Genomic DNA, 252,228 nt, shown 5'->3' with positions numbered 1-252,228 from the left:
ATCACTATACGGGGCGCCGAATGGGACTCTTGTGGTTTTGTACAAAATTCAATTCTGTCATAACAAAATCATTTTTGTCTTACAAAACTATGTGCTACAGACTTGTTTTGTGAGAACTTCAATTTTGTGATGACAAAATTCATTTGTGTAGACAAAATTCATTTTTGTAGACAAAATTCATATTTGTCATGACAAAAGTCAATTTTGTCTTAAAGGTAAGCAAATATAAACATATTTGCATACAAAATTGACTTTTGTTACCTGATATGGAAATTAAATCACAAAAGTCAATTGTGTACGGTAAGATTCAATTTTGTGAGACAAAATTGACTTTTGTGAAACAAAATTAACTTTTGTGAGACAAAATTGACTTCTGTGAGACAAAATTGACTTTTGTGAGACAAAATTGACTTTTGTGAGACAAAATTGACTTTTGTGATACAAAATTCAATTTTGTCATTTTTGTTGAGACAAAATTCAATTTTGTCATTTTTGTTGAGACAAAATTCAATTTTGTCATTTTTGTTGAGACAAAAGTCAATTTTGTTAATTTTGTTGAGACAAAAGTCAATTTTGTAAATTTTGTTGAGACAAAAGTCAATTTTGTCAATTTTGTTGAGACAAAAGTCAATTTTGTGACGACAAAATTCATTTTTGTGATGACAAAATTCAATTTTGTAACAACAAAATTGACTTTTATGAGACAAAATTGACTTTCGTGAGACAAAATTGACTTTCGTGAGACAAATATCAATTTTGTGATGACAAAATTCAATTTTGTTAATTTTGTTGAGACAAAATTCAATTTTGTTAATTTTGTTGAGACAAAATTCAATTTTGTCAATTTTGTTGAGACAAAATTCAATTTTGTTAATTTTGTTGAGACAAAATTCAATTTTGTCAATTTTGTTGAGACAAAAGTCAATTTTGTCAATTTTGTCTCACAAAAGTCAATTTTGTGTAACAAAAGTCAATTTTGTGTAACAAAAGTCAATTTTGTGTAACAAAAGTCAATTTTGTGTAACAAAAGTCAATTTTGTGTAACAAAAGTCAATTTTGTGTAACAAAAGTCAATTTTGTGTAACAAAAGTCAATTTTGTGTAACAAAAGTCGATTTTGTATGCAAATTAGTTCACAGAAACCAAACTTAACTAATTTAAATACAAAATTGACTTTTGTCGCTCAATTTTCAAATTAGGTAACAAAAGTCAAGTCTGTGTAACAAAAATGAATTTTGTCATGACAAAAGTGACTTTTGTCCGTTGATAGATAATTTTGTATGACAAAATTTCAAATTTGTAGTATGATACAAATTTTGTTAAACTGAACTCATTTTTGTTGAACAAAAGTCACTTTTGTCCGTACAAAATTGAATTTTGAGTACAAAAACACAAGAGTCCCATTCGGCGCCCCGTACACTAAGGGTTTATCTTTGGTGCACCTGAGGTAAGCAGCCACTGTTTCACAAGTAGCACCGGTCATGTTACTCGTGATACGTACCCAATTCGATGAGTAGTTTCATCGGATAATGCTACAATTAAGAGGATGACATTTTAAATGTTAAAACATTGCTAGAGACAACAAAAAACAGTCCATTTATATCCAGAGTAAAACATTATCTTTTTCGTTGCTTGCTATATGTACCTCTATTGCCAGGTATTAATGTAATCATTACCTGATCGATATAGCTTCTTTTTGTATCTCTATTTCCACGAGTTTATTAATTCATTTACTGTTTTGTTAAGTTTCTTGTCGTATCACTTTTGCCAGATGTAAATGGAGTTTTGTTTGTTCAGATAAAAACCCAGCTGTTAACCTCTATATCAATTCCACAATGCTCCTATCATAACTTCATTCTAATTCATAAAATCTCCAGTCATACCTCTATTTGTCTTTTATACCCTTTATTATTATTCAACAAAGGCTCCTGTAATACCTCTATTTCTATTTCACAAAGGCTTCTGTCTCACATTTATTGCTATTCCACAATAGCTCCGGTCATACCTCTTTTCATGTTCAACAAAAATAATCCAGTCATACCTCTAAACCTATACCACTAAAGCTCCTGTCTTATCTCAATACATATTCCACAATTATAGCTGTGTCATACTTATATTTTCTTTTTATAAAGGCTCGTGCCATACCTTTATTGTTAGGTGTTAAATGAAGCGATTGTAATGCTTATGCTCTTTTAATACCTCTATTGCCAGATATTAATTGGTGCAGTAACCATGCCTCTATATATGTGCCACAAAAGGGTCAAGCTATTTCTGTACTATTTCACAAAAGCTTATGTCATACATCTCCCCATATAGAGGCTCTTCGGATACCTTTTTTCCTATTCTTTAACGGCTCTTTCTAAACCTCATATTCTATTCCTCAACCCCACCATGTTTATGTTAGAATATATTAAGTAAAGAGTCCCGCCGTTAATCCCTTAATTTTTGAGATTCCGATTACATTTTCGATATACTTCGGTTCTATTTGAAAACAAAAAGTTAAATAACAAAAATACCGAACTACGATGAACATTAAAAAATGAAACTTTGTAATCAACTGGTAAAATCAAAAGCTCAAGCACATCAAACGAATGGATAACAACTGTCATATTCTTGACTTGGTACATGCATTTTCATTTGTAGAAAATGGTGTATTTAACATGGTTTTATAGCTAGCTTAACCTCTCACTTGTATGACAGTCGCATAAAATTCCCGGATTATTTTGACAATAACAAAACAAACAGAAATAAAAGATAAAAATTCAAAATTGAGGTACATCAGTCAACATTGTGTTATAATCTTAATCCCCATAAAAAACACATCTAACAGGGATTTTAACGTATTTTAAATTCGAGGTACATGTATAAAAAGTGAGGCGGAGAAAGCCGTGTCTGTTGTTTCTTTAACCTCTATTTCGCTAATGGAATCCAATCAGAAAAGTTTGAATTGTTAATGGAAAGAAGGATCTTATTTTTGACAAGTGTCTGAAGGAACTCCGATCATATGAAAATAATAAGAGGTCGATAAGGAGAGGCAGTTTCCTTAATCTTATAAGACTGTCAAATATAACGGAACAGCTCAAGGAGGGGTCGTATATTTTCGTTATTTACACTGCGAAAGTAAGTCAAAAGGATTATTTAACATTTACTCCCAAAATGAGAACTTACCATGAATATCGTACGATGGGTTTTCTCAGTGATTGGTGAGTCTATTACTGAATAATTTATGATCCCATCTATCATCAAAGTACTTTGGTTGAATTTTATGGACTTGTTAAATTGTTATATAAGCTGTTCCGATGGCTTTGTTTTTTCCAATAAATGTGAAATTATGTTAGTTATTTTATCATTTATTATGCTTAAGTAGAAAACTTTTCAAATTAAATCAGATTTATAGCGACAACGAAGGTGTATGATCTTTTGTTGTTAAACTTTATCTTCTCACTTAATTGTGAGAAAACTGAACCGTTATTAACAATTACCTGCATTCTACAAGGACTTTATTTATTTGGGACGGATACTGACTGTAATTTTCGCGTTAAAGTACAAGAAACAGGATTTTGTTGGACAGAATACATTAATATTGATTGGTAAACAAGGCAAAGACTTAAGTTAACAACATCCTTCTGTCAAGGTAAAATGATACAAACGAATAGAATAAAGAAAGAAAAAAAATAGTAAAGAAAACCAACAACATAATTATATTGGAGTACAGTCCAGTAAGATCACTACATCGCCAGTCATTTGATTTAAAACAAATCATCGATTTTTTTTCCATTTCGTGCAATGGTACGAACTATGTCTTAAAATATACACACCAAAATAATGACAAAGCGGTACGACCTTCTCTTTCCCATTGGCATTGTTCCTTACTTGAAAAGGCTCCCATGGAATAGGCATTTATTTGTTGACTCCTTAGTTAAGAGCATATTTACAGTGTCATCCAAGAATCATAAAAATAAGGCGATGTGGTATTATTGTCATTGAGATAACTATTCATGATCAAATGAATGTAACTTACATATCACAAACGACCTTCATCCATACCCTACAGTTAGACATAACTGGCCCCGAAATGACAAAATGTGAAACAATTTAAAAATACTTAAATAGTGATCGAAAATAAAAGTACAACAGACAACGACCAACACAATGTACAGCCATTGGAATTAATTTTCCTGGCCTGGGACATGCACCTTAAAATTGTAGCAATGTTCAGCATGCTTTTGAGAGATCATACCTACTTTATATATTAACGAGACAGTGGTGTAACAACACACTCTGAGCAACACAACATAGTTTGTCCATTATCTTTATTTGAACTTCTCTTTCGAAATATATTATTAACAGGAGTATGATTTTGAATCCAGTGCGCGTCTCCACTATAAGTTATATGGTTCGCTACTGACCCCATACGGATCCATAGAGGGTTAGTAAAATCCATAGGGGGTGAGGCCGGAGGCCGAGTCCCCTATGAATTTTATTCACCCTCTATGGATCCGTAGGGGGTCAGTAGTTAACCGTATAACGAATTTATCGGACGCTGTACTTTTTCTGCGGCGTTTTGTTGAAAAATAAACAATGAAACACAACAACATTAATAGATGACGTCGCCATTAACGCGTCATGAACCCCATATGAAACTTACTAACCCCATACGGTCTCATAGGGGGTCACCACGTGACGGCGTTTAACAAATCACAACGTGATAATTCATCAGTGGTCCGATAAAATCAATTATCAGAAAGACTCCGCGTCGTTTGTCAGTGTTATATATAAATATTTAACAGCATCAAAAACTATACGGATCAGAACAATCTAAATAGTATCAAGTCACAATCTAAATAGTATCAAGTCACAATCTAAATAGTATCAAGTCACAATCTAAATAGTATCAAGTCACAATCTAAATAGTATCAAGTCAGCTGTATGAAGATGTGGTATGATTGATTGACAATGAAACAACCAGAGACCAAACGAATTAGAAGTCATCAACTATTGGTCTTTCACAATGACCAAAACCCATACCACATAGCTGTCTACAAAAGACCTGAATATAACGTGTGTTTGGCATGTCTGTCTGTCAATCAATAGGCCAGGTTCAATATTTCTTCTGTAAACAGTTCACTTCATGTAAATCAACTAAGTTCATTTGAAATTTCAACTTGATAGGCATGGTTTTACATCCGATGTTTAGATTAAGGTCAGTCGTGAGAGAAATGTCAGTACGAAAGCTTTATTTTTTTCCAATTGTTTTGCTAGTTTTGGGCTGATGATAGTGTATTAATGATACAGACACTTCTCAAGTTTATACATTGATATTGTTCGAAACAATCGAGATGCTTTGGGTCCAAATGAAAAGAATATCCGACATTTATCTTATTGAATGGACATTTTATTCGTTTCTTTTCTAGATTTGAGATGACTTAGACCTCCATATTTTGAAGGGGAAAAAAGACCGCTCTATTGTTAAAGACCATATGTTAGGCTTCTAGATAACGTTTTTTGCTGTCTGGTTGCCGTCTCTTTGACATCTATCTCCCTTTTATTTAAATGCAATTTATAAGGAAGAGAAAAGTATAAGAACTTTTATTACGAATTCTTTTTTTCTGTCTACCTCATTGTTTTTTTATTTACATCTGTAATTAATGACAAATTGTTAATAGCATCATACATGTCTCTGATAGCTTAAACAGGCTGTAATTGTAACCTTAGTTACAAAAAATATTATATTTTCCATACTTTAAGTAAACACTTAAGCAATTTATCAATGAACACTCACCATTTCTGTTAGTGTGTCCATTATCAAACCTTTACATTAATGTCGATATAATTCCATGTTTTTCAATAAAATAAACAGGTAAATTTTATGGATCATGGAAAACAGATCTATACTTTGACTGTAATATTGAGATGACATTCAATATTGCTCAATACCGTGAATTTTAATAGCATCGATTATATTAAAAATTCAGGAAATCCATTCAAACTTGTTCTTTTGTGAATGTATATTTTAATGGTAGACTTTGTTTGTGCAGTTACAGTTACACAGTTTGTCCTAGTTGTAGCCATTGTCCCGTCCCCTAGATTATTATGCCATTGAATGTGACTTGTCAGGAAATTTGTACTTTCCAGGAGCAACACATGTGGAGAAAGATTTGCTCACTCTATCGAACACCTAAATCACTCAAGGTTTTTGATTACAGTTCTTGATGCTCACTCAGAAGTTTTCAATTATCTCTGTTGGTGGACTTATGTTTACTTTTGATATCTTCTGTTCCTAAATGTGTGTTCGTAATTCTGTCCATCAATGCATTGCAGAGTCAAATCCAGTGCCATCTTGACCCGCCTTCAACGAAAGTCGCAGTATGTGAGATGTATTACTTTCCGGCGGCGGCGGGGGCGTAAACTATTTCGGCACGGGACGTTTGTGTATGCGAGATGTATTACTTTCCGGCGACGGCGAGGGCGTAAACTATTTCGGCACGGGACGTTAACATTTTTTCATAGGACATTTGTGCTTTTTTATTTGGACACTTGCGCTTCAAAACATAGGACATTTGCGCTTTTGGAATATTTGGTTGTGATGATTTCCTATGGCACGCCGTTATTATATTTATTCGATTTCGAGATATCTTATTTAGTTAAATAAGATATCTTAAAAACTAATTGAGATATCTTAATACAAAATGAGATATCTTATTAACAAAATGAGATATCTTATATATTAATTGAGATATCTGATTTATTAAATAAGATATCTACGGAAGCCTGGAGCTGCCTTGTATTATTGTTTATAACTAAACCATTATATGATAATCATCGCGATAATGTTTTGAATATTGCAATACGACGCCTTATTTATCGCAATATTTCGCTATATTAAACAACAAGGCACTTTATTTAGCGCAATGATTTTTTATATTTAACAGTAAGAAGACTTAATTATCGCAAGAATTTGCTTTATGTAATAAGACGACTTATTTATCGCAATAGTTTCGCTATATCTAACAACAAGGCACCATATTTAGAGCAATGCATTGCTATATTTGAAAAGAAGAAGCCTTACTTCTCGTGATTATTTGCTATAAATAACAAGACGCCTTATTTATCGCAATATTTCGCTATATCTAACAACAAGACAACTTAGATATCGCAATGATTTGATCTAGACACCTTATATATCGCCATACTAACAAGACGACTTAGTTATCGGAAGATTTTGATTTTAATATATATTCCCACACTTCAGACTGTCTATCAACTCCTGTGTACATTAACCTCAATTTCAAATATAGAGATATAATCTTCTATGACATGCTATGTTCAGTACTTCAATACTTTGAATAAAATCTTTCATTGTATATCATGGATCTATATGCAAGTATACAACGTATACCAGACATTTCTTAGATTGATTTTTTTTCTCCCTCTCTCTCTCTTTTTTTTTTTTATAAATCCCTTGTATCATGTATCTGTATGTATTGGCACAAGCCAGGAACCTGTAGTTTAGTGGTTGTCGGTGGTTCAGGTCTCGACCCACAGTAAATATTTTGTAAATGTTTTTTTATGTTTAATTTGGCCAGTTGTTTGTGTGTAAATTGTTTCCCACTTTTCATGTCAAGCCTTTTATAGACGACTAGTCACTTTACTGTATCGTGTTTTGCCATTGTGAAAGTTTCCTTTTATTGTTTGAATCCACTCCATATTTAAATTAACATATATCACATCTCTTTGTTTTTAAATTATAAATCTGACTTTTAAAATCTTGTTTTCCTGAACAAGCATGACATATTTTTGACTGGGGATTAAATTTTGAAACAAACAGTCAATCAAATTACACTTTTGTTAATAAAGAGGAAAACCATTTTAAATTTATTCATTTGTTAGGTTGGAAGATAGGAGATTTCATATATGGTTGACTTGTAAGAGCTGAAAAGTAGACATAATAAACTAGAGGCTCTCAAGAGCCTGTGTCGCTCACCTTGGTCTATGTGCATATTAAACAATGGACACAGATAAATGCATGACAAAATTGTTGGTTTGGTGATGGTGATGTGTTTGTAGATCTTACTTTACTGAACATTTGTGTGCTACAATTATCTCTATCTATAATGAACTTGGCCCAGTAATAACATTGGAAGATATTTTGTAAAAATTTTCAAAAAAATATGAAAATTGATAAAAATTTACTATAAAGAGCAGAAAGATCTTCACCCGATGAACAATTTAACTCTCTGGTTTCAGAGATATAAGCCAAAATATACATTTTACCCCTATGTTCTATTTTTATCCATGGCGGCCATCTTGGCTGTTTGGCTGGGTCATTGGACACATTTTTTTAAACAAGATACCCTTATGATGATTGTGACCTAGTTTGGTTAAATTTGGCCTAGTAGTTTCTGAGGAGAAGATTTTTGTAAAAGTTTTCGGACGACGGACGACGTCAAGTGATAAAAAAAGCTCACTTGGCCCTGTGGGCCAGGTGAGCTAAAAAGGAAGAGGCGGAAGACATTTGTCTCCCAAGAACTGCTTGCAGCGAAAAGAAATAAAGAACGAAAAAATATCAAGAATTCAAGAATTAAATTATAGGTTCCGCATGAATGCACACGGGTTTTAAGGGGATTATGAGAGGTGACCTTAGGTGACACCCTTCGCTCAAAAACAAGATAAAAGTCTATGGGGGCGCTAGAAGTACATGTTTGCCTAAACCACCAGGCTATTCAACTAACACATTTATGCAGTCTGTATATATGGTGTCTGTGGTTATAAGATGTTGTCTGTGGTTGTTAGATGTAGTCTATATATGCATGTTGTCTGTGGTTGTAATATGTAGTCTTCATATATATATATATAATGATGTCTGTGACAGTTAGTTAAAGTCTGTATATATATATGACGTCTGCGGTTGTTAGATTTAGTCTTTACATGGTATCTGTTGTTGTTAGATGTATTTTTTACATCTGTGTATGGTGCCTGTGATTGTTAGATTTAGTTTTTATATGGTGTCTGTGGTTGTTAGATGTAGTTTTTACATGGTATACATCTATTGTTGTTAGATGTAGCCTATAAATAGTGTCTGTGGTAGTAAGATACAGTCTGTACTGATATGGTGTCTGTGGTATGTAGATAAAGTCTATATATATATATTGTGTATGTAGATATAGGAAGATTTGGTGTGAGTGCCAATGAGACAACTCTCCATCCAACTGTGGTTGTTAAATGTAGTCTAATTATGGTATCTGTTGTTGTTAGATGTGGTCTATATATGGTGTCTTTGGTAGTTGGATACAGTTTTTATATGGTGTCTGTGGTAGTTAGAAGTCTGTGTATATATGGTGTCTGTGGTTGTTAAATGTAGTCTTTATATGGTATCTGAGGTAGGTAGATGTAGTCTTTATATGGTATCTGTGGTAGATAAATGTAGTCTTTATATGGTGTCTGTGGTTGTTAAATGTAGTCTTTATATGGTATCCGTGGTAGTTAGATGTAGTCATTATAAGGTGTCTGTGGTAGTTAAATGTAGTATTTATATATGGTGTCTGTGGTTGTTTAATGTAGTCTTTATATGGTGTCTGTGGTAGGTAGATGTAGTATTTATATGGTGTCTGTGGTAGTAAGATAAAGTCTGTATATATAAGGTGTCTCTGTTTGTTAGTTACAGTCTGTATATGGTGTTTTTGATTATTAGATGAAGTCTGTATATGGTGTCTGTGGTAGTAAGATAAAGTCTGTATATATAAGGTGTCTCTGTTTGTTAGTTACAGTCTGCATATGGTGTTTTTGAGGCGGAAGACATTTGTCTCCCAAGAACTGCTTGCAGCGAAAAGAACTAAAGAACGAAAAAATATCAAGAATTCAAGAATTAAATTATAGGTTCCGCATGAATGCACACGGGTTTTAAGGGGATTATGAGAGGTGACCTTAGTTGACACCCTTCGCTCAAAAACAAGATAAAAGTCTATGGGGGCGCTAGAAGTACATGTTTGCCTAAACCACCAGGCTATTCAACTAACACATTTATGCAGTCTGTATATATGGTGTCTGTGGTTATAAGATGTTGTCTGTGGTTGTTAGATGTAGTCTATATATGCATGTTGTCTGTGGTTGTAATATGTAGTCTTCATATATATATATATAATGATGTCTGTGACAGTTAGTTAAAGTCTGTATATATATATGACGTCTGCGGTTGTTAGATTTAGTCTTTACATGGTATCTGTTGTTGTTAGATGTATTTCTTACATCTGTGTATGGTGTCTGTGATTGTTAGATTTAGTTTTTATATGGTGTCTGTGGTTGTTAGATGTAGTTTTTACATGGTATACATCTATTGTTGTTAGATGTAGCCTATAAATAGTGTCTGTGGTAGTAAGATACAGTCTGTACTGATATGGTGTCTGTGGTATGTAGATAAAGTCTATATATATATATTGTGTATGTAGATATAGGAAGATTTGGTGTGAGTGCCAATGAGACAACTCTCCATCCAACTGTGGTTGTTAAATGTAGTCTAATTATGGTATCTGTTGTTGTTAGATGTGGTCTATATATGGTGTCTTTGGTAGTTGGATACAGTTTTTATATGGTGTCTGTGGTAGTTAGAAGTCTGTGTATATATGGTGTCTGTGGTTGTTAAATGTAGTCTTTATATGGTATCTGAGGTAGGTAGATGTAGTCTTTATATGGTATCTGTGGTAGATAAATGTAGTCTTTATATGGTGTCTGTGGTTGTTAAATGTAGTCTTTATATGGTATCCGTGGTAGTTAGATGTAGTCATTATAAGGTGTCTGTGGTAGTTAAATGTAGTATTTATATATGGTGTCTGTGGTTGTTTAATGTAGTCTTTAAATGGTGTCTGTGGTAGGTAGATGTAGTATTTATATGGTGTCTGTGGTAGTAAGATAAAGTCTGTATATATAAGGTGTCTCTGTTTGTTAGTTACAGTCTGTATATGGTGTTTTTGATTATTAGATGAAGTCTGTATATGGTGTCTGTGGTAGTAAGATAAAGTCTGTATATATAAGGTGTCTCTGTTTGTTAGTTACAGTCTGTATATGGTGTTTTTGATTATTAGATGAAGTCTGTATATGGTGTCTGTGGTAGTAAGATAAAGTCTGTATATATAAGGTGTCTCTGTTTGTTAATTACAGTCTGTATATGGTGTTTTTGATTATTAGATGAAGTCTGTATATGGTGTCTGTGGTAGTAAGATAAAGTCTGTATATATAAGGTGTCTCTGTTTGTTAGTTACAGTCTGTATATGGTGTTTTTGATTATTAGATGAAGTCTGTATATGGTGTCTTTGGTAGTAAGATAAAGTCTGTATATATAAGGTGTCTCTGTTTGTTAGTAACAGTCTGTATATGGTGTTTTTGATTATTAGATGAATTCTGTATATGGTGTCTGTGGTAGTAAGATAAAGTCTGTATATATATAAGGTGTCTCTGTTTGTTAGTTACAGTCTGTATATGGTGTTTTTGATTATTAGATGAAGTCTGTATATGGTGTCTTTGGTAGTAAGATAAAGTCTGTATATATAAGGTGTCTCTGTTTGTTAGTTACAGTCTGTATATGGTGTTTTTGATTATTAGATGAAGTCTGTATATGGTGTCTGTGGTAGTAAGATAAAGTCTGTATATATAAGGTGTCTCTGTTTGTTAGTTACAGTCTGTATACGGTGTTTTTGATTATTAGATGAAGTCTGTATATGGTGTCTGTGGTAGTAAGATAAAGTCTGTATATATAAGGTGTCTCTGTTTGTTAGTTACAGTCTGTATATGGTGTTTTTGATTATTAGATGAAGTCTGTATATGGTGTCTGTGGTAGTAAGATAAAGTCTGTATATATAAGGTGTCTCTGTTTGTTAGTTACAGTCTGTATATGGTGTTTTTGATTATTAGATGAAGTCTGTATATGGTGTCTTTGGTAGTAAGATAAAGTCTGTATATATAAGGTGTCTCTGTTTGTTAGTTACAGTCTGTATATGGTGTTTTTGATTATTAGATGAAGTCTGTATATGGTGTCTATGGTAGTAAGATAAAGTCTGTATATATAAGGTGTCTCTGTTTGTTAGTTACAGTCTGTATATGGTGTTTTTGATTATTAGATGAAGTCTGTATATGGTGTTTGTGGTAGTAAGATAAAGTCTGTATATATAAGGTGTCTCTGTTTGTTAGTAACAGTCTGTATATGGTGTTTTTGATTATTAGATGAAGTCTGTATATGGTGTCTGTGGTAGTAAGATAAAGTCTGTATATATAAGGTGTCTCTGTTTGTTAGTTACAGTCTGTATATGGTGTTTTTGATTATTAGATGAAGTCTGTATATGGTGTCTGTGGTAGTAAGATAAAGTCTGTATATATAAGGTGTCTCTGTTTGTTAGTTACAGTCTGTATATGGTGATTTTGATTATTAGATGAAGTCTGTATATGGTGTCTGTGGTAGTAAGATAAAGTCTGTATATATAAGGTGTCTCTGTTTGCTAGTTACAGTCTGTATATGGTGTTTTTGATTATTAGATGAAGTCTGTATATGGTGTCTTTGGTAGTAAGATAAAGTCTGTATATATAAGGTGTCTCTGTTTGTTAGTTACAGTCTGTATATGGTGTTTTTGATTATTAGATGAAGTCTGTATATGGTGTCTGTGGTAGTAAGATAAAGTCTGTATATATAAGGTGTCTCTGTTTGTTAGTTACAGTCTGTATATGGTGATTTTGATTATTAGATGAAGTCTGTATATGGTGTCTGTGGTAGTAAGATAAAGTCTGTATATATAAGGTGTCTCTGTTTGTTAGTTACAGTCTGTATATGGTGTTTTTGATCATTAGATGAAGTCTGTATATGGTGTCTGTGGTAGTAAGATGAAGTCTGTATATGGTGTCTGTGGGGTTAGATACGGTCTGTATAGGATGTATGTGGTTATTAGGCACAGTCTCACTCTGTATTTGGTTTCTTGGGTTGCAAGATGCATTCCGTAAATGATGTATGTGGTTGTTAAATAATGTCTACGTATAACAAAAACAAGTAGAACATGTGGTATGATTGCCAATGAAACAGTCAAACTTTCAAGGGGGACCAAAACAATGAAGTGTTACAACTTTGAAATCGTATAAGGGGAAAAGAGGAGGGTAAACGTAATAGTAAATTTTTGTTTTCAATCATTTAGTGACAATGATTGAGTTTTAAAGGTATGCAAAGGAAAGTTATTGCTTTTCATATGTTTATTATTTACAATCAAGTCTATACGATATGGCAGCGAACACAATCATGATCATGATGTGATGTGATTTAAACCCGCTTTGAAACTAAGCAACACTGATCTTTATTGTAGTTTGATACTCCGAAAGGTTTTCGTGCAGAAGGACACAGGTCACTATACCAAGTCCCATTAACTAGTACGATTGGGCTGACCAGTATTTTTCCTATTGAACAATTACTTGCTGTGAATCGAATGTTTATCCATAGTACGAACATATATGACAATTGCATGTCTTTTGCTGGACTTCTGATGCACGTAGTTTTACATTTATGTCAAGGTAGCACTGTACAGTTAAAAAAAACATTAATTAAAATTGAACCACAAAATGTTTCATCATCCTCTATTCCTATTTTTCAAATACATCAACCTAACTGTTTGTGTTATACGCGTTCAAATGTATCTTTCATAGATTTTATTTTCAAAAGTTAAAAGAGTGAAATATAATTCCTGTTTTGTGTATCCATGGGAACATTTTGCATTAATTTACGTATTAAATTGCAAAAAGAAGGGTGAAAATGTCACACATTCCCCCAAAATTTGAATCAAACTAGAAGTTTAATGCCTTTGAGTGATACCTTTTCAGAAACTATTGACAATAATCTACCCAATGATCAAAAAAAAAATGAGTGTCTCTCGCCCCAATTTTGTCGCAAAATTAATCACAAAGTTCGTGCAACAAAAAGTTGTAAAAAATATTACAATAACTGACAAACCATTGCCTGGTTTGGATATGCAAAGACAGACTTTCATACAGAAAAAAAGCCATATTTCATACATTAAATACTCTTGATGCTCACTATGAAGGCCTTTTAAATCATCTTAATCATCAGCTATCCAAAAAAGATTTTTATTGAACACTACCTCTTATTGAAAAGTGACCAAAATGCGAATCTACACACCGAACTGTGGAGTGCTACCTAAATCATAGTTGTGGTTTAAATAGGAAGAACAAATGTACATGAATGTCGTGTATTTTCAGTACTTAGTATATCACTGTATTGATCATGAGTTCTTTCTGTAAATGTATTAGTAAAGTGCGTTGCTTTAAGCTTATAATTAGTCCATTATTATGCAAATGTATTATTTTTAAACAAAATTTGACAAACTCAGTGGCAGATCCAGAAATTTTCATGAATGGGGGCCAATTGAATGCCTAAGTGGGGGGCCCGCTCCGGTCATAATTCATTCATTTCCTGTATAAGCAAATAAAATTTCTCCCAAAAATTGTTCATGCATGTAGGTTCTCAGATACTATCAGATACCATCTCGTAAATTTAAACCATATCATTCTGAAAAGCACCTAATGTGTTACTCTCCTCCTTTTTTTTGTTTTAACTGACATTTAATTTCAGGTATTTTATAACGGAATCATTTGGTAATGCAAGCCATTAGCGTCTCCTACGTGACAGTCTTTAACAGTATAACTTACTATTAGAAACAAAAACACACTAATACATTTTAGGGTTTGGTACAGGTAAAATTGAGAAAGGAATGGGGAATGTGTCAAAGCGTTAACAACCCGACCATAGAGCATACACCAGCCGAAGGCCATCAATTGGTCTTCAATGTAGCGAGAAACTCCCACACCTGTAGGCGTCCTTCAGCTGGCCCCTTAAAAAATATGTATACTAGTATAGTGATAATGGACGTCATACTAAACTCCAAATTATACACAAGAAACTAAAATTTAAATCATACAAGACTAACAAAGGCCAAAGGTAGAGTGTCGCTTTGCTACAGTTGGACATAGAACAGTTTAATGCTGAATAAAGGAGAGAACTCTTTTTCTCAGAAAACATAGGTAAACATTCAAACAATCTATCCACTCTGAACTGTGTCCACACTAGTTTCCCTAGTAAAACTTGACATGTTTTCTTTAATAAGTCTATAGACGGCTGCTTGAAGGCGTAATATGCAGGTTGAAAAAAACATAAATAGTTAAAACGGCTAAAACAGACAAATCTATGTAACATTAAAGCAACATTAGGTAATATGACTCTAGGCATTTCATTTGCATGCCAGGTTATTTCTATACCAACTTTTATATACTGTGTATTAAACTACAATAACAGGCCCTAGATACCTTGGAATCGAAAGTGGATAATGACAAAATCTAAAGATTTGTTTGACTACATACAGCCGAAGTATGTTTTATTGTGCAGTAGCATAAAAGAATTGACACGAATATTCACCATTCCAATGTTAATGAAACATTTCAATAATTGGTCTTGCACTGATCTACCAACAGACATAAAACAACATAGATTCAAAGACGTTGAATTAACGAGGGATAAATCGTACTTAAGAAAAATGAAAACCCACTCAAATCACAAATGAACATTGTATATCTTAAATTGATGCTATAAAGGTTTCTTAATTTTTGTTACGTTCGAAAGATGTGTTTTTCAATACTGCAGTAACCAATCGGCATTGTAATGAGAAGCAAACGTGTTTCTCTTCTTCTCGACTTGTTCATGTATTTACCTGTTTACAATAGCTTCTAAAGACAAATGAAAAGCAGCTATACAGATATTTGTATCTCACTTAATAAGTCAAAGTTTGGTGACTGTTACGTTGAACGCATTGATCTCATCGATCATGAAATAAATGGATAAAACATATGTACAATTAAGTCTGTCTTATATCATAACTTACATCTTTAATTGACAATGAGGGTCGGTTAAAAACAAATCTGTTGATTTTTACTGGTTTTTATATGTTCAGCAATGTTAAATGACGTGTATTGTATCAGATCATATAAATACCCCGAAAAATACCAAGGGTTTAGACTCAAAGAAAACAAGTAAGATTTCCCCAGTATTTTTGTTGAATACTAGTAGGTGCAATTTTGGTACTCGGTGCAATTTGGGTACTGTGACGTTATATACCTTCCAAATATCGTGGTTTATGTGAAACCATGCCCCCTTTTATACTCAGTGACGTGAGCGACAGACATACTATATCATACATTGTGTTTCTCTTTAATTTAGCTACACTCTGTCCAGTTCATTACGAATGAAACGGATTGGTTGAGTTGACAGCAAATAAGATTTGATTGTACTTTATATTTTGTTAATGTATGACACGTTGAACTCGATGGTCATTTTTATGGAAAAGTGTTTGGTTTTTGTAACAGATATGAAAAATGACTGAATGAAACTCAGCTACATCATGAAGGAATAGACCAATATGGCATATTTAAATGTGTCGAACTGTTATCAATTTAATGATGACTCGGGCATAGGAAAGACTTGTTAAAAGAAACAGTCTAGGCATTTATTCTTTACTATTTATATAATACTAAATACAACAGAACATTTTCTTTCAATATTTACATCGATTCTGACATAAAAGAAGCATAATCAACGAAAAACAAGAAAATTAGTATGTACACATTATATGCACTCTAACGATGTTCTTTGCATCAACAGATGAAACACCTATGCGCGTATATATTCGGGTCCATATATTCGACAATATGGTGACATAACAGATAATTATCATGAATAATAAATGTTAAATCTTTAAATGTCTATCGATTTAACAAATGTTGTGATATTACGCCTGATAATAAGTTGAACAATTCTTTGGCCTGTGTTGGAGTTTCAATGACATCGAATTCTCTGATATCTAAAAACGTGAGAGTATTTATTAATTGTCTAAATTCTTCTTTAGTGCCTCTAGGTAGAACAGCATCCGTGTATATATCAGTTAAGTAATCCAATACAACTATGTCGCACGGCAGTTCATAAGAGCAGTCATATTTATCGTAATTAAAAGGTTGGTAGAACATAACGTCAGGTATACCATGTGGACATTCAACATTTCTTTGAGATCTTATTCTGTGTGAATTCCATGATTGTAGAAACGTGTCTAAATGTCTCTGAATAAATGGTAGGAAACAAAACCGTATGCATTCAAGATGCACAGGGTCGGCATTGTTAAGTATACCTTCATCTACCATATCTTTAAACAAATTCCTCCAAAATGTTGTGAAATTTCGCATCAGAAAACTCCATAGCATTTCGATCTTTTTGTTGGCCGTTGATCTTCCTATTGAAATACTTCTATGTCCTGCCATGCTATCAGTATGAAATGATCTCAAAGCTATTTGAATACGTTCAACTATAACATTTTCAGTTCCTGCATCCATGCGTGCTACCCTTGGAAACCTCTTGCTTGTCTTCAAATACTCAAGAAAATGTCCTGCAACTATACGGGGATTTTTATTTGAACTTGTAGCTTTCAGCCAAAGTATCTTTCTTGAAAAACCGTCGATTCCACCATGGACAGATATTCCAAACGGCTTTAACTTATCATATCCATCGACGTGGATGCAAAAGCTCGGTCCGTTACTTGTGTATCGTCTTCATGTAAGCCTATGTCTTTGTCTCATTAAAACGCCGTCTCCGGCAATAGCTTTCAAAACTAGTCTAACCGTGAGTTGTGACGCTCTTACGCATAGGCAGCAAAGTACATTCCATAAAGATCGATAACCTATATTGGTATATCCTGCATTTCTTAACTGTAGAAGATTTGTAACAATATCAGCAATAGCACTTTCAACTCCTCTTTTTTGCAATCTCAAACGTTTTTAAATTCTATAAAATGATCTTTCGCTCAGCATTATATGATGTATGTTAAGTAAAAACCCGAGTACTTCTTTTGTTGTAAATGAAAAACTTGTATAGTATACAACTAGTTCGTCTAATGATGCATCTATGTCTGGATATGGAATAGCACTGGCCTTGCAGACCAGGAGAAGAGCAAGTACCATCTGAAACATAAAAGTGTACAACTTAGAACATTAGACTTTTATTTTATTGCATTTGTTCCACTGAAATGGTCTTTTCCCATGTATGATAAACTTGGGGAAGATGTTCAGATAGCTTTAAAGATTGGATCAAAATGAATGTATGCAAAGATATTTATCAGTAGATAACTGTATTATATTTTAAGCTGCGACGGCATCAATTCGCGATTGGATGATCGCAAATTATCTTTACTGGCAACGCGTTGGCAGAGCCAGTAAACGGGTATTTGCGATCTTCAAATCACCAATTGATGCCGTGGAGCGTAAAATAAATATTGTTATCTTCATTCTTATGAAACTGAGAGACAACTCAAATCATCAATTTAAAATCTGCCATGCATCGTATGCACTTGTGTGTACATTATCATAACATCAATTGTCAATTGATGCCATGAAAATTAATGACGTTATCCTATCAAATGGAACTAAAATACTGAACTCCGATGAAAATTCAAGAAGTAAAGTCCCTTATCAAATGGCAAAGTCAAATGACAAAACACATCAAACGGATGGACAACGACTGCCATATTCCGGACTTAGTACAGGCATTTTCAAATGAAGAAAATGTAGGATTGAACCTGGTTTTATAGCGCTAAACCTCTCACTTGTATGACAGTCGTATCAAATTCCATTATATATAAAACGATGTACATGTATGAACAAAGCAGACATAATAGGTCAAATAGTCACAATATTGGTAAAGCAGTCATACTTGTGTCACAATCTCAAAACAAACAAATATTTAACAAACAGTCACCTATCAAATTAAAAACCCGCAAAGGGTTGCTAGCGAACTCGTACGAGCTTTCTAAAAACTTTTTTTTCTTCAATGCCAATTTTTTAGGTCTTATTTTGAGGTTAATGTTGGATTATGTGTATGAATGTTGAAATATTCAAATGACTTAAGGGTAATTTTGTTCTACCAAACAGATCATATTGAAATTCTATCACGATAATGTTGATTAAAGAAAGGTATGTGTGAAAAATTTGGATTGTACTTTCAACCGTTTCTTAATCACAGTTAACTGTTGACCAGACTAACATCCGCCCCTTATTATTTTTGCTTATTTCTAACTCCCTCTGTGGTAGGTTTTTTGACATAAAAGTAATAATTTAAAACATTTTAAATTAAACCACGGAAAGTCATGAGCAATACAAATCTATATCAAATAATTCATGCTCTTAGTAGTTCAAATGTAAAGAAACTGTATTTTTGTTCATTTTGATATGCATGCAAAGTGTAAAAATTAAAGTTGATTATTTTCCTTTCTTCCTTTCAGGCTGAATCGGAACCAAACAATTTATTTAATCTATTTCCCTGTGGATCAGAAAGCATGCACTACTCAAAATTATTTTTTGATGACACATGTAAAATTGTATATGATTTGATATGGTTAACCATATATGCCTGTTATAAACAGGTCGGGAACTCTAGATTTTCTGACGTGAAAATATTTTGCATAGTAAAATGTAGTAACTTCCAAAAACAGAAGGCTGATATGGCCTTAAAATACTGACCAATCGACTCAATGAACTACAATGCATTGTAGGCTACTTCGAGTTTACTATGACTCGGAAACACGTGGAATTAGTAGGAAAACTGTCCACTATTATAGTTTCTCGGACTCTCATAATAGATGGTGTTGTTCTGTGAATATGTCTAATGTAAAATACATAACATAATATTCAATTTGCATGTTCAGATTAAAATAAAAATTGTTTACTGGCTTCACGATTCTATTTTCCTTTTCGCCTTGTAAAAGTAGTTGAACTGTTTTTTATACGCCTGTCAAAATTTTGACGGACCTATTATGGTATATAATTGTCGTCTGTCCGTCCGTTTTGTTCAGTGGTTTAGGTTGATCTTGCAGTTGCGAATAAGAAATGAATACCCGTTGATAAGAGATGGCAAAGTCCATGTTTTGCTATGGCAAACCCCAAAAAATATAAATTTCAATCAATATATGAAATAAAAGGAACACAGAGGCATTATATTATAAAGAATTTGTGAAAGTTTTATTAAGTTTTGTTCAATGGACAAGGATGATCTCGGAGTTGCAGATAAAAGATTGGTACCTCCTGCATGACTTCCATAACGGACGGAAAGACGGACGGGGTAACGATTACTATATCATGACCCCCACGTTTCAAGTGGGTGGTATAAAAAGAACAAACAGTAGCTATTATGTTGATACAATGAAATATTTACTTACCAAAAGCATTGTTCAGAATGAGGGGTAGCTTCCTTTGAATGTAGGTCCACTTAGTCTTCTCTAGTCAAATGAAGAAATTATTAAACAAATGATTCATACGGGAGAAAATGGTCTGGTTGATCGGGTGTTGATCATAACGAAAATGGCCGTTGAATGGCTGCTCACGCCACATATGTAAATTGAAATGTGCTATCGCAATAATTATGATGACTTAGCTTTAACTTCCGAAATTTAAAGCGAAAAAATTGTAAATCGCGATAAATAAGTGGTACTGTTTTTACACAATAAAATCATCGCAATTACAAAGACGTCTTGTTGTTAGATATAACGAAATATTGCAATAAATAAGGCGACTTGTGGTATATATATAGCAAATATTGCGATAATTAAGTCTTCTTAGTGTTAAATTTAACAAATCATTGCGCTAAATTAAGTGCCTTGTTGTTAGATACAGCGAATTATTGCGATAAATAAGGCGTCATTTTGCAATTTACAAAACATTATCGCAATAATTATCAAATATGGTTTAGTTATAAACAATTACACAAGGCAGCTCCAGGCTTCCGTAGATATCTTATAAACTTATAGAGATATCTTATAAACTAAAAGAGATATCTTATTTACTTTCAAATTAAATAAGATATCTTATAAAAATTAAAGATATCTTAATACTTAATAAGATTTCTTGTTAAAGAAATAAGATATCTTCAAATTTGAATAAATATAAAAACGGCGTGCCATAATTTCTCTCCTCTTTTCCGGGGTTAGGTCAGGGAGGATTGTAATTTCCTCAGACTTCCCAGTCAACACAATAAATACAAGGGGAATATAGGTCCATGACTCGGTCTGGTATAAAGCTGGTAAAAAAAATTTGGGCAACAATTAAGTGTTCTGTCCGTTTGTGAGTGAATATGTACATTTTTCTGACTTAAAATATTAGTATTCCCATTGTCGTTTTAATTTTAGCATTACACTTTTTCACGGTACAATTCCATGAAAGGTCTTTACTTTTGAGAGTTTGATCAAAACGATATGAAATATAAAAAAGAAGATGTAGTATGATTGCCAATGAGACAACTATTCACAAAAGACCAAAATGACACAAAAATTAACAACTATAGGTCACCGCACGGGCTTCAACAATGAGCAAAGCCCATACCGCATAGTCAGCTATAAAAGGCCCTGTTAAGACAATGTAAAACAATTCAAACGAGAAAACCATGACAATCCATCATGACATATACATTTTTTTACCTTTAAATAAATAAAAAGTCTCTATATCTCTAAACTCTATGTCTAAGACTTTGTTAATGTGAACTAACTAATGCCAAATATAAGTTGATTTTATTTACGTAGTGCTTACCTCTCACTAAAATTACAGGTATACGACTAAAGGTAAAAAGCGCAAACATCCAGTCAATTTAATACAGGTGAATCAAAATTTAAAGCGCAAATGTCCATAGTGTTTGAAGTGCAAATGTCCTATTGATTTACAGGTAAAAAAGCGCAAACGTCCTGTGCCCAACTATTTGTAATAAGCTAAAATATATTTCAGAAGGTAGAAGACTTGTATGGTTCATATAGTGTATGCATATACCTTATGTTACGAAGTTACTGTTGTCATATGTCATATGTCCAATGTCCTTGACCTCATTTTCATGGGTCAGTGATTGCTTACAAAAATTCAGTTTTTATCTCACTAGTATAAGTTATAGGGTACCCAAATTGTGTGTATGGGTTCTCATGCATGACCTTGACCTTATTTCATGGATCAGGGATCAAGGTTAAAGTACGTAATAAGGTTTGTTTCTCAAATACAATAAGCAGTAGGTCAACTATATGTGGAACATTGAATAACTAAAATGGGTACATGTCAGTCTGGAAGGTTTCATCTGACCTTGATCCTAATTCAATGGTCATTGGTCAATCAAGCTTTTGTGGTTTGGTCTGTTTTCAAGTACTACAGGCAGTTGTAGGTCAACTATATTTGGTGTATTGAATGATTGCAAGGTGTTCATGTCGGTCTTGCAAGTATCATCTGATATTGACCTAATCTTCATAGTTCGTTGGTCAATGTTAAGATTTTGTGTTTTGGTCTGTTTTTCTGGACTGTAAGTAATAGGTAAATTATATCTTAGTATACCTGTTTGGTAGATATCATCTGAATATTATAAAAATTTTCTTGTCTTTGCCTGTTTATCAAATTTTTGGCTGGTTTTTTTTTCAATTATAATAAGCATGAGGTCTATTGTCTTTTTTAGTCTGCCTGACCTGGGTTTCTGTAATGCTTTTATTCCAACCTTAATCCTAAAGACTTTCAACATCAATGGTCAATAAAGCAGACAAGACATTTCAGCATGTTGCAATGTTGTCTTTGTTCTGTATACATATATATATGGTATTATCTTCAGCTTCTACAGTAATATTATTCTATCACTCATGGTGAAACAAATAGGGGAAAAAATGTCTTTCCAGGACAATCATTTATTAAAGGAAGACTTATAATTTCAGCCTTGTTTACCTTTATGAAGATCTTGTCTTGCTGATATTTTTTCATGATTAATTTCTTTCATCTTGTATAGTTTTTGCCCAACACAAAATATATCATTCAAGGGTAAAAGCATTATTTAAAGGCAATAACTCCTATAAAGAAGTCCATGGACATTTTAGCCGTATTGTATATATTTGCACATCTTAAGACTAAGTCTTCCTAATCATTTTCTGTAATAAGATGTTGGATCTAAAAGCCAAAGATTGCTTTCTACACTTATATTTTGATGGTGGTTCATCCATAATGTTATAGATTGATTGTAAGCTGTATTTATTTAATCATAATTAGATTTTAGTGCAACAAATGTCAACTTTAAAATTCAGTTATCTAGTTTAACCAAAAAATTCAACCAAAAATACTTCAATTGTCCCAAAGCTCACATGCATTATCAGTAAGTGTACCTAAATAATGTATGATTAATGTTGTAAGTTCTGGAAGTCACTAATAGGAGTTGATTGATAGTTGGGATTAGAAGAATGATAGATCAAGATGTTAATTTTTTTGAGGTGACTATATTTTATATTTATCAAATTTTGTAGGACACAAGCCAAAAACATGACTTGCCCCCTGTTATAAGTTTAGTCCAATGAATGTGTTTTTGATTGGTTGTCAATATTAGCTCACTTATTTTGGAGTAGATTTATTTTTTAATGATTTTTTTTTTTTTAAAAGGAGATATGATTTTTGTTTGGTCAATCAAATAATAAGAAAACAATTATAACAAAAAAATGATGTATTGATGATGACATGATAACAAGAAAACAATGTAGAACAAATTAACATAAACAATAAACATTGTTGGTATCTCTGTCATCTGAGCTGGGCTAATAGGTCCTGAAGTCTTTGATACACAATCACAATTAAAGCCTATAGAGTAAAGAGAATTCAAGCTGGTCTCACTGACCATTAAAGCCTATAGAGTAAAGAGAATTCAAGCTGGTCTCACTAACCTTTAAATATAAATCAGAATTACAGTAAACAAAATCAGTCGCCTAGTTTCTGATCAAAACTTTCTTTAACAGGAATTATTGATGTATACTGATTAGAATAAAACATAAAACCTACTGGTGAAGTAATGTATTCATCAGAATAAAAGATAATCTTCGTTTTGTTTCTGATCCAAACTTCTTGTCAATATCTTTTAAACATGATTTTTTTTTGCTCTAAAACTTCTATTATACATACACTGAATTCTACCCGTGATATTATGTCAATAAGTACATTAGTTCAACATATACAAATATATTTTATGATTTTAAAAAACACATTATAAATAATTCAACCCATAAATATGTCAAAAAAACTAATTAAAAATCCTGTACATATCATAGTACAAATGTGATCTAAAATAGGATAAAAATTGTATGTTACAATGAAAATATATACCATCAAACTTAAACAATAATAGTACAAGTGTAGAAAAAGTTATATCACTATAACTTTCTATATTTACAAATATGTTGCCCAAACTGCTTTTGAAACTTATGTGGCCATTATCTTAATTTCATTGTGAAATATTCATGTGCAATACACATGCAGGGAATCCTGTAATTCCAAAAAATGAAAAAAAGAATTATCAGGGTAAAGTTCTTTTTTTACACTTTTTTCTGAACAGGAACAGCAAATACACAGCTTAATGTTTTAACAACAGATCACACATTTCATTACTGGCTTATAGATAATTGTTATTTTTGTAAAAAAAATTCTAAATTTGAAAAAGTAATATTTTTCATAAATAAAAATAAGGCAAAACATAAAATATCCCAATACAAAACACGGTAAATATGAAATAAACAGCTGATATGGTAGTACATAAATTTCACGAATACTTAATGCTAGAAAATATTGATCATATTTTTTTCCTTTGCAAACTTGCCAAAATATAGATTAAAAGTTTGACTGAATTATCAAGAGATTCAGTTGATGTTGAATTGGTGGAGTAACATTTTGATTGATAAAGAGAGTTGTTAATACATATCTCCCAGCAATAAGTATCCTATCACAGAGGCAGCAGCACTTCAAAAGAGATTCATATAAATTGTCATCGTCTGAATTCAGATCTATTAAGGTCAGTATCGTAGATAAATATAATGACAAAGTCAAGGTCATGTACAAATGACCTCCATTTTATTGTGAAGATAAATCAATTTGCCATATTTCATTTTCATACATACAAATACATTAAAAGTACAAAACAAAATAAAAAAATTGAAAATTCCATGAAAAATGAAATTCTTTTATAAGTTACTGAAAATTACCCTAGCTCAGCCATATTCTCTGTAAATTTGACCTTCAATCATTATAAAAATATGATCATCTAGTAAAAGTTTAATTCCCTCAAAGGAACCGAGGTAATATATGTAATGATCATGGAATGTTAAATACACGCTTCAGACATTCTACAAAAAAACTTTGGTGTCATACAAAGATCAGATATGAATTAAAGATGTGTGGCATATAAGTGAATGATAGAAAAATGTTTGTAAGAATTGAGGGAGAAAAATTGCTTTCATTAGGCATCGTGAACTTAATAAAAAAAAATTGCAGTGTTCAAATTTAGGCAAAAGTTTTAATTGAATTATCTCCCTCTGTAAATAATTATAGGTAGGAAAGATATGAACTACTTTAAACAACCACTTTTAACAACTTTAAAATATTGCAATACACATATGTATTATTTTGTTAATTCAATATCTGATTATATATATTTTTAATAAATGATTTTATAATAGTAATTAAACCATTTTTGATGGCTCAACACAAGTCAGTGACTAGATAATTAAATTGCATGGTCTCCACTTTTTATCATCAAAACCAAAACAAAGGGAGATTTTACTATTCTAATTAAAATAAAAGGTTTAAGGGAGTTCTTTCTAAGATTTGCCATCCCATCTTTTCATGCAATTTTTTTCGTTTTTTAATCTTAAATAGTGCAAAATAGTTTTTATTAAAAGAATTGATTTATTAATGAATTTCAGAATTATATGTTTGGAAGTAGGATTTAGAACAACACAATTAACATTGTGTTCATCACATAAATATAATCTCTTGTGTTGTTCATCACGTAAAAATAATTTCTTGTGTTGTTCATCACATAAAAATAATCTCTTGTGTTGTTCATCACATAAAAATAATCTCTTGTGTTGTTCTCATGTAGAAATAATCTCTTGTGTTAATCAATTAAAAATAATCTCTTGTGTTGTTCATCACGTAATAATAATCTCTTGCTTACTAAGTATTGCAATAAAGAGTAACACAGATGAGTATTTTCATTTTAAAAAAGACTACAAGAAAAAACAAATATGATGAGTAAATAAAGCTCTTTAAATGAATTTTTCTTCCATTAACTAAAGTGACAAAATGAATAGTTTGTGATTTTGATATGTTCTCATTATTTATTTGTTTGTTTAGGAAACTTTTAATCATTAATTTGAATTTTATGATGTCAGTTGTATTGGTCACGGTAACTTGAGTTCTAAAGACCATGCATCTAACTTCTCAAGTCTGGTCATTTACTAAATTATAAACATAGTTTATAGAATGATATTATTTGGCAAATGACCAGTTGATCTAGTGGCAGTTTTCTACACAAAGATCAAACTTTTTAAGGAAGGACCAGTACTGTTAACTAAACGTTGAGGCTTTCGTTAATTTGAAAGTAGGGTACACTGCACATATCATCTAAATAAAACCTAATATAAAATGTAAAGTAAGTATTATGATATATGTATTGCTATTGAAACACCATCCATTTTGTGAAATATGTAAACAAATATTAATAGTATATGACCTACACAAGGTCGTCATACCGTCAGGAATCATTTGTATAATATCAATGAATGATCATGAAAAAATATGATTAAAAAAATGAAATCACATTCATCTGAAGGCAAAGTTTACATGTAAAGATGACTTATAAATTACAATAAATTCCAGTCAAACCCCCCCCCCCCCCCCCCCACCTTCAGAAAAATGTCAACACAGTTAAATCAAAACTGTTCATTGTATATTAAATCCCTGTTGATCATAGGGTACAAAAAATGTCATTAGAAATGTCTCTGGGATCAGGCATAATCTGACAAAAAATTTGACCAACTATGATTGCAATTATTCAAGTGTTCGCTTGTTTCAAATTATCATTAGTTTAATGGTAATTGGGGCTGTGCATATATCTTTGAGAATTCATAAAAACTGTGGGGAAAAAATGTGAATATAAATATGATGCATTGGGCCTTTTTATTGCTGTCAGAATTAAAGATTTTAAGACAGAGTTGTATCCCATTTTCTGTAAAAATTGGTAGGAAAAATTCCTGACAACATTTTCTTGGAATAAGATTATTTATTTTACATTACTAATTGAACATTCTTATTTTTGGTTAAATTTAAAGCTGCAGAAAAATGGGTAATATAAAATGAGAGGAAAGGGTTTGTTATATATAATGAAACCTTCAAAAAACTTAGATATTCCTATTCTTTAAATGAATACTAGAAACAAGAATATGCACCCATACTACAAAATGACCTTTGATTAAGCTTAAAATCTTTTGTATACACTTCATCTAGTAGAGTAACTTAACTTTGAGACAAAATAGTTTTCAGTTTTACATCTATTGCATTCAGTAACTTTAACCTTCAGACAAGTTTACAATGATTGCAGTGCAGTCGGTGGTTCATAAGGCATTCTACATGTTCTATGGATTTAGTTAGGCTTCGGATGCTGATGATTCTATTTTATATTTATCTCCCGTCTCTGTTGTTCTTTTCCAGAATTTCATGTTGGCTATTTTCTGTTTCATCACACTTGGTCGATGCTACAAAAGAAAATCACAATAAAATGTTAAAATAGGTTCTACTCTGATAGTTATAGAATGAATATACATTGTATATGTTGTTTTTTCATCCATAATCTTATGTTGAGCTAAGATTCACTAAAATATCAAACAAGTCAAAATTATGTTGCACCAGAAATGGCCACCATTTATAAACTGGTCAAAAGTTGCAATTTCTTAATAATATTATGCTTTGGAAAATTGATAAGGGACTTCCCCTTTTGAATTTTCCTTGGAGTTCAGTATTTTTGTGATTTTACTAGTTGATTGGTATATGTACTCCTCTTGGCATTCAACAAAAGTTCTTTCAAAATATAAATATGAAGGATTTACAGATTTTTTTAATATAGCACAATGGTTTAGCTTATTGAGAAATAGATTCCACCACTGCAACAAGTGTGTATATTTCTCCAATTGAGACATTTAAATTTTAATAAATGAAGCGTGAGGCAGAGGTTTTTTTTTTAAATAATTAGAATTCAACTGTTGAGAGTGAACAAATATGGTTTTAACTTTAGTGGTGGAATCTGTTTCTCTAATGATTTTTATTCTTTCTATTCAAAGATTTGCATAAAGTTGTGTTCTTTATATGTGACTTCATCAGGCATGGTTGCCTTTTTTTCATGACATCACAATAGAAAATTCCAAAGACATCTAAATAATTTGCCAGTACATACCTCCATTAGCCACATTCCTGAAGCAGATGTCGGATTTCTATAGGCATAAACAAACCAACCAACAATAGCTACTATTAATATCAGTAATACTAAAACTATTCCTATAATCCCGCCAACTGCTTGTTGTGTATCTACAATATATAACAAATAAATCAGTTATAAATGTCTTACCAATAAAACCAAGGTATTACAACAGGTATCATTTAAACTTTACTTTATCAATAATTCATGAAAATAAGGTCAAGGTCAGATGACCCTTTTGAGAAGGAACATATTACAATCATGTTATACACTGAATACAGTTCACCTCATGCTTATATAGGGAAACACATACAAGTCTATAGAAATGGTTAAATTTTAATAATAAGGTCTGGCAACAAAGCTATTAAACCAAGTTGTGAACTAGAATTCATCCTTTCAATAATTTTCTGGAAGCAATTAGGAATGGGATAGCCATTATGAAATATCTGTTTCACAGACAACGATTGATATGTAGTAGTTACCATGATGCTGTCCTTTTGTCCTTGAATGTAACCACTGAATTAAATTTGATTACTAGGTTTGTACCTACTAAAGCAACAAGACCAGTGCCACATGTGAAGCAGCAACTGTTATACCAGAGATTACCCCTAGTTTTAGGTGGGGTACCTCTTTTTCAGTTTTCTATGTTGTCATTAGAATACTGTTTGTTTTTTTATTGTTTTTAGTCATGGCATTGTCAGTTTGTTTTTTGACCTAAAAGTTTGATTTTTACTTTAGAACAGAAACAATATTATATATTACAATGTCATGAATGATGCATCAACTATTCACTGTAAGCTATTGCCCTGTAAGACCCCATTTACGCTGACAAAAAAGATCGATCCTTTTAAGATCGATCTTTGGTCCAGTGTAAACGGGTAAGATTGTTCTTCAATCGGACGGAAAATGAAGGTCAGACCGGTTCTTTTTATGTTGTAGTGTAAATGCACTGGATTAAAGAAGATCGCTTGTGCAATGTAAACACCAACTGGTCTTTTTAAGATTGGTCCAATTTCATTGCCAGTGTAAACGGGGTCTTTTTATACCCTCTTACTTTGTTAGCAAAGTACTTCGACACATCAGATCAATTAACTCACTTTTTTGTCTCTGCATTTCACTACAACTTCCTTTTCCACTGCTGATCTGAAAACAAAAGTTTGTAGACATTGAAGTTTGTGTACCAAAGTATTATATTAGTGTGGATCCTTCTTTTATAGCTTATATTGTACAAAAAAAACAACCTTATTCACTGAAATAAAATAAGGGTAAAAAATGATTTGACATACATTATATTTTACTGTTTTACTATCTGTTTTTCTTGCTAATTTTATTACTAGTTATAGTAAAAAGTTATAAATTACTGAATGAATGACAACAATCTAAATAAAAAATATAAATTTAATTAATTATGATTAAACAACATCCAATCCCATAAGGAAACACTATTAAGTAATATATATTATTGTTTAATATGTGCTGGTTTAAAATCAAACTCCAACTATACTGCATTTAAGGATCACATACTATTGACTTTGCTTCAAGGAGACAGCAACCCAACAACTGGTATCTACATAGTGACAGTTATGACATAATTTCAAAACATGAGTGCTACAAACATAATGTCTTTGGAGGTAATTATATTAATTGATTCAAACAGATTTTAGATATTTGTTAACCTCTTTTTAAATATGAAACAAGATGTGTGGTTCTGACACAAGCGCCCAACCTGGAGCCTTTTATTTTTCTAAAGACCCCATAGATAAAATGTACATTTTTAGGTACATTGTATACTTTATGGAAAGGAAATTTGACAAAAGGTTACATTTTTTTGTCAAATGGAATATTTCTAAATAAAATATTTTCAATGCTTTATTATGGATAATAAAAAGATGGTTGTCCATTTTCAGTTGATCAGAATTACTGTAATAGTAAACATTGGAGCCTGATATTCAGTCATTGTTGTTTATTGGTGGGGTTCATAGGTGGTTCTTGCCTTTTTTATGTAGATTAGATTTTCCTGTTTGAATTGTTAGACACTAGTCATTTTAGGGTCCTTAATAGCTTTTTGTTTGGGGTGAGCCAAGTCTAAATATTGAAGGCTCTACTTTGTGACCTACAATTGTTTACTTTTATAGATACTGACTTGTATTGAGAGTTGTCTCATTGTCACTGGTACCACATCTTTATATTGGTATATTTTATAATATTTTCCCTCATTGGCACTGGTACCACATCTTTATATTGGTATATTTTATAATATTTTCCCTCATTGGCACTGGTACCACATCTTTATATTGGTATATTTTATAATATTTTCCCTCATTGGCACTGGTACCACATCTTTATATTGGTATATTTTATAATATCTTCCCTCATTAGCACTGGTACCACATCTTTATATTGGTATATTTTATAATATTTTCCCTCATTGGCACTGGTACCACATCTTTATATTGGTATATTTTATAATATTTTCCCTCATTGGCACTGGTACCACATCTTTATATTGGTATATTTTATAATATTTTCCCTCATTGGCACTGGTACCACATCTTTATATTGGTATATTTTATAATATTTTCCATCAGTTTCTGTTGAGATATGAAACTAATCTCCTACTTGGGACTATATTAATCTGACCTAATTGATCATGTTGATAGCTGATTATAAACAAAATGTAGTGACATTTTATATGTTATAAGCATCTAGCATGCACTTAATACCCATATAGAATATCCATACTTGTACAAAGTAAACTATTTAGGAAAAATGCTTCACATTCATTACACTCCTTTGTGCGTAAAACCTATACTTCTAATACTTTGAAGCTCTCCATTGGTTGCTATTTGTGAGTAAATACTGAGTATACGTGTGGAATACTTTCATCTTTTCTTGTATATTGTCAGGGCATATAACACAGTCAGATAATAGATTAAATTTCCACTCCCACAAATAATACCAGTTTCATTTTTATCATAGACCTTTTAAAGATTCCAGAATTTGTGGCTTGCATTCTAGATATGTGCACCCAATTAAACAAAATATATAATATAAATACTAAATTAAAAAAAAAGTTCCATTTCCCGCTAAATTTAACTGAATCCAACGGGTTGCCATTGATTTACCATATTGGCTTCAAAGCTTTTGTAAATTGAATATATACGAAGAGGCAAAACTGCCTTTATATTATTTTTCAAAATAAAGATATTAAAGCTTAAAACAAAATGAGATGCAAAATTTTAGAAGGAAACATCTGATTAAAAACAAGAAAATATTTCAATTTATCCAAATCCTATATCCTATTTCCATGTTCAGTGAGTTATAAATCTTTGTCAAAAATGTTATTTTTGATACAAACTCAAATGTTCCCCCTTACAACATTCCTATGTACTACGTAAGTTTCGAGTTGATGTGACCAAAATATCATGGTAAAACTACCATCACAAATGTCTAACCTCATAATTTAATTTTTTACCATCAGATTTCTGTGTTCATTAAGAGATAATATGAGGATAAAATTTTAATTTGGTATATACATGTAGTATAAAATATACAGCATATAATGACCATGTTTGTTGAGTTTGCCCGCTTGAGGTGACCACAACTTCATGGTAATCTACTTCTAGACCAAAAATGTTAACCTGGTATTGGACAGATCAACGTAGCAACAGATGAGCTAATAGATGGAAGGGATGGACACACAAACCCTTAGACCAGATTTTTTTTTTTACCCAATACCTTAATGGGCAGAGCATTATAATTCCATTTCTTTTCAAATATGTGTAATGTATGCAAAAAGAGGAATGGAATCTTAGCTGAAAACTGGTGCCTAAATGGGGCCTCAATGACATCCCTTTTGCAATCATAATACCGATGAACTGTCACAAATTGTAGAAACTTTCTCAGAAGGTTTAACCGAGCTGGAAGTTCTTGTTAATGATGAATGGTTCAACATGGGAGAAGTTGGTTTGGTTGTAACAGTACTTGGTTTTGTTGTAACCCTTGTTGGTTTTGTTTTAACCTTTGTTGGTTTTGTTGTAACAATAGTTGGTTTTGTTGAAGTTTTTGTAATAGTTGTCGTCCTTGTAGATAGTGTTGAAGGAGACTTGGCACATTTTTCACTAACCTAAATAACATGCAGTAAAGATACTAAACTAAATTCATGCATTTACACATACCAAAATCTGAGAAGATCCAACATGGTCCATTTTTATGGTAGTTTGATATTTTAATATAATATCAAACTTCCAACTATATCAAAAACATTGTTTAAAGAAAAACAATAAATATTTAATTATATATAAGACAGAAACATTTTCTCAGATTTTGCTAGATTAAAAGGTACCATGCAAAAAAAAAATTAAAAGAAAATGTATATATGCACTTTCTAGCATTGAAATCTGATTGAAATATAGATTGTGTGTGTTCATGCTTACAATGATCTGACAAAGCTTGTTTCTACTTTCTGTTTTGAAGACTTTTCAGGATTAAATTAAAAATTAAGGCAAACAATTTGTTGGCTGATGTTATTTTAACCAGAACAGAAAATAGAACCAAGTGTTGTCAGATCCTTGTAAGCAAAATGTGGACACAGATCAGTATTTTATATATGTATATCAATGGTATGTGAGGTATAGTAAGGCTGCTAGCTTCTGTTAGGATGTTTGGATTAATTAATAAGTTTTCAGTCAGAGGAGGGGTATTTGATCAAAGGTTGATGTCAAGTAATGCCATTGTCAATAAATCTTCGAATATTAACTACTCCTTAACATAAAAATTAACCATATGTTAAAACAACATACTAATATACAAAATAGGCAGAAGAGCTGACTTCGACCATATTTGACAAGGATTGTCAGCTTCCGTTCCGAAGGTCTTGGGTTCCCTCCAGGCAATCCAGCTTCCTCAACAAATAAAAACTGACCGACAAGAAATAGCACAATTAAGTGCTGAATGTGGAGTTAAACTATCAATCAATCAAAATAAGTGTGTCTTTACTTTAGATGATATATGCAGAGAAGCATGACAAAAGAGAGAGAACAAATATACTGGTCATCTAAGCAGGGAAAAAAAATAAGGACAAGCACCTGCTACTACCTGAAAGATATTGGGACTCTTGAGTCAGATAGAGATATCAAGTGGTGCATATAAGCAGGGGAACCAAAAAAAATAAGGGCAAGCACCTGCTACTACCAGAATAAAATTGGGACTCTCTAGTCAGATAGAGATATCAAGTGGTGCGTACAATTAACTTAAGATTAGCTACTCCAATACAATAGGGGTCAATAGTGAGAGAGAGTTATACACACAGCTAGGAGAAAGTGCCTAGCTTGCTACTATTTTACCATTGGGTCACAGGTTGTATCAGTAGGTTTCTTGGTGGTAGTATAAGTTTCATTACAGCGACTAACAGTGTCATGTGCCTAAAGAAAATCAACTTTGTCACAACATATATAAAGAACATCAAATATGTAATAAAGGATGTTAATCAACTACCACACATAATAATGGAGTAGGTTTCCAAGAACTGTCAATTACTAATTAGCATTAAAAACCGTCTCAGAAAAATTATCCCCATTTAAAACAGACAAAGTTATAAACAGTTGCCACATTTCAATTTCCATGGAAGACAATCATCAATAAACTTAAGTGAGATGATGTCTAAGACTGAACAAATTTGATGTTATTGTAAAATTTGTAAAGCTTATACAAACTAAAGAAGATAACATATTTCAGCTGTAACAAAATCATTATTTGAAATCAAGTTAAAGGACAGTTTCTATCTGAATTTAATTACTTGTGCAGGGTTTCTCAGAATATTAAATCTAGTAGTGATTCAGTTCTTGAAAACAAACTTCACTGTATCAACAAAGCTTTAAACATTTTTAATGCAGCTAAATTGAAAACATGACTGTTAGTGAAGACAGCAATTTATTGCAGAAAAAAAGTCATCCAATTACAAAAACAAAACCCAGTTAAATTTTTCAATAAATTTAGCATTTTTTTTTCTTAACCATTTGTGTTTCGTGAATATTTTTGTTAAATATTCCAATAATCCAAGATGTTTAAAATAAATGAGCAAGACTTTTCAACAACTTGTTTCTGACATGTTGAGATTTTTTTCTGATCATAGTGGCTATAGTTTCTAAACCATATGAAACCAACATTGTTTATTCTTAACATATATATCACTGTAAGATCACAGCTTTATTAAAATTTCTAACTATAAAATGTGAGATTCTGCCTTCACTAACAATACTGTCACTTTCAAAAGAGGATGAATTCCCTAGCCACATGCTCCTTATTCATCACATGCTCTTCACTTATCACATGCATTATCATCAAAAATATGACCTGGAAATTAAACTTTAAATCAGCTGATTGAATTGCCTCTTTAGGCTGTACATAGGATTCTAATCTTCTGTTAGAATGGTCATAGTTAAGCTTTATAAGGTTAATAAGTAGTCATTTATATTCTTTAAAAATATACAACTTGCAGTAATGGTCATGAGTGTGAATATTTGATACTTACTAAAGATGTGCAGCCAGCTTTCAACCATTCTTGTCTGTGCCAATCTATACCATCAGAACATCGACTAATGGCAGAGCACCATTTACATTCAAAGTTAGCATTCTGTTGTATACACGTCTCACAATTACTCGCTACGTTACAGGCTTAAAGTAGAAATAAAAGAGAGTAACATTACTACATACAAGGCTGTTTTTATATTCTCAGACGCAATATATTTTGATGATATGATCTGAATTGAATTATTTTTTTTAAAATTACTAGAAGATGCCAGTGAAACCCCAGTACAATTGGGCAAGTGTTGACAGAGTTTTTAATTTATGCAAGCAGTAATTTGACTGAGCATGCAAGAAAGTGTATAAGACACAGAATGATTACACTCTCTGAAATAAGGATATTTTGTGTGGGAAAAAGATTGTTTCAAACACAAATTTAGGAAGTACAAAACACAACATTTATATCATATCACAAAAATTTCTGACTGTGTATAGTTTCAGAGGTTGTTGCTCAGTGAAATGGGTCTCTTCCTTTAGTAGCATAGAAGACACAAGAATGGATATTTTTTCAACTTTTCAACACTTTATTTAGATTATACCACAATAACTTCTTTAACACTTACTTAATAATGGTTCCAGTAGAACAACTGTATTTTCCTCAATTAACGTCAAGTTCACTTCTACTCTGTGGTATTCATAAATAGTTCTCCGTGTTATACCTGGGAAATATCTTACAAAATTACACGGAGTTATTATACTAAAATTTAATGTCAGCACCATGATGAATATCATAAGTGATGACACTGCAGTTGGGAAGACATAAAATTATCAACAGACACCATAATATATTCGTATTTATCGTCTGTTTATGTAGTTCATACGCGTTTCTCTTTTCACTTTTTATATAGATTAGAAGGTTGTTTTTCCTGTTTGAATGGTTTTACACTAGTAAATTTTGGAGCCCTTTATAGCTTGCTGTTCAGTGTGAGCCAATGGTCTGTGTTAAAGGCCATTCTTTGACCTTTAATGGTTTACTTTTATAAATTGTTACTTGAATGAAGAGTTGTCTCATTGGCACCTATACCACATTTTCCTATATCTATATATAGAGTGATAAATTAATCCTTTCCTATATCTATATATAGAGTGATAAATTAATCCAATTTATCAGAAATGAACCAAAGTTAAAGTCTTCACAAGTAACCCAAGCATTAAATGTAATTAAGAAATGAGAAAAGTTTTGCTGAAAAGCTGTAACTTAACAAGAACACCTTGGTGTTGAAAAATCGGCTATAAACATCGCACTTAACAGAAGTCACAAAAGCATGAAATATAGGTGTACAAAACATTGTGAAGGAAAAAATATCATTCAAAAGTAAATAAAAATAGACTTATTTGCTATAATAATATAATAATGTACCAAATCTAGATATTCAAAATATTGGTATTCACAGTATTGCCAAACAGAAACTAGATGTCTAACAGATTCACAAGTTCTCACACTTTAAAACTCATCACTCAAGGGAGGTGACAAAATAATATTTAATTCTTTTCAATAATACAAATGAAAAGTGTGACAGAAATTTTAATTGTATTCAACATGTTGAAATTCAATATTCGCAAACAAGAAGAGGTCTCTGATAGAATCAAAAAGTGCCCACACATTAAAACTGCTTATCTGCTAACAAAACATGAAGACATTATTAGAATGGTGTATTTTAAAATACATTATTAGCTTCATACATCTTCCAATCAGAATTCTGCACAATCTTAAAACCAAGAAGTGACCCTATAGATCCAGTATGGCTGTATCCAAAATTCTAAGTATAGGCTGACAGGATGTAGGTACTAAAAGATTTGAAAAGTGGTCACAACTGTCAAGCAGGCTGTGCCAAGTTTCTTATAAAGTCATTATGTTACTTAGTCACTCAGAAGATTGTTTTTTTAACTGTTGAACACACAGACAAATGAATAGATGTTAGGGAAGACAAGGTGAATACAGTATAGACTAAACTTGTAGAGTTAGAACATTTACATGTATGAAGAAGAAGAAATACTACTAAAACAAATTGTCTCCCTTTGTCAAAGGACAGACAAACAAATGAAACTTTATAAATGAAGCATAACTTCATACATTTGTACAATTGTGTATGGAATTTATTAGAATAAAAAATATACAATCGAAGAAGACACTAAATAATCCAGCTTCTATAATATTTGTCAGTAAAAATCATGCAAACAGTTCAATAACCATCTTTCCATTCTTTGTTCATGCTAACTACTAAGCCATCACAAATTCATGCACAGAACCAGCCAAGTATTCACAAAATAAAAGAAAGATCACTTGGTTTTAGGAGCATAATTTTCTTTTTTATTTGAATCATATAAAATTAGATGTAAACTAAAAAAAATAGTTCTATTCCCATATATTAGACTACATTTTATGTTTGTCTTTAAAGAAATATTGAAAAGCACACTTTTATGGAGTTTAAATATGGTACAATATGCACACGGTCTTTAGAAAATTTTAAATCATTGGTAGACAGATTCTCATGTTTTTCAGTGGGGGATCCAGAACTTTTCATAAGGGGGAGGGGCAATGACTGACCTAAACAGTCATGCTTCAGTGATTCCCTATATAATCAACCAAATTTTTCCAATGAAAGGAGGATCTGCCTATGTTTATGCAGATAAACAACCAGAACGCCCTAATTGTCCCCCTTCTTCAAGGACATATATATTGGGGTTTTCCTTGGAACAGTATTTTATAAGTATTTTAATCAATTTTACAGAGACGACAAGCTATTACAAATAACAAAGTTTTTACCCATTTACAGTACAAATTTCTTTACATGTGAAGGATTATTTTTCATGCAATTAAAACATAATATAGGACATGATGCACGAAAAATGGTGCAAAATTTTGTCTTTGTATCAAGATAACAAGCTTATTTAATTAACATTCTGTAGAATTGTCATGATGCTGGACATGATGCTGGACATGATGCTCTGTTATTTACCTTCTAACTCAGAATATTTATATTCAGTTTCATTCTTTTCAACTGTTGATTATACAGAAAAATACTATTGATTCAATTATCTATTCAAATTAATGGAAAATGAGAACAAAACTCGAACATAATTATAGCAAAGCTGTTTTTATGACATTTCACATTTGCATAAACATACACCCTTCCATAAACCACAACCTCCTAACATATGTTTATATAACAGCAGTAGATATATATTTCTCATGTGACTGCTAATGTATAAAGTTTTATTGTTGTTTTTTTTGGAAAACAAACCTTTTCTAGATCTTTGGCCTAAAACAAATCGTCACAAAAATTAAACACGACACCAATCTAAACTGAACCACTGTAATGTTGTGAATGCCTAAGAGTATTTATATAAAAGTAAATAGTAACCTGATTCATAATTAAATCAAATGAAACAGAAAAGAAAATAGTTAAACAGAAATATCATAAAAAGGATAGAAAATAGTTCAAACAGAAATATCATAAAAAGAAAAGAAAAAGAGGAGTGAAGAACATGAGAGAGAGAATAGAGAAGTTTGACTACTAACCATTAACTGTAGCATCCACATAGAATGCATCAGAAACACCTATCTTTACTGGGTGATTGGCGGTTATTATTTCTGTTACATCTAGTGGTACCTGCAATGAAAAATGTTGAATATAGTTACAAATACTGCCAGAATTTAAAAGATATATTTTGTTTGTAAATAACCATGTTGTTACAATATTTTTAAGCTCTGTATATGGCTCAGATTTAAGTCTGCTGTATCTTTATCTTCATAAGTCGAATCCTATATTTATTAAATCATTTATCACATTTATCTAGGTCATGATTTTGCAGCTATCCAAATAATGATATTCATCCCCTTTGCTGAAGATACTAAGGACTAAGATTTTATGTTCAACTAACACACACTGGATGTAATATCATGTTGCTTAAGGTGGTACCTAACACCTGAACTAAAATTAATTTGGCTCGTTTAATTTTCTTAAAATTTTGACAAAGTATTTACTTTGACCCTTTGGCAAAAATATAAAAATATCAAAAAAATTGAACCAACCGTTTAATCAGAAAAATTACACTGGTTATATAGCAGTTTGACAAACACTTATTTTGATCATTGAGAAGCTTTATATTCCCTAAAGAACACAGCGTCATTCAAACGTTCTACTGATTTTACAGAGTTATCTCCCTGTAGTGTTAGGTACCACCTTAACTTAACACTTTGACAGAACGATAAAACAAATTGCAATCATGTATATCATACTAAAACTAAGATTACAACACCCTAATTTGAAGGTTGAAGTACAATATATGAATTAAGTAGTTCTTTAAAAGAACTCTTGGGATATAAATAATTGTAATTTTCATATTTTTTTCATTTTCCAAACTATGCAGACAACAATCAATACCAAACACTTTGTTGCTATTCTGTTGAGTAATTAACAATTAATACAACATAGTTACTGTTTTTGATAAGATGTCTCAACAACTTAATTAAGTAACAAACATTTATGGTGTGTAAATGCGTTGTCTTAACTACAAAGTAAAAAAAATAATTTTGTACATTAATTAGGCTGTTATTTTTCTCCTTTGAATTGTTTACATTTGTGATTTCTGGGCCTTTCAAGGATTACCATGTGCTATGGGCTTTGCTCATTGTTGACGGTGGTCTATAACTGTTAATTTCTGTGTCATTTGATCTCTCATAGAAAGTTGTCTTATCGGCAATAATGCCATATCATCTTTTTTTTATATTTTGTATCGGAGATCCATTTTCAGAAAGTTCTGACATTCTGACATACATGGTTTTATTCATTACAAGTAAAGCAATAGAAACTTGATAATATTAATGCATCCTTTGATATATTTTTTCCTGCATCTGACATATTATATTATATCAATTCATATTTTATGAGTATGTTCGGATTAATTGTATGACAATACATATTAGTGTGATCAGGAATGTTACTAAATGGACCAATAGAATAGTAATGGCTATGTATAACACACAAGAGAATGACATTTTTCATTCAGAATGCATTACGATTGTAAATTTTGATTCTTAATAAAGAGCTGGTTAAAGTATATGAATATTTGAACAGCAGACTTTTAACTTAATGAAATATTTTATAAAATATTCACGAAAAGATGCTTTATTCCTGCTTATGCATAAAGTCATTATGTCTGATATGTCAATTTTCAGGTCTAAATAATTCTTTATACTTAGAATCAGAAAAAATAAAAACACATTGGTAACAATGCTTCCTATGATTTCAACTGTATGTACTTCATGATGTAAAATAAATTACAATCATTTAAAAAAGTAATATGCAAAAAATGTATAAGTAATTTAGCTTTTATTTATGACCATTGTGGTATACAATTAATTTATACCATTTTGTACTTTTGAACTCAAATTTTTCTGAGTAAGCATCTTATAATTCAAATAACCCAAGTGTATATTTAGTACAAACATTTTTTAATTGATGAAAGTACACACTGCTTCAAGCTTCATGTAGATCGATGATAGCTATGCCTTGATGAAAAAGCTTTTGAATAGTTAAACTGTAATTATAATATTGATTTTCAATAAATGACCTGTTATGTCCATTTTATGTTATTGCAAATGACATTTTACAATTACAACTATCTTGAACTTTAAGTTAAAGATTAAATACTGACCATTTAGTTAGTTCTATGCAATTTAAACCTGCAGTTTCTTATGATTTTATGAAATTTTTGTTGTTGTTAAATTTAAAAAAATTAAGAAAAAAATATTCTGATGTACATTTGACCATTTCATTATAAACATTATTGTATCAGTTAAGGAAAGCAGCATTTTTTTTAGAAGGACAATATCTATAAGTTTTGTTCTGGATCCTCTTTGAATCAGCTGTCTAAGTGGTGTTTTTTTTAGCAATTTTGAATGGTCAATAATATTGTAACAATGGTAATTTACTTATCAAATAAAAACATGAATACATTTCCCTTTTTGCCTCTATTCTCACTACATGTTATATAAAAGTTATAATGTCAAGCAACAAAAGACCTAGTGATTGTTGTACATCTAAAAGCCACTATTTTATATACCACAGATTCCCAATGGTTAGTTAATATGATGTCGTTGCTATGAATTGTTTTATTGCAGTGACAGAACTTACTTGTCTATAACCAAAAACTATACTGCCATTTTTATGTAATGTGGTCTGGAAACTGAATGGGTTTGCTGAAAGAAGAAAAAAAATAATTGAAATGACTGAAGTTACACATTGAAACTATGGTAATCTTATTCTCATTAAAATCTCTATCCCCCACATGCTCTCACTTAAGACAGGAAATTGTATTTGTTTGTATTAACATGCAATGAGTTTCCTATAACAGGTCCTTTGTACAGTAAATAGTGCTATACTCCAGCATTGATCTTCATACAGTTCATTGGTTCCATTTTGATTTTGCTCCTAAAGTGATTTTATTCTTGGTTGCATTCATATTTTCTCAGGATTTCAAAGTCAAATATTGTGAGCTGCTTTAAAGCATTAATAAGACAGCAACACAAAGCAATAAAACCAAATGAAATACCATGCAAGAGGTCGTCCACATACAGTTTGAGACAACAAAATTATCATGTTTCATTCAACACAAAATAAACAGATTTCAATGCTGCACAAAAATCTTAAATTATACAAAAAGAATCCAAGATTATCAGTTAACCACATAAACTGACATGTTGTTATTTTCCAAAGGTATAGGTATGTACTAGCCATGGGTCTTATTCAGATATTTTTCATTATTTCAACTGTACAAAAAAAACATGTGTTCATGTGTTGATTTTGAAGCATATAACGTAATCTGGACAAACTTAATGTACTTTGAAATAGAGAATGTAAAATTTGGTAGTAGAATAGTAAGACGTTAATAACATATAGGAACAACATCAGTGTTAGGAAAGTAAGACAAACATTATGTCTTGTCAGCATATCCTACAAGTGGCAGATCTACCAATAACAAAACACACTGTAGATACTGAGCTGTTAATTCTATTTACATTCAGGAGGATGAAATCATTCTCTAAGGGGACGACCATTTGATATTCTGGGGGGGGCCAGGAGGATTTGTTTTTGATCGGTTATTTATTTTTGTAAACTGAGAGGACAGATTATTCATTTTCTGCACTATTGAAGCAAGATTTTTCATTTTCATTAAAGCAAAGGACTGATTTTTCATTTTTTACCACTATATTTATGATATTCGAAAACATACAATTCTTTAAATATTTGTTAATTATGAATAATTAGATATAGGAAGATGTGGCGTGAGTGCCAATGAGCGACTCTCCATCCAAATAACCATTTTAAAAAGGTAAACCATTCATTAATACATGTACAGTCAAGTCATTGTGTACCATTTAATCAGAATACTAGTAGATCATTATCCCCTTCAGAAATTTTAAGATTCAAGATTTCATTCATAACCTCTGAGACACATACTTGTGTACAAGAGGACAATATATACAGGCATTTTAAGATAATACATAGCGAGAGACAAATGAAACACAAATACATAGTAAAAAGTATATTATAAAAATACAATTGGTATAATTAGAGTAAGTATTTTATAATTTTCTTAACGAACTGAATCATTTTTATTACCAAGCAATATACACATATTGCATGCATGCATAGTATGAAAGCTAATTTAGTTTGGTTTTACCTAGCCTCTTTCAAAAGTATTGTCCTGGATATTTTGCCGAGCGGAGCGAGGCAAATTTTTTTTTGAAGAGTTTTGGAACCGCTGAAGGCCCAATAAGCTATAGACCTGCTGAGTTATTTATTTTCAATCCACTGCAAGTCAGGTAATTTATTTTCAAACTACCACAGAACAAACCATTTATTTTTGTGATTATCAAGGCTGAGTTATTTATTTTCAAAATCCTCCTGGCCCCCCCCCCCAGAATATCAAATGGTTGTCCCCTAAAGATGCCCAACAGATTTTCCTGACTAATACAATTTTAGAGGAAAAGATGTAAAAGTACTTTTGCACTAAAATGTCAACAATGAATTGTCTCTGATATTTCCTTCATTACTGCTCATTTAGAATTCATTGCACTTCTAAGAATTATTTGTGCACATTAATTGCATGGTATCATGAACTCAATTACAGGGTACGTCAATATTGGCGATAGAATTTGAAACAGACCAAGATTGCTGTCAAATGTCAAACCCACTGTCAATAGATTTATTTACACTATCTTAACCCAAGAATACAAATATCACCAAATAACTTTAACTATCACAAATCAATAAATGCTCTTAGAATTCTTAAAAGTGTTTAAATAATAGAACAAATTAGATTTCCCTTCACAAAGTGCTACATAACTTGTAACTTTTCTATTCTAATCACCTTTTCAAATATACAACTGCCAATTCTAAGAAAAATTCTAAGAAAAAAAAAAAGAAAGAAAAAAAAACTAACATAAAAACAATTGAGAGAAAGCTCTGTAATAAGTTCTCATAGTTATTGAAAGCTAGGTCAAGGCCAATTACAACTAATTAATAAATCTTATTTATCCTGACCAAAAGTATCAAACACACATCCAAAAATTGGGGTAAGATGTCATAATCCTCTGTTAAGGTCAAAATTTATCTTCAGGGTATGCAACACAAAGTCTTGAGTTATTGCATCCATGTGAAAAAAAGCAAAAGCCTATATCAAAGTATAAATAAAGTGATACACTGGAGACAGAAAAAATGTAAAAAAAAATATTATTTCCACCTTGAGGTCAAAAGATCAAGGTGAAATGAAGATCATGTGACACATAGTCTTAAGTATATACACCTTCGTGCCAAATATTGTATCCCCTTTCCACCCTCACAGTTTATTTCATGATAAAGTGGTATCTGTTATATAAAGGATATAAAATGTCATTGACAGATGAATGAAAATATTTATATACACTGTATTTTATAAATGTCTACAGATATTTGTACATTTGATATTCCCTTATCAACACTGTGATCTTCAGAGGAATCTAAGTACATACAAAATCAATACATTTTAACCAATATTATTAATTATTTATTAATAAAACATTAATATTAGGTTTTGACATAAACTATGTTTGACTTATGATATATGTGTATAAGTTGCATTAACAAACATTGACCTCATCCAAGCAGTTCAACCTCATATTTAGCAATTATAATTTGACTCAAACTTCAGTCGTCTTTAATCAAATGTGGTAAACAGTAACTGGGGCTTTTAAAATTAAATCACTTTTCATTGTAAACAGAATCCCAATTCTATTAATGAATTGTTTATATAGGCTTTGGATTCTTATTATTAAATTAAGACAAATAACTTGCTATACATGGTATAATATAGGTGTATTCTGTGTATGATTTCACCATTGTCATCAGGATGACAAAAGTTTGGTTCAAGCTATAGAGAGAATTAATTTGAACTTAAATTTGAAAGTAAACCTGAAAATGGATGTTTATAGAAAAGTTTCCTTCTGTCAAGGTCAAGGTCATTAGACTGACATTAATCAATAGGTCTATTGGTGTTTTTTCAATTGAATCAAGATTAATAAATGTACACAAAATTTCTGTTTTCATACAGATGACAGAGGCAGAATAGCCAAGGATTCATCCGATTCCCAAGATAATTATTTTCCTGTTACAATCACCAGGAAAGGAATATTTAGTTAAACAAGAAGACCCCTAAAAATCAGGGTCAGTAAGGGTCAGCTAACCTCTATAGAATGATTTTCCATATAAATTAATAACTGATAACAAAATTCTCTTTGATAATTACTGATCGTAGCAAGACTGGCCGAAACATAGTAATGTTGAATATAATACTTTATTCCGAAAGCAATACAGCTTATAGGATACATATACACAATTTTACACCAATATAAGAATTTCACAAGGGATATATAGTAAATATAAATATAAGGTGTGCATGAAAGAACATATAATACATAATACATAATACAAAATACAAAATACGAGCGGAGAATGATATGATACTTAAATAAAGTGAGAACAAAAATATTATTTACTGCAATTAAATTCTAAGTTTTTCAGCAGATTTTAGAAATATACCTAAGTTATTCAATTCTTGAAAGAAATATGACAAATCAGGATATTGTATAGTTATTTATAATTGCAAGCATTTGTTATGGAACAATGTAGGAAAATTAAATATAAAATATTGTCATTTTAGGAACTGCTGCAAATAAATACTGCTATCAAAATTTATACTGTCACCATTTTTGATAAATTTTAATATAGAAAATAACTATTCCCTATAGCGCTTCTCAAATATTGTATACAAGTCAGAGAGTATATATATACATTAAAATCATTCATTATTCTTTTCAATACAATTTAGTCTTCACTGATTAGTTATTATTATGAGATTAAAACTGTTTTGGACCTGTTTATCTTTTCTGTTTTCCTGTCATTACAAATATAATAAGATGACTTAGACAATCTCCCTGAAACAGTAATTCAGAGCAAGTGTAGCAGAAAACTACCAAATGAAGTTAGAGTTTGTTGTGAATGGTTTCCACTGCTTGGATAATTTGACATCAAGAGGAATAAAGCTGATGACAAAACACGTTATTCAGACTCAGGGAATAGTTTATTGAATTATTCTCTATTAACAACATTTCCACATTTATGTAGATATCTACTCATTAAATGTCAAACCCATCTAAAGATAGTACCCATCAATATATACCAGGCTATTTCAATTTATAACAAAATGGAATATTTATTGTTACTTTGGCTAAAATGTACTTTTTCTTACAGCTTTATGTCCTTGAGAATCTGCACCAGTTAAATGGAATTTTGTCATGCTATTTTAAAGGAGTTGCAGACTAATACCTGATACAAACAGATATTGCTGAAAGCAAAATAGAAGGTTCTATAGAAGAATATGTGCAACTTCTGAAACTAGTCTTTGACCTTGACCTTTGACATATGAAGTTGTACATACATTATGACACACCACCTTTTATATACATGTCAAGTATAAGATAATGAAATCATAACTGTTTTCAAGATATAGAGTGAACATGATCTTTACCATATAGGCTGTCAACCGAAACCAAAATTTTTGGCCTTCAACTTTGACCTAGGACAACATAGTGACATACAAACATTATGACATGGTCAGTTTATTTTTGTTTTATGAATTTGAATATCCCTCAAGTATCTCTTGCCTCTCCTTCTGCTTGAACAAATTCTATCTAAACCTAGTTGACTGATCACTGTATCAACCATGTATATTACAAATCTGGTTTTAGAGACTGCTTCTCCTCCTTGAATAAATTCTATCTACAAGGATATATTCAAACATTCAATTTACTTGACATATCTAATGGATGATTTCCATTACTCTAAAAGCATATTGAAGGCCCCTCAGATTTCTATTTCATTTACTACATAAACCAAAACTTAAACCTATCACACAAGCAATGTTTCTAATCAAAGACATAAGGTATTCACTGCATAACAAAACTGTCAGCTCTACAATACAAATGTGTGTAGCAAATCAAGTTGTCAAGACCACAACAATACAAATATAAATAAAACGTGGATATTTCCCTTATTAGTGAGATGATGGGAACGTGAACTGAAACTTGAACCAGTATATGAACAGCCTTGGTAATGAGCAATGTGATTAATAGGAACAAATTTACCACTTTAAATCTAATTGTCAGTGGCTGAATAATCAATGTTTTGGCATAGATGTCACAATAAATAACTCATGGCTATATAAACCAGTCCATTTTTTTTGATACAATAACAATGTCTACAGAAAATTTACATTTCATAAAAGCTTTTAAGGATGAACTTTAACTCAATATTTGTTACAGAACCAGCTACATGTGATTAATCCATATTTATTGTTGGTTTCTTTCTCTTGTGTTTGTTAATTGTGACTATTTGATTAGTTATAATGTTTTAGACCAAAGAAATTGCCTTTTCTAAAAGTAAACATTTATTAGGACTGTCTATAAAAGAATTTTTTTTGCGGGAATTTGCCCCAAAGAGGGTCATTAGATGCAAAAAGCGTCAATTTTGCCGATTTTTCACCCCTTCTCTTAACCCAGAAGGCCCAGGGTTGCTGGTTAAGGTATCCAGCTGTAGCCTACGTGTGGAGTGGACCCTTGTGAACAAATTGACCCCAACAGTTGTTAGATCGGAGTGAATCTGATCTTGATTCATCAGTCTACAGAAGGTCATTTGGACCCAAAATACCGAATTTCACGATTTTTGCCGATTTTGGACTTCGAATGGACCCAAAACCGGAAGTAGTTGTTTCCTATGCGTATTTCAATAATAATAATGATCAGTAGTTATATGGCCGTGAGTTTGCACTATCTTTGCCAGTTTTATGCCTCTGAACTCCTTGTGTAAGATACAGATGTGAAGCCTACCCCTCCAGAAAACCGAGTTTTAGCCAATTTCAATTTTCCAAGTCCGTATTTGTGCTCAAAATGCTACTTATACATGAGAAACGTGAATATGGATAGCCTCAGGTTGACGGGACATACATAACTTTCAAAATATCATAAAGTGGACTTCTAAAAGTATGGAACGCCATTGGAGCCAAATAACGGTTATTAGGGTCCACCCGTCAAAAGACGGGCACCGCATGGTAAGGGTTAACAGAAGAAAAGACAGCAAAAGCACGAGATGTTAAAAACTGGTTCCAAACCATTAACAGCAGAAAATCTGAAAGAACAGCTTAAGAGCCTGTGTTTGTTAGAGTTCATTCCCAACCATTAACAGCAGAAAGTCTGAAAGAACAGCTTAAGAGCCTGTGTTTGTTAGAGTTCAATCCCAACCATTAACAGCAGAAAATCTGAAAGAACAGCTTAAGAGCCTGTGATTATTAGAGTTCAATCCCTACCATTAACAGCAGAAAGTCTGAAAGAACAGCTTAAGAGCCTGTGTTTGTTAGAGTTCAGTCCCAACCATTAACAGCAGAAAGTCTGAAAGAACAGCTTAAGAGCCTGTGTTTGTTAGAGTTCATTCCCAACCATTAAGAGCCTGTGTTTGTTAGAGTTCATTCCAAACCATTAACAGCAGAAAATCTGAAAAAACAGCTTAAGAGCCTGTGTTTGTTAGAGTTCATTCCCAACCATTAACAGCAGAAAATCGGAAAGAACAGCTTAAGAGCCTGTGTTTGTTAGAGTTCATTCCCAACCATTACCAGCAGAAAGTCTGAAAGAGAAGCTTAAGAGCCTGTGTTTGTTAGAGTTCATTCCAAACCATTAACAGCAGAAAGTCTGAAAGAACAGCTTAAGAGCCTGTGTTTGTTAGAGTTCATTCCCAACCATAAACAGCAGAAAATCTGAAAGAACAGCTCAAGAGACTATGTTTGTTAGAGTTCATTCCAAACCATTAACAGCAGAAAGTCTGAAAGAACAGCTTAAGAGCCTGTGTTTGTTAGAGTTCATTCCCAACCATTAACAGCAGAAAATCTGAAAGACTGAGCTCAAGAGACTATGTTTTTTAGAGTTCATTCCAAACCATTAACAGCAGAAAGTCTGAAAGAACAGCTTAAGAGCCTGTGTTTGTTAGAGTTCATTCCAAACCATTAACAGCAGAAAATCTGAAAGAATAGCTCAAGAGACTATGTTTGTTAGAGTTCATTCCAAACCATTAACAGCAGAAAGTCTGAAAAAACAGCTTAAGAGCCTGTGTTTGTTAGAGTTCATTCCCAACCATTAACAGCAGAAAATCTGAAAAAACCAGCTCAAGAGCCTGTGTTTGTTAGAGTTCATTCCAAACCATTACCAGCAGAAAGTCTGAAAGAACAGCTTAAGAGCCTGTGTTTGTTAGAGTTCATTCCAAACCATTAACAGCAGAAAGTCTGAACGAACAGCTTAAGAGCCTGTGTTTGTTAGAGTTCATTCCAAACCATTAACAGCAGAGAGTCTGAAAGAACAGCTTTAGAGCCTGTGTTTCTTTTACTTCATTCCCAACCATTAACAGCAGAAAATCTGAAAGAACAGCTTAAGAGCCTGTGTTTGTTAGAGTTCATTCCAAACCATTAACAGCAGAAAAGAGTAGCTCAGCTTGATATTCACAATTCTGAATGTCTTCTGTACAATTGAAGAAATAATAAATTGCACTTTCACAATATTTCATTTCCTTCAATATTAATTTGATGTGGAAAAGAGCTGAGGCAAATATCCCACAGCTTGATTTCCCAGTTCACATTCTTGACAGAAGTAATTTATTTCCCCTTGAAAATCGTGATTAATCTATTTCTTAATTTCAGTTGAATCGAAAAATTGCTGAAAGCATCATTATTGAGTCCAAATATTACTCAAAATTTTACCTTTTTTGCTTCTTTAATTCAGTCAACAATAAGAAAGTAGTTGACATGGGTATGGCATTTATAAAGTCAGAATAATCACTAGTACAAGTTAATAATTGTAAGTTAAGGATCTATTTTCCCACAATACTAAATAATTAAAAGGACCTTATCTAGAAAAAAAACTTTAGTTCAAATTGTTCAGTTACTATTTCTCATGCTTTTTCATATGTTAAGTAAAAGAAATCTGAGTTTTGAACACTAACTGACAAATCTTGTTACTTGAAAATTGAGAAGTATTTTGACATTGACCAGACAGTTCTGATTACACTACAGTAAATTCATTATTTGCCCTTATAAGTTGATTCCAAGGAAATATCATGCTTCATTCTTATTCTTTATCAACGATAACTTACTTTTGTAAAGAATGGTGTAGAAATGTTTCTCACTTTAATTTAAATTAAACAAATGGTATTTTGTTTTGTTCTATAATTTTATTGATTGGATCTGTTTGGGAATCAGATCAAATAAAGTCTGGCTGTGAATAACAGATTGATTAGGTAGTGACGATTTTAATCAAACCTGAGAAAATCAAATCGGCCATAAAATTAAATGACAATATTTGTACAAATGGCTTTTATACATGTCACCATTATTTCATACTGTGATTAATTTTCAAAAATATCTATTAACTTAAACAGATGGTTTTCTTGCTTTTATCAAAACACATTTCATTTTATTTCACAGATTCATTTTCAGAAATAAAGTTAAAAACAAGAATGTGTCCACATTACACAGATGCCCCATCAACACTATCATTGGACAGTGAAAATGGGGTGAAATCTCTAATTTTGCATTAAAATAAGAAAGATCATATCATAAAGAACATGTGTACTAAGTTTCAAGTGTTGATTGGACTTCAACTTCATCAAAAACTACCATGACCAAAAACTTTAACCTGAAGTGGGAAATACGGATGAACAGTACAACAGACGAACGAATGGACAAACAAAGGAACAAACAGACGCACAGACCAGAAAACATAATGCCCATAAATTGGGCATAATAAAAGGAGCATAAATGGGGCATAAAAAGTGAAGAAAAAACAATTAGGAGATATACAAAGAGATGAGTAACTAGAGATGGTCAAGGTGTAAACACAATACAAATATTCAAAAATGAGGAAGAGAAGTCAGGACACAATCAAATCTCTGCTCTTAATCAGTTTTCTATTTTTGAGTGCTGCATACAAAATTTTATTTCTATTAGCTTGGGTAAGGTTCTACATACAAATAAAAATGGATATGAAGTATACATAGGTACATCTATAAGACAGTAGCCTATAACTGTGGAGAAACCATAAGGAATATTTAAAACAAGATATTTCATCAATTTTCTATTCCTAATAAAGTAAAAGCCTCATATTCAGTCATTTCTTAGTGACAGGTTTTCATATTTTTGGAACATGTGGATACATCTTATTAGATCTTATGAATCCACATGCCAAAAAAAATAATTCTGAAGAGATTTGTCTTTTTTATTGACCACTGCATAAAGACTAAAAAATAAGTGTCATGAGCTCAACATTAGGTCATGAGCTCAAAAAATGTAGTCAATTCTACCAAACCATATCTTAACCATGTAACATAGAAAATATATTCCTCATTCTACAGCACATGGTTTAAATCTCTCCAAGATGGGCATCATCTATCAGTTTCTGAGAATTGGCTGCCAGATTCGACATGAAAGCCTGTCATACTCCACTAGCCCCCTTAACTCAATCGAGAAAACTTACAATGTTATATAGCTATTAAAATGCTAATTACAAGGAAATTGATAGCATGTATTATTTGTTTAGTATTTACATTAATCCTTGTTCTGATTTTTATAAGGCCTGGTTGTCTTTAATCATCCTAGTTTTATGAGATTATGCTATTTTAGAACTCCTAATTAATAGGACAACCTCCAGTGACATACTATTAAGTAATAATTAGTATCTGACCAGAACTTTTATTGAAACATTTTCTAATGACTATCTGATAGATTATGCCAATCATTCCGTAACAACTCTATGATCAATACTATATAGAGTGAGAAATGTGTCAATCATTTGATTTAAGATTTGACTCCTATAGAGAGCTATGAGGTAATCACATTATAGAACCCAATAAACAGACAATAAAGACAATTACTAGCCTTAAATCAGCTTTCCTCAAATGGCCGTCTAAATCTTTACTTCTTAATGAAGATCTGTTTCCTTCTCCTATCACTATATATATATATATAATGTTCTCCAATCATGTTATAGCTATGACAGATAAAAGCTTTTGTATTAAGGACTTTGTTCTTTGATTAAGATTCAATAATTCTTTATATGATCAAAGAAAATAAAGTACCATTGATTAATGTACAACTAAACAAAGTGGTTTTACTGGAGAATGTGGTCAAACAGTCAGTTGGAGGCGAAAATAATTCTAGCTATTATTTAATGACAATTATTTCCCCATTACTTCCACCAACGACAACCAGTGCACATGGGTCAAAGGCAAGCAAGTTTTTATTTAATGTGTGACGTAGGGAACTGCATCACCAACAATAGTAATCACCTTGGAAGTTAAATTTGTCATAAAAACCATATTAAGTCCTGCAGAGTTCGTTTGGTTCTAAATATTGATTGGTTGACTTGAAAGTGTTTCTTAAAAAAGTTATCCTTATGGTGGGAGGCTTCCAGACTGGTAATAGTTTTGGAACATATTTCCACTGATCCTGTTTATTTCAAGGTGCAGCACAATAAAATAGAAAAGAGTGACGATAATATGTGTTAAAACATGAAAACAAAGTTATATCATTATGATGGTCCATTTGCTAACTTCCCAGACTAACAAAGCTGAAGAATAGATTAAATTTCAACATTATCACACTATGTTTGTATTTACAATTGAAAGCTGATAACTTCAAGAGTTCATATGACATTTCTTATTTACAACCAATACATAGCTGACCAATCAATGACCATCTTATAACAACTTTACAACAAGAAAAGGTGCAATTACCAGGATTAACTGTGGCGGAAATAAAACGAACAGACATTTCATTTGTCAAATATTCAAACCTAATTTACAATGAATGATCAAATTTACGACAAGGTTGCAAGCATTTGTTTTGTTAACAAGAGCATTGATATACTTCAATAAATATCTTCCTGTCTAAAATTTTGTCTGAAAGGAAAATAAATTGGTTCCAGTATTGCATAGGATATTTACAATATGTAGACATAAGTTATTCTTTCTTATATTTCTTAAGCTCCTTTAATAAATCAACAAAATTTCAGAAAGTTTTTCTATCTAAATTCATGGGGTCACCCCTATTTAACAAGTTTCTTTTAATTATAATGTTTAGCAAATTATGAACCAATGCATACATATACACTGTTCACTGAACCTTTTCCTCTATGCACATTTGTTTTACATTATTATGAATCAAAATAATATACTGCTGAAAATTACTGATCAAGATTTAGAATATACAAAGAACAAAGAATTATGAAGCACATGAAACGAAGGGAGATGACAGAACAATGTTTCTTTCCCATTTGTTTATTCAACTTTGTCATAGCAATTGTTATTTTTTTCTTTCAGAATAAATCACCACTATCTATCAACTTTTGTTCTTCAGTGTTTTCCGCTTGCACTTGCCCTGTGTTGTTGTCAAAGTTGAAATGAGAGGTCATGTTGTTACCATAATGCTATCGGCACATTAGAATACTGGAAGACATTAATAATAGCAGTACTTTTTTTTTCTACCACAACTTTGATAAAATAAAAAGAAAGTCAATGTTCATGTGTTTTATAGTAAAACTTGGCAATTCAAATACAAAGTCTATAAATATAAACTGGAGGCTATAAAGTGTTTGTATTGATCCCACAAGCCCATGCCGAATATTTATATTTACCACTCCCAAAAACTTAAAACAATTTCCTTAGTTTGACAGCCTGACTTTGTATACGATTTTGTCTAACATCCTGGCATTTAAAGTTGATCACAGTATGTATTTACAACCATCTCAGGTGGGAGTACCTTTATCAGCTGATTGGAATGAAAGACAAATGTCATAAAGGACTCCTAAGTAAAGTTTACTGTTTCTATGTTAAGCTTCTGGGATTGATAGTAAGGCTCAATAAGAACCTAGTAAATAGCATGTACAAATGTAGTTATGTCTTTTGACACAATCAATCATGATCCAAAATAAGAATCTCTGTTTACTATGGTAAAGTTTAACATGGTTTGGACTTTTTTTTAAATCGTAGAAGGAGAAACTTTTAAGTTTAGCAATAAGAATTAATAATTGCAAGTTCAAGACTAACCATGCAAATTTGTAGTTTCAGAGAAAAATATGTAAATGATTTCCTAATATGTTGAATGAAGCATAGTCACCATGCATACAATCAGTTAAGAATGTAACTCATATCTATAATACAGCTTCTACTGATCATTATTTAAATGAAGTCTGAGAAGAAATTTGAAAAGTTACCTCTAAGGTCATGTTTTTCACTTAATCAGAACAATCTGAATTTATTTTGTTCAAAAGTCAACAATTTTAAGGGCAATTTTGATTCTAATCATTTTCAGGCTTTTAAAGAAAATATTTGAATATAATTTTTTAGAAGATTTAGTGGAAACCTGTGTGACATCAATGAGGTCACTTATGCCATCCAATTAGAAAAACAGACTTTATAAAAGAGCCATAAAATTTCCATTCTTTTGACCATCTGACAAGATACTAGTTGAAACATCCACAATTTGAAAAATAAATTAATATCAAAATATACTTGTTACTGTCAAAGCAATTGTGTAAAAATTTTGTTATGATCAGTGTCTTTTAACGGTTGTGGAGTAAACATGACAGCAATAATGCCAATACCCTTCAGAATATCACATTTTTATAGTTTTTTTCCTTAAATCTAACTGAAAAATTACTTATCACCAATAACTAGTTAATCATTTAAACATTGTCCAATTTAATGCTATTATAAAGATAATTTTCCAATTTACTTTGATACCATTCCTGTCTATGAATATCAATAAGTCACTAATAAGACAATGTAAATCATTAGGACAATGTCAATAGTATTCTAGGTAATCTAGAAGCTGCCTAAGTATTCTCTGATGATTATTCCCTTCTTATGAATGATAAATATGGCTGCAGTAATGACACTTAAACTGGTGAAGTATATCACGCTAAAAACCTTTTGATTACAAGTCCAGCGTAAGTCTGATCATGTTAAGTCAATCAATTATCTTTACTTTATAGACATTTAAGATCGTGATCATTTAAGGGTTTGCATGACAGCAGTTCTTATGTACTAGCCACAAACTTACTGTGATTCTGATCTTGAAGGTAAACATCTCGCCATTCCACAACAAAACGATCAGCTGAAGAAAAACAAAACTATTTGATTAAATAATAAACTACGCTTTAGTTTCTTAATATTGAGTGAAAAGCTAGACTGTAGCCTGACAAATTTTGTTATTTGATTAAGTTGATGTCTTATATCTGTTTGTCATACTGATTGTAAAGCCTTCATATCACATGACAAATACTGGTTGCTTAAAATTTGACCATATGCCTTTTAAAGTATTGAGGGCACACAATACAGAACCTGATTTTTCAAGTGTAACATCAGGTCTTCAGATATTGTTGGCATCACATACTGTATTGCTATTCTGAACTTTCTCAATTAGGATGAAAATGCACAAATGACATTCAATTCATTTAATGAATTCAAAAGGAATAGACCACTTTCGAGTTCATCCGTCACCGGAAAAACTCGTCAATTATACGCGCCTTTATCATCGTCATTTGTGCGTTTAGGGGCGTCGTCACTTCCTTCCAATGTTGAGCGAGTGGTTGGAAAACTATAATTCTATATTGTACGAATTATTCGGCAAATTGAATTCTCAAAATTGACAATCAACACTGCTGTCATTAGGGAAATGTCAGTAAGTACCTACAGAGCAACCATTATTTCTAGTTTATCCTACACAAAGACGTTCACTAAGACGCTTGATGAACGTAAATAGTGCAGGGATACAGGCGAGCCCCTCTATCTGGTAAATGACGTCATAAAGGCGTGTATAATTGACGAGTTTTTGCCGGTGACAGATGAACTCGAAAGTGGTCTATTAAATGTAGCCTCCTCTCTGCATAAAAACAAACATGTCACTGACATTGACTAGAATGAGCAAAATCAGAATGAAATATCTTGTACAGTAAGGGATAAAGGTATATCTGTTTTTGGCAAATTTTGAGAGTACATTCAAAGATTGACTGTGTGTCAAAGCTGCAGTAAAATTACTGGAGTGTATGACTTTAAATAAGCAAAGTTATTCAAATTTACTGAACTGAAACAGAAAGACAACACAAATATTAGATACAACATGTTTCAACTACTTTTGATATAAAATATTAGATTTGATTTGATTTTTTTATGATCTGGGAAACACTTAACAATTTAACTAGATATAATCATTGTATTTGGTGTTGTTAATGGCATGTTTAACATGTTTAAGGAAATTGAACAATATTCTGCATTTGACAACTATTTCAAACTTAACAATAGCACCAGCATAGAATATAAAATAGGAATTGATTCTCTGTAATTACACATACCAATTTTTGTGTTTTTCCTTTACAGAATGATAATGCCTACTTTCTGTCATTTTCTAATAATCTCCCACATATCAAGTCTAATAACTGTTTAAGGTTTCGATCACGTCTTAATTGAGTTAAAAACTGTTTTCCTGTATGCCTATTAATCAATACAACATTGCTTTTCTGTGTTACAGTCTTGTCTGTACGGAGATAATGTCTAATCTACTGTCAAATTTCTGATTAAGTTTGACAAAAGTCACATCTAATGACCGATTAAACCCATAAACACAACTTACGAAGCTTCTATTATTTGATAATCATATTATAATTTCCTGTCTGTTCCAAGGATTAGCATTCAAGAAATTTGTAGTTCAACAAAAATAAATATTTTATTAATTTAAAACACATCTTTGGAAAAATCTTCAAAATCTATTAATGCCTTAATTAAGGAAAAGATAAACTTTCAATACTATTGAACTTACTCCAATAATCTGTAATTTTAAACTTTCTTTATACATGTACAATGTTGCATAAGAGTGTGAGCATATTAAAATGTTGTTCCATTTATGTAAATTCATCATTTTTGATGTAGAGTAAAAGAATACAAGGAGAAATTTCCTCATTTAATAAACTCTTGTTGTCAAATTTTGTCATGTCATGGTCATATAAAGTACCAGTAACGTTGCCAACATCCTGTCATCTGGACTTTACGATGAAAATAGAAATCAAAGTACATGGTGTTCCTTTAATTTTGGTTTGCCAAGCATGTATAGGTACACAAAATCCTCGTTCCTTTATCTGCATTGCAATTGTACAATGTTCAGTTTAAAGTATACACTTACTGTAATCTTTATATAAAATGTCTGAACCATTTCCAATTGTTGTATCAAAATTAGCCATCAGTGGAGCTATATACTGTGTTGCTGTTAACCAGGAGTGTAAAAATGGACTCATATACAGAAAACCTGAAAGTAACAAGAGTAAACACATTGATATGTTTAGTCTGCTTTATTAGTCATGATTAAATTTATATTGAAAGTCCTTAAGATAAATATAAATTTAATGTGCATGTTTTTGAATACTGTTTTTATTGGTATAAATATTGATTCTGTTTTCAGTAACTTAAAAAATCAAAATAAATATTTTTTTATATATAAATATGCACATTCATGGCTCTACAATCTGTTGATACCTAAATTTTGGCGTCGCACACGGTCATAGTTTTTCTGACTGATAATTACATCTTTACACTAAATCCATTGACTGTTGGATGTGTACTGATTGATATTTTAGAAACATGATTTTTTAATGGGTTGTTATCAGTTTTGAATTAGCTGTCAGTAAATAAGAGTACTCTTATATCTGTGCTTTGTGTCTTTTCTGTTTTGAGAGCTGTATAAATACCCAGCCATGCTTGGTTTTTATATGTTGACAAATATAATAAAATTGAGAATGGAAATGGGGAATGTGTCAAAGAGACAACAACGTGACCATATAAAAAAAACCAATAATAACAGCAGAAGGTCACCAACAGGTCTTCAATGTAGCGAGAAATTCCCACACCCGGAGGCGTCCTTCAGCTGGCCCCTAAACAAATGTATACTAGTTAATGCATTTACCCATGTTAAAAAAGAGCATAGGGTGTAATGAGAGAATTATTTCTTAATTCTGTCAATTTTTGGACTTTCCCTTTTTTCATTTGTTCATGAACACAATTTCTTGTTTGAAAGATTTGTTTTTTTATCAAAACATCAAATTCATCCACTTTAAAAGTGCATATAAATATAAATATGATGAACAATTCTTGAGCTTCATAATTTTGTAAAAATTTATGTACATATCTTCTTAATTCTAAATATTAAAATTAATAGATTTAAAATTCACTATCCATTTACCTACATTGTATTATGTGAATGTTTACATTGCAAGGTTGAACGAATTTCAAAATCAATACTAAAGTATATTCAAATAAATTGATGGTACCTGCCAAAAACTAAAGCTTTAAATCATTATTTCAGTTTATTATACTTAAACATTAGTACTTGAGTGAATATCAATAGGACAAATCAGTACTTCTGCACTGAAAGCAAGTTTTTCACTTTACTTGCCTATGAAATTTGAAATATTTTGAATAGTCCCTCTTTTTTCCCCTGTATAAAAGACTATTATGGTTTAAAATGAATAAGGGCTAGTTTTTGTGAAACTCCTTTACATTGATATGATATTCTGATTTAACTTTACATAACATACATAATAAATAATGCAGTGTCAGTATTTTACCTTTTTATAAAATATCAAATTTAATTCCTATTTACTGTTTGTATTAAAGATGACATAATGTAAAACACAGCATGTACTTTGAGTGTTGATGACACAAACATTTTAAACTGGCATGGGTTTTATAGATTTGGGTTGATATTTGTCCATTTATTATTGCAACTAAATTACCAGTTAAACTTTAGAATACTATATCTCTTTCGGGAACAAAATTTATATTTTAATATTATTTTGAACATATATTCTTAGTTAAATTTCGGAAGATCTGAAAGAATACCAGTAAAGGTTATTAAACCTTACAAAACCCTAGAAAACATTTTGATGCAAAGTTATAATGAATTTAATGTTTTGTAATAAATAGGATGTTCAGTTTTCTCAATTAAATTATTTTATATATTTGGTGTTGTGGCCTTTATTTGTGGACTATACAGTATGAGTTTTTATTATTGCAGTAGGGTTGACTACAATTGCTTACATCTACTTTATTAGAACTTTGTTGGTTTGTTGTCTTAATGGCAATCATACCACATCTTCTTATTTCTATATTGTAGGTTTGTTGTCTTAATGGCAATCATACCACATCTTCTTATTTCTATATTGTAGGTTTGTGCAAATACCTATGTGGTAAAATATTATCATAGGATAAACAGGTTACCTATCTTCCTATTAAAATACATAGTACATTTTGTAAAAGGACATGTGAGGTTATAAAATAAAACCATGTAAATAATTTGTATAACAAAACTTTAAATGTCCTCAATGTAGGCCATGCATGAAAGTACAGGGTATTGTTAATGGTATCACGATCTTTACTATTTAATCCTGTATTACTCAGAGCCTTGTGATGATGATATAGGGGTATTTCAACATGATCGTCCTATCTTATAAATAGGATCATTATATAAGAAAAAGATAAACTGTGTGCAAACATAAAAAAATTAATTCAGCATTAAGTTTTGCTTTGACATGCAAGTCATATTTTCAGTTATAAAGGAAAGTTTCAATTAAAATATTTTTTTAACCAGTATGTAATAAATGCTCCTTATTCAGTTATAGGAACAAAGAGCAATGATGGTCTGTATGGAACTATTTCATTTCAGTATCTTGCTATCAGTTACTGTAAACCCTTGCTGATACAGTATTGTTTATCATTGCTGAGTTCCTTCCTATAATTTCATTCTATTTTATAACAGTATAATTGAGTTAAAACTTTATGAATTGATTATCGCAGTATGCCCTTATCCTATTTTTAAATAGGGGAGATGATTTCAGCCCAACCCCTCAATATGCCTGTCCCAAGTCAGGAGCCTTGTCAGTGGTTTTCTTGTTATATATCTTAAAATGCCTAACGTTTTTTGTCATTTATGGAATTTTGTTTACTTGGCAGATCTTTTCTGTTCTATACTTATCCATTCTAGAGTTTAACAAATATAAAATATTGATGCAGGAGGATGACTTATAGATGCTTTATGATTTTTGTGTCCTTAGCAACTTCTTTCATTATAGTATTTACTGCAGTTTTACAGTTAGATGTAAAAGTTGTACAATAATAAAAACCACTGATACCTTTTTCAGTTTTTAAAGACAAAGTTCTCATAACATCATATTTATTTGTCAACTTACCTCCTGTTGCTATGGTAACCTTTTTTACTGTGTGGCCATAAAAAGGAAAACCAAATGTTAAACCAACTGTCTGTGTAATGAAAAACAAAAACACAATTTATTAATCAATATAACGAAAATAAAAACACAAATTATTAATCAATAATCAATTACATGCAATTAAACAGATCTTCATCAACAAATAATAAACATATTCAATACCTGACATAAGAATTTGTTCAGGTTTTTTTTCCCTCCCATTCATTGAATTAGATGTGGGCAATTTTAGATGACCATGTTTAAGAGAATTTTAAATTTGTTTCCAAATACTAGTTCAAAATTTTAGATGACATGCCTGGATGAACTTTTGATTTGTTCTTACATAAGTGAAAAATTCAAAACTTTCTTTAGACCTAATAAAACTGTGTCTGACTAGTCAAGAGTAAAATCTGCACTGTACAACATTACATTAGTGTCGTCTTAAGGGAAGTTGCCTTTGACACAAAGGAGAATTAATCAAACTAATCTGAATTACATTATTTTAATTTTACTTGTATTCTAATTCTACTGTTACAGAAAGAAGATATTAAATAAAAATCTGGTTACTTATATAAGTTTTAGAACTTGGCCAACATGGGGCAGCTAGTCTCTAAAAACACAATTTTTTTTTCTTATTTGGGAAGGGGATGCACCTATATTCTATATAATCCGTACTTAGTTTTACTATTTCAGATTAATACTAGAGACCTGATTTCAGACATGATAATAAATTAGATGCCATTCTTTGACCTGTATTTGTTTACATCCATGATCTTTGGTCTTTGGTGGATAGTTGTATCATCACACCAAATCTCCATATTATCATACCAAATTAACTATAGGTCAGTAAGTCACTAGGAAGTGAACATTAAACATGCTAATAACATGTGTAATAGAGTTTTAAAACTTCATTAAGACTACTGATTATGCTGTGTGTGACATTCCTTTTATATTACGTAAACTAAAAATAATATGACTACTGATTCATTAATATTCGTGGGTATCAATTTTCGTGGATTGAGGAAAACCAGAATTTTCATGGGTATTTGATTTTGTGTATTTGACAATCTATGCATACAAAGCCTATAGATAATGTGTAGTTTGTTGAACATTTGAATTCAAAGTTCACCTGTACCCACAAAAACCACAAAAATTGGTATCCAAAGAATAATAATAATTTCACAGTATATGTTTTTTTTTTTAATCCTGACTTGGACATGGGGATCATACAAAGATTCTAACACTATGGGCACTTAATAGCCCACTTAAAGGATCCTTTAAGCAAACTAGAGACTCAATAGAATTCATACATAAACCATAAATTTTCTCCCAAGTATAAGCCAATATTTGAAAAAACAAATAAATAGAGATGTTCAAAGATTAAAGCTTTTGTGGACAAATTAAACATCTATTTAACTTTTTTAACAAGTGTAGCAATTTCCTTTCAACCACTGTAATGTACATAAATGCAAGGCAAGTTTGATACATAACTGTTTAACTTAAACTATGAGAACTATCATGAAAAGCAACTCCCAATGGCATCAAATGTTTCCCTCTCTTTCACAAACTTCTCCAATGAAATAGGCTGAAGTAGTCATCAGTGTCCTATACAGTAAATTTCTTTATCATTGGCTGGATACCAATTTTCATGGATTTTGTAGGTACTGGGTACAGGTAGACCACAAAATTAAATGTTCAACGAGTGACAATTTTTCTATAGGCTTGTAATCAGATCTCAGCAAAACCACAAAATTCAATATCGACAAAAAAAATACAACATTTCCTTTATCCAAACAAGTATGCACACGGTGAAATGTCTCGCCTTCTTTAATAATCATTGATATTATGTTGATAGTCCTAAATATAAAGCTTTATTACAACTGTCACATAAACTAAACATTCAGTTTATGTGACAGTCTTTAATAGTGAGAGGTCTGATTAGCAATCAAACCACATCCTATAATTTTTATATAATACTGACACCTATATAAAGTGCATCCTCTTTTACTTTCTTAAAACATAACAAAACTTGAATCAAAGAATGATCAGAAATCAAAATAAATAAGCCATATCAGTCAAACTAGTGCACAAATGTACTTAGGAAATCTAACAAGCACTTATTTCTTTTCAAACTTTAATTACTGTAGATTCATTTATTTTTCATGGGTATCAATTATCGTGGATTGCTAAAACTTGCATCTTCATGGGTATTTGATTTCGTGGTTTTGTCAATCTCCGTATGCAAAGCCTATTTAAAATATGTTATTTTTTTAACATTTAAATACGTGGCTCACCTGTACCCACAAAATACACGAAAATTGGTATCCAACGAATTATAATGAATTCAGAGTATCATCATGTTAATTATCTTAAACCTTTTAACTCAAATGAAATTAAAGACAGAATCAATAGAAACAGTGTGAATGCTGTTTACAGTTTGTATCAATTAAACATGGCTAAGGAATAAGGGTGAATGTACTACTTTAATATCTATTTTGTATGCAAAATCATGAATACACTAAATTATTTCGCTAAAAACAACTGAAATTACAAATTCAGACATAGATATTGATTTTTAAAAGACCAAAGGGAAATTTATTTTCCATAAAAACTTCTACTGTGGTGTTCTTTTTTGAAACATAAAAGCTTGAAAGAGTTATCACTTGATGTGATAATTGAATTTGTGTAAAGTTTTTGTAAGATGTTCGATCACAAGCTTGTTAAAACAAGCTACTGAAAGAAGACATTTTTTATGTTGAAAAATTACTATTTGTCTGTAGATATTTCGTTTAAATTGCCAAACTGCACAGTGTTTACCAGCTTTCTGACAGTCAAATAGTTACAGATTTCATAACAAGTGTGAATTGGATATTGCTTGATATCATAGCACTAGATGATATCGAGGGACATCCTATTCTCAAAGTTGTTGAACCTTTTTCTCTTATGGTAAAATTCTCATTGTTCTGGTGAAATATTTTTGGATTTCCCAGCAGGCTTTATTTCAAATAAGTCTGACAACGTTAGAATATTGTGTTAGGAACCAATGCAGACAACTTTTAATACCAGACATTCTCAAACTTTTTGAATGAATCAAAATGCAATCAAATTTGACAAAAAAGAACATTTTAAGGGGAAACATTTGAGAGTTTTGTATATTTATGAAGAAATCACAAAACCAGACAAATATTTTTTGAAAAGAAGAGGAAATTTGTTCAGTTTCTTACGATTTTTATTATTCATAATAAGGACAAATTTCCTCCTTTAAAAATACATAGCATTAAATGTTCCCTAACATCACAATACAAATGGTCCTAAAGAAAGTGGCTTGAAGCCAGGTATTAATGTCTACTTCCTCCTTATTAAAGGTAAGAATTATTGATTTAACACCTAAACTGCCATTTTAAATTGAACATTAAAGGCACATTTCTCAGAGAATATTGATCTTTTAATTGCCATGTAAGACAATCACCTTTTAGACACATCTTTACTGTCTTAACACCTCAATAGTTCATGAACTTAAAGAAAAAATATCTGATCATAAAATAACTTATCATAGTCTAAGTAATCAAGTCTTTTATATTACAAAAATGTATTTTATAAGATCATATATTAAATATATTACAGTTAGAATAAATAATAATAAAAATAACAGACGTTTAACAAATATAGCATACTGTGTATTTTAAATTTCAATATCAGAAAACATAAAATAACCAATTAGCACTTTTTTCTTATTACCTTATCAGTGTTTATATGATTGTAAAACTATGAATGAACTCGGATTATATCATTGCTTTGTCATTGAATAATGATCTCATAAACCAGAGAATGGCTTTTATTAAATGGAAACGGAATACGATTTATAATATTTAGTAAGCGAATAGGAGAATAATACACTGATGTGTCAAATCTATGTAGTTTGATTAAATAGGATTTGTAAAACCAATATGAACTTGTCTCTTTTGGGATGAAGTATGTAATATTAATATGAAGTCTTCCTCTTTTAAGATTGAAGAATTTCTCTGCAGTTGTATATATCTGAATTGATATTTTACTGATTGTGAGCTACTCCCCAGAACATTTGTTTAATTAGGGTTGTTCCAAAACACCTGTTATAGAAATAAATACAAATATTCTCTGATGAAGAAGGCAACTGCATATGTATATTAGTGTAGCAGAGATTTCCTTAAACAGAGCTCTTGTAAACGATGCTAATTCTAAAATGTGTTTTTTTTAAAACAACTTTACCACACTGAAAAGCTGTGTAGGAAAAAAAGTTACAAATGAAGAGTAACAAGAAAATATTATTGCACTGCAAGGAATATGAACCATGCCTGTATTTTAAAGAAAATCTATAAAAGAATAATATGAAAATGTATTGCAACACTTGGTGCCTGCCACTTCAGGGTTAATCCTTTGAATAATTTGGAAGGTACTGTGGATTCATTATTATTCGTTGGATACCATTTTTTGTGGATTTCATGGGTACAGGTGAACTACGAAATTAAATGTTCACGGAATGACATATTTTCTACTAGTTGGTAAGCAGACTTCAGCAAAACCACGAAATTAAATATTCACGAAAATGTGATTTTTCCTTCATCCACGAAAATTGATACCCACGAAAAATAAATGAATCCACAGTAAGCCATTTTGTAAATGGGTTTAAGATCTTGCTCCCTGGGAAACTTTTAGAATAAGTTGATCAAAGCTATACTTACCACAGCAATTCTATGACCATTTGTTAATGAAGCATGTTGTGCAGGTAAATCATTTAGTTCATCCCAATATTTGTCACTTAGTACAACTTTTGAGGTATAGTATTTATGTGAACCTTGATCCTACAACAGAAAAAGGAAAAATCAATGACAGTCTATGAACCAGGGTTCTTCTGAAAGCATAGCACACTTCAACATTGAACACACTTTTTATGAAAAAAAAATCATGAGGTTCATAAATGTTTCTCATTTCTTGGTGTTTTTTTCATGTTTGAGTGGTTTTACACTAGTCATTTTAGGGGCGCTTTATAGTTTGCTGTTCTGTGTGAGACAAGGTTCCATGTTGAAGACCATACTTTTGACTTATAATGGTTTACTTTTACAAATTGTGACTTGGTTTGAAAATTGTCTCATTGCCATTCATACCACATCTTCTTATATATCAAACAGTAATTTTCATAGTCTGTTTTCATAAGTCATTGATTTTATGTTAAAATGTAATACCTACCTTTATATCTATTGTACTTAATGTTGATGTAGATTGTGTACTTTGTGATACCTACCTTTATATCTATTGTACTTAATGTTGATGTAGATTGTGTACTATAAGTTATCTACGTTCATATCCGTAGATATGGATATTTTAACACCCTGAAGTACCCCAGTACACCATGAGGCGTAGCCGAAGGGTGTACAGGGTACTGAAGGGTGTTAAAATATCCATATCTACGGATATGAACGTAGATAACGAATTTATCCCCGGTCTTAGTCCGAATAGGGCGAGTTTTATGGAAACTCGGGTACAAAGTGTAACGCGAAAATAACGTTTTTTTCATTCTCTAAAAAAGTTTTATTGAAATTTGGAACTTTTACATATTTTTTACGGGGTGTAGGGTACTACCTTTGGTAGAACCCTACAGGTAGTCAAATATAAGGCGTTTTTAATACGGAGACAGAGAAACTGGATTGAGTCAAATTTGGCGCCCAATGTTGTGAGCGTTACGCCATAGATGGTGTGACGTCAACGTGGCTAATTTGCATAGCTAGGTCAGTAGTCCCAATCCTTGAAAATGTGGCAGTCAAGTGATGCATTTAATGAAATGAGTGTAAATGATCGGCATTATAGGACAAAATCGTTAATGAATTAAATATTTAATTACAAACATCATGGATAATCTACAGAATTCAATATTTCACAAGGAGCGATCATGGAAGTAAGGAAAACTTGCGTGAAGTTCCGCGGGATAATGGTTAGCAACGTCCGGGGATATGGGTTAGCAACACCCAGGGGCTTTGGGTTTTGTAACGACGTGCGTTAACCAATCAAAATCCTAGATATATACTTAAGCCGGGGATAATTTGTGATACCTACCTTTATATCTATTGTACTTAATGTTGATGTAGATTGTGTACTTTGTGTTCCAGGACCTGATGTAGTACCAGGAGATGTTGTAGATGGAGATGGGGCCTGTCGTTTGTTTATATAATGTCCATCAAAACTTATCACAGGGTTAAAATTGGACGGTTCATTGAGCAATGTGTAGGGAACATCTGAAAATAAACAAATAAATTTAAAAATATTGTATAGGCATATTAAGTTACTGATGACAACCAAATAAATAATAAAACCCAGACATTTTATGTCCTTCATGGTAAGAGTTCTAAAACTGACTCCTTTTGGTCATAAAACTTTACTTAAAATTACTGAAAAATAAAGTCATAATAATATGTTTTCCAATTTATTTTTTGATTTTTAAAATTTTCAAGATAATAAGGGGGCAACAACTTCTTTAAGGAGTTGATATATGATTTTAATAATATCAACTTGTTTTCTAGATATTGATAATTTGTTTAATAATTTAGTCTATCTATTATAGTTCTCAGGACGGTTTAAATCTAAAAAAAAATCCTTTTAAGCAGTCATCTAAATTATTTTACCATTCCTCTGCTCTTTGGTCCAGGTGAGCAAAAAATTTGTTCGAACCACTGAGCTCTCCTCAATATTGGTTTTAAAATGGTTTAAAAATAAGTAAAACATAGTGTATGTTTACTCTAATATTTGTTTAATCTTGATACTGATCAAAACATTAATACTAGCATTTAAAGTAAGTTTTTTTCAAATTAGGACGTCACTTTAAAATTGATGGTATCAAACAATGCATGAAGAGTATACAATTATACAATGCAAAACACATGGTACCTTTGCTGACAAAATATATAGAGGTAATTAACTTTCTGGTAATTAATAGTGTTAATTTGAATAAAGATGTGGAATTAATGTAAAATATGACAATTTAGATACATACATTTGTACTTGCTTTTCATATAATTTTTCATAATCTAAATTCCCAAACAGATGACTTCATTTAGCTCCTGGCCCAAGCTCTATAAATAGTGTATGTACTAGTGAACTTACACCTTTTAAAAATACATTATTTTATATGATATTTCCTTTTTGCCTGTAGTTCAGGATTTGCATTTTCTATAATTTTATCTTACATAAAAACATATCCCTGTCATATATTTTTCAATTTTTTCATTAATCATGTTAATTGGTAAATTTGTCTCTTTCTTAGCATTAACTCTGCAAGAAATATAATGTTTTTAAGAAGTTAGCTATTGATGCTGCATCACTATCACTATTTTGAGCTTTCTGCAACAAAAGTCACAGGCTTGACAAAAGTCACAGGATTGACAAAAGTTGCAGGTGAGCTAAAAATAAACTTACTGCAGCATTAATTTAGGTTTTTAGCAATACCCCCCCCCCCTTTTTAATGTTTATCTGGAACAGAAGAATGACAAACTATATCATAAAAGAACCAAAAAGGTATATAGATACTATAGGCCTTTATTAAGTCATGGCTTAAAATGATGCAATCAAATCATAGTTTGGTTAGTATCCTATTTTATTTTTATTATGATTAAAATTGTTTAAATTTAGTTGAGGGAGGGTGCATGAGAACTTCATTAATGTTTTGTGAAATAGCCACCTTTTTTTTTAACTTTCAATTAATTGATTAATTACTTTAATGAGATCCTGTCTGCATGAAAATGCAATAAACTTGTTTTATATATTTGAATTGATGCATCAAAATTTGTTATGATATACAACAGGAAAAATTTGTTATCTTGTAAAGTTTTGAACACGATAAAACAATATATTCCATCACTGTTTTCATGTGATACTATAAAAACTGATGATCTATTAGTACAACTATACATTATAAACTAAAATAAGCAATTAATAAAATAAATTGTAATTTAGCAGTTTTAAAAGATGAAATGTAAATCTGAAATTTCACATGGTCACCTTTTCACAGTTTTGTCACCAGTTACTTCCTCATACTAACTTAAATAATTAAAGAAGAGGTGGAAACATATAAAGTAAATTATAATAATCTTTCAATGTTCTTTTTAATGTCTATATCCCATTAACATTTAAACATAAAGCATTATATAACCATTCATATGGGCACTAATGAAATCTGTTAAAATCTTGTAGTTCCTTTAGTCAGAGCAGACTTCCAATTTATAGGTGACTTAATTATATACATTAATCTTGGGATAAAAACATAATGCATATATGTGCCAGAGACCTCATCTAATCTATATAAAGCAGCAATTTTAAATTTGATATGGCTGATTTTTCATTTAGTCAGAAAATCGTTAAAAGTGATTATTCTTCTGAAGACAATACATACAAAAGACATGTTCATGATGTATATTCAAACGAAAAATAATTGAACTTTCACAGTTATATAAATAATCTAACACAAAGAAGTCATTATATGTAATGGGATATTCTGCATCTATCATACTTTACTATATAATAAGAACTATAGCTGTAAGACCCCCTTAAAATACTTAAAATCTATCCCTTTGTTTTTACATGTAGGTATAAATTGGATACACCCAAACAAATGCCTTTATCAGAGCATCTCATATCATTGACTCATTTCATCTCTTTTTCACTAGCTTGAGATTCAGAATAATGTGCCCAAATCAGTGGACTGTTACTTAGAAAGTTATACTTTATATATTTTTCCCAAAATAAGATGTATTATGATTGCCTATGAGACAACTCCCCCCCAGAGTACAAATAACATATAAGTTAACAACTACAGGTCACTGTACAGCCTTTACCAACACTTCATAGTCAGCTATGAAAGGACCAGATATACATGTATCCTTGTACTAACCAGTGGATTGTAAAATAGCAAGTCCTTTTTTATTCAAGTACCCTGTTATATACTAAACAGACACAATGAGTCAACTTTGGGATTTAAAACTCTTCATAGAGATGTAAAATCAACCAATTTTTGATTCCACAATCTTTATTACAGAAGCTTGAAGAATGTAAAAACTTATCATGCTTACTTAACACATTACTATCAAATACACCCACCACACAGACAGCAAAACAGATAAAACCTTAGTTAACAGTGTAACAAGTATAAATAATATGTGGTCAAACAAGTTAGTAAAGTCACTTTTCTCAAGTGGTGTACCGGTAATTACAGATGTTTGTTTGACCACCCAAACTGTTCTTTACATCATAAAAGTACATGTTTGGAAATGTTGTAAAAACTTTACAAGTCTTATAAAGAAATTAAAATGTAATCCATAAATTTGAATATGACAACACAACAGGTATAATTCTAAACAAAATAATTTGCCAGACTACAATGTCATGAAGGTATTGGATATGTGTATTGTATAGTCCCTGTGTCACTGACTTACATGCATGTATATGCTACATCATCTATCAGTCAGTGGAATCATATATATACATGTATCAACTTTATTTCTGGAAGAAAAACTCCAAATAATAAAAGTAACTTTGAGTTGCCTGCTCTTACCAAATAATATGGTTCAAAATCAAATTATCATAATAAACAGGTGTACAACATCATGTCCTCTAGAAGTATCTGTTTAAGTTAGATAGTATTCTTGCAAGCCTTTTTCAAGGGGGTTGCCAATGAATATACTGATAAAAGTAGAAATGTCTGTCCATGTCATACTGGTATAGAAAATTGCAGAGATAGACATGTAAAATAACAGGTGGACAACCTCATGTCATAGAATCTTGGAAAGTCAATTTAGTGGGAATCAAGTCTGCCATTTTCAAGGAGTTGTAGAAGAACAATGGTAATTTCATGTATTCTTTGTTTCGACTGCAAATCACTGATGGCTTTCGATATCAATAGTATATTGACCCCAAGGAAAGTCTTATTCTAACGTAAGGAGGATGTCTACATCTTTCTGTTAAGGACTAGTATAGGAAAAAACAAAATCTTAAGATGTTTGGTGATAAAAAGATTGAAAAAAATAAATAAAAAAATATTCTCATTTGAAGACGTTATACATGTATAATTTTTTTTTTTTACCATAGACAAAATGATAAAAGAAATTAGTAAAGCCTCTCATATGAAGATGTTTTATATTAATAAGACAGACCAAATAGTATAGACCCTCATTTGATGATGGTTTTTTAAGATAAACAGATTGACAAAATCAATCAGTACATTGTCATTCATCAAAGTCTTGTTATCAACACATATATCATAGAAATAAATTTGTACTTGAGAATATCATTTTTTGCAGGTCAACCAAGTATATCTTTTAGCTACATTATTTAATATATATAGGAATTCAAGTGAAAAATGTTTAAATGCAACTTATTTGTGTACATGAATAATTTCTGGAACAATAAAAAATACACAGAAATTTCTTGACTCCCTCTCAGAATAATGCCCATGTCAGAAAACAATCTACGCAGAATATGGGTTTGACGTCGAGGTGAAGGTGAAAATGCACAAATACATATCAGATCCTTCTACAGGTATCATATATGGGACTTATCAATTTTTTAAACCTATGAGAGGTGCAGGTCATTTTGAAATCAAAAATATAAAATTTTCTTGCCCCCCCCCCCCTAATTATTCACTGTTTTTGCCCTAATTTCATGGTTTTTTTTTTTTTAATCCCTCCCTAAAATTATTAAAAAAAATATGTGATCTCTCCTCCAATGTAAAATGCAAAAATTCAAACAAGCCACATGGAATTTATTTACAAAAAATTAAACCCTCCATTTCCACTTACAGAAAAAAAAAATATGGTTTCCCCTCCATTTTATCAGCCATCAGCCTGTCCCCCTCCCATGTAAAAAATAAGAAGTCCCTAATCTTATATTATCAATGATCTGTGTAAAACTTATCAAGGTCCGATACACCCTTACAATAAGTCTATAGCTATAACCCTAACCACATAAAATTTACTCATGTGCAAAGCAAATCTTACAAAAAAAGAATATGCCTGTGGATGCAAATGACTCACTTTGTAGTTTTAAAGTTAAAAAGAACTATAACTCTACAACGGGTAATGACTCACTGCCCAAATTGAAAGTTGGAACTCTGGTTTGTGTTTTGTGGTTGGTACATTGTAGCATTGTGTATGAGACTACAAGTTTCATGTTATTTGCACAAGCCAAACTTGAGTCTGAGTGCTGAAATGAAAACGAAACTGACTCACAGATGAAAGGACTCACCCAAAAATAGATGGTCAAGTTAAATGTAAAGGTCAGATGAACCTGGCTAGATGGATATAAACAACTTGCAATAATCATATAAATGAAATTTAGTTGATCTTAATTGCTTATCTTTGTAGGTATTATAACCTACATACAAATACTTAACATTGTCTAGTGAACCATAAAAATCAAGGTCAGATGGACATGTATAAAATCCATTTAACAAATATAGCTGACCTATTGCTTAAAATATCTTAGATAAATCACAAACAAAAGTGTGTCCATATAGTAAACAGATGCCCCACTCCAGGGTTTTAGCTAGGATTTTGAGGGCTTTAGTCACTTTTGCGCGTGATAAAAATCAGCCTTATTTTTTATTATAGCAAGGGGTCTATGATGGTTATCAAACTAGCTATACATATATGTTCAAGTCCTTCAAGGACTAGTTTAGGATCTTTGAAGACTTTTGGATTGCTAATGTAGGCAGTTATTGGCAATATTAAATGAATTGACTAATGTGATGCTAAGATATGAAGCTAAGAACAGGGATCTGGTAATATGGTTCACAACTTCACTTCAGTTATTTTCAGAGCACACCCCTGATCAACAAAAGTTGGGTGCCTCAGTCTATATTTTAAACCACTGCAGAGATGTACTTGTAACGACTTTTCACTTCACAATCATTTATATCCTTGAAAATACGTTTAAATATCTATTTGGAATCAATTTCTTTAATATTGGATTGAAGGATCTGCATCTTTACTTAATGTGACGATTCTAATGACTGTAGATCACGTTTACTTTCGATTTTTAAACGAAATGAAATGAAAACGGGAAGTGACAATTGAATAATAATTTCAGAATAAAACCGGATTCATCTACGAACTTTTACGCATGCGCAATACATAGAACAGGAAGCACCTGTTTGCAAGTGAAAATATTTACGTTTTGAATAAAGTTCATTCTTTTTAATCGAAGTTGTCGAAAGTTTTTGATGAATATTTATGTAAAGTTTGACGAAAAACGTTAAAATGACGAAACTACGACAAGCAAACTGCAAATTATGATCGTAAGGGAAATATTGAAATTAAAATAAAGTTGAAATGTCCGGGAAGATCTTTGTCAATTTGGTTTAAATAAATGACGAAAATACGACGGAATTGTGAGAAATGATTAAAATGAAATGCTGACTGACTGATTTAACTTTAATAGATTATTATGATGGTCATTTATGAGGTTTTATAATAATAATTAAGGGATTAGTGACCCATCTGATTTGGCGATAGGCGGATTACTTGTCATCACAACTTTTAACACCTTTGGTAAACGTTAATTACCTGAGGGTCATAAACTTGTCAGAAACATAAAGACAGGTAGAATTCAAGTAATTTGATGTGTAAATATTTTTACACTTTCCCAATTTAAATGACGAAATTCAAATGAATAATTTTCGTCATTTCGAAAACCTTTTCGTAAAATACGAAAGTGACGAGCGCTAGCTAAATCACTGCCCCACTCGCACTACCATTTTCTATGTTCAGTGGACCATGAAATTAGGGCAAAAACTCAAATTGGCATTAAAATTAGAAAGATCATATCATAGTGAACATGCATATATGTGTACTCAGTTTTAAGTTCATTGGAATTCAACTTCATCAATAACTACCTTGACCAAAAACTTAAATTTGAAAGTGGGACAGATGGAAGGATGGACAGACAAAAGTGAACAGACAGACGAAAGGACAAATGGATGCACGGATAAGAAAAACATAAGCAGGGCATAAAAAATAACCAGGACCAATGTAAAGAAGATTGATCATCCAAGGCTTGATAAACCCTACCAAACAGACAGGTACACCTATAAACATTCTATGCACCTTAATTAGTGGAACTCTGACTAAATAATTGTACCTTAAAAACCAGATGCTCCGCAGGGCGTAGCTTTATACGACCGCAGAGGTTGAACCCTGAACAGTTGGGGCAAGTATGGACACAACATTCAAGCTGGATTCCGCTCTAAATTTGGATTGTGATTAAATAGTTGACACAGCATAGGTTTCTGACACAGAATGAATGTATTCAAATGAACTTTAAATTTTTGTTTTCTCTTAGAGCAATTCACTATGCTGTTGAATATTAATCCTCTCAAAAAAATGTTTGAAGAAATTTTCTTTTTATTTATGAAATTTCAAATGAGAAAAATTGAACCCAATTTTTTAATCACATCCCCCTTTCCCTTATTCCAAAACTAATTTCAATTAAAATATTCTTATGGAGTTTGCAACAATTACTACTCATTTAAATACATCATAAAATATTAAGATGTAAAAAAACTGCTTGTTATCACTGAATGGTAAAGATTATTTAAATTTATCAGTTGGTAGTAAAAAGTGAATATACATTGTATATTGTATATAACAAAGATTTCAGTTGATTCTGGACAAAGAAAGATAACTCCAATTAAAATAAATCTTGCAGATATTTCTTGCTTACTTTACTGGACAAAGAAAGATAACTCTTAATTAAAAAAAAAATTGCTATTTCACAATATTGTGAAATTAGATATTTCTTGCCATTGCACAATACTGTGCAATTGAAAAGACTTGATATTGCACAATAATTAATATAATAATTTTAGATCCTGATTTAGACCAACTTGAAAACTGGGCCCATAATCAAAAATCTAAGTACATTTTTAGATTCAGCATATCAAAGAGGCCCAAGAATTTGATTTTTGTTAAAATCAAACTTAGTTTAATTTTGGATCCTTTGCACTTTAATTTAGACCAATTTTAAAACTGGACCAAAAATTAAGAATCTACATACACAGTTAGATTTGGCATATCAAAGAACCCCAATTATTCAATTTTTGATGAAATCAAACAATGTTTAATTTTGGACCTCGATTTGGGCCAACTTGAAAACTGGGCCAATAATCAAAAATCTAAGTACATTTTTAGATTCAGCATATCAAAAAAACCCAAGGTTTCAATTTTTGTTAAAATCAAACTAAGTTTAATTTTGGACCCTTTGGACCTTAATGTAGACCAATTTGAAAACGGGACCAAAAATTAAGAATCTACATACACAGTTAGATTCGACATATTAAAGAACCCCAATTATTCAATTTTTGATGAAATCAAACAAAGTTTAATTTTGGACCCTTTGGGCCCCTTTTTCCTTAACTGTTGGGACCAAAACTCCATAAATCAATAACAACCTTCCTTTTATAGTCATAAACCTTGTGTTTAAATTTCATAGATTTCTATTCACTTATACTAACGCTATGGTGGGAACACCAAGAAAAATGCTTATTTGGGTCCCTTTTTGGCCCCTAATTCCTAAACTGTTGGGACCAAAACTCCCAAAATCAATACCAACCTTCCTTTTGTGGTCATAAACATTGTGTTTAAATTTCACTGATTTCTATTTACTTTAATTAAAGTTATTGTGCGAAAACCAAGAATAATGCTTATTTGGGCCCTTTTTTGGCCCCTAATTTCTTAACTGTTGAAACCAAAACTCCCAAAATCAATCCCAACCTTTCTTTTGTCGTCATAAACCTTGTGTCAAAATTTCATAGATTTCTATTAACTTAAACTAAAGTTATAGTGCGAAAACCAAGAAAATGCTTATTTGGGCCCTTTTTGGCCCCTAATTCCTAAAATATTGGGACCAAAACTCCCAAAATCAATACCAGCCTTCCTTTTATGGTCATAAACCTTGTGTTAAAATTTCATAGATTTCTATTCACTTTTACTAAAGTTAGAGTGCGAAAACTAAAAGTATTCGGACGACGACGACGACGACGACGACGCCAACGTGATAGCAATATACGACGAAAATTTTTTCAAAATTTGCGGTCGTATAAAAACCAACTAAGAACTTCAATGTTTTAATAGCAATGAACCATGAAAATGACATCAAGATCAGATTAACCAATGTAAAATATACATGTTCATTGACATCTAACAATCTTCCTTCAAACCAAATATAGTTGACCTATTACTTCAGTATCAATGAAAACCTTTACAAGGACCTAGTAAGGAAAACTTGACAATTGGTCATTAAACCATGAACTAAGGTCAATTTCACTCCTTGCAATGATTCTAAGATTTTATAAGAGTATATTATTCCTTCTAGACTACCCAAAACAGCTGAATAGAAAAAAATCTATACCACTCAAGAAGTCATTGGATCATGAAAAAAAATTGTAAGGGTTCCGCAGAACCCCGTGTCTCGCCTACTTTTGCTGAAAATCACAGGCTCAACAAAAATGAGAAAAAAAATCAATAAAAGTTTTCCTCTTGATACTATCTTTTGATTGTAAGAAGCTTCTGTCCAGTTTGGTAAAAATGCAGGATAGTTTATGAATCTCATAAATGGTTTAAAAAAACTTTAACTGCAGACTGTATGTAATGTTAACTGGAAGAAACACTAAGTCCATTTATAAGTAAAATACAGATACACAGGTACCAAATATTAACAAAATTTCCTTCTAAATACTAGCTTTTGATCATAAACAAGCTTCTGTCTAGGTTTGGTACAAATTAAAAGTAGTATAAGAAAGTTATTAATTTTTTTTTAAAAATTTAACCACAGAGTGAAGGTGTTGTTTCCTGGCAGAAAAACTAAGCCCATTTAAAAGTAAAATATGGAAAAAATGAATTAATTTTTTTACAAAATTTACTTCTGTGTATTATCTTTTGATCATAAACAAGCTTCTGTCAATGTTTGGTACAAACCCAGGATAGTTTAAGAAAGTTATTAAAATTTTAAAACTTTAACCACAGAGTGAATGTAATGTTTCCCCGCAGAAAAACCAAGTCCATTTATAAGTAAAATACGGAAAAAATGGAATTTTCTTTTTACAAAATTTACATCTGTATACTATCTTATGATCATAAACAAGCTTCTGTCCACATTTGGAAGTAATCAAGAATAGTTTAAGAAAGTTATTAAAATTTCAAAAACTTTAACCACAGAGTGAATATTTGTGGACGCCGCCGCCGCCGCCGGAATGTAGGATCGCTTAGTCTCACTTTTTCAACAAAAGTCGAAGGCTGGACAATGAGGTCAATATGGCAACAGGCATATCTCAGAAAGAAACTTCAGGCTTTGAGGCATCTGCATCATAATATATCTTACAAGATATAATGTATCAGGTACTTCTATATTCATGACCTTATGAAATATAAAGGGCCCCTATGACAGATTAGCATCTCTTTGTCTTTAATACTAGTAGTATTCTGTGCCATTTGTCATCATGGTCAAAGGCAGGACAAAAACAAATGATCATGAGCATCACTAATAATTTGTCAGAGGTCAAGGTCAAATGTATATATAGGTACATGTGTAAAAAAGATTTTTATATTTTAACCTCAAACTAATTGCAATAGAAAATGTTTTATTTCTAATCTATAGCATTAAACCCTAAATATACACAGAAAAAGTCCCATTAAATCTGACTTGAAGAAAACTCAAATTTGGCATTTTTAATTTCTTATGGAAAGGGAGATAACTCATCAAAATGAGTCTTTTATTGTCAGTCTTTGGTTGATTTTTCATAAAATACATGTAAAATAAGATACTTTAATGGGGTTATATGTTTATAATTGACTATATTATACAATCTTCTGCTCATGAAATGTACAAAACCCAAGTGTTATTTTTTTTGGCACATTTTTCATTAAAGAAATTGCAAATTCAAGGCTTTGTGACCATTTTGAAAACAATAATGTGAATATTTGCATTTGTTCATCATCTACCTTGTTTCAAGAAACTTTAAACCACAAAAAGAAGAATATATTATTAACTGGTTTTATTCAATTTGAGATTCTTTACCTTGACATGCTGAAAAATATAATAAATGGTCAAATAATGAATTGTGAGATCTAGGTTGTTGCTTGATAAAAATTATGAAAACACCTTTAGAGTTGTTAATTGTTATTCTCTGAAGACGGCAAAAATATTAAGAATCAATACATTCTGTTGAATAGAAGCCTTAAAGTTATATATTGTGTATCAATTTTTATTAATATTTCTGCCTTTTTTGCACATTTGTCTCCTATATCAATGCAAATCTCCATAGGAATTTTAAAATTATAATTTTTTAGTTTTCCTCAAAAAAGGTTTTATGGGACTTTTTTTCTGTGTATATAATTTATACTTGGGGTATAATGCTAAAGATTAAAACTTATAAATCGTCTGTTGCAATAACTTCAAGGTAAGGGTCGAATTTATGCTAGATTGACTGGAATATTAGTTAACAAAAAAATAAACATGAAATTCTTGGAAATAAAGGCCATATTTTCTTACCATAAAATAGAAAGAAGAAAAAACGCTCCGTGGTAAGTAATGCCGGTACTACAATAAAACCAGGGTTCTCGCTAAGGATTTTTGAAGGCGAGTCCAGGGACTCGTTATTTTTAGCCATGATGAGTCCAACAGAAAAAAGAAAATATTTTATTGCATTATAATGTAATATTTTAGTCTCCATTTCCTAAAAGAGCAATGAAATGACATTAAATTCAGATCACTTTTAAACTTTTGCTATAAAATACTGATATTTGTGTTTAACTGTGTTCAGAATATACAAAATATTTCAATCTGGATGCATCTGTGGACTCACCTGTTTTGAAAATGGTGAGTCCAGACAGATTTTGATGAGTCCAGGACTCATGGACTCGCCTTAGTGAGAACCCTGAAAACATGTACATGTAAAAGAACTAGAACTATTTAAAAAAGTGAAGGGATTCCAACATGTCCAATATCATTAAAACACATTTAGACAAAAACAAACAGAACCACAAACACAAGAAGAAGAGTTTTTTTCTTAAAATTTTACTCTTATTTGACAAAAGTTGCATAATCAAAACTGACATTGAGCGACAAATGAGTAACTAAGTAGACATCAAGAGATAAATATAGGTGGAAAACAAAAATACATGTTACATATATTTATATATATGAAGATAGATGATTTTGTATAAACTTCATTCTATTTCTAGCAAGATTGGCCTAATCCAAGATCAAAACAAACATTGACAGGCAAATCAGAATCAATTGTAAAGACTTGGTACTTTCAAAAGACTTTTAATGTCAGTACATGTATCAGGATTTATCAATTATTTTTTGTAAATTTGTCAGTTCAATTAACAGACCCTTATTTTATAGCTTGATTCTTGGTAGGAATAACATTCTGTTTATAGGTGTAGTGTGCTTCAGATATCATGTTAGAACCACTGAACTATCAACCCCATTTATCAAACCACTAGTAAGATCATTTGTTTGGAAACATTTATTTTGATGGAAGATTTGCCTGTCATCATGTATAACAACTTAATGTTTGTCAAAAATAGTTAACATTGTACAGAAAAATTTCTAGTCACTACAGCGCGAAACACCCATAAATGTGAGGAAAAAATAAATAATCTTCAAATTTAGAATGTCAGTATGATAAATATACCTGCCATGCTTAATGCATTCACCTTTACATAATTGATTTTGCACCTTTGTTACCTATGATTTGTACTCTAGATGTATATACATATAAAATGTAACTTTCTGGTGACAATACAGCTTGGAGGCTGACTTAATACATATCTGAATTAACAAAATCTGTGTTAGATATTTCCCCCTTGGCAAAATACACCATCAAGATAAATAGGTTTTATTAAAGCTTAAACATAATGTTGTTCAAACTTCTATAACATATAAAGAAATTTAATTAAAGAAAGAAACAAATGTACAATAAGTAGACAGGAAAATTTAGTAGGGGGGTTTCTTTTTACAATAAAAGTAGACTGGAAAAGTTTGGTAATATTTTAAAAAATTTAAGTAGACCGAAAAAGTAGAGTGTCTATCAGATTTGGCTTATAAGTTTGATCATGGAACTATTTCCAATTGACCGATTGCAATTTTCTATCATAAGTTTTAGTTCTAATTTGAGGTCCTCTATTAAAGGTAAAATCATCCAATTTCTATACAAGGCTTTTATATAACTACAGTCTTAGGACAAAAGTGAGTTCCGACTCGACTCGATAAATGTCCTATCATTTCAAATAAAATCAATATTTCTCCAAAATTCAAAGTAACTGTATGTGCGATTTTTACAAAATAGATATTCAATATTTTCTTTGTGTCATCTCATCAAAATATTAGAATAAGCATGAATAGTATCTTTGCAAAATAAACAATAAAACTTTAAACATTTCTACATCTTATGGTAATTATTTGATATAAATCAGTCATGTAGAAACTTGGTAATATTTTTCAAAAAAATATTGATTTTTGTTGAAATGATAGGACATTTTTTGAGGGGGGGACTCACTTTTGTCCAATGACTGTACAATATTATTCTGATTTTTTTTTTATCTGACATGGTCACATGGACCAAATGTCAACAACATTAACATCATTATTTAGCAAACTGATATTTAGTCATTCAAAATTGGTACATTTGTACTTGTGTGTTTGTTTCATGATCCGGATCATCACATTTTATACCTGTTAAATGGGATGGTGGCACTTGATGTAACTTGTGCCTCATTTCGTAACCTTGAAAACATTGTAAGATATATTATTGTAGTTATCATATTCATGAACTTTTGAACATTTCAAGAAGAAAACAAACTTCTAACAACTTCCCTTCTTCATAATAGAAAGCATAAAATCAATAGCACAATTACTAAAAATTCCATATTGGTTTCTTCTATAAACAAAACAATATCTTTCCAAGCACTTGATAATAGTTGCAAATATTTAGCATTCCTTAGAGAATCAAATATAAATAGTGTATCTGTATTGGAAAAACAACTGAGTGCTGACTTGCCTGACAAATTAGAATTTTTAAGGAAAAAATAGATGCCATGGAAGGAAAAAATAGATGCCATGGACTGTATCTTTGGTCAGATTTACATGCATGACTCTAAATATGGGTCTTTATGATAACAATTAGCAATGCTTTTATAAACAATTTCATCATTAGGGAGAAAGGGATATAGGGAGAAAGGAATATTGGGTGGATTTAAATGTTGATGTAATGACTTTAAAGAGAAAAAAAAATTATGGGTTAAATATTAAAAGAGGCATATTGGGGAGAAATGAATATGGGTTTAAAATGTATACATCATGTACATGAAAAGAAATGGATATTGGTTTAAATTTAATATACATGAAAAGACATTGACGAGAAAGCAGTACACATTTAAAATGCAAGAAAAGAATATATATGTACATGTAGAGGAGAAGCAAATATTGCATTTATATACAGGTACACAAAGAAAAGTAGCTAATTATAAGTAGAGTAAAGGAGATATGGTACATGCATGACATGTATATTTGGTTTAAAGATGTGGACAAAGGAATATCAGTGGATATTGAGTGGATCAAGGACTTATATACGTCCCTGAGTGGATGTAACCAGAAAAACATCTGGGAGAAAGGGTTATGATGTGGATATGATTTATAAATGTTTACGTACATGTATCTGAGACTGACGAGACTTTTATAAGATTGATTTTGGAAAGACATTCAGGAGAAAGAGATCTATATGGGTTTGACATACAAATGTCCAATGTGGACATACAAATGATGTACTTAAAAGCAGCCAATCATGAGAAAGGATTTTGGGATGAATATATACATGTACTGTACATATAGAAAGTGGTTTATTTTTTGTTTGGGGGGGGGGGGGGGGATTAAAGGTTTTATATTGTGAGGTCAATGTACATGTTAATAGATAAATAAGAGATACGAGATACCCATACATTTATGGGGTTGGTGGTATATAATGTCATATTTAACAATAGTATATTGGACAATACAGAATTCAACAGGATAGTGTTTTTATTGCAGCTTTTTTTTTCTTTATATATATATATATATTCATTAAAATGTATGCATGTCTGTATGTTTGTATGTGCCAGCTTGTTTAATGCAATAACAAAATTTCAGCTAATACTTGTAAGGATATGTATGTAGATTTTGTCACCAAGATGGCAATTTAACAACACAAAACAACCCAGAAAGGACATCATGAAATCAATATACATGTAGGATCTGAAACACCTAACATACATGTATATACATTTTTGCCATGAGATTATCACAAATATATTTCAAAATAAAGGTAACCAATCTGCTATCAACCTCAAATAAAGGAACTCTTGTCAGCATGGTCATGCTTGCTGACTACAATACTTATTCTCCAGTTTATCTAAGTATAGGAGATCCTCTTTTGCCTGTAGTTATCTTTTTAATAAACAAATACAGGTTTGTATTTTTGCTTGCCTTTTCAATTGATAGTTATTCATAATCAATACAGAATTCATAAGGGAAGAAGATGGTGTTATAACATGTAAAACTGCAATAAATGTGTCAAACAGTTTTAACACTTACTTGTGAAGGTTATTAAGTTTTTATGAATGTGTTAAAAATCTCTTTTCTTTTAATTGAGGTTTTCAACTGAAAATTGCACAAATTTATAGATAATCAATGTAAGAAAGATTACCTAAATCATTATTAAAATTTGCATAGGCAGATTCAGGGGGGGGGGGGGCGCCCCCCCCTTTTCGTGGGAAAAATTTGGTTGATTATATAGGGAATCATTGAAGCATGACTGGACCGGCCCCTCTCAGTTGGTTCAGGGATAATATACTCATTTGATAATTTGCCATTTGGGGAACTTTTCTAATTTGATGGTCTGAGATAAGTGTTTTGGAAGAAAAACTCCTGTCTGGTATACACAATTATAAGCCTAGTAACTTTGATGAGTACTTTTGAGGTGCAGGCAGATATTTTATATGATCTGAGCGTACTGACAACTGTCACTGAAGTCGAACTGATAAATATCATAAATATGAAAAAACTTTTACAATAAAAAAAGTTTATTTCTTGGATCATAAAAGCAGAAAGGTTGCTAGCAATTCAACAAATATAACACATATCACATTCACATCATAATGTTTGACTAATAAGCCGGTATGTTCTATGTGGTTACAAAACAAAAAAAAATCGTTCAGGTAAATCTCAGGTAAAAATTAGTAAAATCAAACACCTTCGGTGTTTTCATCAGTAATTTTTATATCAAATTGCTACAAATCCACCACTCACCTTCGGTTTTTATAAAATCCACAAGAGAAAATAATATAATTCCTAAATATATGAAGACTTGAAGCGGAACTTGTTCTGTCATCGCCATATTGTTTCTGCTACTATTTTAAAGATTCTCGCAAAATCTCGTAAAACACTGTACAAAGGAAATCCCGAGATTAACCAAATATAGAATTTTCTGCAAGCTTTATTATTTTGTAACAAGCGTCTTGATTGGCCGAATTTCCAAAACATCATTTGGGCCGGGAAATTTGATGGTTGAACTGCAAGAACATGAACAAAGTTTTGGTAAGCTGTTCTCACAATCAGAACCCAATAAAGCTTTATATTGCGAATCCCTGATAAACTGGGATCTCCTGAAACTTTGACAAATGTGTTTAAAACCTAAAATCAAAAAAGTATGAACAGTAAAAACAATGCGTTGCTGTCAAGTAATTTTCCCCATTTTTGCACAGGGGCTTGTGTAACAGGAGGGTCGGGTGGCTATGAGTCACCGTTCCCTCTTGTCGGTTAATGGTTCGTTCCTCTGGGACTGAGCTTTGGCAAATGAGAACAAATACAGATGTTCAGATACTTTAGTCTTTATTAAGGTTCATCTGACATAACAAATGCCTGAAATGGACAAATATGGGGGACGTTCAAGGTATCGGAACGTTCGCCCTAGTAACATGTTCGCCCTGGGTCCGTTTGCCCTGAGTTCGTTCGCCCTTAGAGTCTGTTCGCCCTACTAAAAAATATTAATATTCAGGGCATTTAAGTTGAATAAACTTAATCAGATATATTTCTATGGTATATATTCTTGAATTTATGGAAACATGGAAATATCTAAAAGTTTATGGCTTGTTAAGGATCATAAATGTATTGTTTTATGACAAAATAATTCAGATCACTGCTTATTGTGATACCTGTCTTTTGATGGATTAATAATATTATAAAAACAAATTTGTTTTGATAATATATTCAGCTTGAAATTAATCCAAAAATAATGTACGAACTGTAAAACGGATTTACAAGTTCATTCATTATAATGCTCTGAGACTAGTCTAAGTTATACTGCATACATTAGTGAATGACTGAATACAATTATTTTGTTAACAAATATCAATAAAGATTAATACATTGTATTCCAGTATTCTACTGCAATGAAAGGGAAAATGATGAAATTGATTGCGGCAATATAAATATTCGGTGAATTTTTCAACAAACTTCAACATATTTTGTTCAAATACTTAAAATTATGCCACTAGACAACAATTAGAAACCAATAAAAAATCAGGGCGAATGGACCCTGGGCGAACAGGTATCAGGGCGAACAGGTACTAGGGCGAACGTGAATCAGGGCGTACGGACCCAGATTCGCCTTTCAAGACGTCATAATTATTTGGACTAGCGTCTCAAGGTTTTCCTTTTGAAATAAAGTGGAAAGAGCTACTTGAATATTTCAACGGTGCTTTGAAACGTACACACTTGATAGCTACATGTAGATTTTCATTATAAACATGATATATATTGTAAATTCAAATTCAAAATTAATGCAAGGATATATTAATGCAAATAATGCAACCTGAGTATCACAGTAATTATAAGAACTCATATTCTGATATCTGCATCACATTTCAGTATGTAACTTTTCCTGAAACTGTAATCTTGCATTTACAAATATGTGTCCATTCTTCAAATTTGCAGAAATGAATGCATGCAATAATTTCTGAATTTGATTCATTAATATATTTTATTATTCATTTGATATAAGCCAAATGTAAGTAGAATATGTTTTTATCACAGGAGCCTAGACTTCATTGAAAGTACTTTGTAATGTCAAATCTTGTAATTTTTTTTTTTAAATTTGTTTCTGTTTATATTTGCAGGGAATTTAAAGACAGCTACTATACCAACAAGAGGAAAAATTAACCAGAAACTACAGATTAAATTACAGATCTATCCACTAATGCATGAATAATCTGCTCAGTTAAAAATATACATACATACATCAGTGTATATTTAAATAACAAAAGTAGGCAAAAATATACATACATACATCAGTGTATTATTAAATAACAAAAGTAGGCAAAAATATACATACATACATCAGTGTATTATTAAATAACAAAAGTAGGCAAAAATATACATACATACATCATGTACATACGTCAGTGTATATTTTAATAACAAAAGTAGGCAAAAATATACATCAAGATACATTTTGCATGTTTTGAAAGAAAAAAGATTTTTATGATATGGAATAAACTAACCTTTACATTTACGTACAATTTAAATTTTATGATTTTCTAAAAAAAATTGTATATTGCATTTATTTGAGCAAAGCTGTCTACTGTAAATATGTAAATAAATAAAGAAAATATTACTAAGACTTGCAATTGTTAACCTTTCTTTACAATCAGGATTAAGAAGATTATGATAAGAGAAATTTGTTCGTAAAATCACACAAGTTCAATGTATTTTTTTTTATTAATCCATTTATAAGTCTATCAGTAAGGCCAAAAGAGTCTATTAGTAAGGTAAAACAAGTCTATTAGTAAGGTAAAACAAGTCTATTAGCAAGGTAAAACAAGTATATTAGTAAGGTAAAACAAGTCTATTAGTAAGGTAAAACAAGTCTATTAGTAAGGCCAAACAAGTCTATTAGTGAGGTCAAACAAGTCTATTAGTAAGGCCAAACAATACAGTAACGAAGGCAGATAATAATGCATCCACATTTACTGCACCTTTTTTGCACCATTGTCAAAACTTCTGCAAAATCACTGACAACATCAAATTGGTTACTCTCTTTAAGGGCTTTTTATACAGTTTTGAACCCATTCTGAATTTTTAACGAAAATTTGCATAAAAACTATTTTTCACCTACACGATTCAAGTATGTAACCAAAAAGTTAACCTTCATGTGCTACTTAAAGAGATAATAGGGGTAGAAATTTTGTGACATTTCTATCCTTTGGATTTTTGTAGAAACATTATGAAAATCTTTACACAAATATTCTTTTAATATGTACAACAGCTCTTTGATAAATTTTTAACAAAGTTTCAGTAATTAAGGAGTAAACAGCTTTTTTTGCAGTACATGTATAATTATTAAATTTAAAAAAAAATGGCTTTTTCATTTAAATTGGTACAAATAATCAAACCTAGTGCCATTTTAAAAAAGAGGGGTCCATGTACTCTATTTCATGTTCATCCAGTTTAAATTGTACAAAACAGTCGAAACATGAATCTTTTCCTGATTTGTCATAGTTTGACGTAGCAAAAAACATTTTACATAAGTAATGTCATTACCTACCCTGTAACTGTATCCTATGCACTTAAGCTAACTTATTAGGAAAACTAGCATTAGTTCAAATATTTAAGAATCTTGAAAAAATACTTATTCTTACTTTTATATTATAGCGAACCCTATTGAACCTTTCTATAGATTCACCTGCAAGTTACCTGTCCATTTAAACTTTTGTAAGTTCTATTGTCCCATCTAACAGATACAACAGGTATTGTTCTCTGTATAGTTTATTCACTCAGACCTTTAAATTTCTTCTAAGAGAAATATATCACTCATTGATTAATCTACCTCAGTAGAAAATTTATCTGCTAAATTGATAGAAATTACATGTTTCACATAAAAAAAAATGCCTGTGATTTGGTGTTTATTAAACATTTATAATATTTTTTACAATATGTTCAAAATAAATAATAACTTAATCATAAACAGTTTGTTTTTAAAATAAAAAGTATTGTTCGTATGAAAATTTGCATTTTTTAGTTTTTGTTTAGTTATAGAATACTTAGAATATGTAAACATCAACTTTTTTAGGTTTTTTTTATCAATTTTTTTTTGGAAATAGGAATAATGTTAATTTTTTTTAGGAATCAACTTTTATTAATGTTTGAATCAGTGTTTACATTCAACAGATTGGAAATATAATACATTCAAACTCATATACAGTTTTTTATAAATAGTACACATGTTATTTCCATCTAATTTAGCAGATAAATTTTTTACTCAGGTAAATTAATCAATGAGTGATATATTTCTCTTAGAAGAAATTTAAAGGTCCTGGTGAATAAACTATACAGAGAACAATACCTGTTGTATTTGTTAGATGGGACAATAGAACTGCCAACAGTTTAAATGGACAGGTAACTTGCAGGTGAATCTATAGAAAGGTTCAATAGGGTTCGCTATAAATGGGAAAACATGGAGACATCATGATTCATGTTTTTATGAAATTTAGAAGATGATCACACCACATGTACAAGGTTAAGTTAGTAGGTGTGTGTGTATTCATCAACAAGACAGCAACCAAACAAACATTCATTGATATCCTAGATTGATTTTATTGTTTTGATACTGTTTTTTTCTTTGTTTTATATATACTTTTTACTGTGTTGATTTGTACATTTCATGCCCTCTCTAAGTAAAATTTACTTACTTAGTCTTACTATACTTGAAGATAACCCTTTTTTTTAGCAAATATTAATACATTGTATGATTATATTGTTGTAGGGAAGGAATATAAACAGAAAAGGCTTACATAGAATACAATGAAAGCTGCATCTAGGAAAGAAATCATGTCATCTGCATCAAAAAGGTTAGAAATATAAGAATACAAAGAACATTAATATATTGTTCCAATAAAAGGATGGGTAGCACAAAATTTAAGCACATAAAAAACAATGCACTTTAATTTCATAAAAAAAAAAAAAAATTTGCATAGTTTATAATCTATATTTATTTATACTTAAATAAGAATATGCCAAGGGATCAAATTTTTGAGATACAATTGCTTTCAAGCAATCTGAAGATTTTGAAGAGAAAAAAAAATTAAAACAGACCACAGAAAATAAGAGATTAAACAACTTACATGACTTAAGCAGCTTCCCATCGAAAACCTTGAATGACCTCAGATGCACTCAAAGTCAGCCTGCTTCACCAGTGATAATGATGTGTTATTCTAAAATAACAATTTCACATACCAAAGATTAATAACATGCTTTTGTGGATAGTTGTCTCATTGGCAATCATACCACATCTTTTTTAAATTTTGTATGATGTTCAACACTGCTCAATAGAAGAAGTTTGACTTATTTGTTGATATAATTGTAGTCATATCCCCAGACCACAGCTGTCAGGGAAGAAAATGAAGGCCCGACCAGCACCAGACTTCAGCAAGTTACACAAGAAATGGGATGAACAACTACAGAGTGGATTGAGCTGCAAGAAAAAACCAACAACAATTGTAGGATATTGATAATTTGTATAGATAAGTTGTAACAAAATAAGTAGTTGTTTTTTTAATACTACATGAAGTCATGTTAAAGAATAAGATACAATGAAGTGATAATAAAATCGCATAATCAATATAAAGGCAAAAAAGTTGCAATATGAAGAAGACAAAAATAACAAGTCAACAAAATATTTTGCTGAAAACAAATTTCTGAACAACACAAATATAATATAATAATGAATATTATATCATGTATACATATGTTTAAAATTTAGAACATACAACAATCTGATCAGTTAGAGTTTTTATTTGACTTTTGAGGTATGTTTTATGAAACTCTGGTATCAGGCCACACAAAGTGCTATTGTAAATGTCAGAATATAATTGTGTTCAGTAAAAATATATTTGATGAAATTCAGCCATTTTGTAAATATCAATGGAACCCACCATACAAGTCACATTGACAACAAAAACAAAAAGACATCTAGAGAGCTGCATAGATGATGAGTCTGGTCAATTAAATCACATTTGAGTTGTCTGAAGTCTAGAAAAGTTGTGACTTCCCTGATCACCAATCAACACACATTGAAAAGGAACTATAAACACAACTAAGTCTATGATCAACACTAGTGGAGGGAATTACAACCTCAGCTTTGTCACATTATTTCTCATTTAATCAAAACCAAACAATTTTTCATCTTTAGGATTTTTGTCCTTTTGAATGTCCTTTTTGTCTGTTTGATATTCTTAGATAAATCAAAAGAGCAACTGCGTCTTTCTTCATGCTTTATTTAGAAGGCATATTTTGACAATCTGTTCCTTGATAGCTATCAAAACCAGCAAATTTCGAAAAAAAAATTTGGATGCAATGATATTTACTGAAAAGTAATAAGAACTTGCTTTTGCTATTATCATTAAAAAGTGTGATGTTTTATCTTGCATTGTATCAACACATCTCAATGATTTTGGTCCTCTTGTTTGTCTCAAATATTATTGAAATTTTGCTCTGAAAGCAATCATCTTGAGCAATTCTATTTCACAGATCTTTAAGATACTCAAATCCTTTTTTTTTATTTGACATTATACAAATAATCAAGTTCACTTTAAGTCTCAACTTTCTTGAAACAGAGGTAAAATCCTATTTATCTGAATGTGTTTGAGTTATTGCTCTTTCACTAGTTTGAGAAAACAGTAAATTTGATCAACATAAATTTTTTACACATTCTAATTATTTTAGCATGTTTAGTGTGGCATTAAATACATGCCAGCAATTTGTTTTGGCTTAAGCAACATAAACGTTAGAAAAATACCTATAAATACCAGTGTTCCCGCCTGCCCTAAATAGAAGGGCGGCCCGCCCTTGATGCCCTTACTGCCACCCTTCTGCCCTGCCAATGTTCAAATGCGCCCTTCTGCCCAAATTGTTACAAAAAATAATTAAAAAATGCATATTTTTACGATATCGACATTTCCGTTCGAAATATATTATCTCCTTTTAACCAGTAAATCAATTTACAATACCCCTGACATGTAGCTGTCGGCAATTTTACCACTGTCGATGAAATGATGTAACATAAAGGTAATTACAGGTAATCATATCATTATGAGACAAAGGACAGTTGATTGTAAATCATTGAATATTTATTGATTTTCACCAGATTAAAAGGTTAGCTTGGTCACGCTTGCCGTGATCAGCATTTTCTTCAAAGAAAACTGTGCCGACTACTCAATATCTCAAGATTAGTGTCACAGCCGAAATGTTAACTTTAAAATCTACAGTTTGGGAACTTGTGATCATATTATTAAAATTACGCATTAAAGATGCCTTCGCAGAAAAGACGATTGGCACAACAGCAGAATGGAAATCAGAAAGTTGCTAAACAGAATTGTTCAATCACTTCTTTCTTCAATAAAGATTCTACTCGGTACATATTTTAAATAAAATTGTTATTCCCTGACCATCACGATACATTTTATGTTTATCGCGTGTAAATAAATCTCCGGTTTAAAAAATTAAAAAAAAAAGTTTCCGGATATCGAGATCAATTAAAATGTTCGAAAATAAATTGAATGAAGAAATGTTACAAGAAAATTATAATATGAATACGAAGAGTACGAACTATAACTTGTAAATGTTTTCAAGCATGCTATTTAGTTTACGATTTAATCGGGATGTGAGCCGAAAATAGTAATAAAAGAATAATGATCAGCGTTACGAATTTATCAGTATTTGATCGAAAAATAAAAGTTTTGGATAATGTATGATGTTGAAATGAGCTATTCCTTCTAACTGAAATGAAAAATTTAAATTAATTAAATGATTCATTAATTTTTAGTTATGAAAGTACGTTTTGGTTAAAGGAATAAGAACCGTAAATGGAAGTTTATTTTATAATCCCACGTATGTTTCTATAAAATTAGACATATTTTTTTTCCAATTAATAAATTTCTCTTTTTAATTTTTCATGAGACAACATGATCAATGAAAAGATTATATAAGATTAAATAGTTTTAAAATTTTGATCACTGCTAATTAATTTAGATAAATGTTTGATCTCTGTTTTCTTTTGTTCCATAATATTCAATTTATTTCTGTTATATTATATATCAGCTTGGACATACTTAGACAAATGTTGATTTTAAAATGAATCTTTTGATTAATAACTACTTATATAAAATTATTAAATATTAATCACCAGATGAAAAGTTCTACCATTTCATTTTTTTATGAAATAAATAAAACATAATTTTTTTTTTTTTATAAAATACATGGAGAATAGGTGTCTTTCAATGGATTTTTACAGTGAACTAGACTTTTACAATTTTTTTTTTTTTTTTTATCACAAAACTTTTTTTCTTGATTTTAAGGGGATGTAAAGGGGGTGCGGACTATACATAAATGCGGACTATACACGGCCGAATATGGTACTGACGAGACTACTGTTGTGGAAACTCCTACTCCAACTTCAAATCAGGATGAAGTTACCCAACCAATTTAACCCTCAAAACCAAACAACAGCAAACACAAGACTGGCTTACTGCATTTACTTGGTTGCTAGTAGTTAAAGAACCAAACTCTAGTGGTGACATAACAGATGTCATGTACTGCAAACTTTGCAAGAAGCATCACACCTATGGGTACAACGGTAGCAAGACCTGGGTAGTTAATGGATACCGCTGCTTACGTAGAGACAAAATTAAAGAACACCAAGATAGCAATTAACACAAAGATTCACTTAAACAAGAGGTCAACCACGCCGTCTCTGACATGACAGCAAAGATTTCAACAACTGCACAGAAGTCCATCCGAGATGCACTGCAGGTTTTGTACTTTTTGATATCTCATAACTTGCCACTGGACATGTTTTCATCATTTATAGACCTTTGTATAGAGCTTGGTGCAACCAACTTAGGCAATCTCAGACTTGCAAAGTGTGCATCCTACACTAGTTGGGACATAGTTCAGGAGCTCCTCGACATCCTTAGTAAGGAAGTAACATCAACAGTAATATCTGATATGCAGAAAAAGTCCATCCTACTCTGTTATGGTAGACGAAGTGTCAGACAACAGGACCATTAAGCATCTCGCAATCTGTGCAAGGTACATCAACCCAGCTGGTGAAATTCAGAATTCATTTGTAACAGACGTAGAGCTACAAAATGCAACAGCTGAGACCCTGACAAGACCAATTACTTCAGAATTGACCAATCATCAACTCAATCTCCAAGATATGACTGGTTTTGCCTCAGATGGCGCAGCTGTATTTCTTGGCAAGAAGACCGGTGTAGCTACAAGATTAAAAGACATCAATCCATCTCTTATCACTATACACTGCCGAGACCACAGACTTGCCCTAGCCACCAGAGATAGCTTCAATTCCGTACCTGTGATGAAAAAGGTAGGTGACACACTTGAGAAACTCTACAAGAACTACAAATACATTTGTTACCACTCAGCCAGTCTTAAAGCCGTCCAGATTGCATTCAACCAGGCACCATTGACCATAAAGCAGGCCAAGCATCACAGGTGGCTCTCACACAACCAAGCAGTTGCATCTATTGTACGATCTTACCAAGCCATTGTTGTAGACTTAGAAACTTCTAACATCAGTTCAGATCCAGTTGGTAACGGTATACTTAAAAGCCTGAAAGACCCTACTACTCTTTGTTGCCTTTTACTTCTGGCTGACACACTGCCTCACCTATGTACAGTGTCACTACTATTCCAGCGTAGACATGTCAATCTTGGTATGGTCAAATCAACAATGGACAAGACTCTCAAAACACTGCAGATAAGGAAAACCCAAGATGGTCCCTGACTACTCAAAGAACAACAGATAGCTGCAAGCATCAACATTACAACAGAACCAAAAGCTGACTTCAACACAAAAGTACGCACTCCTTTCTTGGACCAACTCATCGACAATGTCACTGCTAGATTTACAGATAGTGACATCATAGATCAGTTATCTATCATCGACTTGAATGGTACAGACACTCTTCCCTCTCTCTATGGGTTTACTGAGTTGTACACACTGGCAGACCACTTCTCCATGCAACCAGAAGATCTTCAAACACAGTGGCAAGACTTTCTGCAACTAGTTGACAGCATGTCCACCCAAGAACGTTCTGTTACTCAGCTACTGTAACTACTGCACACCTCAGACTGTGGTCTTCAAGAAATGTACCCACTAGTTCATCAACTGTATGCCATAACAACCACACTTCCATTGAGTACTGCTGAAGTAGAGAGGGTGTTTTCCCAGGTGAAACTCATCAAGACTAGTCACCACAGCAACCTTAAGACAACAACACTCAACCGCCTACTGAACATCAAGCTCAACTGCACCAGCATCTTGTTTGATACACTACTTGACAAAGTCACAAACCAGTTCTTTCAGAAAAAAGACAAAAGACTGCTTCAGTTTACACAGTGACTCTAGACTCTAGTGCAATTCATTGACTTTATTGTGTAATTTATTGACTCTATACAATGTTTAGTCTTATGTAATTTGTTTGATGTTAGTACATTGCTTTGAATTAATTTCTTAATGAATTTTATTGTGCTCTATGCTTTAAAACTCAATATTTGAAACCTCTTGTCTTGTGTCAATAGTGTTTTTTAAGATACTTCTTTGCTTGTATGATTTTAATGCTTTCATTTACCACTGTTTCTTATATTATTCATCTCTGACTCATTATTGCATTTTAAGACCTTAGTGCCAGTTTTCTGTGATTTTTTTTAATGAAATTGTTAAGTTTTTTCACTTGATCATATGTATTCTTGATAATAAAATATTGTAAAACATTATGTTTTTAAAATTTTATTGAGAATGAAATAAATAACAACAAACTAAAAGGTACATCTTCTATGTTTATTACTAAAAAAGATCTACATTCTGATGTCTTGCTTGGAAGTGATTTCAAAACCAGTACTGAAATAAAAACAGTTGTCAATAAGAAACCATGCCATACAAAAAAAGAAGTAAAAATACACTGAAAATACTTTCATGGTACCCTAAAAAAAATACTAGTACTGAAATGAAAACAGTTGTCAATAAGAAACCATGCCATACAAAAAAAGAAGTAAAAATACACTGAAAATACTTTCATGGTACCCTAAAAAATTACCAGTACACAAAAAAAAGAGGAAAAAAACACTCAACTATCATACAATCTTTTTTACAATTTTTTTTTACAAAACCGCACTAAAGTGCCCTTTTTTTTACTGGCACCCTTCTGCCCTTAAATTCAAGCTGGAACACTGAATGCCATGGAATGTTTTTACTGCCTAACCTTTTTGTGAATATAAATTATTGTGAATATAACAAAAATATGGGATATTCTCTTTTAAGAAAACATGTAAGATTTATGGCATTTTTTATATCCATTAACTTCTGTATCAAACTATATCCAGAAATAAGAATGACTCCTCAGTTCTATATAAGTAATCTTCCAGTAGAAGTAAAAATTGTATGCCCTTCATCCTAGTTGACCTCTTCGAAGATCCTACCTACATGACCTATTGGATTTATTGTTAAATAGAACTTCAATTAAATGTGCTTGAAATATTTTCCTCATGCCATTATTTTAACCAAGTGTCAATTTATTGAAATCATTTTTTTCTGTTATTAAAGGTAAAGCCATTTGATGTTACTAAACCAGGAACAAAGTTCACAGTTCAGAATAAAGTCACTGTCCTAAATGATGATGATGACTTTGAGTTGGAATTTGAATCGGACCAGAAAGCCTTAGACACTATCCTCCACAACAAAGGTCTAAGTGAGAGAAAGGTTGCTGGCAGAACTACTTTGGATCTGATGTCCATGAGGTACTTTTTGTAATAAAACAAATCAACAATAAAACATATTTTGCCAACATTCACTGAAATGGGTGATGTCACAAATTTTGATAAAGTTTTGCATGTAATGGATATTTTTTCCTTTAATTTAAAATTTATAAAAAATAAAGTATATTGGAAAACTAGCATAGATTATCTTCGAATTCAGTTCATAATGTTTTTGTTACAAACAAGTAGTTGTGTGCAGACAACTATCTGTTATAAGAAATGACATAATGTTAATACCCTGCCTATGATAGGGAACATTATGTCTTCTGATCTACACACCATTCTGTCTATCAAATATCAGGTGAATAATTTTGGTTAGTCTCATTAACCTTGAAACTTCAAGCAGCACATTTTGATCAATCATGAGACCAAAAAAAATATATACTTATTTCCTTCCTCTAGATTTTTGCTAGGTTTCATCACAGACTGTAAAATATTTGATTGCCTTCAGAAAATTTATCCACTTTAACTGTAATAAGATCAAGACTGACAATAGTGGAACTCAGTTCAAATTATAAACTTATCTTCACTACCATGCCCAAATTACCAGATGCATAGGTAGCACTCCACAGTTAGAAAATAAAATCAAAAATGAGCCACAAAATGTTTTATCATCTCCTATTCCTGGATTTCTAATACATTAACCTAACTGTTTGTGTTGTACATGTGCATATGTATGTAATCAGTATCTTCCATAGATTTGATTTTCTAAAGTTAAAAGGGTGAAAATTAATTCCTTTTATGTGTATTCATGGCAACATTCTGCATTTTTTCCCCATAAAATATTGCAAAAAGGGGGGTGAACATGTCACATTTCCCCAAAAAATTTGGATCAAACTAGAATTTCAATGCCTTTGAGTGATACCTTTTTAGAAACTGTTTTCCCAAATCTTCCTAATGGTCCAATAAAAAATGGGTGTCTTTCGCCTCATTTTTTCGTAAAATCCAATCACAAAGTTTGTGCGATAAAAAGTTGGAAAAAAACAATACAATAATTGCCGGACCAATGTATGGTAGGGACATGCAAATACGGACTGTCATACAGAAAACAGCCTATATTACATACATTACATAACCTTGATGTTCATATAAACCCAATACAAAGGCTATTTTAATACTCAGCCATCCAAAAATGAATTTTATTTTACACTAGATCTCATATTTGAAAAATTCACAGGGGCCAAAATGCGAAACTACACATCTAACTGTGGAGTGCTACCATAGGTGTAAAATCTTTAATGGGATCAAAATTGAAGAAAACATGAAATATTTCAGGATTTTGTTACTGTTTGCTTGAAAAAATGAAAGAAAATCCTCACCGACTGACAGTATTTTACATGTTTTATAATGGGTTGATAAGCCTGGATGAAAAAATGAATATGAATATAAAAAAACTTGCTTTGTAGTACTGGAAAGATAAAGAAGAAAAGTTGTACCAATCTAGGGAAGCGACGTATCCTAGGGGAGTTACCTTGTGATCCAGATCAGCTGACTGATGACGATAGAGTTGTTAGTGCTAAGAAGGCTTTAGAGTTTAATGCAGAGAAGAAAAATATCACAGGTTGTTACAGCTATAACACATTTAATATACAGATGTGGAGTTAATATCTGTTCAATTGTTTATTCAGTACAAAAAGAGCAACACAATGGCTGCTCGAGTCCAAACATCAAAGAATCTACTATGAATTGAAATCTTAAATAAAGATTAGATATTTAGTAAAAGATTTGACCATATAAGGCCCTGGTGACTCCGTCCTTAACTAAATTTTTCATGAAAGTTCAAAATTAACTGAATTTGTCTCAGGAATAGAAAATATTTAAACAAGCAGATTGGTTTATTGAAGTATATAGATATAACAGAAGAAATTTGTAAATACATTTTGTATCTTGGTCATGCAAATAAAAACAAGTTTTGATGGGATTAGATTAAAAATAAAGAAATTGTATTTATTTTACAGATTTTGAAGAAGATCCTGAGGCCTTGATCAGTATACTGAATGATGAAGGAATCACAGTAACATCTTCTACAGATGACAGACAGACATTTGCAGGATCAGTGGTAGGTTTTATTTCATACTGAACCTCTTAACAGTTTGGTTAAAGATTAAAAGTAGATTAAATGGTTCATGTTTCAGGTTTTTGTGAGATTATTTGAACCAATTGGACATTTTGAACATCTGACAAGTGAACACAAAATTTATTATTGATCTATTTATTAACTATCTCTTTATTTGTTTGAAAATTGTTGAATGATTGTCATAATTCCCCAATGTAAATTAAAAGATTGTTTAAATTTAATTTTTAAATGTAAATGATAACTTGTTTAACAGTAACTCCCTGTCAATAAACACTTTATCATATATTTGTAAATAGAAGTTCCTGTTGTTAAAGAAACAGATCTAGGTGTGGAAAAACTTGGTAGTACAGAGGAAGACCAAAAAAGACGAGAACCCTACTTAAATATAAAATACATATATTTGTTTTCAATATGTTTAAGTATCCAATTGGCAAAAATGCAATCACCATTTTGAAAATTGGATTCAGGAAAAAAAATAATTATGAAAATTTATTTTACAGATTAGACCATCTTTATTGCACAATCCTCTACCAGCAAGACAGTCTTGTATATCAGCCATCACTAAGACAACATATTCCAAGACTGATACGGAAGCATTGATTCAGTCTGTCAGAGACGAGACAAGATCAGGTGAAAAAATTTGCAGATAGTTTTGTAATTTGATAATGCAAATACATGTTTAGTCTAGCAATTTAACCTTGTATTTAATTCTTACATGCTTTTGCACTGTTAAGATACTGTTTCTTGAATGGTGAGTCATTAATATTGATTGAAAGAAAAATGTTATAATTCTTGTAGTGATTTTTGAGTATCCATGTCATTCATTGTAAGGTGGCCTAGTAGTCTAAGAAGTCAAACTACTGTATCAGAAGCCTGTCAACACTGAGTTCGATTGCAACATGTGTGAGTTGTGCTTGTTTCAAATCTTCAATGACAACAATTGTCAGGTCTCCTATCAAATTCCAATGGTTCTCTCCTGGCACTCTGGCATGTCTGTCACGATTAAGCACAATAGTGTTGATAGGGGGCATTAAATACCAATAAAACAATTAATAATACATTCATTGGTGAAGCAATTGTCTTTTCAGAGCTTTGTGCTATGATTATGAATTACTCATTAATCATAACTTCATGATATATTTTCCTTTCAGATAACAAACAACCAAACAGCAAGTCACCATTCAAGACAAATGCTTCTGTGGTAACAGACTCACCATTCGGACAGAGAGTGATGAGACCAGGCAGGAATTCTATCTATGGAAATTATCATATATATCCCATGTCCAGCCCTGCTGTTACTAGACATAGAAATCTATTATCAAAACACTCCTCTCCAAGTAATGTTGTCTCTGAGCATGTACAGAAAAGTCTGAAGAAGGAACTTCACAGGGAAATGGTAAATCACAATAGTAAATTAGAAAAAAACCCAATTAGAAATGTATATAAAGTGTGTAAAAAAGCTCATTGTAAGACAACTAAAACCATGTTAGATTGGATACAAGTCATCAGTTATCACTTAAGACGGGAACTTAAAAAAGTCTAAACTAATTTCATAATATTTTTTATTAGATAAAAAGTTTAGGCTGTGGGGTTTTAGTTTTTAATGACTTTCATTCACGCTAAACATGCGAAAGATCTTGTTAAAAGTGCTAAAATCATACAAAGCATGCTCATTAAAAAAGATTTATATTTTCAAATTAATGATTCAGAACAATATAGTAAAAAAAATGTGTGTCTACAGCAAGCAAATTGATTGTTGAATTGCTGTTTCATTAATTGATAGTAAACCCCACATATTCCATTTCTAAAACAAACAAATAAATGTAATCCTGATATTTTTGTTGAATTTTTGCTTCAATGAAAGAAAACACAAATATTCCACATCTACTAGTTATTTCAGAGTTATCTCTCATTGATCATATATAAAAGTAATCAAGGGGGGAACAAAACACTTAAACAGTATAATAAGATTAAGTAATTACTGATGAGAACTGAATCAGGAACAACTGTTAAGTTACTTTAATACTCATAGGTAAATAGATAAATTCTAATCATCTATCAATTCTCATGTAAATTAAACACAACATAAGGATTGACAGAAGAAAGATCCCTACCATTAGAAAAAAACTCTTGTCATTTCGATCCAGATTTAAAGGACTTTTACTGTTTGAACCAAGGAAATTTTTCACATAAATCACTAACTCAAAAATGCTTGTATTGTTTTTTTTTATTCAAATCATTGTTAGGATTGTTAAATTGAAACTATCTTTTAGTTTTGGTTATTTTCTAGATAGTTGTTCAAGAGTTTTAATTGTCAGATTTAAGTAATTTTTCAATATTGTTTTCATAATATGATTTCACTTGGATTCATTTACTAAAAACTTTACATTAATGTTGAAATTGGTGAATATTACACACTTTTATTATTAAAAAAAATATATCAAATATGTCATTCAAAAGTTGTGGGCCTTTGACAGTTAGATAAATAAAATTCATTTTTTAAATGTTATGTACTAGCTTTAGTAAGCTTGTGTTTTTTTTAAGCTCAACACTGTTGGGATTGTTGAATGTTGACTTTTTATTTTGAAATTTGTTTGGTTTGTCCTTCCAGATTAATTGGATTTGAACAGTCATATTTGAAACAAAATTTATACTTTTAAGGTACCATCATATATTTGTTTTCTACAGAGCAATTTTATTTGCTTCTAATGAAATGCATTCTTATTGAATATTTCATTTTATTTTTGCAACAGTTTCAATATGCACATCGAGGGTGTTTCATGCAATTTTGGTGCAGCTGTTTATTTTATACTGTTTTGTATATCACATATTCCTTGTTTTGCAAACTTTTGAATATATGTTTTAGCACAAGTCTGTGAAGTGGTCAGATGTTCTAGAAAGTTGCACTTATTACAGTCCATGTGCTGTTCCGAAGGTAATGTTTAATTTTAATTTTAATGGTAAAATAAGTTACTGTGAGAGGTCACCAACAGTTCAGGTGAAATCAAAGTTGTAAGAAATAGTCTCTGCATTTGTAAAGATCAATTAAACACAGGAAGCCTTGTTCAGACATTTTAGTCTTGTTATTCTTTTCACTCTATATCCCAAATAATAAGTATGCAATGATAATTTGCATAACTCTTTTAAAATGTGGTGCAAGCATTCAATAAATTTTATGAATAATCATTATTGTTTTTCCTTCATTAAATTTTGCTAAATGTATCTTATACTGCTTTTACTCCACTTTTATCCTAGTACAACATTACTGAGTCAGAAAGCATGTTGTCCATTTATCTATAATACAGGCATCTTATGTTGGTTTCATCATTAGAGTTCCAAAGATTAGATTTAGGTTGACATAAAGTGATATTAACATTTCCAGTCATACAATACAATAAAAGGTACAAAAAACAACCTGGCAAAAGTTTGAAATGTATGTACAAATAAACCATGGCACTAGTAAAATGAATGACATGTCATTTTCAATATTGAGACACTGTCTGTGAGGTACATATCCCCTTTTTCCTGTCTTTTGATGACCATGATTACCATAGGGTTAAACACTAACACAGAAATAATGTTGGTCATTTCATTCTTGGCTGAAAACTGAAGGTTAAACCAATAATTGCATAATGTTTGGTATGTTTCTCAGTAACAGCTTGGTTAATACACAAAAAAAAAAATGAATTCGGTGACCCTATGATTTTCTTATATCAATGAAATAGAAATTTTTGTATCAATTTCCAAGAAAAATCTATGGATTGGTAATCATTTAAAAAACACAAAAAAACGCTGAAATTATGTGCTTTCTTTAATACCAATGTTAACCTATCATTAAAGAATTGATTGATTAGATATAGGAAGATTTGGTATGAGTGCCAATGAGACAACTCTCCATCCAAATAACAATTTATAAAAGTAAACTATTATAGGTCAAGGTACGGCCTTGAACATGGAGCCTTGGCTCACACTGAACAGCAAGCTATAAAGGGCCCCAAAAATCAGTAATGTAAAACCATTCAAACAGGAAAAACCAACAGTCTAATCTATATAAAAACAAGAAACATTATGAAGTATTATTTCAGAAAATTAAAGAAGTACTGGCATTATTTTCTAATTTTAAAAGTTCAAAAAGCAAAGTTGTATGCAAATTTTACTAAAAGCTGTGCTTTTCTACCTTGACCTTAATTTAGAGAAATACTTGTTAATTTCAAGATTGTTCCCTAAACAACTGAAATGATTTCATCATGACTTATTGTTCCACTGTGAAGTTTAGTTCTAAGATATACAATTCTAAATATAAGAAAGAAGATAGACCAATCTCACTAGCTTTAGAATAAAAAAGTGTGAGAAACATAAAAACTGGGTTTGATGATTATATAAATGATCTGTATTAAAAGCTTTAGGAATCTATTGGCTTTAAGTTTATATAAATACAACCACAAACTGGCAGAATCTATTTAAAGTCATGTTTATGCAAACAATACCCATGAACTGTGGCAGACACTTAGTACCTGATTCGACTTTGTCTTTTGTCCTGAAAATAATGTCTTGCCAAAGAAAGTTTTAGGTATAGCCATGCCAAATTTAAGTTTATCACACCAATAATTATAACATGGATAGTGCTTCAAAGACAGCTGTAGTACTCTGTAACCTTATAGTTATAGTAAATTGTGGTCTTCCGATCTTTTTCCCATAGTAATTTTTGGCATTGATTGCTATCTATGTTGTGTTTGATCATTATGAACAGAAATTAAAATCAAATGAATAAAGTGCTTGCTTTCTTATTGTTGCCAGTGAATACAAACCTGCCTAACATATTTAACATACAGGTAGTTATAGGGATATGCTAACAACAAAATCAGATGTTGAAATGAAAACATAATTTCTAAAGTATTTTATTATAGTAAGATTGATATAAAAGATATTTGGTTTGTAATGTAAACAATGATCCAGAGAATTTATTACTGATATCCCACAAGTTATTATCATTTGAAAATTAAGATAAATTTATAAGTTTTATTAACGAATGAAAACAGGTGTTAATCCATCTCTCATTGTTCCCTGTAATAGAAACAAGAAAGGATAAACATGATAAGAAAGATGTATTACAAAGAAGATAATCTATACAGCTAAACATGTTAAACATTTGACCATTTCATAGATAATTCAAGACCTATTATATAAAATATTTGAGGTTTTTATAACAGATATAATATGATAAAATACAATAAACAACCATACACTCTATTAAATGATTGATCAATTATAAACTGGTTACCTCATCCAGTGTTTTTATTTTTAATTTAGAAACCATCAGCTGTCTAGATTTTCAATCAGTTTATTAGGAGCCTGTCTTTAGTTCTAATTTTTTCTTCAAAATATAAATTTTAATGGCACCAATGCCTTGCTGAGAAATGAAATTAAAACTATGTACTTTTCCCCATTATTTACTCCAGTATCTATAAGTACTTCTGTGTGATTTATGTAGTAAAGGGAAAGCCAATATTAAGGTGCTATAAACTGTTTTAACACTGATACTTATCTCCAGTATATTAATTTCATAATTTAGTACATAAATATTTTTGACACAATCTTTATGGCACCTCAATAGATGAAGATGATAAAATAGAATTCTCAACACATGCTAATATCATTAAAAATTGACAACTGTTGTATATTAGAGTCTCTGGTTGTTTACTTTGATTTCATGGTCTTTTGACAAACTGTCAGACTCCCCAGGGGGTGCCAATGTTCCCAGTGCCATTATCTATGGTAAAGTAATAGGGTTCATGTCTGTGTGAAAATTAGAAAAAGATTGATATAAAAAACAAATCTTTGTTTATTTGAAAAACAATTATTGAATGTTTTAATGGCTTTGATGTCCCTGAATCTTGTCCACCCTACTGAGTAAAAAATCATTATTGATTGATTTGAATATCAGCTCAATCATTGAAACCAAAAAAACTTTCTTCCAGAAAATATTTTTTTATCTTCATATTTTGTGTAAATTGTCATAAAGGCAAACAGGTATGCAATATGGTTAACAAATTTTATCTTTATTTATACAAGTTGTACAGAGCTTTTTATTTCAGGAAAGAAAAAAATATAGGCTAACCATGCTATGTCCCTTGAAAAAAAGAAATTTGATGTCTGAAATAAATATATATATATCCTCACTAAAATTTGTTGAATTCCTATACTTCACCAGAGACACTATTGACCATTTAAGAATCCACAACCACAGTGCACTATCATGACTATTGACCATTGAAGATAACATAGTCCCTATTGACCAATGAAGACCTCATTGTCTCTTTTGACCATTGAAGAGTCCATAGTCACTATTGACCATTTAAGAAACCATGGTCACTTGACCATTGAAGAACCCACATTAAGAACCCACAATGTCACTGTTGACCATTGAAGAATCCACAATGTCACTGTTGACCATTAAAGAACCCACAGTAACGTTTGACCATTGTAGAACCCATAGTCTCTATTCATTGACCATTGAAGAACGGATGGTAAGAGAAGATCTCCCTGGAATTGACAAAAAATTACAAGGATGAATATTTTATCGAGGACAGCTGCATAGATACAGAAAATGTTTTGATTTTTATCTTGCTAAATTATGATCATTAGCTGACAGAAAAGTTAAACAGATTTTATATGTAATTAGTAAGGAGCTATAAATCAGCGCGAGAGTTGACAGATAGCTTGTGGCAATATGGGTGGTCTACATGGTCAAAAAACAGGATTAATGGAAGCACCCTCTTTGCAGTGTAAGTCGATACCCCTCTCAAGACAGTTGGCCCACACACAGAACTTTCTGTAAATTTAAACATGCTGTTTCTATTAAAAAGAAACAATATGTTTGTTTATACTGCTGGGACAGTGATAGTTATTTATCGGTTTTGGTGTAGGTCTTGAAATGGGTATCTTTTTTGGCAGTATGGTCATGGAATGATTAGATTCAAACTTTATTTTCAATTGGGGCAAAAAATAATAAAGTAATAAAATGGTTGGATACCATCAGATTGCAGATTCTATATTCTATTTGTAATCTAATCGTTAAAAAGTTATCATTGTTCAGTATACATGGTATAAGTACTCTAACAGGACACCTACATGCCAGAATCTATCCTACATTATCCCCCATACAATAAAGTTGAAATTTTCCATCATCTCAAATTGTCATCTTCATTTTTGTTGAATGTCTGTTTGCCATGGATAATTTGTTTTATAGGTATGAAAGCATTTATTGTTCACAATTATTACCAAATGCTTAAAGCTAGTTCATGCTGATCTTTTGGTAAATAAGACATCTACTAAATGAATGGCAGCATAAGTACCAATTCCAAAGCTTATCTAGGAATTCCACATTAAACTTGTCACTTGATTTTGTTGAATTTTATTTGTTTTTATTATACGCCCGGTGTCATATGGTATTTTGAACCCCCTAAAAATTGAACCCGGGGTCAAAATACCATGCGATAAAATGACCCCGGGGTCATTATACCACATGGTATTTTGACCCTGGGGTCATTTTTCTCATATGGTATTTTGAACCCCCTGCGGTATATTGAACCCCCCTTTTTTTGAGAAATTGTGTTGCAGATAATCTTTTTTACAATTTATTAGCTATTATTTTTTTTAATTTGAGGTTTTGAGTAGGGGGGTTCAATATACCGCAGGGGGGTCAAAATACCATGGCTATGTAAAATTTTGCAAAATATCTTTTCCAGTATGCTAAATACATACAAACTACTTATTGGAGTATTATAACTTTGTTAAGGAGTTAGAATAGCTTGGATTTTTGAAATTCAAGGTCCATAGTAGGGGGTTCAATATACCGCAGGGGGGTCAAAATACCATGGCTTAGTAAAATTTTGCAAAATATCTTTTCCAGTATGCTAAATACATACAAACTACTTATTGGAGTATTATAACTTTGTTAAGGAGTTAGAATAGCTTGGATTTTTGAAATTCAAGGTCCATAGTAGGGGGTTCAATATACCGCAGGGGGGTCAAAATACCATGGCTTAGTAAAATTTTGAAAAATATCTTTTCCAGTATGTTAAATACATACAAACTACTTATTGGAGTATTATAACTATGTTAAGGAGTTAGAATAGCTAGAATTTTTGAAAATTAAGGTCTATGGTAGGGGGTTCAATATACCGCAGGGGAATTTTTGAAATTTAAGGTCTATGGTAGGGGGTTCAATATACCGCAGGGGGTCAAAATACCATGGAAATTAATTTTTTTCAAAATATCTTTTTCAGCATGTTAAATGCATACAAACTATTTATTAAAGTATTATTACTATTTTAAGGAGTTAGAATAGCTAGAATTTTTGAAATTTAAGGTCTATGGAAGGGGGTTGAATATACCACAGGGAAGTCAAAATACCATGGCTAAGTAAAATTTTCAAAATATCTTTTCAAGCTTGTTAAATACATACAAACTACTTATTGGAGTATTATTACTATGTTAAGGAGTTAGAATAGCAAGATTTTTTGAAATTTAAGGTCTATGGAAGGGGGTTCAATATATCGCAGGGGGGTCAAAATACCATGGCTAAGTAAAATTTTCAAAATATCTTTTCCAGCATGTTAAATGCATACAAACTACTTATTGAAGTATTGTCACTATGTTAAGAAGTAAGAATAGCTAGAATTTTTGAAATTTAAGGTCTATGGTAGGGGGTTCAATATACTGCAGGGGGGTCAAAATACCATGGCTAAGTAAAATTTTCAAAATATCTTTTCCAGCTTGTTAAATACATACAAACTACTTATTGGAGTATTATTACTATGTTTAGGAGTTAGAATAGCTAGAATTTTTGAAATTTAAGGTCTATAATAGGGTTCAATATACAGCAGTGGGGTATATTGAACCCCCTACCATAGATAGACCTTCAATTTCAAAAATTCTAGCTATTCTAACCCTGTAACATAGTATTAATACTCCAATTTGTAGTTTGAATGCATTTAAAAATGCTTGAAAAGATATTTTGAAAATTTTACTTAGCCATGTTATTTTGAAGAAAAAAAAAATCCATGGTATTTTGACCCCCCCCCCTTTTCCATGGTATATTGAACCCCCTCCTATAGACCTTGAATTTTAAAAATCCAAGTTTTTCTTACTCCTTAACATACTTTCAATACTCCAATAAGTACTTTGTATGTATTAAACATGCTGGAAAAGATATTTTGAAAATTTTACTTAGCCATGTTATTTTGACCCCACTACCATGTATATTGAGCCCCCTATTATACATCTCAAGACCTTTAATGTTAAAATATCTTGCTACTGTAACTCCTTTACATATTTATTATACTCTAATAAGTAGTTTGCATTTATTTTATTAGGTTGAAAAGATGTTTTGAAAATTTTACTTTTTAGATTAACTGAGCCATGGTAATTTGACCCCCTCCCCCTTTTTTACCATGGAGAATTAAAACTTAAGTCTACAATTCTATATAAATATTTTAAATTTCAAAAAATTAAAGTGTCCAAGCTACATGGTCTAGTTATAATGCTTTAAGAAGGTTTTTTCAATGAAATTTTGTTGGTTAAGACTTCAGAGCACTTATATATACCAAGCAAATATTTTTCTTTCAACCAATCAAAAAATTGACCTCCCCTTCTTGTATTAATGATTTTTAATATTTGATTAGCTTTTATATAATGTTAAATGTTTTATTAATCATCTAGAATGAAAAAAACAGGGGGGTTCAATTTACCATGGGGGTTCAATTTTCCATACAGGGGGGGGGGGGTTCAATTTACCATAGCGGTATTTTGACCCTGGGGTCATTTTACCATGGGGTTCAAAATACCATATGACACCGAGACGGGACGTATTATGGTATACCGTTGTCCGTCCCTTTCGTTTTTTTTTAATTTCAGATTTTAAGTTTTGGATTTATAGGGCTTTATTCATAAAAAAAGGGGGATTTTTAACACTTCGGACAATAACTCAAAAAGGCTTTCACCAATGTCCATGAAACTTTGGTGAATTGTTTATATCTTTTGATGTAAGCTCCCTTTCAATTTTCATAAATTTCAGATTTTAAGTTTTGGATTTATGGGGCTTTATTCATAAAAAAGGGGGAATTTTTAACACTTCGGACAATAACTCAAAAAGGCTTTTACCAATGTCCATGAAACTTTGGTGAATTGTTTATATCTATTGATGTAACTCATTGTAAGCTCCCTTTCAATTTTTATAAATTTCAGATTTTAAGTTTTGGATTTATGGGGCTTTATTCATAAAAAAAGGGGGATTTTTAACACTTTGGACAATAACTCAAAAAGGCTTTCACCAATGTCCATGAAACTTTGGTGAATTGTTTATATATATTGATGTAAGCTCCCTTTCAATTCTTATAAATTTAAGATTTTACATTTCCGTGTTATGAATTTTTATGCTGAAAAAAGGGGGGATTTTCCAATAAAAGACAAGTTAAAAGAGCAACGGGCGTATCATGCGCTAAAGCGCAGCCCTTTATTTCAAAATATAGTGATATTGTCAATGTTTATGCCCTTCAGCCCTTGATTGAAATAATATTTTTCTGGCCTGTGTCTACTTGTGATAGATCATTTTTGATTTCTATAAAGTTTCAATACTATCAGTACATATCAGTTTTGTTGGCTATTTTGAAACCCTTTTCCCCTAGGTCATGGGAGCGACTTTGAATTAAGTTGCAATGTTGCTGTTCATCAGATTGTCTTTTTCTGAATTGCCTGCTGACATGCAAGACATCTCTGTGTCATCAGTTTATTTAGCTTACAAATCAGTTTTTTTCTCTCCCTCAGTTGAACTTTTTATAAAAGTACATAATTGTAAACAGTAACATCCTGTGTGGTTAATTGTAGGAGTATAAAATATACAATGAATAATGAATAAATTTAACTAATCTACCTGCTAATAATCAGCATGAGTAGATAGTAGGAGGATATTATATAATATGTCTTTGTCATGGGGAAGGCAGACAATATTAAAACAGTGAAAATGCCTCATTGAATATTCCCATTAAATGTTTGTTTTTTCATGTATGTGTGTTTATACAAATTGGGGAAACCATTTCTATTTTACATGTATTTTTTGTTTGTTAAAGGGGTTTGGTAAGGGTAGTGGTGTAGAAGTTTGTTCTGATTCTGATTATAAATAAATCAAGTAAATCCATACATTTTAATCACAACATGACAATCTAGTCGATATGACATTACATCCTTGTATTAAAGTTGGACATTGAAGATTCAATATGACATTGTAGTTACTTGGACATTGTAGAAACAACATGACATCCTATTCACTTGTAATTTGTAGATAAAACATGACACCCTTGTTACATGTTCATTGATGAAACAATATGACATTCTTATGATATTGTCATTGTAGATAAACCATGACACCCTAATAACTTGGTAGTTGTAGGTTCACCTTGACAGCCTAATTATTTGTACAATGAAGATACAACATGACACCCTGGTTACTTGAACATTGTTGACACAACATGACATCATAATCATTTGATCATTGATTATACAATATGACATTGTAGTTACTTGCATATTGTAGATACAATATGACATTGTAGTTACTTGCATATTGTAGATACAACATGACATTGTAGTTACTTGCATATTGTAGTTACAATATGAGATTGTAGTTACTTGCACATTGTAGATACAATATGACATTGTAGTTACTTGCACATTGTAGATACAACATGACATTGTAGTTACTTGCATATTGTAGATACAATATGACATTGTAGTTACTTGCACATTGTAGATACAATATGACATTGTAGTTACTTGCACATTGTAGATACAACATGACATTGTAGTTACTTGCATATTGTAGATACAATATGACATTGTAGTTACTTGCACATTGTAGATACAACATGACATTGTAGTTACTTGCACATTGTAGATACAATATGACATTGTAGTTACTTGCACATTGTAGATACAACATGACATTGTAGTTACTTGCACATTGTAGATACAATATGACATTGTAGTTACTTGCATATTGTAGATACAACATGCCATTGTAGTTACTAGAACATTGTAGATACAACATGACATTGTAGTTACTTGAACATTGTAGATACAACATGAAATTGTAGTTACTTCAACTTACTTGCACATTGTAGATACAACATGAAATTGTAGTTACTTCAACTTACTTGCACATTGTAGAAACAATATGACACCCTGATTACTTAGACATTGTAGACACAACATGACATTGTAGTTACTTGCACATTGTAGAAACAATATGACATTTTAGTCAATTCGACATTGTCGGTACTACATGACAAACTATTCTCTTGGACATTGGAGATACATTTTAAAGTTGTAGTTAATTGCTATATTCAGTATGCCCACTGCAAATTTGATGATAGGCAATTAAAAAAAATGTTTTTTTACATAAAAACTGCATTTAAATGGAGATAATTGAAAAAAAAATATAACAGATAAGCGATAGATATCAACTTACCAACACAAAAACATTAAAAGAGAAATAACTGTATCATGTGATAAAACATTGATGTCTATTTCATTCCAGATTTGTACTGGTTATTTTCTATTAACCTAGCTAGCCCAGCGTGTCTACTCTGTGAATATCAGTTTTCCAAAAAATAAATTACAGCACATTCATCCCTTGAAACGCATTTAAAACAATACTTGTACATTATAACATGTGAAGGGATGTAATGAACTTGTTTTTATTTACTTGTCCAGAAAAATTTTGCTGTTAAAAATTTATAGATTTTTCGGTAATATTGAATTATATTTTATTTAATATTTCCTCTGAATGACAAGCTAGTGTTAAATGAAGATTACATGTTTCTGTTGAAATTCAATCTTTTTCATATCTAGATAAGTCAATAGATATACCATTGATGTTACACATTTTATTTATTGAGTTTAAAATGCTGCAACTAAGCATTATAAGACTAAGCTGTCTTTTGGAGAAAACACCTGAAATCATGAAGTGGAATTTTTGGCAGAAACCTTGAAATCCATTGAGTCATCAGTGATAATTGTCTTAAAGAACATCTGTATGATAATTCCTACTGTTTATGAGTAGATACAATTAATATCATCCTATAAAACATGTCAAGTGCTAACGTTCTCTGGAGAGAAAGGCATTCTGGGAAATGTTGACTTGGTTATCAAACTTCATGCTACAGGTGTCTGTTGAAGAAAAGTGAAGTTTTTCTTCTATCATCACACAATGACCATTTCTTGGGCATCTTAAAGTCATATGAAACGAGTGGGTGGTGAAAAATAATGTTTGTCCAATTCTTGAACCAATGCATGTATACATCATAAACTTAGTGCTCTGTGCGAGATTTTATCATTATTTTCGCAAATATATCATGTAATCGTCAAATTTTTTGCACTCTGTTTGTTATGATTTATCAAATATGTCTGCGCATTAAATGCCGTTTTTTGAAGCCGAGTTTTACCGATTGTCACCTTATTCTATTCTATAGTAAACAAATAACAAAAGCATGGGTATTGAGCACGTGTTTAACATGTATAATCAGATATTTGTTTATTTCAATGACAGATCCATGCATATTGTGGTCAACGGATTTTTACGAGAAGGGTTACGCTCGGGTCACTATGCATACAGAAAATATGTTGGCGAATTGCTTCCTGGAAGCAAGCAATTAAAAATAAGTAAACTTCTTCTAAATGTGAACAAATTAAAGAATTTTCCTCAGAAAAAAGTATATGTACATAAGTTGTAATTAGTTATAAAAAAACATATGCATATTTTTTTTTAATTTGAGGTTTCTTATGACTTTAATTTTACAATGAATTTTTTTCCCCCTAAAGTTCTACAAATATATCCATAAATTTGCTATTTATGGTTAAGGTACCTTTACTATGCTTCATCTTTAAAAGTTGATAAGGAGATTCAAAACATGCTTTTTCATAAAACTAAATTAATTATGTTATGCATGAACTCAGTCAAAGGAATTTGAAATGGTAAATTATTTAAGGATAAGAGCAGTGACCAATGTTTGTACAATATGGATGCACAAACTGACAATTAAAAACCTGATGGTTGGTAAAGGGAGAGGGATAGACAAAGCAGCCATTAAAGTTGTATGTGTTATCAAATAAAGCAGTGGTTTCACAATCCTCTGTTTAATCATAGTGTGATCATAGAGAGAAGTTGTAACACAATCCTATGTTTCAGTGTGATCACAGAAATCAGTGGTTACTCAATTCTCAGTTCTAGTGTCATCATAGAAAGCAGTGTTTACTCAATCCTCTATTGGTGTGATCAAAGATAGAAGTGGTCACTCAATTTTTGAATGTGATAAAAGAAACCACTGGTTATTCAATACTCTGTTTGAATGTGATAAGAGAAACCACTGGTTATTCTATACTCTGTTTAAATGTTACAAGAGAATCCACTGGTTATTCAATACTCTGTTTGAATGTGATAAGAGAAACCACTGGTTATTCAATACTCTGTTTTAATGTGATAAGAGAAACCACTGATTATTCTATACTCTGTTTAAATGTGATAAGAGAAACCACTGGTTATTCATTACTCTGTTTAAATGTGATAAGAGAAACCACTGGTTATTCAATACTCTGTCTGAATGTGATAAGAGAAACCGCTGGTTATTCAATACTCTGTTTAAGTGTGATAATAGAAACCACTGGTTATTCAATACTCTGTTTTAGTGTGATAAGAGAACCCACTGGTTATTCAAAACTCTGTTTTAATGTGATAAGAGAACCCACTGGTTATTCAATACTCTGTTTTAGTGTGATCAGAGAAACCACTGGTTATTCAATATTCTGTTTTAATGTGATAAGAAAACCCACTGGTTATTCAATACTCTGTTTTAGTGTGATCAGAGAAACCACTGGTTATTCAATATTCTGTTTTAATGTGATAAGAGAACCCACTGGTTATTCAATACTCTGTTTTTATGTGATAAGAGAAACTACTGGTTATTCAATACTCTGTTTTAGTGTGTTCAAAGAAACCACTGGTTATTCAAAACTTTGTTTAAATGTGATAAGAGAATCCACTGGTTATTCAATACTCTGTCTGAATGTGATAAGAGAATCCACTGGTTATTCAATACTCTGTTTTAATGTGATAAGAGAAACCACTGATTATTCTATACTCTGTTTAAATGTTACAAGAGAATCCACTGGTTATTCAATACTCTGTTTGAATGTGATAAGAGAAATCAGTAGTTATTCATTACTCTGTTTAAATGTGATAAGAGAAACCACTGGTTATTCAATACTCTGTTTTAATGTGATAAGAGAACCCACTGGTTATTCAATACTCTGTTTGAATGTGATAAGAGAAATCAGTAGTTATTCATTACTCTGTTTAAATGTGATAAGAGAAACCACTGGTTATTCAATACTCTGTTTTAATGTGATAAGAGAAACCACTGGTTATTCAATACTCTTTTTAAGTGTGATAAGAGAATCCACTGGTTATTCGATACTCTGTGAATGTGATAGGAGAAACTACTGGTTATTTAATATTCTGTTTGAATGTGATAAGAGAAACCACTGGTTATTCAATACTCTGTTTGAATGTTACAAGAGAATCCACTGGTTATTCAATACTCTGTTTGAATGTGATAAGAGAAATCAGTAGTTATTCATTACTCTGTTTAAATGTGATAAGAGAAACCACTGGTTATTCATTACTCTGTTTAAATGTGATAAGAGAAACCACTGGTTATTCAATACTCTGTCTGAATGTGATAAGAGAAACCGCTGGTTATTCAATACTCTGTTTAAGTGTGATAATAGAAACCACTGGTGAATCAAAACTCTGTTTTAATGTGATAAGAGAACCCACTGGTTATTCAAAACTCTGTTTTAATGTGATAAGAGAACCCACTGGTTATTCAATACTCTGTTTTAGTGTGATCAGAGAAACCACTGGTTATTCAATATTCTGTTTTAATGTGATAAGAGAACCAACTGGTTATTCAATACTCTGTTTTTATGTGATAAGAGAATCCACTGGTTATTCAATACTCTGTTTTAGTGTGATAAGAGAAACCACTGGTTATTCAAAACTTTGTTTAAATGTGATAAGAGAATCCACTGGTTATTCAATACTCTGTCTGAATGTGATAAGAGAATCCACTGGTTATTCAATACTCTGTTTTAGTGTGATAAGAGAAACCACTGGTTATTCAAAACTTTGTTTAAATGTGATAAGAGAATCCACTGGTTAATCAATACTCTGTCTGAATGTGATAAGAGAATCCACTGGTTATTCAATACTCTGTTTTAATGTGATAAGAGAAACCACTGATTATTCTATACTCTGTTTAAATGTTACAAGAGAATCCACTGGTTATTCAATACTCTGTTTGAATGTGATAAGAGAAATCAGTAGTTATTCATTACTCTGTTTAAATGTGATAAGAGAAACCACTGGTTATTCAAAACTCTGTTTTAATGTGATAAGAGAACCCACTGGTTATTCAATACTCTGTTTTAGTGTGATCAGAGAAACCACTGGTTATTCAATATTCTGTTTTAATGTGATAAGAGAACCCACTGGTTATTCAATACTCTGTTTTTATGTGATAAGAGAATCCACTGGTTATTCAATACTCTGTTTTAGTGTGATAAGAGAAACCACTGGTTATTCAAAACTTTGTTTAAATGTGATAAGAGAATCCACTGGTTATTCAATACTCTGTCTGAATGTGATAAGAGAATCCACTGGTTATTCAATACTCTGTTTTAGTGTGATAAGAGAAACCACTGGTTATTCAAAACTTTGTTTAAATGTGATAAGAGAATCCACTGGTTATTCAATACTCTGTCTGAATGTGATAAGAGAATCCACTGGTTATTCAATACTCTGTTTTAATGTGATAAGAGAAACCACTGATTATTCTATACTCTGTTTAAATGTTACAAGAGAATCCACTGGTTATTCAATACTCTGTTTGAATGTGATAAGAGAAATCAGTAGTTATTCATTTCTCTGTTTAAATGTGATAAGAGAAACCACTGGTTATTCAATACTCTGTTTTAATGTGATAAGAGAAACCACTGGTTATTCAATACTCTTTTTAAGTGTGATAAGAGAATCCACTGGTTATTCGATACTCTGTGAATGTGATAGGAGAAACTACTGGTTATTTAATATTATGTTTGAATGTGATAAGAGAAACCACTGGTTATTCAATACTCTGTTTGAATGTGATAAGAGAAACCAGTGGTTATTCATTACTCTGTTTTAATGTGATCAGAGAAACCACTGGTTATTCAATACTCTTTTTTAATTTGATAATAAAAATCACTGGTTATTCGATACTCTTTAAGTGTGATAAGAGAATCCACTGGTTATTCGATACTCTGAATGTGATAGGAGAAACTACTGATTATTTAATATTCTGTTTGAATGTGATAAGAGAAACCACTGGTTATTCAATACTCTGTTTGAATGTGATAAGAGAAACCAGTGGTTATTCATTACTCTGTGTTAATGTGATAAGAGAAACCACTGGTTATTCAATACTCTTTTTAAGTGTGATAAGAGAATTCACTGGTTATTCGATACTCTGTCTTAATGTGATAAGAGAAACCTCTGGTTATTCAATACTCTGTTTAAGTGTGATCAGAGAAACCACTGGTTATTTAATACTCTGTTTTAATTTGATAATAAAAATCACTGGTTATTCGATACTCTGTTTAAGTGTGATAATAGAAACCACTGGTTATTCAAAACTCTGTTTTAATGTGTTAAGAGAACCCACTGGTTTTTCAATACTCTGATTTAGGGTGATGAGAGAAACCACTGGTTATTCAAAACTCTGTTTAAGGGTGATAAGAGAAAACTGTGTTTTCTTATTCTCTCCTTATTGAAATCAGAGCATTTTTAACTTGATAGAGATTTTGCAATAATATTGAGTCATTGCAGGGAAAATGGTAAATATTGTCCCAAGTAGACATACAGTAGATATATTCCATGAGCATGCGAGTACAATATATATTCTATGAGGATAATTATGAAAATCGCTAATAGTTAAACTTTGTATTGCACACCAAATTAAACTTATTTTTTATCACTGATGACATCCCAAATCTAAAGCTTTATTTACACTAGTTCAATATGATATGTTATTGCATGCTAATTTTTGGTTAGTTCTATATGAAATATGTCTGCTACACAATAATATATTTTGGATGGGAATAACAGAACAATATTTTTGAGCATGCCATCGATAGGTAACTTTCCCACGGTTCTCACTCTAGTTTCTCTCCATAGGTAAGCCTTGAGGTACCTTTACCTTATTCTGATGGGCATAACATCTACCTTAATCATCGATGTATGCATTTGACAAGTTCTTATCTCTGGTGAACATCAACTTTCTGAAGTTCTTTGTCTTTTTGTATTACTTTCCAATACAGCACAGATTCACAGATGTGCCGAGTGATTTGTTTATTTTCACAATTCACCTGGAATTAATCCAGGTACAGGGTCTGATGGGGAAGTTAAAATCATGTTTCTCTTCATATTTATTGTGTTAACAGATTTCATTATCTGAGATACAGGTTGTTTATTATATATCAATTAAAGTTGGCAGTGACAAATTCTTCACAATATAATCATCAAAAAACACTTTTAAATAAATCTGTTTTCTTCAATGTAAGGTAATCAAGATCTACACCTTTATTAAATGTGATTAACTAAATGTGAATATAATGGCATCTGTTTCACTGGTTTATTTGTAAATTTAGTTATTCTGGAATCAAACATATGTTTAATGAGAAATATTTCTTTTGTTTATCATCTGTGAAACTGACACAAGAAAATGTTAATCTCATATTTTATTCTTTTGATATTAGGCAACAATTCAAAACAGTTAAAATGGGTAATTTGCAGTGGAGAAAAATGTATAAAATTTAAGATATAATTGCTGTTAATCATCTGAGTGAGGTGAAAAACTACATTGTTATAATAGTTTATGATTGATCTTATAATTGACAGATTCTAGACTATTGAATTTTTTATCTTTACATGTGAACAAATGATTGGTAAATGACTGCTAGTTGATGAAAGCAAATAGAAGTGTTATATGCATCAATTTTCTATAAACATCCTTTAAAATCAAAACAACTGAAAAAATAAAAATAACATAAAAGAAGTACTTTTCCAATAACTATGTTTTCTCATGAGCACTTAAGTAATCTGTTTCATATTAGAAATGGACATGAGAGAAAGTTTATCAGTTATTAAATCATATCTAATACACAGATGGTAAAAAACTCTCACAATAATTATCCTGGGATCATACTGCTACAAGTTTGTTGTGTGTTAACAAACATTTTAAGTTCTCTTGCTAAAGTAGGGGAGTACTTTACTGAAACTGGTAAGACTGATTAAAACTTTCTTAGCTTGTTTTTTTTTAAATATTTAACAGTAATTGGTTCGGCTGTATTGTTCTTATGTCATGAAACAGATGCCTTTTCAAAGAATAGATAAATTTGAGTTATATAAATATTTTCAGTGTTATAACTTTTCGTCAGAGGTTTGTGACCTTAGAGAAGGTCATTTACATTTACTTTCAGTCTTTCTTTTATTTTATTTTATAAAAACTGGAATTACTTCCACTTTTAATTTATGGCTAAAATCATGGTTTTCATTGAGTTAATGGTAATCTTGAGTCTACAGACAAAGTCAGAAAACTTTCAGCTGAGAGACATCAGTTATTTGTGAATGATCATAGACTGACAAATATTATGTATATCTTTTGTACATAATTTTGGTTACTGCTGATGATACAATCAAACTAAGACAAATATTTATCTGCAGACAAACAAACCATTAATATCAAGGGAAACAATAATTATACAACCCATTCACAAAGACATCATCAAATCTGTCTTCAAGATTCATCATAATACATCTCTAATCATTATGTTATCAAACATTTTACAAAGGTGGTGAAAAATAGACAATGTTATTAAGTATCTATCTTTTTAAAATGTAAGCATATATCATCACTTTGACATTCAACACCAGTGATATTGTTTGCCTTAAATAAATGGAGAATAAAGGCTTTTTCCCCTGGAGAAAAATCCCAATTTGGAACAAAAATGGCTTAAAATTATTCCCAAAAAGTCAACTTTTTTCCAAAACAGTGCAGTCTTAGTACTATTAGTAGTAAAAGTGCATGAATTCAAACTGAAAAACACTCATTCAGACATTTTTCATGCCTAAAATGACTATATGTGCAGATTTGAGGGTCTATTTATGTATTTTCACTGACCTCTTGAAAGGGGGTCTGCAAACTGAAGATCCAGTCAAATTCCTGGTTTATTATATATTTCCCAATTGGATAAAAATGACGCATATTTTCCCAATAAAAATGGGTAGAGGTAGTTTTGAAAAAAGCCAACAATATCACTGAACACCAATATGGCACCTAAAAATGTAGGGTCGAAAATTAGAACAAGATTTAGAAATCTTATAAAAAAAGTTATGCAAAAAAGTCACATTTAAAATAATAAGGAGCTTGCACTTTTCTCAGGAAATATTTCCTGTTTACTAATATTTCGAATTTCAATATACTGAATGAACTTAAAATTTTCATCACACTTTTCTCAAAAACTACTAAACAAAAAGATGTTGGCAGTGATTTGTTGTAACCTGTGTGCCCTTTCAGGATCATTCAGACACCTTCTTCCTGCTTTAACATAGTTTGAATCAGGAGTGGAGGAATGCTTAGCATAACAACTCTCTCTTTTCATTTTATGAAAATTAGAAAATAATTCAAAAATGAATAAATTTTTAAGAATACTAATTTGAATGCAACATCTTCAATTTAGAACACAATTTTGACAGGTGGGTTTCATATAATAATTTGAATATTACATTTTTATGTAAAAAAATGGGGGTAAAGGTTATGGGTTTATTGTGTTGTGGTACAGATTTTAGGCTTCATGAATCCAGGAAATTTTCCAAACCTGGAATATAAATGTCAGATGATTGTTCTAGTAACTAAGACAGAATGACATAAGAATAAGACTGATGGATCATTATATCTGACTTGTTATCTGTTTGGGTGTGTTCACCATGTCAGCTTCTCCACTTATTTACAAACACATGTCAACAAGATGCACAGTTTAGTAGATATTAGAAGACTGAGTTCCTGTCACTTAAAACTCTCAACATCAAAACATATTCTGGTCTTATGAAATATAATGTCAAATTTTATGTACATTTAAGACTAATACTCTTGATATAGTCAGTAATTATAAAGATATAGTTCTAGTTTATATACTTCCTGGATTTCATTATTCTTTGATACCAGCTGATGCAGTAAAATCAGTAACTTAACAAGCTAATTAACCAGTGACAAGATTTGAGTATCAATTGATAAGATTCATAGAACTATTTGACATGTTTTTGCTGATTTACATCTTAGAATATTTTTTTTTTATTTTGACTAAAGAATCAGGTTCTGTTCATGTTTTACATTTGAATCTAAAAAACATCATTTGTCAATTCATTTTTTTTTGTCACTGCCAATTTTCATGGAGATAGTAAAAACTTATTTTTATTGATATTTGATTTCATGGATTTGTCAAAGTATTTTCCTGTGTTTAGATATTGCAGTGCTATAATGCTCTGTTCAATGTAATATCTATATTTTTTTTATGATATTCCACTTGGTTCAAGCAGTTTTCTAGTAATGCCAAATACAAGGGAAGTGGACATGATATACCCTGTAAATTCAAAATCCTTTTCACTAATATTACACTTTGTTGCTGAGTTCTTTAGGCAATGTCAGAATATTTATTTTTCTTTAACCAGCATTTGATACACATAAGTCAGACATTAGGTCAGCTTTCTCCTGTGTCGAAACCTCTCTGACAAAAAGTTGACTCATGCTTTTGTCAGATGGAAGATTTCTGTCAGAATTCATTATGTCTCCCTTCTTCTCATACAACATTGGTAATAATGTTATTATCTTTTGACAGGAGCACATCATATTTTGCTTGAAAGTGTATAACCTCAAGATAATTGTCCTATATCACCATGACCTTCATGTGACCTTGAACATGAACTTAAAAGGTCGAACATTTTTTTCTCTCTCATATTCGAAAAAAAAATGTTTAGATCCCTACCCTTAACCATAATACAGTCTGAATAGTTTACCAGAGTTTTTCCCTTAGGGGATCATATGTCCTCCCCTCCCCCCTTTCTCCCCGCCCCCGGAATGTCAAAGTTGTTAAATAACTTATAAACTGTACATAACTTAAAATCCCTAAGCCACAATCAGTTTAAGATCTTTTTAAGTACACCATATATTGTTTTTGCTGGAGGTCCATCCCCTTGTTTCACTTTTTGTTAAATACTTATATCTAAAACTGCAGATCCCCACCACTGCACCATATGTACTCTTAACTGGCATGACAAACCCTTTTTAGTTAAAATCAAATACAAAGTTTGGGGAATCACTCTTTCATAACAATAAGGCCAAAATAAAAAAATAGGTTTGTTTGCCCAAACGCTACCTACCCAGAAAAAAGCTGCCTACTCAAATTCTTTTATTGTCCTGATTTGAAGAAGTTTTTTTTTAATCAAATTGTCATGAAGACTTACTAACATCTGATACTTCAATTTCTTTTTTTGAAAAAAAAAAAATGCCTACCTACCTACCCACTGTCTCAACCTTTGGGTAGGGTTTGGGCAAACCAAAATATTTTGAAGTGTGGCCTAATTGTTAAATATATTGGACCCATTTTAAAAGATTCTCACCAATTAACCAAACCTGTCAATTCTTATTTGCCAAAATAAAACCTTTTTCAGTATTACAATGTTTTTGTTGATCATTTTCTTTAGGGAGTGACTTGTAAAGATGAAATGGAGACATTAGTTATCATTATAAGGCAGTACAACTTAGTTTATTTTCTAATTTCATTAAATATGTCATGTTTTGTACTTGTATGTTGATAACATCAGTGAAATCAATCCGATTCATTGATTAGGCTTCGTTTATTTGGCAGTTATTGTATGTATTGTCTATTTCTTTGTTTATTAGCTAAAAGTTTACATATCACATTTAGGAGATTCCATAGTAGTGTCAGAAATGTCATTATGTCAAATTTTTTGTTGGTCATTTTTTCTTGAATGTATTGACATTTTGTTGTTTGCTTAGTTAGATTGTGATTGATATACATTTCATTGCATGTGAAATTGACAATATTAATAGAAATAGATATCAATTACGGTTCATCAATTGACCTTGATCAGATAGAACTATTTTATAGATATTCAAAAGCTGTCACATCTGGTTTTTTATGTTAGAAAAAAAGATCATCAGATACTATAAATATGTAATTGGTTATCCCCACAGAATCTTACATCCTATAGTCTTTATGGACATTATGCACTTTTTCAGACATTGATACAAAAATGAAGAAGAGCCATACATACAGTTTTGGTTTGACTATAAGGTCATCTTATCAAGAAGAAAAGATATTGTTCTGAAGGTTTACAATTCTTTCAAATAGATTTCAAAAAAGGCTACTTTCTAAATGTTGAGTTATTTATAGTAATTGAGTGTATGGGGAACAAACAAAGAAAATATTCATTGGCCAAAATATGAAAAAGAAAAAAAGAAAAACAAATATTAAAAGAACCGAAATAAAAATTAAACAAAAAAAGACCAACCAAAATAATTAACACCTAGAGTTAGACTAGCTAAAAATTCTCAAAATTGATTGAAAACCTTCCTTATTCCGAACTAGTATGACTTGTTGGGGAAATCATGGTAACCTCTGATCTTGATTTTGGACATGGTGACATTGTCTTTGTTTTCCAGGAACTAACTTTAGATGTCCCTTATGAGTCTAGACTTGAGGTATATAGCTGCACCTTAACAACAAGAAATAACAACAGATGTTATAGGATTATCACACGCCATATGTTTGATCAAGTCACAAGAAAGTGGTTCTCATGTCGTGTACTATGTAATCCTCTCTAAAGTCCCGTGTATTTTGGCAAAGTTTAGTTTGGATACGCCCAAATTGAGTTTTGTTAATTAAGTATCAACATATTATGAATTTGTGTACCTTTTGACTGAGGTTCCTTTAATTAATGATAAAAGATCTCAGGATTCATTGAATTATCAATAGGAAAGTCTAGTAGCAGGTTTCAATAAAAGATATTTATAACGTAGTGGTAAAAATTAACATTATCATACAACTTCATGTAACTAGGTTAATCCAAATCTTAAGCCCAACTTTCCAATAGTATATAAGTCCAAAAATTGTAAACAGGCACAAAGCATGGGCTGGGGATAAGGAAATACTGACATTTTTCAGATGGATCATTTATACTGTTGTCATGAGACTACATGTATGAGTTAAATGAAACTTACATTGTCAACACCTCAGACAATTTCGAAAAAACAGGCCTGAACAAAATATTAAGGAAAAATTTATAAAGCCTCTTTTGATATGTAAATCATATGAATTTCTTGCATCAACATTCAGGTTTTTCGTCAGCTTTATCTCAGATGGCTTTGAAAGTCACATGTTCCTTAAGTTTTGAAAATATCAACCACTTAATCATACTGACACCTACTTTTCTCAATGCTGTTTTCTAAAAGTCAAGTCAAAGTTTTGTTTCCAACAATATCTATGAGGAATTTTGATTCAGTTAGATCCTTTATTTGTGCAGGAGATATTCCCCTTGGACAAGTCATGAAAAATTCCAATAGATCAACTATGAAGGAAAATTATTTCAAGTTAATTTGGTTTTGATAAAATTATGAACGTGTTCATAAGTTACTAAGTACAGTTTTATAAAGATAAATTATCATGTAAACTTGTTCTATTATCAATAAACGTTATGGTATAACTTTATATTACCGTCTTAAAAAGAATACAGAGAAAGACTTTCGTTGAAAAGGATAAAGGATTTAGAAAGCATGTTATATTGAAATGAGTGGTATCGGCAGCAAGCTTCTAATTAAGAAAAAATGATATTCCAGCATGCTGTGGAAAATGTTGATATTAAAATACTATCATCACATGGTATATATTTATATATTGCCACTTTGTACTATATTCATGACATTGTGTACCAGACAGACTTTTGGGGTCAATAAGTGTGTCATCACAGGTTGCTGATAATGCTTCATTACAAATTAATTATTTTTTTATTCTGATCTGTGTGATTTACTGAATGTCTAATGGGAATAGGTATTACAGATACCAAGTAATTATGTTACATCAAACTTTGTCTGATAGCCGATAAATGAGAAAAACGTATTTCTCGGGAATTTCCAATAAAGGTACCATTTTTGAATTTAATGAAATGCAATCTAGGATTACTGAAGGATAACTAATTTGTATTAAAAGAGCAATTTAGTTAGTATATCTATGCCTAGATAATGAAACTAATTGTCTTTGAAATTGACATCATTATACCTTGTAGATTGATTTCCAGATAATAGAAGGAACCATCATTGCGCACCTGAAGATGAAATTAATATGATGCAACTATAAATCATCATTGATTATGGTAATAAATATCTCTTACAAATTTGTGTTTACAGATTAAAGAGAAAAAGACACTTTTCTCCACTATAGATGAAATTGACAATGACAGTGACAGTTGTAAGGAAAATATTGAACCCTCACAGCAGCACGACAAAAGTGAAATCAACAATAGCGGTGATGTAACTTACACATCTGATGGACAGAATAGAGATGAATCATCGTTTGTCGCCACAGCCTCATCGCACAATTCTGCTGTAGTATGCTCCATGACTCATAGTAAACTATTGGAGCCAAGACAACAACCTTTGCTAAACTATAACACTACAGATACAACACCATGCAAAGTCCTGTCCAATACCAGCAGTCAGCCAAACATCCACGATACTACTTCTGGCAAGTCTACTTTAGCGGCCAGGAGAATTCCTGTTACTGCTACTAAGCATGACTCGGATATACCAAACTGTGTTAGTGTTACAGCAACAGAGAAATATAGGACAATTTGTAAAAATATCGAAAAGCCGTTGTTTCATCAGTCAGGAATTTCATCGTTACCCAAACAGGGAGGAGATGGCTCTACATTTAACCTTTCTAACCTCAGAAATGTAAAGGGGCCGTTTGATGATGCCGTAAACCACAATTGTGATGACTTAGAATTACAGGTAGGGTATACTTTAACTTTATTCTTTAATAAACATTGTTATATATAAACCTTGTCAGAACAAGAATGAAAGCAAACATTAGACTTTTGGAGAAAAAAAGTTAGGAAGATATTTGTAAATTAAATGTTGGTTGACGTATATTGTTAAAATAAAGCTCAACTTAGAACTTGTACAACATATAACTAAGGTTAAAATTATCACATAATGAAATATTTTGTTCCTACATTTTTAAGCAAACACTAAATTCTATATACATTTAGGAAAATTTTTTTTTTGAAAATAACATAAAAATAATTAAAGTTATTGTTTTTCATTTCAAATAAACTTTTTACTGCATCCAGAGACCACTTAACATACAGACTGTTGTATCAGCAATTTGAAAATGATTTTTTGTGGTTAAAATTGTGGTTTTGATAAAAGTAAATTTGATATTTTGAAGTTTATACAATGGTAAAAAGATGAAACACTTGTCCAATGGTGATTCAGTGCTAATAACACAAAACAGTAGGAATTTAGCCTTTGATAAAGATTTTTTTTATTAATTTATAGATTCTTGATTATTGTATTTTTTACATTCTTGTAAGTCACTAAATCCCTTAATCTGTCAAATGTTAATGTTAATATGTATAATCATTAAGTTTAATGTTATTAAGCCACATGATAATGAGTGGAACATTTTATCCTGTGAAATGAAAAGATAATTAATATCTTGAAAGATTTTAAAAATAACAATACTTATTTTATTTTAAGGATGTTATCTTTTTATTTTGTATAAGTTTATAAGTTTTTGTACTAAAAGTACCAGAATAGCAATGTATAGATCATAAAAAGTACTTTCATTTGTGGTTTACACCTGGCAGGGAAGATTTCTGTTTCATAGAACAAAATAATTAGGTTTCATATGACAAATTAATTAGGTAAAAGTACAAGTTATTCTATACATTGCCAAATGGATATATAAACTATTGAATCTGAATCTGAATCTATATAGCCATACATTTGTTTCAATTTTCAAAGCTGATTTGTGTTATAAGATTAAAACATGATTTTTTTATGTATTTAGATGTACTATAAACCATTGAAATACTCACAATTTTATATCAACATTTTGTAAATTGATTGAAAATAATTGAAATTGTTAATTTAAAGCTTGCTAAATAAATATATAAGACATTAAGCATGAATGGTAAAAAAAAAAAGATTAACAGGATCCTCTTTATTTTATATGATAAACTAATTATACTTTCAAATTATAAACAATCTGATATTTATCTTTTAAATATATTTGTATACATGATTTTCAATCAGATTTCTTTTCGAAAAGAAGGGATATAATATATGAATTTAAGAAACGGATTGGCATTTATATAACACTTCATTTCATTGTTTTTTAGTTATAATGGGCCTTGTCATATTGTTTAGACTCCTTTCTAGATGTGTGTTGGGTTTTTTTTATGGTTAAGTTGCTCTCATTAGCAATTAGTCCAAAACTCTTTTGACTTATGTTGTTAAATTTCATATTTATTTTTACATATTAGCTGTTTTAAGTACCGTAGTCATCTTGATAAGAAAATAAATTAATGATATAACAGGTTACATAGTACAATGTAAAAAAGTTTTGTGAAAATTTACAATTTTGAAATAAACATCTTTAAACTGTTAAGAATGTCAGCCAGTTCAGTATAATTTAACTTACTTATATACATCCTTTGGTAAATGTAGTTTTTGCTAACATGCTCTCACAAAATAAGATTGTGAAATATTTATTTTATTTATTCATTAAATATTAAATTCTTATACTAGTTTATATAAAAGACGCACTTTGAATTTAAAATATGTGTGTTTAAAAAAAAAATTTGAAAAGCACAAAAAATAGTGGTTTTTTTTACAAAACTATTTGTACTGTTATTAGGTATAACACACATGTTTATTATGTTGCTGGGTTTTTTTCATTTTAGTTTCAGTATTTTGATAATAACATTCTATAAAAGAAAACTAGACTTGCTAGTTCAATTCAACACTTTCATTTGCTATATCAGAAAAAAATGTATAGATTTATCAAATATGCAGTATCTTATATATATGTATGATAAAGTATTAGGAATGGGATTTCCTTATCAACATCTAACATTCAACATTAAAGAGATAACTTACAATACAAGTTCAATATCATGCTGCTATCATGTTTACTCTATTGTTTTCATTTCGTTTTGTTCACTCTGTTTCAAGTGTTTGTTTCACCATCAACTATTTTGTAAACACAAAGATTTCCAACCTATTATTTTGGCACAGATAAAATTTTACAGTTATTGTTCATATGATATTAATTCATTATGTGAATTTTTTTATATATTTTTTTAACTTGGGGAAAGGCAGGAGGGGAAACATAGTTTTTGTTAATTAAAAAAATGAGAATTTCATGGACCAGTGATCAAGGTTAAAGTTTCAGTGACTATAAAAAGTAGGTCAACTTTATTTGAACTATGAAATATAACCTTGTTGGATTTACATATTGGACTGGCAGGTTTCATCTGACCTTGACGGGCTTGACAATGGCTAAGTGGTCTTAAGTAGTTCAACTTCTGTTATCACTGAGCCGCCAGTCAACACTGAATTTGTGATTTTGATCCCCACTCCTGGGGGTGATCTGACTCCAATCTTAATTGACCAGGATTGTCAGTTTTCCTATCCAAGGTCAGTGATTTTCTCCAAGCACTCCAGCTTCCCCAACCCAATTTAACACCCTGCCATGAAATAGCCCAAAAGTGGCATTAAAACAGCAACAATCAATCAATCTGACCTTGACCTCAATTTTTTGTGGTTTGGTCTATTTCTCAGATATTATAATCAATTGGTCAATAGTATTTGGTGCATGAAACAATGGTTAGTTTACATGTCTGTCTGACTGCATTCATACAACCATGACCTAATTTTTATGGTTCATTGGTCAATTTTAAGATATTTTGGTTTGATCTGTTTCTGGGAACTATTAGAGATAGGGCCACTATATATTATGCATAGAATGATTGAAAGGTGTACATGTTAATGTCTGGCATGGAAAATGTTTCATCTGACCCTGACCTCATTTTCATAAAAAGTTGATAAAATGTAAGTTTAAGTGATACTTGTTATAGATTATCAACTAAAATTCAATGATAAGTTAAGTTGGACGAGACATTTCAGTGTGTGCACTCTTGTCTATAAAATATATGAAGCAGCAATTTGAATGAAAAAATTCTGGACCATGTAAGCTATTTCCAACATTGATGCTTTTCTCCTCTGAAGCCACTTAACCAATCAAACCTATATGACATGGTTGGCTCTCTGGGTTTATTAATTATATTTCAATCTACCCCAACATGGATGTAATTGTTTAATTAGGGTATAGTCTGATTCTCTGGTTACCTCTCTACTCTATATGACATGGTTGGCCCTAGGGGTTTATTAATTATATTTCAATCTACCCCAACATGGATGTAATTGTTTAATTAGGGTATAGTCTGATTCTCTGGTTACCTCTCTACTCTATATGACATGGTTGGCCCTAGGGGTTTATTAATTATATTTCAATCCACCCAAACATGGATGTAATTGTTTAATTAGGGTATAGTCTGATTCTCTGGTTACCTCTCTACTCTATATGACATGGTTGGCCCTAGGGGTTTATTAATTATATTTCAATCTACCCCAACATGGATGTAATTGTTTATAGGGTATAGTCTGATTCTCTGGTTACCTTTCTACTCTATATGACATGGTTGGCCCTAGGGGTTTACTAATTATATTTCAATCCACCCCAACATGAATGCAATTGTTAATAGGGTATAGTCTGATTATCTGGTTACCTTTCTACTCTATATGACATGGTTGGCCCTAGGGGTTTACTAATTATATTTCAATCCACCCCAACATGAATGCAATTGTTAATAGGGTATAGTCTGATTCTCTGGTTACCTCTCTACTCTATAGAGTTAATAGGGTATAGTCTGATTCTCTGGTTACCTCTCTACTCTATAGAGTTAATAGGGTATAGTCTGATTCTCTGGTTACCTTTCTACTCTATATGACATGGTTGGCCCTAGGGGTTTATTAATTATATTTCAATCCACCCCAACATGAATGCAATTGTTATTTAATAGGGTATAAGTCTGATTCTCTGGTTACCTTTCTACTCCATAGATTTTGGTATTCCTTGATATCAATAGATGACTCACATCCTCCAAGGTTGACATTGATTTTCACTATCAATGAAAGCATCTTATGTTGAAGTATGCATGTTATTTTATTTACTTTCCTTTAACATCACAGAATAGTTATTTATCTATCACTAATCAGGATCAATGCTTATATATATTTGATGTTTTTTATTTTGTTGTGGAAAAAAACCCACTGAAAAATCATTGATACATTTGTTATAATGTAATTGTTTGTGCTTTCTCTGAATGTCTGAGGGGATTGCCTTATTGTTGCTTGGATTTGTTGTTGAATGGATACACACGTGCTATTTCATGTATGTATAGAGAGGAACACTTATTTACAATAAACTTTGCTTCATTTTCTGGATAGTTATTCAACTAGAGTTACTCATCATAAAATATTAGAGACAGATGAAGCATTATTGAACTTTTAAGAATTGAATTTTGATAAATTCTCAGTCAAATTAAAAAAAAAAATGTTACTTCTGGTATAACTTGAATGTTTACTTGACACTGAATCCAGAAATACATGTATATGGATCTATATTTTGATTTTATATAAGTACAAAAAATAGCTACCTCTAGTTTACACAAGGTCACTTCTGGTTGTCTTTTCCAAGGTCAAATGGCTTGCAACCTAATGCAAAAAGTCATGAAAGGGTAGTAAAAATGTGTTGTTGAAATCTTGTACAGTGTTTGAACAAAGTAAAAATAAGCCAAAATCAAAATTTTAGTACATGACCTTGACCTTTGACCTTGATCATATTTTTGTTTTTGTTTTTGGAAGAAGCCAACCTCAAATCAAAAGACCCTATCTAAGCAGCATCTTGCAAACCACAAAACACCATAAAAAGTGAAATAACAAGAAGGCAATAAAAAAATAAAATTTCATTCAAAAGAAAAAAATATCAGCTATATGTCAGAACATAAACTTAAAGAAGGGGAGGTAAGGGGCTTTTAGAAAGTCCTTCAATCATTCCTGCTCAAAATTCGTCATTTAAAGCGCTAAAAAAAACATTGCTCTAGATAAAGACTATACGGCTGTTTACAAACATTCAGTTCATTGGCATGCAGTTTCAAATAATGTATATTATTTTGATCTTACGATCTGGAAAAAACAACTTGAAGATTTTCCAAACATAAAGTACAAATATATGAAAGAAATAAAGACGTACTTTGGAACAAAATAAGCATATTATGATGCTGTTTTTATAACTTGTGTTACAAGAGAAAATTAAAAACACTTGTGAGGATGACATTGATACTTAATAAAAATGATTTATAATTTGTGTTGTATTAAGTTATAACATAAAATGTGAAGAAAATAAATAAAAGTACAAAATGATTGTCTATAAACAATTGTTAAAAGTGATAAAGAGAACAATTCTAGCATTCTATTAATGGCCGACATCTGTACAATAGGGCATATTAACACTCTCTGTATTGAACTCTTCATGTTATAAAATTAATGTTTAGTTAAGCATTTTAATATTTTCAAAAATGCTTACAAACTTTTTCTAAAGTATTTTTCTAAGTGCATTTTAGTAATAGAAGCCCAGTTTGATAAAGAGTTTATGGTTCTGAGTTTCATGTAAATGAGAAATAAAATTTAGTTATAGACTAAAAACAAATTCCAAAATCTGATGGGTCCTTCCAGTTATTTAAATTAAGTAGACATTTGACTTAAGTGTACATGTATTTATATATTTAATCACTTTTTTACTTTACAAAATGCTTTATGCTTTGCATTAAAAGAAAAAATGTTGCCAAACTTTACACATTTTTTTTTAATCTCCTGTAAATTAACAGCACTTATTTCTGCTATTTTTGAAGTAGTCAAAGATCGTTGGGGTAAAAAACAACTTCTATTTGGCAGTGCTTCACAAACAAACAAGTGGTTGTTTTTATTACCTCTTGTAATCGACTGATAATGAAACATCATAAATGACTACATTTGGCATGAAAACAAAAAAAATGTCTGCAAAAAATGTTTAATACTACTTAATTTATTGCATTATAGTAAATTTGCTTGACTATTTGTTTTAATAACTATACTACATTAACACAGTCAAATGGTTTTTCTTTGTTTAGGGAAGTTTCAGGTGACAAGTCATGACTTGGTTTGTCTGGAATATTTGTATGTGATACTCTCTTGGTGCCACTTGCTTGCCAGAAATAATATTCTACATCGTTTAAATGCTTGTATGTCTGGGTGTCTGGGGGTGATCACTGAATCACGATTTTTTTGGTAGTTCAATTAATATCTGTATTAATAAAACATTTACATGAATTCTGCAGGTCTTTGTTGAGGTGCCAGGTCTGAACATCTTTTAAGTTCGTTAATGTTCATGGATACTGAGACTGTCTTAATAAGTTGGCCTTTATACCTGGCACTGTATGGCTTTTACATGTCAAAAATGTTATCAAGTACAACTTTTCTTAGGCTGTATCACATTTTTTCTTTTTGATTAAAGTCATGGTTTTCTGGACACTATTTATAAAAATTATTATGTAGGAACTAACTAAACTACCTAGGTTTGTTTAAATATGTTTAACTAAATAAATAAAGAATCATTTTATTTTGCTTAAAAAGGTTGAGGAATTAATAGTATGAGTTCTCTTGGTTCTTTGACAGACTAGTAATAGAACTTGTGTAAATGTGCATTATGATAGAGTAGGTGATCATATCAAGGCAGAGTTAGGTAACTGTGACCTTATTTCACTCAACATTAACTAGGTCATGTTTAATGCATGAGTTGATATTTAAGTATCTATAAGTATAATGATCATCTAAAGTTAAAAGTAAAACATTACTGATATAGATTGCTTTATGTACAGTAATGAGCACCTATTGTCCTACATCTTTTTGATACTGTTTACTTATATATTTAAGCATTACACAAGATCATGTCTCTCTCCAAAAACATTTCTGATGTCTTTACACTGATATCATGTACCTTTCATTCAAAGTTCTGATGTACAGACCAATCCAGTCCATATGTTTTGGATGTCTTATGATTGGTTGTTAATGTTTTATGTCAGATTTGATTGGTTGATTTGTTAACATTCCAAATTTCTTTAAAAAATGAAGCATTAAAGCATTTATTCTCTGATAAAAAAACACACTGTTAAAAGCTTTCAATTTACTGTTGAAGTAATATATATATTTTCAAAATATTAAGTATGAAAATTGAAGATATATGCACTAGTTTTTGTTTTATTTTGTTGTCAAATCAAATCCAGATTATTATGAAAGAAACAAAATATATCAATAGTTTGCATAAAATAGGCTTGACTAAATTTGATACTGTGAATTTTGAATTTTGAATATTAATATGGTTTTAAAGTGTATTCGACAATTAATTTTTGCATCTGAATAATTTTAGCCCTGACTGAAATATAGACATTGTTTTATTTTTAAAGTAGAATTATGTTTCAAAATTATTGTTTCTTCTTGCAGGTTAAAAGTGAAACTCTTTTGTCAAAGAAAGATTATCCACAAGAAATGGCAATGCACACAGAGGAGAAAGAGGAAAGTGAGGATTCAGATAGCGTAAGAAAGGATCCTCAGTCTCAGACTGGACCACAAACATCGGACAATGAAAGTGTTGATCATTTTGTTGGTCGTGTGAAAAAAAGTCGTAAACGTCAAAGTATTGTGGAGTTAAATGAAAGTATTGTTGAATCTCAGGTTCATATGTACAAACTTCAACAGGAAACAGAAAAACTACAGGATGTCAAAGAGGTCGAAGGTTCACAGACAAATCTAAACATTTTACAACAACTACAGCTTATTGCTGAACAACAGGAACAACTACAGTTCCTTCAGAAACAACTTGAAGAAGAACTACAACAACAACAGCCTTCCACTTCAGTGTCACATGACAGGACTCCATCATCATCCATCGAGAGCAATAATAACTTTACCACTATTAGTAACATTGGTGTAACAAGTAGTGACAACTTTAGGGTATCAACCTCCGAGAACATTATAAACAACAATGTGATATCAGTGGAAGATAATCAGACTTTTGTGTCTCAACCATTGTCCATCTTTGCCTCTTCGTCAGCAGCATTTAGTCAGACATTGTCGCCAAGTAGAACATGGAGTCCTTGTAAAGATTTGACCTTGACTCCTAGCAAAAGACAGCCAAGAGTTGCTTTAGATACACAATTTGACATTACACCTTATGTGACAAAAACATTCCCACAGAGGGATGAAAAATTAATCAATCAAAGTAACGAAAGTTTCCAGGAACTAATCAAACATCCAACTCCTGTGAAATCAGAATTAAGTTATGTTAATGTATCCTCAACCTCTTCTGTGCCACCATTATGGACACCCTTAGCTTTAAGTGAAGCTTCACAAGACCAACAGAACTTGACCCCTCAAATCTGTGATAATGACATAAAAACATGCACTTCTCAGGTAGCCGCAATTGACCTCTCAGTGAAACGGCCAAAGGAAGATGACCATTCTGCAGCATTTTCACCATTTATTTCCATGGGTGTAGGACCAGTTTCTCCACAGCCAAAACCTACATCTACATCAGCATTTACAAGGGTCTGTAGTCCTAATAGAAATGATAATCAAAATGTTGGCTCCTTGTCTCTCAGAGCCAATACACTCATGTCACCTGTGGATTTATCAGCCAAAAAGAAAAGGTTGTCAATGAGGAGAAATGTCATTACTGTTTCCAGTGAGAGATACCAAGAAGCCTTACTAGACGATGAATGTGCCCTGTATTCCTGTCGACTACAGAACCCTGGTTTTACAGGACGTAGTTACGTTAATCCAGTAGCAACAGTGTTACAAGAGGGTGATGAAATGGTAAGTTATACATGTTATTAGAGCACAGGGCTGCGCTCAGGAAAGGGTGGGCGGTCTGCCTTCCAGTAGCTACAGTGTTACAAGAGGGTGACGAAATGGTAAGTTATACATGTTATTAGGGCACAGGGCTGCACTCAGGAAAGGATGGGCGGTCTGCCCTCCAGTAGCAACAGTGTTACAAAAGGGTGATGAAATGGTAAGTTATACATGTTATTAGGGCACAAGGCTGCACTCAGGAAAGGGTGGGCGGTCTGCCTTCCAGTAGCTACAGTGTTACAAGAGGGTGATGAAATGGTAAGTTATACATGTTATAAGGGCACAGGGCTGCACTCGGGAAAGGGTGGGAGGTCTGCCCTATATTCCTGTCGACTACAGAACCCTGGTTTTACAGGATGTAGTTATGTTAATCCAGTAGCAACAGTGTTACAAGAGGGTGATGAAATGGTAAGTTATACATGTTATTAGGGCACAGGGCTGCACTCGGGAAAGGGTGGGCAGTCTGCCCTGTATTCCTGTCGACTACAGAACCCTGGTTTTACAGGACGTAGTTATGTTAATCCAGTAGCAACAGTGTTACAAGAGGGTGATGAAATGGTAAGTTATACATGTTATTAGGGCACAGGGCTGCACTCAGGAAAGGGTGGACGGTCTGCCCTCCAGTAGCTACAGTGTTACAAGAGGGTGATGAAATGGTAAGTTATACATGTTATTAGGGCATAGGGCTGCACTCGGGAAAGGGTGGGCGGTCTGCCCTGTATTCCTGTCGACTACAGAACCCTGGTTTTACCTGACGTAGTTATGTTAATCCAGTAGCAACAGTGTTACAAGAGGGTGATGAAATGGTAAGTTATACATGTTATTAGGGCACAGGGCTGCACTCAGGAAAGGGTGGAGGGTCTGCCTTCCAGTAGCTACAGTGTTACAAGAGGGTGATGAAATGGTAAGTTATACATGTTATTAGGGCACAGGGCTGCACTCGGGAAAGGGTGGGCAGTCTGCCCTGTGAAAACGGCCTAGCTGGAAAACTGCAGTAGCAATATAGATTTCACTCTATTCAGGGGAATTTGTCAAGTACTAGGAATGTTTATGCCCTGCCTACAATAGTATAGGACCAGTTTGCATTTTTAACCAGATTTTTGTGACAAAAATGTCGGTTATTGATTTGGGGATGCTCCGCGGGCGGCTGGGCGGGCGGGCGGCAATCAAATGTTGTCCGTGCATTAACTCGTGAACCGTTCAACCAGAGCTTTTAAAATTTTAATATGTTGTTCCTGACAACTAAATGAAGGTCAAGTTCAATAATGGCGATTTTGACTTTTACCGTTCAGGAGTTATGGTTCTTGAAAGATTGAAAAATGGCGATTTTGACTTTTACCGTTCAGGAGTTATGGTTCTTGAGAGATTGAAAAATGGCGTTTTTGCATTTTAACGAGATTTTTGTGACAAAAATGTCGGTTATTGATTTGGGGATGCTCGGCGGGCGGGCGGCAATCAAATGTTGTCCATGCATTAACTCATGAACCGTTCAACCAGAGCTTTTAAAATTTTAACATGTTGTTCCTGACGACTAAATGAAGGTCAAGTTCAATAATGGCGATTTTGACCTTTACCGTTCAGGAGTTATGGTTCTTGAAAGATTGAAAAATGGCGTTTTTGCATTAACAGATTTTTGTGACAAAAATGTCGGTTATTGATTTGGAGATGCTCGGCGGGCGGGCGTCTGGGCGGGCGGGCGGCTATCAAATGTTGTCCGTGCATTAACTCATGAACCGTTCAACCAGAGCTTTTAAAATTTTAATATGTTGTTCCTGACAACTAAATGAAGTTCAAGTTCAATAATGGCGATTTTGACTTTTACCGTTCAGGAGTTATGGTTCTTGAAAGATTGAAAAATGGCGTTTCCAGTCTTGTCCGTGCATTTACGCATGAACTGTTCTACCAAAGCTTCCCAAATTTTCATATGTTGTTACTGGTGACAAAATGGAGGTTAAGTTCAATAATGACGATTTTGACTTTTACCATTCAGGAGTTATGGTTCTTGAAAGATTGAAAAATGGTGATTCCATTCGTGTCCGTGCATTTTCTCATGAACCATTCAACCAAAACTTTTCAAATTCTAATACGTTGTTACTGATGACAAAATAGAGGTCAAGTTCAATAATGATAATTTTGACTTTTACCGTTCAGTAGTTATGGTTCTTGAAAGATCGTAAAATGGTGTTTCCAGTCGTGTCCGTGCATTTACGCATGAACTGTTCTACCAAAGCTTTCCAAATTTTAATATGTTGATACTGATGACTAAATGGAGGTCAAGTTCAATAATGACGATTTTGACTTTTACCGTTCAGGAGTGATGGTTCTTGAAAGATTGAAAAATGGTGTTTCCAGTCGTGTCCATGCATTTTCTCATGAACCATTCAACCAAAGCTTTATAAATTTTAATATGTTATTACTGATGACAAAATAGAGGTCAAGTATAATAATGACGATTTTGACTTCTACCGTTCAGGAGTTATGGTTTCTTGAAAGATCGTAAAATGGTGTTTCCATTCATGTTGTTGCATTTACTCACGAACCATTCAATCTAAGCTTTTCAAATTTTAATATGTTGATACTGATGACAAAATAAAGGTCAAATTTGATATTGATGATTTTCACTTTCACCAATCATCAATAATGGTTCTTGTGATATTGCCAGGACACAAATAAATGTTAAAAAATCCGGTTTGCTGTCGTTGTGACAGCCTCTTGTTAGAAGCCTGGGCTAGTGGGCCTGTCGTTGAGCATGAAGACTGCATGGAATGTGACATTACAATAGTGGCCGGTGTCATGCATCTTACCTTGACTTATTATAAAAAAATATTTTTATTAAGAAAAAAAAGGTAAGCAGTAAACTGGTAGACCTCAGTCCCTTCATCTGGTTCATCATTGTAGGCCCAATACAGGTCCAGTCTTGGATCCAATCAGCAACAAACGCTAGGATTTCCTGATTTAAAGGTTGAAAGTTCAAGGTCACTTTATATCATTTAGAAAACAAAGCATTGCAATTAAAATGAGATTGTAGGGGATGTCTAATATTTATGCTCATTTATTGCAAATTAACAACAACAGAATAAGTGCATTGTGGCTTTATAGTTATACTGGTTACATAATTATTAAGATGAAATATAAACAATGATAAAAGATCATCTTTTGACTTGTGAGGTCTGTTAAGTACATAATTATCCAAATCACCAGAAGTTTGCCATAGCTATATAGATCATCTAAAATGTATCCCTAGACAATATAAAACCAATAGATGTTTGATCAGATTCTCCAAATAAAAACCTATAAGCCTTGTATGAGTGAGTCACAGAACTTATCTCTGATCTAGTACAGCAGGTGTTTCATCAGCCTACCACTTAGTTACGTAAAAAGCATGCAACTAAAACTTGCGGTCAGTTTTTCTAAATAAATGGAAGTTTATAAGAGTGCAGTTGAACTTTTTTTAATTACCATACAAGATGTTTATTGTTCTTTCCCTGTCATAATTCTGAGATGAGATTTAACATTTGTAACCCATTATCTAATTCAAATATATATATTGCATGTATTGAGTTGAAGTCAATACATCTCTATTCCTTGTTTTGTTCAACAGATGTATCAACTCATTAGCAATAGATTTACTCATAAGTAGGAATTTGAAGTTTTAAGGAGAAATACAGATCTTACTAGAAGATTTCCACTAAAGTTGACACTTTTTTAAAATTTTACTAGAAGATTTCCACTAAAGTTGACACTTCATAATGTTTATATTGTCCCCCTTGCAATGCGTTGCAGGGGCCATAGAAATTCTGTCAATATTGTAAGCACTCACATGGGTACAATTCTTGCTAGATTTTTTAGGAAACTTAAGTCTAGAATCATAGGTTTATTTCAGCAATGTATTGGATGAGTGTAAAAACCAGTGCTGATCGATTATTTTTAAGAGTTATGCCCTTTGGAAACTTTAACTATATGGAAAATTGCATCGTCAGTGCTTTTGTGTGTTCAATTCTTGCCAGTTTTTATGAAAATTATATCATGGACTTTTTCAGAAATGTCTTGGACTAGTTTCAAAATCAGTACTGATTATCTCTTTTATACACCACTTCGTTCACCCATTTGTCCCACTTCAGGTTAAAGTTTTTGGTCAAAGTTGTTTTTGATGAAGTTGGAGTTTAATCAACTTAAAACTTAGTACACACATATATAAAAAGATGTGGTATGATTGCCAATGAGACAAATGTCCACAAGATACCAAAATGACAGACATTAACAATTTTAGGTCACCGTACGGCCTTCAACAATGAGCAAAGCCCATAGTCAGCTATAAAAGGCCTCAATATGACAATGTAAAACAATTGAGAAAAATGAGAGATTGACCCCAATTGCACAGTCCAATGAACATAGAAATGATATAGTGAGTGGGGCTTACATGTACTTAGTATGGACATATTCTTGTTTACATGATTTAACTTTAGATGTGAATATTATATTATTTAAAAAGAAAACGTGTAAACTGTTAGACATATAAAATGTCTAGTCTGTCAACAACCACTGTGGTAATCATTTATTACCTACTACAGATACAAGTACTACTAATGAAACATCTCTCTTACTATAGCTTACAGATTGTCTTTGATCAGGACTGACACAAACAAAACAATAAACACACAAGTAAAACAACATTCTTTTAGGTTTTAAAGCTGAAGTATTCAGAGAGAAAAGTCATTAAAATGGGAAGCTTTAGAAAATAACCAAAACATTCTGAACTTGATTTTGATTAGTTTAAGCTCAACATTGGCATGATTAGTGAAGAGACTATAAAGTAGAGAGTTTCAGGGAAGTAAAAGGCACAAGAATGTGTCCCTAGTACTTGGATGCCCGTCAGCACTATCATTGTCTATGTTTAGTAGACCGTGAAAATGGGGTATAATCTCTATTTTAACATTAAAATTAAAAAATCATATAGAGAATATGTTCACTAAGTTTCAAGTTGATTGGACTTCAATTTTATCAAAAACTATAAAAAAAAACTTTAACCTGAAGTGGGACAGACGGACAAAAGAGCAAACGAACGCACAGACCAGAAATGGGGCATAATAAAGGGGGCATAAAAAAAATTAATTTCATGGTTAAAGGTGGTATTAGGGTATAATCAAGATAAAAAGAGGGATTAAAAAAAAATCAGATTTACCTTAGCTATATTTTTAAACATAATAAATTAGTCACTGAGGTTTGAGGTTTTTTTCCGTTCCATAATTTGTTCTAATTAACAATGACATAATTACAATGTAAATATCACAGGCACTTGTCTCAATTTTTTTTTCCTATATACCTTAATATAACACTGTGTTATATAAAGGTATATAGGAAATATTTTTTGAGACAAGTGCCTGTGGTAAATATATATAAACTTAACTAAATAACAGGATTTTGAAATAAAAGGTGAAAAGACAGAGCTCTCTTATAACTTTCAGAAATTTAAAAAAAAAACTTGATTGGTTCAACATACTTAATTTTTTTTTGCTACATAGATGAATGTATTTAATTATCTGAGTTATCTCCCCTTATCAAGCAAAGTTTATGAAAAAAAATCAATCAATCAAACATTTTCTGTATTTAAAAGTCCTTTACTCTACTTTATTACACAGGTTAATGATTTATAACGAGCTAAATTTTATTGTAATAACAGAGTAATTCATCATTGTGAAAGTGGTGTCATCCTGGTTTGCCAACTTTTAATTACATGTATATGTAAACATAGAGGGAATTGTTGTTTTAACAATTATAGTTTATTTCTGAATTATAGTCATATTTTTTACCTTTTATTTTACCTGTAAATGTTCAAAAGAACATTATATTCTGTTATTAAATCAAGGAAAGTGTGCAAAACTTTCTAAATTTTATATATTTTTGGCAGGAAAATGTATTTTTATTCATACAAAAAATAGGAAAAATGTGCACTTGAAATGAACTATTTTTCCAATTTATCAACAAATAGTTTTAATTATTGGTACATTCTGAAAAAATGTAAAAAGTAAAAGAATGAAACTAAAGATTTATTAGAATAAATCTCATTGAATATCTTTACTTTATTTAACTTATTTTTTTTAAATTTTAATAAAATACACTTCTGAAACTTAATATAAAAAATATCCAATTTATTCTAACAACTAGAATATAAATGCAACTGTTCAATAGCCAAGCTATAAATATAACACAATTTACACAGCAATCTGCATCCAAGCTAGCATTTTTTTTACAAAAAAAAAAATAACAACAATAAAATATTTTTCGATTAATAATCATGATTGCTAACAACACCAGTTAGAACTTCAACCAGAAAGGCTATTTACTGACTATGAAACAGCAACCAACAACGCAGCACGAACAGTGTGGCCAGGGGTTAATGTGAAAGTCTGCTACTTCAACTTCACCCAGTGTATTTGGCAATAGTTACAGAAATATGGACTACAGTCCTATTAAAGAGATGAAGACATAACTCAACTGCAACAAGGAGCCGCAGTACTACCTCTTGTTCCACCCCACCTTGTTGGGGAAGTTTGGATAAACACTAAAGAAGACATTTAAGAAACTGAAAACATACTGGCTACAACTTCATTTACAGAATACATGACAGAGTTCAGGATTGAAAGCTACCGTTTTCTATGGAATCACTATTACACAGAAGGACCCCCACCACAAATCACTTGGAAGGATGGCACGACAAACTCAAGAAGAGACTCAAACATGCCCACGCAAACATCTACGAGATCATTGAGCTACTGAAAAAGACACAGGCACTTACAGAATGCAACATTATCCAGTATGCAGCAGGAGGAGCCCGCCCCCAAAAACATGACGATACAGAGTATAAGAACCAGACTCCAACTACTGAAAGAAAGATTCCAACAAGGACTAATCAGCGTGGTAGATTACTCGGACGCAGCTGATGATCGATCCCATCTCCTCCATTTGAACTGGACAATGAAGTGAAGATTTGTGAATATCATGTTTTGTGACTTTTGTTGTGAATTTAAAAGATTGTATTTATCCTCATTTTACATATTTCCTTATGCAATGCATTTATAAAATTGAGAATAATGAGAAAAAATATTTGATTTTTTTAATAATTTTTTCTATACAAAAAAACAACCTGAATATGCAGAAAACACTTACTAACAATATACCTGACCATACCTAAGTTGGAACAGACTATACAATTGTATGCTCATTAAACCTTTTGTCTTTTTTGTTTTCTTTACTAATAGATAATTGGTAGAATTAAAAGTGGGCAAACCAGGAGTAAACCGTGAAAGTTGTGTGAATTGATGCAGTCATTTATTTATTCTTTCACTTCATGAAGGATATTATATATATCAAAAGATTTCTTGCTCTCTCTAAAACAAACACATTTTTACAAAGCAGGCAAAAAACATGGAAGATAAAATATGTTATAAGTTAATTATAGTCAGATTCAGTTTCCCATCAAATCATTTTTTTACTATCAAAACATTTTGTAGACTGTGCTATGTTGATTTCAGAGTATAATTGGCAGCTGTCCAGTGGCGAAATTGACAATCAACATCTTTTTTGGGGCAACAGGTTTTCATTTGATACTAAACACAAGCAGCTTTTGTAAACAAACCCCTGACTGTCTTCAAGAAGATCCTAAACATTTCGAGTGAGAGATAGTGTCAGTGAAAAGACAGTGGCAAATGTTTGAAATAGACGGAGAATTTATAGGCAAATAATGAAAGGCAGATGTGGCGCTGATGATAAAATGAGTTGTACGTTCTGTTATTTGGCTTATCATTTCTCCTATTAAACTTTCTTGCAATTTAATTTGATGGATGGATATGTGTTATGCTAATATAATTATAGTTTTAAGTTCCGTGAAATTTGTGATGCATTATATTGTCTGTCAGATTTTAAAAAGTTTTTTTATTTTCAATTTCAGCATTTTATACCTATCCAAGAAGACAGTCCTGTCCGTCACTACATCCGTGAAGGTTCAGCATTTAGTTGTTATTCCCCTTGAGATGAAACTTGGAACAATACTGAACTTAACAAACAGTTAGTGTTTAACTGAATCAAAAGATTTGTACCTTCATGTATTAGGTTGTTATTTATATAATTTGCCAAAATGAGTTTGAGTTTTAAACAATTTTGTATAACGGCCAAGCATCACTTAACTAGTGGTCTAATGGTAAAAAAGAATGATGTTGAGGAATATTTGAGAACAACATAACCAAATGTGAATATATTGTATGCTCGATAATGAATTTAAAGGTATACCATTGGTTTACCATTAGGCCTGAAACAATATGTACAGAGAGTTCTTTGCCATCCTTCACAACAAATTTGGCTTTCTCAAAATATTTCATTTCCATTTTAGTTCTCTATTTTTTTCATTCAAATTTTGATAAATTTTTGATCAATTGGAAAAATATTCATGATATGAAAGTATCTAATGGAATTATATTTGACTTTTTTCATCATTTCATCTTCATAATGTAAAAATTCCTAACATTTTTAAATAGCAGCATAATATCTATATAATTATATGCAAGTATATAATTAGCACTTATATTAGAAGCATAAAGTTCAGCACTGATCCTTTTCATCAGGGGTACAGTGTCTTTATACTTGCACTTTGTGGATGAATTTTACAATGCCTTTAAAACATATTTCATTTATGCATTTGCCATTTCAGAATCTAAAGGACTATGAGTAATTTTATTGTTTGTACCACATTTTTGCATACACTTTTGGAATATTACCCAGAATGCAATAGATTCTGCAAAGGTATATTGCTAACATTGTCAATTCATCAACCATTGATTTGTACGACTTGTTGTAACATCTGTATATTTATATATACCTAGACATTTGTGGAATACTTGATGGGCAGATTGAGTCTTGATTGAATATTAAGTGTTTCAGTCACATTGTTTCCACATTGTATGGTATATACCACCAAAACAATACATATTACCAACGTGTGGCAAAATAATACGTGTAATTCATTTAAAATGAGTAGTAGTCTGATTTTGATATGAGTTATCTCCCATCGACCATGTATAAACAAGGAATTATTTGAATCTGAAATAAACTAAATTTACAACTAAATAGGGCTAAGGGGGTTAGTTAGTTCATACTGAAATGATAGTGATACTAAAATTAACCTTTACAGTGGCTGATCCAGGAATTTTCATAAGTGGGGGCCCACTGACTGACCTAAGAGGGGGCCCACTCCAGTCATGCTTCAGTGATTCCCTGTATAAGCAACCAATTTTTTTCCCAAAAAGGGGGGGGGGGCCTAAATCCGCCTATGCTTCACCATGTGCACATGGCTAACCCTATTTAGTTTGGTTAGTTTTCATTATACATTTCTGATAGATTTTCCAGAATTCAAAATCATTCTAGATTCAAATAATTCCTTGTTTATACATTATTGTATATATAAAATTCTAATCTTTCTTTTCCTTTGACCACAGTCTCAGACTTTGTGTGTTTTGTTCTCAGATAAATGTATCAAATATTTATTTTTTTACTTTCAAAAATTGAATTCCAAAGGGTTGTTATGTTTTCATAAAAACTAACAAGGTATTTATTTTCCTCTGTTGAATACATGTGTATGTGTTAGTTATGTGTAGATAGAATTTATATCTAGTCTAGTCTTTTCGTTTTATTTTTTATTGACCCATGTAAAACTTTCCCAACTGTGTGTAATAATTTGATGTTTTTTAATCTGGTGCTATATTTTAGTTCTATTGTATGTTGATGATATATGATTTTTGAACCTTTCAGAAGGAGATTTTCACTCTTGTGGAGGAGGTAATTAACAGGACCTTTTTTATCACCAACCTTCATTCGTAATATATGATTTTTGAACCTTTCTTCAGGAGATTTTCACTCTTGTGGAGGAGGTAATTAACAGGACCTTTTTTATCACCAACCTTCATTCGTAATATATGATTTTTGAACCTTTCTTCAGGAGATTTTCACTCTTGTGGAGGAGGAAATTAACAGGACCTTTTTTATCACCAACCTTCATTCGTAATATATGATTTTTGAACCTTTCTTCAGGAGATTTTCACTCTTGTGGAGGAGGAAATTAACAGGACCTTTTTTATCACCAACCTTCATTCGTAATATATGATTTTTGAACCTTTCTTCAGGAGATTTTCACTCTTGTGGAGGAGGCGGAGGACCTTTTTTATCACCAACCTTCATTCGTAGAGTGTAACTGTAGTGCTTTGATGTGTTATCAACTTTTTGAGTCTAATTGATTAAAAAAAAAATCACATCAACTATACAGATTTTTCAGTTAGTATTCTTGTTAGAACTTAGGTGAGAAAAAATTGTTGAAACTTTTTGAAAGACAATTTTTTTTAAATTAAAGGAGAAATAATTTTTCAATTACTTCACAGAAATTTTTCACACATGCTCTCCAATTTGGGGTTCTTCCTGGTCGATGAATTTTTATTCTATATTTATAAGATAATTTGGTATTATATCTAAATATAAAAAGTAACATTTAACGGTAACATAGATTCTGTGTTTTTCTCAAGATGATCAGTATATCAGATTCACTACATGTAGCCATTTATATTTTCATTAGCTCAGGTTTCTTGTTATGACAAACAAATGGCAATTACTTGTGATCTTAACACTTGTACCAGTTTTGTCCACATATGTTTTTCGAATTAACAAAAGCCACTGGATGTTAAGCAAGAATCTGTTAAATAATGGAAACAAGAGTGGTGTATAAACCTTTTTATACACATGTAGAACATTCTCAAATTTAGGTGGCAATCAAAAGAAAGATACCAACATTGCAGAACTTTTTTGTTCATGTGTTTACAGATCAAATGCCTTAATCAAACTGTATAAAGATAGTTGTGTTTTAGCCAAAATGTGTATTCACTCATTTTATATGTTTGTCAAAGGGGTAGAGAATAACTGTGATACTGTTAATATTCAGGACTAAACTGTATTCACAGTTATTTCCCTTGTTTTTGTTACTTCCCTTTGTGGTTGCAAGGTATATTTGGGGGTTATCTATTTAGTGAATTTGCTGAAAAAAAGATTATTGTAAAACCTCACTGTAAAATTTGTATTGCTTCGTCCTGAAAATGTCATAGTTCCAAAACATGGATGGGTACATATAATCTGACAAACAGAATTTATACCTTGCAATTCCTAGGGTTCAACATTGATGCTTGTAAATATTTGTACAATTGTTATTCAGGGTCTAGGTTGCTGTACATAAATGTGTACTATAGATAACCAATCAGAAATTTGGTTTATTCATGGGTTTTTTTATCAGCTTTTTCCAAATAATAGATATGGAAAGGAACATTAACATCTGCAGATTCAAATAAAGCTGCAAGTGGCAAATAAACTTTATTATCTCATCAGACTGTTAGCCAAGCAGATTCACATTTTGTTAAGATATCGCTGCCAGCCCTTTTACAATAAAATGAGAATAATTGCACTAAGCATTAGTTTAGCATGTTCAATATTCTGTGTGAGTCATCAGGTATTGATTAAAGTGACATAAGAGCTAATACTAGAATAAAACTGTTACAAGGCCAGTCAAAGTCGGTTCCTTGTTCAATAAAGCAAATGTAGAAGCAACTCTGGGAATTTTCATCATCTATTAATCTGACATCCATCACTTTGTGTCTATCATATGTTGTTTCATTTTGGTCCAAATAAAATTTAATTATTTACTCGCCACATGACAACTTCAGACAAATGGATTTCAAAGAGTTGGTCATAGCTGAAGGTTTTTTTATGCCCCACCTAGGGGCGGTATGTCTGTTCAATTATCTGTCTGTTTGTCCCACTTTGAATTAAAGTTTTTGGTAAATGTAGTATTTGAAAAAGTTGAAGTCCAATCAACTTGAGTACACATGTTCCCTATAATACAATCTTTCTAATTTTAATGCCAAATTAGAGTTTTGACCCCAATTTCACTGTCCACTGAGCACATATATAAATAGTGCGAGTGGGGTTTCCATGAACTATGGACACGTTCTAGTTTATTTTGGTGTCAATGAAAATTCAAAAATGGCTTTTAGGGCAAACAATCAATGAAATTATTAAAATTAAATACTTTGAGGTGAAAAAAAATTGCCAAAAAATACAGGTGAATGTTTTTTAGAGCGAATTCATTGCCATGTGTACTGGAAATTCATTGATACCATTGAAATCAATCTCTATTATCTAATTCAAATATGCCCAATCCCCCTTCATAGTCCAAATATATTACAAATTTTTTTCTTGTTCTGTTTATGTGTATGCTTAGGACTGGGTTTTTTTCTCAGTCTACCAAGATATTTCCAAATCAAAGAAATTACACTCTCTCTCTAGAAAGCTTTCAAACCAGTCAATGAAATAACTAAAAGTTCAAGGGCAGGGTTTTTTGGTTGAAAATAACAAAATCAGGCTTTTGATATGTTTTCTATTTGTTGACAGTGCATTGTGTTGGAAGTGTAGAACTTTAGTGGACACCTTCAACAACTATACTACATTAGTATAACACTAGATAAGCTATTTATTCATCATTGGTATAGTGAAACAAACATGTACAATTTCTTTAATGTTAACATTTGTAGGTGAATTTCATTACCTTATCAACTTTTAAGAAACTTGTTTTCACCTCAAATTGACAGGACTTAATTAATTATCAGTTGGAGAAGAGAAAACTAGTTCATTTTTCTTCAAATTAGTCTTGTATGATTTATATTATTTTTATTTCATTCAAAAAAGTTGTCTTCACGATATATTGTTACAATTTGTTTAATTTTTATGCATTAACCATGTGTTGTAACAATGTTTTATTTCTCAGTTTTCCAATGATCTCAGACCATTTATGTAGTATAATGGTTACTATGACAACATCTCCCTACATTCCAACAAGAAAACCACATTTTACAGGAATGCCACAAAAGAGGTACAAGTTTTAAACAGCTAGTATTCAAAATAATAATATCTGAACATCAGTATTAATGCAACATTAAGATGACTATTTCTTATTTTGAGTCTAGCTTTTTTTACGAAAATATCCTCAAATCCAATATTTCTAGTTCTGTATTGTAAGATATGATGTTCTCTATCAATCAATTTTATGTTCCACACCTAATGTTGAAATGTATTAAATTCCTATCGTTTCATTTTGACCATCTTTTTTCTTATGTCTCTTCTATCATTCCTTTTATAGAGAAATTGAAGAATAGTTGAAAATTTCTTTGTATGATTTGTGATCTCACTCAAGCTGAAACAATTGATAGCATTATATTGGGTGAAGTTAGGATGAATGATCTGAAATCTTTCTCTTTCGTTTCTTCTTCATTTCATCTTATCTTTCATCCAACTGCTTGTTTTTTTCTTCTCTTTTTTCTTCCTTTTTTTACCACTTTGTTTCTCAACCCCTCCCATAAATGTCTTTAAATCAAAACCAAAGAATTTAAAATTGATATACTAGAAATTCAATTTTTTTGAATAAATACTTTGCATAATTATAGTTAAATCTTTTTAGTATATTTCCTGACAAATAAGGATGTGTTGTTATATGTTTTCATGATAATAGGATCAATTTCATTGGTTGATATATGTTTTCATGATAATAGGATCAATGTCATTGGTTGGTAGAATGGGAGAAGGCTATGTAGAGGAGTGTTTTTTGAAGATTGTTCATGTTGTTCCATTTTATAAAACATTTGTGTTTTTTGTCACATTGGTGACTTATTGTCCATTTAATTTGTATTATAAAATTATTGGTATGGACAATTTTCACCATAGAACAGATATTTGAATATGTGAGGTATGCCCATTGTTACCATTACCTGTAAGAATGTGTTTACAGATAAAATGTGTGTCCATGTATAAATCTGACCGCTGGGCAAGCCTATATAAGGTCTTTGAAAGAATTGAACGCTGTTTATCAATATACACAATTCTAGAATATATCTGGACTAATTTTATTAATGTATTTCCATATTGATATTTGGGAGGATGTATTAAAATGCAAAAGTTACTATTTTTCAGCAATTCATTTCAAATTATTGGACGTTTATATATTGTTTATAATAAATAAGACTTTTTTTCTACTGTTAAAACACAATTATTTATTGGTAGTTCATATTACACCAACAAAACAGTCTTTCATACAATGTATAATAAATATTTGACGATTTACAATAGTGTTTCTTCATTAATATGCCATAATAATGTACATCAATTCTCCAAATCAGAGAAAGAAAATTATTTATAAAAGTTATCACAGATGTAGCACAAACTAGTCCATACAGTCAGAGGTCCATCTTCAGTGGCCAGACTGGTACATGTGGTCAGAAGTCCATCTCTAGTAACGAGAAATCTGAAATACAATTACAATTCACCATAAAAAAAAACCAGTAAAATACATCAAATATCATATGGTAATTAGAAATATTGAAAAATGGTTTAAATAACATACATAACAGAAAGTGTAAGTATAGCTTTTCAGTTACTGGGATGCTGCGTACTGTATATTTTAGATAGTGCTTTACCAAGATTCATTGTGTGTTTTTGTTCTTCCATCAGCTTCTCAATGTTATAGCGCATATAATTGATCAAAAGGTTCATTGTTTTATGTGCTTTCCTGAATGAACCTTGTTTTCATTGTTCAATTATTCCTGCTAAGTTTTCATAAGATAAGGATTTCAGTTACTGTAACATATTAATAGGTCTCTTGAATAATTCTTAGTTGTACAAGGTCACTTCAGCATATATATAAAAAGATATGTGGTACATATTTCAATGAGACAGCAGCATTGCAACACAAACATCCCAATGACAGCTAAAGGTTAAAATGTCCTTGTTTTTATGTTGAATGATTTAAAAATCTATATATTTTTCTCTCAGTGAAATCATTACATAGGTCAATATGCCTATTCTGTAATTAACCCAGTAAATCGTTTGCTGATGCTGTCATACATGTATAACCTAAGTTTAAACAGTATTTATTAATGAAAAATTACAAGATATATATTACAATGTTACATACAGTTCAAATATGGGATTCGGAAACAAGTTTGGAAAAAGTTTTATAAATCTGTCTCCTACATGTATAACCTTGATCCACCAAACATATCAAATATACTCACACTGCTGAGATTACTGGGTGCCTTCATAGCTTTCCTGTCCCTTAGGGAACCAGTTTTTGGATCATAACTTGCAAATGGCCCACCAGTCAGATTATGTGAAGTACTCTCTACATCAACTGATTTACCACAGAATGTCTACAATAACAGAACATTGCTTTGTTAAACAAAACTTGCTTTGTTAAACAGTCTTTAAATAGAACGTCTACATAAACAACAGTGTTGATAAATAAAATAAGATCAATAAAAGAATACTGCTTTATTCAACAGTCTCGTAGAACAGAAATTTTACAATAAAAGAACACTGCTTTATTCATCAGTCTTGTAGAACAGAAAGTTTACAATAAAAGAACACTGCTTTATTCATCAGTCTTGTAGAACAGAAAGTTAACAATAAAAGAACACTGCTTTATTCATCAGTCTTGTAGAACAGAAAGTTTACAATGAAAGAACACTGCTTTATTCAACAGTCTTGTAGAACAGAAAGTTAACAATGAAAGAACACTGCTTTATTCAACAGTCTTGTAGAACAGAAAGTTTACAATAAAAGAACACTGCTTTATTCAACAGTCTTGAAGAACAGAAAGTTTACAATGAAAGAACACTGCTTTATTCAACAGTCTTGTAGAACAGAAAGTTTACAATAAAAGAACACTGCTTTATTCATCAGTTGTGTAGGATAAAAAGTTTACAATGAAAGAACACTGCTTTATACATCAGTCTTGTAGAACAGAAAGTTTACAATAAAAGAACACTGCTTTATTCATCAGTCTTGTAGAACAGAAAGTTTACAATGAAAGAACACTGCTTTATTCATCAGTCTTGAAGGACAGAAAGTTTACAATGAAAGAACACTGCTTTATTCAACAGTCTTGTAGAACAGAAAGTTTACAATAAAAGAACACTGCTTTATTCAACAGTCTTGTAGAACAGAAAGTTTACAATGAAAGAACACTGCTTTATTCAACAGTCTTGTAGAACAAAAAGTTTACAAGAAAAGACAATGCTTTATTCATCAGTTTTGTAGGATAAAAAGTTTACAATGAAAGAACACTGCTTTATTCATCAGTCTTGTAGAACAGAAAATTTACAATGAAAGAACACTGCTTTATTCATCAGTCTTGTAGAACAGAAAGTTTACAATGAAAACACAGTGCTTTATTCAACAGTCTTGTAGAATAGAAATTCTACAATGAAACAAAACTGCAGTATTCAGTAGTCTTGAGAATAGAAAGTCTACAATAATGAAAGAACACTGCTTTATTCATCACTCTTGTAGGATAAAAAGTTTACAATATTAAAAAACATCTGATACCACAAATTTTTTATTATTGATTTTTGTTTAATTTGTGTTTTTTCAAATCTTAAAATGAATATCAGAACCTGGTTTATAATGCTAAAATCTATATGTATAAACTGTGATTCACAAATAATAACTTAGTGTTACTCTGTTATTTATTAATTCTCACTAAAGTGCATTGATCTTACTTTTCTTCAGTCTTTTTCAAAAATTGTCAGAATGCACACATTAACTAATTGTTCGAATTTAAATAAGAATGGAAACTTGCCATTACTAGAGACTATAAAAGATAAATCAATTGGTGAAATAAAACTGATGACTCAGCACAAATCAAATCTTGATGCCAAATAAGCATCAAAGTCAAATGCAGATCTATAGCTAAGTAAAACTGTGGTGATTTATAATCATGAAATCGTTGAAACATAATATAAATGTAAAACTCCCAAATACATGTATAAATAAGAGTGATTACTACTAATGCTAGTGAGTCATCAGTATATAGGATAGGAAATACTTACACAAAATATGCAGCCTTGAGAGACGACTTGATTTTAGTTTTGTTTTATTGTCTTAAAAACTAGATATTTTGTGAAAGGAACTTTTTAGTTTATTTCAAATTTTAATATTATGTATCTTATTTCTCATTTTTTATATAGACTAAATCATTGATTTTCCTGTTTTAAAGATATAACACTAGTCATTTTTTGGGTTCTTTATAGCTTGCTGTTCGACGTGAGCCAAGGCTCTGTGTTGAAGGCCATACTTTATCCTAAATTGATTTTACTTTTTACTCATTGTGACTTGGATGGCGAGTTGTCTCATAGGCACTCATACCACATCTTATTTCTATAGTTACAACATATTGTAGATTATACTGAAACTTACTGTTGTATGTAAATCCTTCAGCTCAGTATCATGATAGGACTCACTGCAAAACAAATTATATTATTTACCCCAACATTGTACATAACTTTTGTCATCTTTTTTATATACTTGATATGGTTTTAATTCAACAATTGCAATTAGTTTCTTTAATATAAATACAAAAAGCTATTAACCTGAATAAAAGAAAATCAGTTTCCAAAACCAATATAACTACTAACACAAAATTATTTCTATACAAGTTACATAATTGAAAATATCCCTTTACTTTTCTTTTGTTATAAATGACTAAAAATGAGTCCAATCACATTAATTTCCCAGTTCAAAGGAATTAAATGAACTTTTTATTCCTGCACCAGCATGGCAAACAATGATGGAAATTATCTGACGATAAATTACACGGAATCAATTACTGCAAATGACTACAAAGCTTTCTAATACAAACAATCAAATATTAAAACAACCTACTACATAATATCTTGTTTATTTTTATTGAAAATAATATCTCTTTTGCAACAAAGTGAAACAAAAAAACCTGTTAATTACAAAAAGGACATTGCCCTATTAATGGAAGAAGCACTTATATTGAGTTTAATCATCAAATGATTAAATATAAGACTGAATCCAAATTATACTGTTTTCTTTATGCTGAAGTGCATAAAAAGCTGTTAATTTAAGGAAAACTGATCTGTTTGTGACCTACCATTATAGAATATGGTTATTTATTGAAGGTTTTACAAACTTTACGTAATGGATGAGACGGAAGTGCTGTCAGTTTTTCAATCCACAAGAGATTACGTTGATTAATGACGGGAAATAGACACGATACTTGTGGTATCAATTTTCCCATTGTTTAGGTTTTTTATGACATCGTTGATTTCCTTCGGTTGTAATCATTTTTTATCAATCTGTTATGGGTCTCTTGTACCAGTAGATTACCATATTAATATCTAACATTAATAAGAACTGTAACATCATCATCTATCATTCACAACCTTATATTCTTATTTAATGACTTAATGAGTCACACCATAATATGTAATTACTAAAGAAAACTTCACTTTATTTCCATATTGGAGGACAACAAATAAGCCACAAAAATAAATATTTTTTTTGTTAACTGGAATTAACTTCTTGGAAATCCTAAAATTTTTATTTGCTTAAAATTCCATTGTTAAGTGCCAGTCTGCCTAAGAATCAGGCAGTGGTGAAAACATGACCAAAAAAACCCACCCAATTTGACATTGATTTCAGTTCATAAAATGTAGTTATGCACAAAAATAACATTCATTCCCGTTTTCTGTTCTGGTAATAGAAGATACAATTTGGTTGAAATGCACTAGAAATTAACGAATAAGGGGAGATAACTCCGTGATTTGCTATCATTCTAACCAATTTTCTAACCAAGTTATTTGATATTACCAGACACACACAAACGAAAGACAAATTATTTTTAACTCAGGATGATGGTTAGTCTTAAATAGCATGATTAGCTCGGTGGGTTTTTTCTGACCATGTTTTGATTTTTACCTAAATTGCCTGATTCTTACAAAGACTGGCACTTTAAAATTCCTTTACTTGGCTTTGGTTCTGATTCTGATATTTTTTGAAGAATAATTGACAATTCCCAGAGAGTCATATATTGCTGCACTTGGTATATAAACCTTCATTTTCAGTTCTTTAGTAAATTCATTCTACTTAGAAAAACCAAGATGGAGAAGTTTTTGAATGCAGTGACTGAAACACTACCTTTAAGGTCTATATGGTGGACTATATACTTACAGTTCTCTGTAATTATTCTGTACTCTTGAAGCATCAACAGATAACTTCTGTCTTTCTTTTGCAGCCTGAAAATTAATATCAACAAATGAAAAATACTTCATAATTTAGTCTCCATGATTATCTTAGCAAAAAAATTAATTAAATCCTGAAAAATATACATACATTTATAGGGCTACAAATATTCTAAGTACATGTATATACAAAACAAATATTAAGGTTTGTTGGTTGAAATTTGAAGGAGGATTCAATTAAACAAAGAGTTTTCTACATAATTAAATCTGTAAACTAACTACATGTAGGCTTCACAAATCTAAATCTGTCAATTGGCAAAAGTTCTCAAAAAGCTTACTCAAAAGTCCATTATATATCTTCAATGTATCATTAATTATTCTAAAAAAGTTTGATGGCTGTCAGTGTGACAAGCTGCTGTCACAAAATGAGCATTGAGAATGTAGCTGATATCAGACCAGGTTCACAAACAATCTCTTAATGGGAACACATCTTTAATGTTATTACACAAACATTAAACTAGAGGCTCTAAAGAGCCTGTGTCGCTCACCTTGGTCTATGTGAATATTAAATAAAGGAAGCAGATTGAAAATTGACTACAAAGGTCAATAACTCCTACAGGGGTCAATTGACCATTTCGTTCATGTTTATTTATTTGTAGATCTTACTTTGCTGAAAATTATTGCTGTTTATAGTTTACCTATATCTATAATAATATTCAATATAATAACCAAAAACAGCAAAATGTCCTTAAAATTACCAATTCAGGGGCTGCAACCCAAAAACAGGTTGTCCAATTCATCTGAAAATTTCAGGGCAGATAGATCTTGACCTGATTAACAATTTTACTTCATGTCAGATTTTCTCTAAATTATTTGGTTTTTGAGTTATAAGCCAAAAACTGCATTTTACCCCTATGTTCTATTTTTAGCCGTGGCGGCCATCTTGGTTTGATGGCCAGGTCACCGGACACATTTTTTAAACAAGAAACCCCAAAGATGATTGTGGCCAAGTTTGGATCAATTTGGCACAGCGTTTCAGAGAAGAAGATTTTAGTAAAAGATATATAAAATTTACGAAAAATGGTTAAAAATTGACTTTAAAGGGCAATAACTCCTAAAGAGGTCAACTGACCATTTTGGTCATGTTGACTTATTTGTAACTCTGACCTTGCTGAACATTATTGCTGTTTACAGTTTACCTATATCTATAATAATATTCAATATAATAACCAAAAACAGCAAAATTTCCTTAAAATTAACAATTCAGGGGCCGCAACCCAAAAACAGGTTGTCCAATTCATCTGAAAATTTCAGGGCAGATAGATCTTCACCTGATTAACAATTTTATCCAATGTCAGATTTGCTCTAAATGCTTTGGTTTTTGAGTTATAAGCCAAAAACTGCATTTTACCCCTATGTTCTATTTATAGCCATGGCGGTCATCTTGGTTAGTTGGCGGGGTCACCGGACACAATTTTTAAACTAGATACCCCAATGATGATTGTGGCCAAGTTTCAAATAATTTGGTCCAGCAGTTTCAGAGGAGAAGATTTTTCTACAAGATTACTAAGATTTACGAAAAATGGTTATAAATTGACTATAAAGGGCAATAACTCCTAAAGTGGTCAACTGATCATTTTGGTCATGTTGACTTATTTGTAGATCTTACTTTGCTGAACATTATTGCTTTTTACAGTTTATCTCTATCTAAAATAATATTCAAGATAATAACCAAAAACAACAAAATTTCCTTAAAATTACCAATTCAGGGGCAGCAACCTAACAACGGAATGTCAGATTCATCTGAAAATTTCAGAGCAGATAGATCTTAACCTGATTAACAATATTACCCCATGTCAGATTTGCCCTAAATGCTTTGGTTTTTGAGTTATAAGCCAAAAACTGCATTTTACCCCTATGTTCTATTTATAGCCATGGCGGCCATCTTGGTCAGTTGGCGGGGTCACCGGACACAATTTTTAAACTAGATACCCCAATGATGATTGTGGCCAAGTTTGGTTAAATTTGGCCTAGTAGTTTCAGAGGAGAAGATTTTTGTAAAAGTTAACGCAGGACGACGACGGACGACGACGACGGACGACGACGACGGACGACGCCGGACGCCGGACGCCAAGTGATGAGAAAAGCTCACTTGGCCCTTCGGGCCAGGTGAGCTAAAAATGTATGGAGATTGCTGATTGAAAACAGTATGAAGCTGATTAGATAAAAAAGAAAGTACCCTGTTGTCATGTTCAGCCAATATTCACCAAACAATATGAAAATGTGCACTACATGTTAACCTTACTATACAATTTTTAAAGATAAGGTTTAAACCAAACTAAGGGAAGGACAAGATTGCAGATCTAACAATGATTAGCTAAATATCAGACCAAGTATATACTGTAATTTCAGAAATTAATGCGAGGTTTTTATTATTGCGAATAATGCGACAGAGTTGTAAACGCAATAATTAAAACTCGCATTTTGTAATATTTTAACTGAATTAAGCAAAACTTTTCTCAAAATCGTAGAAATTAAAATCGCATTTAAGTTTAAAATGACAAAATCGCAATAATAAGTGCACGCAATAATTTATGAATTTACAGTATGCTATTTGTGGTGTATAAGTGCGGTAAAGCCCTAGCTTATCTAATGAAGAATATTCTGCCTAAGAGTTGTCATATGATTAAATGTAAAATAAAAATCTATAAATATGACTGCATGTAAGGTTTATCATTCTTTACAATGGAGAGAATCTGTTGATCTGTATAGGATTCTATCTATATGCCGCCATAATTCATGTACTGTATTACAGACCCATTTCAGGCTGACTAACAAAAGTACATTAATAACCTAGTTGTCTGAGTGGTCTAGATCTGGGGTGCTGAAATTGCAATGATAAGACAGAAGTCTGGGTTTCCAGTAACAAAATTTTGCCACCACAAGTTTGCATATCTTATATTGATGGTCTAAATTTAAGACAAAGTACAGTTAAGCAAGTATATACTGGTAACTCTATAAATGACAAAAATAGTACCTTATAAGAGATGAGACTATGGATAGGAGATTTAAAATACATAGTTAATTACACAGACAATAAATGGGTGATCTGACAAGACAGGTTTTCTCATAATAGAGTTGACCTTAAAAGCATGTTTGACAATATATAGTTATATAGGTCAGGCAGCTCAGACACTCAGGCTTTCATTTTTTCTTTAAAAAAAATCTGACATAAATTTTTCAAAATAAGAAACATCCAAATAGAAATAAAAAGAATTGAATATAAAACGAAAATATATATAGCATGCAGAACATTATGTCACATGTCAGAAAAGCAGTGCCAACTGAAGTCGGGGTTCATTGCTTTGCTGTCTACAAATGCCAAATGTCATGAATAGTTGAGGTAGAAATCATTATCTTTTTAAGTGAATCTCCCAAACGACACATATAAATTAGCGTGAATTGGACAGAAATGATAAATTAATGGAAATGACATGAAATTTGCCAAGTTTTCTTTCTAGTTCGAGTTTTGCACTAAAGATGATATGAATAAAAAGAAATTTAGGCTAAAGTACCACATCAATGAGACAGCAACAAAACACTACAAGGAACCCTAAATAGACGACGAGAGAAAAAGATGTAATCTGCATTGACAAGCCTCTACTTTGATAGGCCTATATTGCAGTAGCCCAAATGATTATTAGTTTGAATACAAAAACTTTGGAGGCCTGATTACTAGTACAGAAAAACAATCATTAATGTCAAGGTTTAGTGTTATTGGTGTTAATTTTTAATTTTTATATTTAGAAGGATGCATTTGGTTTGGTGCAGAACATAATAGTTCAAGATTTGTGTACTTGCTTCATAAAATATGTATCCCTAGAAATTCGTGAAAATATAAAGCATCCAAAAAGCATTTTTATCTTTCTCAGATTCATTATGATCTATTGATGACACTGCACAATAAAGAGAGCAGTCATTTTTTCTCTAAGAGCCTTAGGAAGCACAACCTTTACAACATCAGAGAAATTGCAAGATCATAGGAGATGATTAAAGTGAAGGAAATTAGGGAACAAAACGTGGATGTGAACAAGAAGATAACACCTCCACTTGTAATTCAAAATATTTCAAAACCAGAAGTAGGTGTTGGTCATGACATTAGCAAATAATGACAATCTATCCTTATCTTAGGATTATTGTATTTTCTCAATAAGAATACATGTAAGAGAATGTAATGTCCAAATCCTGGTAAATGGAATTTGCAGGTCAAAATGGTTTGAAATACTCTGATTGAAGGTTATCAATTTAGCTAGATAATACTTTAGTTCCTATGTGTAGACAATTAACCTGGTTAATGAGAAAAGCCCATTATATAATTATCATTAAGAACACCAACAAAGATACTTGTCAAACAAAGCTTATTTATGATTAGGAAATAACTTTTTGTAGCATAAAACATCACATTATTTGTTGTAAGTATTTGCAAGGTTATATAATTTCAATGATCTGGATAATTTTGAGTGTAAAGAGTTCAAATGTATTCTTCTATCAAAATAAGCGTGAACACATTTAAACTTAGAAGCAAACTGATGGAAACACAACCAAATTATTGATATCACAGATATGTACTATACAGGCAACAAAAGGCAACAGATGACATGCGCCAGAGAAGATGTGTAAAGCACAAAACGAGAATAGACCTTCAATTTCCTTTAGAGGGGATTTGTATTATTAAACTGGAAATTAACATGCTCCCTATAGACATGTAAGGAACAAACCTTTAATAATTGGAAGTTTGAAGTCCTGGCCACAAAATCAGTCCAGTCACTCAACTGTTTCTCCTTCTGTCTGTAATTCTCTCTAATCTGAAATAAAATAACTCTATTGTAATAAACTCCTCTTCACAAAAGTACTAAAATATAGTTCAATATATGATAATATGATTCCATCTATAATAACAAAAAAGTTATACATGAAAGAAATCCTTTTACTTATATAAGGTGTGCAAAATCAGGCATTTCAAACTGACTTTCATTTAATAAAAATTTACCAAACTTTTCATTAGATATATATACAACCATGTGTTTCTGTAGCCATGTTAAAAATAAATGTGTTCTCTCATTAGTAATGAATCCAATGAATTTTACTTAAAATAAAAATCTTACCTCTGCATAGAATTCCTGTTCATCAAGTACATCTTGATTTTGTTGTGCTTCCAGTAACTCTATCTGAGTACCACAGACAATTTGAGCCCTCTCCTCTATACCTCTAGATATGGCCTCAATGGCCTCCATGTCAGGGGTGACTGGACGTACACCCTCCATCTGTAACTCTGATATCACCTCAGTCCATACCTCTCCAAGCTAAAATAGTCAGACAGTTATACTGTTTATTTACAATATTTTCAACTACTTACCTGTCCAATGTCATACCAGTAGGCAACTAGATGTTAAACATAAATATCATGTACTATTTACTATTCACTTAATTGATTGGTCACAAAGGGTTGAAAATATATTTTATTACAGCTGGTTCCTTTTATAGAAGTTGACAGACATTGCTAATAAGCAAGGTATTTCATTGTGACAGATACATGTAAATATGTATTTTAAACACATACCTTCAAATCCATGAATTTTTCTATGACAACCAAGGTCACATGATCCTCAACTGTCAGACCTGGTAAATCTGTAAAACCTGTAAGAGAAGATTTAAAACTGTCAGACCTGGTAAATCTGTAAAACCTGTAAGAGAAGATTTAAAACTGTCAGACCTGGTAAATCTGTAAAACCTGTAAGAGAAGATTTAAAAATAAAATTATAAGAACTGAATGAGAGTGAAATAAATTTGAATATAGGAGAAGTGGTTCTATAGCTTCTCTACTGGAGACCAAATGACTCTTAATTTCGCTGCTTAATTTTCATGTCCACTCAACTACCATGTTATAATCTAGTATTGCAATATGTGGAAATCAGCATTCATTGAATGATGACAAGGGTTTACCATGTTTAACTCGAATTTTGCAGTTTTCATCATTTTATTTCAATGCTAACTGAAATACACATCAGTTTAATCAAAAGTTCAGATATGAACTGACTTTGACTACTGTTTAAAGTGTTTGGCTTCATTAATTTACTTAGTTTATCTTATATAAATATGAATAAAAAGAGAAATGAGTACATATTGATGAGACGTAATCTGACAATACTGTAAAACCTACTTAAATATCTCCACATTTGAAATGAAAATAATCCATATTAAGATACCTACCAATTTTACAGAAGATGGAGTATAGTTTTGCCCTCATGTTTTCCGACACATCCACTATTGATTGACTTGGGATAGTAGCAGGTAATGATACGATTCCTTGTTGTTCCTGCAGTACTCCCATCAATGGTCTGCTAACATTCTTAATGGAGCCATCAGATGCCCTCTGAACACCCATGTCTTTCTCCTCGTTTCTCCAGATTTCACAGAACAGATGGGCAGCAGTACAATTGCCCTTTCCTCTCCACGACAGAACATGATGTTGTGTTTTAGGATTCTCACACAAGTCTAGCAGACAGCCCAAGATGATGTTATGCATGTTTTTAGGACATACCTTTAAAAATAAAGTATCAAAGTAAAAGATGAAACCTTTCTTGGTTTTCCCAACAGTGGTCAGGGTATATGTATATATTATTTTTTACTGTAATGTATTAATGTTTAAAACATTTGCTGCAAGTATATCTCCTTTGTTTACCTTGTACAGCTATACTTGAAGTAACAATGCATACATTATGACTATAACCTATATAATATCTGTTTACCTTGTACAGCTATACTTGAAGTAACAATGCATACATCATGACTATAAACTATATAATATCATGCTTTTATGTAGGTTTTTTTCATGTTTGTGTGTGTTCCATATCTTTCAATATCATTGATAAAAGTTGGTTCCAAGTGAAAATCAGCACCAAGTGTTGAAAAAACAAATGTGAATATAAAACAAGAATGTGTCCAAAGTACACGAATGCCCCACTCGCACTATAATTTTCCATGTTCAATGGACCATGAAATTGGATAAAAAATATAAGTAGGCATTAAAATTAGAAAGATAATAAATATCAAAAGGAACATGGGTACTAAGTTTCAAGTTGATTGGACTTCAACTTCATCAAAAACTACCTTGACCAAAAACTTTAACCTAAAACATGCACTTTCATTTTCTATGTTCAGTGGACCGTGAAATTGGGGTCAAAAGTTTAATTTGGATTTAAAATTAGAAAGATCATATCATAAGGAACATGTGTACTAAGTTTCAAGTTGATTGGACTTCAACTTCATCAAAAACTACCTTAACCAAAAACTTTAACCTGAAGCGGGACAGACGGACAAACAGATAGACGGACGAACGGACGCACAGACCAGAAAACATAATGCCCCTCTTCTATCGTAGGTGGGGCATAAAAATAAGATGTGGATAATTGCCAATAAGACAACTTTCAACCAGATCAAATGACATAGAAGTTAACAACTATAGGTCACCATACGACCTTCAACAATGAGTAAAACCAGTACAGCAATAAGCAGCTATTTTCTATTTCCTATGCCCTTAAAGTACAGTTGAAACCATTCTGCAGTAAAAATCTTGGCTCAAACCAATCTTTTTTTCTAGACACATAATATAGACATAATTTAGTGCAATACCAACAATAGATTAGAAGTATCAATAATATAAACATACCTCTAACAAGTCAATCAGTAAAAATACACCTTCTAATTCCATAAAAAATTCTTCAGTTGTGTAACATCCAATTATGGAACACCTGTTCAGGTAAAAATAAGACATTTCAATTAGTCCCCAAAAATTACCATGTAAACAAACTCCTTAAAAACATCAGCCTATGCCAAACTTTTTCTTTGAAAATGAAATGAAAGTCAGAAATTAAATACTTTATGTTTATTTGGTTGAATTGTTTCCCGGATAACTTCAGGGTCAATAGATTTGAAAGTGTAATTCAGTGTTATCAAACTCTGTTTTCATCAAACCAAAGACTTAATATATAGTGTTTTATGATTCAATACCAAAATAATATATGATACTTATAGGGTATTGTCATTATGTCCTGTCAGGGGCCCTTAATTGGAAAATAAAGAACTTTGAACTTTATTCTAAATAAATGTTGCTGAAGGACGCCTCCGGGTGTGGGAATTTCTCGCTACATTGAAGACCTGTTGGTGACCTTCTGCTGTTGTTTGTTTTTTATTTGGTCGGGTTGTTGTCTCTTTGACACATTCCCCATTTCCATTCTCAATTTTAATTCAAGTATTTCAGGTTCAATTGATAGAATTGTTCCATGCAATGTGTATTTTCTCTCAAATAATGATAAATATGATTTCCCTTCACATTTTTTTTTCATTTTGTTAAAATTTTGAGGTAGGGGAGATCACTCTCAACTAAAATATTTATATAAAGTAAAATATAAAAGTCCATGCTTACCATACACAATCTACAGCAGCTAACAAAAGTCGGTGGTGACCAAGTCCACTGTTTAACTGTCGACTATCTGTTCTCAGATAATGTATACAAACTTCCACACCTTGTGTACCTAGAAGTTCCTATTAAAGTACAAAGAAAATATATAACTGATCTTGTAAAATTTAAACCAGATATTTTAAATTGTTTATTATGATAGTCACCATTTTTCTATGAAAGTAAAGATGAAAAGATATTTTTTCTTGCAGTATACATACAAATCAATCATACCTTTCCCTTCAGATTAGGAAGGTTGCAATTTGAGGGTAGGTAATTTTCAAAATAGCTGATCAATATTTAAATATTGGTTCTGTTAGTTGAATGAGAAGACAATGTATCATCAAGTTCAAGGTGACTATTCATTGTTTAATAGGAATTGATAAAAAATGTATAACAATTTTATAAACAATTGACAAACCTTTCTGTGCATATCCCCTTCACACAAACAAGATAAAATAAACAGCATGTCTGACTGCATCTCAATATCTATAGCGTCATCACTATCTTTACTTTGTGTGGCATTGTGGAGGATGGCTGAAAGAGAAAGAAAAAGTTCAAAAACTTATTACTTTGTGTGGCATTGTGGAGGATGGCTGAAAGAGAAAGAAAAAGTTCAAAAACTTATTACTTTGTGTAGCATTGTGGAGGATGGCTGAAAGAGAAAGAAAAAGTTCAAAAACTTATTACTTTGTGTGGCATTGTGGAAGATGGCTGAAAGAGAAAGAAAAAGTTCAAAAACTTATTACTTTGTGTGGCATTGTGGAAGATGGTTGAAAGACATTTTCAAAAGTTAGTTTATCATCATTACCATACTTTCTTCATTTTTACCTAGACACACTCATATGGTAAACAATATCATTTCATTTTGTTTTTTCTTACAATAATAGATTTTTCATTAAAACTTCTTTTAATAGCTTGATTCCAATGGTCTTTTATGTAGCTCTTAGGTCCTATTGATATTTTTTTTTTTATATATTTGCAGACCACAAATAGTCAAAATATATCATAAGGATCTAAGACCTACGGTTCAGCAATTATATTTAATGATGACATATTTGTGATTTTTGGTTTCTCACAAATTTAACTAAAAATCAATAAGTTCCATACTTGAAATCTGATTAATGGCTCCTTGGTCAGCCAGATCTTGCAGAACGGTTTCTTGTCCAGTAGAGACAATACTTCTGATCAGACGCAAACAATATCTCATCTGAGCTCTCTTGTTACCACGACCACCAGTTCCATGGTAACTGTTACCATGACCACCAAAATCCTCTGGAAAATCAAATGAAATAATTTAAAAATCATAATTAAAAAAAGAAAAACACAAAACTTTGAACCTTGTATATCTTATTTAACACACGTTAAAAGTGTGTACAGTTCTGTAGGTAAATCTGACAAACCTTCATTTGTAAAACTTTTAGTAATAGTGCATGATGATGGAATCAGTAATCTTTTAAATAATGATAGCTTGTTGTTCGGTGTGAGCCAAGGCTCCGTGTTGAAGGCCGTACTTTAACCTATAATAGTTTACTTTTTAAATTGTTATTTGGATGGAGAGTTGTCTCATTGGCACTCACACCACATCTTCCTATATCTATAGACAAATAATCTTTTGAATGTTATGTACCTTTTCATAAATAATATACAAATTTAACAATTGAACAATTGAACTAGAACATGACTAATCCTCCTTTTCATGCAAATAGTATGCTAATTTGATATACCTGCTGGCATTACTACTGTTCTACATCTTCAAAATTTTGTCCAATTTTATGTATTAATTTTATGTCTAAAAATAAAAATATAAAGAGTCGCCAAGGCTGCAACTAAATCTTGAATTCTGCTCACTGTAGATGAATTGATTTGACCATTTAGCAAACCAGGCTATTTGTTATTAAGTCTGTTAGCATTTACTTAATTTATCTAAAATGTTGGTTCTATATATTTTTAAGAATAATATTTTTTCTTATGTATAAATATTTAGTATAAGACTTTTACCTTGTCCAGTACACCATTCTAATAATAACAGTAATCTGGTGCTTCCTTGGCAAATCATATAATCCTCCAGCATCAGTGGACACAGTGAACAGAGGGTGCCTAGAGCATGGAGCTGTATCTCCTCAAACTGGGCCTGAGACCAATCTCTTGGACCAGAAGTTTTCTCATTGGCCCGCACATAAGACATCAGTGCTAACATCAAATGTCCTTCTGATAAAACCTAGATATATATATAAAATAATATGTTAAAGACCTGTTACGGTTCATTCTGGGTCAACAAAACCATTCATCTTATTGAATTTTATTTAATTACAAATTATTCAGCTTGGAAAATCACCCATAAGCCTAAAGGGAAGAAACATTATTCTTTCAATACTTTTTAACAAGCATTTCTTTATTTAGAAGTAATTAAACATAGATAATGCATGACCGAACTTCAAATGACTTTCTGTAAAGTGATATGAAAAGAAAAAAAAATTATTGCGCAAATTTTGTCTCTGTTTTTTTTTTTTTAAAACTACATTTCCAAATAATTTGTTTACCACAACTAAGATAGACTTGCATAATTACAAGAAAAAGTATCTTAATGTCTACTTTTTGTGGAAATAACCTCTGTGCAGAGGTATAAATATTGCTTGATTTAGTCCAAACAGAAATGGCTGTAAAAAGACTTTGTATAAAGATTGTTTGTCCACTGTTATAGAACTAGCTGTAAACAACCTATACAGAATCGGTCTTTGTTACTTACTGGAATGACTGTTGAGTCTTTACTTAGAGATATCAGGATGTTAAACAATAATTTCTTCAATTCAAAGTCTTCATGGTTCTGCATCAACTTCAAATGTTTAACCAGCGCATTGTGGCTCTTCACTGAAATTAGATATCAAAAACAGTTTAACCATGAAGCATTATTGCCATTTTCTATATTTAAATAAACAAATGTGTGAACAAATTGTGGTCCTTTGCTGAAAGTAGATGATCAAATGCTAAACCAGAGCATTGTTGAATCATTAAAATTGGATAAACAGATATTTCACCAGAGCATAGTGGCCCTACAATAAATATTAATAAAAATATGATACCACCAATAAAATTATGAACATTTTTATCAAGATTTTTATTTTGAAATTTAATGTTTCAGTCACTGGTGAAAGAAAGGATCCTGATGAAATCTGAACTTTGTTTTCATTTATAGGTATATTGCGTCATTTGTTAATATTAAATGGCATTTGAAAGATTAAAAAAATGTATCTTCCATTATTCATGATTAATCAACAATTTAACTATATGACAATACCTTCTTGAAATGTTGCAAATAAAGTAAGTTGTTTTGCGAATCCAGTTTCTATAAATGGAGCATTAGGACAGTGAGTGGCTACAAGGGAGGATAGAACCAGTAAATCATTCCTTAGTTGTCTGTCGTAATGGCTGTACCCTTGTGTTAGCTGGTAGATAAATGCATCTCTTAGTTGGCTGTAATACACATAAGAAAAAATAAATAAACAATATGGTTATCAAATGATGGACTGCATTTTTTAAAAGTTTAAATAGTTGTATTAGGTCAGAGTTGACATCTCACCATAAGAAATTGAATGCCTCAAAACTCATGTCTGTTTGATTTTCAAATAATTATTTAAGGTCAATATTTGTGCAAATCAGTTGCATGTGATAACCATAGTGATCCTATGCAAGGTAAAATTAGATTAAGATTAGAAATTAAACTACATGGTTGCTGTCTCAAAAAATCCTACCTTTACCTTTATGTATATGACAAGAAATGTACCTGAATATAAGAAAAGTTATTCTACATTTCAAGATACCTTTTTTATGTACTTGTATAACATAGCTCATTTCATAAAAAAATGGGAAACATTGGTATAAGATCTAATCTTTTCATAAAATGTCAGTGAAATATGTAACCAATAAACCTGGTGTGAACAAATAGCTGTACCTGATACAAACAAAGTTATTCAGCTGTGCAGATAGTGGTGCAGGATCACCATTTTCCAATAGATTCCATAAAATATTGACAGATCTAAACAACAATTGTCCTGAGTGATCGGGATCCATCATACGTGAACAGATACGGTTGGCTGCACCTGCTCGTAGCATCTGATCACAATTCTTTGCTGAAAAATAATCATGTATGGCATTAAAATGTGTAGTTTAAATATTGTAGAGGATGTTACATTATAAACTGTATGTAAGACCTTATATGGTGTTCAAACTTTCTATCTTTTTTTTTCACATTTCCACATTATGTTAAATACCTTGCACATAATATTAAAATTTGTTCCATAATGGATTGGAAAAATTGATATACATGTATAACATAGCTAAACTCTTTTATCCATCCAATTCTTCAATACTGAATTCAACATTATTAAATTGTCCCCTTTACCAATTTTAAATTCATATTTAATGTGTTAAAAACTTTGACAAAGGACCTGTTCACCATTAATTTATTAAAATGAAATTTATTGTTAAAACCATAAGGAACAATATTTGTTTTTTACATAAACAAAAATTATCTATTTATCATCACTCAATTACCTGATTTGTTAGAAAATTTTTGTAGAACAGTTAAAATACCAAGCTTCATGTCCAACTCATTCTCTATCAAAGCCAGGGACTGTAAATAGAAAAGTTTTATATTACAAAATTTATTTTAAAAAGCATGGTTCCACTTACATACATACATTTTTGTTCTGTAAATAAATTGTTTGGTGTACATTAACATTAATCTTCAACATGGTAGAATTACATGACTAAATGTCCAGTTGTAATTAAACCTATTGCTTAGGGCAACTGTTTTCTATCTGTAATCCTTCAAATGGAAGCTTTTAGAATTAAGGTTTTATAGCTGGTTGAATTGCAGATTGGAACTAGAACAGCTAGACTGTACTGTAGAATTGCTAATCAAGCTTTAAGCACCAGTCAATGAATCAGATTGTTAGTTTATCTGCCTTTACTAGTGTTCCTGATACATCACTGTTCTCTATGATGTTCTTGTTGTAAGTTATTTACCTTTACTAGTGTTTCCGATACATCACTGTTCTCTTTGATGTTCTTGTTGTAAGTTATTTACCTTTACTAGTGTTTCCGATACATCACTGTTCTCTATGATGTTCTTGTTGTAAGTTATTTACCTTTACTAGTGTTTCCGATACATCACTGTTCTCTATGATGTTCTTGTTGTAAGTTATTTACCTTTACTAGTGTTTCCGATACATCACTGTTCTCTATGATGTTCTTGTTGTAAGTTATTTACCTTTACTAGTGTTTCCGATACATCACTGTTCTCTATGATGTTCTTGTTGTAAGTTATTTACCTTTACTAGTGTTTCCGATACATCACTGTTCTCTATGATGTTCTTGTTGTAAGTTATTTTCCTTTACTAGTGTTTCCGATACATCACTGTTCTCTATGATGTTCTTGTTGTAAGTTATTTTCCTTTACTAGTGTTTCCGATACATCACTGTTCTCTATGATGTTCTTGTTGTAAGTTATTTACCTTTACTAGTGTTTCCGATACATCACTGTTCTCTATGATGTTCTTGTTGTAAGTTATTTACCATTACTAGTGTTTCCGATACATCACTGTTCTCTATGATGTTCTTGTTGTAAGTTATTTACCATTACTAGTGTTTCCGATACATCACTGTTCTCTATGATGTTCTTGTTGTAAGTTATTTACCTTTACTAGTGTTTCCGATACATCACTGTTCTCTATGATGTTCTTGTTGTAAGTTATTTACCTTTACTAGCGTTTCCGATACATCACTGTTCTCTATGATGTTCTTGTTGTAAGTTATTTACCTTTACTAGCGTTTCCGATACATCACTGTTCTCTATGATGTTCTTGTTGTAAGTTATTTACCTTTACTAGCGTTTCCGATACATCACTGTTCTCTATGATGTTCTTGTTGTAAGTTATTTACCTTTACTAGCGTTTCCGATACATCACTGTTCTCTATGATGTTCTTGTTGTAAGTTATTTACCTTTACTAGCGTTTCCGATACATCACTGTTCTCTATGATGTTCTTGTTGTAAGTTATTTACCTTTACTAGCGTTTCCGATACATCACTGTTCTCTATGATGTTCTTGTTGTAAGTTATTTACCTTTACTAGCGTTTCCGATACATCACTGTTCTCTATGATGTTCTTGTTGTAAGTTATTTACCTTTACTAGCGTTTCCGATACATCACTGTTCTCTATGATGTTCTTGTTGTAAGTTATTTACCTTTACTAGCGTTTCCGATACATCACTGTTCTCTATGATGTTCTTGTTGTAAGTTATTTACCTTTACTAGCGTTTCCGATACATCACTGTTCTCTATGATGTTCTTGTTGTAAGTTATTTACCTTTACTAGCGTTTCCGATACATCACTGTTCTCTATGATGTTCTTGTTGTAAGTTATTTACCTTTACTAGCGTTTCCGATACATCACTGTTCTCTATGATGTTCTTGTTGTAAGTTATTTACCTTTACTAGCGTTTCCGATACATCACTGTTCTCTATGATGTTCTTGTTGTAAGTTATTTACCTTTACTAGCGTTTCCGATACATCACTGTTCTCTATGATGTTCTTGTTGTAAGTTATTTACCTTTACTAGCGTTTCCGATACATCACTGTTCTCTATGATGTTCTTGTTGTAAGTTATTTACCTTTACTAGCGTTTCCGATACATCACTGTTCTCTATGATGTTCTTGTTGTAAGTTATTTACCTTTACTAGCGTTTCCGATACATCACTGTTCTCTATGATGTTCTTGTTGTAAGTTATTTACCTTTACTAGCGTTTCCGATACATCACTGTTCTCTATGATGTTCTTGTTGTAAGTTATTTACCTTTACTAGCGTTTCCGATACATCACTGTTCTCTATGATGTTCTTGTTGTAAGTTATTTACCTTTACTAGTGTTTCCGATACATCACTGTTCTCTATGATGTTCTTGTTGTAAGTTATTTACCTTTACTAGTGTTTCCGATACATCACTGTTCTCTATGATGTTCTTGTTGTAAGTTATTTACCTTTACTAGCGTTTCCGATACATCACTGTTCTCTATGATGTTCTTGTTGTAAGTTATTTACCTTTACTAGCGTTTCCGATACATCACTGTTCTCTATGATGTTCTTGTTGTAAGTTATTTTCCTTTACTAGTGTTTCCGATACATCACTGTTCTCTATGATGTTCTGGTTGTAAGTTATTTTCCTTTACTAGTGTTTCCGATACATCACTGTTCTCTATGATGTTCTGGTTGTAAGTTATTTACCTTTACTAGTGTTTCCGATACATCACTGTTCTCTATGATGTTCTGGTTGTAAGTTATTTACCTTTACTAGTGTTTCCGATACATCACTGTTCTCTATGATGTTCTGGTTGTAAGTTATTTACCTTTACTAGTGTTTCCGATACATCACTGTTCTCTATGATGTTCTTGTTGTAAGTTATTTACCTTTACTAGTGTTTCCATACCTTTACTAGTGTTTCCGATACATCACTGTTCTCTATGATGTTCTTGTTGTAAGTTATTTACCTTTACTAGTGTTTCCGATACATCACTGTTCTCTATGATGTTCTTGTTGTAAGTTATTTACCTTTACTAGTGTTTCCGATACATCACTGTTCTCTATGATGTTCTTGTTGTAAGTTATTTACCTTTACTAGTGTTTCCGATACATCACTGTTCTCTATGATGTTCTTGTTGTAAGTTATTTACCTTTACTAGTGTTTCCGATACATCACTGTTCTCTATGATGTTCTTGTTGTAAGTTATTTACCTTTACTAGCGTTTCCGATACATCACTGTTCTCTATGATGTTCTTGTTGTAAGTTATTTACCTTTACTAGCGTTTCCGATACATCACTGTTCTCTATGATGTTCTTGTTGTAAGTTATTTACCTTTACTAGCGTTTCCGATACATCACTGTTCTCTATGATGTTCTTGTTGTAAGTTATTTACCTTTACTAGCGTTTCCGATACATCACTGTTCTCTATGATGTTCTTGTTGTAAGTTATTTACCTTTACTAGCGTTTCCGATACATCACTGTTCTCTATGATGTTCTTGTTGTAAGTTATTTACCTTTACTAGCGTTTCCGATACATCACTGTTCTCTATGATGTTCTTGTTGTAAGTTATTTACCTTTACTAGCGTTTCCGATACATCACTGTTCTCTATGATGTTCTTGTTGTAAGTTATTTACCTTTACTAGCGTTTCCGATACATCACTGTTCTCTATGATGTTCTTGTTGTAAGTTATTTACCTTTACTAGTGTTTCCGACACATCACTGTTCTCTATGATGTTCTTGTTGTAAGTTATTTACCTTTACTAGTGTTTCCGACACATCACTGTTCTCTATGATGTTCTTGTTGTAAGTTATTTACCTTTACTAGTGTTTCCGACACATCACTGTTCCCTATGATGTTCTTGTTGTAAGTTATTTACCTTTACTAGTGTTTCCGACACATCACTGTTCCCTATGATGTTCTTGTTGTAAGTTATTTACCTTTACTAGTGTTTCCGACACATCACTGTTCCCTATGATGTTCTTGTTGTAAGTTATTTACCTTTACTAGTGTTTCCGACACATCACTGTTCCCTATGATGTTCTTGTTGTAAGTTATTTACCTTTACTAGTGTTTCCGACACATCACTGTTCCCTATGATGTTCTTGTTGTAAGTTATTTACCTTTACTAGTGTTTCCGACACATCACTGTTCCCTATGATGTTCTTGTTGTAAGTTATTTACCTTTACTAGTGTTTCCGACACATCACTGTTCCCTATGATGTTCTTGTTGTAAGTTATTTACCTTTACTAGTGTTTCCGACACATCACTGTTCCCTATGATGTTCTTGTTGTAAGTTATTTACCTTTACTAGTGTTTCCGACACATCACTGTTCTCTATGATGTTCTTGTTGTAAGTTATTTACCTTTACTAGCGTTTCCGATACATCACTGTTCTCTATGATGTTCTTGTTGTAAGTTATTTACCTTTACTAGCGTTTCCGATACATCACTGTTCTCTATGATGTTCTTGTTGTAAGTTATTTACCTTTACTAGCGTTTCCGATACATCACTGTTCTCTATGATGTTCTTGTTGTAAGTTATTTACCTTTACTAGTGTTTCCGATACATCACTGTTCTCTATGATGTTCTTGTTGTAAGTTATTTACCTTTACTAGTGTTTCCGATACATCACTGTTCTCTATGATGATCTTGTTGTAAGTTATTTACCTTTACTAGTGTTTCCGATACATCACTGTTCTCTATGATGTTCTTGTTGTAAGTTATTTACCTTTACTAGTGTTTCCGATACATCACTGTTCTCTATGATGTTCTTGTTGTAAGTTATTTACCTTTACTAGTGTTTCCGATACATCACTGTTCTCTATGATGTTCTTGTTGTAAGTTATTTACCTTTACTAGTGTTTCCGATACATCACTGTTCTCTATGTTGTTCTTGTTGTAAGTTATTTACCTTTACTAGTGTTTCCGATACATCACTGTTCTCTATGATGTTCTTGTTGTAAGTTATTTACCTTTACTAGTGTTTCCGATACATCACTGTTCTCTATGATGTTCTTGTTGTAAGTTATTTACCTTTACTAGTGTTTCCGATACATCACTGTTCTCTATGATGTTCTTGTTGTAAGTTATTTACCTTTACTAGTGTTTCCGATACATCACTGTTCTCTATGATGTTCTTGTTGTAAGTTATTTACCTTTACTAGCGTTTCCGATACATCACTGTTCTCTATGATGATCTTGTTGTAAGTTATTTACCTTTACTAGTGTTTCCGATACATCACTGTTCTCTATGATGTTCTTGTTGTAAGTTATTTACCTTTACTAGTGTTTCCGATACATCACTGTTCTCTATGATGTTCTGGTTATAAGTTAGAGATGTAGCCTTGTGTTCTGTAAAATAAAGATTTAAACCTGTATTCAAAGGGGGATAACTAAATATATTCTTAAAACAAAAAATAGAATAAAGTGCATTGTGATAACCGACAACATTCTATGTGCCAATAAAAAGTTGAATTACTGCTGGAATTTAACAGGTATATATGCAAATATATCACCACACAACCTCTACCAATCAACAAATACATGTGTTCATGGCTTTGAATTGTAAAATATAAAACCTCATTTCTCAGTACATTACAAACTCATAGGTTTTATGTTACTTTGTACTAAACTTCAACTGAATGTCTTAATCATTCCATATAAAGACTTACTTTGAACATTCTGATTCTTTGGTTTTTCACTGTAGAAACCATGTAATGTAGAACAAATCTGTTTCCTGATATCTCTACTGGATACTCTCATCATATAACCTGTTGGTATATACAAACTAATATAAATCATGGTAGACACAGAAAGGCCATACATGTACATCAATAAACTATAAGAACAGCAAAAAAAAAAAACCAATAACGTCAGAAAATATTAATATGCTCTTTCCTGGAAAACACATTTGTTTACATAAAAATAGACAGTAGATTTCAACTGTTCATGTCATATTCATTCTACATATATATCTCACATCAATACTTAGTTGTGAACATCTCATATTTGTAAAACATCAACTGATTTTACATTTGTTAATGAAACATCATTGAAGATATAATAAATATAAGAAAAACTTCAAACATGTGTAACAAGGCATTATCTTTTATTTATGGAAAATATACTACACAACAATTTTTACATGTTATACATGTACATGTATTGATTAATTATTTTAAATAAAATAACGATAAATCTAGTTTATCGCTATTTTGTGCATTTTTCCTTTGATCTTTTTTTGTGATAATTTTCATATCATGCTTCTCGCTTGAGATGGAAAAATTATCGCTAGAAACTAAGGAAGCCATGTGGCCTTGCTAACGAAATTGACATTGAAATGGACATTGTTGTCATAGGTAAAATAGCGATAAACAGATTATCATTGGTCATCTCAACTCGATTGCTTTTCTCACTTTTGCTGTACCAGATCAAGCGAGAAAATCAATCTCGTTGAGTTAATCAACGATAATCTATAAATATAATAATGTTTTTTGCATTTTTTAATGAAAATATCATTGAAAATGTAATGCATATAAGAAAAAATTATAAATCTATATATAGCTAGTATATAGTTTTTCCTACCTAGTTGTGATACAGATTCTGTAACTATTTGTTCATACACCAACTCATCTGATGATTTCTCCTTTAGGAATGGGTAACTACAAATCTTTAATATATCCACAATCAACTGTTCATATAATGGTTGGTCAGGCATTCGGTCAGCACAAGTATTCAATATCTTACAAACCTGTACCAAGTCCTTCATAGGCTGTTACAAAGTTAAGGAATCATACAAAATACAAAAAAAGACAATGAAATCTACATCCCAATAATGTATCCCTCTGGACAAAGAAATTTGACATTTTAATGGAAACAAAATATAAATGTAATGTTCCAAAGTATATCAACAAGTAACAGCAATCATTACTTGTATGTGTGATATTCTATATCTTGACCTCTTGATTCAGCATGTGTGATATTCATTTTTAGCACATAGCATGATAAGTGTTTTTCTTGTTTTTTTAGAGGTCTTAGTTGGAGGCAGAGTGTTACCTGAGTAGATGTACCACTGTATCACTAGCCTGTCAACACTGAGGTTGTGAATTCCAATCCTGCATGTGATAGATGTGCTCGACTGTGATCTTGATTGACTTGGCTTGTCTGTTTTCTTACCAAAGGTAGTGGTTTTCGCCACCAAAAAAGCACAATAGTGCTAAAAGTGTTGTTAGCAGCAATCAATAAATCTTGTTGTTTTATCTTTATAATATATTACAAAGATGAGGTTTGATTGCAAACAACTTTCCAACAGTGTAGCAAATTGGAGAAAACTATCATTGAAGATGTTAGACATATAGTAATAAGATTATTTTTTTTTCCTTTTTCTTTCAAAAATGTGTTTATATACAAGACACTATTTTTTAAAGTCTGCCTATATTCATTGTTTGAACAAATCAATTCTAAAAAGGATACAAATCCCTTCTGATAGTGTCTGACTAATCTCTGTAATGCATTAACATGTCGGTCATACAGCATAACCTACAAATAAAATGGATGTGTTACAGTGTTACAATCGTATGTATCGGTATTCAAAAACAATACATGCGTACTGTAGTTTATCCTATGAAAAATAATACAATTTATTTATGACAAAGCACCAGTATAATTCAATGAGTCAAAATTATTAGGACAATTTAAATACAGAAAAACTTGTTACAGAGAGAAGAAATAGCAACATTAGTAATATACAGTTAATAAAAGGAGGGAAAGAGACATGTCAACTGTTTAACTTTTGGAGAAAACAGATCATTAAATTAAATTAAGGAACCCATTTCAAAATCAATGTGTTATCTGAAATCACTAATTCACTGGACACTTAAACTTTTTGGAATAGATCTCGTGGTATCTTACTTAGATAATCTAAGTCATGTGAGACAGATAATATTTATATATAAATGTAAAGATTTGAATAAATATGTGGATTTCATTAATATTCTGACTAAACCTACCGAATGTGGATCTGTTAGAAGTTTCACCACTCTGTTCAAATTGATAGGCTGTAGTTTAGCACCCTGAAATCAAATTATGTCAGATTACATTTTGTACGTTAGACTATTTAAGAATATGTACATTGTATTCATTCACTATAAACATTTGATATTTCATTATAATGTAAAAAAAATGGTTTGTTTACTTTTACAATACCATTTGTTTACATTTGATGTCATTGTTTTCAATGCAGCCGGAAGCGATCGATACACCCTCAGCCTTATTAACCATTGATAAGAAGATTTTATAACTAGTCTTATCTAAAGAGTGTGGGATAGTGAAAGTTGCCTATAGTTCTGTTGTGTATCTGAATGTCATAGGGCCCATCAAGGGCCCTCAATGGGAACAACTAGGCATCATTGAGAAGGAATCAATCTTTGTTGGCCCCACTGTGAATAATGTGTGGTAATTTTTTTTATCTCTACCATATATAGGGCAGGGTTGTCAATTTAAATCTAAGTTTTTGACCTTGACCTTTGACCTAGAAAGTTGTACACTCATTATGACACACCCTTAAATGCTGGTTAACATACAATTGTACATGTGTAGTAAAAACTTTGAAATCATAACGTTTTTCAAGATATAGATCAAAAATGATCCTTACTATAGATATAGGAAGATGTGGTGTGAGTGCCAATGAGACAACTCTCCATCCAAATAACAATTTAAAAAGTAAACCATTATAGGTTAAAGTACAGCCTTCAACACGGAGCCTTGGCTCACACCGAACAACAAGCCATAAAGGGCCCCAAAACTACTAGTGTAAAACCATTCAAACGGGAAAACCAACGGTCTAATCTATATAAACAAAACGAGAAACACGTATATATTACATAAACAAATGACAACTACTGTACATCAGATTCCTGACTTAGGACAGGTGCAAACATTTGCAGCGGGATTAAACGTTTTAATGGATCCAAACCTTCTCCCTTTTTCTGAAACAATAGCATAACATCACAACATAGAAAAACATACAATAAAATATCAATTGGCAGACTTAACTCAATCAAAAAACGTATGATTACACAATGAACGAATAAATTTGATCTGCGATATCTGAATACAAATGCACAGTAAATTAAATATTAGAGACAAACATTCATGACCAAAAAGCTAACAAACAAATTCAAACACACTGAGAAATATTTAACCAATCAATGTTCACTTTTGAAAAAAAAACGTTTCTTTATAATCTTGAAGTTTATACAAATGTTGTAAGAATAAGTGAAAAATTGAAGATATTACAAATAATCAAAGCTGGTGTACAGACAAGATCCATATAAATAAAAAAATAACAAAAAAGCATTATAAACAGTATCAACAGGTATTTTTAGTATATGTATTTTTAGGCCATATGGTTGTCAACTGAAACTAAATTTTTTGATATTGTCTTTTGACCTAGGAAGTTGTTCATACATGTACATTATGACAACCCTTTGGTGTCAGTTAATATACATTTGTACATGTCAAGTATAAACTTTGAAATCATAATGGTTCTTTTAAAAGATAAATAGTTGAATAATCTGATAAATCAATCGTCTATCTTCAGAAAGTATTCTCCTGTCAGGTTTGACGATCTACCTGTACAAGCTCAGGTACAAGTGTTTAGCAATTTTGAAAATCCGGGATATCCTTCAGGCGTTAGAACTGTTTTGGATAATAATACAAAAAGCCTAAGGGTTATGCAATTAAAAGCTTTTAATTATAATTGCTAATTAAATGGTGTCAGTTGAAATAAATTTGAACTATGATGGAAGACAATTTAACAATGGTACAGGTCAATTGACGATGGTGGAAGATATTTGAATGATGACAGAGTGCCATCATTAAACCATTTTTTGTAAACAGGTCATGAAGATCCCTGGATCATCATACATGTACTATTATTGAACAAACAAACCAATAATAGACTAATGATTTATTTCAAGCAAGTCAATATGATGATATTGATTTGAAACATTATTCAAGGGCAGGATTGACTTCGTATGAATAGACTTTAGATTGGAGATTACTGTGTAAACATTAACAGCTATTAACCGTTACCAAATACTTTACGCATGTATATCAACATTTATAAAACATAGTCAATTTGTATATACCTGGAGTAATCCAATGTCATCATCAGTGATTACATGGGCAACTAATGGAATACGTGGTTTATCCACAATGTTTTCAGTCATCATGATATTTGATTTTGGTGTTAACCCAGTTCTTTGCATGTGTGATGTTGCCATTTTTGCACTATAAACGAGCTAACTAATTTCAAATGTGTGTTTTTAGTTTTTCTATTAATTGATTTAGTGCACTGATCTGGTGTACTGTATTTTGTTTATCTATTTAACTATCCGTCTGAAAACATTGTCATCGTCCGAATTCTCTTCGCCATATTGAAGGTTGCTAAGTAAACAGGAAGTCCTATAAAACTCCAAGGCGTTCCAAACAGATAAGTGATTTTGGCGGGAAAATTTGAAGGAAAAGGGAATCCATGACAAATCGCCCCACACCTAATCCCCCTACTTTTTCACAAACTCGCCCCACTTTCTAAAAAAAAACGCCCCACTCTTGTTTACCAACTCGCCCCCCTTATGAAAAGGTTTAAAATCCCACTGAAATACGGTCTGTCAACTGGCCCCACATGACAAATAGATCAACCACTTATAAAAAAGATGAATCCTGTTGTATATTTTTGTCCCTGCCCACGTCAATACATTTGAAAACCTAAGTTGGTGACGGTGCTTTAAAATCAAATGCTGTTAAAAACTCTGGTTTTGTAATAAAGTTATATATAAATGTTAATCACGTATGATTATGATACAAAACAGGTTTCTTTTAAATTGTTATACAAATAACTTACAATAGCTTACAAGAATACAGTTATTCTCCAATAATGAAAATGTATTTGCAATTATATTTTAAGAATGTTAAAACAGTTTAATAAATTTCGGTTGTTTTTTTGTATTCTGTGTAGATTACAAAGATCAAAATAAGTTTTCTTTTAAGTGCGGCTAGTTGGTAGACCTGAAAATTGTATAATAGAAGTAGATTTTTCCTTTTTTTTTCAATATTCAATAGGTCGAGTTGAAAGGGGAAAAATTAACTTTTCTCAAGTGAGGCGATTTTTTTTAAAAAGTGGGGCGAGTTGGTTTACCAGGTTGGGCATTTTTTTGGGAAAAAAAATCAATAGTGGGGGGGAGTTTGTGAACAAGTTGGGCGAATTGGTGTGGGGCGTTTTACCAGTGGGGCGATTTGTCCTGCTTCCGGAAAAGGACATTGGGAAACGAGGGTATTTTCCTTTAACAAATTTCGAAAATCTGATAACATCACTTTGAATATGATTTGATTTTTGTTTGATTATATATAACAGCCTAGCTATTTCTACTTTTAAGTTACTTATTTAATCAAAGTATAACGTTTTCCCCATTTCCCCCCCAATCCACTCGGAACGTATCTAAATTTTGTGTAGCTTCTACGGAGGCTACATAAAATGTTTATTCACAAGGCGGATTTTAGTCCAACGAGTATTTACAAAACATTGAAGAAAGAAGAGTAAATAAAGTATATATCAGGTAAGGAAATGAAGTCAATTTTGAGTAGAAATTCTCCAACCATAATTATAATGAAAGCCCTGTCTGATTTGTTTTGGGCTGACAATGACAGCTTTACTTTAGACATGCCATGTATTTTTATGAACTTAATGATAATAGATTGATAAAACATGTATTAACGAGGAGTTTGCAATTGGAGAAAAGGTATTTTTAATCCATAGAAAAATGTCATTGGTGTTTTATATGCTAAATTGTTTCAATTTGTTCAATAAACAATGATAAAATATTTTTCAAAATGGCTGCTTCACAATCATTGAATCAGGTGACCCCTCAGGGAAATTCCCAAATGGGAATACCCATAAAATGCCCATCCCAGTAGTGAAGTATTTGAAAGCTGAAATTTACTTGTTTTCATTAATTATCGTAAGTAAATAAACAATATTTCGTTCATTTATTTTAATGGAATGGTAAATGCATGTCATAGATTAAAGTATATCAATTATATTATGAAATTGAACAGAGATATTGCACAACTTTACAGTAAATAATTACTTCCTGGTTGATGGAGATATTTTATTTGTATATTTTTCTTATGGTATTGTTTATCCTAAGTCCTTGCAAAGTTTGCTGATCATTTGTTAATCACTTAATTGTTTCAACATAATGTTGAGAATGGAAATGGCGAATGTGTCAAAAGAGACAACTAAAATGTTTTGTAAGATTTCAACCCTTTTCTTTTACCTCTAACCAATGTAAAATTAAAAAAATTACACAGTAATGCATACAGCAAAACTCAGTTCAAAAGAAGCCTATCTAGAGCTTGGTGTGTAAAAATACAATGTAGGTAACATAAGAAATTAAAGTAAAATGACAATGATTCACCAATTAAGTGGGTCTCATTGGGGTCTAAGCGTGACACGGGATTGCGGATTTTTTGTAAGCCTGAAATGTGAAAGTAAAATTATTGTGTCGTGAAAACAGAAATGCGGTCTTGCGGGACCCGGGGAAATGACAAAAAATTGAGAATTGGTTACGTACATAGTGTGACAAAACAGTAAGAGGGATCCGGGATCAGAACCCCCCAATGAGACCCCCAATTAACAAAGGACTTCTTAAGCAGTAACTGAGGTATCAGCTACATACCTCAATTTAACTGATTTTGTTTTCATCGTATGAAAATCAAGCACAATCCCTCCCATTAATGGTTCAGAATCATACCTGTAACCATCTTAAAATATATTAGAAGAACCTGACCTGTATCATGCCAACAACTGGTTTTAGAATTAGTGTTTTTAAATCAGGATATTGTTAGTGCATGACCATAACCACAAGTGTCAAAAGATCTGTGTAGAACTGCCCCCTAGGCCAAAATGTAATAAAATTTCTTTTGGAATAATTTTTATACAACTGCTAAATTTTCTTCCCATTTAATGGTATGGTGATGACTTGTACTGAAGACTTGGTGCCAGACAATAGTTGCAGATAAGTGTAGTCACTACCGATCTCTATGAAATTGTACCACATGGTTCCATGTCACAAAATAAAGATTGGGATGGATTTATCATTCATCCTACTTGTTTAAATTGTTTAATATTGCAAACAATGGGGATGAAAATGTTACATGTTTCATCAAAAATTTGTTCAAAGCAGATATTCAATCCCTGTAAGTGATAACATTTTATCAGCAATTATTGACATTATCTATATTATGTATCTAACGAGAAAATAAAAATTGAGGATCCTACAATAGTTTAGGAATTATGGGTTAAAACATTATTTTTATTCCCTACCTACGATAGGTGAGGGGCATTATATTTTCTGGTTTGTGCGTCCCTCTGTTTGTTCATCCATTGGTCTGTCCCGCTTCAGGTTAAAGTTTTGGTCAAGATATTTTTTTATGAAGTTGAAGTCCAATCAACTTGAAACTTAGTATGTATACATGTACCCCATGATATGATCTTTCTAATTATAATGCCAAATTTAAGTTTTGAACCCAATTTTCGTGGTCCACTGAATATAGAAAATGATAAATCGAAGTTCAGTTTAGGCAAAAAAAATATATGTCTGTTTCCTGCTTCCGACCAACCCTGGTTCAAAACCCAGACCCCTGACCTTTTTTTTAATTCCGGGAAAATATCGTTTCAAGTCTGATCCGGATCCATATCATACTTTGCCCAAACTGCTCCCAGCACAAATGTGCTACAATTACAGTTTTAAAAATTTTGGCACTAGTAGAAGTAAATTAAAGCTTCTTTATAGTGGTTAACACACTTTTGGGTACAGGAACCCACCCACACATGACATTGAACAGACTGCAGGGAGAGCAAAAAAAAACAAAAAATAATATAACATTTTTTTTAAATCCTGACCTACTGACCCTGATTTATTTGCCTTGGAAGCAGGAAACAGACATACATGTATATACTTTTTTTTGGCCTTAAAGTTTTGGATAAAGTTTTTGTCAAGGTAGTTTTTGATGAAGTTGAAGTCACAATAGATCAACTTGAAACTTAGTACACATTTTCCCTATGATATGATATTTCTAATTTTAATTCCAAATTAAAGTTATGACCCCAATTTCACGGTCCTCTGAACATGGAAAATGATAGTGCGAGTGGGGCATTCATGCCCTATGGACACATTCTTGTTTTACAAGACTCAGTATAAATTGCTTATTTCTTGAACAATTTTAATAGGGTATAATTTTAAATTTAAGGCTGGTATTCTTTAGATTTTTTTATACCACCACAAAAAAAAAATTGGGATCGTATAATGGTATGATGTTGTAGCCACCTGAGTCGTCTGAAGACACATTTGGTTTACGGACAATAACTTTATTTTAAGTCAATAAATCTCTTATGAAATTCAAAAAGAAGGTTCAATACAACCACGACAACTAAAGGAATTAAAGGATAACTTGTGTATAAGTATGTCATTTGCTCTGAAATTACACCACAATGTTTTATACCTCAAGAAGAAGGTACGAAATAATTTTTAGGGTTATGGTGCCAACAGTTTAGGAATTGAGGACCAAAAAGGGGCCAAAAACAAGCATTTTTGTAGTTTCTGGACATAACTTGTGTGTAAGTTTATGGATCTCTCTGAAAGGGAACTACAAGGTTCCATTCAGCCAAGGAAAGACTAGGGTTCAGTGTGGGGTAAAAGATCCAAGGGGGAGATTCAAAAGTTTGGTGGAGTTCTAATTTTTTTAAGGGGTTATTTTTTTTTCATTTCATTTTTTTTCTCAATAAATTTCAAGAAGCAACTTTAATTGCATAGTATTGCACAAAAGATTTGCAAGATCTTGACATTAATTTTATGTCAGAAATCTATACTATGTCAAAAATTGAATCACAATTTAAATTCAGAGAGTAACAAGCTTGAATATTGTGTCCAAATTTGCCCCAACTGTTCAGGGATTAACATCTGCGGTTGTATCAGGCTGCTTTCAGCAAAGCAATATATTAAAATGTTGAATCTAACCATTGTGAACCTTGTGTTTTGATGATGGATTTTGGGCCATATTATCAAATTTGTGAAACTTCTTCGACCATATGATATTTGTTCTGTGTCAGAAACCTACAATGTATGCTGTGTCAAATATTTAAACAGAATCGAAATCCAAACTTGAATACTGTGTCCAAACATCAATTTTATAAGAAAAGAGAACATTTTCAAAAGTTTGATATTGATGTGAACACTTTCATCTATTCCTGACCACTAACAGTAATATAATATATGAATGTTCCTGTACAAAATGTCAAAATGAGTGTACATGTAAATTGCAGGATAAAACATTGTATATATGTAAATGATCAGGAATATAAAATGCTTTTGTATCACTTAAAATTAGAGAAATAAAGGCTTTGGGGAAAACATAAACTGCATGTGTATCTGTTTAATTTTAAATCAAAAGTGCTGCATTATTCACGTAAAGGAACATTGTCCTTTAACATGCATGTGCATGATGTATGAGATCAGATTTTGAATAGATAGTTTGTGTTCAATAAAATTTCTGTTTTTTTAAGGGGAAGTGACATGGATCTTACTGTACATGGTTCCAAAGGAAAAACACAAATGGTGGTTGACAATGGCAGTACATCAAATGTTCATGATGACGACAGAAATGTCCGAGGAACAGGTAAATTATTTACAAAACTGTAAAATTATCTGCAGTGTTGCATTACCAAAATTTCCAGATCTAACATTGTTAGGCTGTTTAGATCAATTATTAAGATATTTACATGTTTATGCAAGAATGCAATTTCGGAGAACTTTTCATTTTAACTATTGGATAAAATAATTTGCATTATAACTGATGACTCCTAAATTAATTTTTAACCGTATTTTTATGACAACAATGTCGGTTATTGATTTGGGGATGTACGGCGTTCAAAATGGCGTTTCCAGTCGTGTCCGTGCATTTACGCATGAACTATTCTACCAAAGCTTCCCAAATTTTAATATGTTGTTACTGATGACAAAATGGAGGTCAAGTTCAATAATGACGATTTTGACTTTCACCGTTCAGGAGTTATGGTTCTTGAAAGATTGAAAAATGGTGTTTCCAGTCGTGTCCGTGCATTTTTTCACGAACCATTCAACCAAAGCTTTTCAAATTTTAATATTTTGTTACTGATTACAAAATAGAGGTCTAGTTCAAAAATGACGATTTTGACTTTTACCGTTCAGGAGTTATGGTTCTTGACAGGTCGTAAAATGGCGTTTCCATTCACGTTGTTGCATTTACTCACGAACCATTCAATCTAAGCTTTTCAAATTTTAATATGTTGATACTGATGACAAAATGAAGGTCAAATTTGATATTGAGGACTTTCACCAATCATCAGTAATGGTTCTTGTGATATTGCCAGGACACAAAAAAATGTTAATAAATCCGGTTTACTGTCGTTGTGACAGCCTCTTGTTTACTTTACATTGAATTTACACCAAAAAAAAACTACAACATAAACTTATGAATGTACAAGTACGTCTGCCAATGAATAATTTTCTTAAATTTCTACAAATGAGACTATACATGTTTTTTTCATTTACTTTCAGAACTTGATGTCTTTACTCTTAAGAATCACCTTTCTGGTGGAAAATCTCTACAGTTATCCTGTGCAGAAGCTCGTGTTATTGGCCCCCGGGATGATGAGGATTTGCAGACACTCCAAAGAGATTTTGCAAATCTGAATCCAAAAAGTCCACTTAGTCCCCCTAACCTAGATGTTCAAACAGAGGTTTGTAATCCATTTAAAGTTCAAGACCAGCTTGATGGGAAACCTACAAAAGATGCAAGGAGTGACCCAAGATGTGACCCAAGATTTATTCCACAGACTACAACAAGAGCTTATCAGCCAACAGACTCTCAACCAAGATACGGACAACCTAGTGATGCACGACAATCACATGGTATGGTGGCACAAGCATCAGGTGGTGTCAGACAACCATCAAAAGTCCAGGTTGTATCCAATCAGGTAGAACTTAATCAGAGAAATGTTGCTGCTCAAATACAGAAGCTGGTAGAGAACCCAAATGACCCAGGGAGAGCAGATCTAATTAAAAGAATTGTCAGACAATACCAGAAAGCTAAGAGATGTGTCCCTGTTGCACCAGATACTGATATAGAGAATACATTTGAAGTACCAAAAGAGAAACAGTTCCAAGTGCATGTTGTTCCTGATGATACACCAGAAGAAGATATGACCATCACAATCAGTGACGATAATTCATTTCACGACATCCGCCCGGAGAGTAAACCATCGATTGGAAATGTACAACCACAACCCCAGTTGAGAACCTTGAGTTGTCAGCCGTCCAGTGCTGATACAAATGACATTCACCCTACCAGAATGGCTATAGAACAACTAAATCAATCTAATTATTTCAGAAAGCATGAATTCATGAAAGGGTAAGACTAAGTAATTGTGTTAAAAAAATACACTGTCAATCTTTTTCTATATATAGACAGAAAAAAATACAGTCATTCTTAAGATTATTTCCAGAAAAAAATTGAATTCAAAAATAGGACATCATACCTTGTTTGCACTGTCATCTGGCCTTGTAAAGTGTAAGAAGGAAAACATATGATAATGTAAAGATATATAAATTTAATAGGTTTAAAAGGGATTAAGTAATTGACATCAAGCATAAATACAGACTCTTCAGAGTATTAATATAAGTTATTTGAACATTTCTTTTTCTTAAATTTTCACCAACTTTACTAAATGTATATTATCTTTCTATTTATAGATATGTATTACCAGGCACACAGGAATCGTTGTCACACTTATTGAGAGTTTATACTACACAGCCTGCAGAGTTAGCTATTGGCTGTCACGGAATTCTGACAACTCGAGTAAGATAGATGTTTAATACCAGTATTAGTTGTCAAACATGTCACATGATGCTTACCCTCAACTTCTGTATAGGCTATAATGGAAAATAACAATAAAAAATTGACCTTCATCATAACAATGTATAATACTTAAAAATATAAGGTGCTGTATGTTTGTATTCTAAAAAAGAATAGCCAAATGAATTAAATCAATTGTGGGACAATAGGAAGTAGAATTAAACTGAAGGCCGTACATTGACCTATAATGGTTTACTTTTTTTTTTAATTGTGACTTGGATGGAGAGTTGTCTCATTTGCACTCACACCACATCTTCCTATATCTATTGTAAGTGAACTAATAAAAATTAACCTGGAGAAGTGTGACACAAAAAAACAATGAAATCATTATTGAATGCTAATCATATATTATCTCTATTGCCACTGTCAGATATTTAATGAACAAATATTTTGGTTATTGGTCCATATCCATTGGAGATTATTTCTGTATATAATTTATGCAAATAAAAATAATGTCTTGAAGTATTTAGATTACTTGTATATTTGAATTGCAAATTGTATGAGTTTTTGAACATACATATTGATAACAATCATAAAAGTTGTGTTAATTTTATTAACAGAACAACCAGCCAACTGAGTTAGGAGAATATGAAGAATTCGAAGGTTATGGCAATGGTCATAAATTTATCAAAATTGCTGGTAAGGGATCATATGGCTGTGTCAAACTTTGTCAAGACAACATTACAAGAATGGAATTTGTTAAGAAAGAGGTTAGTAAAATAATAAAAATAAAAAACTTATATATCGAGCTCATCTGGTTTAAAAATTCAGTATTTGAGTAAATATTGTTTCAGAAACTATTCTATTGTTGTACACTTGATAAAAATATAAAAATTTTGAAACTGATAAAATATAAACTAAGGGCAAAGATTAAATTATACTCTATAGAATGATTTTATGTTTGCATAACAAATTATTTTTGTCAGATATTGGTCTTTGTTCATATCTTGTATACCAGTATATATATGAAGTCACAAGTACGAACAATTTTACAGATATTCAAGCAAGATAACATCTTCCTGTATGAAGTAAGAATCCTCAGTGAGCTCCACCACATGAACATTGCTGAACTGTATGGATTTGTATTGAGAGATGGGGTACCAGAAATTCTTATGGAATATGCAGGTTTGTTATCCACAGTAACAATTTAAGATACTCTCTGTACATACGTTCTAGTTCAACGGTACAAATTCAACTTTTCACTAATTAATTTTTTATCAACTGTTTAAGTCTTGATTATTTAAACATCTTTCATGGTGTTCTTCCCATACTTTTTATCAGATAAAACAACTTGTAAGAAAAAATAGACAAACAAGTTAATATTTACTCCTGTAAAATAGAAAGGGTCTTTTGGTTTGTCAGCATACTTTTTTCGATTTTTCGATATTTCTCCAGTTCAGGGCCAAATATAAGACAGACATTCATTTGTGTTCCTGCAGAATAATAGTTTAAATGTATTTCAGGAATAAGTCTGATTGAGTACACCACAACAGCAGACGCTTCTTCTGATGATCTGAAGGAAGAAAAGATCATTGATATGTTATACCAAGGATTATCTGCCCTTGAGTATCTAGACAAAAAGGGGGTCATTCATTATGACATTAAACGTAAGTTGTAAAATAGATAAGATCAATAAGAAATATGATTCCAAGTAAAGGTTTTGACCTAGATTCCAGGTTCCTCTGAAAATTGAAAGTTGCAGAAGGAGCGAGGCAACATGGTGTAGCATTGGCTCAAATTCTTGTTCATCACATTTTGTTGACTGAAGATTTCATGCTCTGAAATTTTTTTAATTGAGCATGTTGTCGTCACAATTTGTACTTCATTCCATTTTGAAAAAAGTTTGAATATGATTGTGTTCCCTGCGGAGTAGGACCTTATTATGTTAAATTACTACTAACAATCAATTGTAGTACTCAACTCACTAGTATGTATTTGATTGGCAGATAAAACCTTGAACCTACAGAGAAAGACAAAAGTTGTATGTTTTCCTATCAGTTAATCCGGGTTAAGAATTCAAAATCAGCATCAGTATTGTTGAATCCATGACAACTCTTCCCACTTTCTACCAAACTGCACCACTCGTGGTTTACAACTTGTCCCACTCATGAAAAAGAGTAAAAATCTGTTGAGATTACATCTGCCAACTCACCCTGATGAATACAATGTATAGGAATTTCTCCACTTATGAAACAGTATTAAATTTAAAGGGATTTTCATAAGTGGGGGAAGTTGTAATGATACCTTATTGTTCATCATATTTTTTGGGGGACATTTCATGATTTGTTTTATTTGAAATGTTTTACTACTTAATTTAATTTGTATGATTTTTATTCAGTTAATTTTTTCAAATATCTATTTCAGCCGAGAATATCTGCATTCTTAAGAAAGAGAGTGACATCTGCCTTAAAATAACAGATTTTGGATCCGCCAAGAAAGTGACAGAACCTCCTGATTTCATGGGGTGTACAGTGGAGTACCTATCTCCAGAAATGGGGATCCAGTTAATCGCCTCTAAGTACCAGTCAGGAGTAATGAGTCTATTCAACTATGATCCAGCAGATTTTGTTATATCAACCAAGTCAGATATTTTCTCCTTGGCATTGTCAATAATGTTTATCTACAGAAGAGGACATGTGGTTATCTCCCTTTTCAACAATGGGAAGATGTCGTACAATGGCCTGGATGCTGGCACAATTAATAAACTCAGACAGACCATTCTTGTTTCTGTAAGTTTCATATTAGTAGTATTAGAATTACCTGCTTTATTTTGTTCAAAATTTGATCTCAATAAAGATTTTTTTACGGGAGTAACTGTAAGCCTTAACTCATGCTGCACCATTTTTGTCTATATTTCACGAAATAGTTCCTAGAAACTTAGACGAACAGTACTATGTTTGGGTGCAAACGCATATTAGAAAACTGCCAACATTCCATATTATGAAGGTAACAGACCTGTATTTTATTTGTCTTAAAAGTCTTATTTATTGCATCTGAATTTTCTTTGATCAGTTTTTCCACCTACCTTCCCTTCTCCTTATTTAGTTATTGTAATGTCACCTTTCATACTTTGGTTTCAGATGATAAATAGAAATGGTAGTTGGTAAGTTACAAAACATCAGTAATTTGAATAATATAAAGTTTATTTTCATTTCAGTTGGCAAAGAACCCGTCATTAGTAAAGACTTGTCTGATACCTGATGCTTGCTGCAGTGAAATGAAATGCATCCTTAAAGATATGGTGGAAGAAATACCTCATCAAAGACCTACAGCTACCCAACTTAAAAACACAATGGACGGTAAGTCATGTAGTTAATAAGTTTATTTCCTGTCACATTGATGATCACCCCACAATTTACTCAGATGAATAAAAAAGAGTCATGGCAGTAGATTTATTCAAACATGATATAGAAAGTAACAAAATAAACAACCATGTTTTATGATACTGTACACACAATTGTTATTGTTTCTTAGCTTAAGTTTGAGTATTCTGTTTGTTCTTCTCATTCTGATATGCATTCACTTTAAAATTAAATTGATGTTGGATGTGAACAAGATCTTTTATCTTGACAATTTAATACAACCCAAGTACTTATTTTGGTGAGTAATCAAGTCTCCATACAAATCTTTAGAAATTTTATGCTTCATTGAATATTCATGGTTCACTTGTACCCACCAATTCCATGAAAATTGGTTTCTTGGGACAAATAATGAATCCACAGTATTAAATAGTCCATAGTTGATTATAACATGATTTCTGCTGTTGAATCAGCTTGACTAGAGGAACATAATTACTGAATTGAATGATTTCTAATTTCAGACGTACTAAACAGGAAAAAGACACCAACAGTGATGCCATTTTTCATTAGTTCAGGATCGTTTAATGAAGACAAACATATGAATCTCACAAGACAACTTAGTTCTAAGAGTGCAGTACAGAATACTGGTTACACAGGAGCTATGAGAGGAAACAGCATGACTTTCAAAAGGAGAATATCCCGAGATCACAGTTCTCTCCCTTATGGCTATTCTACACCACAGAAAATGGAGACCAATGATGTAGAAGTTTTATCCTATCTTCAGGAAGTGGTTCCCAAGTTTACACAGATGTGAATGAAATGATTTATCACAAGATGATCAATTTTTAAATAGTAAATAGGCATAAATATTTTTACACACTATTATATAGTTTAGAATTAAGAAAAAATGATAAAAGTATAAACAAAGCAATTTTATAATAAAACAATAAAAAAGAATAGGAATTATAAAGTTATATTAAATTTTATATGTATACAGGTTGTTGTAAAATTTCAAACTTGACAAGGGTTTTGTTTTGGGAGGATGGAGTCAAGCAGTTACTAGACCTGCTCTTGGCTTTAGGTTATGTAAAAAAAATATATTGTATAAATATTTTATTCTTTTTTACTGTTTAAGAAGTTTGTCATCTTGTAATTAAATAAAGGAGACAATCACATTGGAAAAGTGTATTATGTTAGTTTGGGAGTGGTAACATTGTGTGACACAGAACTGAATATGGAGAATTGTAAATACAGATTTATATTGTTTTCATATTTGATTTTTTTTTATACCATTTTCCTAGTTTCAGCATCACAAGTTTGGAGGCCTACAGTTTGGTGGACTTCTGTAAGCCTTGACCTGCGCTTGCTTTGAGATAGTGAATATTGGTTTATATAGATATTTTATAAAATATACATGTACCATCATTTTTCGTAGTCGCATGAAAGACCATTCAAAAATTTCTAATAGTTTATAGAATTTATAGTTTACAATTATGATGATTTAGCTATTTATTTGAAATTGAGAGAAAAAAGTCAAAGTGCTATAAAAATATCAGAAAACATATAAAGCATAGAAAACAGAATTTGTTAAAATTGTGATTTTTTAATAGTTTTCCTTTGATAATCATGTTGTCAATATATATCATAGTTGTTTTTCTTTTGTCTGACAGTATCATGTTTAAACCTGTTATTATCATTCTACTGTACATTTTAATTTAATCACAAAATTAAATTTGGTTACTTGGGAAACAATCTTAAGATATGTATGGGCAGTTTCTAATAACAAAGAGGACAAAACATTTAATGTAACAAGAGGGATAAAGAATTTTTGTATAATAAATAGAACTTTAGTATTTGTTACCATGCAATACTATTTCATCAATAAATGTCATCACATCCAAGCTTTAATTTTTGTCCAGTATGCGTTTCCCTCGGTTTTAGTTTGATACCCCGATTTTGTTTTTTGTCCATGGATTTATGAGTTTTGAACAGCGGTATACTACTGTTGCCTTTATTTAGTTTTCCAGGAAATATGTTCATTATAAAACATAAGCCTTGGTTATTCATATGGACAGGTATAGAACATCGACCCTCTTTTAAAAAAAACTAGCAATTTTACAGGTTTCAACATTAACACTTACCTGGAACAATTGAAGTCACATTCAGACAACCAAATGCAATGCACTATTAAAATTAGACTAGTGAAAATGTTCTCAAATCAAAGAGAATTACAAAATCACGTCCTAAAATGTGATTTGTATTGGTCATCATTAATATTGGCCACATTGATGAATTCACCTAATATGAAAAGTTTGCATATTAACTCTGCTAAGACATGATCTTCTATTCACAAAGGAAATATCTCTGCTTCACAATATAATTTGATGAAGTTTCCCCCTGTTAACCCCAGTTCAAAGCAGGTTATCGAAATTGGAATTTGTGTATATTTATAGATCATATAAAAATACTAGTAAATAAGAATATGATTTGATTGCTAACATGTATATTAGTTCACCAATAGTGTTCTTGGAGCATGCATGAAATATTTGCCGTTAGAAATAAGCATACAACAAACATTTATCAAAACAACAATGGACAATATCATATTAAAAAAGATTGCAGTTAACTGACCACAAGCTCAAAGTACTTCACCTTCTAATATTCTGTAATATCAGCTGCTTTAAGTGTGTTCATACAGCAACAAACACTGATGCACGAAGACAGGATATGCAATGCCAATGGTTAATATGTACAGATTTTTAAATTCTGCCAGAAAATAAAGCTAAAAGCATATTAGGTATTGAAGCTAAATCACTTGCACTATTAGAAAGCTGGTAAAATGCTTTGCATAACATTTAAAATAGGATATAATCTAAATGGTCATATTTTAACATAATGTTAGCTGTGCTGGATAGAAATTGACCTTGTGCACATGCACTTTGTATATACATGATAGATTTTCGGACATTCATATACTAGATAAAAGGAGTTATGGTATATTTTGTAAGGGTTCCCATGACAACTCAATTTTCAAGCATTTACAGAGTTTCCATTCAGATATTTTCAACTCAGCTAAAATTGAGAATGGAAATGGGGAATGTGTCAAAGAGACAACAACCCGACCAAAATAAAAAAACAACAGCAGAAGGTCACCAACAGGTCTTCAATGTAGCGAGCAATTCCCGCACCCGGAGGCGTCCTTCAGCTTGTCCCTAAACAAATATATACTAGTTCAGTGATAATGAACGCCATACTAATTTCCAAATTGTACACAAGAAACTAAAATTTAAATAATACAAGACTAACAAAGGCCAGAGGCTCCTGACTTGGGACAGGCGCAAAAATGCGGCGGGGTTAAACATGTTTGTGAGATCTCAACCCTCCCCCTATACCTCTAACCAGTGTAGAAAAGTAAAAGCATAACAATACGCACATTAAAATTCAGTTCAAGAGAAGTCCGAGTCTGATGTCAGAAGATGTAACCAAAGAAAATAAACAAAATGACAATAATACATAAATAACAACAGACTACTAGCAGTTAACTGACATGCCAGCTCCAGACTTCAATTAAACTGACTGAAAGATTATGATTTCATCATATGAACATCAGGCACAATCCTTCCCGTAAGGGGTTTAGTATCATACCATCATAACATATATGAGAAGAACATAACCCGTGTCATGCCAACAACTGTTTTTAGAATAAATGTGTTTAGTTCCGACGCAAAGACCTTATCAGTGACTCAATATTAACGCCAAAATATGCAATCTTTAATGACTTGACAACAGTATCGTAATTATATCCCTTCTTAATAAGTCTATTCAAAGGTTTTGTAAGTTTATGAGGTGAATACTGACACCTTTGTGCTTTATAAAGAATATTTCCATAAAAAATTGGATGTGAAATACCTGAACGTATAAAAAGTCTGCATGTAGAGCTATATTTACGAATGATGTCTTTATACCGATGATAAAATTTAGTAAATGTTTTGACTAGTTTGTGATATCGAAAACCCTGGTGTAATAATTTTTCAGTAATACATAAATTTCTCTCGTTAAAATCTAAAACATTGTTACATACACGAGCGAATCGTACAAGTTGAGATATATAAACACCGTAAGATGGTGACAAGGGAACGTCACCATCTAAAAACGGATAATTAACGATAGGAAATGAAAAATCATCCCTTTTATCATAAATTTTAGCATTCAGCTTTCCGTTAGTGATATAGATATCAAGATCGAGGAAAGGGCAGTGGTCATTGTTAGTATTAGCTTTATTTAAAGTAAGTTCACCAGGATAAATTTCATTAATATACATACTGAAGTCGTCATTATTGAGAGCCAAAATATCATCCAAATATCTAAAAGTATTATTAAATTTGTTTATCAGATGTTGTTTTGATGGGTCTTTGCTTATTTTTGTCATAAATTGTAACTCGTAACAATACAAAAAGAGGTCCGCAATAAGTGGTGCACAGTTAGTCCCCATTGGAATTCCGATAATCTGACGATATACGGAATCCCCAAAGCGAACAAAAATGTTATCTAGTAAAAATTCCAGGGCATATATAGTATCAAAGCATGTCCAATTAACATAGTTTTTTTGTTTATTGCTACTAAAAAATGACCTAAAAGAGTTTGAACATATATATTCACATTCTGATTTTTTGAATGCCCATTTAATTAGGTGTGTGAATTTTTTCTTAATGAGAATGTGAGGCAATGTGGTATACAGGGTAGAAAAATCAAAACTTTGAACAGATTCAAAATCACCAATATATGCATGCAATTTATCAAGTACTTCCAACGAGTTCTTGACACTCCAAAAGTAATTTATTCCACTATTTTCGAAGGCCTTATTTGAACAATTTATTATAAGGTTTTTAATTGTACCAAGTGTGCTGGTGAGAATAATAGACAATTTAGTAGTTGAACAATGGCTTGAAGACGAAATAAATCTATATTTGTAAGGGGTTTTGTGTAGCTTCGGAAGCCAATACATAGTTGGGACTTTCATTGTATTTGGCTCTGCTTGTAAAGCGGTGGCTAAAAGTTTATGTTTGTTACAGATTTCGTTTTCTGAAAATGGAGTCAGTTGGAATGTTGGTGAATTGGTGATTTCCTTTTTCAGAACCTCAATGTAAAATTTACGTCAAACAATAATAATATTATTAGCAGCTTTATCGGCCGGGACAAAAACAAATTCCTTGGTTAGTTCTTTTAGTTTATGTTTGATACGAGAAATAGGTTTATTGTGGTTATTGTTAATAGTAAAATGTTCTTTAAAATGTTGAATACGTATATCAACTATCTTCATTATTGAATTAAAAAAAGAGTCCAAAGATTTTTTGTCAGCTTTTTCCCGTTTTATCCATTTCATACAGTAAGTATGGAGTGAGTCGTGGATGATATTACGACACTCATTCCAATTAATAATTGACGGGGGACGATATTTAGGTCCTTTACTGAGAAATGATTTTAACTCTCGGTCTTGAATGATGTTAAGATCTCCTGTTATAACATGGGAAATGGGTCCATAAATATATTCGGAATTACTGCAATTACATGAAGTAGGTGTATTTTCACTGATATTAACATCTTTACACAATTGACTATAATTAAACACAAATTTCCGGGTAGATTTCTTGTAAATATAACAAATAAGAGGTAGTTCAGTATTATCAAAATATCCAGGAATTTGTTCTTTAACAGAATGGTCGTTAAATATACCGGCAATATTTACAAAATCAAAGCCTTTATTGACATACTTAATTTTAATAAAATGTTTTTTATGATCTTCAGGGCGATCAATTTTGGGAAATAATTTAGAATAACAATATGCCATAATAATTTGAACAATTTCATACTTAGGACTGCTATATGAAATTGTGTTGCAATCCTCCAAAATTTTATTTAACTTATTAACCGGTAACGAACAGAGTTTTGTTAACAGATAATGTCTGCCGTTGTTTTTTGAAATAGAAATTAGGTCCGAAATATTGGTATGATTGGCCCGAAATTTTCTTTGATTGCGATTTGTTTTACAACCGTGAGAACGGTTTTTACGAACAGTTTTAGAAACAATATCCAAAATGTTAACGGAATTGGTTCTAGATATATTACCAATTCCCATGATATTATCATTTAGACCGAGAGGGTAAACTGTCTGTAATTTTTTAATCCAATTTAATTCAATTATTTTCCGTGATCGTACAAACTTTGAATGCGATTCACCAGGCTGCTTATTTACTACTTCTAAAGGTTGAACTGCTAAATATTTAAAAGGATGGTTGTGCTTCTTAAGGTGTTGGTAAATGATACTTTTGAATTTATTAGGTCTTTTAAAACGATACAGATGTTCTTGAGTGCGTTTTGATAAATATCTTCCAGTTTCTCCTACGTACTGAATACCACATCCCGGTTTGTTTCATGTGAGTAAATAAATAATACTGTTTGTTTTTCAAGTAATATCAGTTTCAAAATTTAAAGAAAATGTGCGACCATTAAACGTGGACCTTACCGTATTGTTGGTGGAAAGACGGGGACATGTAAGTCATTTTTTGGCATGACACTTATCGATAGAAGGGTAACCACGATTTTTATTGTTAAAAATGTTAGCGATGGTAGTATTTTTAGATAACCGATTTTGAAGATTGAGACGTGTAGATACCCTTTGAACAAGTTTAGTATTAAGTATTTTTCCGTTTCGTAGCTTCATAATTGTTTTGTTAGTGAATTACATAATAAAGGAGCAAAGATTGGCGTCCAGAATATGAACCAGTATACAATAATTAAGTTAAGTAAAAGTGATAAATTTGTTCGGCTGAAAATGTCAAACGCTATCAGTATTAATTACCCGAAAAAGATAGTGTATATCAGGGTAGGACTGATGGCTGACCAATTAGTAGAATGGGGCTGAATATTGAAATACTACTTTTTGATAAACATTCCTAAAGTAATGAACTAGAGCAGTTCTCGCTCGGACACACACTCCATAATCTAGTATATTATAAGAGCATAAACCTGAAGCACGGGGAGGCACTCTACTGCCTCCACACGGCACTAAAGACAAACTCTGTAAAAAATAAAATTGAGAATGGAAATGGGGAATGTGTCAAAGAGACAACAACCCGACCAAAATAAAAAAACACAACAGCAGAAGGTCACCAACAGGTCTTCAATGTAGCGAGCAATTCCCGCACCCGGAGGCGTCCTTCAGCTTGTCCCTAAACAAATATATACTAGTTCAGTGATAATGAACGCCATACTAATTTCCAAATTGTACACAAGAAACTAAAATTTAAATAATACAAGACTAACAAAGGCCAGAGGCTCCTGACTTGGGACAGGCGCAAAAATGCGGCGGGGTTAAACATGTTTGTGAGATCTCAACCCTCCCCCTATACCTCTAACCAGTGTAGAAAAGTAAAAGCATAACAATACGCACATTAAAATTCAGTTCAAGAGAAGTCCGAGTCTGATGTCAGAAGATGTAACCAAAGAAAATAAACAAAATGACAATAATACATAAATAACAACAGACTACTAGCAGTTAACTGACATGCCAGCTCCAGACTTCAATTAAACTGACTGAAAGATTATGATTTCATCATATGAACATCAGGCACAATCCTTCCCGTAAGGGGTTTAGTATCATACCATCATAACATATATGAGAAGAACATAACCCGTGTCATGCCAACAACTGTTTTTAGAATAAATGTGTTTAGTTCCGACGCAAAGACCTTATCAGTGACTCAATATTAACGCCAAAATATGCAATCTTTAATGACTTGACAACAGTATCGTAATTATATCCCTTCTTAATAAGTCTATTCAAAGGTTTTGTAAGTTTATGAGGTGAATACTGACACCTTTGTGCTTTATAAAGAATATTTCCATAAAAAATTGGATGTGAAATACCTGAACGTATAAAAAGTCTGCATGTAGAGCTATATTTACGAATGATGTCTTTATACCGATGATAAAATTTAGTAAATGTTTTGACTAGTTTGTGATATCGAAAACCCTGGTGTAATAATTTTTCAGTAATACATAAATTTCTCTCGTTAAAATCTAAAACATTGTTACATACACGAGCGAATCGTACAAGTTGAGATATATAAACACCGTAAGATGGTGACAAGGGAACGTCACCATCTAAAAACGGATAATTAACGATAGGAAATGAAAAATCATCCCTTTTATCATAAATTTTAGTATTCAGCTTTCCGTTAGTGATATAGATATCAAGATCGAGGAAAGGGCAGTGGTCATTGTTAGTATTAGCTTTATTTAAAGTAAGTTCACCAGGATAAATTTCATTAATATACATACTGAAGTCGTCATTATTGAGAGCCAAAATATCATCCAAATATCTAAAAGTATTATTAAATTTGTTTATCAGATGTTGTTTTGATGGGTCTTTGCTTATTTTTGTCATAAATTGTAACTCGTAACAATACAAAAAGAGGTCCGCAATAAGTGGTGCACAGTTAGTCCCCATTGGAATTCCGATAATCTGACGATATACGGAATCCCCAAAGCGAACAAAAATGTTATCTAGTAAAAATTCCAGGGCATATATAGTATCAAAGCATGTCCAATTAACATAGTTTTTTTGTTTATTGCTACTAAAAAATGACCTAAAAGAGTTTGAACATATATATTCACATTCTGATTTTTTGAATGCCCATTTAATTAGGTGTGTGAATTTTTTCTTAATGAGAATGTGAGGCAATGTGGTATACAGGGTAGAAAAATAAAACGGCCGGGACAAAAACAAATTCCTTGGTTAGTTCTTTTAGTTTATGTTTGATACGAGAAATAGGTTTATTGTGGTTATTGTTAATAGTAAAATGTTCTTTAAAATGTTGAATACGTATATCAACTATCTTCATTATTGAATTAAAAAAAGAGTCCAAAGATTTTTTGTCAGCTTTTTCCCGTTTTATCCATTTCATACAGTAAGTATGGAGTGAGTCGTGGATGATATTACGACACTCATTCCAATTAATAATTGACGGGGGACGATATTTAGGTCCTTTACTGAGAAATGATTTTTACTCTCGGTCTTGAACGATGTTAAGATCTCCTGTTATAACATGGGAAATGGGTCCATAAATATATTCGGAATTACTGCAATTACATGAAGTAGGTGTATTTTCACTGATATTAACATCTTTACACAATTGACTATAATTAAACACAAATTTCCGGGTAGATTTCTTGTAAATATAACAAATAAGAGGTAGTTCAGTATTATCAAAATATCCAGGAATTTGTTCTTTAACAGAATGGTCGTTAAATATACCGGCAATATTTACAAAATCAAAGCCTTTATTGACATACTTAATTTTAATAAAATGTTTTTTATGATCTTCAGGGCGATCAATTTTGGGAAATAATTTAGAATAACAATATGCCATAATAATTTGAACAATTTCATACTTAGGACTGCTATATGAAATTGTGTTGCAATCCTCCAAAATTTTATTTAACTTATTAACCGGTAACGAACAGAGTTTTGTTAACAGATAATGTCTGCCGTTGTTTTTTGAAATAGAAATTAGGTCCGAAATATTGGTATGATTGGCCCGAAATTTTCTTTGATTGCGATTTGTTCTACAACCGTGAGAACGGTTTTTACGAACAGTTTTAGAAACAATATCCAAAATGTTAACGGAATTGGTTCTAGATATATTACCAATTCCCATGATATTATCATTTAGACCGAGAGGGTAAACTGTCTGTAATTTTTTAATCCAATTTAATTCAATTATTTTCCGTGATCGTACAAACTTTGAATGCGATTCACCAGGCTGCTTATTTACTACTTCTAAAGGTTGAACTGCTAAATATTTAAAAGGATGGTTGTGTTTCTTAAGGTGTTGGTAAATGATACTTTTGAATTTATTAGGTCTTTTAAAACGATACAGATGTTCTTGAGTGCGTTTTGATAAATATCTTCCAGTTTCTCCTACGTACTGAATACCACATCCCGGTTTGTTTCATGTGAGTAAATAAATAATACTGTTTGTTTTTCAAGTAATATCAGTTTCAAAATTTAAAGAAAATGTGCGACCATTAAACGTGGACCTTACCGTATTGTTGGTGGAAAGACGGGGACATGTAAGTCATTTTTTGGCATGACACTTATCGATAGAAGGGTAACCACGATTTTTATTGTTAAAAATGTTAGCGATGGTAGTATTTTTAGATAACCGATTTTGAAGATTGAGACGTGTAGATACCCTTTGAACAAGTTTAGTATTAAGTATTTTTCCGTTTCGTAGCTTCATAATTGTTTTGTTAGTGAATTACATAATAAAGGAGCAAAGATTGGCGTCCAGAATATGAACCAGTATACAATAATTAAGTTAAGTAAAAGTGATAAATTTGTTCGGCTGAAAATGTCAAACGCTATCAGTATTAATTACCCGAAAAAGATAGTGTATATCAGGGTAGGACTGATGGCTGACCAATTAGTAGAATGGGGCTGAATATTGAAATACTACTTTTTGATAAACATTCCTAAAGTAATGAACTAGAGCAGTTCTCGCTCGGACACACACTCCATAATCTAGTATATTATAAGAGCATAAACCTGAAGCACGGGGAGGCACTCTACTGCCTCCACACGGCACTAAAGACAAACTCTGTAAAAAATAAAATTGAGAATGGAAATGGGGAATGTGTCAAAGAGACAACAACCCGACCAAAATAAAAAAACACAACAGCAGAAGGTCACCAACAGGTCTTCAATGTAGCGAGCAATTCCCGCACCCGGAGGCGTCCTTCAGCTTGCCCCTAAACAAATATATACTAGTTCAGTGATAATGTGTTGATATTCATTTGCATAAGGTCAATTTTTGGCTCGCTTGACGGAGTAAAAAAACTTGACAAAGGTTTGCTGTTTCCATTGTTGGTGATGGCAGCGGTGGCGTCAACAATGTATTAGGTAAAGTTTATGGTGAACCACTAGTGGTACATCGCATTACCATGGAGATTATTTGATGTTGGTGTCCTGGTCGTTGTCGTTGTCCAAAGACATTTAGTTTTTGCACTATAACTTTAGTTTAAGTAAATAGAAATCTATGAAATTTTAACATACGGTTTGTGACCACAAAAAAGAAAGTTGGGATGGATTTTGGAAGTGTTAATCCCAACAGTTTAGGAATTAGGGGCCAAAAGGGTCCAAAATTAAACTTTGTGTGATTTCATCAAAAAATGAATTCTTGGGGTTCTTTGATATGCTGAATATAAACATATACTAGTACTTAGAATTTTGATTATTGGTCCAGTTTTCAAGTTGGTCCAAATCTGGGTCCAAAATTAAACTTTGTTTGATTTCAACAAAAAAAGAATATATGGGGTTCATCAATATGCTGAATCTAACCATGTATTTAGATTTTGGATATTGGACCCTAATAGGTAAATGTCCAATTTAAAACTGTTAAGTTTCAGTTCTTAGACCACATTCATTCTGTGTCAGAAACCTATGTTGTGTCAACTATTTAATCACAATCCAAACTCAGAGCTGTATCAAGCTTAAATGTTGTGTCCATACTTGCCCCCAACTGTTAAGAGTTCGACCTCTGCGGTCGTATAAAGCTGCGCCCTGCGGAGCATCTGGTTACATATTAGTTTGTGATTAGGTCAGTTTATGGGGAACCATTACTGATAAGATGATAATTTTTTTTGTAATATATATTTTATTATTTTCATATCATTTTCAAATCTCATCTACAAATAAATATGTACACACAAATTATTCTGCTATAAATCCTAAATATATGGTTAACCATACTTGTTATAAATTATAAAATACATTGTACAAAGTCAAATAACAGAATACAGAATACATCTGCATTGAGCTCTATTTCTTAATAATATTATTAATGTTTGACCATTTTTCTTTTATTCTTCTTGCTTTATTGGTAGAGCACAAATTCATAGAGACCATGTCAACCCTATAATAATAGTTAAGCCATTCAATTGCTTCAGCAACAGATGGGACTGTAAATCTAACTCTACATAAGTAAACATATCTCTTCAATATCAGAATACATGTATTAAGAATATCTTTAAATATGTGATAATTAACACCCAAGATTATACTTGATAAGGTTGGGAGAAAGCTTACATTACATACATCTTCTAACTTTTGAAAAAAATTAAGCCAGAATGTTCGAACGTATCTACATTCAAAAAAGAGGTGTATGTATGTTTCTTTAGTTTCTGTACAAAAAGTGCACAGTTCTGTTTCACTATATTTACACTTCATAAGTAAAATATTTGTTCCTAGAATTCTATGGAGTAATCTGTATTGAAATGCCCTTAATGTGGGATCTTCAGTTATAAGTAAAGGAAGACTAAAAAAATAATTCCATTCTTCGGCCATCATCAATCTTATACAAATTTGTATATTCCCAATATCACACACACAATGATGATATTTTATGGATAAAGAACATTAAAAATATATTGGACAATGCCGGATTTTCAAATTTATTTTATGTGCAAAATACAGACCTCACCAAATGGTTACCAAAAAGTATCAAACTAAGATTAATTGACCAGTTTAAACAAAGTTGGAATTCAGCTATCCAGAGCACATCAAAATGCATTACGTATAGACTCTTTAAGGAACATTTTGAATTTGAGAATTATTTCAAGATCTTTCAACATCATATATGACCGAGATATATATACACTTTGTAAATTCCGAACATCGAATCATTCACTGCCAATAGAAAAGGGGAGATGGTATAACATTGACAAAAGCGATAGAAAATGTTCAATATGTACGAAAAGTGATATCTGAGACGAATACCACTATATATTTGTTTGCCCGGCTTTACAAGATGAAAGAAGAAGATTCATCCCAAATGAACTAATACTCAGACATAACACTATTGCATTAAACAAACTGATTAATTCAAAAAAAACAAAGACACTTAGAAATCTCTGCAATTTTATAAGATGTATTAATAGTAAGCTCACTCCTTCTTAACAACCATAATTTATATACCATACCTATACTTATAGGAAGTATTTCTTTATACAATTTTAACTATTACACTTGACTATCAAAATCTATATATATATTCTTTAATATGTTATCTCATCCGAAATTTTAGAATTTTATGCATTTTAAATGCATAATTTGTTTTATATGTATTTTATTTTTCAACTTCTCTGTAACCTTTGTACTTGCATGGTTTTATGAGAATAAACTATCTAGTATCTAGCCACAATATCTATTCCCAATTTTATTTTCCATTTCTCTTGTATGCGTGATGGGGTTTCCTTTATTTTCTCTATAAAAATTTTATACAAATGTTTTGATACTTTATCAACTGTTTTTATGGCGGTAACAATTTTGTGACTGACAGTATTTAGTTTGATAAATACTTGTGAATGAATTATATTCTTCCATTCCTTTGAAAGAGCCAAGATTAGTCCATAGAACTCTAAGAAAGTTGTTTTTATATTATAATTTCTAATAAATTCATCATAATTGTAAAATTCTCCATTTTCCTTAATGAGATCATTTATGAAAAATACATTATTCTTTATCCACCTTTTATAAAAAGCTGTTTTTCCATCAATCATAATATTTTCATTTAAAAACAATGGTTGAGACAAGATATCACTTGGGGCTGTGGTCAGAGGTTCACACAGTGAGGCATATGATGAAATTACATTTTGCCAAAAAGGGTTAAATTCTTTTTTAATTTCATTGAGTGCTGATTTTGATAGATGCCACATATTTTCTCCACCATTCATTTCAAGGTGATCTGCCAATAGAACTTTCCATGAGGAATAATCTGTGGGGTCTAAAACTTTTTTAACCCAGGATAACTTAAGTGATTTTATAAATGATTCAATATGTGGCATTTTTACACCACCATCCTCGTAATTTGAGATAAGTATATTTCTTTTAAATTTGTCCCCTTTACCATCCCACACAAATCTGTATAGCATAGCTTGTAACTGCTTTAATATATCTGGGGATGGATCTGGTAAAACAGTAAAACATTGAATTAGAATTGGTAGGGCGAGAGTTTTCACAACTACAATTTTCCCATATATAGTAATATTTCTGAAAGACCAATCACTAAAAAGATTTTTTACTTTTTGATTTTTTTCTAAATAATTATCAACACATATATCAACTTTTGACAAACAATATTGAATGCCTAGGAGTTTGAAATTTCCTGAATGGTTCCATATTATTGTTTTATTTGTGTTTAGCTCCTCACCACAGCCCCTTTTTGCCCCAATCCATATAACTTGTTTTTTTTTCAAAATTAGCCTTCAAACCAGAGCATGAGTAAAACAAGTCTATCTTATTTAGAGCACTGTTGAGAGATTCTTCACTATCATCCAGGATCAAAGTCGAATCATCAGCATACTGACTGAGTAAAAATTCAGAATTTTTAATCTTTATACCATTAATGTTGTTGTCATATTTTATTGATGCACTAAGCAGTTCCAAACATAAAATAAAAAGATAGGGAGACAGCGGATCCCCTTGTCGTACCCCCTCTCTATTACAAAAAAATCAGATAGATAGCCATTATTTTGAATGCAACTTTTTGAATTGTAGTAAAGAGTTGTGAACCATTTCACTATTGTGTCACCAAAACCTAGAAATTTCAAGGTTTCGCATATAAAGTTCCACTCAAGAGAGTCGAAAGCTTTTTCAAAGTCCAACAAAACAAGCAAGCCAGGAATATCTTCCTCATCTACTTTTTTCAAGAGGTCATATATAAGTCTTGTACACTCACCAATATATCTGCCTTTCATAAAGCCAGTTTGAGTTTCACTAATCAGGTGATCTAGGACTTTTTAAATTCTATTTGCAATACATGTTGATACTATTTTATAGTCTACATTAAGTAGTGAAATAGGTCGCCAATTTTTTAGAAAATGTTTTGGTTTACCATCTTTGGGTAGACAGGTAATAACACCTTGTGTTTGTGAAATTGATAATTTACCTCCTTGAAATGCTTCTTTGAAAGATCGCAGTAGGAAAGGATTAATGTCGTGCCAAAAAAAATTATAAAACTCAGTTGTAAAACCATCCAGACCGGGAGATTTTCCATTTTTCATATTTTTTAATGCATTATGAATTTCTGAGCTTTTTAGTTCCCCCTCTAAATTAATATTTTGTTCATCAGAGAGAATTTTGATAAATGGGTTTTCCAGAGAAAAGAAATTAGCTCTGTGTGTATTATTTATAATTGTTTTCTTGGATGAATATAGATTTTCATAATATAACTTTTGTTCCGCACGAATTTTTGCTTGATCAGTGATAGTTTCACCATTATCTAGAGTTAATTTTTGAATTACTTTTTCAATATAATTTCTTTCTCTAGATTACAGAAATATTTTGTACTTCTCTCTCCTTCAATTTGCCATTTTGCTTTTGCTCTCATTATTGCCCCTTTTATTCTAGATTCTCTTAAAGACCTTAACTGAAGTTCAATACGTGTAATTTCTTCCCTTTTATCATTGATATTTTCATTATTGTTCAAATTGTTCAATTGACTTTCTAGTTCTTCTTCTTCCCTACTGCGTTCTTTCTTTTTAAAAGATGAATAAGATATTGTTTTTCCTCGTATCATCAGTTTTAATGTTTCCCAAAACAGTTGGTCTGAAATGGAAAATTCTATTTCTTCCCTATTTTCAGAATCAACTATTTTATATTGATCAATACAATCAGCAATACAAGTTTTAGTATTAGCAATAAATTCTTTGTCGTATAATAAAGCATTGTTAAATTTCCACGTCCCTTTGCCTTTTTCATTTGTATTAAATTGAATGGACAGAGATACAGGTGAGTGATCAGACCTATATGCAACACCAATATCACACGAGGTTATCAGTGGTTGAAAATCAGATGAGACAAGGAAGTAGTCCAGTCTTGCCTACTTCTTGTTAGGTCCTCTCCAGGAAAACCTCTTTTTCTCTGGGTATAATTCCCTATAAACATCAACCAAATCTATTTCTGACATCATTTCATTAACCTTTTTTTTGGGCTTTAGGATTATTTTTGTGCAAATAGTTTAAAGTATCCATATCATAATTTTGTGGTAAATTCCAATCACCCCACTATTACTGAAGTATTACCAAAATTTTCAATATCTCTTTGGAGTATTTCATAAAAAACTGGTTTGTCCTCGTTGGGTCCATATACTACTGCTATTGTCATTCTATGATTGAAAATTTTTATATCTAGAATTGCATAGTTCCCGACTTGATCCACTTTCTGTCCAAAAATTACAAAAGAAAAAGTGCTTCTAAATAAGATAGCCACGCCCCTACTGCTTGTGGTATGCGACCCAAATATTATTTTATACCCCCATTCTGCTTGCCAATACTATTCAAGTTCTTTTTTACAGTGAGTATCTACCAAGAAAACCATATCATAGTTTTCTCTACATTTACTAAATATATCTCTTCTTTTAATTTTATCAGAAGACAGGCCTCTACAATTTATGCAACCAATTTTCAAACTACCCATATTTTATATCACTTACAATTGTAACGGATGAATGATCTAAAATTATACAGTCAATAAACATATTCAGAGCAATACAAAACAATGAAGTACAAATAAATAGAGAGAAATGAAAGTGACATAAAAATGCTTTTTTCCAACCATTTAAACAATAACTACCAAAATGCTCCCGTTTCATGGTATTGATAAGATGATAAATGGTATACACTTGTATAATCATATCTCACGGAGATTCCCCCCCCCCCCCGGGGGGCTCTCAGTCATGGTCTATTGATCGTCACTAATGAGTATTTTGTAGACGAAACGCACGTCAGGCGTATATACAAAATTTAGTCCTGGTATCTATGATGAGTTTATTTACTTCCACTGGGTCGATGCCACTGCTGGTAGAGATTTATTTCCCCGAGGGTATATCCAGCCCAGTAGTTAGCACTTTTTGTGCTGACATGAATTGTCATTGATATGGTTATATTTATAAATTATATGTTTACAAAATTTAGAATTTTTGAAATACTAAGGCTTTTCTACCTCAGGCATAGACTACCTTAGGTGGATTTGGCAAAACTTTTAGGAATTTTGGCCCTCAATGCTCTTCAACTCCGTACTTTATTTGTCTTTTTTTTATATTTTTGGATTCGGGCGTCACTGATGAGTCTTTTGTAGACAAAACGCACGTCAAGCTTATATATAAAATTTAGTCCTGGTATCTATGATGAGTTTATTGACTATGACTCTTTTGCTTGGTTTTCATGTATTAGTTTGTGATTATGTCAGTTTATGATGAACCACTAGTGATAGGTCTATGATATTTGGTATGCAGTTGTATTAGCATTGGCACATCTCATTACCATGGAGATTATTTGACCCGCCCCCTCAGTCATGGTTTATCGTCTGAAATTTTGTTTAATTTACATGTATTAGTTTGTGTTTAGGTTTGTTTATAGGAACTACTTATGTCAATAGTCAATAGTATTTGTTATGCAGTTGTATCAGCATAGGCGCATCTCATGTCTATTGAGATTGTTTAGCCATGTACCTCCAGTCATGATTCGTTGACTTTGACTTTTTCAAAATGGTCCGCATTGGAAAAGATGAAAAAGAGAAAAAGATCTTTTCATAATCTTTCGTTTGCCAACAAAGGTCTCGATGGCGTCAACTTAAGCAATATCCTTCATCATAAATTAGTTCAGTCGAAAATACCTCCTTATTTCAAAGAACAGTATGTATCAATCATTTCTTAGGGACGAGCATTTGATATTCGGGTGTGGTGGGGGAGGAGGATTTTGAAAATTAATTAACTCGGCCTTGATAATCACAAAAATAAATTGTTTGTTTTGTGGTAGTTTGAAAATAAATTACCTGACTTGCAATGTATTGACAATAGATAACTCAGCATGTCTACTCGAAAGTATGAGATGGACAACAGATTCTTCATTAATCATCTAAAAAAAATCGGGAAACACTTTCCAAATCTTTTAATAATATGAACGCTTACCTCACTTTTATTACAGGGCCGTAACTTCATTGAGGCAAATGCCTCATGTAATGAAATTTCAAAACCAAACGCTTGTCTCCATATCAAATTGTGTTCACGGTGAGTGCCTTGCAAGAAGCAAGTTCTGTTCTCCCTCAGACGTAGCCCCTGATTTTTCTTGATCACTGTTTCTTATTTAGTTGTCTATTGTTCATTGATTGCCCTTCTGTATTCAGTTAGTTTTGCATTCTTTTTGTAATTTAGTAATTTTGTTCTTAACTTGATCATGATTGTATTAAACAAACAGAAACCAAAGACTTAAATTGTGAATTACTTTTTAGCTTTATAGTGATATTGGTTTTTTCATGTTGTGCATAGACACTCAAGTCTTAAACTGAATCTATACATTTTGCTGTGAGACCAAAATATTGTCAAAAAATATTAAAACAGAAATTGCATTTTCTGGTTAAGAAAGGGTCTTGGAAACACCCAGAAAGCAAGATTTTGCATCATTTTTTCTAAAGCTTTTTGGACCTGCAGTGGCTCCAACACCCTTCAAAATAAATTTTGACTCGCTCCGCTCAGCAAAACATGTTTGCCAATACTTTAAAAAAGGTTAGATACAACCAAACTTAAAACTGTGTACCATGTATGCAATACATGTATGTATATGCAGTTGGGAATATAGAAGATTCATTTCTGCAGAGGATGATCATTATTTCTGAATAAATGGTACAAGATGACTTGATTATACATGTATTATTTATAAACAAATAATTTTAAAATTGAAAATAAATAATTAGTCCATTTCTTTTATGAAAATGAAAAATCTTACTTCGATAGTGCAGAAAATAGATAACCTGTTCGCTTAGTTTACAAAAATTAATAATCAAATCTTCTATTGGACATTGAACTTCAAAAATTTGATAAATTCTGTCAAGGATTATGCCAGGCAATGGGCTAGGCCCCAGAAGAAAGACGTCGACGCGCGTCTGGCGTACGAAATTATAATCATAGTACCTTTGATAATATTTACACCACTGGGTCGATGCCACTGCTGGTGGACGTTTCGTCACCGAGGGTATATACAGCCCAGTAGTCAACACTTTGGCATTGACATGCATATCAATAATGTGGTCATTTTTTTTTATAAATTTCCTGTTTACAAAACTTTGAATTTTTCGACAAACCAAGGATTTTCTTGTCCCAGGCATAGATTACCTTAGCCGTATTTGGCACAACTTTTTGGAGTTTCGGATCCTAAATGCTCTTCAATTTTGTACTTGTTTGGCTTTATAAATATTTTGATATGAGCGTCACTGATGAGTCTTATGTAGACGAAACGCGCGTCTGGCGTACAAAATTATACTCTCGATACCTTTGATCACTATTTGCACCACTGGGTCGATGCCACTGCTGGTGGACGGTTCGTCCCCGAGGAGTATCACCAGCTCAGTTGTCAACACTTCGGTGTTGACATGAATATCAATAATTTGGTCATTTTTTTTTCTTATAAATTTCCTGTTTACAAAACTTTATTTTTTTCGAAAAACTAAGGATTTTCTTATACCAGGCATAGATTACCTATGCCGTATTTGACACAACTTTTTAGAATTTTGGATCCTAGATGCTCTTCAATTTTGTACTTGTTTGGCTTTATAAATATTTTGATATGAGCGTCAATAATGAGTCTTATGTAGACGAAACCCGCATCTAGCGTACAATATAAATCCTGGTATCTTTGATAACTATTTTCGAATGAATTAAGACTGTGAGGTCGTTAATACAAATCAGAATTAAGAAACTCAATGGGTATATCAATGCCCATGGATGATGCTACGTCAATCTTTAAAGACATAAATGATGCAAAACACTTATCCTTTTTTCATGAGTGACAAATATATTGTTGTCCCCGCAGATAAAGCCCCAAAACCATCGTTTTTGTGAGTAAAACTCATTACATTAACTGCTTGACAAGCGAATTAGGTATTGGCAATTCACTTGGAAACTCAACATATACCCTCACGACACTTACCAAAGAAGTGGATTATCATAGGTCTATTCTTTGTTTGGATTTTCAACCAAAGATGAAGAACTGGATCTTTCATCACTGCATTGGATACCTAAACTGCATAAGTGTCCTTACAAACAACGGTATATTGCTGGGTCCTCCAAGTGTTCCACGCAACCTCTTTTAAAATTATTAACATCTATTTTATCAGCAATCAAAGTAGAGGTGACGTGAATCAGATGTGGATACTAACAAATTCCAAAAATCTTTTAAATTACATACAATCTAACTCTCTTTCATCTTGCATAGTATTAAAACATTTGACTTTTCTACACTTAACACAAGTATTTCACATTCCAAACTTGAGTTGATAGTTGATAAATCCGGCTTTGTTAAGGATCACTCGGATTAAAACAAAAATTTCCCTGAAACTGACATTATCAAGATACTTGATTTCTTGATTTACAACATAATTGTAACTAGGATTTTCTTATCCCAGACATAGATTACCTTAGCCGTATTTGGCAAAACATTTTGGAATTTTGAATCCTCAATGCTCTTCAACTTTGAGCGTCACTGATGAGTCTAATGAAGACGAAACGCGCGTCTGGCGTACTAAATTATAATCCTGGTACCTTGATAACTATTTACGTTCGGGGGACGCGTGTTTTCAACAAACTGTCGGCATTCCAATTGTGTCCCTCATCTTGCCGACTTGTTTCTTTATTATTATGAGGCTGAATTCATACAGGAACTTCGTAGGAAGAAAGATAAGAAGTTAGCAATATCCTTTCCGCTATATAGATAATGTTCTCTCACTATATAATTCGAAATTTGGTGACTATGTTGAATGCATCCATCCCATCGAACTAGAGATAAAATATACAACAGATACAGTTAAGTCGGCCTCATATCTTGACTTACATCTAGAAATTGACAATGAGAGTCGGTTGAGAACAAAACTTTACGACAAAAGAGAGGATTTCAGCTTTCCAATTATGAACTTTCCATTTCTGCGTAGCAACATTTTAGCAGCACCTGCATACGGGGTATATATCTCCCAATTGATACGATATTCCCGTGCTTGTATTTCCTATTTGCTGCTCACAAGGAATATATTAAACCAAAAGTTGAAATCATCCCTTCGTAAATTTTACGGACGCCATCACGAGTTGGTTGACCGCTTTGGAATAACTTTTTCAGATGATGTCGGGTATGTTTCTTACGTCGTAACTACAATCTCCTTCCCTTTTCTTAAATTTGGCTTATCGAATTAGACTATTTACCGGATTTTATTTGTTATAACATGAGCAACACGGCGTTTTTGATTGGGTTCGTGTTGCTTATTCTTTAGTTTTCTATGTTGTGTCTTGTGTACTATAATTGTTTGTCTGTTTGTCTTTCTATTTTTAGCCATGGCGTTGTCAGTTTATTTTCGATTTATGAGTTTGACTGTCCCTCTGGTATCTTTCGTCCCTCTTTTTTCGAACATTTATAGGTTGATAACAATTTCTATTTTTTCATCTTTAAAAGGGCCTAGATGGACAGTATGACATTTAAACAATGTTTTATTTATATGTGCGATGTGCATTCAAATAAGCTTATTGTGTTTTTAATATTTTTTAAAGGTTAAGAACTATACTACTTACTTACTTACTTACTTACTTACTTACTTACTTACTTACTTACTTACTTACTTACTTACTTACTTACTTACTTAATTTCTTATCACTTTCTATTCATAAAGTATTATATCTGTTTATTTCTATTTTGAGATCATGGACACTGATTCTCAATTTACACATGACACTTCTCATGATTAAAGATAGACGAATTTCTTTAGCAAAACAAATTATTATTCTGAAATCAGTATCTAATGTACCATCTTTTATCTATTCTTTTAGTGTTCCAAAATAGTATAACACTTATATAACTCTTTGATATGAACGTCACTGATGAGTCTTATGTAGACGAAACGCGCGTCTAGCGTACTAAATTATAATCCTGGTACCTTTGATAACTATTTGCAAAAATTTTGCCTATATGACTTTAAAAAAAAAAGAAGGCTTCATATTTGAATTTTGAATATTTTACATATAAACGATAATGTATAATGGATGAATATCAGTATTCTATGACAAGTAACAATGTTTTTTGTCCATGACATATATTTATAACTCTGTAAACCATGCCATATTTTTTTATTCTAAACCAATAATTCAGCATTAATAATATAATGGGAATCTATCAAGTTTACATATCAAAACAAAGTTAAAGGACTCTTTGTTAACATATACATATATAAAGACATCAGTGGAATACCGGTGTTCAAAGGTTAAACATCGATCGGAGAAAAAACATAAATTCGGGTTAGAAACAATACAAACGCCAACACACATAGAAACGAAATATTGGAGAACAACCGCCTTGGTACAGGACATTTTAAGAAAAACTTGTTTAATGGCATGCCGAACCTGCCGCTTTATGACAATGTTAAACAGTATCGCTAAAACACTACGAGACAAATATACAGCATAAACACACGCAAGATCATTCATATCAGATAAACATTAGTCGACACAGCATGCAAACCACAGAACAACAACGAACATATTCCTTCAACGATAAACATCTAAGGATGTCAAAAACAGTGACGCCCTCACGTAACTAATATGTAATCTCGAACCTCAAATTCATTTAAACAATTTCCAAAGCAATGATGGGATGGAAAACCAATTTTATAATTATTTGGACTACAAGCGATAAGTCATAACAGATGATCAAATCGAAACATCAAAACGAAATCCATGAATGGTGTATGTACAAGACACCGATACACGTCGCACAGTAATGCAAATCCACATGTATAACTGTTATATTCGGGATTAAAGAAGGACGAAGACAATTTAAACACATGGTCACTGACAACCGAAAATGAATGAAATAAGTCACCGAGGCCAGGGCAGGACTATTTAAATACATACACTTATTCATGATATGCTATTTTTGAATTATTTTAATGCAGTTATCTTCTATACTATTAAACGAGAAGACCTCATTTAGGGTGTCGCTTCTCTTCTTTCCACAATAAACTAATCTTCATGCCTCTGTGTCCTATATGTACAGTGCATAATCGCATTTGTCATCCATTCATATGATTATCCAGATTGAGTTGTTTTGGGAGAAAAATTAGAAAAAAGGCGTCCGGATAGTTTCCGTCATTGGACGAAATTTTAAGTCAGTTTAGACTTCCGGTTTGCGTTTTCTGTATACTTTTATCATACATATACTACGAATAATGTGTATTTTCTGTCTGATATCCGTCATTGGACAAAATTTTAATTCAGATTAGACCTCCGGCTTGCGTTTATTGTATACTTTGAAACAAATACATATACTAGGAATAAAGTGTATTTTCTGTCTGATACCATTTCACGAGTCAAGTTTACTATCCACGGCGGTCACAGAGTTTATCAAATAGAGATCGATGGGTCTGTATAATATATCAATGACCGCCGTGGATCGATTATTTAACTGAGAATTGAATTTAAAAGAAAATACACTTTAATTATAGAAATAAATGAAGCAGGACCTTTTCGGGACGTCGGGAACGGGTGTTTTTAAGAACGAAATTTCAGGATTTCGGGATCCGGGATTTCTTTTTTTCGAATTTCAGGATGTCGAGATATTTAATTTATATTAAAGTCGGAACCTCGGGATTTCATGTTCTTAAGACCGGGATATCGGGATCAGGACCCCTCCCGGTGCGTTCCCCCCTTTTATGAAAGTTCATAATATAAACAGATAAGCGCTATAATTATCAATGTGTCATTAAAATAAATAGAGAACTAACAAAAAAAAAAGGATTTCTTTTGAAGAAAAAGGAGGAGCCGGGCTAGAAAAACAATTTATCCTGTCCCAAATTACCTATGACTTTTGATACCTTTTCTGAAATTCTCCAGTCATTAAGTTTTTTTACAAAAAAAGAAGATGAGGTATGAATGCCAATGAGACAGCACTCCGCAAGAGACCAAAATGACACCGAAATTAACATTTAAAGGCCACCTTACGACCTTCAACAATGTACAAAGCCGATACTGCATAGTCTGATATAAAAGGCCCCGAAATGACAATGTAAAACAATTCAAATGAGAATACTAACAGCCTTTTTATTTACAAAAAATGAACGAAAAACAAATATGAAACACATAAACAAACGACAACCACTGAATTACAGGCCCCTGACTTAACTGTTCATAATATACTACATGTATGTTCATAAGGAAATTAATAGAAAACAAAAAAAATAGCAATTTTGGAAATAAAGAAGGACTGAGGGTTAAAAAAAACATTTTCCTGTCCCCTACTACCTATTACTTCTGATACTTTTCCTGAAATTCAAAAGCCAGTAAATCTTTTACAAAATTCTTTCTACGACACTTTCATACTTTCAACCACGCTCTAAATGCCCGCGAATTCGCGCGGGTGTGTTCTAGTTTATTTTAAAGAAGTAAGTCCGTCTTTCTGACATGATTTTGTGTCCGACTCGAAGGCCAAACTGTCCGTCTTTCCGATATGTTTTTTTCTTGTGTCCGACTTGAAGGTCAAACAGTTTAACTTGTCCGTCTTTTAAAAGGCTAATTCAGAACAGCATCTCAGATACGATATGAGATTTATAGCTCGGGGAACTAGTTGGTATTTAGGATATTTCAGTATCAACCTCTGCATGATGGTAGTATCTGATACTGGACTATGAGGAACATCGAACGCGTAAAAGTACTCTTACGGAACAGTAAAGTGTCCAACTTAAGGATAAGTTACATTATACATTCAATTCCTTCTTTTTATTTGAATTGATTTACAGGAGTGTTACTAACAAAAAACAAATACATGTTTTCAATGAAAAAAACCCCAAGAAAATGAACCATTGAAATCAAATCGGATAAACAGACACAAATCGATTTACTTAAATATTTTCACAAAAATATAAACACATCACGCACGAATATTAAATAAATGAGCCGCTGATATGCATGTGCTGAATATTTATACAACATCTGCAAGGTAGTGGTGTTTCCTGGATATTTTCTCAAGGCAATATTTGAACCAGATGTTGATAAATTATAACTTGAAACTTTAGGTTTGCTAATTTTTGACTGCTGGTAGACTGCACAGCCCCCTCCCCCCCCCCCCCCCATGCTACACGCGCATATCATAGGTACTTGTCTCTCAAAACGTTCCTATTTGCAGAAATTAAAGTATCATTTACATGTATGTTTTTCAGCAGAGACACATGCCTGTTAAATAGATATGATTATATGTAACATTACATCATATTATTTATCGTTTTGCTTTCAAGGAAGTTAATAATATATAAATACCCCTAACTAACCGAATAATATGTAAAAGTCGAAATTGACCAGTGAAATATCACTATTGCATGTTCACATGGCCATGGGATTAATTGTGTAACAGGATTAATAGTTCCTTTTGTAAGTTATAGTATATATGTGGTAATAAATAATATCCTATATACGAATTAATTTATCATATTTTATTTCAAAAAACGATCGTTGAATTTGAATATCATAAAAGAATTAAAGAAGCCTAATTTGATTTGTTTCATTCTGTTCATCGTCAACAAAAGCTATATATTAAGAATAAGTCATTGGAAATAAGTGCTTTCCGCATGAGCAATCCTTGGAAAGATATCAATTTATGAACATTTATAAGTTCATCTGAAATTAAAGCTTGTTAACATAATTTAAGCTAAAACATTTGTTTCCGAATGATATTTATAATACCATTTGTAAATAAGTGTTATCAATCCTAATCTTATTTTGCATTTTTACCTTTAATCTTCAAATCCGCAATGTGGATAGTTGTGTCATTGGCAATCATATATCACATCTACCTTTTTATATTTTAACAGAAACTTACATGCAAAGTTATGATAAGATAAGATAAATTTTATTTTTCCAAATTAGGTCCCCAGTGGGGCATAGATAATTGATACAACATGCAGTATTTTACATAATTGTTCTGAAATATGGTACCACTAAAACCAGAGAAGCCGCGTGTCACGTTACTTGATGCAATGTCTGCTTTTTTTGTTTGAACTTTGAAGACAAGCTGATAATTGATTGTACATTCTGTTCAATACAGTCATGGCAGTGTATGTGCTACTAACAATTCTCAAAAAAAGAACAGTCTACGTGCACTTGTATTTGCCTCGATTATTTTCTGGCAGCCCAAAGGTAAAATAACAAAATACCGAACTCCGAGGAAAATCCCAAATCAAAACCTCAAACGCATCCTACGACGAATGGATAACAACTGTTATATTCCTAACTCGAATAATTCAGCGCCCTCTATCGGTCAATGTCCTCTCGAGGAGTTAATGTAGCGATCGATAGTGAGTCGGAATATAACGACTGGATTATTCGGGTTATTATGTTTGTTCAATAATGTTAAAGAGTTCAATATCTCATGTTAAAGTCAATCATTATACGATCTTTTGCAACCGTCAGATTTACTAATGCATTGATTGACTTCTTTAGAAGATATTGTTCTCTGATAAGAGCGTTGTTTAACTTACACCTTGTCCGCATTAAGACACATTTAAGATTAAGTACAGACTAAAATCTTTACATTAAGAGCCTCAACTTCTTCACGTATCATAAGTGAAACAGGTGATTATCGAATCCAGTCATTCATACATACATAATATAGGCTACATTTACTGGTACACACCTACACAACAGACTGATATGTCCGTCAATGTATATAAATACATAAGTTCTAGGTCAAGCTGGTTTATACAACCAATAAATAATATTGTTGTGTGTTTGTTTAGTTGACAATATTGATTAACGGTTACAAGAAGATTAACATTCATGACTGTAGCGAAATCTGGGGAGATAACTCTTGTTGACAAATGGAACCATTTTTCGCCGAAGAATTTGAACAAAAAGTCGTGTGCCATGCATTCCAGCATCAAGTTGGTGGACACAAATGTGTACTGCAAATAACTGATAATTTAATTTGCAAGCCTTGTGAGGAAGCCGAAAGAAATTTTTACAACAGCACTCCTGAGGAGCTTAAACCATATGTTCCTGGCTATCGAGGTAGGTGCATTTAAATCATATTACGCTTTAAATAGATTATTATATTGGCTTAATCGAAAACGATGCTTCACTCATTATCAGGCATTTTTCTGTTCATTATTTTAATGGTAACGGGGCAATTTATTCGGAATAAAAAGACATGAGTCTCAACTAGCCTTTTGCTATATAGTACCTTATCCAAAATCACAAATAAAATACCACTGGATAATATGAATATGAAAACGATAGGTACGTAAAGCTTTTCAAAATCAATTGAACTGTATTGAACTCATGGATGTGAGGTTAAAACGCAGTCGTATTTACGACGCAAGAACCCTTGTACCGTTAAACATGTAAATTTATTTCAGTTAGCAATTAATTTTACTTGTATTTTATAATTGATGTGTTCGCCTATGGGTAAAAAGATCACCGTTAGATCCGTGTGCGTAATAAAGAATAATAATTGTGCGAAGAAAAAATTATCAAAACATCAACTTGATCAAGGCAGTTTAACATTTCGTTAACTTATAAACATGATGAGTAACAGGAGGAGCGCGAGGGAACATTTTTTGAATGGACAAAAGTGACTTTTAATTTTGTGAAATGCGCTAATTGAAATTACTTAAATTATATCCGCATTAAACGATTAAACGGAAGTATGAAAGTACTTTCCCGGTGTTAAAATGTTTGTCGTGTCGATACAAATCATATAAGATTAAATAAATGAAAACTATTAAAACATGCCCCGTACGCTTATATTTACCAAATTATTGTTTTTAGTTATAACAACCTATAGTGTGATGTAACACTACCAAAAATAGTCCTTTTTAAAGTTATCATACTTTCTTATCATACAATGACATTATAAACACTCTACTTCCTTATGAAGATTAGAGTATTTCTTAAATGTTTAGAATCATCTTGTTTATTTCCCATACTTATAAATATCAGTTGTCACGATTGTGATTTGTAGAACACAACAAACTCCGTCAATTTCCTGGTTTAGCATGTATTCTTCATATGTTATAGCAAACACCCTTATCAATAAACACACTAAATTATGTGAAAAAAAACTTTCTATTCAATGCGAATAAAGTGTACCCAAAATGCAACTTACACTTAATTAATGTGCAATTAGCCGACATAGTATTATTAAATATTTATTTTTAATCAAATATGATTATTATAGTGAATGTATCCGTTAATATCCGTCACCTAAACAGTAAAGAATCACCTTATACAATAATTGATTTTTACTGTAAACAGTCTAAACCCAATCACATTATCCTGATTATACGATAAACATGGTCAAAAATCAACCCACTTACACAAAAAAAAATGCAAACTAGATCTATGTTAAAAACATGACTTGGTTTGGCTTTGATGTCATGCAATTATTTTCTTTACAGGGGAAATTTTCGTTTACTGTGAGGGAGACGAAAGTAGGCACACAATTTATGCCAAAATTCCAAGATCTATTCTAAGAAATCAGCGACTAAATGCTGGTAAAGACAGGTATGAACAAGTATATGAATAAATCATGTTCGTCATATAACCTTGACCTAATTTCCACGAATCTTTAGTGTGAGATCAGTAGGAAAGATTTGAAAAAATGCAGTCATGCATAGTTATGCAGGCGAGTCAATTCAGCGAGTTCACTCTTGTTTTTCAGTTAAACAATAGTAAATACAAAACATTATGACAACACTCGAAACACCATGATTCTTTCTAGTCAATGGTACTTGGCGTAGGAAGTCTGTACTTCCAAACAAGTAACACTAAAGGACATATGCACGAATTTGTTGTATACAAAATTGATCGGACATATGCGAATTTTACCTTCATCATTTTACCAATAACCACAATAAAATTTGAAGGTTGATTAAAGTTTGCGGTTGGCTAGTTGAAATCAAAGCTATAGTAACAAGTAAAAAGAACAAATGTATGTAAATTACGATGCATTTTAATGTCGCTTTGATTAAATCATTTACGTCCAACTTTAATATTTAAGTAGATGAAGTACCCTTCTATTTTTAAATCGAGGTTGTTTTATATAATGTTATGATATATATGAGGTTAATGTGGAATATAGTTCACAGTCTCTCATAATTCTTTATAGAATGGCACTTGTAATTTTATACCTTTGTAAGTTGTTTGTTCTATATTATTTATATACATTTTGTACTTTGCATATACTACATGTATATGCTTTAAGAGTGGATATTATAAAATATTGAATCTTTAAATAACAAAAGTGAAGATCTTTCATCGAAATTTTCTAAAATAAAACTGTTCTTGGATGAACTCAGAATACGGTCTAGGGTAGACCCTAATATTTCTTTTGTCCAAGATATTGTCTCTCTTTCTTCTAAAACATGATGGCACGGGCGCCGAAAGGTACTCTTGTGGTCTTGTACTCGAAATTCAATTTTGTACGGAAAAAAGTGACTTTTGTTCAACAAAAATGAGTTCACTTTAACAAAATTTGTAGCATACTACAAATTTAAAATTTTGTCATACAAAATTATCTTTCAGTGGACAAAAGTCACTTTTGTCATGACAAAATTCATTTTTGTTACACAGACTTGACTTTGTTACCTAATTTGAAAATAATTGGACGACAAAAGTCTATTTTGTATGCAAATTAGTTTAGTTGGATTCTGTGAACTAATTTGCATACAAAATTTAATTATGTTACACAAAATTGACTTTTGTGAGACAAAATGACTCTTGTAAGACAAAATTGACTTTTGTGAGACAAAATTGACTTTTGTGAGACAAAATTGACAAAATTGAATTTTGTCTCACAAAAGTCAGTTTTGTCTCTCTAAAGTCAATTTTCTTTCACAAAAGTCAATTTTCTCTTACAAAGTCAATTTTGTCTCACAAAATTGAATCTTGTCTCACACAATTGAATTTTGTGTTTTAATTTCCATATCAGGTAACAAAAGTCAATTTTGTATACAAATAAGTTAATATTTGTATACTTTTTTGACAAAATTGACTTTTGTTATGACAAAAATGAATTACAAAACTGAATTTTGTCATAAAAAAATTGAAGTTCTCATAAAGCAAGTCTGTATCACATAGTTTTGTTAGACAAAAATGATTTTGTTATGATAGAATTGAATTTTGTACAAAACCACAAGAGTCCCATACGGCGCCCAGTACATGGTGTCTGTATTTATTTTACCATAATGGTGTCTGTATTTCTTTTGACCACGATGTGGTCTGTATTTCTTTTGACCACGCTGGTGTCTGTATTTCTTTTGACCACGATGGTGTCTGTATTTCTTTTGACCATGATGGTGTCTGTATTTCTTTTAACCACGATGGTGTCTGTATATCTGTTGACCACGATGGTGTCTGTATTTCTTTTGACCACGATGGTGTCTGTATTTCTTTTGACCACGATAGTGTCTGTATTTCTTTTAACCACGATGGTGTCTGTATTTCTTTTGACCACGATGGTGTCTCTGTTGACCACGATAGTGTCTGTATTTCTTTTGACCACGATGGGGTCTGTATTTCTTTTAACCACGATGGTGTCTGTATTTCTTTTGACCACGATGGTGTCTCTGTTGACCACGATATTGTCTGTATTTCTTTTGACCACGATGGGGTCTGTATTTCTTTTGACCACGATGGTGTCTGTATTTCTTTTGACCACGATGGTGTCTGTATTTCTTTTGACCACGATGGTGTCTGTATTTCTTTTGACCACGATGGGGTCTGTATTTCTTTTGACCACGATGGTGTCTGTATTTCTTTTGACCATAACGATGTCTGTATTTCTTTTGATCACGATGGTGTCTGTATATCTGTTGACCACGATGGTGTCTGTATTTCTTTTGACCACGATGGGGTCTGTATTTCTTTTGACCACGATGGTGTCTGTATTTCTTTTGACCATAACGGTATCTGTATTTCTTTTGACCATAACGATATCTGTCATTCTTTAGACCAAAATATTGTCTGTCTTCCTGTTGCCCATGGTGTTGTTTGTCTATCTTTTGCCCATGGTGTTGTTTGTCTATCTTTTGACCATGATCGACGTTATCTGTCTTCTATGACCATTATGTTTTCTTCCTTTCTCGCGTATGACTTTTATTGCCCCCATTATATAACTTTCTTGTTAAATATACAATATGTAGATAATATTTTTCAATCCTGTTATTGTGTAAAAAAAAAATCCAAACTACCAAATGTATAATTTAAATGTAATCTTTATAAATTGATTAGAAGGAGGCAAATACTGATTTTCCGTTGTGAGTCCGTCCTATGGACTTTTCTGTACATGAAATTGACAGTAATATAACTATGCCATTTTAATTTTTTTCAGATGCATTGGTGACGAAAGTTGGAGTCAGTCACGTCTGAATCATTGTATAGAAGGAGGGGCATTGTGGAAGGATAACAAAAATGAAAGTATCCTTTAATATGTTTAAATGAAGGTAGAACTGTCTAAATAGTGTCGATGTTTAAAGCTGGATGAACTAGATATAAAGTTAATTATGTAAGCTGCAAACGAAGTGAATAACTTTCTTTAATAGGAAAGAAATATGGTTTTCAATTGGCCATTTCGTATTTTCTTCCTTGCTTCAATAAATTGCCACTGCTTACTTAGACCAGCTTTTTTAAACAATATTCCCTAGTCATTTGTAAAAATAGAAAAATTATTTGCAAAATTAGGAGAAAAGAAAAGAAGTCATAGTCATAAGTAGAAAAGAAGAGAAAAAAAAGAAACGGATGGTAAAATAACTAAAGAAAAAAGAAACGGATAGTAAAATAACTAAAGAAAAAAGACTCCCCACTGACCAAATAACTCTCGTTATCATTAAAAACACAATTGATATAGTTGAATATCGCACAGTTTAATATAACAGTATTAAAAGTATGGAGAAGATAGTGACTTTAAAAATCAGTAAAAACACGAATTTCCATCTCCGAACGCCCCCGAACGGCTATAAATTTAAACTTCATTTCAGAATGAACATGTGCACTATGTTTCAATTAACCACAACTTCACGGTAAACTAGTTGTAGCATACCATAACTTATACCTACGTTAAACCTAAACTTGGACAGAACGGACAAAATGGACAGAACGGACAAAATGGACAGAACGGACAAAATGGACAGAACGGACAAAATGGACAGAAGGACGAAAGCACAGACCTTAAAAAATAATTTGAATTTCTATTATATATATGCTATCGTCGATGTAAATATAGTTTGTCACAGACATTAATCGTACTTTCATTAGATTCCTTAACCATAAGAATTCCTTATGTTCGATAACCTGGTGGCTGACTTTGAACGACCTTGTGCCTTAGACATTAAATTATGTAGATACTACCACGGACAATGTGAGGACGAACATAAAAGAAAGAAACTGGAACAAAAGAGCAACAACTCGACAAGTTTGAGTTTGGGGTTTCGGATCTGTGGGATGCAGGTATGTACATAGATATAAGAAGATGTGGTATGAGTGCAAACGAGATAACTTTCCTTCTAAGTCATAATTTGTAAAATTAAACCATTGTTAGGTCAAAGTATGGCCCTCAGCACATAGCATTGGCTCACATCGAACAGCAAGCTATAAAGGTATATTTATGTCTGTCATACTTCTATTTATAACAATTTATGAGTGAATTTGAAGCATACTTTATTGTAAAATAAACAAAAGAATATTCTAACACAAGTTGTTCCAACTTATACAGTTCCTGTTCATTTATCTTAAGATATGAAACACATGCATCAGCAACGATTAACCATGTTTATAAATGACCTAAACTAAAGTTAAACAAAACCAATTGTATGCAATAAAAAGGACTATTCGACGGAGCTTTCAACTGAAGTGTGTTTCAGAAAGAGCAAAATAATGACGAAAATGAAAATATACAAAGATGAGGATGGCTAATACAATAATAAAAAAAAAACAATAAAAAATAAAGAGCTGAAACCAATCACTAGTTTATGCGAAAAAATGGAAATCCAAAGGAATCGAGAAAAGATCATGGTTCTTTTATAACATACTAGTACTGATATAACATTTCACAGTTTTCATATTTCTTTTAAGTAAGTGCATGATCTAATGAAGGGGCAGTTGGTTATATCATATGTTTTGTTTCAGGTATATCACCCAGAAACTGGAAAACTGGAGAAACACAACAAGTACTTTGGAATGTCCATAAATGACAATCAGGCAGTTGAAGTACTAAGAACTTTCTTTGGAAATAGTTCTAACACAAATCTACATAATATATCTAACACAGTTAGAAATATACATACTGCAATTTTAAATCAAACCGACTTTGTGTTCCTTTCCATTTCGCTTTTTTTCTTTTACGACTGTAAGAAACCCGACGTCACATCGTCGATACAGAAAGCGGAAGTAGACGACCAGAATGTTCAAGCAGGTTTTAAAGTTCGTTTAATAGATTTCGAAAAAGCGATCGCAAGTTCAGACAACAAAATCCACCAGCTTCCACAACGTATCAAAGACAACATAAATTATGGAATGGTAAACCTGGCTAACATTATTGACAGTTTTGTGATAGAAAAGTGAGAATAAGTGTAGTTTTACTGAAGTTTTTAATTATGCAATAACTATAAAATGGCAAATCATGCTTTTAGTATAGGAAACTGTATAAACGGATCAGTACATTGAAACCAATAGACATTTGCTCCCTTTTTGTGTGAATGATATACTTTCTTGAAAAAGTTAGAAATGTATTGGAGCCTTGTATGTCAATTTTAACACCGACAGCAGAATGAGCACGGAGAGTTAAGATATTTGTAAAATTCACGTTTGCGAGCGTATGACACCTTTACAAAAAAGACACAATAACATCCTTCAATGACGAAATCGTAACCCTGAAAATCACGTTGCTTAAGAAGATGACAAATCCCCGTTTTTCTTAAATATGAATAAAAATTGGCATACGGATATTTGACGGTGAAAATTGTGTTGTTTTCTGTTGAACAAGTGCCCTTCCAATGAAGCTCATTGGACATATGGTTCAAAAGCATTGTAACTTTCGTTACATGTACGTTTGAGAGAGCCTTGCAAGTCAAATATGACGATCATTATTGCTACTGCTATACAAGTATTGCATATTGATTAAACTGTATTTATAAGAAACTATGGGCTAAAATATACGATATTGAACCCCTTCAATTGCAGACTTGTTCTTGTATTGTAAACTTAGTAAAATCCCATGTGATTATAGATTCTACAGCACTTACTATCCTCTTGATATTTTTCCCGCGTTTATTAATAAAGAAATATTTTAATTATATGGGGGGGGGGGGGGGGGGTGGATAGTTGCTACTTTAAAAATCACAATCTGATTCAAACAAAAAGAACTCTGAAACTGACATTTATACCAAGATGATTGAAAACATATTGGAGTACGTGTTTTCAACAACCAATTGGTATTTATATAGGAAACCAACTGTGCCCCTTCCTTGCCAACTTACTTCTGTATTTATATGATGCTGGTCTGATACGGGAGCCTTATAGGAAAAATGAAAAGAAACTAGCATTATCCTTAAACTCCACTTTCCGTTAGATAGATGATGTCACTAAGTAATCCAAGGCTTGTTGACTTAGTTAAGGACAATACTTTTCAGCAAAAGATGAATTCAGCTCCCAAAATGCGAACTTTCTATTTCTATGTATAACATCATTCTAGGGCTTGCGTTACCTATGATGATTTCCTTAATTGAGGGTTCCTGCTCACAAGGAATTTATTAATGCAAGAGTTCTGAGTACTAGAAGTGGAGTTGATCTCGTGTGTTCGAAAATTTTACTGACGCAAACAAGAGTTGGTTGACAGTTATCTGCTTCAAAAATGACTATGAATATGTTTCAATCGTCGTAACCCTACCCCGCGTCCTTTTTCCAAAGTATGACGACGAATATGTTTCAATCGTCGTAACCCGATCCAGCGCCCTTCCTTTCCCAAATATGACTGAACGAATAAGACTGATCACTGGGCATGTACTTACAAGAGGAACATGTCTAAATGTTTCTTTGGTGTCGCTAAACTGCCCTTTTCAGTAACTGCGATTACTTTTATATCGATGCTTTGCGTTTATTGATTTAAAAGTGTGCCCCGATTAATATTGTTAATAGTTAGCAAAGATAGCAGGATTATAATTTAATACACCATACGCGCATTTCGTCTACATAAGACTCATCAGTGACGCTCAGACCAAAATAGTTATAAAGCAAACAAGTACAAAGTTGAAGATCATTGATGATCAAAAATTCCAAAACGTTGTGCCAGATATGGCTAAGGTAATCTACTCCTGGGATGATATAATTTAGTTTTTTGAAAAATTCAAAGTTTGGTAACAGGAAATTTATAAAATAATTACAATATAATTGATATTCATGTCAACACCGAAGTGCTGACTACCGGGTTGGTGATATCCTCGGGGACGAAACGTCCACCATGCAGCAGAGGCATCGACCAAGTGGTGCGAATAGTTATCAACGGTACAGGATTATAATGCAATTCGCCATACGCGCGTATTTACATAAGACTCATAAGTGACGTTCATATCAAAATAGTTATAAACCCAAACAAGAACAAAGTTGAAGAGCTTTGATGACCAATATTTCCAAAAAGTTGTGCCAAATACGGCTAAGGTCATCTACTTCTGGTATTAGAAAATCCTTAGTTTTTGTAACAGGACATTAAAAAAAACCCACCATATAATTGATATTCATGTCAAGCCCGAAGTGCTGACTACTAGATTGGTGGTACCCTCATAATTGATATTCATGTCAAGCCCGAAGTGCTGACTACTAGATTGGTGGTACCCTCGGGGACGAAACGTCCACCAGCACAGGCATCGACCCAGTGGTGTAAATAATTACCAGAGGTACACATTGGCAACGGAGTTTTAGAATTTGTTCTTGTGTTGTGGTGTTTCCTCACTGGTTACAGAGATGGTGAGCGTTGATACTCTATTTTAACCCCTCCACTTTGACTTTTTTTGTGCTAGCTCTAAGCTAAAAAAGGGAATGTTCTTAGTTAGTAGCCTATAAATCAGGGGTTGTCGTTGTTTCAATGTTTGACATATTTATTTTTTTCTGAAATAATTTATTTTAAAACAGGTGGTTAGTTTTTGTCGTATGAATTGTTTCACCAATACCCATATGTGAGCGGCTAGATAGTTATCAATATTCTCGAATTAAATAATCACAAAGTTTGAGATTAAAAAAATATGATACATCATATCCATACACATGTCGAAAAGAATTAATCAATATGTATTCAAAGAATATTTTTAAGCCATTCCAATTGATATTTTATAGTGTGTTTTTTATGTTGTGATGTTTCACTATTGTTTCAGATAATGGACAATTTTTGGTACCATTAAAACGTTGAATCCCGCTGCAATTGTTTGCACCTGTCCTAAGTTAGGAATCAGATGTTCAGTAGTTGTCGTTTGTTTATTCGCGTTTCTCGTTTTATATATATTAGATCGTCGGTTTTCCTGTTTGAATGGTTTTGAACTAGTATTTTTTGGGGCCCTTTATAGCTTGCTGTTCGGAGTGAGCCAAGGCTCCGTGTTGAAGACCTTAACTTGACCTATAATGGTTTACTTTTATAAATTGTGACTTCGATGGAGAGTTGTCTCGTTGGCACTAATACCACATCGTCTATATCTATTAGGCATGTTACGAAAAGGTATATTCTCGACACTGAGGTTGACAAATTACACTTTAAATTTGGGGACGGTGTCAAAACATTGACTCTAGATAAAAATTAGATCATGTGCGTCTCGATGAATTCAAATCACAGTTACAGCCCGTAACAGAGAAGTGATCGAATTGGTGTTTCTTTACCGTCAAAATTAGCAACGTTATCGACAAACTTAAGGTCAAGGAACAGTAAATGGGCTATGTCGCAGATATTGCTAAAACTTGCATACAACCTTGGCTCGTTGAACTACAACTGAAAATCGAAAAAATAAAACATTTATCTCTTTTATTATTTGAAAAATTGCAGATTGATTTCTTTTAATATGGGTGAATATTTGTATAGAAAGCACATAAAATCGTCGAAAAACCTTGTAAAATTTGTCTGAAAATCGCAAAATCGCTTATTCTACTCCATAGATTTTTCTTAAAAAACTACATATTGTTGACACATAAATTTCTGTTTTAATGATATAAAATTATCATAGTGTCACCGACTTTGTTTTTTGTCTAATAATCAATTTGTTTCCTTGTTGGTAGTGAAAAACGTCAAAAATCAATGTTTTACGGCCTGCAACGCGATAACGTTACGATTATTTCGACGTTTTGTTGGATTTTTTCACAAAGAACGCAACTTTGAATGATGAATACCGTAAACACGAAGTCGGTGACCCTATCTTTATTTTGCATCATTATAACGGAAATTTATGTATCAACAACATATAGTTTTTTAAGAAAAATCTATGGAGTAAAATTAGAGATTTGGCGATTTTAAGACAAATTTTAGAAGGATTTTCGCCGATTTTATGTGCTTTCTATTCAAATGTTCACCCATTTTGTAAGAATTCAATCAGTAATATTTCAAATGATAAATGAGATTTCTGCATTATTTTTTCAATTTTCAGTTGAAGTTCATCAAGCGAGAGTTGTATGCCAAATTTTACTGAAATCTGTGACATAGCCTATTTACTGTAACTTGACCTTAATTGAGTAGTGACCAAACTATTGGTACTTTAACGTTAAAAAGATTGACGATGCTGACAAACTTTCATATGTCGATAATCAAGTTTAATACCGATTATATTGAAAATAATTCTAATAATATGAAACAAAATATGTCCATGTATCATTTCGATTGGACGAAAAATAGTCATTTCTTCAAAGTCAGAACAGAAAAAAACAGGTTTATGGACGGACGTCTTGATAGTATTATTTCCTTTACAATTTTACCCAAAATTAAACGAAATATACTGGTAAACAATTAAAAAGGTGTTTGATAGGAATGAAGTCCTTTATTATGTGTGATGAATATGAAATCAATCAATAACTTTGAAAAGTTTTCTCATATGTATACACAAAAGGGAGGACTGGTATTTGTACTTCTGTTAGAATATTTCTTCGTCCGTTTCACATGCCAAACTTTTTTCTAGTACAGTTTAAACGGTAAAATTTTGTTGATTTTTTTTTTTATATGACAAAATAACTAGCAAAACTTTTTCTTGCAATGGCACACACAGAGAATATCTTTTTAGTAAAAATCAGTAAAAATTATTTCTCCAAAATATACCATGGCCAGGACCTGACAGTTTTTAGCCGTGTACAAATAAAAATCGTCCGCAAAACTGTGCTTGCTGTCATTTTGATGGATCATGCAACATTTCACCTATTACCCATAAACAACATAGGTTCTCAGTTACTAAAAAAAGTTCTATAAGATAGTTTCAAATCAGAGTAAGCATATTAACTTCCTTATGTACAGTCGAATTTGTCTATAGGTTACACAAAGCTAGTTCTTAAAACGTGTGTATCAGGGAAAACATTTTTCTTTGACTTTTAAAACGTGTAGTGGAAACGGATTTCCTAACCATTCACTTATAATATTCCGTATTTCTGATTTTTTGTTCGATAACGTAAATTATACGACTTTTTTTATGACTACGTGAACTTGTGCCATTTATTTTCGCTGGTCTTTAGGAAGACAATTTACAATTTTTAGTGAACGGAGGCACTTATACATAACCTTATAATTCTGTTTGGAAACAAAAATAAATTTCCAATATATAAATATACATGTATGAATATACATGTTTTATATGTCGTGTACATGATTGGATTTTGTAGATATAACTACCGCACAGAAAAAGTATCATGGATTTCGAGGCTTTCATATTCAAGGTTTTGAATTCTACCCTTGTTGAAAACCTGTGGAGTTTTGTAAATTGGGTGCCGTCTCCCTGAACATGCTAACACTTAAGTCATATCTTTTCAATTTCATATTTGTTTCCCTGTTTGTCTCTGTTGTCTTGATTGTTGGAACGATTAGTGGTATCTAACAATATTTACGAAATCTTTCTGAGAATTATGAATATTTCTTCTCTGTCAGATATGGATCATTACCAATGATAAAATAAAATGCCGCACATCACATCTTATAGATGTTTAAATTTCAAATATTCGTCAATAACTTAAGATAATGAGCAATTTTCAAATGTTAAAGGGTACATTTGTATTTTTTGCTTCGATTTGAAAGACATTTATTTCAGTTTTTTCTGTGACAAAGTACAAGAATAACCGTACGGTTACCTATAGTTGTTAATGTTTGTGTCATTTGGGTCTTTTTGTGGATAGTTGTCTCCTTGGCAATAATACCACATCTTCTTTTTTATATGGCGGTATCGCAACAATGTATGATTGACATAATCCCAGGGACATAATAAACAGATACATGTAGGTATGAAAAAGAAAAAGATATGGGGTATTCTGTATCAGACGAAAGAAACACTTTTACAGTGTTGAATCCCATAAATATTCACAGTGCAAGCAGTGCATACTAAATAATCGGTGATTTCTAAGATTAAATGAACCTGGATAAAGTGATGCAAATAATTCTTTATACTAGTAACAACTTTCAAAGAAACAATGTATAAACTACAGCAGGTACAGTGCAATTCGTTCTTGTTGTATGTAAACGTAAGCTATATTTGTCTTTTCATGGAAACTAAAGTATAGAGATTATAGACGATATAAAGAAAAAAACTTCGACCTAAACAATGAAAACTTACACATTGGACATGAAATATTTAGTCGATGAAGAAAATTAAATTATGTCACTTCTGAAATAAGTTTGTCGATAACGTAACTTATTCTGACGGTAAAGAAACGCGAATTCGATCACTTCTCTGTTACGGGCTGTATATAGAACATCATTATGTAACATCCTAATATTATGACAATTGCTTTTGTAATATTGATGCTATCATACGATATGAAAGGTGTCCGCGTGCAAGAGTGGTTGGGCTAGAAAAAGGGGGCTGAGAGTTATACAAGTTCATTCGAATCTAGATTGATAATATATACATAGTAAGCCAGTTAAATAATAGTTTTATTGTTGTACGACAGTTCCTGAAGTTTAATGTGTCGCTCCACTAATCCCACACAAAGCTCTACAGTCTGATTGATTTATTCTCTTGGGTGTTTCCATCAGCTTCCAATGACTCTGAAAGTTTTGAAATGCCTTATAGCTTGTTCGACATATACCCGCCACTCTGATATACGCAAATTATTTGTTTTTACATTTTCTTCTTTCTGTTAGTGGTTTAGCTCTTAGTTGATGCCTTTTTCAAATCTAACCCTAGCCCCCTTCCTCTCCCTGAAAATAAATGCTGGTAGATCCATAGAGTAGTAATAGGTACACGTCTTTTAAAACGCCATTATATTTTTTAGGAAACCCCTAGCATCGTTATCTTAAATAGAAGAAAGACCCATCGGTCATCGGTGTTAATTTTTTTTGTCATTTTCTTTTGAAACGGTTGGCGAATTTCAACAAAACTTTCCCGGAATTTATAAAATACAAAATATCTGCACAAGGTGGTGTTAAGGTGTAAATGCAAAGTCAATATGTAATACTTTGGAAACTCTGCAGGAATGTTCAACTGATGAGTAGTGAGGTCATATTTTACATAAACCTCTTATCGTTCTGAACAGGCATTAAATATTTGCCACTGGACTTGATGCAACCAATAGTCAATCAGTCACAAACACCTTATAAAGAAAATACAAATTGAGCTGAAACTGTTTAAATTAGGACAAAGTTGGTTGGAAAGAAATAAAGAAAGAAAGAAAATACATGCCCTCGAAGCTATGTGACCGGGAGTAATAATTTTCTAAACTAGAATGCAACATGTTTCAAGTTAAAATTGTAAAACAAATCATGTTTATGTGTTTTAAAACAAACTCCGTTAGATAAAAATGTAGGTGGCAAATAACTGGATCAAAATACATACACTTCTTTGTGTGTTTTTCAAAACTTTATGAAAATGACCGGCACATATATATTTACGAGCAGGTATAACGCAGATTATAACACTTAAAATTATGTGCAAGGTCTATCATATTTGCAAAGGATCGCCGAAATACATAGGTAATCTCTCTTTCTGTTTTGACAAAGTCCCCACATTTAAAGTGTAATTTGTCAACCTCAGCGTCGTGAATATACCTTTTCGTAACATGTCTATTAGCAAGACAATTGATGGCATTGTTAAATTGTTAAAAGTAATATTAAAAAAAATGAAGTTATCTCCCTTTGTACATACCTATAGTTGAACCAATTCCAAATTATCTCCTTTCAATGCCTAATGAACTGTTTAATTATAAGTTTCTGTGGTTGATAAAAGAATTTCCGTTCTGAAATTTGCTTGGAATTCGGTAATTTTACCATTTGACTTTGGTAATTTGCTTGTGGAAAATCCAGACTAAATGACTTACCTGTTATATATAAGTTACTTTCAATGAAATCTCAAACCAGACTTCAGGCATAGAGAGCAAGTTGTGAAATTTATACACTGTACGATAGAGCCAAAGGAACACCAACGTTAAAAAATGGGAGGTCAACAATCGGGAATGTCTTATTTGTCATACTAATAAGTACAGAAAAAAGTACAATATTACCGAATTCAAAGGAAAATTCAAAACATAAAGTCCTATATAAAATGGCAATATCGAAAGCATAAACACAAATAAACAAATGAAAAATAACTCTCATAGTCCTGACAGGTATTTCCTTATATAGAAAATGTTGCAATAAACTTTATGTATGCTACAAATTTCTTATCAGGAAAATGCGATGCTGAATCATCGGCCGAAAAAAAAATCCATTTTTGTTAGTTTAACATGAAGTAGTAAATCATAGATATTAATAAAATATAATAGATGGCATAGAGTTGAACCTTGAGAAAACCTTGAGAAACCGTGCTGGTGCTGTCGGTTTATCGTAGACTTTTGATTTCTTTTTGGGTATCAGTGTCTTTTTTTTTCATCCGATCGTGGAGTCGATTTATTGTAGACTTTTGATTGCTTCTATGGTATCAATCTTTTATTTTTTACATTCGATCTGGAAGAAGACAGTTTTTCAGAACCATATACCGTTTCTAAAATTCTAAAGTGGTGCATATAGTTAAAAAAAATGTATCAAAGATCTCCGACCAGCATGTGATTTAAATGCTATTCTCAGTAGAATGCAATTTGCATTTCGTAGATAATTCGTTTAATGATTTATTTAACCAAAGATGGGCTCAAAGAACTGAGAACCACTTTTTACGAACGTACTGAATTACATTCAAGATGAAAGTAAATAAGTATAAATCAACAGGTTTTGCTTTTGATTCGTACTGAATCATTGCATTGACATATCATTATTTGATATCGAAATCATTAATGCTGTTTCAAAACACTGTTGGATATGGTACTCCAAGTCTTTCTTAATGAGCAATGCAGATCGAGAAATGTTTTTCTTCTTTGTTTATGATTAGAAAACTAACAAATTGACGTTACATGTCTTGATTCTTGCTTTTTCTCTACCAATTAACGCTGGTATATTTAAAAAAAAAAGTAAAATCACAAAATACTGAAATCATCTTATATTATGAGAATAAAGGTCTGTATTTGACAGCTGAGGAATGTTAATAAAAACTGAACCAAAAGTTTTATATCATAAAATTCATCAACGTAAGTTCTACTATCAAAGTATTTAGACACTGGGCTTTTGACAGTCAACCAGTAGAGGAATCAACCTTGTAGAAAAAATAACATAACTTGTGCAAACTTTTTGGCACCAGATGCGCAGCTCGATTAATCATTATTTAAGACCACTTATTGTATGTTTTAACATCGTAATAGTTATCAAAGGTACCAGGATTATAATTTAGTACGCCAGACGCGCGTTTCGTCTATGACTCATCAGTGACGCTCATATCAAAATATTTATAAAGCCAAACAAGTAAAAAGTTGAAGAGCATTGAAGATCCAAAATTCCAAAAACTTGTGCCAAATACGGCTAAGGTAATCTATGCCTGGAATAAGAAAATCCTTAGTTTTTCAAAAATTTCAAAGTTTGGTAAACAGGAAATTTATAAATATGACCACATTATTGATATTCATGTCAACACCGAAGTGTTGACTACTGGGCTGGTGATACCCTCGGGGACGATACGTCCACCAGCAGTGGCATCGACCCAGTGGTGTAAATAGTTATCAAAGATAATAGGGCAGTAAACAAATATTACAGAGTTCAGTGATAGATTTGATTTAAATGAAATTGAACAGTTTCTAAAACATACTTATGACTTTCAAGTACATATTGCGATACGAAATAACATAGACTGTGATTATATAAAAAAAGAAAATGGTATGATTGCCAATGAGACAACTATCCACAAAAGACCAAAATGACACAAACATTAACAATTATAGGTCACCGTACGGCCTTCAACAATGAGCAAAGCCCATACCGCATATAGTCAGCTATAAAAGGCCCCGATAAGACAATGTAAAACAATTCAAGCGCGAAAACTAACGGCCTTATTTATGTAAAAAAAATTAACGAAAAACAAATATGTAACACATAAACAAACGACAACCACTGAATTACAGGCTCCTGACTTGGGACAGGCACATACATAAATAATGTGGCGGAGTTAAACATGTTAGCGGGATCCCAACCCTCCCCCTAACCTGGGACAGTGGTATAACAGTACAACTTAAGAAAGAATGTCCACTAAAAGTTATCAAACTCAACTGTCAAACACTCAATGAACACGTTTCAATTGACGAGAGGCTTAAAATGGCTTTGAAATACAACTGACTACAAGTGATATGTGTATAATCTCATCATGGATACCAGGATACATATTGAGTCTTATTAGTGATGCTCGAATCAAAGGTAAACAGTCTTAATAAAGAACGAATTTGAAAAGTATTAGGATTGAAGATTCTGAAAAGATTACGTAAATACACCTGAGGTAGTTTATTCCCAGGGAAGATAATACTTACTAGTAGTATTTTAAACAATTTGACTTTTTGTAAACGGTTTATGACCACATCACTGCTAAATCATATACATGTATAGTGGAGGGTTAATTTGCGATGTAATAAAACATGTTTAACCCCGTTATATTCTGCCCCTCGTCAAAGACATCTGGCCTTTGTATGTCATGTGTGTATTGTTTTGGTTCATTTGTTTGTTTCGTTTAATATGGTGTTCGTTTCCCAAACGATTATATCCTTTGAAAATCTCCACAAGCAGTGGCTTTGACAAACTGATTGTAAATAATAAAATCACTGTTATTTCGGAATACATTTTGTGAATATATTAATATAGATAGGCGTTTTCCAAGTTACATTTCACAGTAACACTTGGTAAAATTGGAATTGAATCGCATAACAAATTAAAATTGGATAAGGATTTTTACTGGTGTGGATGTACAGAAAGTTTTGTAAATGCTGTATAAATAATGAAGGCCAGGGGAAATACAAATCAAAGGTCACCAGTTCAATAGCAAAATACAACCACCCCAAGATAATACTCAAAACTAAATACCGCAAAGGATAAACACGAATACGAAAAATAACGAGAGTAGGGGAACTCAAATGTAACCGATTAGACATAGATCTACTGCAATTAGCACATGTCGTGTTGCTGATATCAAATTGAAATCTGGGTAAATATCAAAAATAAGGTAAAAAAGGGATGTTGGATACAACAAAAAGAAAATCATCATGATCAGTTTGATGTTATTGATATTCGGTCACATTTAGCCAAGTCCTGATGGCATGCAAAAAAAACCGTGCAGAAGGTAATCTGAACATTTCAATGGTTTATCATTGCTAGAGTGTCTTTCCTTTGAGCAACACAAATTCAACAAGAAAATCATCATATGTATATTGTGTCCTCTGCTATACTCCGTATGCACAGTGGTTGAATTTGTTAATCTAAAAGTTGACAGTTCAGAATTGGAAAAAGTATTTTCTTTTTGGAAGTTAGGTCTTCTATGACCCTCTCTGTCGATTTCAAGTTAATAAGATTTGGAACATTTCAGGAAATTACCCCAAGTATCGGACAGTAAACGGCATTAAGCAGTTTCCTTAATAAAAAATGATAAACCAGTGATAATTTGTTAAATGTTTATTTACACATATATTGAATAGTGGGAGCAAACTCAATGATATTGCTGGCTCAAATTAACTCATCATAGATACCAGGACTAAATTTAGTATATACGCCAGACGCGTTTCGTCTACAAAAGACTCATCAGTGACGCTCGAATCCAAAAAAGTTAAAAACATTCAAAGCATTCCACTGGAACAATCCGTTTAACGAAGTCTACCTCAAATTGATAAATGAACAACTCAATGATATCAAAAGAAGCAAAATTGATTCATCAAACCCTACGTCCATCAAAAGTAGCAAAATAATTACATTTAATTTTACATAGCGTAATTATCCATATCATTTTGATAAGCGATCAACCCTACCCTTATCGGGGACAGGTGTATAACAGCATAACATAAGAACAATATGTAACATTTAGTTGCAATTTGATTAACTCAAGAGATTGCTTTTGGGGACAAAAACCATTAACATAAAAAAAAGACACCAACCAACGAAATAAGTGTAGTCGCAGTTACTGAAAGATAGTTTAAAGCCTATTACAACTCATGAATAAATCATGTTTTCCAAGACTAAAGTATCAATCGTTACACATTGAACGGACTTAGTGAAAACATACCATACACATTCTGAGAAACGCATGACCTCGCAATGCAAAAACATAAGTGAACAATATCGACAGGAGGTAAGATTTTCAAAAACAAAATAAATGTTAACCGATGAAAACAATTCTAAAAGATGTTCATAGTGTGTTAAACTGGTAACATTTAGGTAAAGTAATATTCAAGGGATTAAATGGTTTCCCTCAATCATGTTTTAAATTTGAGGACTTTGAAAACAATATCCTGTAACAATAAGGATGTGATATCTATGAGAGAATTTGGTAGTTTGATTGTGGAAAATCCAGACTAAATGATTTACCTGTTATATATAAGTAACGTTCAATGAAATCTCAAACCAGACTTTAGGCATAGAGAACAAGTTGTGAAATTTATACACTGTACAATAGAGCCAAAGGAACACCAACGTTCAAAAATGGGAGGTCAACAATCGGGAATGTCTTATTTGTCATACTAATAAGTACAGAAAAAAGTACAATATTACCGAATTCAAAGGAAAATTCAAAACATAAAGTCCTATATAAAATGGCAATATCGAAAGCATAAACACAAATAAACAAATGAAAAATAACTCTCATATTCCTGACCTGATACAGGTATTTCCTTATAGAGAAAATGTTGCAATAAACTTGGTTATATATGGTACAAATTTCTGATCAGGAAAATGCTATGCTGAATCATCGGCCGAAAAAAAAATCCATTTTTGTTAGTTTAACATGAAGTAGTAAATCATAGATATTAATAAAATATAATAGATGGCATAGAGTTGAACCCTCAGAAACCGTGCTGTTGCTGTCGGTTTATCGTAGACTTTTGATTTCTTATTGGGTATCAGTGTCTTTTTTTTTCATCCGATCGTGGAGTCGATTTATTGTAGACTTTTGATTGCTCCTATGGTATCAATCTATTGTTTTTTACATTCGATCTGGAAGAAGACAGATCTCCCACCAGCATTAACTCATGAAAACAAAACAAAAAGATCTGCCGTTAGTATAAATTCTTGATAATCAAACAAAAGCCAACATACATACAAGATCACAAGTAAAAGTTTAACATCTGAACACCAATGTTATTTTCGTCTAAACCAGATAAAACGTCCCGTGTTGATGGTCATACTGTAACGTATAAGTTTATACTTTTTACACATATTGACTTGAATGGAGAGTTGTCTCATTGACACTCATACCTCATCTTCTTATTTTTAGTTTAAAACTTTTAGGGTTAAAAATATTTTAAACGAGATTATTGTTAGTTCGTGCTGACATGGGTTTGTTTTATTAGTAAAATACTTAACATGCCCTCGAAATTTTCCCCTCCAAAAAAAATAATAATACGAGAATTAGACTAGTACCTGACCAGAGCTTGAATTTGATCCTGATTTACATCTATTCCATTTTAAAAAGGGCAGTGATATAGTAATGCATTTATAGGTGTTATGCAATGTTATTTGTTATTTCTCAGATTGAACACACGCTGCAATTTAAATTACATACTTAGATTGAAAAATCCTGTAAGTTAATTTGGGACAGAGTCGTCATCTTGATTCAAACCAAACATAACAGCGGTAGCTGAAGAAAGCTCATACTTATTATTCTGACATTCAAAACCACAGTGAGTCTTTATAGTCATCTATACCAATTGTGTAACAGTCAGTTTTATTCTAACAAGTGATTTAAAGGCTATTCTCAGTACAATGCAATTTGCATTTCGTAGATAATTCGTTTAATGATTTAATTTAACTAAAGATGGATTCAAAGAACTGAGAACCACTTTTTACGAACGTACTGAATTACATTCAAGATGAAAGTAAATAAATAGAAATCAACAAGTTTTGCTTTAGATTCGTACTGAATCATTGCAGTGACATATCATTATTTGATATCGAAATCATTAATGCTGTTTTAAAACACTGTTGGATACGGTACTCCAAGTCTTTCTTAATGAGCAATGCAGATCGAGAAATGTTTTTCTTCTTTGTTTATGATTAGAAAACTAGCAAATTGACGTTACATGTCTTGATTCTTGCTTTTTCTTTACCAATGAACGCTGGTATATTTAAAAAAAAAAAGTAAAATCACAAAATACTGAAATCATCTTATATTATGAGAATAAAGGTCTGTATTTGACAGCTGAGGAATGTTAATAAAAACTGAACCAAAAGTTTTATATCATAAAATTCATCAACGTAAATTCTACTATCGAAGTACTTAGACACTGGGCTTTTGACAGTCAACAAGTAGAGGAATCAACCTTGTAGAAAAAATAACATAACTTGTGCAAACTTTATTGCACCAGATGCGCAGCTCGATTAATCATTATTTAAGACCACTTATTGTATGTTTTAACATCGTAATAGTGCAGTAAACAAATATTACAGAGTTCAGTGATAGATTTGATTTAAATGAAATTGAACAGTTTCTAAAACACACTGTTGACTTTCAAGTACATATTGCGATACGAGATAACATACACTGTGATTATATAAAAAAGAAGATGTGGTATGATTGCCAATGAGACAACTATCCACAAAAGACCAAAATGACACAAACATTAACAATTATAGGTCACCGTACGGCCTTCAACAATGAGCAAAGCCCACACCGCATATAGTCAGCTATAAAAGGCCCCGATAAGACAATGTAAAACAATTTAAGCGAGAAAACTAACGGCCTTATTTATCATGTAAAAAAATGAACGAAAAACAAATATGTAACACATAAACAAACGACAACCATTGAATTACAGGCTCCTGACTTGGGACAGGCACATACATAAATAATGTGGCGGAGTTAAACATGTTAGCGGGATCCCAACCCTCCCCCTATCCTGGGACAGTGGTATAACAGTACAACATAAGAAAGAATGTCCACTAAAAGTTATCAAACTCAACTGTCAAACACTCAATGAACACGTAGCACAAGACAATATTTTTTTTCAATTGACATGAGGCTTAAAATGGCTTTGAAATACAACTGACTACAAGTGATATGTGGATAAACTCATCATGGATACCAGGATACATATTGAGTCTTATTAGTGATGCTCGAATCAAAGGTAAACAGTCTTAATAAAGAACGAATTTGAAAAGTATTAGGATTGAAGATTCCGAAAAGATTACGTGAATACAGCTGATGTAGTTTATTCCCAGGGAAGATAATACTTACTAGTAGTATTTTAAACAATTTTACTTTTTGTAAACGGTTTATGACCACATCACTGCTAAATCATATACATGTATAGTGGAGGGTTAATTTGCGATGTAATAAAACATGTTTAACCCCGTTACATTCTGCCCCTCGTCAAAGACATCTGGCCTTGGTAAGTCATGTGTGTATTGTTTTGGTTCATTTGTTTGTTTCGTTTAATATGGTGTTCGTTTCCCAAACGATTATATCCTTTGAAAATCTCCACAAGCAGTGGCATCGACAAACTGATTGTAAAAAATAAACTCACTGTGTTATTTCGGAATACATTTTGTGAATATATAAATATAAATAGGCGTTTTCCAAGTTACATTTCACAGTAACACTTGGTAGAATTGGAATTGAATCGCATAACAAATTAAAATTGGATAAGGATTTTTACTGGTGTGGATGTACAGAAAGTTTTGTAAATGCTGTATAAATAATGAAGGCATTTAAGGTGAAATACAAATCAAAGGTCGCCAGTTCAATAGCAAAATACAACCACCCCAAGACAATACTCAAAACTCTTCAAAAACTAAATCCGCAAAGGATAAACACGAATACGAAAAATAACGAGAGTAGGGGAACTCAAATGTAACCGATTAGAGATAGATCTACTGCAATTAGCACATGTCTTGTTGCTGATATCAAATTAAAATCTGGGTAAATATCAAAAATAAGGTAAAAAAGGGATGTTGGCTACAACAAAAAGAAAATCATCATGATCAGTTTGATGTTATTGATATTCGGTCACATTTAGCCAAGTCCTGATGGCATACAAAAAAAACCGTGTAGAAGGTAATCTGAACATTTCAATGGTTTATCATTGCTAGAGTGTCGTCCCTGTGAGCAACACAAATTCAACAAGAAAATCATCATATGTACATTGTGTCCTCTGCTACACTCCGTATGCACAGTGGTTGAATTTGTTAATCTAAAAGTTGACAGTTCAGAATTGGAAAAAGTATTTTCTTTTTGGAAGTTAGGTCTTCTACGACCCTTTCTGTCGATTTCAAGTTAATAAGATTTGGAACATTTCAGGAAAATACCCCAAGTATCGGACAGTAAACGGCATTAAGCAGTTTCCTTAATAAGAAATGATAAACCAGTTATAATTTGTTAAATGTCTATTTACACATATATTGAATAATGGGAGCAAACTTAAATTTACATCAGCATAGGCATTTACTTTGAAAAAGAAGATATTCTTATAATCACAAAATTTTATTAGGTATAAAACTTAAAACATAGGATAGCACATATTACATACCATATATACTACACCACACATCATACAAAATAGACCGGAACATACAACACTAACAAGAACATAGAAATACAATATAGACTTGAAGAAAGAACTCACAACATGGACTACAGTATACAACACAAACTAGAACATAGAAAATACAATATAGACTTGAAGAAAGAACTCACAACATGAACTACAGTATACAACACAAACAAGAACATACGACATAGACTAGAACATACAACATAGATAATAACATACAGCTAGAATATAGACTAGAACATACGACACTTACCATATACAAGAACATAGTACTGTACAAGGTTGAGAAGTCCTGTTTATTCACATGAACCAAAAGTAATAGAGCGTTAACAAATTAAACAAATATGAAGTAAATTCGTGTTGAATAACAGAAAGTAATACAATGTACGAAAATGAAACATAATTCGTAAATGTTTTAAACAGCATTCCTATTTGCTATGGATATGAAAATTATAACTATGTTAGTATGTTCCAAATGAATTTATGCTATTTTAACATAGATTATTTACTCTCACTTCTTATTCAAAGATACATTTGTAAATTGCGTGTAACGTGCTTTTAGTGAAATATTTTGTAAAATAATTATCTTTTTCAAAAATCAACAATATTCAAATCTATATATTGAGAATAATTAGTATCAATATTTACAGATTGATTGTTAATTGGTTAACATCCAGTGGCAAATGTTTCATGCATGTTTATGACGATCAATATTTACAGAACAAACAACACAACACTTGTAACATAAAAACACTTCATATACTAGTAAATATATTTCGTATTCGGCAGACTAACAAGTCGACTTTAATCAGCAAAACTGTTGCTACTTCTAGTGGTTTGGGTTGATAAATCTATATTTCCTCCACTTGATATGTCCAAAGGGTTTCGGTCCTTGCTTTTACGAATACCAATGCAACAAAATATACGTTCGAGCAAATTCCTGTTAGACTTTCTTATAATAATGTAAACAAAGGGATCTGTCGAGTAGTTAAATCCACCAAGCAAGTGAATCTTTGAAACTATCTCGTACTCCATTGGTATGTTCAACAGCTTATATAGGACCCATACCTGAAGATACAATTATAGATTAATAGTTGAAGCATCTTATATATTTTCAACATTGTTAGAGTTAAAGCTTTTTTTCTCTCATGTTGGTTGATACACTTTTAATTTACATTTAAAAACTGTGTGAATATTTCAAAACCTTCTATGACAATTAGTGAAGTGAACGGAGCTTTTTAAACGGTTTTCATGTATGCATTTAGTTTGACTTTTTAGCTTTCGAAATCTGTCATGGAGACTATAAAACAGTTACAAAGAGTCTCCCCCTTTTTCTCTTGTTTTTTTTTCGAAAAAAATAAGGTTTTTCTTACCCCAGGAGTAGATTACCTTAGACGTATTTGGCGCAACTTTTTGGAATTTTGGGTCCTCAATGCTCTTCAACTTTGTATTTGTTTGGCTTTTTAACTGGTTTGATCTGAGTGTCACTGATGAGTCTTATGTAGACGAAACGCGCGTATGGCGTATTAAATTGTAATCCTGGTACCTTTGATAACTAATTATAGAGCATATCACGAAAATCTATCAAAATTTCATAGGAGCTCCATGTGTCCGTATTCAACAGGTCAAAGAAAAACGTGCTTCTTGAAACGTATCCATATGTAAAGGGAGATGGCAAAATGAAAGCAATTTAGAATATTTTGTCAAGTACTGGTATCACAATTGTTTGAGTATTACTACATCGTCTGTAATCGGTTCTAGCTGGGTTCAAATCATTCAACTAAAAATGCCGAAGCTCTAAAATCATTCAGAAAATTTAACTGTTTTATAAGTGTTTTATCTTTTATGAGTTTAAGCTGTTATGCCTTGACACGTTTGAAATCATTGTTTTAAATGTTTTATCTTTGACGAATTTTTATCTGTTTTGTCTCAAACGCTGTTTTCAGAGGCTTTTTGCCTCAAGCGTAAAGTAAAATATTCCACAATTTTCATATGGGGTTAAAACCGTGTTTCCATTTCTGGTAAATGTTTGTAACAAGTTATGAATCTGGCAATTGTTTTTTTTTCATATTTCCCGCTGATTGATAGCATTTGATTTTGTTAGTTTTCACGGACTCTCTCTATTGTTAAATACATATATGCCATGAATAAGGTTTTGAAGGAGAACCGAGATACGTCATAAGATAATACATAGCACAATATTTATCACAAAACCCTGTTATATTGATATAAGGCATTTCTATCGTTTCAATATATGTAACACATGAATGTTTTAAAACAACATAAAACATAATAACCATTTTATACAAGATTTGTCATAGTCATATGTACTAGTATTAGACATTTTATCTATTGATCAGATAATCTTAAGAATCTTCCTTTACAAGTTGGAAATTTTAATTTCTTCAATGAATTTACTACTTCCGACACTTTTGAATGAAACTTTTGAAAAAGAGATCTTTGTTAGTTTCTTATAAATATATTAACAACCTTTCTATACTAGGACATTTTTAAGGCTTGACATACCATTCCACTTATCTGTCTTTGAAGGCCGTATTTAACATCTAACTATATTTTGATTTTTGTAATGTTGGTATAAAACATTAAGATATGTCTGACGAGGTTACCAATCTATAAGAAATATTTCAATAATATCTATGAAACCGTTTTAAGCAAGCAATATCGTTCCTAAAAAAACTATATATTTAAATAAGGTATCGATTGGAATCAATGTCTTAATTCGCTAATAAAACATGACTTTATCCAATATCGTTTTCCTTCATACAATTTTTGCTGTAAAGAAAATCTTCATGTTCATCGTGCATTGTAAATCAACATGTTTTAAAGCACTCAGATATAATGATATAATGTACATAAATAAAAAAAAAAGATGTTCCTGATTTTATGAACAAAGAGTAAAATCACAAAAATACTGAACTTAGAGGAAAATCTAATCGGAAAGTCCATAATCACATGTCAAAATCAAATAACAAAACACATAAAAAACGACTGGACACGAACTGTCATGGTCCCGACTTGATACAGACATTTTTAAATGTAGAAAATGGTGGATTAAGGTAGCACAATACAAAGATTTTATAACTCCAACTACCAAGTTTTAAAATGCTGTAACTTTCTTAATAATGCTTGAAAATTTATAAAAAGGGTAGTTTTGGATAGCTAACAGATTACTCTTGCAAATTAATGCAATGTTAGCATTATGCAACAATTATGTAACCAATTATAATATTAATGGTGTCTAAAATATTTTTCACCAAATTTCCACTTTCAAATGAAATTAGCTTCTGCATAGGTATCCCTAGAGGCTTGATTTTATTATATGTTGTTCCTATGGCCATTATCTACAAAAGGGTGTCTCAGATTTCAGATAGAATGTATAGAACAAATTTTACACCTAATTAAACATTATCTTCTTTTATGTGGTTAGGATGTTTCACTAATTCGAGATTTATGAGAGAATAGAATACCATAGAGACAATCCGAGACACCCTTTTGAAGCCCATGATGTGTTGATTAAGATTTCGTTAAAATTTTCTGTATAGTTAAAGAGATGATAGAGCTAAATTCATTCAATTGCATTCATTTAATAGATTAATCTTTTATCTATCTACATATACCTCTTTTATTATTTTCTATGCATTCATAAGAAAGTTATAGTATTTCAAAGGTTGGTGATTGGAAGTAAAACAATCTTTGTATTGTGCTACCTTAAACCTAGTTTTATAGCGCTAACCCTCTCATTGTGTTTTTTTAATAAAAAGCACATGCTTTGTCAAGATGATCTTAATACAGTTCTTTACATCATCATAGTGATTAAATTTGAGATTAATCAGAATCTACGGGAGAATGAAAAGTCGTTAGATAAAAAAATCATAAACGGTACCAATATCATTTCATCAGATGCATAATTAGACATTAGAGGGTTTCATGAGGAAGATGTATTTTTTAATTTGGTATCTGTTAGCATAAGGTGAATTTAGAGTCTCTTTTAAGTATGTAAAATTTGGAACGTTATATGGCATACCAGTAAGATGGTTTCAAGTAAGCAATTAAAATGACAGAAAAAAACAATGGCTATAAAAACGGAAGGCTCTTAAGAAACGCGACTGTCCGCCTGGGCAAATATAACATGTAATTGCCCAATGGATGATAACTTTTGGCAAATGTAGAAGTAATCTTTTTTGTTTTAACCTCTTAAGTTAAATTCACTTCAACTTGTCGTTTATAAGTTAAGTGTGTTTTTTTTATAATTTCCATATCAGAAATCAAAGAATGACAGTTGAAGTTCTTTTGTTGTATTTCTTACAATAGACATTTGTAGCATAGGTCAAATGGAAATAATGGGATTTAAAATAACACTATTATTGGATTTATGTGCACCAAAGCTGTATTATGTATGCTTGTCATCCGAACAATATTAGATCGGGATTGTGGGTAGAGGTTTTAAAATCAACACTCCCTTCAAGTTTTGAAATATTTCGCCTCGAAATTTTAAAGTAGATAACTAAAATGTCATTATGCAAAGTACATGTAATTTTCTCAATATTGAATCGGACATCTATCAAAAGCAAAAGCGCCAAAAAAACTTAACTCAAGGGGAAATTCAAAACGGAAAGTCCATAACCAAATGGCAAAATCAAAAGCTATAAACAAAGCAAACTAATAATAACAACTTTCATATTACTGACTTGGCACATGCATTTTCTTAGGTACAACATAATGGGTTGAACTGCCACACAATACCCGCATATTTGTCTCCAAATCAACATCAAACCATGAAAGTTCGCAGAGGATCAGAAAATCATTAACCTCTAGATTGAAAAAAAAAAATGTTTTCCTCATTGTTTAACATTGAATAACATATCATCTTATTAAAGGAAATGATTGCCTTTGCCGACCATGTTTATCGCCTAATGGAAGTTAAAAAAAGATCACGATTAGATCATATTATTGGCCCTAGTGTTTTATTCCTCAAATTAAAAGAAGGGGGGTAAAATAAAAAATTGGGTTCAGAATTTTAAAGGAAAGTAGTGATTTGATCCAGCTGAAAAAGGTATAAAATTAGCACTTCGGAAGCTGTCAAAAGGTTTCAAGACGCCCTAAACATAAAATTGTCCCTATTTTGAGTTAGAGCCGATGAAGTTTTCAATAATTTTGATATAATTTGTTTCTGTGTGTGTTGCGTTTCGGTGTTGTGTCGTTGCTCTCTTATATTTAATGCGTTTCCCTCGGTTTTAGTTTGTTACCCCGATTTTGTTTTTTGTCCATGGATTTATGAGTTTTGAACAGCGGTATACTACTGTTGCCTTTATTTGTCCCAAAAAGTAGTACAACACACTGTAAAAAATTCGTTGAGAAAGTGCAGGTGGGATTTTTTTAAATTTTTTTCATTTATGTTCTAAAAGAAATGCACTACGAATTCATTGTGGTCTCGGACCATATTGATTATATTGGCCAGTTTATTCCATAGGTTTTGAATGGTGTACGTTAATTGATCAGTTAAGTAATCGTCGAAAATAATTTTTGCAATCAGAGATTTATTATTTTAAGTGGACCAATATGAATCGAATATTGCTGCCATAATTAGAAATGTGTAAATAGAATTTGGGACATCATTAGGTTACCTATCATCTGAAAAAGTCTGTTTAGAACATATAATTCAAGATAAATGATACTAAAAAAAATAATAATCTAAAAATGGAGGACTCGAAAATCGAAGCGCGACCGGATTCATCTTCTGATGACGACTATTCTGATATCTAAATACATTAGACCACGAAACATGTCAGTTGTGAATTGAAACACAGACACATCATATTGGACAACTAATATATAATTTTGAAAAATTGAAAATCCCTACAAATGGACAAAAGGTATTTAATAGATTTTTATAGTTCGTTCTTATGTTGTACTGTTATACCACTGTCCCAGGATAGGGGGAGGGTTGGGATACTGTTAACATTTTTAACCCCGCCACATTATGTATGTATGTGCCTGTCCCATTACAGCAACCTGTAATTCAGTGTTTGTAGTTTGTTTGAGTGTTTCGAAGCATTTCAAAGCCCTTTATAACTGACTATGTGGTACGGGCTTTGCTTTTGTTGAAGGCCGTACGGTGACCTAAAATTAATTTCTTTGTTATTGTGGTCTCTTGTGGAGAGGTGTCTTATTGGCAATCATACCGCATCTTTTTTTTTACAACTATTTAGAATTGTTGATCCTCAATGCTCTTCAACTTTGAACTTGTTTGGCTTTAGAACTAGTTTGATCAGAGCGTCACTGATGAGTTTTAAGTATACGAAACGCGCGTCTGGCGTGTTGAATTATAATCCTGGTACCTTTGATAACTATTAAATGTAACTTCAAAACTTCATCGCGTGAAGATGAGAAGTAAGAAAAATACCATATTCTCTTAATGTTAAAAAAGACAAAGAATAAAACTTAACTTCTATGAAACATACCGGTGATACATAGTGTGCATGTCATCAGTGTCTTCTCACTAATACCGAAAACAACTTTGATCTAGGGTAAACCTATGGATGCTTTATGAAAATCGGATAAAAGATATTAAGGAAATTAACCCATTTCTTTCAACAAATCTAAAAACTGCTTCTGATCTTGTAAACAAAGAGATTAAAGAAAGGAAACCGTCTGATTGGAACATTCAAATAAAATAAAGTATTCTCACTGTGTCATGATCTTATCACGTTATTGATACACGATATATGTTCATAAATAATATGGTTAATTTCAAGGTTTCTTTGTAGAACAGTTGTTCTTAAATCAGTGTTTGCGTCCACATGTTCGTGTTATTTGTGAACTAAGTCTATTGTTTGTCTACGTTTATATAATTAAATTTTGGATGTAACGCGTCTTCTGATTGGCTGACGTTATTTTGTTAAGAGCCCATGTACATAATTTAGTCATGTGACCGTGACGTCATCAACGTTTTTTCATGGTTTTCTACGGTTTAGAATGGAATTTAGAATAAAATTATAAGAAATGACTGTAATAGTTTTTCTGTCTATTCGAAATAACATAAAAAATGTGGTGCACACTGTTAAATAACCTGCTACACCCGTTATTTAGTATGCACCACATTTTTTATGTTATTTCTTCATAGACAGAAACAATATTACAGTCATTCCTTGATTGTTTTACCTTCAAGCAAAGCTGAAGTAAATACATTTACGTAATTGTTCATTGAATATGTAGTCAAGTACTGTGATTCTGTAACTTTTGTCATCGGAATATTACCTATAAATTTAACCTTGTTCAGATTTTCAACCGATTTTAGATCATTTTTGGGTGATTTCGCCGCAAGAGGAAAGCAATAAATCTTATGCAACAGAGAAATGCATTGCGTTACCCAATTCGCTAGAGCATTAAACTTGCTCTGTGGTTTTGGTCGTTGATCCTGATGATCAGGAATAGCTTACCCTTACAATGCACTTAAGTTTTGCTCAATCTTTAGTTTTTATTTATTTTTATCTCAAGAAATATTTTTTGTTATTTCTTTCTTTACAGTTGATTTAAGTCATTAAGTAACACTAAATAGATCTTACAGATATTTGAATACACCATATATATATAATTGGATGTTATATATGTTAAATTATACAATGAAATATATTGCTTTACCCGTTACGCACCAAATAAAAAAATGTAGTTTTGGTTTTCTTCAAAGTCATAATATTTCAAAGCTGGCCTTGAAATATCAATACAGACAATAATTCTGTTTTCATTGAAATTTTGAAATTTCGTAAATTTGAATAATAGCATATAAGTATGTAAAATGAAGATAATGAGTAAGAATAAACATTTGACAAATGAAGATAATGAGTAAGAATAAACATTTGACAAATAAAGATAATGAGTAAGAATAAACATTTGACTTAACTTTCATTGAAGGATAGCAAAGACAAAATCTGAATAAAATTAACGGTTTTCAAAAGCTCTCACGACAGCGCATCATCTCTACAACGGCTTCCTGGTCTTTATAACAAACATCAATCGTGTTAATTCCGAAAAGTAGAAATATTTATATGGATAGATTGTTTTAAATCTTTAAGGCTAATAATCAAATAACAAAAGAAAATCTGCACACTAATATTTTTTTTGTTATAATAGGCGAAATGAATATACCATTTACATTCGTATAGTTTTAAAATACATTATGTATGTATATGACCACCGAAAAGTGGATACAAAAAACGCTTAGCACAAAGACGAAAAAAAAAAACAATTGAGTAAGTTTTCTTTCAACTATTACGCAGATTTGATGAGGTTTAACTTATTAAAATCATTACTTATGTTTGCTACTTAAATTTGCAAGGTGAATTGTTTTTAGCTACTATCAACCGCAATCAAAACAGGGACTAAGATATGAGGATGTAGGTAAATAAAGGTTACCGTAATTCAACAATACAAAGAAATAAAAGACACACTGACTGGTAAGCTAAATATTTTTCCTATAACAATGAAATGAGAAACAAACTGTCAGCTTTATAGATAAAACAACAAACAAACAAAAACCCATGTATAATATACAGCAACAAACAAAGTTACACTTGTATGTTTGTCCATCTGATGAGTTAAACCTTTTTCAACTGATTTTTTATAGTTCGTTCTTATGTTGTACTGTTATGCCACTGTCCCAGATTAGGGGGAGGGTTGGAATCTCGCTATTATGTTTAACCCCGTCACATTATTTATGTATGTGCTTGTCCCAAGTCAGGAGCCTATAATTTAGTTGTTTGTTGTTTGTTTATGTGTTAAATATTTGTTTTCCGTTAATTTTTTTATATGAATAAGGCCGTTTGTTTTTCTCGTTTGAATTGTTTTTCATTGTCATATCGGGGCCTTTTATAGCTGACTATGCGGTATGTGCTTTACTCTTGTTGACGGCCGTACTGTGATCTATAATTGTTAATGTCTGTGCCATTTTTGGTCTCTTATGGACAGTTTTCTCATTGGCAATCATACCAGATCTTCTTTTTATATTACAACCAATGTTTTACTGGATCCTGAGTAAAAAAAAGGCATAAACAAAATGTGGTGAAGTTAAACGTGTTTGCCCCTTACCTAGCCTACGAGTGGAAACAGCACAATGTAAAATAAAGCATATAAAATTAGTGGAAAAAACGCCCCAAAAATGCACTCCTTGTCGCCAAAAGCTAGTACAAAGAAACTTACTAATAGATAAATCATGTTTTCCAAACTTAAAAACCAATCATTAAACATTCAAATGATAGAACTTCAATTTACTGGAAAGTTAATTCAAAGTATATTACCACTACTAAATAAATCATGTTTTACAAGACTAAAACATCAATTAAAACACAACATATGGATTAATTGTAAAGACGTGAGTAAACAGTCGCAGGAAGGCATGACCTTGTACAATGATAAACTATTAATATTAACAGGATGCAATACCGAATTGTTCATAACTATATGGGCTTTTGGCAAAACATATTAAGTTATGTTTATACTTTTTGATAACAAAATCCATGCTAGTAGCGACAAAAATTAAATTTAAAAGACCGTTAAAATGATAACCCTTTAATATAAGTTAATTAAAGTAACATGAATTGTATCTAAAGTTACGAGCTCTTAAAACGACATAACCGAGGGTGTCATATTCCGTTTGTAATTAGATTTCTACATCATACATGTACAGCAAAACTTTGGAACATATTTTTTGTATATATGACGTTATTTAAGGGGGCTCCCGGGTATAAATCTTTTATTTTAAGATAGGATTTCGCTATATATTTTATAAATGATCTTGATCATATACCTAATAGAAAAACGAAATAAAAAAAATTCATTAAAGCTCACAAACTGCCTCATAAAGTACCATTCATTTTTGTTATTGTCTTTTTTTCCCCTTTTGAACTAATAGGAGAAATATAGGTTATATCGAAATAAAAAAAGATCTAAATTACAGAAATCGCTTAAATTTTACAATTATTTGGTTCATGTACAGCTTATTTGAAAACAAAAATAAAAATGTATGTCACCGATGAGTTAAATATATATATATCCATTTTAATGCCAAAAAAATAGCATTTTTGCATCAAAGGGAGATAATTAAGAGCTTTTTTAATGATATAAACATTTCAAAAATCATCTGGGGCCAAACCGAATTGATTTTTTCGGTTGATTTTTGTACCATATCATAAAGTAATAATTAATAGTGTAATAAATACAATTTGTAATGAAAATTCAAATGTTCAATTTTTAGCTGAGATTTTTTACCCGCGACCCCCCTTAATAAGTATGAGATTGCATTATTATTATTACAAGGCATTTTTATAGCGCATTATTAAAAGATACAATTACTATAAGCGCTTTACATGTTAAAACAGAAGTACACGAGTTCGTACATACACGAAATTAAAAAGTTGAAATATACCGAAATATGCATACATGTGTCTGTTGAAATGTTTGATTATTGTCAAAGGAATAAATAATTTTGTGTCTAATAATTGAATGTACCAAATATGAAATGAATTATAGACGTTCAAAGGTTTTCAAATTTTTATTCGATTTATGACTATTGAACAGCAGTTTACTACTGTTGCTTTAATTAAGAACAGGGATTGGTATAAATATAAACTTTGGCGTTTCATTTGGTAATTATTAATCGCGACTAGTTTAATAGTGATTGATTTAATCTCTTGGCTGCGAGGCTTTGTTTTAGCAAGACAAGACAAGACAAGACAATATTTTATTCGAGTCTCACCTCTTCTAAAACATTTACATAATATTACAATTTACATATTACAATATAAAACAAGAGCCACTCTAAAAAGAGTTAAGAGTTAGCAAAACCTCAAGGGTTTATAATTTTGATAATACATAGAATCATATCCTATGATAAACACCTTGTTTAAGACTTATATTCGCTTGGCTCATTGAGATGTATATTATAGAACTCCTATCCTATGATAAACACCATGTTGAAGACTTATATTCGCTTGGCTCATTGAGATGTATATTATAAGTACAAACCATCCAAGTTGAAATTTGAAACTCGTGCAACGAGAGTTCGACTCAGGTATAAAGCAAAACAATATTATTATCAGTTACAGTAATAATAAATATGTAATATTCATAATATAAATAAGAACGCATTAATGGGGCAGAGTTGTATTCGGTTGTTAATTGTTAGTTATTTTAAAGACGTGATGTCAGATTTAATGTTAAATGAACAAATTTTAACAAAAAAGAAATAAAGTGTGCCTTTTTTGGTACCTTAGACACTTGGGCGACAAATCTACATGAGAAAATGCCTGTACCAAGTGAGATATATGACAGTTGTTATCCAGTCTTTTGATGTGTATGAGCTTCTTATTTTGTCCTTTGTTTGGGGACTTTACCTTTCGAATCCTTAAAGTTTCATATTTTTGTTATATTACTTTTTAACGATACACATATAAATTATAAATTTGCTTCGGAAGTGTTTTTTTTTGTTCAAAGCAAAAAATACTGCTAACAATGCAGTTCATTTTCGATATTTCAACGCTAATTCAGAGGGAGAAGGGGCATCGCCATTTTTTCATATACAATGTATTCAACTATGCAATAACAAAAAAGTTTGATGAATAGATAAAATGCAATTTCTTAAATCAAAAGCCATTAGGAATATATGAAGAAAAAAACCGCAATTAATATTTCTTTACTTTAATTTTACAAATGAATAAATGCAATTCAAACAATAAATGAATCAATACTAATTTAGATTTGAATTGCATGTGTACTTTAGAAGTCACCACCGTCGTGTTTGTTCTTTAAATACTCACACCTTACAGCACTTTTCTGCTGAACTACCTTTGAAATAATCAAAACTAATTACGAGATATTGGTTTGCAATTTGACGGGTAAATCGAACAAAGACAGCAAAATCATTTTAATAGAACGAAATAAAGGATGAATTTATATATGCCATCTATGTTACAGGTGCTTTTAATTCATTAGGAGACATGCTACTGGAAGAAACACGGAAACATTGATTTCAGGTATAATCTAATGAAAGATTTCACGTTAATTAAAGGTAGTTGATGTACAATACCACTATAGTGAATGTCACAAAACGTCATAAAAGCAGGGCATCATTGCAGTGACTGAAGGTACTTTCCTTTATTAGACAGTTTCCGTTCAGCCTAATGTTATAATATTACATCAAGTTTTTAGAAGTCTCGTTATCATTTTAATTCATGACTTCTATTCGACAAAATCTAAGGACATTGATTACACTGTAAATAAAGGTTCAGGACCAGATTACAGATTAAGTGCATACTTTGAACACAGCATTTATTATTCATGCTTTATTGCTTAATTCTTATTAAAATAAATTGTTTTGCATGATTCTAGAATCAATTGTTGTATTAATGTTTCTCAAATAAGTTAGAACATATTTGTTTTTTTCAAATTAAAAGTTTCTTATAATGACAATGAATTTATGTGTTTAGGGTTATGTTTTACGATTTATTTCATTCTTGGTTTTAATATCTAATGTCATAATTAATCTGTTAACTGTACACGTTATCATGTAAACATAAAATATAGATAAGAAGATGTGGTATGAATGTAATGAGAAAATCCCTAACGGGAATGGGTTGTCAACTAAAATTTCAAATTCTCATATACATTTTTTTCAGACTGTGTTTTAATAGTGTTATAGCATGTGAGAATTAAAGAGATATAATTCAGAACCAAATCTGTTTATTGCAATTGTCAGTAATTCGACCTCGATAGGACAAAAGATAAAACAATTGCAACGAGAAACCAAACGGCATTATTTTTGAGAAATCAAGAAACGAAATACCGCTACACACAGATTGAACACCGAGAAACCACTGAGTTTTAGGCTCCGGACTTTAAACAGGTATTATTCCAGGCATAGAATACCTTAGCCATATTTGGCACAACTTTTTGGAATTTTGGATCCTCAATGCTCTTCAACTTTGTACTTGTTTGGCTTTGTGAGCGTCACTGGTGAATCTTATGTAGACGAGACGCGCGTCTGGCGTACTAAATTATAATCCTGGTACTACTGCGAATCTTCGAGTAGACCCTGTTCAAAGTTAAGGGACTAAAACACGAATAATTCAGTAGGTCTAGGTTTGTTTTTTTTCATAATTGTTGCTAGTCTGCATCTTATGTTTTTGCTGATGTTATGAAAAAATTCAAGTGATTTTAAGCCTTTCAATGTTATCTATGGAGATGCGAAAGACATAAAAGGAATAGTCAAATTCATCAGTTGAAAACAAACTGACGAGGCCACGACATGAACAAGAATAACGACAAAAAGACAAAAAAAAACATAAAACAGAAGATGTGTTATGATTGCCAATGCCAATGAGACAACTATCCACAAAAGACCAAAATGACACAGACATTAACAACTATAGGTCACCGTACGGCCTTCAACAATGAGCAAAGCCCATACCGCATAGTCAGCTATAATAGGACAGTTTACATAAACAACGTAGAAAACTAGAACATGTACGCCTTTCTCATTGGTTAATTTTTTGTGTCGCAAGAAGGTATAGTTACTTTCACAGAATATACAAAAACATTTTCAGAGTATATATTTGAACCTGAATAGGAAAAGTTCCATGTATTATGTTTACCCATCTACAAATTGTGCGCAACATAAAAATAATGTTAATTCAAAAATACCTTATTAAAATGTTACGTTAAAACTTACGTTATATGGCAACCAACAGACTACAAACACACATGCTAGTAAACCAACAATCACTGCAAACTTTATCTCCGTTGATCTGTTAACTTGTTGGTTAGAACGACCTTTCTGTGCCTCTATAGTACGATGCCTGAGTCGGAGAACGGCTACTGCCACTAAGCTGTTAAATGAAATTATGCCTAAAACTACCATAAAACCTAGACTGGTGTAGCTGATGTGGAAAATCTTTTTTGTTAAATTTTCTTGGTAAGTAAAGACGCTACAGGTGTACGTAAGCTTGCCTCGTCTGTATTGTGGAGTCCATAGTGAACCCAAACCAAGATGTGGTAGAGCACAAATAACGGATAGAAATACGATCACCAACAGTACACAAATCATCCACAACTTCTTTGATACATTCGAACGGTAGAAGAACGGCTTACAAAAGGCTAAAAATCTGTCTACAGCCATCAACAGACTTATGGATCCGGTCAAGAGTGGCATTATAGGATGTAGAAACGACTTTACTGCACATAAATCGTAAGTCATTGGCAATCCCATACGTTTGCTTAGGTGCCAAAAGCATGATAGACACACCGCTACAAAATCTGTGGTACATAGGGCAAGCAGCAAAACGTTTGTTGTCATTTTTGTCTTTCGCAAGTCCGATAGAAGTAGGATGATGGAAATGAAATTCGTGACAATTCCAGGTACGTAAATCAGGAACACTGATAGATATAATGTATCATCTGTTGTGCCGGAACCACTACTACTACTCTTAGGTATTAAGGCAATATTAGCAGTAGTATTGTTAGGAATTATAGACGAATTTTCCATTTTTCTCAACTGAAATTAGGACATAATTGATAACTACGATCTATTTTTCTATTTTATCAATCGAGAATATGCACAGGAAGGTTTGAACGTTCCATTATAAGCTCAAGAGAATAGCTGTGCTTGTCATTCATTAGCTATTTAATACAACCAATGACAGGATAAGCTGTTAATAAAACTTGAAAGCAACGGGGTAAAATAAAATAAATTAAGTGACATATTAGATATATTTTACAACTGTTGACTAGAAAAGCAGCATTAATGCCAAGTATACAAATTAGTGTAACGAGTATTAAAGAACTAGAATATTGCTTGTACGATTGGAGTATAGGGTATGCTCAAATGTAATATTTACAAAATTGGCTGATAATTTCTAAATGATTTATTATCCTCCAGGAAAAAAAATAATAAAAAAACCTACATGTTTACATAATAGTTCCCTACATTAAACACATTTCTATTTCGTCCATTTCATCATTTGGGATTATGAATTACACATAAATAAGTTCTATATTCATAAGAACATCTGAATGATAAAATATTAGTGTGAGACGTTTCTTCTTCTTGAAAGGACATTTACATTTTTGACGGATACTACTGGTAACTGACGGTAACTGGTCGTCGACCAGTACTGTAGTATATATGTCGTGTACAAGTTGCGATTTTGTACAGGTTATAACATGTACAAAAATATTGTACATGTTATAACTTGTAAAATGCAAAAATACAAGTTATAACATGTACAAAAGTACCTCATACATGTTATAACCTGTACAAAATATTGCTTAAAAATAGTTTTAATTTGTACAAAATCTAAAAATAAGGATATTTTTCTATTATTGCAACAGATGATATTGACCTCAATAACATTTTCATAACTTTTTTATTATTCCTTCATGTTAGTGTATTTTGTCCTTTTTTTGATACAGTTTATTTCCAGGGGTCGGTATTTCGAAGCATTTCTAAGACCTGTCTTATGATCCTCTTATGACTATCTATGGACATATCTTTATTTGATGAATTATAATTGTGAGTTTCAACTTTGAAGGCAAAAGTAAAATACTTTCATTCTAGTTGACACTAAAAGACATAAGAGGATATCCAGGATAGATGTGTCTACAAATAAAATTGGGAATTGAAATCGGGTATGTGTCTAACGCCAATGGAGCAGACAACATCCAAAGGCTATTAAAAAAATGCTTTCAAAGTAGAGGATATATAATTAAAACATCAAAATGACATTCGCCTCATGCAATGATCTTATAGTTTATAAACAATCAGTGAGTTATAAATTTACATAAGTCATGCTGAAGGCCAAAAATGTTGAAGAGTAAATCCAAAGATATTGATAATGAAATAACATTAACAATACCAATTTTACTGCACCAGATGCGCATTTCGACAATACATGTCTCGACTCTCTTCAGTGATGCTCGTGGCCAAAATATGTAAAATCCAAAGCTTATATAAAATATGAAGAGCTATAATCCAAAAGTTCCAAAAAAAATAGCCAAAGCCGTGAAAGGAATCAGAGCTTTGCCTGAGGGAGATACATTCCTTAATTTATAATAATTTTTAATATTTTGTAACAGCAAATTTAATAACACAAAAAAATCCGTATTTTCATGCCAGTACTGAAGTACTGGCTACTGGGCTGGTGATACCCTCAGGGACTAACAGTCCACCAGCAGAGGCATCGTGTTCCATGAAAACTATTTCAGCTCTCTCTTGCTTTTACAGAGTATGCATATAAGACATTGTTTTAGTCTTTGCATGCTATAAAAACGAGTGGGAGGAGTATTTCCCAAAAGTATTAAGCATCGTTCTTAAATTGTTTGGAAGAATTTAGAAACTAGTATCTAATGTAATTGTCATTGAGGAATGCAAGCTTTTAGTAAATAGTTTCACACTTATTTAAACCATGATGGACTGCATAAAACATACAATTACATGTAGACACATTTTGCCAACATTATTCATGAAACATATATTTCTGAAACTTTGTGATCATTGTACTTTACAGAAAAAGACACGTTCTGGCCTATTTATTGGTGTACTTCTTTAAGATTTATTTTAAGTTTTGTACAAGTTAAAACCATTTTTAAGCAATATTTTGTACAGGTTATAACATGTATGAGGTACTTTTGTACATGTTATAACTTGTATTTTTGCATCATAAAAGTTATAACATGTACAATATTTTTGTACATGTTATAACCTGTACAAAATCGCAACTTGTACACGACATATACATATCAAAGGAACCAGGATTATAATTTTGTACGCCAGACGCGCGTTTCGTCTACATAAGACTCATCAGTGACGCTCATATCGAAATATTAATAAAGCCAAACAAATACAAGTTTAAGAGCATTGAGGATCCAAAATTCCAAAAAGTTGTGCCAAATACGGCTAAGGTATACACGTCATAGTGAAGTACATTTGCGCATTTACTTTGAGGCTTTTGATGTATTTCATCTTTGGTGTTTGGAACTTGAATCAAACAGGTTTGACCTATATGAGTGTTTGAATGGACATTTGCGCTCCAATATAATGAAATTTGCCTTTAAAAATAGATATGTCCGCT

The 252,228-nt window shown here is 31.7% G+C and overlaps 6 protein-coding genes across 14 annotated transcripts; 3 read left to right on the top strand and 3 right to left on the bottom strand.

Annotated features, from left to right (window-relative positions):
- Window positions 1-26,791: 26,791 nt before the first annotated feature.
- Window positions 26,792-82,349, bottom strand: LOC134706355 (plexin domain-containing protein 2-like). Of its 4 annotated transcripts, XM_063565219.1 has the most exons (15): window positions 82,202-82,349; window positions 65,930-66,108; window positions 64,561-64,680; window positions 59,822-59,891; window positions 56,764-56,886; window positions 54,649-54,702; window positions 41,091-41,155; window positions 38,474-38,564; window positions 37,911-37,952; window positions 35,514-35,609; window positions 34,898-35,040; window positions 33,711-33,788; window positions 29,463-29,508; window positions 28,345-28,475; window positions 26,792-27,649 (listed from the first exon to the last, which is right to left on the bottom strand). In XM_063565219.1, the coding sequence occupies exons 1-15, from the start codon at window positions 82,287-82,289 to the stop codon at window positions 27,542-27,544; spliced, it is 1,434 nt and encodes a 477-aa protein (XP_063421289.1). In that variant the 5' UTR covers window positions 82,290-82,349; the 3' UTR covers window positions 26,792-27,541. The 4 variants fall into 4 exon arrangements, with proteins under 4 accessions (XP_063421289.1, XP_063421291.1, XP_063421290.1 ...); XM_063565221.1 differs by lacking the exon at window positions 33,711-33,788; XM_063565220.1 differs by lacking the exon at window positions 37,911-37,952.
- Window positions 82,350-82,364: 15 nt separating this feature from the next.
- On the top strand, window positions 82,365-144,122 carry LOC134706352 (uncharacterized). Of its 3 annotated transcripts, XR_010105611.1 has the most exons (14): window positions 82,365-82,489; window positions 84,070-84,215; window positions 86,715-86,799; window positions 87,315-87,447; window positions 93,573-93,766; window positions 95,191-95,345; window positions 95,743-95,843; window positions 96,362-96,491; window positions 97,013-97,257; window positions 98,728-98,796; window positions 121,496-122,098; window positions 129,755-131,125; window positions 139,110-140,989; window positions 141,358-144,122. XR_010105611.1 is itself a non-coding variant. In XM_063565216.1 (13 exons), exons 3-13 carry the CDS (start codon window positions 86,753-86,755, stop codon window positions 139,188-139,190), a joined length of 3,129 nt encoding a protein of 1,042 aa, XP_063421286.1. In that variant the 5' UTR covers window positions 82,365-82,489; window positions 84,070-84,215; window positions 86,715-86,752; the 3' UTR covers window positions 139,191-141,304. The 3 variants fall into 3 exon arrangements, 2 of the variants coding, with proteins under 2 accessions (XP_063421286.1, XP_063421287.1); XM_063565216.1 differs by lacking the exon at window positions 141,358-144,122 and having other exon boundaries at window positions 139,110-141,304; XM_063565217.1 differs by lacking the exons at window positions 82,365-82,489; window positions 141,358-144,122 and adding an exon at window positions 82,492-82,599 and having other exon boundaries at window positions 139,110-141,304.
- Window positions 144,123-145,275: 1,153 nt separating this feature from the next.
- On the bottom strand, window positions 145,276-173,871 carry LOC134706354 (cilia- and flagella-associated protein 69-like). The gene is made up of 23 exons (XM_063565218.1): window positions 173,541-173,871; window positions 171,399-171,461; window positions 170,863-170,928; window positions 169,975-170,161; window positions 169,062-169,160; window positions 168,668-168,741; window positions 163,355-163,433; window positions 162,753-162,930; window positions 162,099-162,274; window positions 161,550-161,671; window positions 160,802-161,021; window positions 159,911-160,075; window positions 159,222-159,337; window positions 158,768-158,886; window positions 158,012-158,093; window positions 156,553-156,883; window positions 155,903-155,979; window positions 155,448-155,645; window positions 155,061-155,147; window positions 150,272-150,336; window positions 148,493-148,535; window positions 146,311-146,445; window positions 145,276-145,541 (listed from the first exon to the last, which is right to left on the bottom strand). The coding sequence occupies exons 1-23, from the start codon at window positions 173,673-173,675 to the stop codon at window positions 145,527-145,529; spliced, it is 2,832 nt and encodes a 943-aa protein (XP_063421288.1). The 5' UTR covers window positions 173,676-173,871; the 3' UTR covers window positions 145,276-145,526.
- A 988-nt stretch (window positions 173,872-174,859) lies between these two features.
- LOC134706351 (myosin light chain kinase 2, skeletal/cardiac muscle-like) lies at window positions 174,860-186,604 on the top strand. 2 transcript variants are annotated; one of them, XM_063565214.1, is made up of 10 exons: window positions 174,860-175,007; window positions 179,015-179,127; window positions 180,048-180,900; window positions 181,242-181,347; window positions 181,965-182,114; window positions 182,400-182,529; window positions 182,868-183,011; window positions 183,769-184,133; window positions 184,562-184,703; window positions 185,225-186,604. In XM_063565214.1, exons 2-10 carry the CDS (start codon window positions 179,025-179,027, stop codon window positions 185,515-185,517), a joined length of 2,286 nt encoding a protein of 761 aa, XP_063421284.1. In that variant the 5' UTR covers window positions 174,860-175,007; window positions 179,015-179,024; the 3' UTR covers window positions 185,518-186,604. The 2 variants fall into 2 exon arrangements, with proteins under 2 accessions (XP_063421284.1, XP_063421285.1); XM_063565215.1 differs by lacking the exon at window positions 174,860-175,007 and adding an exon at window positions 175,306-175,409.
- Window positions 186,605-210,106: 23,502 nt separating this feature from the next.
- LOC134706350 (inositol hexakisphosphate kinase 1-like) lies at window positions 210,107-218,795 on the top strand. Of its 3 annotated transcripts, none has more exons than XM_063565212.1 (6): window positions 210,107-210,214; window positions 211,579-211,849; window positions 213,238-213,343; window positions 216,171-216,256; window positions 217,110-217,285; window positions 217,964-218,795. In XM_063565212.1, the coding sequence occupies exons 2-6, from the start codon at window positions 211,660-211,662 to the stop codon at window positions 218,396-218,398; spliced, it is 993 nt and encodes a 330-aa protein (XP_063421282.1). In that variant the 5' UTR covers window positions 210,107-210,214; window positions 211,579-211,659; the 3' UTR covers window positions 218,399-218,795. The 3 variants fall into 3 exon arrangements, with proteins under 3 accessions (XP_063421282.1, XP_063421283.1, XP_063421281.1); XM_063565213.1 differs by having other exon boundaries at window positions 210,148-210,235; XM_063565211.1 differs by lacking the exon at window positions 210,107-210,214 and having other exon boundaries at window positions 211,218-211,849.
- Window positions 218,796-235,100: 16,305 nt separating this feature from the next.
- On the bottom strand, window positions 235,101-249,693 carry LOC134704871 (prostacyclin receptor-like). The gene is made up of 2 exons (XM_063563658.1): window positions 248,832-249,693; window positions 235,101-236,158 (listed from the first exon to the last, which is right to left on the bottom strand). Exons 1-2 carry the CDS (start codon window positions 249,642-249,644, stop codon window positions 235,895-235,897), a joined length of 1,077 nt encoding a protein of 358 aa, XP_063419728.1. The 5' UTR covers window positions 249,645-249,693; the 3' UTR covers window positions 235,101-235,894.
- Between the last annotated feature and the right edge of the window lie 2,535 nt (window positions 249,694-252,228).

This window comes from Mytilus trossulus, chromosome 2 (assembly GCF_036588685.1).
Source record: "Mytilus trossulus isolate FHL-02 chromosome 2, PNRI_Mtr1.1.1.hap1, whole genome shotgun sequence".
Taxonomy (NCBI): domain Eukaryota; kingdom Metazoa; phylum Mollusca; class Bivalvia; order Mytilida; family Mytilidae; genus Mytilus; species Mytilus trossulus.
Note: the sequence above shows the minus strand (reverse complement) of the source record. Positions and strands in the feature narration are given on the sequence as shown.

What these genes read in the sequence shown, in the direction of transcription:
- LOC134706355 (XM_063565219.1), bottom strand. Translation starts at nt 82,289, where the DNA reads ATGGCGATGACAGAACAAGTTCCGCTTCAAGTCTTCATATATTTAGGA. An exon ending in TAAGTACAATAGATATAAAG is followed by an intron (nt 64,681 to 65,929) that starts GTAGGTATCACA and finishes TTTCTGTTGTAG; the next exon opens with GATCAAGGTTCACATAAATA. An exon ending in ATACAACCTGTGACCCAATG is followed by an intron (nt 29,509 to 33,710) that starts GTAAAATAGTAG and finishes TTTTGTTTTCAG; the next exon opens with ATCAGCAGTGGAAAAGGAAG.
- LOC134706352 (XM_063565216.1), top strand. Translation starts at nt 86,753, where the DNA reads ATGAAAGCTGCATCTAGGAAAGAAATCATGTCATCTGCATCAAAAAG. An exon ending in AGAGAAGAAAAATATCACAG is followed by an intron (nt 95,346 to 95,742) that starts GTTGTTACAGCT and finishes TTTATTTTACAG; the next exon opens with ATTTTGAAGAAGATCCTGAG. An exon ending in CAGAGACGAGACAAGATCAG is followed by an intron (nt 96,492 to 97,012) that starts GTGAAAAAATTT and finishes TTTTCCTTTCAG; the next exon opens with ATAACAAACAACCAAACAGC.
- LOC134706354 (XM_063565218.1), bottom strand. Translation starts at nt 173,675, where the DNA reads ATGGCAACATCACACATGCAAAGAACTGGGTTAACACCAAAATCAAAT. An exon ending in TACTGATTGACTTGTTAGAG is followed by an intron (nt 156,884 to 158,011) that starts GTATGTTTATAT and finishes TTATTTTTAAAG; the next exon opens with GTATGTCCTAAAAACATGCA. An exon ending in CAGAATAATTACAGAGAACT is followed by an intron (nt 148,536 to 150,271) that starts GTAAGTATATAG and finishes TTTGTTTTGCAG; the next exon opens with TGAGTCCTATCATGATACTG.
- LOC134706351 (XM_063565214.1), top strand. Translation starts at nt 179,025, where the DNA reads ATGGATCTTACTGTACATGGTTCCAAAGGAAAAACACAAATGGTGGTT. An exon ending in AAGCATGAATTCATGAAAGG is followed by an intron (nt 180,901 to 181,241) that starts GTAAGACTAAGT and finishes TTCTATTTATAG; the next exon opens with ATATGTATTACCAGGCACAC. An exon ending in CATTCATTATGACATTAAAC is followed by an intron (nt 183,012 to 183,768) that starts GTAAGTTGTAAA and finishes TATCTATTTCAG; the next exon opens with CCGAGAATATCTGCATTCTT.
- LOC134706350 (XM_063565212.1), top strand. Translation starts at nt 211,660, where the DNA reads ATGGAACCATTTTTCGCCGAAGAATTTGAACAAAAAGTCGTGTGCCAT. An exon ending in CTAAATGCTGGTAAAGACAG is followed by an intron (nt 213,344 to 216,170) that starts GTATGAACAAGT and finishes AATTTTTTTCAG; the next exon opens with ATGCATTGGTGACGAAAGTT. An exon ending in GAAGGATAACAAAAATGAAA is followed by an intron (nt 216,257 to 217,109) that starts GTATCCTTTAAT and finishes CTTAACCATAAG; the next exon opens with AATTCCTTATGTTCGATAAC.
- LOC134704871 (XM_063563658.1), bottom strand. Translation starts at nt 249,644, where the DNA reads ATGGAAAATTCGTCTATAATTCCTAACAATACTACTGCTAATATTGCC. An exon ending in TCTGTTGGTTGCCATATAAC is followed by an intron (nt 236,159 to 248,831) that starts GTAAGTTTTAAC and finishes TTGTATCTTCAG; the next exon opens with GTATGGGTCCTATATAAGCT.